The sequence below is a fragment of the Neofelis nebulosa genome, chromosome 5 (genome assembly GCF_028018385.1).
Source record: "Neofelis nebulosa isolate mNeoNeb1 chromosome 5, mNeoNeb1.pri, whole genome shotgun sequence".
Classification (NCBI taxonomy): domain Eukaryota; kingdom Metazoa; phylum Chordata; class Mammalia; order Carnivora; family Felidae; genus Neofelis; species Neofelis nebulosa.
This window is the reverse complement of record NC_080786.1, coordinates 8319854-8539654: the sequence shown is the minus strand read 5'-3', so window position 1 is coordinate 8539654 and position 219801 is coordinate 8319854. Positions and strand designations below refer to the sequence as shown.

At 45.9% G+C, this 219801-nt stretch overlaps 1 long non-coding RNA gene and 1 pseudogene across 2 annotated transcripts; both read right to left on the bottom strand.

Annotated features, from left to right (window-relative positions):
- Positions 1-24253: 24253 nt before the first annotated feature.
- LOC131511647 (uncharacterized) lies at positions 24254-217890 on the bottom strand. 2 transcript variants are annotated; one of them, XR_009261637.1, is made up of 4 exons: positions 217627-217890; positions 199941-200085; positions 199578-199793; positions 24254-26770 (listed from the first exon to the last, which is right to left on the bottom strand). It is a non-coding gene; the product is annotated as an uncharacterized LOC131511647 (long non-coding RNA). The 2 variants fall into 2 exon arrangements; XR_009261638.1 differs by lacking the exon at positions 217627-217890 and adding an exon at positions 201837-202974.
- LOC131511646 (large ribosomal subunit protein uL15-like) lies at positions 148170-148981 on the bottom strand (annotated as a pseudogene).
- Positions 217891-219801: the final 1911 nt, after the last annotated feature.

Here is a 219801-nt window from a genome sequence, read left to right as displayed (position 1 = left end):
TTTTCAGAGCCCTCCTCCAGGTCCGGGGGCAAGTTATCTCTGTGTCTCTGTTTTTCCACTATCACAGGGGAAACAGCAGCCTAGTTCAGAGGAAAAAGATGATTGGAAAAGCAAAGTGAGAGTGTTTACCGACACGTCACTCACAATTCCGTGAGCCTTGGGGCTCCCGTCCACCACAGAGAAAAGTTTTATTTACCTTTCCATGATAGGAAAACATGCACCCCAGTGACTTCGTCAGCTCCCCCCCCCCCTCCTTCCAGACTGCATCCGACTGCACTGGAGGGAAGTTGCTGGGGAAGGCGGCAACGCACCCTGAACAAATGTCTTTGTGAGAGAGGCAGGCCGTCCTGGCCGGGGGCTAACGGGCCTGCTCAGTGGAATTTTTCTCCCTTTTTAACCAGACTGAGGCCTTGCTCCTTTCTGGCAGGCAGACGGGCCTACTCTTCCAAGTACGCAGGAAAGTTCTGTTTTGACAAGCACACACATTCTTTTTCAGAAAGCCACAGAGGCAAACGCCTTTGTTGCAGACAGACCAACTCCCTTCCAGTCCAGGAGGTGAAACCCTTTCATGAGCCACATAATGGGAGCCGCAGTGGCGCTGGCCGGTTCAGTCCCCGAAAAGTACATAACTTCTATTATGTGGCTTCCACATACGGAATGTACTTCCCCTCTCAAATCCAAACGCCGGCAGGGCTGTTTGTCCGGCACTGGGACTGGCACGGAGCAGAGGTTGGCAGGAGTCATGAGGCATTTTTCTGTGGGCTTTGGTTTCCTGGCCAGTTGAACCCAGTCCAATTATTGTCCCCAAGGTTCTGCCAGATAAAACAAGGAGAGAGCTTTTCTAGATGCCTGGTGACTCAGAGATGGGGGGAGGGGAAGGCACAAGCTGAATGGGGGGTGGGGCGTCCAAGTTCTAGCAAAGGCCATGGCCTGCAGACCCCTCCCCAAGCCAGGGCTCTGACTCTGCCCTATGGAATGTGCAGTGGCCTCCAGAGACCTTGCCCTTCAGGCAAATGCCTGGCACTCAGGCCTCTCTCACCCTGGCACGGGGCCCCCTTCTTAGCACCCTTTGCGACAGAAGGTCAAATTTCCTGGAACACGGGGAGAGCATTTTGGGGGGACCAATCCCCTTGGTGATAGTTAGTACTCTGAGCGAGCTGCCCATACCCAGAAGTGGTCTAGAAAGTTGCTACCTTGAGGTAGTACCAAGAATGCTGGGAGACCCCGTCCACTTCCAAAGTACCTCCCTGAACTGCCCGCCCTGTGCTTGAACTGCCTACAGCGGGAGCTGCTAATTGGGACTCACTAAAGCATCTCGTCCAGGAAGTTCTATTTAAAAAGCACATATTAATAAACTAAAATGCACCTATTAAACTAATCGCGCCCTAGTTAAAACTGGATAAATACACGGAGGCAAATCATAACATATATACAGGCTCAACTCCCCCTGCAAGTCTGGTGGCTCCTTCCCACCCCTCCTTCCTAAGAAATGGCTGCATCTTTTTCAGAGAGGAGGCTAAGGGTAACCGTGTCAGCTGGACCCTTCTTCTCATACTCTCCTGGTTCCGTGTTCTCCTCGCTTCCTTCAGTAGTCCATGAAGACCTTCCTCACCCATTGGTCCAAACAAACCCACATCGGATCGACCATTTTCTAGTGTCTGAGCTGACGTGCTAAATGCAGAAGCTTTTCAACGTCCAGTATTCAAAGTATGGAGACTTTCTGTCTTGCTTACAATTCAGCGATTCTATTTCTGCTGCCCTGTTATTTTGGTACCTATGTGTGATTGCATGGAACTGTGAAACGTTAAAAACTCAGGAGGAGCTCGTTTCTCCTGAAATATAAAGACTCTGTGATACAGCTTCTTGCAAAAGTGTCTTTGAAGGCCTCCTACCAAGTGCCAGTGCTCAGCCCTGCAGAGGTGGGGCAGGGCGAGAGGGTGGGACCTCCTTGATGATGGGCAGGCTAGGGGACATCCTCCAGGCTGTTGGTTGCCAAAAGGATTCTGACGACTCGAAGCCCTTTCCCCTGTGGTCACTTTAGGTCTCCCGCTATCGAATGCCCCTCTGGTTCTGGCAACTGTCCTCTGACCACAAAGTAGGGCTTTGCCAATGCCTGATGTTTAATTATTTCCATTTAATTAAGTCTAGGTCACTTGTACTGTCTTGTTTTCTCCCAGTTCTTTCAAACCCAGCGTTTTGGATCAATGCAGGGAGGAAAATCCAGGCTTCAAAGCTACTCCTACCTCCAGATAAGTGTGTAAAAACAAACAAACAAACAAATATGGGGCGCCTGGGTGACTCAGTTGGTTGAGCGTCCAACTTCGGCTCAGGTCACAATCTCACAGTTTGTGGGTTTGAGCCCCGCATCGGGCTCTGTACTGACAGTTCAGAGCTGGCTTCAGATCCTGTCTCCCTCTCTCTGCCCCTCCGCTGCTCAGACTCTGTCTCTCTTGTCTGTCTCTCTCTCTCTCAAAAATAAATCAACATTAAAAAAATTTAAAGTATGTCATTTAAAAAACAAGCAAATAAAACAAAAGCACTATATATTGGAAAGCTTTAGGTTTCCCATTAATTTCCACTTTTATTTTTTTTAATGAAGAAAGGAGAGAGAAGGGAGAACCATGAAGGGCCACAGAGGAAAGGGACAAGAAGGAAAGCAGTAGCAGGGCAAGCCAGAGCCTCTGGAGTTCATGGGCTGGCAGGAGCGGAGTTGGGTGTCCTCGGCATCCACCAGAGCACAGCCAAGCCTTCTGAGCCTTGGTGGACCATACTGGCAGCTCCAGGCCAGTGTGACCCCGAAGCCAGGCCAAAGACACCCTCGGGGAGTAACCAAGTTCAGGGTAGAGCTTCTTAGCATGGTCACAAGGAGGAGGAGCAGAGGCCAAAATGGCAGCTAAGGACAAGGGCTAGCAGCCTAGAAGCTGGCGTAGAAATAAGACAACAAGAATCCCAGCAATGGACATTCTGGGCAGTTTCTGGGAAGCTTCTCTCTATCAGCTGTTAGCTAGAGTCTGGATGGCAAGATGTTGGGCCAGACAGTTGGGTTAGAGGAGGGGAAAAACCAACCGTAATGTCTTGGAGCTGCATACACAGAGGGTTTCAGGTAATGCTTTCTGAGTGAATTAGCCTTTGAAGACTAATATTTTTAGCTCTTTGCAGCTTTAGAGGACATGTGTCACTGTCTCCTGCAGCCCTCACGTGACTACCTGACCCAGACCCATCCCTGAGCCACATAAAGACAGTGGCTGTAAATGTGACAGGAAATTGCCCACTGGCCCACATACTACATCTGGGGCGCCCAAGGTGGGGGCCCAAGGATGGTTCCCTTAACTGGGCTCTGTCTTGCTCTTCCTCTGCCTTGTTTCCAGATCTCATTTATTCAGTAAATGATTATTAAACCATTACCGTATGCCTTGCACCATGCTAGGCATGGGGCATACAGTGGTGAACAAGACAGAATTGATCTCTATCCTCATAGACCTTAGAGTCTGGTGGAGATTTCAGACAGGAAGGAGGCAAAGAAGCGTAATATATATATACAAAATACATACATGCGTTCATGAAAGACTATGACAGCACTGCTCTGTTTTTCCTTTACAATCACTTGGTTACATTCATCTGAGGCTGTGTATGGCTGAATCCATGGATTCGAATTCAAAGATCTGGAGACACCCTCACTATCAGGAACTGATCACAAGGTGACACATCCCCAGACTGGTTCCGCTCCGATCTTGCCTTCATCTCCCTGTACAGCATTATTCAGGTGGGCTTTCTATAAACAAACAAACAAACAAACAAATAAATAAAAGGGCATTTCAGGAATGTGTGCCCAGATCCTATAGTTTCCCACCTCTCCAAGCTTAACTCATTCCTTGGTTCAAATGGCTTTTTCCTATGGTTCTTCATTCCTTACTTTTGTATCACTTATCTGTGGTCACAATAATGCTGCATAACAGACGGTCTCAAAGTCCAAAATAATAAACATCTACTTAGTTTATGGGTCTGTGTGCTGGCGGTTTAGGCTGAATTGGCCAAGCAGTTCTGGTCTCAGAACTCACTCACGTATCTGGTAATCGTCTGACTATTGGCCATCTTGGCTGGGATGGCTGATGATTCAACTCTGCTCCCACGTTTGTGTCCCATCCTCCAGCAGACTAGCTGGGGCACGTTGTCTCGGTGGTGACAGAAGACAAGAACAGAAATGCACATGGAAACATGTAAGTGCTCTTTCAAGCATCTGCTTGTGTCTCGCCCACTAATATCCCATTGGATAAAGCAAGTCACATGGCTGGATGCACAGACAGTAGGAGGTCATCAGAGGTCATGGCTACAAGAAGGGGTGGGGAACTAGGATCGTGGATGTGATCACTCTACCATACCTACCTTTTTTTTTTTTTTTTGCTGTTTGGATGAATGAAGAGACCTCATCTGATTAGGAAGTTTGCTTGATTTAATACTGGGACATCACTGGCAATTTTTGTGTTCATATTTTTAAAATTTACCAACAGTAAAATTTACCTTTTTTGGTGTATATAATTCTATGATTTTTTTTTAACACCGGCAAGGACTCGTATACTGACAAATAAGACACAGAGCAGTTCCTCCCAGAATTCGTCAGGTCACTGATATTTTGAGACCTCACGTCTGGATGCAACTTCCCCAAAAAACTGGTATGTTTGAGTGGAAAAAAAGTTAAAGCTTTTGCAACACCTCTGGGCTATTTTGTAGCCCAAACTTGAGGTGTCACTAAGATAAATGAGTCAAAAGAGTTAGACATCAGAGGGAATGCCTTGTGAAGACTTTGGTATTAAGAAATTCTCAAAGTTTCAAGCCGGAGGGATCTGAACTTGAAGAGATCACTACATTAAACAGTAACCTAAATCCCGGAGGGGTTTGAGTGCATTTTCAAAATGAGGGAGGGATGGAGAGAGAAAGAAGAAGAGAGGCAGGGAGAGAGAGAGAGAGGGAAAGAGAGAGAGAGAGAACAAGAACCTATGCCTCTCGCTCAGTCCGGTGTTGCTCAAAGCTTTTTCCATTTGCCCTTCACCTCTGCTACAATGTTCGTCTCTGCCCTTTGACTTTATTTTCCTACTATCTGGCCCAGTGAGAATAGACCGGCCTATCAGTTCTCTGTTGTCTTAATTCCTCTTGTGGAAGCTGAAGGCATTGTTTTCTTCCAAGAAAGCCCATTTGGTGCTAACTGATTTGAGGTGCCTCCCCCAGGTTTGCAGAGGGAGCAAGGTTTTAGTTCCTGGAAAATGTAATACACAATTTGATCTTTGCTACCCTCTTGGACTCCTGCCAAGTTCCCTTTCCCTGTCTCAGAGCTCTCCCAGCTGCTAGGGAATTTGATCTGGATTTGTCTTATCAGTCCTAGGGCAACAAGCAGGTGATGAATGAGAGGGACTGGGGAGGCAGCTGTCTCTTCTTCGAGGCCACTGGCATTTTTGAAAGGGACTATGTGTGTGGCAGTTGCTGGAAATGGAGGTAAACCTCACTCCCATGCTCCTTGGCCCAAGGTCTAGAGTATTCTTCTGTCTCTTCTCCAACTCCAACTAACTTAGAGGTGGCCCTTTCTTCTTGAGGGTTCTTGGCCTTCATGGGGCTTTGCAGTGGCCTGGTCCAGAACAGAATTTCCCGGGTATGATTTTGATCGATCTTTAAAACATCGCTCACACTTACAAATCATGCTCAGCGCCTCGAACTGAGTGTGCAAATGTGCAACAGGTGGATGTGAGATTAAAGATGTGAGATTAAAGAATCAAGGAGAAGCTGTTGAGTCATGGCATCTGATCCACTTAGACCTGCTACGCTCTCTTCAAGAACCTGCGATGTCCTTTGAGAGGGTCTGCAACGTGAGTTGCACGTCTTCTGCTCGGCTGCAGGGAGGAAAGGCCTCCATTTCTGCCGGAGTAAAAACGTGAGCAGGGAAGATGGAACCTAGTCTCACGGACATCCGGACCCAGCTGGACAAAACCCTGTATGACGAAGCCACTGGGCTGATTCTGTAGGACGCTGTTTGCCTCCATGTCCTGAATAGAAGCGTACCCAGCCTGCCTAGCTGACACTTCAGCATTCCTGTGCCTCGGGGGTCTGATGCCACAAAACAAGTCAACCGTCATTTAGGGGAGTCATTTCAAGGTTTCCCATGTCTGCTCTCCGGCTCGCTTTCCCTCTGCTCCTGTCACCAGGATGTCAGCACCCAAATTAGCGCGAGGCCCCAACCCAAGCAAGCATCAACTGGATTGTCAGCCCAGTGAATGACCCACCCTGGGGACCTGCTGTTCTAGCCTTGCCTCAGCTGTCACCTTCCTGTGGCCTTTCGCTTTCCCTCGGCATGAAGAACTGCCAAAAACAGCAGTCGGCTTCTCCCTGAGGAAGAAGAAGCTACGTGCAAGGTCAGGTAAACACGGGGCCTAAGAAAGTCTCCCCTCCCCCACCCCACGTGTACTGTGTCTTATCCTCACTCCAAGCTAAGGACCTCTATCTAAATCCAGCCACAGCACCGGTCCCGAATGGCAGGAAAGTGTTCAACCCAGAAGCCACATCCTCTGCAGGGCCACAGCCAACACCAGTGAGGGACGTGAAGTTAAATCGAAATGGAATTTGAATGACAAAGTGACATGATGTCCATCTCCCTAATGATGGGACGAGTTGGCCTTCCGTCACTGGCAAGGCAAAACTGCCAGGCCCAGATCTGTATTTAAAAGCTATTTTGCATGGCTTTAAGTCACCAGCTCAGCTCAATATCTAAAACAAAGAGAATGCATTATGGAACAGGACGAAGAGAGCTTGTTAATTTTCCCACTGATGCACTGTGAAATGAAAGCTTTATTCTAAGAATGGTACATCCTCAGGGCTCTCTCTGGAGAGACGCTGACAAATCCAAGTGTCCTTACTGTTTCCTTTACCCCCTGCTTCACGGCTTTTTTATACACATTTACCAAATATGTATATTTCATGGTATGTCAGTATCTGTAGGACTCAGTGAGTTCAAGTCTGTGATTCTTTTTAGGGCTTCTTTGACAATAGAGTGCTCAGGTGATGTTATTGATGAACACACACACACACACACACACACACACACACACACACATTTGATTGTGTACAGCCCGTCTGTGCATATTATAGAAGTGTCCATGCAGCCTGAGAGCTATTGTCCGTGCTAGTGAGCCTTATAGCCCATCTCCAATTGGAACCCAATGAAATAATCATGATAATTTTGCCTTCGTGTATCACCTTTCATCAGGGAGGATGAAAGGGCTTCACAAACTCTGGGTTCCTCTTTGATCCAGGCTACTATCTGGTGTACCAATCTCCACTGTGCATTCTGCCCTCACCCCGCAGATGGGCCTCCCATTGACAGTAATTGAACTTCCATATGCGGAGCTCCGGCCTGGCCCGAGAGCCTCCTGTCAGCTGCCAGGAGGGGGAGGGCTGCTTCCAGAAGGGCTGTGCTTGCTGGTCCACATTCGCGACAGGGCAGGAACTATAAACACGGGAAAAGGGGAAAGGGATTCTTAAGCCGCAATTTTAGTTTTGAGAGAGAGGTGTTTAATGGCAGGTGGAAGAACCTTCTGGGCAGTGATAAAACAAATATTCAGAAAGTAGGTGTTGCCTACGGCTCTGTTCCTGGTTTCTCATCCACACCCAGGACTTTAGCTATTAGCTCTATGGGAAGGACTCCAACATATATATCCCAGGCTCAGACTCTCCCTTGGGTCTGGCCAGGCATCTCCAGCTGTCTCCCGGGCATTTCCATCCACATATTTTACTAGAACATCAAACTCGACTTCTACCGAATATACATGATTCTTCCCCCTTCACTCTCAAAGAGCTCCCTTCCCTGACTTTCCTATGTGTGGTCGCTGGAGTTACAGCCACGAGTGACTTAGCCAAGATCTGTGTTCTCGTGGAGCTGGCATTTGCAAAGGGGGGAGAATGTAAAAAGCAGGTGACAAAAGAAGAGAAACACCAGGCGATGGGGGGTCAGGGTGTAGTGCTTTAGAGGTGTAGACCTCACTGGACGGAGTGACCAACACTGGCTTCTCTAGGCAGATGATGCGGGAGAAAGCGCCCCGGGTGGGGGCCAGAGGAAGCAGGAGAGCCCGAGGCAGCAGTGAGATCTGCCTGCCTGTGGAACCGAGGAGATGCCACGGTGCCAGAACACAAAAGAGGGCGAACAGGAGGCGGGGAGCCCAGAGAGGTGTGCAGGGACCAGGTGGGGCGAGGTTCGCACATAGGGCGCAGAGTCTGGATTTTCATCCAGTGTCACTCAAAGCCAGGCGACGGTTTTTAGCAGGGGCTGTGGGAGCTGATGCCCGTTACTGGCAACTCTCCGCTGTGGCGATGAGTCACTTTGCTCTCTCTATGAACCCCTCTCGCTTTCCACGCAGGCAGCGTCTAGCACAGAGCGAGGGCAAGGTTTTGGTTCTCCTCCAATTCCCTGCATCTCCCCTCCAGGGTCCTGGACAGAGTCTTCTGTGTTCAAGAGCACTGGCAGCCAAAGGGAAAACAAAGCATCCCTTTTGTGATCACTGGGAAAGCACCAGATACCCCTAAGGCCGTGAACATAGCTTAGGCTTGCCGACCAAAGCCTAGCTTCCTCATATCCTGAGAATTTAAATCTGGGAGCCCACCTGCTCAGGCGTGCCTGCTGGGGGAGGGGCTGAGAGTTGGGTGGTCAAATGGGGACTGGTGGGTGCCCCGATCCTTCAGCTGCTATGAGTGTCGGCTGTGAAGGGGTCACAGCTGCTTCTCCAGAGAATCGCCCTGGGGAGGCTTATACCTCCTTGCCCCCACCCCCCACCCCATCCAGGGGCAGCAGGCAGCCCATGACTGACTGGAATGGGGGCACGAAAGGCCAGCCCGGCCCAGGGGGTCAGTCCAAGCCCCAGCAGTCTCCAGCCGAGACCCCATCCTCGCTCTGTCTCTTGCTCCCTCTGGCTCCCCTCCCTCCCTCCCTTCCCCTGGGAGCATTCTGTCAGTAAGCCACAGGCAGTTGGCCACCTTCTCAGGCTCTGCCTGTGGGGCAGGGAATGGAAGACAAAGCGAGATGTGGCCAGACCTCACAAGGAGGCCAGACTCAAGCCCGCTGTGAAAGCTTTCACCCACCTTTCTCTTCTCAGCCCATTCAGGTATTCGACAAATACGTTGAAGCACGCTTCATTCACTGAGGCACACAAGGAACCGGATGGGTGCGGCCCATGCCCTCGGAGCTTGTTAACCAGGGGGAAAGGCGCATGTTAGACTGCTACACGCATCCGTTTGGGGGCGTGGTGGCTGGGCGGTCTTCCACACTGTAGTGGGATTGTTTGCCTCCAAAGCCGTATTTCCCAGACGGTGCAGGAGTGCAAGTGAGTCTAGGAAGAAGCATGGCCACCAGAACCTTCTGCTTGGGAGCTGCCCAGATGGCATTACCAGTCTCACCATCTCCCTTGAGCTGGCTGCCGTCGGTGAGCCCACGTAGTTAAAGGGGCAAGAACCCTGCAGGAGACCCCTTGGTGTGGCTCACACTTCCTTCTCCTAATTATTTTACTTTTTTTTTTTTTTTTTGGAGGGAGGGAGTGGGGGAGGGGCAGAAGGAGAAAGAGAGAGAGAGAGAGAGAGAGAGAGAGAGAATCTGAAGCAGGCTCCCTGCCCAGTGCAGAGCCCTATGCAGGGCTCATTCTCACGACTGTGAGATCACGACCCGAGCTGAAATCAAGAGTCCAACATTGAACCAACCGAGCCACCCAGGTCCCCTTTCTATATATTTTTTAACTTGGTTTTTTCAGCCTCTTGGGAGAGGCTCAGCTTGTGGGGGAATATGGCTGCCTCCTAGAAGAGTCTGGCCATGACTTCAACACCAGTCCCACAAAATCCAACACGGCTTAAGACCCCCCATGCTATCGTGGGCTGAGAGCCACCCTGCAGCTCTTGTGACCGAAGGTGAACATCGCAGTCATCCCTGGGCTTACACGGAGGCTGGGTCCTGTCAGAGAATTCTTTTCCCCCGGAGTCCCCAGCCACATTGCTGGGAGGAGACTTTCCTGGGTCTATGGGCTCTCCTAGAGCTCCAGCTAACACTAATCATCCTCTGTGCCTCAGTTTCCTACCTGGAGAAGGAAGGGGAGGCTGGCAGACTGAGGCTTGTTCAAGTCAGTCTGAGGGTGCAGCCTAAGGAAGGTCTCCCTGAATGGTGGCTGGTCTCCAGAACCTAATGGAGGGCATAAATTCGGGTCAGGGCCAAGATTATGTGTGTTCACCTCATGCAGTTACACCGGACTTCCCACTGGGAAGGTCCTCAGGCTTGGTTTAATGCCCTACTCTTGCTGCCTCAAATTTCTCAATAATTCGTAAACAATGAACTCTGCCTTTTCATCTTGTCTTTGGCCCCACACCTGATGCAGCCAGTCCTGATTGGGGCCCCACAGCAAGAGTTGTTTGGGGTTGCCTGCCAAGAGGCAGGGGGAAAGGCGAAACTTCCCCCGGGACATCTTTCACCAATGTCACGGGCTCTGCAGCAGGGTTCTCCAGTTAGGCAGTGTCGCGGCGAGAGCGTATTCCCAGTATAAAGCCATCGGACGTCCAATTCCTGATGCCCCAGGGTGCTCAGCAGGGAGAATAGAGGGGAAGAGGGGCAGGAAAAAGTCCTGCTTGACTGAGAGCAGACCCCGATCTGTCCTCTCTTACTCCGGCAGATGTTTGGAGCGGCTTTTCTCGGGGAGCTTGTGTGGGCTCCTTGGATGTTCCCTGCTGGCTCTTCACTGGGCCTTCCCTCCATCCAGACAGAGGTCTCTCTGTCCCAGGAGTTGCTCGGGCTCTTTCCACGGCCCCTAGAGGTCCAGCCTTCCCGTCAGCTCCTGGGGTCTCTGTAGAGATGGATAAACCCCACCCTGCTCCCCTCTGCATCCAGCTCGATCCCCTCAACCTTGCGGCCACGGACCGCTTTGTCTGTTGCAGCCAGGAAGGAAGATACTGATCTCTCCTTCCACGCTTCTCCTACAGCTTTACCCACGTCACAGCTTTCTGAGGCGTCCCATGGCCACGTCTCCCTAAATCTGAGGCCAAAGTAGCACTCTACCATTTCCCCTAGATGGGATGAGGAACCCCTTGGCAGAGCAAGTATTTTCTCAATAAATAAGTACGTAAATAACACACACACCCCTGCAAAATTCTCTCTCCCTCTCCTCTCTCGCTACTGTTTTCGCACGTTTTGTGTGCAGAGTATAGTTGAGTGGCTGAGAGAAGATTCAGGAGCCATGAAACTGGTTCTTGACAATATTCTTTGTAAATTTTACAGGAGGGATCCGGCTGTGGGATTTCACACCATTGTGTCTCCTCCTCTCTGTGGAAACTTCAATATTAACACCTTGTTACAGGTGCAAAGCCCCGGATTAAGTGCCGCAAATTGAATCACGTTATTATGTAGCCGGTCCTGTCAAGTTCATGAAGCATCTCACATAACTGGCCTCATCTGGTTCTCCCAACAGCCCTGTGGTAGACATTATTATGTTCTTACTTTACGGGTAAATCTTTGGAGATTCAGTTGGCTGTGTGCTTGCCCTTGCAACTCAGCTCACAAATGGGAGGGCCACAGCGGAGGCCCCCTCCCCGGTCTCCTCACTCCCAACTGCTTGCTCTGCCCTAGTGTCTCTGCCCGGGAAACAGACAAGGCTGCTGGTAAATGAGACACAGAGCAGCCTCCAGGGAGCTCTCTACAAGGAATGAATGAAAATACATTGCAAGCTGTAAGACGAAGGATCAACAGAACGGGTTACTACTTCTGTGATTATTACCTTTAGCTCCTGGGTCATCTGGGTTGACTGTGTAAGATGCCCAAGTTCACCTATTAGGGTCATCCCACTCTTGGATTTTGGATAACCCTGAACACCGTCTATCCCTATCTTTGCCTTGTGTTCCCTCATTGCTTTGAGTATCGTTGCAGGTCAGTTATACCCTCCCTGGCCCCGAGTGAAGTCTACTTTTCCTGCCTCCCTGTACTTCAGGCCTCTGCTCATTCTCTCTCCAAACCACCTTGCCCTTCACAAAGGTGAGAAGGTGAGTCCACACGGAGAACTGACCTGGCCTTGAGTGAGAGCAGCTTTGTAGTTGTGAGGACATTGTGAATGATCTAGAAAAGTTACTTACCAAAGGGCAGGGAAACACTCAAGTGAAGGGAAATCGGCTAAGAACAATGGTTAGTATGTAATGTATTTTGTACATGCTAAGCACTGTTGTGCATGATTTTTTTCTACTAACACTAAGTTCATGGGTTTGTGAACCCAGGAATAATTATCCCCATTCAACAAATCCCAGCTGTTAAGGTTAAGTACCTAGCCTGAGGTCACATGTAAGCGGTAGACCTAAGATTTCAGCCCAGATCTTTCTGAATTTGAAGATCATGCTGTTAATCATTATGTTGTGTGTGACCTGACCCCTTGAGGACGGTGGAGAAGAGTACTGCAGATACATTAATGTGGGTAAAACCGTAAGAGCTATTTTAAAGAAAGAATAAAGCACGTTTGTTCCCAAGTTCCACCCATAAATATGCCATGAAAACTTGCATGATTCCTCTCGATTCTTTTCTTCCAGAGTTTCCCAAGAGCTCTGCCGTGGATCATAATGTAAATAACGGCTCTTCAAGTGGACGTGTTGCCAGCTAAACCTCCTTATAAGAATTCGGGATGCGTTACAGAAACGTGGCTCTCCAAAACTATGCGTTCCTTTAAAATTTCATTCTGAGGAGTAGTCATGAGGCCTGCTCTCCCCACGGCCAAGTCCACCACATTAAAGCAAATGAAAACCTAACTCAGATGATTCATATAAATTAGTCTTTCCATAACCTTTTATATTATCAAAGTGCTTTGCCCCTCTGGTGTTGGTCTGTGTAAACCAAGTGATTCAGCCAGCCAAAACATCAAGGAGAAAGATCCCACCAGGCTTTGATTGAATTAAATAGTCCATTTTGTTGTTGTTGTTGGCCATTGCTGAAGTTTTCGTATGAAATTAAAACAAGAGAGCCTACCCCTCCCAGCTAACATCTCTGTAAGAAAATAATTGGTGGGCCTTTGTTCTCTTCCCCTCTATAGAGTGAAGGACCAAGCCCTCCCATTTGGTTGCAAGGTGGCACATTTGAGAGCTTTGTCCCAAGATACAAGGTAACCCAAAGAGTAGGTCTTCAGCTTGGGTTCTCCCAGCAGCAGACCCTGAGGCAAGAATTTGAGTGTGAGGGACCCTGGGTGGCTCAGTCAGTGGAACATCTGACTTCAGCTCAGGTCACGATCGCATGGTTCGTGTTTTCAAGATATACATCAGGCTCTCTGCTGTCAGGGAAGAGCTTGCTTCAGATCCCCTCTCTCTCTCTGTCTCACTGCCCCCTCCCCCTTCTCAAAGATACACATTAAAAAAGAAAAAAAAAGAATTTGAGTGTAAATGGTTTATTCAAGAGAGGATCCCAGGAAACATGGGTGGGAGAGTGAAGAATTGAAAGGGAAGGAAAGACAGCCAATAAAAGGTCCATTGTCAAAAAAGTTACACTTTGGGAGGCTACAGGTTAATCCTGCTTGTGTCCTCTGGGAGTCAATGAAGAACGTGGGCCTCTGAGTTTCTGGCCTGAGAAGTGAGGAGCTAGGGTATTTACACACCATCTCCCATTACATACTATTTTAGAGCTGCTAGATAAGGAAATCCCTAACAATTCCAGCTTCAGGCAAAGTGCCCCAGGTGCTAGCCCTGAATAGATGGGCCAACAGGCATGGAAATGGTAAAGGCCAAAGCAGCCTACAGCTTGTGCCAAAGCAGGCTGCAGCAAGGAAAAGGGGGAGAAAAGAGCAGAGGCCGAGCTGACTCCTTTGTTAGGCACAACATCTGGGGCCCATGAAAATATTTTAATTTTAGTTTCTTTTAAGATCAGAAGAAAGAATGGACATAATCATAATGAATATGTAAAAATAAATCCAGCCTGGATGGTATTTGTCTTTATAACAGCACAGTCATAAAATAGCATTTAAAAAAAAAAACCCTTTTTTTTTTAATGAACAAAGGGACTCATAAAAACCCATAGACGTTATACTGAATCCTGAGGAGTTCAGTTATTTATTTATTTATTTATTTATTTTTGATTATTGGCCTATTCTCCCATTTCAGATGGCTCACACTAATCCAAAGTACCCCACCCCTTCTGTTTTCATTTCTTTCCATTTTCCTTTTTTTTTTTCTCTTCTGCTTCCATGCTCTGGTGTCTCTCCTGCTATATTTCTCTATCTGTATCAGTAGTGGATACGTGTTATTTTCGTCTGCTCAGCATCCAGTCCCAAATCGTCTGATAAAATATTTGTTTTTGAGGAACCAGTCTGCCCTACCTGCCCCTGGCCAAGAGGTGGGCACCTGACGTAAATCAGATGATCACTCCCTGGAATTTGAGTTCTGAAGAGAGTGATATAAAAACTACAAAACTTCCTTCCTCAGAGATCCCTGGAGTACCCTAGCTTCTACCATTTTTGAAACCTGGTTCTTCAGCTATTCTTTCAATTCGGCAATGTATAGGGTATACGTGCAATGCATACGAGATGCATACACACACAGACACACACACACACACACACACATCAGTACAGGAAAAGCATACCATGTTTATAGATTAGCAGACTCTATGTAAAAGTCATCTATTCTTGTTGAATTGATACCCCAAACAAACTATGAATAGGGTTTTCTTTCTGTAAAAATTAAGAGACACCGAGACACTCTTGAAGAAGAAACATAAGGCATGATGATTTGCTCTACCAGGCAAGAATTACTGTTTTAAAGTTCCAATAACTGAGATACGGTTAACTAAGGTAAAAGTCTAGACGAATGCACCAATGATACAGAAGAGAGCCAAGAAACAAATATATAGGGGTAGAGATACTTGATTTATGACAAAGGCAGCATTGCAGAGAATTAGAATAAAGACTTTTCAGTAAAAGGTGCTGGGACAATGAGATAGTGATACAGATGTATAGATATGGATAGAGATAGAGATAGAGATATTGAGATATAGAGATACAGTTATGCTGAATCCCTACTTCATACTATCCACAAAAATCAATTCCAAGTGGATTTTAAATGTGAAAGGCAAAACAGCAAATTCTTTAGAAGATAAGATTAGAAAATATCTTCATTATCTTAGAGGAAGGAAATAATACAGAAACACATAGTAATTAATGAAATAGAAACTTGTTAATAAGGTAGATCTTAGGTTAAGTGTTCTTATGGAAAAAAAGGAAGGAGGACACCTTTAGAGGTAATGGTTCCGTTTATGGCACTGTTTATGGTGACAATTTGATGCATATATCCTTATCTTCCTAGTCAAATTTTATTTTTTTTCTTTTTAATTTTTTTTAATGTTTATTTTTGAAGGAGACAGAGTGTGAGTGGGGGAGGGGTGGAGAGACAGGGAGACACAGAATCTGAAGCAGGCTCCAGGCTCTGAGCTGTCAGCACAGAGCCTGAAGCAGGGCTTGAACTCACAAGTCATGAGATCATGACCTAAGCCAGGCACCCCCATAGTCAAATTTTAAAACTCCAAATCAAGTTGTGAGAAAGTCTTTGCCTCCCTGGCTCTCCGACCAAACCCTCTCTTGCAAACTTTGCACATTTCTTAGGTTAAACGAGACCATAAGAAACACTGACTGGATGTTAAGAAAGATTACTAAACCAGACTCGAAATTAAGAATTTCTGTTTAAAAAAAGTCACCTTTAAGAGCCTGAAATTACCTTTAAGCATGAAAAGAGCATGAAAATGCAAGCCACTGAGTGGGAGAAAATATTTGGAAGTCATATAACTGACAGAGAACTTGTATCTTGAATATAAAGACTACAAATCAATAAGAAAAAAGTATACAGGGCTGCCTGGGTGGCTCAGTCAGTTCGGCGTCCGACTTCGGCTCAGGTCATGATCTCACAGTCTGTGGGTTCGAGCCCCGCGTCGGGCTCTGTGCTGACAGCTCGGAGCCTGGAGCCTGCTTCCGATTCTGTGTCTCCCTCTCTCTGCCCCTCCCCTGCTCATGCTCTGTCTCTCTCTGTCCCAAAAATAAATTTAAAAACATTAACAAGAAAAAAAAGAAAGAAAGAAAAAAGTATACAATGCAATGAAAAAATAGGCAAGGGACTTAAACAGATCACTTAGGGAACAACGTGTCTAAATGGCCATAAATATACGAAAAGCTGATTAATTTCATTGTAATGAGGGCTGTGTACATTTGCAACCACAACGAGATACCAATGAATGCATCTCTGATGAGGGAGACCAAGGGTCTTTGAGGTCAAGAGCACATTTGCTTTTCACTGTTCTCTTTTGCATTGAGTTTATTTTATGCTTCCTTGTATTTCTTTAAATTAAGAGGAAATAAAATTAGTTTTAAATTAGGGAAGGAAAACAATAAAGAACAGAAGTGACAAGACAGACTGTATCTTTTCTGCTGTGGATCAGTGACAGGCATTAGCTGACTGGTGTTCTTGAGCTCTTACCACTACACCAAGATAAATTAATGACTCAGAAATCGATTGATGGAGCAGTCCAACAGGTAATTCAGGCTCCCAGACCACTTTTCTTTTCTAATAGAAGACAGGTTCAGTAAGGAAAGCTAGTTTTCTTTAGCTCTCAAAGGGTCATAGTGGGCTGGGATGATATCTAACCGACTGGAAATAGAACTCCTTTGAAATACATTTATGTTTTAGCTGAAGTACTAATTTTTCTATCTTGATGGTTCATTCATCCACCTAACTGTGCCTACCGTGTGCCTGGCATTGTTCTAGATAAAGAGGATACAAAAGTGAATGAAGCAGACAAATTCTCTGCCCTCTTGAAGCTCACATCTTAGTAGAAACGGAAAATAAACAGATGTCCAGAATGAGGCCAGAAATAATATATGCTATGGAGAAAAGTAGAGTTAGAAAGAGTTGAGGGTGATGTGGTTTCAGCTAGGGTGGCCATGGAAGGTCTCTTGGAGGAGGTGATGCTTCAGCAGACAGTGGGATGAAATGAGAGACGGAATATTGCATTCTAGGCACAGGAAGCAGCAAGTGCAAGGAGCCTGAGGTGGTTTGCCTGCGAATGGACTCTACTCGGCTTCTTGCTGTTTGATGGGGCGGGATGTTATTTTCCTGGGCTGTTTCCTTTAAAAAAGGTAAAGTTACAAGTGAGTTTAATGTCTGTGGTTTGTCTGGATGTGCTCCTCCAGGCAAGCCTGTGCCTGCTAGGCTGGAAGCAGATGTTGTCAGCAACGGGCTATGAAAGAACAGGTTGTCTCCCCTGGTGTCATGGCCGTGCTACTCATACTCTAGAATAGCTAATGAGGTGTCTTCTTCTGGTGTAAGATGAGTGTCTGGGGATTTTCAGACTAACTCCATAAAGTGTCCTACAAAGAGGGCATCATGAGCCGCTGTCACAAGCTACAGGTCTTGAGTTCCCTCCCACCCCACCTCAGGATGTTCAAAGGGCCTATTCTGAGCTACTGGGCCCCATCCAGGACCCTTGGTTGCTTCTATTCCCACAGGCTTCCTTTGGGTTCTGACCTACACACTCCCATTTCTTTGTACAAAAGCCTTGTTTTCTTTTCTTTCACAATTAACTTTGGCTCATTAAAACCCAGAACTCAAACATTTAGCAACCAAAAAACTGGTTCTCCTTTCCTTGAGGCAGGGACGGCTTGCTTTCAAACTCTGCCAGCTAGTGGGGAGACATCACATTCCGTCCTGGTGGCCGCGAAGTGCCCTCCCCTTCCAAAGTGGATTGTGTCCCTCTAATGGGACAAGGGAAAGGGAGGAGGAACCTTTGTCAACAAGGATAACCAGGTTGAATGATCAGTTCTTGCTACATTTTCTCCCGCCAGTGATCTCTTTGTGCACCCCAGTGTCCCTAGGACAGATTTCCTTTCATTCAGCAGATACACCACCCACCGCTGTGGGAGGGACTCTGGCTTCTCTGGGTGTGTGCATTAGCCTGGCCCCCGGGGTGAATTGCTCACCTCCTTTGTGCTTTGTTTCCAAGGGCGCGATTTCCTCACTATTCTGTGTTTGGTCCACCTCTGGGCCATCCCTGTGTGTGCCGTAAGGCTCAAACAACATCATGCAGGTATAAAATGAAGCTGTGGGAAAATCTTTCCCTCCCTGGCTCCCTGACCCACACCTCTCTGTGGCTGTGTCTATCTTCCTCAGGCTCATACTTGACTTTGCTGCTATAATCCCCGGGGAGTCCATCATCAGACCCAGCTTCTAAGAAAGTGCTCTTCATCCCCACTCCCACGAAGTGAACCACCTTTTCTTGAACTTTGCATATTTGAGGATAGTTTTCCCACCATCTCCCTCAGGAAAAAATTCACCAGGTTATTTCCAATCTGAGCCACCTCAGCATGCCTTCCTCCACTTTTTCCCCATACTCATTGCAGGGTAAGTCTTACTGTAGAGAGACTTTCAGTAATGACCATTCTGTTCCTAGCATGCCGTCCTCCATCTTGTACCTCAGTTGGTCCCCTTCCTGTAGCTTCTGGCACCCTCCCCGGGCAACATAATTTAGTCAGGTCCCTGCTCTTGCTGAGATAACTGATACTCTTCCCGTAACTTGGCTCTTAGGCCCTTCATCCAGTGGCTCACCTCCTTTGCCTATCCTCAAGCAGTGATGGTTGGGAAACAAGGTTGTCAGCCAAACCTAATGACGTCACTCCAGTTGGGACTGAATGAACGTGCTGTAAAGGCACCAATGCGGAGTATCTATTGCTGTTCTGATCGGGGGAAAGCGTTACCGCCTGTGTACAGAGAGAGAAGTGGGGGATGGCCAATAGAAAGGATGACTGTCCATCCTGCAGACAGAAGAATATCTCTGTCCTGTGATGTTCCTAACCCAGTATAACCAGGGGCAGTGGGGCTCGACATAGAGCATTCATCCGAACCCTTAAGGATCTGGTAAAAACACAGACTTCAGGGAACCACTGACAGATAAGGAAACTGAGACCTAAAGATTAAGTAATTTGCCCAGAATTTTATAGTAAGCTAACCTCTATATCATACCGTTTCTATTTAATCCTTGTAAATATATTTATTTTATATCCTGAATTCGATACTTTTATCATTGAAGTTCCTAGGAGTCTAAGACTTCTGTTGGTTGACTCTCTTGACCCCAGCTCATGGGATTTTGTTTTGCAAGCTTATGTGGGGTGGGATCTATCTGTGGGTGTCCTGTGTGGACAGGTTGAGTGGGAGGAATCTCTCCCAAAGGATTTTACTTTTGTTTCTTTCCAGTTGCCCCAAAGATGTGGCCTCCCAAGGACTGCTCTTTCTTAATGTCTAGGTTTGGAGTGTGCTAGGATAGGTTTGAACCTAGAACCTATATGAGGCAACCCTTGGATGCAAATTCCCAAAGAAGAATCTTTTCCACTGCGAGGAAGGTTCAAAGAGATTCAAACTTGTTAGTCACTTTTCTTTGATGGTGAATAGACTTGCCTTAGTTCACTGTTTGTATCAGCATTCTCCAGAGAAACGGAATTGCCAGAATGGGCATATAGATACACATCTATGTATCTATAAGTACATATGAGAGAGAGACAGACAGACAGAGAGAGAGAGAGAGACAGAGAGTTTAGGAATTGGCTCATATGATTATGGAGACTTGGTAAATCCAAAATCTTCAGGGTAGCCCAGCAGGCTGGAGACCCAGGAAAGAGTTGCAGTTTGAGTTCAAAGGTGGTCTTCTGGCAGAATTCCCTCTTGCTTGAGGAGGGTTAATCCTCGATCATTTGTTTTGTTTTTGATTTTTTTTAGAGAGAGCAAGTGTAAGTGGGGTAGAGGGGCAGAGGGAGAGAGAGAAAATCCCAAACAAGCTCCACACTCAGAATGGAGCCCGCCACATAGCTAAACCCCACGGCCCTGGGATCATGACCTGAGCCAAAAATCAAGAGTCAGATACTCAACCGACTAAGCCACCCAGGTGCCCCTCAATCTTTGTCTTTAAATTAAGGCCTTCAACTGATTGGATGAGGCCCACCCAGATTATGGAAGAAAATCTGCTTGCTACTCAATCTCCACTGATTTAATAGTTATTCTCACCAAAAAAACAAAACAAAACAAAAACACCTTTCACAGAAATATCCAGAATAATATTTGACCAAATATCTGGGCCCTGTGGCCCAACCACATTGACATATAAAATTAACCAGAAAATTGTTTAATAAGACCGGGGCATTTGAGTATAGTGGCTTTGTGCAAGGGTCTCTGTTCCCATTTTCTGCCTCTGTCTCTTACCCCGCATGGAATTAGTCTATTTTTAGGCTTAGGTTTCTGAGTTCCATTTAGGATGACCTAATTCTCCAAACTTGAATTTTCATTTGGAGGCCTCTTATTACTCTCATTCAATTACTCTTCTCACCTGATGTTCTTGAGAAAACCAGCTCTTTAATGACGTGTAGGGACTGTGGTAGTGTATTCCCTTGGCCCACAGATCTCAGACCGAGTGATTTGGTAATGGATTTTAGCACCTGCAATTCACACGGCCTTCACTTGCTATATTAAAGGAAATTCAAGTTAAAATGTTGTCAGCTTAGAGAGCAATTATGACCTGAGCCTAGTTGATTTAGGCCTCATGTGAGCTCTGGCTTCATAAAAACATGGCCGTAGATTATTCTAGAGCCTACTGCGGAGGATGAATAGCACTGCCATTGAAAAGGGCTCACTGGATAAATCTCATAGTTGTATTAATACTAATGATGATGAGGGGAGTCTGGGTGACTCAGTCGGTGAAGGGTCCAACTTCAGCTCCGGTCATGATCTCACAGTTGGTGAGTTGGGGCCCTGCATCAGGCTCTCTGCTGTCAGCACGGAGCCCGCTTTGGATCCTCTGTGCCCCTCCCTCACTGGCCTTGGCCCACTTGCACATACATATGCACACTCTCTCTCTCTCTGCAAAATAAAACCAAACATTCAAAAAATACTAATGATGATGTTACAGCCACCGTTTACAAAGCACTTACTGTGTATGCCAGGCGCTGTGCTATTTCCTTTGAAACCCTTGGAGCCAGGAGCTCCAGGGAGCCGGGACCGGCCAGAAGTAGGGGCTGCTGTACTTGGAGAGTTTGCCTTAAGAGCTAGGTTTGTATCGCAATATTGTTGTGTAAGAAACAATCCCAAACTCTCAGCGGATTTCGGCAATACGCATTTATCTGTTACTCATGAGTCTGTAGGTCAGGTGCAACTCAGGCGGGCTTGGCTTCCGGCTCCAGGCTTCACGTTGCCTATACTGTTATCTCAGGACCCTGCCCGCAGGCCCAACCGCTTTGTGGAGAAGGTTCTTCCTGTGGCAAAGGATAGAAGCTCCAAGATGGCGAAGAAACGGTGCACGATGCCTCCTATAAGGCCTCGGCTCTAAACTGGCACCCTGTCCCCTCTGCTCACATTGCAGCAGCCAGGGCAAATCCCACGTCCAGCCTCGGAGTCAGTGGGGAGTGGGAGGAAAAGCTGCACCACGCAGAGAACAAGAATAGACCCAGGCAAATAATATCACCTGCCATGTTAATCACTAAGTGTGTGCCTAGCCCCCAGTCCTCTCTCGGGATGTTTTTGAAAGAGAGAATGAGCATATTTATTGATCTTGCTAGTGTTGTAGGGCAGATCAATCAAGCTACAGCATTCTCTGCCCTTTATTCACCTGCATCCATCAACACATCCCTAGGGCCCGGTCCACTGTAGATGCTCAGTAAATATGTGTTGAACGAATGAATAAGTCAACCAAGCAAGCAATCCAGGAGGCTCATGTAAAATATTTGATGTCCCTAAAGGACCTTTGTCGGAAAACTTGGCACAGACACTCACATCTCTGGATGCAAGGCATGACCTCAGAGAGCCTCACAGCAAGACAGCTACTGAGTCAGATGCATAACCGTCCTTGGGGCCCAGGAAATGGGGTGATCTCCTGGGCCCTGTCTTACGGTGAGCACATAGGAAAATAGGGCTCTATATATGTCTCCATATATAGGAAGACAGGTCAGCTGAAAGGTGAGGCATGAATTGCTTTGCCAGCTGGCGTAAGAGGGGCTTGAGGCGCAAACATGGTGATTAATCCACTCATTTCTGCTCCTACAACCCACACATGAAAGGGCAAAAATAGCGAACACAACAGTTGAGTGGCTGGCAGGGTGGGGGGAGGGTGATAAGAGTCACAGATAATGACCCAGAGCATGTGTAAAAGCAGTGAGTGGGGAAGGGGACACTTCTCCCACCAGCACCAAGATTAGATAGAGGATGTCCCCTTCCCACTAAAGACTGGGACATGTATCAATCTATTGGTCTATAATAATGCAGAGACCAGGTGGCATTCCTGAGCTGTTTGCAATCCTCTTTAGAAAATTAGAGGCGAGTCCCCACTCCAACATTTGCCCTGAATAGTGCAGCACCAAATAAGAGTAAAGACAACAGGAAATGTGGATACAGAGTCAAGGAAGATATTCTACTGCAAATCCTAGAGTGAGACGTTTGAGAAAAAGAGACCACGAAATTCTCCGCAATTAATATACCAACAATCAGGCTATCGGAAGTGACCAGCCCGGGATCAACCAACAGGGGCCACAGAGAAGGATCCAAAGCTGACACATGTATTAAGAAGGAAGAAAAGAAATAGCCCAGAGGCTTTTCCCTTCTCTCTCTGCTGATGGCTTCCCTAGTGGCTTATGGAGGGCAGATGGGCAGGTGACATATAACTCACCATAGGTGAATATGTATGTTACTTGTAGTCTCGTCCTATAGTATATTGGTCATTTGCCTATTTGGCCTTAGATCTAGTCTCTGCACTTCTGTTCTGCTCTATGTGGCATCAGCCCCCTAAAAATTACGTTTCCCAGGCTTCCTTGTCCACTGGCTTCCTGTGAGGTTCACCAATGGGAAGAGCCCATGGGAAACTGAGAGCAGGTGTGCTCACCCTTCCCAGTGCTTCCAGATCCCAGGGGCCACTACCCCCATGTTTCCAATTCCAAGGTTCGGCTCCACCTAGGCAGGCCTGGCTCTTATGTTCTGGTGCCACTATCTCTGCCCTTTGTCCCTCTAGCTCTAAGAGTGGTCACATCTTTCTGATCTTCAATTTGCCCCTCTGTCTCTTTTTCAGCTCTTCCAAAACCTCTATAACCAGGTTCCCTTTTAAAAATCCCTCCATTGAACTACTCAGCATGGGTTCTGTTTTCTGGGCTTCCATGGCTATGGTTACATTTCTTTCTCTCTCTCTCTTTTTTTAGTGTTTATTTATGTTTGAGAGAGAGAGAGAGAGAGCATGAGCAAGGGAAGGGCAGAAAGAGAGGAAGACAGAATCGGAAGCAGGCTCCAGGCTCAGCGCTGTCAGCATAGAGCCCGACGCGGGGCTCGAACTCATAAACCGTGAGATCATGATCTGAGCCAAAGTCGGACACTTAACCGACTGAGCCACCGAGGTGCCCCCATATGGTTACATCTCTTTGAGCCAAGTCAAGCGGGAGAGAGACACAAGGTGAGCTCCCCTCAGGAGCCTGGAAGCAAGCGTCTTGCCGTCCAGTGGAGCAGGTTAGCTTAGGCCAGCTCTTCCCACAGTGCATGGTGCTTGGTGCTGAGGGGAAGCTGTCACTCTCTGTCCCAGTTACAGCAGCAGTTCTTGGTCTGGCGGATAAGGGCCGGCCAGCGTGTGCTGTGCCCCAGAGCAAGGCAGGGTCCTATAAACGCTTCCGGTTGGCCACCCCAGCCCAGAGCTCTAGGCCCTTGAGGCTGGGACGGGGAGGAAAAACAGCTCTCACAGCCCTTTAACTCTCTGAGCTGCCAGTTTCCACCTCTGCAAATTAGGGAACCATGAATGAGTTCGTGCGTCTACACGAAAAGCTCTACATGCCACACGCCTACGCGGTATTTAGCTCCTGATGGGTATTTAATGTGTCTCCAGTCACATACCTCTATCACATTTTCTCCCACAGGAAGCACTGCCCCCTTCCCCTGGGAGGGAACTGCAAGTCTCTGCCAGGTATGCCTCCCCAGGACCTCCCGGGCTGGCCCAGCACCAAGTGTATTTTCCTAACACCCACCCAGACCCGTGCGTGGTCTCATCACAAGCCAACAAGCAGTGCTCTCACCTGTTGCTTGCCCATTGCTCCTGTGTGTGCCCTCCCCCTACGCTGCAGCACCACGTGATCCAACCATGGGGTACACCCCGCCCCCGCCCAGCTCGACACCCGTGAGTGTTAGAGCCTGTTCCTGGGCTGAACTAAACCAGCCCATCTTGATGGCTTGAGCTGGGACAACGCTTAACATTCCCATTATGCTCCCAATGAAAGGAAAGAATGGGGACCCTCCTTTAAATTTGTGCCGATTTGGAATTTCAGACAATGCTGGCTGAATACAGATTTCAAAATCTTTCTTCTTTTGTCTCAAGTCCAACCGTCAAAGTGCAGCTGAAAGGCTCATCTGACATGGTGTGCTTTTCATAACAGAAGGGTGTCGTGGAGATGTTTGCCGACTGGAAAGAAACACTGAGAGCCCAAGTTAAACTCTGCCGGCACGGCCACTCCTCCGCTCCTATGTAGCATTATCCTCCTCTGCCCTCAAACAGTTGATAATATGGAAAGTGGGGGAACAGAGGAAGATAATAACAGTCACCTTTTTGAAATCAGCCTTATTTTGGCTATGAGAACCAAAGACTAAGAACATCAGAGCAAGTCCATATTCCGAGTCTTCAATGGACCGTGTCCTTTGAACATGAAAGCCCCAACTTAGGCTCCCCCAGGCATGGAATCACTTAAGCAATGGTCAATAGGCCCAGGTCCAGCTGTGAATAAAGCCAGAGATTTCAAGGCTCAAATCTTTATGAGAATGGGACGTTAACCGTACCATATATTTCCAAAAATATGCTGAAGACCAGAAGTGGGAGGAGACCTCGAGGCTTTGGTTTTCCTCCAGATACGACCCAGGGCTCTGTGGAGAGAGCTCTGCCCTCCCTTCCTTGTTGTCCACTGTAGGACTGAGAAATGTCAGCTCAGTAAAAAAGGGCCCCAGCCCTTAGATCTTATTGCCACTTGTTCTCAACTTTTTTTTTTAAAGTGTGTCTTGGAAATAAATGCTTTAGAAACCTTTACGCCTCAACTCCTCTGCCTCTGGTTTCCTTTCCTTTCCCTCTGGGTGAAGTGGGTTCTGGGTACAGTTTACAGAACGGGACCCGTCTGCCTTCTCCCCCCCGTAGCCTTTCCAACATAATTGGAACTACGACTACCACCCCTAGACAATCCTCTTTCTGGATCCTAAGATAGTTAATGGGGCGCCAGGCCAGCTGTCCCGTTCCGTCCACACTAGACTTGCGCTGCTTTTACATCCATTCCTTGTGCCTGGGCATCCCTTTGGATTTTTTTGTTTTGTTCTTCTTTGTTTTTGTCTTTTTGGAGCCAGGCTGATGTGTTACACTCCAGTTCTAGAAGTTTGGCCCTGGCGTTCTTTCTCCCACCTGCCTCAGTTCGTGCAGGAACTTTCTTGTTCTTACCCACCCTGTGCCACTTTTCTGACACCTTCCTGTCTCCCCCTATTTCTCCCATTCAGCCTCCTGCCAACACAACACAACACAACAACAACTATTCATCCATCCTCTACCTGGACACCATCATCTTACGTCCCATCCAGGTTCCATGTTGCATCTTTGGGGGGCCTTTCTGGGTCATGGTCAGCCTTGTGATATATTTCTAGTGCCTAAGAGGTCTCAACATTCCGCCCTGCCGGCCTCTGGGATCTGGTCGGATAAGGGGCTCCGACTGAGCCTTGATGAACCCACCATAGCTTGGTATTCTGGATTAAGAACTGCAAATACGGGTCTGGAACTTTGGCCACTTTTTTGATGCACTTATGGTCCTGGGTTTACTGGAAATATAGCGATTAGGAAGGACCTGGCAACACCTTTCGTCTTCTGGGTCACTCTGGCCAAATCCCTTCCTCTTATTTTCCTTATCTGTGAGACGAGAGTTGAAGAAAGAGAATCTGTAAAGACCTTCCAACTCTAGGAGCCTTGACTCCCGTATACTTATGACTGAGGCAGTTCTGCTCTCGGTGATGCATGGACTTCTTATGAAACCTATCTATTTGCTTGGTCTTCATCGAAAACTTGGTCACTTCACTATCGTCTTTTCCCAAGGCCATTTTATTTTGTGTTGCTCTGTTTAGAGTCTCATCAAATCAATTCAGCAAACGCCTATTATGTGTTGCCATAAAGGAAGAATGACTTTGAGATGCAGAGAGGAGAAACCCACACCCACGCGTCTTCCTCCTTAACAGAAATGGAACCACCAAGATGCTGCGTGGGGACCACCCCAAAGCAGCCAGAGCTCCCAGGTGCCCCCACCCCTGCTCTGCCTGTCATAAACCCAGGCCTGGCAATTTTATGAACCTCCCTAGGTGTGCATTTCCTCCCCTTAGAGATGAAGAAAATAAAATCAACCTAGGCCTTGGGAAAGATCGTAAGACCAAGGTCTTCAAGCGATTAACTCTGAGCTTACCCGATCGAGACCTCCACCTTGTTTAAGCCTTAAAATAACTCTGTGCAACAAATGTGTGTGTTCTTATTCCCATTTTCCAGATGAGAACACTGAGGCTCGGAAGGATTTCATGACTTGACCAAGTCACTGTCCCGATCTTTGATCTGTCCTCTCTCTTTCCTACATAACCTTTCTTATTTGAGAACACGTGCCTGCTCAGCCGTACGTAGCCCGAGCCCTGCCTTGCAGTGATGACGGAAGAGTCTCTTCAGACAGTTTCACGGATCATTTTCAGGCAGCTGTGGAGAGGACAAGAAACACCATCTTACGGCTCTGGATAGAGGAGGAAGTAAGATACGGTATCATACATGGTCATGGAGCCTGGAGCCCAAGATCCATGGTATGGCAGATGCCTCCACAGCTACGGAAATATTGTCACTCAGGCTCTCATAAGCTCCAGTTGTCCAAAGCCACCAGAAGCATTTATGAGGTGGGAGAGGGGTGGCAACAGGGCTGCCTCTTGCTACTTTGTTTTAAGCAGAATTACAAAATGGGACTGTTAATTCGCCTACTTCACCAGGAGCTCTACCAGTGCATGTGGGTGGATTAATAAGGCTTTCCTCTCCTCTCTTCTACTTTTTAATAAGAGAGTCATTCTTGGGGTGAACCAGGGGCTGCAATTACTTGGCAGCAAAAAAAAAAAAAAAAAAAGGAGGGGACCAGTCACATATCTAATTACTAAGCCAGACCCACGTGCGTGTTTCTAACCAGAGGGTCCTGTGTATGGGGCGGGGGGCAAAGTCCACAGGTGCTCACAGACCCACCCATGCATCAGTCCTCCCGGGAGGACCCTGACGAGAGCCCCCCACACGGACATGACAGGGCTGAGGCTTTCAGAGCTCGAAGGACAGAATGGTCCTCCCCAGCGTGGCAGTCTGTGCACCGGAAAAGACTCTCTGGTCTCGGTAGGCCAGAGGAAGGAGGATCCCTTAAGAGCTCTGCTGTAGAACTCCTGGTTGTAGTGAGAGGAGACCAGAGGCCGGAGAGGGGGACGCCCAGGAGTAGCCAGTCCTGCCTTCCCTCCCAAGGCAAGCCGGCGAGCAGCACAGACCTCCAGAGCCTCTGCACCTGCCGTGGGTCTGAGGAAAGGGGAGAATTCCAAAGATGCCTGTGTCCCTTCCGTGCTGGGGACACAGGCAGGGGAAAAAGGAATGCAGGGACAGACCGGGAAGACTGCATGGAACACAGATAGCACTCGGCTGGTCCCCAGAGCCTCTGTTCTGAGAAAGAGAGCGCTATCCATGTTGACTCTTAAGTAACTAGGGGACCCAAGGGAAACTAGGACAGTGCTTGGTTTGCTGATAGAGGCAGTGTGCTGTGAGGTCCACCAGGTGCGAGTGAGCATGTGTGCGTGAGTGAGGGTGTGTGCACCGGTGTGTGTGTGTGTGTGTGTGCACATGCACGCACGCCCACACCTTCACAAGGGCAGGCAGACTGTCCCAGGACGCAGGGACAGGAACTACAGGCGATTCCACGGGGCCACAAGTTCTTTGCTGGAATCTTTGCTGCTATCGTTTAAAGGAGCCGTGACGGGTAGAGGGGTGACTTTTACAAAGGGGTGACTCCCCAAAACATTCTAAAGTTCCTTAGAAACCACTGTAACAACCAGTAGTCCCTGCCGAAGGAGTTTTGCAGGGAGGCCTCCAGACCCGGCTGCTAGGATGGGTCCTGCGCATTGGGCCTCCCGCCACCTCCACCCACACCAGGCGTTTTCCCGATTTTGTTTCGCTGTCCTGAGTAGGTTTGCATTTCAGTTAGTTCTTGCGGGTCTTTCTTTGAAACGTGTCATTCTTTTCCTCTGTTTCTGTCCCCGGGTTGCCTTTCGGCTTTAGCAAAATGAGGGTACTGCAAAGTAAAACGTAAAAACTGGAAATGCCCACAACTCCGAGATTAAAAATCTCGGAGTTGTGCACATAGGGCCAGGTCTTTGGTTTTCATTAGATCAGAAAGACTGCAGACTTAGGAGCTGGACAGGCTTGCGGTCAAATGCTGTCTTCGCGATTTGCTTGCAGGTTGCTTTGGGCAAGTTCCTCAACTTCTGGGCTCAGTTTTCTCATCTGTAAAGCAGACGTGGTTATGCATTCTTGCCGGCTTGCCTGAGGATTCTGTCAGTCCATCATGCCCAAGAAACACATGGTAGCTGTTCGACAAACGCTACCTCCTTCCCCAGCTGTCCCCTTGTCCTCTCCGTCCCTGTCAGCAGCTGTCATTCCCAGACGTGCTTCACATGGCCACAGTCCATCTTTGTGAAAAGCCTGACACGGGGGTTTCTTTTAGGGAAACATGAAGGGAAGGGTAGTCAGGAGCTATGAGCATCTGCTAATCCGAGCATTTTAACAGATTTCTTTTGAACAGAGGACACCCCGAGCTTTGGGAATCAGGCAGGCCTGGGACCATGTGCCGGTTCAGCCTTGTCACAGTTAGCTGTGTGACATCAGACAGATCATGTAGCTCTCCAAGCCTCAGTTTCCTCCCTTGTGAAATGGGGTGGGGGGGTGCTTGGGGGGGGCTGGGCAGATTGTACCTCACCAAGTTGGTGGTTATGTTTATTAAATGAAATAATACTTATTAAGGATAGTTCTAGTTATCGGCTACCACCCAACACATCAACCCAAAACTTAGGACCTACAACGACGGTTTGTGATCTCACAACTCTGCCTAGAGGCTGTGCTCGGCTGGTGGTTCTTCTGGGCTGGAACATCCAAGATGGCTTCTTCACGCACACGTCTCGCACCTCATTTGGCACGGCGGGAATGGCTGGAGGCCGTCCAAGCGGTGCTCGCTCTCCCTCTGTGTGGCTCCGTGGCCTCTCCATCCAGACACTTGGGCCACCTCCCAGCATGGAAGTGTCTGCATAGTTGCACTTCTCATTTGGCAGTGGCTCCCAAGAAAGAAAAGAAGCAGAAGCCCCCAGACCTCCGAAAGGTTAGGCCTAGAACTGGCACAGTGTCGTTATCACGACCTTGTGATGGTCAGAGCAGACCAAAGGGCCAAGCCCAGATTCAAAGGAAGCAGAAATGCACTCCATCTCTTCAAGTGAGAAACAGTGGGTGCGTGCAGCATGGGAAGTAATTGATGGCAGTCACATATGGAGACCAGCGACTCTAAGCCCTTAGTCCAGTGCTTGGAACAGTAGGAGTCATTTTTCTTTTTTTTTGGAATGACGCGGTTGAGATTAGATTGAGATCTCTGTGTACAGAGAAAATGAAACACGGACTGTCCACCTGAAATTTCAGGAGATGTTTGCTCCTTAGCATGGATGAACAAGAAATAATTCTAAGCAGGCATTCCCAACCAAAGCCTCAAGAATGCCATGTTCCTCCTCACTTATCACATCTATGCCCCGTCAACGGCCCCCTCAGAGTGTTGTCAGCAATGCAGAGGTCCTGTTTGCCGTGGGGATTAATGCAAATTAATGCAAAGAAACACGGGAACAGGTAGTTCTTGCAATGCAGAGCGGAATATGGATCCCATTTTAAAGGAGACTGATGGCCAAAGATGTGTCAGAGGAACTACCCAAAACCCCTTGGGCGAGAGATTTCTGCTCCGGGAAAGAATGATTTTGTGTGTCCATCATTCTGTCAGCCGTTGGACAGTAATGGGTATGGAGGAGGCAGAGGGAACACGGTACTCGGACTTCAGAGCAAACAGCGCAGGCAAAGCCTTCGTAAACGGCAGGTCAGACCTGCTCTTGCGAAAGATTCTGTTCTTTCCATGCCACCCCCCCGCCCCGCCCCAAAACTGGCAAAGCTGTACAACGTTCTTTTAAATAAGAACGGAATAAAGGTTAACGCGAGAGGCTGGTGTATGTGCTTCAACGAAGCCCATGGATGACATGGCTAAGAAAACTTTCATTAATTTTGCAGAAACGGTTTGAGGAAACAGACAGAGCTGCTGGATAAAATGACCAGGTTTGGCCCCCACGGCTTACCAGGGTATTTACTTGCAGGAGGAAACTGACATGCTATACAAGCCTGCCTTCTGAGTGTAGACAAAATTTAAACTTTGTAGCGATAGGGAAGAGAAGGGAAGTGTTCCATGCTCTGTGTTAGGTCGCTGGGCAGATTTAAACACGTTTGCTAACACAGCGTGTGATCAGGGTGCCGTTGTGAGGCAGGCAACCTTCTCTTGGACCTCTTTCTCTCCTTTTCATCACCAGTCTTGCTTCTGAGTTGACCTTTCTTTCTCCCTCTTGCTGAGTGCCTGGGGCTCTCGACATGCACACCCTCTTCTCTGGTATCACAACAGTATATATTAGAAGACCCCTCCCCCCAATATTTTTTTTATTTTCTAGTAAAAGAATTTGGGGTGGAGGGAGGAACTGTCTTTGTGTGGAAAATACCTTGATAAGCTGCTGGAGGTTGGAAGGGAACACCCTGAGGGGTAAGTCAGCACTGGGGACTCAAGTGTTCTGTACTGGAGGCAATTGGGAGCTGAGAAATAGGGACCCAGCACAGAAGGGCTGCTGGAGGGGAGGCGGGTGGCGGGATGGGTTAAATGGGTGATGGGCATTAAGGGCACTTTTCGGGATGAGCACTAGGTGTCGTATGTAAGAGATGAATCACTGGGTTCTACTCCTGAAGCTAAAACTACACGGTAAATTAACTAACTTGAATATAAATTAAAAGAGATAGAGAGAGAGAGAGAGAGAGAGAGAGAGAAATGATGAACCCCTTGGCCAGGAGCTGGCGTCTACGATGGAAGAAATGGCCCATTGACTTTTTTCAACGGTTTAACTTCTACAACAACCGTTCCAAAACTTTCTCAGCTCATAGCACCCTTAGTGTTTGTGATTTTTTTCACGGCGGCCCCTAGGTCAAACGAATTACCTAATGGTTCTTTTAAAAATTTTTTTTTTAACGTTTATTTATTTTTGAGACAGAGAGAGACACAGCATGAACGGGGGAGGGGCAGAGAGAGAGGGAGACACAGAATCGGAAGCAAGCTCCAGGCTCCGAGCCATCAGCCCAGAGCCCGACGAGGGGCTCAAACTCGCGGACCGCGAGATCGTGACGTGAGCTGAAGTCAGACGCTTAACCACTGAGCCACCCAGGCGCCCCACCTAATGGTTCTTTTATCAAGTGGTAAGCTCAAACAGCTTAATATGGCCTAACAACTTAGCGGCAGTTTGCAAGAAAAGTTAAATGAAAACTTATTTTATTTTATTGTTAAGTAATCACAATGATTTACCAATCAGATGCGTGCATCTTGGGCGGTGCAAACCTCTCAACTTTGGAATCGGATTAGATGCCTCCACCCTCATTTCCTGTTCCATGTTGAGTTTCTCTCTAGACGTGCTTCTAACATCAGTAACCTCAAACATCGACGAGTAACAAAGGTGTCATTGAAAGGAGCGTAGTGCAATCTGCTGTTGAAACAGTGAACTACTTTGAGTTAGTAACGTGTGCAGTGCCCAACTGAATATCCCTTTGTTTCCTTCGAAAACGTAAAATATCTTCCAGCACTGCTGTGAGTTGGCTGCAGCACCCCAGGGTGCCTTGGCACACAGTTTGGGAACCAGGGTTCTACAGCATTCACTCTGAGTTCCCAGTGCGGACTGCCATGTTGTCCTGTCTCTCCCAAGGTTCAGCAAGTTCCGAAACACCGGAAGAGAACGTGTGTAAGTGTTGACACGTGGCTGAGTGTCGAAGACGACTCAGTGAGGCAGGGTGGTGACAGCAGGCACAGGTGGGAGGAAATGCTGGGAACAGAGCCAGCATCGCAGAGGTGCAGCTCTGTGTGAGGGGCGGCCCCACAAATGTGGCCTCTGGGGTCTTGTAGACATCTCAGGGCAGCATTTCACTTTCTGCAAGATTCGGAATGGAATTTGATCTAATCTCCGGACAGAATGATGCCAGTTGGCTTTTTTTTTTTAAGAGTTGAACATCTATTATCTCAGTGGTTGGCAAGGTTTGTAGTTTTTATACTTGATCTTAGCCAAAAGGCTGAGAAGCGATGGGTTTGTAGAGTTTTATTTTTTTATTATTTTTTTTAATGTTTAGTTATTTCTGAGACAGAGAGAGACAGAGCATGAGTGGGGGAGGGGAAGAGAGAGGGGGAGACCCAGAATTCAAAGCAGGCTCCAGGCTCTGAGCTGTCAGCACAGAGCCCGACGCGGGGCTTGAACTCACAAACCGTGAGATCGTGACCTGAGCCGAAGTCGGATGCTCAACCGACTGAGCCACCCAGGCGCCCCTGTAGAGTTTTTAATGTAAATTACCACCCTTGCTTAGCCTAAAATTGGAAATATGTGTCATGGGGACAAAATAAAAATTGCTCTATAGAATATATTTTGATGACAAAGAGGTTAGGGGGACAACCCTATCCAGTAATTTGCACTTCGTTTGCTGAATTCATTACTGCGATTCACTTTCCTTGTCCTGTATGTCCTGCCCAACTGTTGTCCTGTGAAAGATAATAATAATTAGCCCACGTTTAGTGACCCTCTGAGCCCATACTCCCGATTCCCAGGTCAAGTTCAGGTCCAGATCAGAAACTGGCAAACTTTTTCTGTTCGAGACAGTTTGCTAGAGAGTAAACATTTTAGGCTTTGCAGGCCATACAGTTTCTGTTGCAGCTACTCAACTCGGCTGTAACAGTAGGAAAGCAGCCAAGGAGGATATGTAATGGAACGAGCATGGCTGTGTTCCAATAAAACTTTATTTACAAACATAAGCAGGGGGCCAGATCTGGCCCATGGGCTAGTGTCTGCAAACTTCTGGTCCAGGAAGTAACAATCTATAAAAGAATGTGTGCGATATCTTTGAATAGAGACCGTAAATGAAATACGTAATTGCAATTGGTTGCCAAACTCAAGGCTAAGGGCACCGTTCTCCACACACCTACCCTGTCAGCCCAAGATTCAGACACCAGCTGCAAGTCTGGGGGTCCTCAGGGCCACCCTCACTTCTACTAGGTGACAGATTTGGAGGTTTTCACAGCCTCCCTCCTGTTTGATAATTTTCTAGAATTATTCATGGAGCTCAGGAAAGTACTATATTTGCAATTAAAGTTTTATTACAGTAAAAGGGTTTAAATCTGAACCAGCTGAAGGAGGGGACACACAAGGCAAGATCGGGGTGGGGAAGGGGGGCAAACATAAAGATTTCATGGTCTTCTCTCATGGAGTCCTGTACTGCATTCCTCTTCCTGGCTATGACATGTGACAGCGCTCATAGGAGTCCTGCCAACCCAGCATCGGGATCCAGAGCTTTCACTGCCACCCCCCCTCCCCCCCCCCACCCCCGTCACACACTGACCACACACTGAGGCTGAGCTTTAGCTCCCCGCCCCTCCCAAGGGTCAACCTAAAACCTTTGCCTTCCAGTTCTTCCAGAGTTCAGAAGTGATATGGCATGTTCCAGAGCCTCCGCCGTGAATCACGCTATGAGAGTGTCAGTGGTCAAAGCTCATAGGCAAACAAAGACATTCCTATCAGGCAGGACATTCTAGGGAACTAAAGATCAGCTTCCAGAAGCCAAGAGCAAAGGCCAGAATTTGCTTTGAGTAAAGATAATTCGTCACTATGGGATAGTATGTCACTGCTTGAAAAGATCTTAATTTTCCCACTTATTCATTTGTTTCTTCATTCATTTTTTTTTATTGTGGCAACACCTTCGGACCGTCTAATGATCTCCCTGCTTCCATACAGTTAGAGTGATCTCCTCAAAGCCTGTGCCAAGTCACATCACTCCTCTGTTCGGGACCCTCAGTGGTTCCTCTCCCAAACAAAAGTCAGAGTCCTAGAATGGTGCCCAAGGCCTTAGTGATCAGGCTACCATCCCAAATGTCCCCATCACCCTCTCTTTCCCCCTTACGCCACTCCCCTTGCATTGGCCTCTTTATTGCTATTCACACACACTGGGCCTGTTCCTTGGTGTTGGCTGTTTTCTCTGCCTGGAATGCAAGTATCCTCCAGATATGCAGATGGCCAGTCCCTTCCTTCCTTCAAATCCTTACCGTAACGTTACTTTCTCAGTGAGGACGAGTCTATTGTTTCAGTCTGTTTGGGCTGCTGGAACAAATTACTATCCACCGGGCAGCTTAGACAACAAACATTTATTTCCCGTAGTTCTGCAGGCTGGGAAGTCCGAGATCAAGGTGTCAACAGGCCCAGTGTCTGGTGAGAGCCCCCTTCCTGGTTTGCGGATGGCTATCTTGCTGTCCTCAACATGGTGCAGAGAGATCTCGTGTCTCTTCCTTTCTTAAAATCCCATCATGGTGGCTCCGCCCGCACGATCTCCCGAAGTTTCCACCCTCTACTGCTGTCACACTGGGGGTTGGGATTTCCACAGGTGAATGGGTGAGCACAAACATTCAGGCTAAAACACCTATTCTAATCACATCATGGACATCGAGAGCACCCCCGAACCCTTGCCCTCAGCACTCTTAAGCCACTTTATCTTCCTCTAGTTTTTTTTATTATTTTTTATTGTGCAACCAGCCCCCAGAACTTTTTCATCTTGCAAAACTGAAATTCTGTACCCATTAAACAACAACATCCCATACCCCCCAACCCCCGTCAGCCACCATTTTATTTCTGTCTCTATGACTTTGACTATTTTAGATACCTCAAATAAGTGGAATTACACAGTGTGTGTCTTTTGATGACTATTTCATTTCAGTTAACTTAATCTCTTCAAGACTTATCCACACGGTACCATGCGTTAGAATTTCTTTCCCTTTTAAGGCTGTCCGTATGTAACATATTTTGTTTATCCATTCATCGACGGACACTTGGGTTGATGCAAGCTGGAGGTTACTGTGAATAGTGCGGTCATGAATGTGGGTTTGTACCCTCCTCTGGTTTTTTTTCACTGCATTTATCACCTTGTACAATATTATAAAATTTACTCATTTGTATGTGTACTGTTTATGATCTATTTCCCTTCATTAGAATGGAAACGTCGGAGTGCCTGGGTGGCTCAGTTGGTTAAGCGTCCAACTTCAGCTCAGATCATGATCTGAGCTCGTGGGTTTGAGCCTTGCATCAGGCTCTGTGCTGACAGCTCAGAGCCTGGAGCCTGCTTCACATTCTGTGTCTCCCTCTCTCTCTGCTCCTCCCATGCTCGCCCTCTCTGTCTCTCAAAAATGAATAAACGTTAAAAAAAATAATTTTTTTAAAAGAATGGAAACTTCATGAGGCTAGGGGGCTTTTGCCTTTTGTTCTGTGACAGACCACAAGCAGAACAGGGTCTGGCACGTAATAGACACTCACTAAACAGTGCTATTAAGCAAAGTAGTAAGAAGCACCTACCATGTAGCAGGTGCCACGGGAGGTCTTGAGGAAGCCCCAGCAAATAAGACATGAACGTACAGGTTGGCAGTAGAGTTAAATAAAATTAATTGTTAGGTTCAAACATGGCAAAACACGCTCACTTACAAGAATGATATTAGTTGGGCAGCTTACCTTTTTCTTCCTGTGGCTCCTTGGGTGCATCCCTATGTCTGTTACATGTGTGTCCTAATGATAAGACTAAGCTCTTTCTTTTTTTTTTTTTTTAAATGTTTATTTACTTGAGAGAGAGAGAGCGTGTGGGTGAGCAGGGGAGAGGCAGAGAGAGAAGGAGACACAGAATCCAAAGCAGGCTCCAGGCTCAGAGTGGTCAGCACAGAGCCTGATGCGGGGCTCGAACTCATGAACCACGGGTCATGACTTGAGCCAAAGTTGGACGCTTAACCACCAACTGAGCCACCCAGGTGCCCCGACTAAGTTATTTCTATTTGTTCCTTTAAGTTCTGCCTGATGTGGAAATATTCCAATAATCTAAATTGTGATTAAATAATAATTGTATTTTTATGTTATCCTTACTGGAACATTTCCACCCATCAATCTGGCTTGATTGAAGGGTATGTTGCACAGTTGCCCTAAACACTCTTCATTTAATGCCAACATCCACAGCAAGAAAAGCTTTAAGTGTTTCGTGTGTATGTGTGTGTGTGTGTGTGTGTATGTGTGTGTGTGTGTTTTATTACACCTCCATAGAATTTCCAGAAATATCTTTAAAAGGGAATTATCTGATTTCCAAAGCCCCGGATAGCTATTTTTTGTAAATCAGTATTTTTACTTGACGAAACACCAGTGTTGTTTAAAACAAGTAAGCACCCTCGTGCTCTGGGTTCCTGGGAGCGTATGTATGGAGAGCTCAGAAATTCTGTTCCATTTTCTAGGTGTATGTGGTCAGTGTGTTTGATTCTCCCTTCTGCTTCTTCAACTTATTATTTTTTCAAATTTCAGTATAATTAGCATACCGTGTTCTATTAGTTCCAGGGATGCAATATAGTGATTCAACACTTCTATACATTATTCAGCGCTCATGATGAGAAGTGGGCTCTTAATCCCCTCCCCCTCTCTCACCCATCCCCCACCCACCTCCACGCTGGTGATCATCAGCTTGTTCTTTATATTTCAGAGGCTGTTTTATTGTTTCTCTCTTTTCTCTTTGTTTGTTTTGTTTCTTAAATTCCACTTATGGGTGAAATCGGATGGTATTGGTCTTTCTCTGATTTCTCTTGGTATTATACTCTCTATGAGTTGCAAATGGCAAGATCCCATTCTTTTTGTGGCTGAATAGTATTCCATCATATATATCACATCTTCTTTCCCCAGTCATCTATCGAGGGACACTGCTTCCATATCTTGGCTAATGTAAGTAATGCCACAATAAACATCGCCGTGCATGTATCCTTTTCAGTTAGTGTGTTTGTATTTTTTGGGCAAGTAACCAGTAGTGGAATTCCTGGATCGTAGGGTAGTTCTACCTTTAATTTTTTGAGGACACGCCAGGCTATTTTCCACCGTCTGCCTGATCCGATATTCAAATGACTCTTTGGACTCCTTTCTCTGAGTAAATAAAAACATCTCTTTGAGTTATTTCTTCTATGAAAAAAAGTCATATATGCCAGAAGACACAAAAACATAAAGAGCGCACAGGGCACTAACTGTTTCAACTTCTATTAAAAGCTTGGCGAATATGATTCTAGACTTGTGCTGTCTACGTCGGTAGGCACTATTCCCTCTTGGCTAGTGAGCACATGAAATGTGGCGAGCCTGAATGGAGATGTGTTGTAAGGGGAAATACACATTAGATTTTAAAGATTTAACACACACCCACAAAGTTGTAAAATATCTCAATAATTTTCAAGTTGATTACATGTTGAAATTAAACTATTGTGAATATACTGGGTTAAATAAAACATTATCAGTTGTATTCGTTTCTTTCTACCTTTTGCAATGTGGCCTCTAGAAGATGTAAAATTACATATGGGTCTTCCATTATATTTCTATTGGATGGTGCTGCTCGGATAATCAGTTTCTGTACCTCTCTGTACATTTACATATATTGTAAGAGCAATAGCATGGTACTTTTCATTTCATAATCCACATTCTTCACTTATTAATACACTGTTGGCATATTTCCATGTCCAGAGACATAGGTTTCAAAGTTATACATAATAGTCATGGTGTTCCATTGTAAACATGGGCCATAATTTCTTTAACCGATATCCTATTGTAAAACAGTAGAGTGTTTCCAGTTCTGTTACAAGCATTGTAATAAATATCCTTGAACCCACATCTTTACCTACGTGAGTGACTATTTTATTAGACCAAGTTTCCAAAGGTGAAATTGCTAAATCGACCCACACACATTTTTAGGACTTTTGTTACCAACTAAAAGCAATTAAGTCACTCTCTAAATATGTGGTGCTAATTCGAACTCCATCCGCTGGTGTACCGGGTTTCCATCCCTTTATAGCTTTTTCTTACTGATCGTTACAGCTTAAAGAAAAAGCTCATTGTCTTCATTTTACTACTTCTATTATAAGTAAAATGAAAGTTTCTCGCATTTTCATTAGCATCTTGTAATTTATCGTTTGTACGCTAACTGCTCGTGTCCGTGGCCCATTTGTCTTTTGGAAAATTCATCTTTTGTTCTTGATTTACGGGTTTTTTTTTTTATAGATTAATTATATTAATTCTTGGTCACACATGTTTCATATATTTTGTTCTTAGTTTATTTGCCTTTAATCTTTTCTGTTACTTTTTGATGTCCAGAGGTTTTAATCCCTACGTAATTTTCTTTTAAGATAACTGCCCTTGAGCTTACGTTAAGGAATTCCTTTAATACTTTAAAATTATGTTGTTATTCAAGTGTAACGTCTTCTGGTATAGGCTTGGTGAAATTTTTTACATTTATTCCCTTACACCATATGGAATCTATTTTCATGTGGAAATTACAAGGCTTTTCTTTTCAAAATATTTCAGGTTTATTAACAATCTGTCCTTTCTTTGTTGGTTTAAAAGTGATTTGAAAGTGAGCTCATGGTCAACTCCATGGAAATTTGCAGAAGTAGGAAGAACGAGGCGTGCACGTGGGTCTAGGATACAGCTGGGCAGTGATGAGGGTAAATCATAAAGATCAGCATGAAGGGCACAGACTTCCAGCCTTCTGCACTGTTCCCAGGCATGGGTGCTCTTACTTGGGCTTATGATGTTAACTCGTGCAGAATCATGTGCCATTTTATAAATCTGAGTAACGTTCAGGTGTCTCGCCCCAGAAAAATGGGCAAATACCTCCAGTACATCCAATACATCCAATACTTTGTACATCATTGCATGAGGTTTCTAGACCGCCCTGTAGTCTGTCCAGTGGACCTTTGGGGATACAAAGACCTCAACGTGAAGATCCCTATTTCCTTGTGGAAAAGAAAATCAAGGACCCAGAGGCAGGTGCACGGGCTGCTTCCCTCTTTATGCAGTCACAGTCGGATACTTCCCAGTCTCCAAACCCAGACACACGTCTCAGTCTCTTGTTCCTCAGTCTCTGTTCCCACTGACACCCAGTCTAACATGCCGTTTTCTGCAGCGGTGGTTATTGCCGATTACTTCTCCAGCATCCTTGCTCCATCAGGTAATCCCTCAGTGCCCTAAGTTTTATTTAGTTGTCCGCTCTCTCTCTCCAGGAACTGACCCCGCCCCAGCCAGCACGAGGGGTGGGATCTGGTTGGTTCGGACCAACCGGGACACTATCTCCTTTGACTTCGGTCATTGGTCCGGGATTGGACATACGACCTAAGCCATTCCCTCAGAGGGAATTGAGGTCTCTTTCCTGGGCAGAAGTTGGGACAGAAGCACTCTCTCTCTAATTGGATGCAAAAGGGGAAGTGAAGGCACTAATCTGCCGCTGTCAGCCATCAACCAGCCAGTTAGAACAAGGACAACACGGTGGAAGGCAGGTGGGGAGAAGAGGGATTCGCTTAGTGGGATGACTGAGCCACCTGATCCATCAACCTTGAGGGCTGCCCTGACTCAGGACTTGTGTTACTTGGGTCAATAAATCACCTTGGTAGTTTAAGCTAGTTTGAGTTTTGCTTCCTGTTCCACGACCATAATATTCCTGTAACTAATAAGCCTGGCCTGGAAGCCTGGCTGAGACGCTACGTTCTTCATGGCTTCCACAGTCAAGCCAGTTAGGAGGGATGCTTCCCTCTGAAGCATTTGTGGGACCCTTTGCTCCTCCCGGTCATACTGCACCAACGCCCCTCACTAGATTGTACACAACTCGCCAGTCAGGAACCATAGCCTGAGACCCACTGTGTCATGATAGCACCTGTTGCCTATTCAATGACGTCTTGAAATCCACACTAGGATTGCCTCGCTCCTTGACTAGGTCCGTGTATTCTTTCATCACTAATATCAAGTTTTCTTAAAGGGCTGAAAGAAAGATTAACAAGAGTTTCCCCGATGCCCAGAGGACCTGTGAGCTTCACAAACCGTGACTGTCAACCCTCGCTGTCCTTTTTCAATTATCTGGCGAGTCTCTTAAAATACAGATTGTTTTGACTGGTTCAAGATGGCAGAGTGACCTCACACATTTACCACTAAATGACAGAAAAGTGGTCAGAAGACGATACGCTCATAAAGGAGGAAAAATGGTGCAGAAGACCAGAGACCTTGCTGAACCTCTGGGCAGGGTGGGATGATTTGAAAGAATAAACCAGAGCAGGGGGTGTCCTGATCAGAGGACCCAGGGGGAGGAGCTTGGGGAAATGCTGGCTTCTGGTTGGTGGGTGAAAAGCGTGGGAACCGCAAAGGCCTCCAAACTGCAATGACTCCTGGCCCTAGGGTTATCAGGGTTTGACCCTAGGAGAGGAATTCCAAAGAAATGAAAAGCACGCCTGGACATCTAATGAAGGGGCTGTGGCTTTGGGCTGGAGTCTTTCTGTCCTGACTTTTGAGGGTCACCAAGTGCTCAGTTGGACCCGCCGGGCCTCCGAAAACGAAGCCGGCGGGTCCATCCGTCTGGTCCACTTACACGGCGCCTATAGGCAGCCTATGAAGGAAATGGACCTTCTGGGGCACCCAGTGGCTTGGTTGAGCTTCCAACTTTGGTTCAGGTCGTGATCTCACAGTTCCTGAGTTTGAGCCCCACGTCTGGCTGCCTGCGGTCAGCAAGGGGCGCACTTCGGATCCTCTGTCCCCCTCTCCTTCTGCCCCTCGCCCGCTCATGCTCGCTCTCTCAAAAATAAAACAAAAACATTAAAAAAAAAAAAAAAAAAGAAAGAAAATGGACCTTCAAAAGGGTCATATGCCATTGCCATAGTTACTCTTTCATATATAAGATGGAATAACTAAGATTCACTAGCTGTCGAAGTAAACAAGCAGAACAAAGGATTTGGGCCAATACGAACAGGGAACCCTGGCCGAAATAACTTTTGAAGGAGAGAACTGTAGAGAAAATGTAATTTCTCCCTAGAGAAAGCTGAGTGGCTACTGCATCCATTAAAACAGAACGTGTATCTATAAAAAGGAGCAAGAATGAGTTCATAAATTTTATATATCTATACGTATAAAATTTTATACATAATTATTTTATACTTGTAATAATTATATGCATATGTATGTACAAACCATTTAAACTCAGTTTGCCCCTCTAGAACATAAACCCTGGAAATACAGACACTTTGTCTATTTTGTTATTGTTGTATCCCTTCTACTAGAGTCAGACAAAAATAGATAAAATAAAAATATAAATATAAGCAACCCAAAACTAAAGTAATAGAAGGGAGTAGAAGAGATAATATAAATGAACTAATATTCTTGCCTTTCACGTAGAGAGTCAACAAATATTTTTTAAAATTGATAAATCAATAGAAATATTATGGGACTTCCAACTTGAGATAGTAGATTAACCACATGAATACATTTTCTTCTTGGTCTCAAAACCCTAATGAAAAGCGGTAAAGGGGCTTTTTGAAAGACACAGTCTATGAAAACAAAAAGTAAAATATGACAGAAAAATTTTGGGGAACGCCTGGGTGGCTCAGTCAGTTGGGCGTATGACTTCAGCTCAGGTCACGATGGTGCAGTCTGTGAGTTCGAGCCCCACGTCGGGCTCTGTGCTGACAGCTCAGAGCCTGGAGCCTGCTTCGGATTCTGCGTCTCTGTCTCTCTCTGCCCCTGCCCCACTCATGCTTTTTCTCTTTCTCCCTCCAAAAGAAATAAACATTAAAAAAAAAATTTTTTTTTAAAGAAAATTTTTGAGGGGCCCCTGGGTGGCTCAGTCAGTTAAACATCTGACTTCAGTTCCAGTCATCTTGCAGTTTGTGAGTTCAAGCCCCACGTGGGGCTCTGTGCCGACAGCTTGGAGCCTGGAGCCTGCTTTGGATTCTCTGCCTCCCTCTTTCTCTGCCCCTTTCCTCCTTGTGCTCTGTCTCTCTTAAAAATAAATAAACATTAAACAAAATTTTTTTAATAAAACAAAAAAAGAAAAATTTTGGAAACTATAGAATTTGAATGGGGACTAACTCTTTTAGCTGACCTAGGCCACCTAAGCAGGAGGGAAAGTTGTGGATATTTAGGATTTAGGTTTGGCCACTCAACTTGTGATGCCCAATGGTGTATAATAGCTAACTCAGTAACATGGAAGAAACTACCCAAAGAATTAGCTCAAAGTGGTTACCTCTGGAGCATAGGATTATGATGGAGGGGGCCAGGTAAATCATAGAAATATTGTCACACCTTTAAGTACTGTTGGAACTTTTATCTCCATGTGTGTTCAGTAAATATCTATATCTACCTATATAATGGGCCTGTTTCAAAAATGGTCATGGTAATTGTGCTCCTTATATCCCTTTCAACACTCGTATTCCATTAATTTATAACCAGATCTATTTCTCCCCTTTGTATTGTACTTTCAGCCCTCCGCTTTGAAAGGACCCTAGGCGACCATCAGAAAATAAACAACTGCCTCTAGGTGTTGACATGATGCCTAACTTTGATTAGACTTTTATTCATTATCCAGAAAGGAAAAAAAGCACATTAGCGGCCTATCATCTGTGTCCATGTTTCTGACCACTTTTTTCATTTTGTAGCCCCTCACTATCCAGAGAAGAATTGTATGCGTTGCCTCAGTTTCTCCCAGGTGACCAGCATATGGGAGGACAAAAATAAAATGGCTTTGGTGACATCAAGGAACAATACAAAATTGGGGCACCTGGGTAGCTCAGTGGGTTAAGTGTCTGACTCTTGATATCAGCTCAGGTCATGATCTCACGGTTTGTGAGTTTGAGCCTGGCGATGGGCTCTGTGCTGACAGTGCGGACCTTGCTTGGGGTTCTCTCTCTCTCTCTCTCTCTCTGTCTCTCTCTCTCCCCCTCCCCCACTCATGCATGTACATGCGTACTCTCTCTCTCTCAAAATAAATAAAGAACGTGTTAAAAATGTTTAAAAAAAAATAAAAAGAAGAAACAAAAGAAAACAAGCAAAATAACAAACACAATGACTGATCACTCTTTTATAAATGGCTGATTGCGTCCACATCAGCCAGAACATAGGCACGAGCTCAAAACGTTTGCTTTTATTACAGATCACATCGTCTGTTCATGTCAAAAAGAGAATATATACTCTGTGTGGGCTCCTAGTGACCAGAGTCCTAGGCTTTAGCTCAGGTTTTGTTACTCAAGCTTCTGTCCCTGAACTTGGGGACCCTGCCTGAGACAGTGGTATGAACAGCCCTGTCCAGGAGGGGTTATCATGCAAGAAAATTGGCACTGAATGTAGTCAGACAAGCTTTACCTGTTCTGAGAATTATCCAGCTGGCCTCCCCAATCTACTCTAATAATACTTGAACTATGAAACTATTCAGAATCTTCTTAAAAATCCTATCAAAGAGACTGATGGCATTTTTTGAAATTAGAGTGAACATTTTCATGTTAAGATTGGGTGATCTTTCCTAACGGGATCATAAAATTCATGCATGGAAAGTATAGCCACGGACATGGACACATGCACTGTGTATTCCAGACTCCAGGCACAGGCGGGGCAGAGGGGGACTCTGGGAGGCTCTCCACTCTTGGAAGAGCCTGTACATTATCAGCCAGGCCAGCACTAACCCAGCTTGGCAGGAAAAAGAGCTGGGCCGTATCATTGATTAGAACCTCGCTGCTCCAAGCATAGTGTGCAAGCCAGTGGCACCAGCATCATTTGAGAATTTGTTAGAAATACCGACACTCGGGCCCCACGCCTAGACCTACTGAATCAAACCTGCATCGTCACAAGCCGTGCAGATGATTTATGCGTATACCATGGTGTGAAGAACGCTTGGACAGAGCTCCTCCCTTGTTTGGGCGGGACTATTTCTCACTGTGACAGACTGTAAAAGCTGGTCACAGATTCCTCCCTCATCTGTTCACAAGCTCCCTTTGCTCCTCCATCAAGAGGCAAAGCCTTTGGGGGCGCCTGGGTGGCTCAGGCGGTTAAGTGTGGGACTCTTGATTTCGGCTCAGCTCATGATCTCGTGGTTTGTGAATTCAAGTCCCACATCGGGCTCTGCGGTGACGGCGTGGAGCCTGCTTGGGATTCTCTCTCCCCCCCTCTCTCTCTCTCTGCCCTTCCCCAATGTTCATGTGCATGCGTGCTCTCTCTCTCAACATAAGTAAAAAGAAAAGAAAAGAAAAAGAAATAATTATTTAAAAAAAAAAGAGAAGCAGAGTCTTTTTCTACCCCTTTGAATCTGGACACTTTGTGTCCTGCTTTGAACACTAACAGTGATTGCAATAGCAGTGATGACATTGGAGGTCCAAGTCTGGGCCTTGAGTTGGCCTTGCAGCTTCTCCCTTCCCCTTCTTGGAACACCGAGGACCCTGTGTGAAGGGGCCCCGGCCAGCTGGATGGAGGATGAAAAAAACTGTAGAGAGGGAGGCTCAGCCAAGAGCTATAACCAGTAGCCAGACGTGTGAATGAGTCACACGAGATCACCTAGTCCTCGTCGAGCTGCCAGATACAGCAATCATGTGGGTGTCCTCTGAGAGACCTCCATACAACTGCCTCACTGAGCCCGGCCCAACGTGTTGACCTACAGAATTATGAGTGAAAAATGGTTATTGTATTAAACCACCAAATTGTGTGGGTGGTTTCCTATGCGTCAATAGATAAAGAATGCACTCCCGAAATCTTTAACAAGGGCCACGTAGGTTTCCCGAGAACAAACTAGTCCGTCACCATCTTGGTGGGAGAAATCACCTTTGCTGATTGGAAACCTGAGGGGTGGGCAGGTTTATTCCTGGGGAGGCCCCCTGCTGATGGGCTCACAAATGATAGAGCAATGCAGCTATTCATGCCGGGTGATTGACACGGGCTCTGTGACCCCCTTCCCAGCTCCCCAGATGGATGTTGTGAAGGAACAAAAGTCACGATCAAAAATTCCCAACATCCCTTGCCCGGTTCATGCAGAGACTCTGGCCTGGCTCTGGCTATTCTCTCCCCCATGCCTTGACCCAGACCCCTGAGAGTTTCTGCTCGGATCCAGCTACCACCCAAGGCAACCATCCATGAGTCTTTGGTGAGCAGGGTTTAAGCTGGAAGGCGTTGAAGCTTCGGGGTCACCCGAATCAAGTTTTAATCCTGGCCCCACCACTCACTAGCTAGGGGATTGGGCAAATTACCCAACTTCCCTGGGACTTAGTTTCCTCATCCGCCGATTGAGATGAAGAATCTCTTATCTATTGAGATTATTAAGATTAGGTATAAGAAAGATGATGGCATATAATGAGTGAATGCTCTGCAGATGTATTCTGCATAAATACGACCAGGGGCATGAAAGCCATCAAGTCCCTGACGTGTGCAATTTTGAAAAAGAGACAAACCCACCAGCTGGCCCCCCGGCCCCTGCCCCCCCCCCCCCCCCCCCCCCGAGAGTGGCGGGTGTCTAAAGAGCTGGCTCTTCCCACTACGGGCTGGTCTGTTTATCTGCTGCTCTCCTGCTGCGCTTCTACTCACCGCCATTGGAAAGAGGGGAGGGGGGCAGGGTGATCAGCGTTCATCTCCGGGTCACCAGGTCAAGTGGGTACTAATCAGGAAAAATGTTTGGCTATTAAATGCTCCATTGAGTCCTTTAAATATCACCTGATGTGTCATAAATTTGGATTAGCCGTAGAAAATCAATCTTCTCCGTATGCAAATCAGAGATGAAACGAGATTCTCCTTGTGAGCCATTGCTGGCCCCCAGCACACCAGTCGCTTCGACTTTATTTAACTGGCCTGAATTTCTTTTCCAGTTTGCTTCATTGTGTGACTTGAAGCCAATTATCCCTTAGACCGTTTATGGTCAGAGAGCTCCAATTCCCCAAGACAGCCTTCAGAAGGACTCTGCTAGCGGCTGTTGGCTTTGTTTCCTTACCTCCCCCGTGTAGACTCCGCTGCCCCTGGGACTGAGCCCGGGTGAGCTGGCCTTGGCCCTGAGACCCTCTCCCCAACACGGATGTCAATCTTGTTAAGGACGTATACGGTGCGTGTACATGTGTGCCTGCGCCCGTAAACAGGTGTTCTGAGAGTATTCGGGAAGTTGAAGCCTCCATTAAAAACAACAAAACACCATATTTATTCATAACTCTTCCTGATTCCATGGGGCAGGGAATCCTTGGCAGACTTCACAGAGCTGGATTGAATTTTTGGGTTTGGGAGGACAGAAAACAGGCGAGCTGCTCTGTTCCAGCCCGTAACATCACCGTCGCATAGAATACACGGAGGGGAATTGAGCAAAAGCGTTGGCAACTTCCCAAGGGAATAAAACGCCTGCTTTGCGTCCCAGCAGCCGCTGGCTACCCAGAAACTTATTAATGTTCTGCCTTTGTGTTCGGCAAGCTTGAGATAGGATGCGGCTAATTAGCCTGCCTGGGAACCAACTGGTGTGGATTGGAATGGGATGGAATGGAATGATTAATGATAATAAACTCAGCACACTACTTCCTAGTTTACTCTAAACTTGCAATGAATTACCTCACTTGATGCTCTCGACAATCACGTGAGGTTGGTATTATTATTATCCCATCTTCCAATATGGAAACTGAGGTGCAGAGAGATGAAATTAACATGAAAAAACCTTAAAAATATGCATGCCTTCCGACCAGTCATTCCATTGCTAGGAATTACCTTGGGAAAATGATAAGAAATTCAACAATAAAGAGATGTATTGATGGAGACATACAAGGAAGTTACTCATAATAGTAATAAATTGAAAACCAACTACATGTCCAAATGTGAGGAATGGCTTGGATAAATCACAATAATTCAATGTAAGGGTCCACTTCATTTCTAGAAACCAGGTTCTTGAATATCATTTAAGGAAATAAGTTTACTGTAGAATCTTAAATTTTAAAAAGGCACATTGCCTTTTTAAGGGCAGTGTTATCCCAATTGTTTTGTTTCGTTTTTAATGTTTATTTATTTTTGAGGTGGGAGGAGGAGCAGAGGGAGAGGGAGATAGGATCCAAAGTGGGCTCTTGCTGACAGCAGACAGCCCGATGCAGGGCTTGAACTCACGAACTGCGAGATCATGACCTGAGCCAAAGTCGTGTGTTTTAACTGAGCCACCCGAGTGCCCCTGTGTTATCCCAATTGTGTTGCATCTGTGTACATGGCAAACAAGATGGAAGAAATATCCTAAAATATTAGTCATGGTTATATCTGTTCCATGAGATCCATATTGATTTCCCCCCTTTTTGCTTTTCCGTATTTTCATATTTCTCCATTAACATACAACTCACACAACCAAAGAGTGATGAATAATAATCAATAAAACAATGGTGATACATGAAAGTATTTTTTAATGTTCTTTTGTTCATGAGGAACTAGTGAAAACCGGAAAACGAAAACAGAGGAATAACTTGAAGTGCTTTTCAAGGTCAGAGCAGACATATGCCAAACACAGTTATTTTATCAAAACCATTTTGCCCGGGTCTAACTAATTTATCTTTAACAAGATAAACAAGATTTCACGAGGGTCTGGTAATGATCCACCTGCGAAGTCACTGGACGTTTGGTTCATCCCTGCAATTTTCTAGAGTTCTCTTACTTCTCCTTCACAAAGCACTGTCAGTGTTTGGGAAAATGGTTCTGTGAAACTTGGTAAATTGCTAGGTAAAATATTTCCTCGGATCGCGGTGTAAAACTCTCCGAGTTATTAGATCTCAGACGGAGGAGGTCAGATAATGTCTCTGGATATGGTGCCTATTAGGAAAGCTCTGGGTGCTATAAAATAGGAGGCAGGGGCGGAGGGAAATAGCAGGCTGCAACTGCAGAATTCTAAACAGATATTTCGAAGGAATTTCCAAACAAGAGGCAAAGCCCCTGCTTCTATCAGAATGAAGGGAAGCAAATTGATTCTGCAAGGGAAAAGTCTGGCCTTCGTGAGGAGACTTCTAATGATACCCAAATTCCATTTCTTACCTTTTTTTGGTTGGTGTTCAATGGCATGTAACGCTATAATCTTAGCATTTTTTTATGCGGGGGCATTTAAATATAAATGTGGGGGGTTTTCAAAATTATGAAACTCATTGGAAATGCACGGATACATTTTTTACCTGTAATTCTGTAATTCACCTGGAATGTACTTTCCCTTTTTGACGTATCTCTGATCCACTGAGAGTGAATATTAGTGATTTTATTAATAATCATCCCCGCTACCATTTATCAGTACTTGTTATCCACTCAGACTTGTGCTAGATCCTTCCTCACAAGCTAGCCTACTATGTCAGTTGCCGTGCACCTCACCACACTCTGCGGATCTGGGAACCGAACCTCATAGAGGTTGAGCAGGGAGACAGCCAGTGATCCCGACTTTCTGGCTCCCGAATCTTAAACACTCTGCTATGATGCCACCTACATCACAGACCAAACCGCCACATGGGGCATGGTCCTTTCATGCAATCGCTGTTTAACTTCATAGTTCTGCCTGTCCTGTCCTGCATCTAACCATCTACTAAGTATCTTGATAGGACAAGATCCCCCAATGAGTCTACATAATCAAAATTAATCTTGACTATTCTCACCCACACATCCTTTCAAAAGATGTTTTAAATAATTTTTGTCTTTTAATTGTCCAAGTAATACATGCTTATTACCGAATGCTTGGGAAATGCACATAAGCAAGAGTAAAAAAAAAAACTAAAATCACTCATGAACTCAACGACCCAGAGATGATCACTGTGATAAAAAAAAAAAAAAAAATTCATGTTCATCTTGTTTACTTATGATCTGTCTCCCGTCATTGGAATATAATCTCCGTGAAGTGGGGCTTTTGTCTCTTTTGATCATTGTTGCATCCCTGGGATCTATGCAGTGAACGACATGGTCTGCTGCCCAAACCACAAGTTCAAGGCCAAGGTTCTCATTAGCCAATCTGCTGGGAGCTGGAGTGCTGGCTCACAGATCAGCCCTTCTTCAGGAATAACCTTCAGCCAAAGGGGTGCCTCTTCCAAGGTTACGTCTCCTCCACAGAGTAGCCCACCTCAGTGACTTGTAGGCTTGGGGGATACCGAGGCCCAACCCCCTTGCCCCAGCTTGGAATGACTCCAAAGGTCCATTCTAATTACAGAGCCCCCCGTGGAACTGGCTGCATCACGGTTCACCTCCCTCTGTCCACTCCTGCCTCCTTAACTCCTCTACTGATGCTATTTCTAAGAAGGCTCCCCAGGAAACCTGCTGCAGGCTACCTGCTGTCACAGAGCCTCTGGCCAAGGAACATAACGGACGATAATGTGGAATAGCACCTGACACGCGCTTGGCTTGATAATATTTGTTGATGAGCGGGTGCAAAACTCCTTAGGGCTCCTCCTTCATTCCTGGTGCCTCTCACTCCATGAAGCAGAAACTCCACTGGGCCCCCATGCAAGCATGGAAGTCTTTTTTCTTTTTCTTTTTTTTTTTTAATGTGCACACATCAACACTATTGTAGCTTCCTCCCAGTATTGTCTCCTTGCCTCCTGGTGATGCCGGGGGCCCCATCCACAGCTTGTTAACAGTCTGACACTGTCCAGAGACAAGATCCCAACTTGGCCACCAGTTCTGGGTGTCTCTGTACCCAACCTCCACTAGTCCCCATAAATCCTGAGGCATATTGTCACTGCTGACTGATGCCAGGGAACCCACAGATATCCTAGTCCTGCTGAGCCTACCTTCTGGGTCTCTGCCCAGTTTTCCAGGGTGGGAAGCATGCTCCCGCCTCAGGGTTTTGTTCAGATTAAGGGTACTCCGCGATGGAAGTGACCTGGTCTTTCAAATTGCAGATCTTAGGTTCCTTCACACGGCTGCTTCCTGAGAGCAAGGCCCCACCAGAATGACCATGTTGGGATTACCAGAGCAGACCTAGAAGCCAACGCATGCCCTGACTCTGAGCAAGTCGTCACCTGCCCTCCCGATAAAATCTCTCTCTGCCTCTGAGGTCAGGATAACCAGAAACGGAGCCTGAAATCGGGGGTTCTTGGCCAATTGATTCATGGAGGAGCACTCTTAGGAGAAGGGAAGGAAGCAGCAGTTGGCAGGGGAGGGGCTAAGCAAGGGTGTAGCCTCGGCCGAGTCCGTCTCCGCCTGATCCCACAGGGAGTTCTGGAGCAGGGATGGTACCACTGAGTTATCCCACTTGGGGGTAAAGGGGTCCAGCCTTTTATACCTCATGCCAGATGCCTACCGGCTACGGGCTGACCCCAGGGAAGGAGTGGGGAGCATAACCTTCTAGGCAAGGCAACTTCTGGTCAGCCCAGGGCAATCCTCTGAAGAAGGGGACAGCTGTGAGACCTTAGCAGCCAACACTCAACAGCTGGGAAAGGGTGAGTTAGCCTTGCTCACGCGGGGGTATTGCACTCTCTCATAGCAGGTGGCCTCCGCAGAGTGATCCCCGTCCTCAACAGATTTTAATACCTTTGCCTGTAAAGGGAAGATGCTAGGCCTCTGTCACATCTCCCCCGACAGCAACTCTCCTCCCCTCATATATTCACGGGTACAAACAGAGAAGCAGGTGGAGCTGCTCTGCCCACCTGCCCTCCCGTCCCCTTCCTGTCAAGCAGGGTCCAAGCTCCAAATACTCAAGGAACATCTGCTTAGAAAGCCTGCGCTCCTAACAAGGGGTGAGCTGGTAAGCTTTTAACGACCGCTCTCCAAGGAGAAAAACCCTGATTTGTTGCATTTGTCAATTTCTGTGATGTCCTTGCTCGCCCCATGGCAGCCCGTTTCAGGATACCATGGTGATATCGTTCCACTCGGAGCTGGGGAGAGATACGCATGAACACACGCTTCTAGAGTATTTTCGCCATAAGCTACAATAGACATAACTGCAAGAACAGCAAAAATAATAAAATGTAGTAAAATAACTGATGAATTTTAAGTATATAATACTTTTCTCTTCTTTATTATTTTTTTAAAAAGCTTTGACACTCCAGAGCCTGCTTGGGATTCTTACTCTCTGCCCCTCGCCGACTCGCACTTTCTCTCTCTCTCAAAATAAATAAGTAAACTTACAAAACTTGACACGCCATGAAATTAACAGTTTCGTGAATTGTAACACACGTCTACCGTTGTGCAACTATCACTACAATCAAGATTCAGAGTAACTGGGGTGAGCCAGCTCCTGCGTGACGCTGCCTGGGCCCTAATCCGCTGAAAGTTGTTTTACAACATGTGCATGTATGTGTGTATTTTCTCAAAAAAAAATGTTTTCTTGCTCATTCTTTCAAGGATATGCTGAGTGCTAGGGTGTAATAAGCACAAACAGACTAATCTCTGCTTTTATGCAACTAACCGCTAATCATATAATCACACAAATAAATATATAATTAACAATTGATTTTTAAAAGAGGCAAGTGCCATGAAGGCAAAGCACAAGGAATAATTCCTAGAAGTGGAATTATTGAGTCAAAGAGTATGCATACTTGTAAGGCATTGGACGTCTGTCCCCAAATTGCCCTCCAGGAAAATCATTCCAATTTACATTTCTATAAACATTGCGTAAGCCTTGTACATTTCCTCTTACCCTTGCTAAGGCTAGATAGTATCGTTTTCTTTTTTTAGCCCTTTTCATTTGGGTAGGTTAAAATAAAACTATCAATTTGGTTTTTTGTTTTGCGTTTTTTAAAGTTGATTTATTTATTTCGAGAGAGGAGAGAGAGAGAGTGCAGGGGAGAGGCAGAGAGAGAGGAAGAGAGAGAATCCCAAGCAGGCTCTGCCCTGTCAGCACAGAGCCCGATGTGGGGCTCGAACTCATAACTGTGAGACCACGACCTGAGCCAAAGCCAAGAGTCAGACGCTCAACCAACTGAGCCACCCACGTGCCTCTTATTTTGCATTTTTAATTATATTCCTAATCTTCCTTTTCTGACTCATCTTTTCATTTTTGAGAAATTTTCTATTAGGTCTATTCACCTTCATCTTACAGAATTGGGAAGGTTTTGCATAAATCGGGACGGTAATCTTTTTAAAGTTATCTGTACCATATGCTTTTGAAAATGTTAGATGTACTTCTCTCAAAGAAGTAAAAAGAAAATGTCAGTGGTCTCTAAGCCTCACACCCTCTTGCCAGGAGTGCTTACTCTGCACGGCACTTGCCTTTTCATTCTGCAAAAGCTCCATTGACATTCAGTTTTATAATTTGTGCCCATCAATTATTCAGCGTCCTCTAGTTTTACGCGGAGCTCTCACTTTTTCATCTTGCTGAGTTGAAATAATAGTTTCTACAAGAAGAATACTTGGATTAGATCTATTTGGAAGGATCCCTTTATCTCGTCAAGTCACGTGCTTTTGCACACGAGACGCACTTTGCGCGGGTATGAAATTCACGGATCACTCTTTTTCAAAGCCTTACACCTGGTGCTCCAGAATTTTCTGACCCTGAGCACTAAAAAAATGAGATCTGCTGGGTTTTTCGTTGCTGTTGTTCTGCATGACCTGTTATAGGATTTTTATACATTCTTTTTTTTTTATTTTTTAATATTTTTTTTTAATTTTTTTTAATTTTTTTATTTTTGGGACAGAGAGAGACAGAGCATGAACGGGGGAGGGGCAGAGAGAGAGGGAGACACAGAATCGGAAACAGGCTCCAGGCTCCGGGCCATCAGCCCAGAGCCTGACGCGGGGCTCGAACTCACGGACCGTGAGATCGTGACCTGGCTGAAGTCGGATGCTTAACCGACTGCACCACCCAGGCGCCCCTACATTCTTTTTTTTAATGTTTATTTATTTTTGAGAGAGAGAAAGAGAGAGAAACAGAGTGCGAGTGGCGGAGGGGCAGAGAGAGAGGGAGACACAGAATCGGAAGCAGGCTCCAGGCTCTGAGCCGTCAGCCCAGAGCCCAACGCGAGGCTCGAACCCGCAGACCGTGAGATCGTGACCTGAGCCGAAGTCGGACGCTTAACCGACTGAGCCACCCAGGCGCCCCTACATTCTTTTTTTTTAATGTTTATTTATTTTTGAGAGAGAGAAAGAGAGAGAAACAGAGTGCGAGTGGGGGAGGGGCAGAGAGAGAGGGAGACACAGAATCGGAAGCAGGCTCCAGGCTCTGAGCTGTCAGCATGGAGCCTGACATGGGGCTTGAACCTACAAGCTGTGAGATCATGACCTGAGCCGAAGTCAGACACCCAACTGACTGAGCCACCCAAGCGCCCCGGATTTCTATGCATTCTTAAGGAAATTGAATAATCTTTGTATTTATGTCTGTATTTATCTTGTAGATATAGTGGTACTTAGATTTTGGCTTTCATGCAAACCTTAACGTCCATTTCTCTTTTATTTTGTTTCTTTTTTTCTCTTCCAGTGGCTTTACCACCTTAGACTGTTCTCTTTATAACTTTATGCTACTGAGTTCTAGACTCTGTACTTAGCACTCCATTAAGTATGCTAAGTAATTTCTTCTTCTTTTTTCTTCTGCATCCTATAATAGATCATTTTCGGAGGGGAGCTCCTCCTCTGAACATTCTAGATGCAATTCCATTCTCTCATTCTTCAGTATTTTTTCCAAAAGCCCACAAATCGGTATTCTGCTCTCTTATCCTCAGAGTAGATCCAAACTAGATGGGGCTGAATAGACCTCTTTGATTTCTCTGAAAGGTCTTTCCAAATCTCTGTCTGAAGGGCAAGTTCATATCAACACCAGCCATCGCATTTTCCAATTTTAGGTAATCTGTCATGCACTGCCCTATCCGACTTGTTACCTGTGTTCTAAATAACGTACCACATGAAAAACTACAACGCTCTGTGTGGAATTCTATCACTTTCTGTTCTCCATATGGCCAATGGTGGTTCTCTGGTGGGGATTACACCTCTCAGGGCTGATCACATCATTTCCACAATGGACTTCTCACCACCACCATCACTTCAGCCATCACATACGCAGTTAGCGTCTGGGATTTGCAGCCTCCACCTGGACGTGGAAAGGTGGGACTAGAAGCAAAGTGGGGACAGCAGAGATAGAATGGAACATAAACATACAAAAAGAAGAGAACTTTTCTTGCTTCATGGAGAAGCACACAAGGAGGCCAGTGGATTATGGCCAAGATCTCAGTCAGAAGTAGACAGTATATTCATAGTAAGTGTTTATTAACCTTTGCTCGGGTTGTCCCCATCTTATGAGAAAAGTAGGAAAAAATACCTTTATAGTCAAGGAGGCTTTATTCTACAAGATTCGACCCCCACCCCCCAAAAATACCACATGAACACAAACTAGGGGGAAAATGGGAAAAAAGGGCAATAAATTTTATTACCGCATAAAAGGTAAAACTTTTGTATGATACAATTACAATCACTATAATTTAAGTGAAGAGATAAGCTACAGACAGGGAAAAGATACTTACAGTACACATGCCTGACATGTGGAAAGAACTTCCGCCTGTCATTTAGAAACAGATCGTCTACACAACAGGAAAGCAAACGATATGAGCAACCAATTCACAGAAGAAGAAAACTGAATGGTCAAGAAGCCGAGGATAAAGTGCTTAACTTCACTAGTTACTAAAGAAATGCACACTCAAACAAGGACTATTTCACGTTTGACATTTGACATTGACAAATGTTTATCCGTTTGACATTTAAAAAGGTTTGTAATACCAAGTGATTGCAAGACTATATACAGCGAAAATTTTTCACACCAATAAAGAAAGTATAAATTGGCAGAACCCTTAGGAGAGCATATTGGTCATATCCTATATATTTTTTTTAGAAAGGTGTGCTTACCAGTTAAGCGTCCCACTCTTGATTTTTAGCTCAGGTCACAATCCCGGGGTCGTGGGATCAAGCCCCACCTCGGACTCTGTGCCAGGTGTGGAGCCTGCTTGGGATTCTCTCTCTCTCCCTCTCCCTCTCTCTCCCTCTGCCCCTCCCCTCTCATGCTCTCTTTCCAAAATAAAATTAAAAAATGCATTTACACTACAACCCAGGGATTCTGCTTCTAAAGCTGTGCTTCCCAAACTAGATCATCCATCAGAATCAGCTGAAAGGCTTATTAAAACACCAATTGCTGGGACCCAACCTTAGAGTTCCTGATGTTGTAGGTCTGGAGCAGGACCTGAGAATTTGCACTGCTAACTATTTCTTTTTTTTTTTTTTTTTTTTAAATTTTTTTTTTCAACGTTTTTTATTTATTTTTGGGACAGAGAGAGACAGAGCATGAACGGGGGAGGGGCAGAGAGAGAGGGAGACACAGAATCAGAAACAGGCTCCAGGCTCCGAGCCATCGGCCCAGAGCCTGACGCGGGGCTCGAACTCACGGACCGCGAGATCGTGACCTGGCTGAAGTCGGACGCTTAACCGACTGCGCCACCCAGGCGCCCCTACACTGCTAACTATTTCTTACATGATACTGTTGCTGCTGTTCCAGAGACCACACTCTTAGAATTACTGCTTTAGCAGAACTCTCACGTATATGCGTAAGGTCTGCATACGACACTGTTCATTGCAGTGTTACTTGTCGTAGCCAAAAAACAGAAAGCAATCTACATGTCTACCAATAGAAGAACATACAAACACACTGTGATACATTTACATGCTGGAAAAAAGAATCCTGCAGTAAAATGAATGAACTAGATTGCCAAGCAAATTTAGAACCACAGGTCGTCCTAGCCAGCTTTAGAATCATTGTGTCAAACACCATTTGGGGCACATCTTTATTAATTTGTAACTTCGTGAATTTGTGTTTTCTGTCTTCAGCCTTTGTGGTCGGAATATTTTCTATGTTATTGTTTTTCTTTTTTTTAAGAAGCAGCTTTCAGAGGTATTCATCAGTTCTGCTTTTCTGCTTACTAATTAATTAATTTCTGCATTTTATCATCATTAATTTCTTTTCTCCATTTGATGTTCTTTATATAACTTACTGAATGGAATCAGGAACTTGTTTATTTTAATTCTGTTTATTAATGACAGAATTTAAGGCTATCGATTTCCCATTCGGCAAAGCTTCAGGACCCAGTCCACAAGTGTTGTAACGTTATATAATTACACTTGATTTTCTCTCCAACTTGAGAGTTATTTAGGAAAGCATTTTTTTAAATTCCCAAGTGTTAAAGGTTTTTTTGTTTTTGTTTTCAACTTTCATGATATTGTGAACAAAGAGTATGGAATATTGCGTGTGTGTGTGTGTGTGTGTGTGTATGTGTTCTTTACAGGTAATAAAAAACAATATATATTTTCTATTGAAAGAACACAAAGTTCCCTGGATACTTTTTAATTTTTATAATGTTTATTTATTTCTGAGAGAGAGAGAGAGAATGTGAGAAGAGGCAGGGGAGGGGCAGAGAGAGGGAGAGACACAGAACTCAAAGTGGGCTCTAGGCTCCCAGCTGTCAGCACAGAGCCCGACGTGGGGCTCAAACCCATGAACTGGGAGATCATGACTTGAGCCGAAGTCAGACGCTTAACCAACTGAGTCACCCAGGAGGCCTTCTTGGATACATTTTAAATAAACTTTATTGATTTATTATTCAAGTCCTCTCTATCACAATGAATGACTTGTCTAATCCTTCAAAGACTAGGAGACACTAAATTTTTTCCACTGTGGAGAGGACAGATAGACAAACACATACCTAGATACTATATATATATCTTACCTTGACTGTGTCTTGCATGATTAAATTATCTTATTGGTCCTTTTTAGTGTATTTTAATCTACAATCATATGTTTTCTGAGCTCAGCGATGTGAACCCTGATTTTTTCATTTGCGCTTGGACGGCATAGATGTGCGCATTCTTTTAATTTCAACCTCTTTCTTGTACATGGTTTTTGACATACATTTCTCAAAGATAGCATATAGCTCGGTTTTCTTTGTGGGATCCATCTGAGAGTTTTGTATAATTAAGCAAGAGTGTAACTACTGACATTTCTTGAAGTGCCTCCTTTCTTATTGGATCTCATTTCAGTTCTCTGCTCTGTAGGCTCAGTCTGCCCATGGGATGGGCAAAATGGGTGAGGGGTTGTGGGAGGAACAGACTTCCAGGTATAGAATGAATAAGTCAAGGTACAGCATAAGGAATACAGTCAAGGGTACTGTAAGAGCGTTGTATGGTGACAGACGGTAGCTATACTTGTGAGCATAACATAATGTATAGAGCTCTCAAATCACTGTCATACACCCAAACGAACGTGGTATTGTGGGTCAGCTATGCTTCAGTTTAAAAAATGCCCCTTTAGGGGTGCCTGGGTGGCGCAGTCGGTTGAGCGTCCGACTTCAGCCAGGTCACGATCTCGCGGTCCGTGAGTCCGAGCCCCGCGTCGGGCTCTGGGCCGACGGCTCGGAGCCTGGAGCCTGTTTCCGATTCTGTGTCTCCCTCTCTCTCTGCCCCTCCCCCGTTCATGCTCTGTCTCTCTCTGTCCCAAAAATAAATTAAAAAAAAAAAAAAAATGCCCCTTTGGTTCACCTAGAGGGCATGTTCACTGCAGTCTCCAAACCAAGAAATGAAACTTCATTCAATTTCATCAAGCACTCAAGGGAGCAGCAGGATAATGCATTTTGGTTTGTGTGGGATGCCCAAGTCAATTCAGTAGGTGTCTTTTTCAAGGAGGCTTTATTGCATTGTTTGGAGATGAAGAAACACTGGATGAGTTTCGAAGCACTTGTCCGTCTTATCCCATACTTGGGAGGTTCAGTCTCCATTTGTGTTTTCACATCCCCTTCTCCACCAAAATTCTTTCTACATATTGGGTAGTATGCTATGTTTAGATTTTTTTTTCTTTACCTCCCTAATCCAGATAGATGTGTCTATACATCTACCATTAAAACTACACGGTCAACTATCCTTCTTTTCAGATGATATCTGAGTTATACTGGCATTTATACTGTAATTGTCCCCATTTTATTATCTGATCTCTTAGAAAACATAGCCATACATACTACTCACAATGTTAAAAATTAAAGTGAGACTTCCAGGCTGCCTGAGTAAGGACTTCCATAGTAAATCTGATCCTCAGAAAATGATTACACCAATGGCAAAAAAAAAAAAAAAAAAAAAAAAAAAAAGTTAAAATCAAAACTTTCGTAACTCTGTAGATTAACCAAAGCTTGCAACATTGGACAAATTCCTAGAAAGACACAAACTACCAAAACTGACTCAAGAAGAAACATGAAATCTGAGTAGATGTCTATTAAGTAAAGAGACCGTATTACTAATTTAAAATTTTTCCACAAAAAAGGCCCAGATCCAGGTTGTTTTACTGGTGAATTCTACCAAATATTTGAAAAAGAATTAATACCAATGTTTCACAAACTCTTCCAAAAAAAAAAAAAAATAAGAGGAGAGAATACTTGCCAAGTCATGCTATGGGACAGTATTCCATCAACCCCAAAACCAAGCAAAGACTCCATAAGAAAATAGACCTACAGACCAATATCCTTCATAAAAATACATGAAACCTTCTCAAAAAATTAGCAGAACAGAATCCAGCAGCATGTAAATGTGACCAAGTGGAATTTACCTCAGGAATACAAAGTTGTTTTAATATCCAAAAAGCAAACTATGTAATCAATTAAGCATACACTAACAGAACGAAGAACAAAAACCGTATGATAATTTCAATAAATACAGAAAAAAGCATTTGACAAAACCCAATACCACTTCGTGATTTAAAAAAAAAAAAATTTTTTTTTTTTAAAGCACTCAGCAAACTACAAACTGGCTCAGTCGGTGAAGCGTCCGACTTCAGATCAGGTCATGATCTCGCAGTTTGTGAGTTCGAGCCCCGCATTGGGCTCTGTGCTGAAACAGGCTCTGTGGAACCTGCTTCGGGTTCTGTGTCTCCCTTTTCCTCTCTGCACCCCTCCCCCCCCCACCGCGCGCTCGCTCTCTCAAAAATAAACAAACATTACAAAAAAATTTTTTAATAAAAAAATAAAACCTCACAACTAACATTATAGGTAACGGTAAAAGACTGAATGATCTCCCCTTAAGATCAGGAACAAGGCAAGGATGTCCACTCTTCCTGCTGCAATTCAACATCACACTGGAAGTACCGGCTGGGCAATTAGGCAAAATAATGAAATAAATAGTATCTAGATTTGAAAGGAATAAGCCATTTCCATTTGTAGATGACATCATGTTGTATTTAGAAAATCGGAAGGAATCCATTTAAAAAAAAGAAACATTACTAGTATTAATAAATAAGTTTAACAAGATTGCAGGATACAAGATCACTGTGCAAAAATCAATTGTATTGGTATACACTTGCAATAAAAAAAATCTGGAAACGAAATTAAGAAATTGAGAATACAATTTTATTTGGGGACACCTGGGGGCTTAATGAGTTAAGCGTCCGGCTTTGGTTTCGGCTCAGGTCATGATCTCAGGGTTCGTGGGTCCCTTCCCCTACTTGTGCTCTGTATCTCTCTCTCTCTCTCTCTCAAAAATAAATAAACATTAAAATTTTTTTATTAAAAAAATTTTTTTTAATGTTTATTTACTTTTTGAAGGAGAGAGAGAGAGAGCACAAGTGGGGGGAAGGGAAGAGAGAGAAGGAGACACAGAATCTGAAGCAAGTTCCAGGCCCTGAGCTGTCAGCACAGAGCCTGACATGGGGCTCGAACCCACCAACCGTGAGATCATGACCCAAGGCAAAGTCGGACGCTTAACCGACTGAGCCACCCAGGCGCCCCTAAAATTTTTTTTAAAAAGAGTACAATTTTATTTGTAGTAGCATCAAAATGAATAAAATACTTTGGTTTAAATTTAATAAAACAAGTGCAAAGTTTGTCCACTGAAAGCTGTAAAACATTGTCGAAAGACATTAAAGATGTAAATGCACCCATATTCATGGGTCAAAAGACTTAATATTGCTACCATGGCAATACTCCCCAAATCGATCTGCAGATTTAATGTAATCCCTATCAAAATATCGGATGACTTATTTGCAGGAATTGATGAGAAAATCCTAAAGTTTGTATGTAATGGATTTATAGGCAATGGATTCATAACAACTGAAACAATCTTGAGCAGAAAGAACCAAGTTGCAGACCTCACACACTTAGATTTCAGAACTTACCACAAAGCTATAGTAATTAAGACATATTGGTACTGGTATAAGAATAGACATATAAATCAACGGAATAGAATTGAGGGTCTATAAATAAACCTTATGTTTATAGTCAATGGATTTCAAATATGAGTGCCAAGACAATTCAACGGGGAAAGAATAGTCTTTTCAACGAATGGTGCTGGGACAACTGGAATCCACTTGCAAAACATGAAATTGGAGCTTCTATCTCACACAATACACCAAATTAACTCAAAATGTATCATGGACCTAAATATAAGAGTTAAACTATAAAGCTCTCCTAAGAAAAATTAGAAGGAAATCTTCAAGACCTGAGTTAGACCATGGTTTAGTAAGTATGACACCAAAATCGCAAAGCAACAAAAGATACATCAGATTTCATCAATATTAAAAACTTTGTTCAAAGGATGCCATCAAGAAAATAAAAAAAGACAACCCACGGACTGAGAAAAAATATTTGCAAGTCACACATATGATAAGATATTTGTATCCCAAACAGATAAAGAACGTTTACAATTCAGCAACAAAAAGACAAATACGCCAACTGTACAATAGGAAAAGGATCTAGATAGACATTTCTGCAAAGATATACAAATGGGGAATAAACCCACGAAAAGACGCTCAGCTTCATAGCCATCAGGGAAATGCAAATCAAAACACAGTTAGATACCACCTCATCCACTGGGACAGCTATAATCAAAAAGTCAACAAATAACACGTGTTGGCAAGGATGGGGAGAAATTGAAGCCCCCATACTTACTGATGGGGACGTAAAATGTTACAGCTACTTCAAAAAACATTCTGGCATTCCCAGCCAGAGGTAAAAATCCCAGTAATTCCCCTCATAGGTGTATACCCAAGAGAAATGAAAATATACGTCCACACAAAAACTTGCACCCAAATAGCAGCATTCAGGGCAACGTTATTCACAACAACCAAAAAGTGGAAACAACTCAAATGTCCATCAACTAACGAACGGTGAAATAAAATGTGGTATGTCCATACAATGGGATATATTATTCAGTATAAGAAGTATCGATAAACGCTAGAAAACGGATGAACTCTGAAAACAGCATGCGAAGTGAACGAAGGCAATCGCGAAAGTCACACAGTGTGCGATCGTGTTTATGTGAAGTCTCAAAACAGGCAAATTCATGGAGACAGGAAGTAGATGCACGGTTGCCTATGGTGCAGGGGGGTGGGGGGAAGAGTAACCGCTAATGAGTAAGGGTTTTCTTTGGCGTGATGATAGTGTTCCCAAATTAGATTGTGGCGATGGCTGCACAATTCTATAAATATACCAAAAAGCACTGAATTGCACACTTTAAACAGGTCAATTTTATGGTAGGTAAATTATATCTCCATAAAGTTGTTTAAAAGAAACCTAGCTCTATCACAATCCAATCCCCGAGAGTTAACCCACAGGCAAATTAAAGACAAACTGTGAATGCTTACACCTGCAGTGCACCTGAATTGCACACTGAAGTCCCTTCCCCTGGGAGAAATGCAACAATAAATCAAAAGAAACAGCAAATCATGGCTGTCAACACCAGCAGTTGGGAGAAACTACCAAGAGCAACTATGGAAAGGTGTATCCTTTTTTTTTTTTTAATATTTATTTTGGAGAGAGAGAGAGCACAAGCAGGGGAGGGGCAGAGACAGGGGGGGACGACACAGAGGATCTGAAGCGGGCTCTGTGCTAACAGCAGAGAGCCCGATGTGGGGCTCGAACTCATGAACCACAAGACCACGACCTGAGCCCAAGTGCAACGCTTAACTAACTGAGCCACCCAGGCGTCCCCAGGGTGTATCCCCCTGACACTAAATAGGGTGCTGCCGTCAGTCTCCGTTTGGGGGGCTGCCGTATGGATTTTGTATTTTTCCTCCAACCTTTGCACCCATTTCCAAAATCAGGGAAGGGTTTTAGGGAAGGTGGCTTGTGAAACTACAAAAGTCCCTGGCAAACCAGGGGGGTGGATCACTCAGTCTGCAGATGAGTGAGGGGGAAAAAGATGTTGCTTTTCCGTGTGACGCTCTGTGCGAGGGCACCAAACCGGACGACCTGAACCCTAGTGTTCTGCGAAATTTTTACCACTAAGATATTTCATCATCTGTGCTGTTCTTTTGAACGAGCCTTTTTTTTCTTTTAAATATTATCAGTCATTGTTTGTGAATAGAAAGGCTAATGACTATATATTTTCTAACTACTCTACTGAATTTTCTTATTATCGCTAACAGTTTTTCTGTTGATTTTTCTGGGTCCCTGCCTCCCCTCCCCCACCCATTATTTAACCCCTTACTTATAAACCACTTTATTTGTAAAGGCTGAAAGTTCCAGAAAACCACAAGAGTCCATTCAGAAGGCACATTTTTTCACTTACTTTAACGGCAATATCCCTGTGAAGTTTTTCACTATGAACCGGACTCCTGACTTCAGGATGGTGACAACCTTCTCACGTCAAGGAGGATCTATATACTTCTTTTCTTTTCTTTTCTTTAAGTCATTTTATTGATTGATTGATTGATTGAGAGAGAGAGAGAGAGAGAGAACCAGCGGGGAAGGGGCAGAGGGAGAGGGGGACAGAGAGCCCGAAGCAAACCTACAAACCAAGAGATCATGACCTGAGTTGAGGTTGGATTCTTAACCAACTGAGCCTTCCAGGTGCCCCTATATATTTCTTTATAAAGTTTACTTTATTTTGAGAGAGAGAAAGCACAAGTGGGGGAGGGGCAAAGAGAGGAAGAGAGAGAATCCCAAACAGGCTCTGTGCTGACAACGCAGAGCCTGACCTGGGGCTCTGTCTCACAAACTGTGGGATCATGACCTGGGCCAAAGTAGGACGCTTAATCGACTGAGCCATCCAGGTGCCCCAGGGTAAATTAAACTGATGACTTCCTAACACTGCATCATCCCTAGTTTGACTGAAAATGGATCTCACTGAGCCTTCATTCATACTTTTGCTAATATAAACGTAAGAAAAAAAGAGAGGGAGACAAACCATAAGAGACTCCTTAAACATAGGAAAACAAACTGAGGATTGCTGGAGGGGAGCTGGGTGGGGGGATGGGCTAAGCGGGCGATGGGCATTAAGGAGGGCACTTGTTGGGATGAGCACTGGGTATTATGTGCAAGTGATGAATCACTCAGTTCTACTCCTGAAACCGTTATTACACTGTATGTTAGCTAACTTGGATTTAAAGAAATTGTAAAAAGCCATAATTTTGCTAATTACTGCTCCGTACTGGTTGCTAATTTTTATTACAACGTTTGCCGTCGACATTCATAAATGAACTTGGGTGTCTTCCTTGTGCTGTCTCTGATTCCAGGACCCATGTTATTCTGGCCTCCCGTGAAAGCACTTCTCTTGCTGTGCTCAGAGACAATTTAAGCGTTGGTTTTCTCTTTCCTGAACATTTGAATGTATTTACCTGAGGAACCACCTGGGCCTGGTGATTAGGGGATATGGCAGTCTCAATTTCCTCTCTGATTATTGGTCTGTTGAGAATTCTTATCTGTTCTAGAGTAAATTTTGGTAATTTCTACACTTACTAATGAATCATTTCTTCCGGGTTTCAATGATTGGCACCTACATTTGCCAACCGTTCCCTGAAACTTTTTAATACCCTCTGTACCCCTCGTTAAATTCTCCTTTCTAATTTTTAACTTTACTTATTTATCTTTTAAATTAATCAATTGATTGATTAATTTTCAATTCAGTCAACATACAGTGTAGTCTTGGCTTCAGGAATAGAATAGCTTTCTTCCTTTCTTTTTTTTCTTTTAATGTTTATTTATTTTTGAGAGAGACAGAGTGTGAACAGGGGAGGGGCAGAGAGAAAGGGAGACAGAATCCGAAGCAGGCCCCAGGCTCTAAGCTGTCAGCACAGAGCCCGACGCAGGGCTCGAACCCACAGACTATGAGATCGTGACCTGAGCCGAAACCGGACGCTCAACCGACTGAGCCACCCAGGTGCCCCATATTTATTTCTAATATAAGTGGTTTTGTCAAAGAAACAGATTTTTAAATGTATTGATTCCTTCTCCTGCTTTGTAATTTATTAATTTCTGCTTTCCATTTGTTACCTTTGCTTTTTTTCCCCTCAGTTCCTGAATGGCTATTTAAAAATGTTTTCACTTACAGTTTCTAATATATATGTCTACAGCTTTATGTTTCCTATGATATCAGCTTTGGCCGTCTTCCCTGAATTTTGAAATGCTGTACTTTATTATTGAAGTAATAATATTACATGTTCGTTATTATTACTAATTAATTTCTCGAATTTGCCCTTTCAACTTCAGTTTTCTCACTGACCCCAAAAGTATCTAAGAGGACAATTCAGTTTTTTTCCCACGTTATTACGTGATCAAATAATGGAATCACACTAATAAACGTGCTGCTGCTTATTGGTTTGTCATAAATTTTATCCACTCTGCTACATGTGTTGGTCAAGATCCTGGCGACAAGAAGATGGGACACTGAAAAATGAACTGAGTGGAAGCGAATGAGGAAACTCAGCGTGGAGGTATAGGCTGGGTTGAAGGAACCACCGAAGACAGATGATCAGGTACCTGGGAACCAGCATACATTACTTTCTCTAGGCCTAACGTGACAGGGCAGAGGAAAATATCACTGGTGTTGGGGGCAATACAGCCACTCCCAGAACCACAGGGAGGTGGACAGGAATGCAGAGAATATTACTCTAACCTCTCTTTTCCTCTCTGTCGTCCAGTCTTCCGTGGACACCCAATGACTAAACACAATCCGAAAGCAGAGTCCCCAGGTGTCCAGGAGGTGCAGTCTGTAGAGTGACGGAAGGACCCAGGATAGGAAAGGGAGGAGAAAGGAAGATCTGGTAGCAAAATCTGGGACTAACCAGCGTCTCAGGTAAATATCATTCTACTCCCATTTAAACGTCAGAAATAAATGTCAACTCCATGAATGCTCTGTGGTCTGCCCATGTGATGAATTCTACATATAGTTTACCTGATTTCAAAGCATTCTTACAGTCCCAGAACCCTTGATGTGTATTCTTTTCATGATACTTTTGAGTAGTAACCTCTTTGTTTAGAATTGTTCTATCTGTGTGATAAAGGAGATTTGGTCTACGATTTCCTTTTTTGAACGGCAATTGTCATAGGTTAGTATCGGGGCTATGCTTGCCTTGTGAAGGGAATCAGAGGGTCTTTTCACATTTTTAAGTTCTAGAATAATTTACATAGCAAAGGAATTGTGTATTTGGTGAAAGTTTTTTTTTTTTTTAATTATTTAATCATTTCCTATCAGGAAATGGTAGGTTTTCTTTCAAGCAATTCTTGGATAATTTCTGAGAGACTTTTATAATTATTGATCTGTATAAGTTTTCTACTTTAAAAACAATGTTTTTAACGTTTATTCATTTTTGAGAGACAGAAAGCGTGAGTGGGGGAGGGGCAGAGAGAGAGGGAGACACAGAATCTGAAGCACAGAGCCCGACACAGGGCTCGAACCCAGAAACCCAATCATGAGATCGTGACCTGAGCCGAAGTCGGATGCTTGACCGACTGAGCCATTCAGGCACCCCCAAGTTTTCTACTTTTTGAGTCAATTCTGGCCACTTCTTTTTTTTTTTTTAATGTTTTATTTATTTTTGAGACAGAGACAGAGCATGAGCAGGGGAGGGGCAGAGAGAGAGAGGGAGACACAGAATCTGAAGCAGGCTCCAGGCTCTGAGCTGTCAGCCCAGAGCCCCACGCCGGGCTCAAACTCACCAACTGTGAGATCATGAACTGAGCACCCAGGCGCCCTGAGTTCTGGTCATTTCTAATTTCCTAAGTAATGGTGCTTTCGTGGAGAGGTTCATTTTCCCCTACTTAGGTCCATGTTTCATTCCCCCAACTTTGGGGGTTATATGGTGTTGCTAAAGGGCCTTTGCATCTCCTGCGGAAACCCACAGTACAGAGAGATCCTCAAAGGTTGGTTAACACGGTCACAACTCTTCACAGGGGTTTCATCATGCAGAAAGGCTTGTCCAGGCTTCTCTGCGGCTGTTGACAAATGTCGCACCCCGTGGAGCTGACCACGGGAGAATGTGTTTGAGGTGACCTTCCAGAGTGATTCACCAGGCCGCTCTGTGACCTCAGCACCTGCCTTCCCCAGAAACTGACCTCTCCGAGCTGTGGCTGTGATTTAGCCCTCCGGCTTTGGTAAAGCAACAAGGACGTGTGTGTACACGAGCCAGAGAAGGGGGGAGGGAGCCCATGCACGAGTGGCCCTGCCCTGGGGTTGTGCCTGCCTCCTGGCCTCGGCTCTGCCACTTTGGATATGTCATTGTGACTAACCTCACTGGGCTTCAGTTGCCTGATCAGAGAAATGACAGGCTCCGGGGCTTCACAGATTTATGATTCTATTAACAGATCCCCCCAGGAGTGAGCTTAGCACAAACAGGTTTGTGTCACATTTCCAGCAACTCCTCTCTCTCTCTCTCTCTCTCTCTAATAAGAAACGGATGCTCTTGCCTAAGTAGCAGTGTCTGAGATCCGCTTCAGGGGGGGGACCAAAGGATCTCTGTGTTCCCCGTTTATCTCCCCTCCAGCCTGCCTTGCACTCAAAGGTCTCATATGCTGGGTTTAAGGCGTCAACAGCCTGAGGGGGAACGCTGTCCTGGAAAGGCAATCTTCGGAGTACTGAGCGCCTCTGGAAGCACTAATGTATCCGTTTAGCAAGGTTCTAGGGCCACGGGAGGTACCGATGGGGAGGGAGAGATCTAGTGCACGGAATGCGGCAGGGGAAGGCCAGCCTGGAATGACAACCACAGGTGCAAGAGACGGGTGAGGAGGGGGGCAATTAGCAGGAAGGGGACAACATGGTGGCTTTGGGGCCCCTCGAGGTGGACTACGGCACCAGTTAGCCCGCGGGAGTTTGAGGAATGACAAACATTTAAGACCCTGGCAACGTAGCATGAATAGCGTGGTCTTTGGATGCCAGCCAAGGTGGCCGGCCCAATTCTGCCACTCGCTGCTGAGTTACTGAGCCTCTGCGAATCTCTTTCCTCGGCTTTAAAATGGGAATAACAATGTCTATGGTCAAAGCCGACGGGGAGATAATGTTTTAAAAGTACGTAAGAGGCGCCTGGGTGGCTCAGTCCGTTAAGAGTCGGACTCTTGATTTTGACTCAGGTCATGATCTCACGGTTCATGGGATCCGACCCCACGTCAGGGTCTGCACTGACAGCGGAGTCTGCTTGGGAGTCTCTCCCTCTGTCTCGGCCCCTCCCCCAGTCATGCCCCCCCCCCCCAGAGTAAATAAAGAAACTTAAAAAAAAAAAAGAAAGAAAAAGAACATGTCCCAGCTCATATAGCAAAGTTTGCCCCCATGCTGTCCTCTCCAGAGCCACCAAAGCTGCCTCTCTCAACAGCAAAGCTGGAGGTTAAGTGCCTGACCCACAACTTGAAACCCTGTGCTTTCCCGGAGCGTCTGGGTGGCTCAGTTGGTTAAGCGTCCGACTTCGGCTTGGGTCATGATCTCACAGTTTGTGAGTTTGATCCCCGCGTGGGGCTCTGTGCTGACAGCTCGGAGCCTGGAGCCTGCTTTGGATTCTGTGTCTCCCTCTCTCTCTCACCAGCTCATGCTCTCTCTCTCTCTCTCTCAAAAATAAATGAAAACATTAAACAAACAAACAAACAAACAAAAAAACCCTTGCCATGACACGCCTCACACCTCAGGAAAGGAAGAAGCCGGGAGCAGCAACACTTACCCACTTTAGATGTAAGGGAAGGCAAAGACCGGACATTCCGACATCAGAGACTCCCCCGTCCGCACGGAGACCCCAGAGATATAAGGCAAATCTCCACTCTAAACAGGATGCCTGCAAGTTATCTACCTCTGCAGATGGCCCCACCCTCCGGCCTCTTGCTGGTCAGAAACACGGGAGCCATCCTCAAATCGTCCTTCTCTTTCCTTGCTTTGTCAGTTCTATCTCTTAGATATTTAAAATAAAATGTTTTAAAATGTTGTGATTTTGCAATTGCCTCCCGTGTTAGGCCAGGCTCTTCAAGGAGCTGACACCGAGGACTTTGATGAAGGGGGGTTGTCTATGACAGGAAGTGTGGAGGAAGCCAGGAAAGGTTGGGGGAGCCATCGGGCCGTGATGCAGTCTGGCCTTGAGTGAGGGAGAAGGGAAGGAAGGAAGTCCCCCACACTCTTCTGTAGGGTAAGGAAGTTTCCACAAAGCCATTGGGAAGTTCCTGAGCCACAATCAGCCATCAGAGGCATTCAGGGTCTCCAGGAAGAGTCCTGCATTTGTATCACTGCTGCCCTCAACAGTTGGTGGAGAGCAGTCCATGGGAAACATGGGTCAACAAAAGCATGGATCTCTGAACCCTGCAGCAAGGCCCATGGCCAGTTATGTTCCCTGTAATTGGAGATCCATGAGGCCAGACACACGGCTTTTCAGCAACCCTACCGTCCCTGGCCCTGTCTGGACCCTTCTATTCTGTGGAGGATTGCAGCAGCCCCTCAAGCTGGTCTCCTTGCTGCTAATCTTTATGCCCCCCAACCCTTTTTCCACACCACAGTCAGAAAGACCTTTCTAGAACACAAATGTAACATGCCAGAACTCCGCTTAGAGCCTTCAATAACGATTTTCCCAATTCCCTTGAAACCTATAAGTGGAGCTCTTGCTTTGAATAAGAGATTGATTGAACATCTAATCAAACAAGATGTCCTTAAACTAGTAACATGAGCATTATCCCAACACTCAGTCCTCTGGGTGAGGTAAGACTCTATGGAGACTGAAAATAGAAGAATTCACCTGAGACACTTAGGCGTTACTTTCAATGAAGTCAGTGAATCTCTTGTTGATCTTGTTCGGGAACTAAAACTTTTGTAAAACATGACATTGCTAGGCTTCTCAACAGCTGGTTATTAATGACATTACAGCAAAAACACAATCAAACCCAAGAATCTACCTTTGGAGTTCTTCATTTGAAATTTTGGCAACCTTGGGCTTCTCCAGTACTTTATGGAGGCAGCTCGCCATCTAGGATTCAGGGGTAGGACCTTGTTTTGAAAATGGTATTAATTGATCCCACTTAGTCATGAGGTAAACCAGTAATTAGCCATGGAAAGATCGGAGGAAGCTCTCATCGCAAACCATGAGACTGGCAGCATGGCTTTCATTGTCCCTTAGGAACACGGTGCGAACACGTGCTTTCATCTCATAGATGATAGATGATAGATAGATAGATAGATAGATGATAGATGATTGATAGATGATTGATAGATGATAGATGATTGATAGATGATAGATGATTGATAGATGATTGATAGATGATAGATAATAGATAGATGATAGATGATTGATAGATGATAGATAGATGATTGATAGATGATAGATAATAGATAGATAGATGATAGATGATTGATAGATGATTGATAGATGATAGATGATTGATAGATGATAGATAGATAGATAGATGATAGATGATTGATAGATGATAGATAGATAGATAGATGATAGATGATTGATAGATGATAGATAGATGATAGATGATTGATAGATGATTAATAGATGATAGATGATTGATAGATGATAGATAGATGATAGATGATTGATAGATGATTGATAGATGATAGATGATTGATAGATGATAGATAGATAGATAGATAGATAGATGATAGATGATTGATAGATGATAGATAATAGATAGATAGATGATAGATGATTGATAGATGATAGATAGATGATAGATAGATAGATGATTGATGATTGATAGATGATAGATAGATGATAGATAGATGACAGATGATTGATAGATGATTGATAGATGATAGATAGATAGATAGATAGATGATAGATGATTGATAGATGATAGATGATTGATAGATGATTGATAGATGATAGATAGATGACAGATGATTGCTAGATGATAAATGATTGATAGATGATAGATAGATAGATAGATAGATGATAGATGATTGATAGATGATAGATAGATAGATAGATAGATGATTGATAGATGATAGATAATAGATAGATGATAGATGATTGATAGATGATAGATAGATAGATAGATAGATGATTGATAGATGATAGATAGATGATAGATGATTGATAGATGATAGATAGATAGATGATACATGATTGATAGATGATTGATAGATAGATAGATAGATAGATAGATGATTGATAGATAGATAGATAGATAGATGATTGATAGATGATAGATAGATAGATAGATAGATAGATAGATTCTATTGTTTCTGTTTCTCTGGAGAACCCTGACTAATACACAGGCCAAGAAGTTTCCTTGAGCTTTCTCTCAGGCCCACAGCTGGGGAGAAGGGAAACATAAGCCCAAGAGAAACAGACCCACAGAGGGGGAGTTTGAGTCTCTCTAGAGCCGGTACCTGAACTGCCTATGCTCACACACTGAGGCTGGCGCCCGGGGCAGACAGACCCTCCCAGGTAGGCATTTGACAGTGAAGTGTTTGCACCCCCGAGTGCTGTGGCCTATTTGGTACTAGGTCCACGTCACCCAGAGGCCCAGAGGCACAAAGATGTCCTGTGCTGGATAGTCTCCATTTGACCCTTTAGATCCAATGCCCTCCTTTTCTACACCAGCCCCAAGAAGCTGATCTCTGTCAGCCACATTGACAGATTCTCTCTCCTCCAGGACGCCAGTTGGGTTCAGCCTCTCGCACGACGGTCGTTGTTCATCAGGCAGCCCTCCCCATAGAACTTCCTTGTCTCTAGGTTCTGAAATCACTCCCTCTCCTTGCTCCTTTATGGGTGGTAACTGTCTTCCACTCTTTCTGACTTCAGATTCTCCCTCCCCCATCATCCTTTGTGGTCTCCTGGGACTGTCCACACCTTTGTAAATAACATCTTTCTGAAACTCGTTTCAAATTCCCCCCATTTAAGTATGTCATCTTTTTTCTGACAAGACTCTGGCTGGTGTACCACCTTCATTAGGGTTGTCAAATTTAACAAGATGAAAATACAGGATGCTCAGCTGAAATTGAATTTCAGACAAATAACAAAATTTCTTAAGGATAAGGTATCCATATTCATTGTTTATCTGAAATTCAATTTTAACTGGGCACCCTGTATTTTAACATCTTAATGGGCAACTCTGGCCTTCACCACCAACTATGAAAATACCTTGGGGATCCTTTGGGGCACCTGTATGGCTCAGTCGCTTAAGCCTCCAACTCGTAATTTCGGCTCAGGTCATGATCTTATGGTTCGTGGGTTTAAGTCCGTGTCAGACTCCATGCTAGCCGTATGGAGCCTGCTTGGGATTCTCTCCCTCCCTCTCTCTCCACCCCTTCCCCACTTATGCTCTCTCTCACTCTCAAAATATAAATAAATAAATTTTAAAAAAAGAAACTATCTTGGGGAACCTGGTGAACTTCACTGATCCCTGAAAGAAACAAGATTATGACAGTCTCAGAATATTAATACTCATGATGCAGAGATGGTCCTAATTTTCAGGACTGGTCTCTGAATTGTATGCGTGTGTGTGCACGCACATGAGTGAGCATGTATGGAAGGAGAGAAAAAGGAACCATATGAGGAAAAGTGGGAACGAAATAAAATAATAGGAATTAAGCCTGGAAAGGAAGGGTGAGGTTGACGGAGAACTTAAGTCCAATGAAAACAACCTGGGGACTCACTACTCTACGACTTTCTCAAAGCCTCGTATACTCAATAAGAGTTTGGATCCTCCTCTGCATTATCCAGATTTTCTTACAGGTCTTTTATGGCTGATTCTGATGAATCTGGCTCTCCAAGTTTGCTTTGTCTTTTGAAAACATCTCCTGAGATTTACATCAAAGGATAAATTGGACTCTGGGAATTTTACTAGTCCTTCTAACTTTAAGCCACATTTGGATATTATTTCATGTTCAATTTGTAGAACAGAGTCTTGATAATAAGATGAGATAAAAAGACTCACTTTAACTCCCCTTTTCTTATATTTTTCTTGCAAAGACAAAAAGGAAAAAAAAGAGTAAGGAGGCGAGCAGAAGGAATTTTGAAAGCTCAAATTAAGTGTGCCGGAAAATAATGGCAACGTTGTGGCTCTAGTAATCTATGGTGGAAAAAAAAAAAAAATAGAAACGTTATGTAATCACCAAATAAATTATTATTTTTCACAGCCTGCAGCTATTATAATTTCACTGGTTACCTTATAAGCAATTATTGTTCTGGGAGATACTCCAAGGCTTGTTCTGGGATTTCAGGAAGAAAACGTTGCCACAAGTCTAAAAAAGTGTTGGATGAAGTAATATCGTTACTGCCTTTTCGGTCTTTGACCAGAGGAGGCAACCGCGTGGGTGTGTGGGAAAAGGGAAATGGCTGTCACGTGGGCAACAAACAAAAACAGCTCTTTGTGCTTTCTGAGGGGGAATTAAAAAGGAAACAACGTAATGTTTCTGCTTTCCATGGCTCTCAGACAGAGCCTTCGTAAATCGTGTTCAGCTAGAAATGCTGGAAAATGTAAGAATACATAACGGATCTATAGAAACACTGTCGAAAATAAGAAGAGGAGCCCTCGGTGGACAAAAAGCTGTGAGAAACTCATGAACGACATTAACAGAGAGGATCACATCGCACAGGAAAGGGCAGTGAAGACAGTGTGACGGTGGGAAGGGAGCCCAGCAGTGAGGACCCACGTGCTAGGCTTCAGGAGCTGGAGGGGGTCCTGCAGTGGGGCGCCCCGGGCACCCCCTCACCACCAGACAGGCAGGTCCTGCCCGGAATGTGAGTGGAGTTGATCAGAGCCGACAGTCGGGCCACCAGGCCCTCACCAGCAGCCACAACACGCTGCCAGCTCTTGCGACGTTTGTCATTAGCCGGCCCCCACCGCAAAGCACCCAGAGACTCTCCCAGTGAGCCCCTCAACCTGGGCGTGGATACCGGGTTGTCTGTGAAGTCTGACTCCTCATAATAATCTTGAATATTTATCAGAATTCCTTCTGTGTGCCTCCTGGCTTTATGCAGTCTACATCAGGGCCATTCAAAGCAATGTTAACCAAACCCCGGCTCTAGGCAGAGTCTGTTGGTAAACCACCAGCCTTTCTGCAGGTTAAACCAAATAGGAGAATATGCTTGCACAGTGATTAGAACATAGAAGGCATTCAATCAATGTTCAGTTTGGTTTTTTTCCCCAGCATTTGAGGTAACCAAGAGTTTTCCTGGCATTTAATATTCCTGAAGCCCTCCTGGCCCTTATCTTACTTTTCTCATTCGTCCTTGGCTGTGTCCCCTATTCTTTAGAATATAGTTTATCTTGAAAGCCCCATTACTAGCACATTCCGCCATGGAAATGCCTTCTTTTGGGATTGTTACAATTTTGTGGTTTTTTTTAAAGTCCCCATTTTGTCTGATGTCATATCACCATTCATAGATTCTAGCCAGAGATGGTACCTATTTTTTGTGGGCATTTTAGAAATCTGCCTTCTGATGTCTAGAATCCATTTTCTTAGCATCCCCAACACCTCACTGATGAATCCCAAGTTACAACAGCCACTTATACAAAACTTTTATCTCTTCCATTTTGCCAGTTAGTTTGTTGGTGGTGGTCAGGCCCATTCGAGAATAATTTTTCTCCCTTCGCAGCCTTCCCTGCCTTGCTAGGAGCTGACGTTGTGAGCAGGGCACATTAGGAATGTGTTTTTCAGTAGAATGGGTCCTGCTGTAGAAATCTGGGGAGCTGACACTCCAGCCCAGCCCCATCACTAAAACCCCTGACACGAAACAGATCGTACTTCCCAGCTTCTAGCCTCACCGGAATATTCTCCGTGGGGCTTGGCTTCTCCACTTGGATCCGTGAGTTTCTGGGTCACCCTCTCCTGCAGTGTGATTCTGTTGAATGTGGCATCCTTCTGCATATATTTCAGATGAGTTATTTACCAGACCCGAGTGTGCTTTGAGACTGCTGTTCCCTTTTCATGTTAAAATGTTTGGGGACTTTGATTTTATTCTTCCCTCCCTCTGTCAAGATTCATCAAGTTCCCTCTTCATCAGGGAAGCAAGTTGTCATGAAACCTTCCTTCTTTTCTTCATGAACTGCCTTCCGTCCCTAGCCAGGAGCCCTCCACCTTGCCATCAAAGGCCACAGTCCAGGAAAAACAACCTTCTCCTTGCTGATATGCAGCCAGCTGTTCACACTCCACACCCTCCACTTATTCCTTAAGCCCACCAGTGAAAGCAGAAACAAAAATGCTGAGTCTCCAACCCTGCAGATATTCACACTCCAAGGCACCGCCTGCATTAATTCTGAGAGGACTCACATGAATCTGCAGAATGGGGGCAGCCTGTCTTTTTGGCAGACCTCCCATTAAATCACCCCTAGCAGACCCTGTGGGGCCACCATATTGCCTCAGCACTCACCATTGCCCCACACATCGATGGCATCTTACTGGGAGCCTGCAACTCTCTCCCTGAGGACTTTGATCAGTCCATGTGACAACAGACTGGAAGTTCTTGGAACCCCCGAGTACAGCCATCGACCACCAACAGACCCCAGCTTCCCTGCTCCTCATATAGAACATCTCTGAGGGCTCCACACTGTTCTCCAAAGATCTCAAGACAGACTCAGCCTTGACTGCCCGCAGCAGTAACTTGCTCAGAAAGAAAAACTTTATTTGTCTCCCTGTTGTACTTCTCCACTTTCCTACATTTCCAAATCAATGACTTGCATTCAAATCAGTTTCAGCGTCTGCTTCTGGGAAACCCAATCAAAGATATGGCCCTACATGCGACATCTCCTCACATCGGCCTTGGTGCACAGCAAGCAAGCTTGAACAGTTGACCCTGTTAGTTTCCTGTTGCTGGTGTAACAAATCGCCATAAACTTACTGGCTTAGAACAACGCAAATTTATTATCTTATAGTTTTGTAAGTCTGAGATTGAACTGAACGAAACACAAACTGTTGGCAGGGCTATGTTCCTTTTGGAGGCTCTAGGGAAGGAATCGGTTTGCTTGCCTTTTCCATCTTGTAGAGGTTGCCTGAATTCCTTGGCTCAGGGCCCCTTCTTCCATCAGCAAAACATATTCAAACCTCTCTCTCTCTCTCTCTCTCTCTCTCTTTCTCTCTCTCTCTCTGAAGATCTTGCCTCGTTTTCATAAGGACCCTTGTAGTTACATTGGGCCCATCCAGATAATCCAGGACAATCTTTACATCTCCAGATCCTTAACTTAATCACATCTGCAAAAGTCTCTTTGCCACGTAAGGTATCGTATTTGCAGATTCGGAGAATTAGGACATGGATATCTTTGGGGCCATTATTTTGCTTATCACAGATATTCCAAGACCCAAACAACCATTCTGAATCAGGAACTATTGCCATCATTTACTCTGCATGGTCCATGTGAAATGCAGGATACATGAATGACTTTGCCACAGAAAGAGAGTTTCAGTTACACATTACTAGATGGACAATTTCCCTTCCACCTGAAAAACATATTTTTAATTTAAATCTTGTCTTTACAAACGTTCAGAGATGAAAAGAAAAGAAAAGAAAAGAAGAAAAGAAAAGAAAAGGAAAAGAAAGAAAAGAAAAGAAGAGAAGAGAAAAGAAGAGAAAAGAAAAGAAAAGAAAAGAAAAGAAAAGAAAAGAAAATCCTTAGAGATGGTGGAGTCCAGACACTTGGTTTTGATAACGAATTCTCAAAGTACAAGTGAGTTACCTGCAGACCCGGGATAATAGCCCAGCTCTTCTGAAATTGGAGCACAAGACTCTGGAAGCCCGTGGACACAGCTACCTGTGCCTTTATGAGTCACTGGGGGAGGCTCCACTGTCTGAGCCTGGGCACCTGCACAATTTTTCAGGAAACAACGTAGTGAAGAGTGATCCAGGGCCAGGTCAGGCCCCTCCTGCTCTGCCCACCTGTCTTTCTAGGGCTCACAGGTGAGCACAGGTGGAACCACTATCCATGCATTAGGTCCCCGAGGAGGAGAACTAAAGCCTTCTCTTTGTGCCTTTCGCAGAGAGAGAGACAGAAGGGAACATTCCTTCCCAGCTCCCAGCCCAGCAGCGGCATGAACAGGAACCAGCACAGAGTCATACAGCTTGGAGAGAAAGAGGTGAGAGGCTGGGGGAGGGGAGGCGTGCAGTCTCAGCAGAGGGAGGGAGTAGTGCTGAAAACCTGCTCAGTCTTCAATAATTCAAATTCTCCTGCAGTCTGTCTTCTCAGGAGCCAGCAGTGTTTAATGCTGTGCTGTTTTAGGAGCCCCCATCACTCCAGGCCTGCGTTCCTCTCTCCCCATTCAGTTATACAGTGGTCTTTGCCTACAGGGCCTTGCAGCAAGTGTTGAGGGCAGGAGGCACCACTGCCTCTTCAGTAGAACGGGATCGCAAAGCACCCCCCTTCCTGGCCTCTGGGATCCTGCTCTTGCCCAGCTCATGTCAACCAGAAACATGCACATCCAACCGGACCCATGTCCCGGACCCATGTCTTTACCTATATCGCCATCCACAAGTGGCAGGTGGGGACTACATTCCAACTTGCCCAGAAAAAGGCTGGCCTGGCTTGGTAAAGGGAGATTGACCACTTAACCTCTCTGAGGCTCAATTTGCTCACCTAAATATGGAAACGATCCCGTCTACCTTGCAGGGTTGTTAAAAGGTTTCAATAAAATGATGTAGTCAAAAATTCCCTTGATAAGTTATTTTCACCTCTCGAGGCTGTATCTTTATTTGGACTAGTTCTGTGTTTATAAAGTGGTAGTGAAACAAAAATGACATTAAGTGTATAAATTAGACTCAGGAAATTGACTTTTGCTCCAATTAGCTGTTCTAGGCTTTAGGGATGCTTAGATAACCTGTCTAATTCCCACAATCTCTCTTTTGCAGGTACCCCTCAGAGGATTTAAAATCAATTCCATCTTCCTGGTTGGTGACTCTCTGCCTCTACTCTCAGAGGAGAATTAACTTCATTAACTGAGTCAGGAACTTAGAACAATGGGGACTTGTGCAGTTGGTCATGTGGCAAGGCAGAGAAGAGATCCAATCAGGATCTTCAAGCACGTGAAGGGATGTAAGCCAGAAGATGAAAAAGATTGCTCACCTTAGCACAGTCTTCTTGATTGTGTCATGGCCACAGGTTTGCTACTGTCTCTGGCCCAGGGCACAGAACGGGACCTATGGGTGGAAATGGCAGGAAGGCAGGTTTCAGTTTGGCCTAAGGAAAGATTTTCTAGCATCTAAAGCTGTCTCATAATGGAGTGCTTCCTTTGGAAAGTAGTGTTTGGCCTTCCACATTGCTAGAAGTGTTCGTGCAACAGTGGTTTGAATAGCCAAGCCTTGCCTGTCCCCACAATACTTTCTAGGAGACACTATTATACCCAGCTCTACTATATTTTGATTGTGGTTTTAAGCCACTAAGTTTTGAGGTCATTTGATACACAGCAAAGCTAACTGATAGGGTTTCCAAACCATAATTTCAGCAACCTTTACTTACATCCAAGTTAACAACATAATCCCTGTCCATGCTTAGGACTTGAGGAGTTTTAAACTTGATCATACCCATTTCTGACTTCAACATCTGTCCTCCAAGGTTTTGAAGTCACTTGGAATTACACCTGTTCTTTTTTGGTATTGAAACCTTCACCCCCGCCCCTCCTTTCTTTCTCACCCCAGGCATGACCTGACTTCCTTCTTTCTCTGTGCAGCCTAGACCCGAGGTTCATTGCTCATTGCATGCTCTTGACAGCATCCTCAATATGCTTCTGATCTACCTGATCCTCCAGCACCTGTCTTGAATAAACCCAACCATCCATGCTCTCTGCCACTACAAGGCACGTGATCATGCTGATTGGAGTCATAGGGGGACAAAACCCCCAGTTTCCAATGTCAACGTCATTTGGTAGTTTTATACTTTTTTTTGAACCTCTGGTAGTGGTGTTCCTCTCTCAGCAGAATTTTTTATTGATATTAATTTTTATTTTATTTTATTTTATTTTATTAATATAATTTGTGGTCAAACTGGTTTCCATACAACACCCAGTGCTCATACAAACAAGTGCCCTCCACAATGCCCATCACCCACTTTCCCCTCTCCCCCAAGCAGAATTTTTTTTTAATAAATAATAATCTTCAAACTATCTGACTCAGGGTGCCTGGGTGGCTCAGTCGGTTAAGTGTCCAACTTCAGCTCAGGTCATGATCCCATGGTTTGTGGGTTCAAGTCCCACGTCAGGCTTGGTGCTGACAGCTCAGAGCCTGGATCCTGCTTCAGATTCTATGTCTCCCTCTCTCTCTGCCTCTCACCTGCTCATGCTGTCTCTGTCTCTCTCAAAAATAAATAGTCAAAAAAAAAACTATCTGATTTTAACTTCCTTGACTTCCTTCACTCAAACCTAGAAACTGACCTCATCCATAACACCTGAAGACCACAAGGAAGAGATTTGCCCTCTGCAGCCTTAGGATAATTATAAAACTATAACTTTTATTGTTCTTTATACTAATTACAAAAGAAACCCATAGTCTTCTAGCTGTAACCCTGCTCTTGAGAAAAGCACATCAGAATGCACAGTAAGGATCCCTGATGTTTTAGGAATAACAAGGGGACCCATTCTAATTTGCAACAAGAAGTCAGTCACAAATTCAAAGATTTTAGTTATTATCCATAAGAAATTACCCCCAGATCCATGCCTGAGATCATTGTTTGAAGGACAAGAACTGAATCCAGCGCTCCTTTGAGAAGATGTACACGCTGGAGTCACCCGAGGAGCTGAATGCTTGAGATGAGCATCACAGCAAGAAGGTGACAGTGCATGTGAGGGAGTGAAAGAAAAAGAGGAGGAAGAAGGGTAAGAGGGAGGGGAGAAGGGCTAAGAGGAAAACAACAGTAAAGGATAGAAATGTGGTAGGTCTTCAAAAAATTTTATTAACTTGTGTGTTTGGGAAACCATTCAAAATAACACAAATAGCTTCTGTTTTCCTAACTCGATTGTTAAAGTGCAAACGTTTATCAGTGCATAATGGATGAAAACCTCCCTTGAGCCCAAAGAAAACTATCTCTCTACTCCAAATGAATTAATCTTGTAGAGCAGTGGTCACATTATTCCCTAAGAGTCTTAATAAATCCATGTTGGGCCCTACCTGTCAGCATGAAAGATCCTAAAGTCATGAAGGAAATAGATGTAAAAAAGGTAGTCCTCATTGAATGTCTAAAATGTGGGCCCTTCCCAACTGTTACTCAACAGAATGTCCCTTAGGTGGGTATCCCTAGAAGCTGAGCCCAAAACAGGAATTCAAAGGGACACAATTTCTTGAAGGAGCATCTTGGGAGAAGGAGAACGAAGGCAACAGGTGGAGGAAGAAACCCAGCTTGGATGTGGTCCCTGCTGGAGACAAGCCTCAGCCTGATCCCATTGCAAGTCTGGAGGATTAATTGCAACATAAAGTTGGTTCCACTTTAAAGGCAGGAGCCTGCCTTTTGGACCCCTGTATCAGTTAGTCATGGGCTACCTCTGGAGGGTGAGATGTAGAACCTCAGGTTCAGTCAAGGGCAATCCTCTGGAGAAGGGAAGAACTATGAGCCAGTAGTGGCCAACGCCCATAGCAGCTGGGGGCTGGATGCACCAGGAGGTTAAATAAAATGAGGAGCATAACTCCCACTGCGGGCAAGGTTTGAGTCTTCCTCACTGGAAATTCTCCTGCCCCAAGGTAAATCAGAGGGTAGAGATGGGGCCACTCGACTCCCTATGCCAGAAGCATCCAGCTGTCCAACCCCACCAGGATGCCTTGTGACGCAAGTTTTAGCCTTGAGGTTTGATTGTCCTCCCTTCCTGGGGATCGTGATCAACAGAGTCCTGGCCCCTGATTTTTCTGCATTTCTGTGGACTCCCAGCTGTCTCTCCCATCTCAGTCCTGGTATAGGACTTCGTGGTCCCCGGCCTGCCCCAAGGGCAAGCACTCTGTCCTGGCGAGTCCTCATCCCTGCTGGACTCTGGTCTGAAACACTGTGGGAGTCTTTAGGCTTAGGAAAGACATAAAGCATGAGAGCTTGAGGGACCTTCAGAGACTCATGCAGACCGTAGGGTCCATAGTGGGGAACAGTCTTGCTGCATGACTGGTCCAGGCTCTTACCATAGAGCCCAAGATGCTTGCAAGCACTGACCAGCTCACATGTCCACTTCTAGTCCAAGCACCTGTGGTCAGGGTTTTAAGGAACATGGAGCAGCCTCTCCCAGGCGGGGACTCTGGGTAAATCAAGCGATGAACACAACCTCATCTGACCCAAAGGCAGTGTATCCCTAGGTTGATCCAATCAGAGTTTCTTCTCAAAGATGTGAACTGAGATACATAGAGATTGTGGTTAGCAACCTAGATTGTGGTTAGGGTCTGTCCCCTTTTTAAAGAAAGATCATGATATAGAGAGAGACCAGTGGAAGTCAAGTGGGATTTCAGTAATATTTACAAGTCAGCTAAATTCATGGGTGAAAAGGTATTCATTCAAAGACATTTATCATTATGAAGGCAAGCATGAACATTTATGCAGGTTGCTGTGTGCTTTTACTGGTCTGGATAGCAGAAAGTCCTTGGGCCCCCAGGCTAGAATTTTGGTAAGGTGTTTTAAATTCTGCTACTTCTGAATGGCAATATACCAGTTTCTAATTTCAAAAACTCTAGCCTGCCTGTGAATTGAGTGAGGAATGGTGGAATCTGTCTAAGGAGCTCAACAGTTTAATGCATTTTGCCATGGAGATTACAGCTATCTCGGCATGGGGACAGGGGCCGGCTTAAAAAGGGACGAGCGCTCATTGAGCATTCTGTTCAGGCAACTGCCCATTATCCAGGGGGTGGATGATCCAGTTTGGGGATTTTTCATGCCTCTGGCTTCTCCTCCCTTCTACTGTCTGCCCTTTGGCCACATTACAGATCAAATTAGCATGTCTTTGAGAGGATAGAAGGGGAAGGGACAGGTAGAATTCGAATTGGTCAATTTTGCAGCTTGTCCGCTGTTCTAATACGTGAGATCAAAACCAAAGGCTAACGTGGGGTTTTGGATTATCCGTGGGTTATGCTGAATCTATACCAGGCCTCGTCTCCATCGCTAGAGAAATTGGAGTCCGAGGAGAACTCTCTGTATTTCACATGGATGTCAAGGCGCAGCACAGGGCGGCTTGTCCAGAATCCCAAACACATTCGCATTAGAACTTTAGAGCTGGAAGGGGCCTTCGAGATGATCCAGCCTTGGGAAATCGAGACTCAGCGACTTGAAGTGCGGTGCCCAAGGTCGCACCGTGAGATGACTGACTGCCAGTGGCTAGTGGACAACTTGCAAGGTAAGCTGAAACCAGGTAACTTCAAAATTACGTAACTGTGGCCGGTTTTCGTGTGAAGTATTGAGGAAATGTGTTTTGACTCCCCCCTCCCATAACTATTTGTTGGGACTCTCCACCAACTGGAAACTAAAATCAAGACCATCCATTGTTGCAGAGATACCCCCAGCACTGGGAGCAAAACCCCTGACCCCAAAGTTGCCGAAGAACATGACTCCCAGTTTGGGACTGGATATACTGATGCAAAGAGGTGCCAGGGGACAAATTCAGGTTCTCCTTGTGCCTGAATAGAGGGCAGCAGAGTTTAAAGATCCAGAATGAGAAGCCATGCATCCCACTGTGTATATACACACACTCGTCACTATCATCATCATCATCGCCATCGGAGTAAAGAACAAGATACAGGAGAGGATTCTCCGTGAGGTTTGTGGAGAGCTGAGGGAAAAAGAGAAAGGCTATTGTTTCTCTTCTGGAGGTTTCCAACGGTGGTGATCTCACTCAGCTAGCTGGCTGGAGCCAGCAGAGTGGAAGGGAGTTGTTGTAGTGGAGATGAAGGAGACAGGCAGCACTTTCCCCAGACATGATGTGGTATGGAGAAGATTTCAATGGGTCCATATATTCCAGTGGAAAGAGCTAGCATGTTCCCCGTGGAGGAGGTAATTCAAGGAGACATACACCCATGTGGCTTGTATGATGAGGGCCAAAGCCAGGCACGGCTGGTTTGGTTCTAAGGGAGCTTTCTGGAGACCAGACGACCCTCTGGCCACACCCAGAGCTTGAATCACATGAGCAACATGGCTCAGCAGGGCTGCTGTCTCCTGTCCACCTGCACAGAACAGCTGGCCACGCCCTCCAGGCAGACACCCAAGGCAGGAGAGAACAAGATGGCTGCTCCCTCTGAACACAGGGCAGTCGCCATAGACACCCGGCCCACCACCCACTCCCGGTGGGGGGGGGTGGGTTTAGTCAGAACCAGAAGGGGCAAGAAGCCCCCCAGAATCATTTTGGACAGCACTGTGACCAAACTGCAAACTACAGATCCCGAGTCGACCCTAGACATGACTGGTATCATTGCAACGAACCGGATGAAGTCTTCTACTGCCCAGTGGACCCGGGGTTTATCCCCTGGAGGGAAAAGAAAAGGAATTCTTTTGCCGTACTTGGTGTCTGGAGGGCTGTCATGACTGAAATTCTATATCCAGAATGTTCTCAGTGGAGGAGGCAGCTGTCTGCTGTCTCCTAAAGCAAAGGAAGACGATATGGCCTCAAATTATAGCTGAAGGAACAGTTGAGCCACCCACGAAGCCTCCAAGGACAAAGTGGTGAGGGAGAATCCGCATACAGTGAGCACCTATGATGTCCCCTCCCTGTGGTCAGCCCCTCCACCATCCTTTACCCCCTCCCGCCTCGGTGTCTTAGAAGATCTCCAAAAGGAGGAAACTCACATCCTCATGGCAGAGAAACAGTAGTAGGTAGCCACCTGGGGACTCACATGGCCCATCTCCAAGAGGCCAAAGACCTTTCCTCTTGAGCGAAGCTGCCTCCTGACAGAGCATATCCGAGAAGGATCCTCGACCCCAAGCTTCAACCCTCCTTCTCGCATCCCCTCCCCACAGGTGCCTTGAGAGTGGGACAGTCAGCAGCCGAGCACACAGATGCAGCCCTGTCTGGGGACTGGGAACCCGAGGGGATGCACTGGTGGCCTGTGGAAGGGTCAGTGACAACTGTGTAATCAGGGAAGCGCCTCGTCCAATTGGACGTCCATCCTCCCTTTGAACTGTGCACAATCCCCCGTGGTCCGGGCTGTGTTTTTCCCTTGGCAAATCACAAAAAAGCAGGCCCCAGCAGGTGAGACGCACTTTCTCTGAACCGTGTGGTTTCCAATGTGTCAGAAAAACAAACTTGGAGATGCCCCGTTGGGCTCATGTGCACGCGCAGACCCCCCCCCCCACCCCCTCCCGCAGCTGAAAATGTAGTTGGCCTTAGCCCCTGTTGCTTTAAAGCAAAACAAAAACTCCTTCCTGCGTCTGGTTCCCTGAAACCTGAGGCTTGGACAATTGCAGCTCTTTCAAGTGGCAGTCCCGCTGGCCATGTGACCACGCCTTTGTGCCCCAGCGAGGCCAGGGGAGGCTGCCTCTGCTCTGTGTCACCCCGCCCGCCCGGCCATCCATCGGCCCAGCCGGCTCCTCTGACCCGTCGCCTCCAGGCCCTTGGCTCCCCCTCTTCCACCCAAACATCCTGTTCCCAAAATAGCTACGCGGAGGAAACCGCGAAGACCTGGGGCCAGGGCAGCGGCGAATTCTCTGGAGAGGGCTGCAAGGGGCGGGGCTCCGCTCTCAGCTGCAATTCACCAGCCGCTGCAGCCGCTGGTCCCGGGGCAGCTCGCACAGAGCCCGCAAGGCAAGTCGCAAGTCGGGAGGGCGTTCGGGGTCCTGCTTCTCCTGCTCCTCCCACCGAAACTTCTGTTTTTCCTGCTAGAGCGAGGCAGGCAGCAGCCTGAACTTTTCTGTCCCTCAGGAAAGGCGCTGAAGCTTCCAGGCGTTTGACCTCTAGATGAACTAACCAGTTAACTCCTCCTTTCTGACCAGGACTGTGGCCACCTAACCACAGGACAATGGAAGCACCCCAGCGGGAAATTCCTGGTCCCCACCTCCCACCTTCCCATGATACAAAGTGAAAGAAGCCCCCTGGGTTAGTTGCTGGAGGGGGTGGTCCCGGCCTCGACCTGCTGGGGAGCCAGGAGGAGGGGCCGCCCAGAGTCTGTGACCTGGGAGTGTGCAGCCTGCGCCCTGAGTGATGGAGCCCTTGCTAGTAGGCCACTCCTCTGGATTCCATCAATGTTGTGTAAAGTGCAATGAGCCAATGCCCTAAGCAGTGGTTCTCAGCCACTGGGGTCACCTGGGCACCTCCTAACAATCCCTTACCCCACGGCCCCCAGACCTAGGAAATCAGCATCTACTGGGAGGTGGGGCCGGGCATTGGTGCTTTTTAAAACTCTGCGCGGTGGTTCCAGTGGGCGGCCAAGTTTGAGAATCGCTGTTTAGCATTCCCTCTCAAACTCTAACAAAGAAGACCCACCTGGGACCTTGTTAAAAAAGTAAGCCCCGATTCAGCAGGTTGTGGAGCTCCTGATCCATAGAGCATAGTTCCAGTAGCCACGCTTTAGGAGAACTCCAAAGTCTCTATTAACACCCTGCACTTCTCCCTGGTTGACTGGACAGGAGCAATGAGATGAGGTGGGGAAGTCAGTAGACGTTCAGACTACTAGGTCTGGAAGGGATCGCTAGGCTGGAAGCCACATCCACGCATCTGGAAAATCTGTTCAGAGGAGGAGAGATTTGACAGGCAGTGGGGCTCTGACTGAATTTGGGGTGGAGTAGAATACACAGGTAAGCCTCAACTGTCCCAGCCGGGATGAGATAAATGGCAGGGTCAGGGGTCATCTCCTACATGTCCGCTCCGCACCTGAGGCTAACGGTGGGGACTCTCGGCTCAACGGCTGAGTGACATAAGCCCTGTTTGGGATGATCAAAAACCATCTGGCTGAACGGAGTGATGGGATCCCAGGTTGCTTAAGCAACGAGGATGAGGCAGAGGCGTCTACCTGGCTGTGGGTCCCGGCATCTCAGAGAGCACCACCTGCTGTACCTACATCAGGGAAAGCCTCCCGCTGCCTGTTCCTCTTTGCCTTCAGAGTCAGAGGTTGCCTTAGGAAGTCAAAGTAGCATCAGAGCCTCCTAGCAGTTTTCCCCAAGCTACACAGCGTCCAGAGCCTTTGAGCCACAATAACCAAGCACTCCCTAGCTCAACCCCTGAGTCAGAAGGGCTGGAACGATAAGGTATCATCAATGCAGGTGGGATCTGGGGCTTTCCCTGGGTAAAATGGGGGCAACCAAAGTATCTACCTATCTGGATTATTGTGAAAACTACATGAGATAGTGTGTGTGAAAGCACATAGTACATGCTCAGGAAATGCTAGCTGCTGTTATAATAATAATAATAATAATAGTTATGATTAAAATAAGACCGTTCATCTCCTAGGACATGAAAACGCCTATCATGATGTTTCACATACACTAGATATTCAATAAACACTTGCTAAATCTAGCAGAAGTTGGGTACGTTTTCCTTCTATGCCCCCTTTCTTCTTTTTTAGGGTAATCCACCAGTTTTTAGTCAGTTTCCATCCACCCCTGAGTCAGGTCTCTTGGGCCAGATGCGCAGAGAAGGTTTGGAATGCACATTGCCCCCCCCCCCCCCGGAGAAGTGCAGCCGGCCGGTCTGCCTGCTTTCCAGGAGAGGTATTGCTTGTAGGAATCAGGGGGCAAGGCAGACGTGGGAAGGGAACACTTACATAACGAGACCTCACCAGTGAAGGGCTCAGCACCAAGTGCTATGCAGTCATTGCCAGCTTGCTTCTGTCCTTAATAACAGAGGCAAGAGGAAGGAATCCCACCTTAAGGTGAAACCATCCCCAGGCATCCCAGCACCCTTTGCACACATCCTTGCACTCAGAGAATGGTTTTAGGAATCACTCGTTCATTGCTGGAAGTTTTTGCCTCTCTTAGGACTCCGAGAACTAAGTCCGGGTGGACTTCGGCGTCCAGCAGGCTTATAGGGTCCCCTTGAGTTTGAATGCAGAGGGAGACGCTAGAGAGAGGATGGGGCTAAGGAAGAGCCATGCCCGGCAATGTGACAGCACAGAGCCTGCAGTGTTCCCCCTCGGATAAGTGCGTGCAGGAGGGACCCGCTTTCCGCCAAGCTCCATCTCTGTCTGGCTCAAGACATTTGGGGGTGGGAATTAGGGGAAAGACTTCTAGAGGACACAGAAACTGGAGCCATCTGAAAGGCAGTCGGCTTGCCCTCGGTTGTTAGAAGGGGGCTACGCTGAGCACAGTGTGGTGACGTTCCCCGGGATTTGTCCCACCCGGTCCCGTGGACTCAGGTCTGTCCTGGAAGACAGGACACCGTCCGTGGAAGGGGAAAGGGATGTTGACTGAAGAGTTAGGAGGTGTTGGAGCCAGAGCAGCCCGGGTCCAGCACCCCTTGGTACCGTGTGAGTTAGTGAGAGACACCCTCCTCTCCTCCACGGTGCATTTGGTCACGTGGAGGCTCTAGCATTTTCTTTGTCTAGGCTGGCCGGTTCCGGTGTGGGACGGAAGCACAGACTAGAAGGTGGAGATGTCCAGCAGGCATGGCAGTGCCCAGGACAGGCAGCGGTGACCCACGGGAGGGAAGGATGGAGGTGCCCACAATGCATCAGACTACCCACTGGATGCACGCAGGAGTGGTGGCCAGAGAAACCCCAGTTCCCGGAGAGACGGAAGGACAGAGATGCCTCCCAGAGGCAGCATTAGAAGCCAAAGGCCAGCACCAGAGGCTGGGAGCCTGGGGACACCATGTGGTGGCTGAGTGGACTTGGGCTCCCAGAAGACTCCCAGAACCACAGTACAGGAGGCTTTGCAGGAGCTAAAGACCTGCGTTGGCTGGTGGTAGGGAGACTACCATCCAAGTCATCTGGGTTTTAACCCAGCCTGGGAGGCCCAAGGAGTGCTGGGGTGCAGGGATGAAACCTGCTTTTGATGCACGCCTTGAGCATTCTCTCTCCCTCTCCCTCTCTCTCTCTCTCTCTCTCCCCTCTCTCTGTCTTTGTCTCTATCCTTCTCTGTCTCGCCTGTCTTATTCTCCCAGTCCCACGCAATGCCTGACCCATTCTAGACATTCAACAAATAGTTTTTGACTTCATATTGTGTAAAATCTCACTCGCACACAAAGGCAGCAGCAGAATCATGTAAGGAACCCCCAAGTGCCCGTCCCCCAGTTTCAACAATCACAGACCTCGCACCCACTGCTCCCCCGTATTATTTTGAAGCAAGATCAGACCTCACCCGTCAATATTTCAGATGCCTCTAAATGGTAAGGACTCTGTGAAACCCATAATCACGATCCCACTAACACACTCATAAAAGCTAACATTAATTCCTTAAATCAGCATCTAAATACACCCCAGAGGTCATGATTGGTAATGTGTCTTAATTCTCTAAACTCCTGTTTAAACTACAGTCAACAAATATTTGCGGGCTGACCACATCGCTTTCTGTTTCTCTGTGTCTTTCTGTTTCTCTTTTTCTTCAATTGACATTTATTTTTCTGTCTGCCAATTTGGTTTCTGTCTGTCTGTGTATGTCTGTTTCAGTGTAACTTTACTTCTGTGAATATTTTTCTTTCCATGTGCCTTTATCTGTACCTTTCTCTCTTCCTCCTTCCCAAGACCTGTCTGTCTCTGTCACACACACACACACACACACACACACACACACACCAAGCACACTCACACACAGGCTCACAACCCCAGGAGGGTCTAAGAGGGCCCTTTCCATACCCTTTGAAAGTATATAAAGTTGGGTCTGCAGGATGAAACAGATCTTTGGCCAAAATGTTAGTGTGGCTTTACCGAAGCACCTTCCACTCTTTTGTGCCGCGTCTCTTCCCCGGGCTCTCTTGAGATCTTCAGGTTACTGAGCCCTCCGTCAGTAATCTACACGTAGGCTGCTAGGACCAGAGCAAATACTCAATTGTGAAGGCGGACGGGTGCCGGGCAGACATGCATAGCATTTGTTACTTTATCTGTTGTTCCAAGTAAGACTTCTGAAGGCTCGCCCATTGGTGAATTCCTAAAGTGCTGTCTGTAAAGAAAGCCGGAGAATGCTTGTTGGCCGAGTACTACTTTACGTCAATCACAGGGATAGAGCTCCATTTTGAAAGCAATCTTTTACCGAGCCTTAAATTATTTGTTAGGGCTGGAGGCAACAAACCCAGGCTTTTTCCATTCTTTTTAGCGGCGGAATTCTTCTTTTAATAAAATCTTACATAAACCTCCAATATATAAAGTGAATGAAAACAGAGCTAGACATGTGTGGGCTAGGGGGTGGAGAGAGAGTGCTGTCGAAAATAACTTTAAAACCCCCCTCAACTGATCAAACTTGTTTTGCAAAGGAGTAAACCGAGTCTCAGAGTGGAGGCCATGACCCACACAAGGCCAACGGCAGCCTCGAGTGTCGTGTCCAGTAAGTCCCTAAGTCCCTCTTAACCTTACTCCTTAGGGGCAAGTTCAGAATTCCAGGGAGGCTCTGCGTCTCGGGCTTTTTACTCTTTTCCAGGTAATTATTTTGGTAAATGTACTAAGCTGAGCAGCGATCTGGGAGATTTCACGTCCCAGACATCACTTGAGCTGTGGCTTCTTTGTTTCCTGGGACAAAACCTTTTGGTTGACTCTTCGGCAAATGACTAATGGCGGAATGGCTTGAGAGTCTGGTCACCGAGGTCAGAGCTGTAGAATGTGAGGCTGCCTCTCACGGGAGTGGCCCTGTGCTTGCGGGAGAATGAGCCCCAGCGTTTGGCTGACAGAGCTGGAGAGCCAAACGATGACCCTCCTTGAGTAAGAACACTTGCTGTGAACCAGTCTGAACTGGGATTGCTGAGTGACAGGAAGGAGCCTGCAGGACGAGAGGTACCTGAGCTGCCTGGGCCCCTGCCCAGCTGCCATGTGGGAACTCGGACAAGCCATAGACAGCATAAGTGTGAATCTAGAAGAAATTCAAAGTTCTTGTTAGCTGGGTGTGTGCATCTCCAGTAGGGGCCGGCAGCAAAAGCTTCTAGTCTCCTACAAATACAGAGAACAAAGAAAGGGAAGGGGCAGGGGGATGGGCAAAATGGGTGAAGAGGAGTGGGAGGTACAGGCTTCCAGTGATGGAGAGAAGAAGTCATGGGAATAAAAGGCACAGCGTATAGAGGGGCACCTGGGTGGCTTAGTCGGTTGAGCATCCAACCTCGGCTCAGGTCATGATCTCCAGTTTGTGAGCTCAGCCCCATGTCAGGCTCTGTGCTGATGGCTCTGAGCCTGAAGCCTGCTTCGGATTCTGTCTCCTTCTCTCTCTGCCCCTCCCCCGCTTATGCTCTGTCTCTCTCTCCTTCAAAAATAAATAAACATTAAAAAATTAAAAGGCACAGCGTAGGGAATAGAGTCAATGACACTGTCATAGTGCTCTATGGTGACAGATGCTGGCTCACTTGTGGTGAGCACAGCACAGCATATAGACTTGTCAAATCCCTAAGTTGTACTCCTGAAACTAATGTAACGTGTGTGTCAACTAAGCTCATATTTTTTAAGAAGCCGCTCTTCCCTTGGTTCACAATGAAAGTCGATTATATGTAGGCTCAGTGGAGGATTGTGTTATTCTGTGCAGCTCAAGGACTTGAAAATGTACCTGCGTGGTCCTCATTTTGGGGGACAAATAAGGCATACTAGAAAACACCTGAGCCTCGGGACCAGAAAGACTGAGCGTAAACCCCGTCTCCACCACTTTCTAGCTGAGTGGTTCCAGAACGTCACCTTGCCTGCCAAGCTTCGGTTTCGTCCTCTGTGAGTCAGGATAATGCCACCTTGCCAGCTCCCAGTGCGTTTTCACGTCACGTACCTCTAGCAACTTGGCGAAGCTGGTTTCGGGATGCTCGCTTTATCAAGGAAGAAACCAAGCCCCAAGAGGAGACACCGGCAGCCCCACGTACAGATCCTCACTGGACTCCTGGGCCACCCACTTTCCGTCACCCCGGGTTGCCTCCTGTCTAATCTCTGGCTGGACAAATGAGAACACAGAGGCCGAGAAACACTGCAAAACAGCCAAGATTCGAATTTATGGAGAAAGAAAGAGAGCTAGTGGTTCCCTGGGGCCGGGGTGGGAACAGAGATGAACTGCAAATTAACATAAGAGATCTTTGTGGGGGGAGCGGTTGGGTACAGATGCTGTGTCACAGTGATGGTGGCACGACTGGAAATTTCCTAAAAAGCATCGAACTCTACAGTCGAAATGGGTGAATTGTTATGCAAAATGTACCTCGATGAAGCTGTTGACAAAAAGCCACAGTGATAAAATACTCACATTCGGAGAAAGAATCGTCTGTTCTACGAATCATATCTGGAAGCAATTAGCATCAGTTTATTTCTTATATTTATTGGCTTGAAAAAAATAAAAGGACCCACCTTGCTCTACAGTAGCCACTGGCAACACGGTTAATATCTGCTTCGTTTCGTTCTCCTCACTGTGAGACCAGAGGCTGGTCGGCACCGGAAGGAACACACGTGAGCGCAGAGGTGGCCCATCGCAAGCCGTCACAAATGGCAGGGTTAGAGGCCTGGAAGCCCCTCTACACCCCCCTTATAGGGAGGCTAGTCAGCAGCGTACGAGGCTGTAGTAACAATCAGCAACCCTGTAGGACGATACCGGCACCCCATCCTGGCGCTCAGCAAGTCAAGGCAATTAGCAGTTTGATTCCCACTCGGACCTGCTAAGTCCACTGCAGCAGAAACCCTCCCCACGTCCCCAGTCTGGCGGGACCAATCCTAGCCTTCCAGAAAGCTGCGTTCTCATCCACCATGCTGACAGTAACGTGAGCGGGTGTTCCGCCACGAATGCTTGCCTACAAAGGAAAAAGAGGGGGAGATTCCTGCGAGGTGTATTTTAAGAAAGAGTGCGGCCTGCTGGGCTGCAAATGCGGAGTTTAATGTTTATTTTTGAGAGAGAGAGACAGACAGACAGAGTGTGAGCTGGAGAGAGGCAAAGACAGAGAGGGAGACACAGAATCTGAAGCAGGCTCCAGGCTCTGAGCCGTCCGCACAGAGATCGTGACCTGAGCCGAAGTCTGACTCTCAACCAACCGAGCTACCCAGGCGCCCCAGCAAATGTGGAGTTTATAGTTCGTGCTGCATGATAGCCAACGCTACTCCTCCATGTGATTAGAACGGGGAAGTTGAAAGAGCAGCCACGAGCTGGTGTGGGAACCAGCCAGTTTACATGTCGGTATGTGGGATGGGATTTATTAAGGGCTTTGCAGCCCCCCACGCTGTCTGCAGAGCCAACTGTGGTCGTACGAAAGACAGAAGACACGTCAGAGGTGTCGAGGGCTCTTTGTGCCAGTGTCTTTGCTGGGCTCTGGGGGAAGCAGGGAGCAAGAATTCAAGTGTGGGCAGCTCATCATTTGGAGCCCATCTCAGAGATCATTGGTAGGGGGTGGGGAGTGAGGCAGAGAAGGGAGGGGCGACCAAACAAGGCACGTTATTAAGCAGCCTCCCGAGGCTCTGAGGGAGAAAGATCCAGGAGACCGTAGAATAGATTGTCAGACTTGGGTGCCTTTCAGAATCACCTAGGGGGCTTGTTGAAACACATCGCTGGGCCCTCAGCTCGGAGTTTCTGATTTAGTAGGTCTGAAGTGGGCAGGGCCTGAGAATCTGCAGTCCCATCAAGTCCCCTGGTGATGCCAGTGCTGCCGGTCCTGGCACGATACTCTGAGAGTGACAACGAAGAGCTAGGGGTGACGAGTTGGGGTGTTTACCAATTCCCATCCCTTGTTGCTGAAGGCCGCTCGTGGGGCAGTTAACGGCGGGTACCTTGTGTACCAGCCAGCAGGCCCTGCAGCCAGAGCAGGCTTGCCGGCTAGGAGTAATGGGCACCTGCTCTAAGAAGCCATGAGGTTGTAGGGGAACAGAGCGCCGGGGCACCCAGAGGGCCAGCCGCACCGCCCATAGGAACGGTGTACCTCTGCGGTAAAATCACAGTCCCCTGAGTTAGATGGAAAGAGTATTACAACATAGTGGCATAAAAAAAAAAAAAAAGGGTCAGTGCCCGAGCTGCTTTTATATTCATAGCAGTGTGACCTCGAACAGATCTCTCACCTTCTCTGGGCCCCCAGCTGGAAGATTTCCAAGGCTCTACCTGTCTCAAAATCCCTGGATTCTCTGACCACCGGATCCAAGTCCCCTCGCTCAACCACAGCCTGTGAAAACATTGAGCCCTGAGAAAGCTCCGAGAAAGCACGGGCATTTAGGTCTGTTGCCCCTGCCCACCCTCCCCGGAGGAGGCCACCTTTGCCCGAGCAAGTGCTGTCCCCAGAGCGCCAGGCATGCACTCCCAAGCCCTCAGGCTCTCTAGGGTGGGCATCCTGGGTGGGTCCTTCAGGCCCCTGGTCCCCAGGCACCAGCTCACTGCCTTCCCTTCGCATCCTTGGCAGGCATGTCAAGCCTTAATAAGGACTTCACCTCAATCAGAGATGACTGTAAAACTATGCATTTTCTTTTAATGAGTTGTGCAGTTAAAACAATAAGCTTTTTAACCTTTTGATTTGGGGTAGAAGGATGTATTACGGTAGACTCCGTTGCTCCCCCGCTCCCCTCCCTTTCCCTCGGCAGCCTGGTGATGACGCTGCCTGGTGGTTGAACCTTCTGGGCACCCGAGCATAAAAGGCAAGCCTGGGATTCCCCAGGGAGCTATGAAGCACAGCTTGGGCTTTCCAGTGTCAGGGAAGTTCAAGTTACCTGCACCCAGTGCAGAGGAAGCACTGAGATTGAGATAGACTAGCAGAGCGGACGTCTACGGCTTTTGTGTCTTCCAGGAAGCCAGATGCCCTTTTAGCAGAATCAGCTACCCAGTTCTCCATGGAAATGGACACTTCCCCATTCTCCATCCCAGTGGTTTGGGGATGATAAGATCCCCCTGGTCCCCGGTGAGCCTAATCAGTGTATTTGACCATGCTGGTCCAGTGAGGAGCAGTCCAATGGTCACGAGTGAGGATGCCAGTCCATTAAGGGATCTCCTGCTCCAAGTAGGAGGAATTTCCAGGACGAAGATTCTGGGTGTGTTCACAATTCCCTGAGTTAGATAGAAGGAGTACTAAAACGTAGCGGCACAAAAAATTGTTAGTGCCAAGCTGCTCTTGCACTCATAGCTGTGTGACCTCAAATCTTTCACCCTCCCTGGGCCTCCAGCTGGAAGGTTTCCAAGACTCCACCCCTTAAAAATTCCCCGATTCTCTATCCTGAAAAGCCCTGTAACTTGACAACTAGATGCAAGTCACCATGCTCAACCACTGCCTGTGAAACATTTACTTGGTACAGCCCCGATCTCTGAGAGGGCCACATCGTCACCATGCTTGACTCCTGGAAACCCAGAGTGGCTCAGGAAACTCTCATAGCAACCTCTTCTATCATCAAGGTTCCCCTTGCGTCCCTGGGTATGAAATCTCTTGCTGTCCTAAATACCTGTTACTGTTTGACCTGGCTTCAAGCCATGGGGTTGAAGACCCAAGCAGTAGCAAGACCTGAAAAAATATTTCAGTGAATCACTAGAAGGCTCAGACCTTCACTGGACATCTTTGCAAGAGGAAAGCAGGGCACTGAAGGACTTTTCCATGCCCATCCCCCTGCAAGGACTATCTCTCCTGCTCCCTCAATCAGCAATGTCCTCCCTTCCTTCAAGGTTCACTCTTAGGCAGGCCCCTTTCTAAAGACCCTGTAGGCCCTCCCAGGCACAGCCAGGTGCTTCCTCTGCTGAAGCTCCTCTTCCTTTTCCTCAAGAGTCCAGAGAGTAAGTGGGAGGCTTAGGTTGGCCACCCATGACCCAGCCGCCATTTTTGTTTCCTTGGTCTCAAGGAAGAGTTGCCTTATTCCAGGGGAGGCTGCATGTGTGTGCACTCAGACAGGCACATACGTGGGTGTGATTCCTCTTGCTAAGAGATCTGAGCAGGGTGCCCCCCAAAGACATTCTTACATAGTCCCAAGGTTAAGGAAGAGGAATAAATGGGAATCCCACTTCTCATAAAATTGCCTATTGTTTATAGGCTCATGTTGGCTGCCACCAGCTGAAAGCTCCTTGCCTGACACCTGATCTGCTACCAAGCAGTCTTGGGTCTCCCGAGTCTTATGATGACCGAAGTTAGAGCCAGGTCACCCTGGTCCATTTCCTTTCAAGCAAGAGTGGGGGGAGGCACCCAGGCCACATTTCCTTCTTCAAATATGAATCAAGCCAATCACATGCAGTACTCATGGATACCAGGTTCGATCCTACTTTTTATCCAAGTTCTAATTTCCTTCAAATCCTGATTAAGGAGCAACTAATATGTGGACACTTAAGGACCCTCAAAACCACTTTCCCATCTTGTAACTTGACCTTCAGTCTTTTTTCTCTAAGCCTGGTAGAGATCTGATATGTTCATGTGAAACTAATTTTTCCAATTCAGTGATATGTTTTGTTTTTGGTTGCTCAGTATTCCAGCCGCATTTTCCTGTTTAGGGTCTTCTCCATCAATCTTGCCTCCCATCGTAGAAGTCAAAGACACCATGCAGGTAAAACAGGTGGTCTAGGCTTGGAACTAGGTCAATCACACCTCCCACCCCACCAAACTTTCACTTGGAAGTTAGTGACTCAAAGAAGCAGGGACAGAGGGGAACTCTTCCTGCTGCTGATGGGGGCACTGTAACCACAGCATCCAGAGTCCAGCAGTCAACTGAGCAGGGGTGTCTCCTCCAGTCTGCATCTGTGGTATAACACTGGCTGTGGTTCGGGCAGTGCAGCCCCCTCCGTGCACTTCCAACCCCCAAACCTCGTTCTCTAGACATCCTGGGGATACCACAAGCTGCCCAATATCCTTTTAGTGAATTGCTTTCTCTGATTGCATCATCCAGTCAATTCTCATGCAAGAAAGAACCCTAATAATGAGCCTGCCACCTGCTCTCTCCTCCTGTCTCCCTCAACTGAAAGCTGCTTCTGCCGTAGCCCTTGATGGCCTGGCCCCATCTCTCCTAAGGCAGTACATGCATTCTAAGCATTTCCTCTGAGGACCCGCCACACCCTGATGGATCTCACACCACATGGAACCAGGAGCACTTACCCGCCTGGGCTTTGTTTTGTTTTGCATTATATTGCTTTGTGCCACAAATACCACCCAAGCAGATCACTGATAGAAGAAGGATGCTTCTTGCCCCATGTCGATCCTTTCAACCTGCCCTTCAACACTTTCTCTGTGAGCCTGGCCTCGAGGCAGCTAGGGATTTGCCTCGAGGTCTGTGGAGTCACCTGCACTGCAGAGCAACCCAAAGGAAAGCAGTGGTGGCTTGGTGCACAGACCTGGGAACTTTGCCTGGACGCCTTCCATCCTGAGATGGGTCCCACTTACTCACAGCACAGCAGTCTTTGAGCCAAAGGGATCCCAGGAGACCTCATCTGATCTGGGATGCAAATTAAGGCCCACAGGGAAAGCGGTTTACTCTGAGTCACATGCCATATTAGCAACTGCTAACACTAGATCCCTAGTAAACTTCAACCCAACTTGTCAAGTATTGGTAACAGCCTACCAGCCTTTCTTCCACGTCAATACTTTATTTTCCTTCATTTGAGCAGATCTGTCAATTAAGTTCTTTTCTTCAGGGGCCAAACACATAGGTCTTCCTAAAAATAATTTTTTTAATTTAGAAATGTGTAGCAAGGATGATTACACGTGGTTCTTTTGTCTTTCCAGCCTTTGCTTATTTTTCCAGGGCCTGATCAAAAGCTTCAACTTTCAATGAAAGGGTCAAGAAGAGGTCTTTGTAGCAGTCAAGATTCTCCAGAGAAACAGAACCAATAGGATGGAGAGAGAGATAGATAGATAGATAGATAGATAGATAATCAATAGATAGATGATAGATGATAGAGAGATAGATGATAGATAGATAGATAGGTAGATGATAGATAGATGATAGATAGATAGATAGATAATCGATAGATAGATGATAGATGATAGATAGATAGATAGATAGATAGATGATAGATAGATAGATAGATAGATAGAGATAGATAATCGATAGATAGATGATAGATGATAGAGAGATAGATGATAGATAGGTAGATGAAAGATAGATGATAGATAGATAGATGATAAATAGATAGATGATAGATAATCGATAGATAGATGATAGATAGATGATAGATGATAGAGAGATAGATGATAGATAGATAGATAGATAGATAGATGATTGATTGATAGATAGATAGATAGATAGATAGATAGAAGAGAATTATTATAGGAATTTGCCCATGCAGTTATGGAAACCAACAAGCCCTACAACCTGCCATCTGCAAGCTGGACAACCAGGAAAGCCCATGGTACAATTCAGTCTGGGTCTGAAGGTCTGACAACCGGGGGAGCCAATGGTGTAAGTCCCAAAGTCTGAAGGCCCAAGAACCAGGTGTTGTGATGTCCAAGGGCAGGAGAAGATGGATGTCCCAGCTCAAGAAAGAGAAAGGAATTTGCCCCTCCTTTGCCTTTTTGTTCTTTCAGACCCACAGTGGATTGGGTAATGCTGCCCACATTGGTGAGAGCCAATCTGTCCACTCAGTCTACTGAATCAGATGTTACTCTCTTCCAGAAACACCTTCACAGACACATTCATAAGTAATGTATCCCCAGCCATCTGGGCATCTCTTAGGCCAGTCAAACTGATACATAAAATTAACCATCACAAGTCTACCACTATTTGGCATTATACATGTCTCTCTAAACCATACTTAGTATCTGAATAAAGGCAATAAGAAGCTTGTGATTCCATCTAACATGATACAACCATTCTGCATACAACCAAAAACACACTAACCCTTTCCCTGGAAGAGGAGGTAAACTCCTGGAGTGCAGGTTACCCTCCTCCTTGGTATCCTGTACCTGAAATACAATGATGTAAAATTAGCAATACTTAAATACTGTGATATAAAGACAATGTATCTTATGTTACATAATAAGAAAATAAGGGAGGAAAGAAAACAAAGATATTTGCTTAATATATGTGTATATATACACACAAAAACATTCCTAAAACAAGGAGGAAATACTGAGGACAATCACAGCCTCGTTTCCATAACTGGTCGCATGGCCATGGCTGGGTATTTATAACTACCCTCTTCTAACTATCCATTCTGTATTTCCGTCGCCTTCAGCCAGCGCCTCAGCTGGTCCTGCTTCTTCACCTGGTGAGGTGACCTGATCCTTCATTTCTGAAGAGTCCTGTCTGGATTGGGTTGTTAGAGTTTTCCATTGACCTTAATCATAGGGCATGGTGATACCAAGAGATGCCCCGAGAGATCCCCTGTATCCCAGACGTACTCTTCCTTCCTGCATGGTAGAAAAACATTCCAATCTCTCCTTGGTAGTCCGGATCAAGCACCCCAGTCAACACAGGAACTCCCTTCTTTGCCTCGCGATTCAGGGGCATGTGGACCCCAAAGGGGCCAGGTGGCAGTCTCAAATTCCAGCTCAGTGGAATCATCGTGTCTCCTGGTGGCACCATTCCTCCCTTAGGAACTAAGACCTCCAGGCCAGCATAAAGTCATGGGAACAGAAAGCAAAATTTTGCTGGTATGTCACTAGGGATAACGGTGAGTGGTACCATGTCCATTTCCAACCCTTGATTCCTGGCCCCGTGAATCCTGGCTATGGGAGAAACAGCACCACATATCGGATGCCGATTCAGAGTATATGCAGCCTTCCGGAAAACCTTGCTCCAGCCCCACAAGGTACGGTCACCTCGCCGTCACTGTAACTGAGTCTCCAAAGGGCCATCCCGTCATTCTATCAAACCAACTGCCTCATGATGGTGGTAAGACCGGTGAATTCCATTAGCATGAACCAATCGCTGCACTGCTTTTGCTGTGAAGTGAGCTTCCTTGGTCTGAAGCTACGCTATATGGAATGCCATGATGGTGGATTGAGATATTCTGTAAGTCTCTGGGTAGTAGTTTTGGCAGAAGCATTGAACGCAAGGAAGGTAAATTTGTATCCAGAATAAACGTCTATACCAGTCAGGACAAAATGCTAGCCCTTTCCTGATGGAAGTGGTCCAATGAAATCAAATCTCTACTTATCTTTTCTTCCAGCCCAATTGCCTTGGGGCTGGGAGGAGTGTCCACCAATCAAAGTCAATAACCTTTATAAATTGTTTCTAATTTTTATTTTATTTTATTTTTGGACCACTATAAGCAAAACTTAAATATCTACAATATATTATCAAGTAAGAAAAGCTAACAACAGACATTTATCGACTCCATGTTTAAACAAAAGATGCACTAAAAATCACATACAAACATATATATTTGTAAGTGTTTGTATGGCCTGGAGAAGTATGTGGAAAGAAACACCAAGTTTGCCAATATTTCTAATCAGATAGAATTAGGTTTCGTCGCAAGTAACAGAGACTAGGGAACAAAGTGACTTAAGATAGAAGCTCATTCGTCCCATGTGTAAAAGAAGCCTGGAGGTAGGCAGTCCAATATGACAGCTCTGCAAAGTCACCAGAGGCAGAGGCTTCTTCTGGATCACTCCTCCACTGTCCCATGATATGGCCCTTGTCTTCGTGGTCCGAGATGAATGCGGGAGCTCCAGCCACATTCAGGGGAGCAGGAAGGAGGAAGGAAAGGGGGAAAGAAAAGCTTGTTTTTAAAGGAGGCCTCTGAGACGCTTCACAGGACAATTCCACTTATATCTCATTGACCAGAATCTAGAAACATGATCACTTGCTGTTGCAAAATAAGCTGGGAAATGTAATCTTTTAGCTAGGAAGCAATGTGATACCTAAAAGCTGAGGTTTGGTAAATTGAGATGAGCAGGCAGATTGGATACTCAGAAGTCCTCAGCTGTCTCCAATAGCTAACCTGAGGATGAGAAAGTGAGGTTATCAGGAAAGGAAAGAATGGAGAGACATACAGGTAGAAATGGTTACATGTGTGTATATATCTACATATATGTATAGTATATGTGTATGTATATACATATTCATTAGTGGTAGTGAGTTCATCTTTTAAATATTTATTTATTTATTTGGGGGGATGGGGAGGGACAGAGAGAGGGGGAGAGAAAGAATCCCAAGCAGGCTCTGTGCTGTCAGAGCTCAACTCAGGGCTCAATCTCACGAACCGTGAGATCATGACCTGAGCCAGAATCAAGAGTTGGATGCTTAACTGACTAAGCCACCCAAACACCCCTGTAGTGAGTTAATTTCTAAAATATAATTTTGGAAGAATTGAAAAACATTTTTAATAAGCATGATAAGGGAAATTTCCCCATAAGTCTTTATATAAAATTCATGGAACAAGCTAATGAACCAACAGCTTCCTCATGAGATTTTTTTTTTTTTTTTAAAACAAAAGACAAGAAGGCCAAGATGAGGGCCCCTGGTGGGCATTGTGGTGTCCCTGTGGGGGTCTTCCATTGAGGCACAAACACAGACTGGATGGACAGAAGGTCTGAAGGGAACTTCTGGGGCAGAAGCAGATTGCAGGGAGGGAAAGATGGCTGCCCAAAATCTAAACTCAACACTCTTGGGACCTGTCGAGCCTGACCAGGGCAGAAGTGCTTTAAGACCCGAACTGGAAAATATGAGCTGGGCCTTCTTGCGCTTGGGAAAGATGTGGTACCGGGTGCTGAGTCCATCCCCAAACTCAGCTGTGTCCCAGAGAAAACAAGGTAGACTGGAGTGTTCCATCCGATCCCTGGGGGATAGGACCCACATTGGAACTCAGGCAGCCCCATTCCCAGGCGGAGCTCTGCTCCCTGCTTTTCCCCCACAGCCTTTCCCCCTCACAATCTCATGACACTTCCATGAGGAGAAGCAAGAACTCATTCTTTCTTGGGTTCCCATTGTTGGAATCTGGACCCCCATCGGGACAGGGGAAGATCAAGGTGGGGACACCAGTTAACTACTTTTCCCCTGCTGGTTCCTGTTCAGGCATTTGGGTCCCCAAAGCATGAAGGTACATGGTAGTCTGGGTTTCCAGAAATAGTCCCATGTTAATTTCCTGGTGTTGCCATAACAAAGTGTCGCAAATGGGGTACTCAAAACAGTAGAAACCAACTCTCCCAAAGTTCTGGAGGGTACAAGTCTGAAATCAAGGTGTCAGCCCAGCCACGCTCCCTGAGACCGGACAGACTCCTTCACTGCCCCTTCCAGCTCCTGGTGGTGGCCATCAGTCCCTGGCTTCCTCTGCTTTGCAGGGCATCATCCCAGCCTTTGCCTCTGTCGTCACACGGTGTTCTCCTTGCGTGTCTGTCTTCTCCTTTCTTGTAAGGACACTGTTCATAGTGGACTAAGGGCCTGTGCCCATCTAACATGTCCTTACCTTAATTTGCATATAAGTGCATTTGCAAAGACCCTAGGCCTAAAGAAGATCACCTTCACAGGTACCGGGGTTCGGAATTCAACATTTTTTTCAGGGGATACGATCCAACCATAACAAACCCCTTCAGGGCCTCTCCTAGAAGCTTTCAGGGCCCTTGGTACCTCAGCCAGGCTGTGGCCACCAAGAGCATCCCATGTGAAAGGAAGCCACTATGAACATGCTTGTAAATGGAAATACTTTGAAGATAGATGTTAATGATGAAGAAAAAGAAAGAAGGTGGAGTGCTCCAAGGTGGCCCCCATTTCCAAGCATGGGGGCCCAGGACAGTCACCCAGAGGTAGGCCTGATCTCTTCCTCATGGCTGAGAAAGCGGCAGCAATGGCCTTTCTCCTTCCTGTGAACAGAGTCCCTCTAGCTGTATAGATATTGGGGACCCCAGCCCTGGAAATCCTGGGGGTGAGGAGTAAATGAGGTTAGATCAGGGGATGAGGAGATTCCCACCCCCCCCCCACACACACCATAGCATATAGATTCATGGGCCAGAGCAAGAACCTTCCATTCCAGCATCTCAGGCAGTTGCCAAATAAAACAGTGTGGCCTTACTCCTAGCCTAGCCCCATGTCCTTCCCTGACTCTGAGCCTTGATTTCCTTGTCTCCCAAATAAAGGAGTTTGAGGTCTAAGGTCCCTTCCAAACTCAACAATTCTGAGCTCAGAGTGGAAGCAGAAGTCTCTTGGAGGACGTATTAGCTGGGTTTCCCTAGAAGCACAGCCTGAGAAGGGATTCAGTCCAGGGGAGGCAGGGAAACAGCACGAGGAAAGGGAGTGGCAAACCTATCTGGTCTCAGGTAAGTTTAGCCTTCGCCTGAAAGTAATGGGAGCTCCGGAGCAGAAACCCTATGACAGAGTTGCCCCCTTTGAGGACGCTCAGGGAACTGTACCCCTCAGTAAGCCGGTCTCTACGGGCTGCTTTGAATGGGCACTTCCACACCTGCTGGGCAAGGTGGGCTCCGAGGGTTCTTCCCCAAAGGGCTGCTGTGAGCTGTATCAGCCACTGACAGCAGCTGGGGGAGGGGTGAACCACAGCCACGAGTGCCCACGGAAATGCAAACATTAATTCTCTCAGACCCCTATGCAGAAAAGGCTTGCCGACAGCAGAAGCAACACCCAGGTTTCTGAAAAGCCCTCCCGATTCATTCAACTAAATCTACTGGGTACTTGCTACCTGTCAGGCACTATTCTGGGTATTGGAACATGAGGCTTAGTCCAAAAAATCACACCGGATATTCTGGCTATGGCCCTCCTCTCAAGAAGAGCTGGGATCTCTGCTCCAGAAGACCCTGCCCGAGGGAGAGCTAACAGTCAGCGGCCAGCAGGCGTCCTCTGGGCTGGAGCGGCGCAGGCTGGCACGGGTTTGCTTTTGAAATGGCTGTGGCACCTTCAAGCAGAGATACAGTGGCCACGCTGGTACAATTTGGAGGCGAGTCTGGCCCCAGTCTCCAGGAGTTTCTGGCCAAGATGCCTGCTGTGCAGCCAGCTGTAGCCTCCATATGTTTGAGCAAATTCCACTTGGCAGGTGGAGAGAGAACATTTGTTGGGCAGGCCGTCCCTTCCTTTCAAAGTCCACTCGCCTTCCCCCTCACCTTTTAACTTGCATCTGTGCTCATCCCTGCAGCCCTGCCTCTGTGGGATCCTCTCCCAAAGGCCAAGGTGTTCACACCGGGCCAGCCCAGGATCAGCTTTGACACCCTGGAGAGCCACGAGGGGATGGTATGCAGTGGAGGAGGTGAGCCTAAGAAGCTGGGGCCAGATCTGGGCACCTGCCAGGAGGCGCATGCGGGCAGTGCAGGAGGGGCACTGCGGAGGGGCACTGGGTCCCCAGCCCTGGGAAGCTAGGGGGAAATTACCTCAGGCAGTTTAATGTTCCTTCTTCAAGCTCAAAGTCCTTTCTGTTCATGGAATAAGGAAGGGGATATTTCGGGGCGCCTGGGTGACTCGGTTAAGCGCCTGGCTCTTGGTTTCAGCTCAGATCATGATCTCGAGGTTCATGGGTTCGAGCCCCACATCAGGCTCTACGCTGACAGTGTGGAGCCTGCTTGGGATTTTCTTTCTCCCTGTCTCTGCCTCTCCCCTGCTTGTGAGCGTTCTCTAAATAAATAAATAAACTTAAATAAGGGGGGGGGGCTTGTTTTGAGAAGTGGAAGGAAGGGGCCTGAAGCCAACATCATACTAACGAGAGGGGTCAGGCTTCGAGCTGCTGGAAAGGAGGTCCCTGCAGAGCACCCACAAACTCCCCCAAAAAACCAGATAGTCTCTGGGTGGTTCAAGCATGGCAACGACTCCAACTGTGAACTGAATCTGTTGATGGCTCTAAGCCAAAGTACCCACCACACCCAACCATCATGGAGCTCGTAATCTCTCTTTGTGTCTCTATCTCATTCTGTATCTCTCTATATACATCTACCTATCGTCTATCTATCTCCCATACGTGTGTGTGTGTGTGTGTGTGTGTGTGTATGCATATGTTTTTGTATATGTATGTATATATATTTCTCAAAAATATGGACCAGATCACTTTCTATCTTTCAGAGAAAGTTCCAACAGCAAGTCATTCAGGTGGCCACCTGTCTGTAACACATGGTCATAATTTTGCGATTATTGTGTCATTCCAGGGAGAAATAAAAGACACGGCAGAAAAAGGATATAGTATTGACCAAAACACTAACATTTATTGAACACTTCAGGTACTGCGTGAAGCCCTTTCCTTGATGATCTCGGTCCCCCACAACAAGCCCGGGGGGGAAGAATCATGAGTAGCCTCTCATTTACAGATGAGGAACCTGCAGCCCAGAGTGCCCACTTGGGGCTCACACATGTAGCGCATGGGGGGCTCCAGAACCCAGCTCCTAACGACTTTACCATAGGCAGACCCAGACACCAATATAGCTTGGCCTCGTACGAAAAGCCTTCAAAAATGGTGTCAAAGATCAGCTTCTCCCAGCAAGGTCCAGTAGTAAATACAAGAGAAAGGCTGGGGAAGTGGAGGAAGAGGGGAAGGATGGAGAGGGCAGAGAGAGAAAATAACAACACAGAAAGAGGAAGCCAAAGGAGGGATGGCGCCGGGACAGACAGCTTAGCTCCGCACATCCTGGGACGTGAGGCAGGTGGCAAGTCGGGGAGGTCCTGCTCTCACCTAGGAGCCACTTGGTCCCCCTGGTCAGATGGCATTTTCCCAGCCCTAGGTCCTCCTGAGATGGATTTGTCCCCGAGCTTTTCTTATTTAAAGGTCAAGACTGAGAATGGTTGCTCCTGCTGTTGTTGAGGAGAAGGGATGCTCTGTCGTTCTGGTTGATGTTTGTTAGGAAAGCCTACTCTGCTTCAGGTGTCTTTGGGAGGGGTCGGGGAGTGGGGAGTGGCCACCGAGCAAGGCGGCAACTCGTGGGTGCTAAAACAGAAGGTCCGCATCCACGTGTGTGCCTTCCATCTGAATAAGGCAGACCTTGACCCCCTCCCACATCCCCTTGACCTCCCTCCACTCTCCCTTTTCTCCACCCGCCATCAAAACCCCCGCAATGCTGCTGTGGCCTCACATTGTAGTTCTACAAGGTCACGGATACACATTTTAACTTGTCATCTATGTAGGCGACAATAAATTGGACTCAGCTATTTGTTCAACCTTCCTGCCCCCACACCTCGTTGCCTCTGCCAGGAGACTCCATCTCAAGTGTCTTTACATAGTATGCATCTGAGCCTGTGTATCTCAGAGAACGTCTTTAGAAGCTTTAGAATGATAATTTAGATGTATACAAAATTCTGGGGGTGAAGATATTTTCTCCTCCCACTCCACAAACGTTGCTCTATATTCTTCTGCGTCCCACGTGGCAGGTGAGAGGTTTGATGTCTATTGGAAATAGACTCATTTGTAGACATCTGTTTTCTATCTCTGGAAACTTTTCTCTGTGTTTGATGTATTTAAATTTCATTATAATGTGTCTCAATATGTGTGTGCATGAAATGTACCCTGTTTGGCACACCATGTGCCCATCCAATCTTTCGGGCTCAATTCTTCCATTAATTCTGGAAAATTCTCAGTCATTCATTCCTCAAAGACTTATTTTCTCCCCTTCATTTACTCATTTCTCTCTTTGTGGTAGTCTTAGAAACTAACATCGACCCTTGTAACTCTGACCTCCACATTGTTTCCTCTCGTCCTTTCCAACTCTCTCTCCCTCTCTGACACCTTCTGTCAGAGGGGTAACCCAAATGTCCCTCTCATGACTCAATCTGTAGCCGAACCCACAATTTTTCTCAACCCACCCATTGGGTGCTCCCATTTAACAATTCTATTTTTCACGCCTATTATCTCTAATTAGTTTTCTTCATAAATGTTTATTCCTACTTCCTGGTCTCCCAGAGGATATTTGTTATGCCTATTTTAAATTCTTGTTCCATTTGTTCCATTAGCTTTGCTCCTCCTGCACAAGTTGCACCATTTGTTGGGTTTCTTACCCAACAAATGTGCTTCTCGGAGGTCTTATAATTTTCCCCTGAGAGTGCTCACCCCAACCCCTTGGGATTGTTGGCTGACATAGCCAATACATCCACTTGGTTGGAGATGAAGGGCTCCCACTGTGCTCCTCCAGGAGCGCCTCTCAGGGCAGAGCCTTTAGGTAGCACTCCAGGCTCACCCCCGAGGTAAGCTTTTCCCTTAGGGTTGGGCTGGGGGAGGAACACAGCCAAAGCACCTGCCCATGGTGCCATCTGTACTTCCCTCTGCCATCTGGACCTCCTCTGATGGGACTTCCTCCTGCCCTGCGAAATATGACCCAGAGGGCAATCATCCTCTCAAGGCACTTCTGGAAAGCCACTTGTGGCCCCTTCCCTGCCACTGTCACCCCAGCCTGGACCCTACTGGGGTCCTTCACAGTCCCAGGGTTTTTCTTCCAGTTTCTGTGTTGGTTTCTGAGATCTACCCTCCTCTCTTTAATGCCTGTGGCATTTTTAGGCTTGGAAATGAAGACAAAGTAGCCCATTCCTTGTTGCTACCTTGTTCAAAATCCTTCTGTTTCTGAGTCTCCATGCCCCGTCCACACCGCCTTTCTCAGGAAACACCACCTCCTACTGCCAGCCACTGCCCAACCTGGGGCCCATCAGAACAAGAGACATTGACAGAAGCAAGCCAGAATCTCTTCAGGGTTTGACATCTTTGAATGAAGCCAGGGCACCAGAAAACGGATCATGCCCTACCTCTCCACCCCCACGTTGGCCTCCAAAGAATTGCTCTGGGAAGTGACTGTCCACCCAAGAGGACACAACCCCTGTGGAACCTCCTCCAGGCATGAGAGGACAGCGGGTCCCTAGAGTCTCCATTTCTCCTACAGGCATGGAAAATACTGCTCCGTGGAAATGTGAGTAGGTAAAATGCTGCACGGAAATGTGTAAGAAACAATTGCCCTTTGGGCACCAGAAAAATCACTCTTTGGGGTGCTTACTCAGACCCGACAGCTGTTCCACACTAGCTATGCAGAGGCTGCAGGAATTTTTCAAGGGAAGTGTCGCCCTCCTCCAGCCTTAGCTTAGTGGAGGCACCACCAAGAGGCCACGGGTGTGCAGAGCCTGTATAATCCAGGCCCAGATTTGCCCCCATTCAGTGCCCTTGGTCTGATCCACTCCTCTCTCTGTGCCTCTCCTTATCCCACTTGTGAAAGAGGGATTATAATCCCTGTGTGGAAGATTTGAGATGTGGGAGAGATGGTGAAGGATTCTACGCTTCTCAGAGGAGATCCAAAAATATAAATCATCCTCGTTGCTTTCAATGAGTAATAGGGGAGGTGTAAATAAAATCCCATGGAAACAGAACTGCACATCAAATTCTGGACAAACTTGGTACCCAAGGGCAGCCCCCTGCTATACTGGGAGGTACTTGATACACTGGAGAATCCTTCGGAAATAAATTGTTCGCCCTTTACGGCTCTGTCACGTTAGTTTATATTTTGGCGCTCTGGTTATCCTTCAAGAGAGGCAGATACCTTATATGAGGACTTGGATCCACAGAGAATCACTGGAACAGTGTGGATCTGTGTGCTTTGGTGGGTCAAGTGCTCAGAATCCGACATCAGACTGATTTAGGCTCAAACCCCATTTCTATCTCTTTCTAGCTGAGCTTCAGATTTTATATCTATAAAATGGAAATAACATTCACCACATAGGGCTGTTAGGATTAAGGGAAACAATGTAAGAAAAGAAAATAATGCTGCGCAATGATGGCAGTATTACTCGAGCACGAGGGTCCCACCACCACCTCTCTCGCGGTCTCTGTCTCTCTCTTACACACACACACACACACACACACACACACGTGCACGTCAGATGAGAAGACCGAGGCCTGGAGAACTGTGAGGACCCTGGCTCTCACAGCGTGTGCACGCCAATGCCAGAGATTCCAAGCTAGACCTTCTCCTCCCCCTGCCATGCTCCGAGGGTCCGAGGAGAGAGATTCAGAAACAGGGCAACTCCAGATACTTGGGGCATGTTCCTGCGATCATGCCTGTAATTTATAGGAAGGGGAGGGGGCAACTTCCTGTGTACCTAGAAATCTTTATCCCACCTAAATTCTTCTCCTGCCCATAAGTGAGGATGACCTTGCTTTGGAAACTGACCCCACTCTACCCTTAGCAGAACTGGTGCTTAAGAGGAGGGTCTTCTGGTCCCTCACACAAGGGCTATTTTGACTGGGCAGTGCCTGTGTCTCACTGGTAATTAAATATTTTAATATTGACCTATTTAAAAAAATAAAATAAAACGCACAGAGGAATGATCTGCCCTCAATAGGGTCACAAAGTCAAATTCCACAGGTGAAGGTGTCTCAGCATCTTTATGACTCCTCCTCACATCTTCTGTTCTTGACTCAAACCCACAACCCTAGCGCCATTGTTCTGGAGAAGCCATCTATCCAGCTGACAGCCCTTTTGAAAAGCTAACATCCAGGGGTGCTGGGTGCTACCCGTTCCCAGCTCTGCTCAGCACAGGGCAGGGAGGTCTCGTCACCGGCTCCAGGGTGAACCCTGATCAAGGCGGGGATGTGCGAGAAACCACGGACCGCCAGCTGGAGGCATCAGGACTTAGTCTTGCTGCCCTGAAGTCTACAAACTGTAACCTTACGGTGACCAAAACCTTGACTTCCCAGTCCACAGCTCGCTTTTTTGCCTTTGTTTCCTGAGATACTCCCATCACCAGGCCAGAATTGAGCTCAGGGTTGGGCCACCTCTATCCCCATCAGACACATTCACAGCCCTGGCTCTTGGCAACTGCCTTTCCTCGAGACTGGACCTTGACTTCAGACTCTGGCTGGGTCTACTCCAAACTGAATGTCTTGCTTTGGCTTCCACCAAAAGCCAGCCCCGAGCTGAAGACCTGGGTAATGGCAGCTTATTTGGCAGATAATTCAAGGAAATATAGTAAAGGGTGGGGGGGGGGGGCGGTAAGGGAAGGAGGCAAGAGGGGAAGAAACCGTAAACACGGTCGGGCAAATAAATGACCAGGTTACGACCGCAGGCATCTGGAACTCAATCCTGCCAAGACCCCTCTGGGAGACGGTGCCGAACTTAGACGTCACAACCGACCCGGCGAGAGGTGATGGGACTGAGATATTCGGTCACCGACTCCCAACTGCCCTGGGTTGAGGCTTGCTCTTGGGAGGATGAACTCTCCAGCACGTCTGCCCTTTGTGTGTGCCGGCCGGGAACGTCCGTGGCCGGAAAAGTCCAGAAGCAGAGAGAGAGGCGCAGGGGCTCGAGGGAGGAAGGCATGGGGGGTGTTCAGAAACTGTCAGCTGAAGCTACAGACGACCTTCGGGGCGGCAGAAATGAGGTGGCTTCAGAACGGGCGACACCTGCTGCCAGCAAAACACGTTCTGAAATAGCCAAGTTTTCCATCAGCTTCTAAGTCTACCTGGAGTCTTGCTCATATCAAGTGTCCCACCCCCCGCCACGCTCCCTTCCACCACCCTGGCCTTAATTTTCTGAGAAACCGAAACATCGAGAAAGAAGAAAGCACAAAATGTTTGGCACAATAATGGTCTGTAAACCTCCGTCCCGTACTTGTGGACGTCAGGCTTCTGTCGCAGGCTGGGGTTCCCCAGAAGACGCCCTGAGGTGACAAGTCGTGCGTGCTAGTGATTTATTAAGGAAACGCTCCCAGGGGAAACTCCTAAGGAAGTTGGAGAAGCCAGACCCGGCAGCGGGGAAAGCCAAGGAAAGGTGGGACTCGAAGAGGGGCCTCCCCTTGACCCCACAGCGAGCTCTGGAGTGTCAGGTAACCTCTCAGAGCCTCCCTGCGGCCAGGGAGCTAGGCTCTCATCTTCCTGGACTGAGGACCCACTGGTAAGGGCCACTCCAGAAGGGTATAAATCTCCTGCTTTTCCACCAGCGTGGGCAAAGCAGGCTCCGCCAGTCCAGGGGCAGCACCGGCCGATGGAAGCGAAGGTGCACCTGAGGCATGGAAAGGGGACCCGGAGAAGGGCACCCACATTACCTGCCGGAACTTCCAGACAAACTTGCACCGGAGCAAGGTCTGTTGCTCGAAAAAGGTTCGATGCCCCTGGACCACAGTACCTCTCGAGTGTTGTTGTGTGTTTTGTTTTTTTTTTTTTTTTTTTGTCTGGGTTTTGTTTACCTCCTAGCTCTGAAAGTCTATAATTCTTCCAAGCAGAATGCCGGCCACATGGTTTGGGGACTGGATACTAAATTATCCCATTAGGATTGGAAATAGTTCCTAAATCACACCCTAGGAGTGCTGAAGCTGAGGCCCACAGCCCGTGGCAGCAAATTTTCAGCTCGGAAAGATCTAGTCACAAAAATACAAGAATGACTGAATCTTACCCAGCAGAGATGACGCACAGTAAGGCAGGCGTTGGGGCTCTTTTCCCACCCCGGTCCCTACCCGTCTCCTGCTCTGCAGGTCTTGGCTAATAACAGAGATTGGGTAGGTGCTGGTTCCCATGATGCAAACTTTAGTTAATGGATGATACGTAATTGCATTTTATTTCCACTCAGGAATTCTTCAGAATAAACCTTAAAATATACAAAATAAGGGGTGCCTGGGTGGCTCAGTCAGTTAAGCATCTGACTCTTGATGTCGGCTCAGTTCATGATCTCACGGTTCGTGAGTTCAAGCCCCACCTCCAGCTGATGATGCGAATTCTCTCTTCTTTTCCCTGCCCCTCCCCCACTTGTGTACATTCTGTCTCCCTCTCTCTCTCTCTCACTCTCAACATAAATAAATATATTTTGGGGCACCTGGATGGCTCATACGGTTAAACATCCGACTTCGGCTCAGGTCGTGATCTCACAGTTTGTGAATTCGAGCCCCATGTCGGGCTCTGTGCTGACAGCTCAGATTCTGCATCTCCCTCTCTCTTTAACCCTCCCCTGCTTGCACTCTCTCTCTCTCTCTGAAAAATGAATAATAAACATTAAAACATTTAAAAAATTAAATAAATATAGTTTTAAAAATTCCTAAATAAATACAAAGATATGCAAAATAAGTGAAAATGACATTGTAATATATTACAAGTATCTTGGAAAAGGTGTTTCTAACCCTTTCCTCTTTGGGTACAATTTTGAGGTCGGGCAAATTTTCTTGATTCTTAAAAAAAATAAATTCGAGAAAGAAGGTATGAGGGAGTCCTCTAAACTATCCAAGGATTTAGGGGCGCCTGGGTGGCGCAGTCGGTTAAGCGTCCGACCTCAGCCAGGTCACGATCTCGTGGTCCATGAGTTCGAGCCCCGCGTCAGGCTCTGGGCTGATGGCTCGGAGCCTGGCGCCTGTTTCCGATTCTGTGTCTCCCTCTCTCTCTGCCCCTCCCCCGTTCATGCTCTGTCTCTCTCTGTCCCAAAAATAAATAAAAAACGTTGAAAAAAAAAATTTAAACTATCCAAGGATTTACATTAACGTGTAAAAAGTTCACCATCTCGTACAGGTTAATACCCTAAGGTGCTGTCGTCTCCAATGACACCATCCTATTTGTTTAGAAAATGCGACTTTGGAGCCTACGTTGGAAATAATCTCGTGTTTTCATTCTCAGGAAACCTTTCATCACTGGCAAAGAGAATGGTGTGAGAGGAGTTTGTGCGTTTTGACTGTACAAGAAAAAGTAAATCTGTTCTTTTCTTCATGGCCAACATGAAGAAATAGACAAAACATTCAATAGAATGTCAAAACAAATTAAATTCTTGCACCTGCTTGTATATACTTCATGTAAGCGGCAGCTAAAACTCGTCAAGAGTGAGATCTTGGTGACATTAATTCCACTCACCCATTCACCAAGTCATTCTTGAGTATCTTCTGTCCGCCAGCATTGTCCTGGATGCTGGGGACACTGCAGTGAACAAATCTCCAAGATGCCTTCAAAGGTTGGAATATTAGCCCCATCATTTTCTGAATTCGGCTTACGTATTGGAAAGATGTTTCCATTTTTAAATCTCTGTCTGTGGCTCTGATAAATAATGTTCTCCCAGGTTCCCCAAAGGAGAATTAATTTGGCGAAACAAATCAGTTGTTTCATTCATTGTTATGGTAATAGAGAAATTAGGTTTTTTAATTAAGGCTGAGGAAGGATGGAAGAGGGTAGGCAAATAATCGCCCTCGAGGTTTGAGGCCCAAGGGAGGAGGCAAGCCTCCTTTTTGCTGTAGTGTCAAAAGTTCTCTCCCTTCCAGCAGCTTCCTCGGGTTAAGGCATTTTATCGGGAGCGGGGGAGGCGAAGGGGGGTCAGCTACGTGCATTTCCTGCCATGGAAATGCTAATGCACCCACCAGTTTGGTGTGGATGACGATTTAATCCCAGCCACTTTGGGGGGGGGATACATTGCAGGTGTCACTGTTTTGAAAATGAGTAAGCTGAAGCTTCGAGAAAGTAAGCAACACGCACCCGGTCACAAATGTGAGATGCTGTCTTGATTGCAATTCAAGCCATTTGATTCCAGGATGCTCTGAGCCTTTAACCTGTATTAACTTTTAATACCTAAAGAAGGGGTCTGGTCTGGAAGTGTCCAGTAACGTTTATCACCCATCTTGATTTTTTTAAAAATCGCTACGATATTTTAAATGGCACAAGGAATGCATGTCACTGAGGAGGAGAAAAGGAAGAAGGAGGAGAACAGCAAGAAATAAAGGGGAGAAGTAAAGGAAAATATGAAAGAAACACAAACATTTGCATGTTTTTCTGCTGTCTATAAACCATCCATTCCCAATGGGTAAGATACGAGGACCCGAAGAGGACAAAAACCAGCCCTAAAGGAGAGAAAAGCTTACTCGTTTATAAAGCACAAACATGCGTACCATACATAAATAGGTATACAATATATCTGTAGTACTAAAATTTTGTTAGGGAACCGGGGCATCTGGGTGGCTCAGTCAGTTAAGCCTCCGACTTCCGCTCAGGTCATGATCTCGCAGTTCTTGAGTTTGAGCCCTGCATCAGGTTCTGTGCAGACCGTGTGGAGCCTGCTTGGGATTCTTTTTCTCTCTCCCTCTCTCTCTCCTCTCCTCCACCACTTGTGCTCTCTCTCTCTGAAAACAAATAAATAAACCCAAAAGTTTTTTTGTTAGGGAACAAAATTTGGGGGGAAATGTCTAAAGAGACTCTGGACGGGAGTTGTGTTTAAAAAGTTGAGAAATAATGCCATAGATATGGATTTTAATATATCGGTAGCTATCTGTACAGATATTTCTATGTATGCTATGTTGGTTTTTTTTTTACAAAAACGGGATTATATGTACATGCTCTACCTTATGATTTAAATCTTATTTCTTAAAACCTTTGGGTATACCTTGCTATTTTTTTCCAACCTTCTTGAGTAGAAATCTTAGTTCCTTTATTGTAAATCTAAGAGAGAGCAAGTGGGGGAGGGGCAGAGAGAGAGGCAGAGAGAGAGCATCCCAAACAGGCTCTGCACTGTGAGCCCAGAGTCCGGTGAAGGGCTCGATCCCACAGACCGTGAGATCATGACCTGAGTTGAAATCAAGAGTCGGATGCTTAACCTACCGAGCCACCCAGGCGCCCCAATTGTAAATCTTTTTTAGTTTTCTAATAAAAGGTATACGTTTTCCTCAGATATCACTCAAGCTTCATACAGTTTCTCCATCAGACACAAAAAGATCTCCCCTAGCCTTGCAAACATATCACCTGTTTCCAGTGTGATACTGTTAAAGGAAAGGACTTCGTGAAGCTTCAAGAACTTTCCTTACCGTGCCAACCTGTACCTTCTTAGAGGATGTTGACCATTTGTCCCTTAAAGACTTCCGGCCCTTGCACTGGCATCAGGAGGCCGTCGCGAGCATGCCCTCTCAGGTGAGCTCCTTTACCGTCACCTTGTTCTAGACCCCGTGCCCAGTCCCCACACTCAGGGCCTGGTTCAGAGAAGGAATGTAGGAACTGAGCTGCCCATTGGTTTCTATCCACAGCGGCAACAGACAGCAAGAAGCATGATAGTAAGAAACGCTGGTCTATTTTTGACCATGAATTTGATTAGAGGTTGTTCTGGTTGGATGTTTCGAGAAGCGAGAGATGGAGGTTTTGTGTCCAGCTCAAGCCCTGCCACCATAGAGTAGAGAGGGAGCCCATGTGTGCAGGGCTGTTGGGTACCAGCAGCTGAGGCCTTCCACAGAGGCATTCCTGCCTCCTGGAGCCCCGCATCCTGCAGGGTCCAGAGGGGAGTTTCTGCATACCATCCGACCTTTGCCTGGTGAGCCACTCCAAATACGTGGCCGGTCTTCCACTGTGGTTCCACCTGGAGTTGGTCCGGTGTCTTTGAGGAGCCTTTTCCAACTGCCCTCACCACAGGTCACTCTTTGAGCCGTCTTCACCCCATTCAGCCTCGGCCCCTCCAGTGAGAGCAGTGCAGGAAAATATTCTGGCGTCTCGGAAAACTTGTTCAGCTGGGGACTTGGCTACAAGGGTTGCCATGGCAACCAGAGCAGGTGATTAGGGGGAAAGCCGAGCTTCCTGCTGGAGCATCGGTTGTGTGTTTGTGTGTGCACGTGAGTGTGTGGAGCACAGAGGAAAGGGAGGACGTCACTACCAAGAGGGAGAGGCCTAACCACTGCACGTGAGACCCTGGGATTGTACCAGAAGCCATGTCTCTGGCTCCCAGTCGAGTGGAACTGGACTCAAGGACAATCGCTATTTCGAGGCAGCATGAAGCCGGTCCTTTCCAAACTGTCCAGGTTGGTTCTGGGCTCGTGGAAATCTTCTCCCAAAACGTGTTTCAACCAAACTTTATTGGGGTACGGTTGCCTGATGATCCCTCAAACCAACGCACCTGCCGGTATCCATAGATGGACGGACACCATGCCGGTCAACTTGGAAATGTTGACACTGGCAGGTGACAGGTATGCTGTGAATTGGATACATCTCTGAATGTTTCCTTACTTAACCTTTTTGAAATGAAGTTTACAACTTCTACAAGGTGCATCATCCAACACTATTTACAGATTTTCGATCCCGTGCAATGCTCCCAGAGTTTGTAAGGATCTTTGCATCCTCATTACCTAATGTAATTTATGTACTTAAAGAGTGTTATACATTTACAGTAATATTTACTCAATAGAATATTTAAACTCTCAAGTGCGAAACATCTGAATCATATGTAACTGAAAACAATATATGGAAGAAATGCTGTAGTTAGAGATTGAAACATTGGAGACAAAATGAAACTGTATACAGATCCCTCTCCTCTCAGATGTTAATAAGCACAAGAGATTTTTTTTTTTTAATGTTTATTTATTTTTGAGAGAGAGAGAGAGAGCGCGAGTGGGGCAGGGGCAGAGAGAGAGGGAGACACAGAATCGGAAGCAGGTTCCAGGCTCTGAGCTGTCAGCACAGAGCCCGACGTGAAATCATCCAAATCACAAGGCAGTGAAATTGGGAGGCCGGCTGAGTGATCGGGCCCCACCACCCTGTCTGCTAATCCTGGCTGCCCACTGTCCTCTCCAGACCAGAGATCGACCCTGGCTGCGGGAAGAGATGGAAAGCCCCGCTCAGATCCCAGCCCAGCCCTTTTCCAGTGTTCCCTTCTCTCCAGCTCTCTGACTCTCCCCTCTTCACCTCTCCTCCAGATCTTATTTCCTTCTGGGTTGGAAAATAAGCTCTCCCGTCATCTTGCACTCCTTCAGAAACTATTGTTTAGGGAATAAACTTGGGGCATCTGGTATTCAAGCAGTCTAGAATTTAAAAAGTCTTATCTCTCAAAGTTACTGCCTCTGCCATGGGCTTCAAAAGTCTGTTTCAAAACCCAAAGCTGAACACTGGCTCATTTCTATCTCCACATTTCAGTCCGCTCCTGAGGAGATAAGGCTCAGCCTCACGGTCTAATTTTAGCAGAGGAAGGACTGTAGATTAGAATAAATTAGCAAGAAAGAAGAAACTTCAATTAAAATTTCAAAATATTATTCCTCCACATGTTGCATCTGGGAATACAAAATTGTTAGTTGCCCTTGTGAGAAACACAAGAATAAGTAAATAAAATGGGATAATATTTGAACTATTCAGATGTGCTACGATGGCGTATGTTATTCAAAGAAGAGCTGTGTCAAAGTATTGTGTCTCAACATCCACTCTTCCTTTTAGAACAAAATCACCCCCAGATTTTAGCCATACAGCTGGAGGCTACATTTCCCAGGCCCCTTGAGCTGGGTGTGGCCATTTGACCAAATTCCGGTTCAGGGCACCTCTGCTCACTGGCCTTGTGAGCTCAAATAGGTCGTAGAGTCTAAATCCAAAACGTAAACACCAGAAAGAACTATAGAGATTAAACACCCGAAGGCAGAGGAGGGACAGGAGACCAGAGATGTGAAGTGAGGTGCCCAGGTTCCCCATCAGTATCAGAAGGACCGGGGCTTGAACCCACCTGTCTGCTGGCTACAGAGGGTTCTGTGTCACTCCCCTCCTGTTCCCTAAGCTTCAGTTTCTTCTGCAGTGTGAGGGTGACAATAGCACATCCATAGTGGACACAGTAGATGACCTCCCGAATTCCATTCTACCCTTACGCCATTGCGTAGTGCCACTGTGGTTTGAAAACTGGAGGCCTACTCCAGACGCAGACTCTGATTAGTCTCAGCCAATAATAATAACTCATATCCTTGCCAGGATGGACTCAGCAGCCCAGGCCCAAGCTAACTGGCACCCAGCATTCCCTTGGTACACAGTTATTGGACAAGCCAGGGGCACATAACCTGGGGTGGACCAATCAGAATTAAGGGAAAGATTTTTGTTTGTTGGCAACGAAGACGCCCTCTCTCCCCCTCTCCTTCCTTCTCCACCTCCCCTTCTCTTCCTTCTTCTCCCCTTCCTCTCTCCAAACATCAAGGAGAAAGCCTTTTGAGCTGACTGAGACCACTGGCCATCCTACAGCCTAAATTTCCCCTGCCTTGAGTTGTGAGCTTAAATGAGACAGCACAGGTAAAGCACTTAGCACAGTACCAGACCCATGATATGTGCTCAAAGAACAGTAGCCAGCCATGCAAGGACAGTCTGTCCACAGCTGTCCTGGCTCATAAGGACATTACTACACGGTTCCATTCTTTCTGTCTTGGTCAAGGCATAAGGTTTACCTTTCCTGCACATTCTGTGAAACTAGTTCAAACTCCACACCATAGTTTACATGGGTTTCAAGGGGCTCTGGTGGGTTGTGTCCCAGCTACAGAGCAGTGGGAGTGAACATTTCAGGGGAAGCGGCTACAGCTCCTTTCCATCCCATCCCTTGTCCTTCTACCCTCACTCGGAGCATTCACAGCTCATACCTCCCTCCCTAGTCTCCCTTCTCCTCCCCTGCCCACCAGCCGCCCCAGCCTTACTGGTTTGGGGGAGCAGAGATCGCTAGTCTGGGGCACGTATCCTAACTTTTCTGTTGGTCTCTGTGGTCCATAGCTTCCTTAAGTCTTTGTCTCTGCCCCATGAGGGGGAGAAGTGTTTTTCAGGGTTCCTATAAGAAAACAAGTTTTCAAGATACCTATGAGAGGAGCAGGGGAAAAAATATCAGGACAGAGAGATTCTCCACGTTTTGGGGGAACAAATGCACTCACCCATTTGAAACGTCTAATCACAGCACCTGGCCCATTACAAGGACCTAAGCCATAAAAGCTGTTATTATTTGCGAGAGGTTCATTGCAAAACTGGCCCCAACTCCCTGCCTCTTGTCATGTCCCTACCCTTTGCAGTGTGACCCCAAAGCTCCTCTCCCCCCATCAAGAGCTGGAAACAACGTTCCCTCCTGAGGAATCTGGGCCAGCTTGTAACTGGCTTTGGTCAATAAGACACAATGGAAGTGACAGAGTGTGGGTGCTGAGTGAGGCCTTCAGATAGTACGAATGGTCTCTCTCCCTCTTAGGACCTTGCCCAGTTGCCATGAAAACAAACCCAAACCAGCCCCCTGGAGGATAAGATTTCACCTGGAGGAAAGACAAGCCATCCCAGTGACTGCAGATGCACGAGTGAGCCCAGCTGGTCCCAACAGAGCGTGGGCAAGATTAGCAGAACCGCCCAGCCAATCCAGAGATTCGTGGACTGAGAGAATTATTTATTGTTGTAGGCCACTGAGGTTTTCCTGGTTGTTTTTTACGCAATAGAATTGTCGCGAGAGCTAACTGATGCATTTGTTGTTTCTTATTTTTTATTTTTATTTTCGGCGGACAGTGGCCTAAGAGAAAGTTCTGCGGGCAAGGCCAGCTGAAGGCTGCTCAGACACAGAGTTCCAGGTCAAGTTGGCTATGGACTGGGCAAGTGGAGGGGGGTATCAGGAAGGAGAAACAGCACCTTCTGTCTTTGTAACTATGGCTTTTCCTTAGCTCAGAGGTCTTCAAAGTTTTGCTTGCATGCACATCTCAAAATGAAGTTTGAGGGGTGCCTGGGTGGCTCAGTCAGTCAAGTGCCTGACTCTGGGTTTCGGCTCAGGTCGTGATCTCAGTTTGTGGGTTCGAGCCCCACGTCAGGCTCCATGCTGATGATGCAAAGCCTGCTTGGGATTCTCTCTCTTCCTCTTTCTCTGCCCCTCCCCTGCTCACTCTCTCTCTCTCTCTCAAAATAAATAAATAAACTTAAAAAATTTTTTAAAGAAAAGCAATGCACCCCATAGCATATTTTTAGATTCTCATGTAAAAGTTTTGATATAATTTTCTTTTTACTACAAATATTGACATTTAAACATAAACATGTCAGTCTTTTAAAATATTAAAGGGATTCTGGAACTCATAATAATTTCACGTTCAAACTACCCAAGCTAAAATATATGAATAAGCTCTTCTTCAGTGTTGAGAAATTTTACATCTTTCAGTTTTCTCCTTGAATTCACATTTCTTATCTACTTACTTCACAAATCTTTGACATAATTTAGCATAGTTTAAAAATTGAAAACCTTTTATTGATTACCCTACCATACATAAAAAAAATTGAATATATAAATTCAAAAAAATATATTAAATATAAATAAAATATTTAATATAAAATGTTAAATATAAATATTAAAATATTTTAAATACATTAAAAAATATTTTATTCCTGTGACCGTATGTCTCTCTATGTTTAAAAAAAAAAATGGTTCTGGATTGAATTATCACACAACTGATCAAAACTATAAAAAGGTTGGGGCCCCTGCATGGCTCAGTAGGTTAAGCATCCAACTCTTGATCTCAGCTCAGGTCTTGATCTCAGGGTCCTGAGTTCAAGCCCTGTGTTGGGCTCTGGGCTGGGCATGAAGCCTACTTTAAAAACAACAACAACAAAAACTACAAAAAAGTTTTATAATTTTCATCATTTTTAAAGACAAAAAGTTAAACAACAAAACTACAAAAAAGTGTATAATTTTCATCATTTTTAAAGACAAAAAGTTAAATACAATTGGAAATGTATCTCCTAATGAGATAAAATGTGATCTAACTTGTCATATGCATTTAATGAAAGAGAAAGGTACATTCAGTTGAAAATTAATCAGCCAGGAAGCTAGAATAACATTATTCTTGTTAATAGGAGGTAAAAAGTTTAAATATTTTATATGATAAAATAAAATAAGCATTAGCTATCACTGGATGATTTCATGATACGATTTCATAAAAAGGATTTTAAATTGCCCTCCTGACTAGGGTATCCAAAACAAATCATCTAAAAATTTTAGCTGTGTGTTTTATTTGATATATCTTGAGAATTATGAATGTCTTGGAGAGGCTTTCGGGCTACATTTAAATGAGTCAGAGTCGCTAAAGCTACATGCTGGGGCCATGCTGTGGTGTTCTTTCTCTCAGCTGAAGACTTGACCCGGGATTAGTACTTAGTGTGGTGGGAAAGTATTGCTTATAGTTAAATACATGTTTAAAAGCCGAGTTCTTTCTTCTTTAGCATTCGGTGTTTCTGACCGACCATCTCTCTGCTTCGCTGTCATTGGACTCACCTTCAAGAAGGTCAATGATCTTGACTCCCACCACACAGACTACCGGATGTCTATTTTCAGAGCATCCTCACATGGCCAACACAAGACCCTCTTTCCCCTGAACGTAAAATGTATACGATGAGGAAATATGAGAGTCCAGGAGGTAACAGAATCCTGATTAAGCAATAAAGGAATCCTCCCCTATCCTTCCCCATTCCTCTTGAGGGTTTCTTTTCCTTTTGTTAAGTTTATATATTTATTTTGAAAGAGAGAGAGAAAACATAAGCAGAGGAGGGGCAGAGAGAGAGGAAGAAAGAGAATTCCACGCAGGCTCCGTGCTGTCAGCACAGAGCCCGACACAGGGCTCAATCTCACGACCCCCACCCCCGCCCCGAGATCACGACCTGAGCCAAAATAAAGAGTCAGATGCTTAACCAACTGAGTCACTCAGATGCCCCAGTCCTTGAGGTTTTCAGACTCGGTGGCAATGTACCATAGTCAGATGGGGTGAAGGCTATGCCTTTTTCCTTTTTTTTCATAAGAATAAAGTACACATTTTTTATTCGGCAAAACAAATATATTAAATTGAGGACACATTTTGTAACACATGAGACATATTCTCATGCAAATAAAACTCGAAAAGTGTGTGTGTGGAAATTAAGGATCAAGAAAATCATTCCCTTAGAGGCGCCTGTGTGGCTCGGTCAGTCAAGAATCTGCCTCTCGGTGTCGGCTCAGGTCGTGATCTCACGGCTCCTGAGTTCAAGCACCGCATCAGGCTCTGTGCTGACAGTGCAGAGCCTGCTTGAGATTCTCTCTCTGTCTCCCTCTCTCTCTGCCCCTCCCCCACTTGCACGCATACTCTCCCTCCCTCTCTCTCTCAATAAATGAACTTTAAAAAAAAAGGAAAGAAAGAAAGAGAGAGAAAGAAAGAAAGAAAGAAAGAAAGAAAGGAAGGAAGGAAGAAAGAAGAAAGAAAATTGTTCCCTTAAAACAACTCATGTTCAGTAGCCCTTGGAACTTTTTCACTGGCCCATAGTGGCTACTGCCTTCATTCACTAGGTGCTAGAATTTTCAGTGACAACCACAAGTCAAAGTATTTAATATCCTAACTAGGTAATACATTTATATAGTTCAAATATCAAAGAGTCTAGAAAAGCATAAGGTATCAAGTAAAAAGTCTTGTTTCTTAATTCTCCTCCCATAACCATGTACTTCTTTGAGTGCATATACGAACAAATACCATTTTATTACACAACCCTTCATTTGTTACACAAGCGGGGGCGTAAAGGACACATTTTCTGCTCCTGGATTTTATTCTCTTCAAATTGTATGTTGGTGGAGATCTTTCCATACCAGTATGTGGGGTACTTTCTTGCCTGTAATTTTTTAATAATACAACTGCAGGGTATTCTATTGAATATATGTACCATACTTTGTTTAATTAATGCCCTTTGGTTGGACACCTAGGTTATTTCCTATCTTAGCTATTTCAAACAACATGGCAATGACTAACCTCGCACATGTATTGCTTTACGTGTCTGAGAATATAAGTGTGACAAATTCCTAGAGATGGGGCTGTTTGTTGTGATATATGTGGGCTAATCTCCCTCTACAGAAGCTGTGCCAGTTTTTAGTCTCACTTGTGATATACGAAACTGCCCATTTCCCCGTGGCCATGTCAATAGAGAGCACTATCAAACTTTTAGATTATTGGCCATCTGAGAAGTTAAAAATGGCATTTGAGGTGGTTTTAATTTTCAGCATTTTTTATCTTTGGGTTGGAAGATATCAAATCCTTGCCAAGTTGTCAGGAGAGGACCCAGGCTGTCAGTAGCCATAGCTCAGCCATGTGGATAAGGCCACTTTGGGAGAAGGTCAACCCCAGAGACCAAAAGGGCACGGTGGAGGGCCCCTGGCTCCAGACGTGCCGGACCCCATTAGACAATGACTCTCTTCTTGCGTTCTGTTGACCCACGTCCAGAGGGAGGTTATACACAGACAACCTCTTCAGGCTCCCACGAGCTGGTTGACCAGGTGGACTGCCTGGTCAGGAACCAGAATACTTGTGAGAAGCTGCTGTAGGCACAATACAGCTACTTTGGGGAACTGTACGATGGCTTCTAATACGGTTAAACACACACGTACCCTATGGACCAGCCATTCCACTCCCAGACATGTACGACTAGCAAGACGACTGCATGTGTCCCCGAAAAGACAGAGCGGTTTGGGTCGTAAGAGAGAAACACTGGAAATTACCCGAATACCCATCGCCAGGAGAATGAAAATCAAACAAACCGAGGTATGTCTTCTGATGAAACACCACTCGGCAATGAAAATGAATACGGGACCAATACAGACAACAACAAGGAAGGGTCTCATAGACACAGTGCTAAGCAGAGGGCAGACATAGAGTACATCCTAGGTGGTTCCATTTTTCAGAGAGTTCAAGAAAAGGCCAAACCGATCTGCAATGATGAGGTGACAACAGTCATTGCCCCTGCAGGGGGCCCTTTTCTGAGAAGGAGACAGGAGGGCACTTTCTGGGGTGATGAAAACGTGCCATCACTTGATTGGCGTGGTAGTCACATTGGGTGTTTGCAGCTGTCGAAATCCATCAGGATATACGTGTTTTATTATATCTCATATGAAAGGAGAGGAATGCTATCAAAACAAAACACACCATTGTAGGGGACGGAAACCATTGCAGGAGATCATGAGGCAGCCTCTTTTTACACCATTTTGCCACTCAGATATCTTCCCTCAACTTCAGGAAGCAAAGAGCTGGGAGATGGGGCTAGCGTCTACGCAGCCCATGTCTAGGGGTCAGACAGACCCCCATTCCCATCCTGGCTGACCCTCTGAGCCCATGGGAAGGGGCTAATGACAGCTCCCGTGCAGGAGTATTGTGGGGATTCCGGGCATCAGGAATACGGGGCCCGGCATCATCCGTTCTGCACGTTTGGTGGCTATTTTATTATTTGCTAACAGGAGCTGCACTGACTGAGGCCCCGGCTGGCAGGGGTGAGGGAGCGGCTGCGGCAAGGGTAGGGAAGCTTTGTGCTCACCAAGCTGAGTCCTTGAATATTATACTCCAGGATTAAGTAAAGCTCTGCCACAGAATTCATTATGATTGGCTCCCACCTGCTCCCAGGAATTAGAGGAGGATAATTTGGAAAAGGAGATTTGCATCGGAAGCCTCCTTCACACTGCCCTGCAAATGCCTTTAATCCATCCCCTAACATTCTAAGCGAGGGATGGGGAGGGCATCCAGGAGAGCTTGGGAAAAACCGGAAGGAGTGGGGACTGAAGAGGGACAACAGTGAGGGTGCACAGGGTCAAAGGAGGGAGGGGGTAGTGTCGAGAGCCCCTGAAGGGAGACGAGGAACAGCAGAGACCAGGTGGCCTCCTCCACGGCTTGGGTGAGGGCCACCCTTGCAGCCTCAAGACTGCATTGCACAGGATTGCGGCTAGGAGCCTCTTGTGGCCGGTGAGTGCTTAAATGGTCCTCCTGCTACAGAACTTGACTCTTAATATTAATTTTAATTAAAATGAAAACTGGACACCTGAAGCAAGATAAGACTATTTGCCACTGAACACAACTTTATTTGATATTATTATATGTTCTGTATTACTAGCATTCTTAAAATTGTGTGGGCCACGGTCCCAATGGTAAAATGGTTTCAGTTGTTGTCATTTAAAATTTAAATGTATGTAACAGGCTTGGGGTGCCTGGACGGCTCGGTCGGTGGAGCGATGGACTCAATTTCAGCTCAGGTCATGATCCCAGCGTCATGGGGTGTGGCCCCAAGTCTGGCCTCACACGGAGTATGGAGTCTGCTTAAGATTCTTTCTCTCTCTCTCTCTCTCCCGCCCCTCCCCACCATCTGCAATAAATAAATAAATAAATAGCCTGTATCATGTTTCCACTGAGTAGTGCCGTCCTGAGACGTACACACCTGCTCAGTTCAGTCCTGCCTCTTCCGCAGGCAGGGTTGGATTGAACCACCAGGAGGTCAATTCTTTATGTGCATCACACTGACCATGTTCACGGAAGCTCGGCTGTTCTCATCTGCTCATCTGATTAGGTCATCCAATCAGAAGGTGAAGGAGATAAACAGATAAACAAGCACATATTAGAAGGGGGACTCTGGGGCACGTATCTCTGTGAGCTTCCCCTAAATGCATGAGAAAACCAGCCCTGACCTTTATTAGGGAAGTGGGGAGTGAGGGCTTGGGGTCTGACATGCATTTTAAAGGATGACTTTAAAAGGCTGCCCCTGGGAGAATGAACTGAAGGAAGGAGAGTGAATGTGGAGGGCCCAGTGGGTAGCCCTCTGCCCCAACCCCGGCAACAGTTATTACTGCTTGCTCTGAGTTTACTGGAGTAGAATTTTGCTTTAAGCAAAACAAAGCAATGGGAAAGCAACTATATAAATAAATGTCACCTTCCCCCCAACCTCCCGGGTAACGTCTTGTAGTATATGTTCTGAAAAGGCGAGTGTCCCCGGTTGTCCAGCCAGCCACGGGCTCTTCCATGCCCACTGGTCACCCCTGAGACCCTGGCAGCCAGCTCCTCTCTGGGATACTGCTGCCCCCAGGCCCCCGCAGAGAGACAGGTCAGGTAACCACTTCTGTCGAGACTGTTCCACTCCTAATTCCTTAACTCCACCAGCCCTGGCTTATCAAAGTTTCAGCCTCCTCCTTACCTAGCCTCTGATTTCCAGGTGGGACCTACCCATGTAAAGAGATCCACTCTGGAGTTATTCATCGATGGCTGTGTAGATATCCAGCCGGACAATGATATCAGGACAACAAGGCACACAGATCCGCCCTCTCACAAGGGGGCAAGAGGTGGGTCTCATAACACATGTATAACTGTCTGTCATGTAAAATGCTGGAGGGAACTCCTTTCAGCCTCCCCAACACTTCTCAATGACTCTCAAATATAATGTGCATGGGAAACACGTGGAATGTTTTGTGAAATGTATATTCCTAGGAAGTAGATGATACCGTCAAATGGAATGATTAGGGAGTGTTTAATAAAGGAACAATTCACAAAGTGGAGGTAAGGTTAAACAGACCAACAACGGTACAAGAGTAGGACCTGTTGCCATCTGGAGATCCCCAGCTCAAGCGAAGGGAACCAGGAGGGAGGAGTTGTTCAAGAATCATGCCTAAAAGGAGGTATGGCCTTGAGTAGAGGGCCAGGGGAGGGAACCAGGGGAATAAGCACCTCGACCTCACTCTGCTCTGGACCTCTGGATTTCTCACTGGTGTCCTGCATTGGCCAGAGAGCAAGGAGCCATCGGCACACCCATGCCAGCCACGTGCCTGCAGGGATCCCAGGTGCTGCCTAGGTTGGAGAAGTTGGAAAGCAGATATGAAGAGACAGACAGAAAATATCCAACCTATACTGCGTACACAACATATACAGAGCAGGAGTGATCGTCAACCTGATAACTATTGGATTGCCTGTTAAATTCCAGACACCATACTTTAATGACAACATTGGCACATTGGCAGGGAACGAGATAAGGGTGATAAGGGTGCCAGGAAGTGAAGTCATTTTAAAGATAATGCTATAATAATAGAAAAATTCAGTCTGAAGCCAACAAGATTTGGGAGGGATAGCTGGTAGCTATCTGGTTTAACTGGTTTGAACCACTTCACAAATATATGCCAATCTCTTTACTTTTTCTAATTAATTACTTGAGTATACATAAACCTTATTTAGAGTCGGTTCAGTGTATCCCTCTTGAGGTTTTCCACTCATCCAAACTGGATTATCCAAGAATCCCAGGGGGTTACTCAGTCACAAAGGAAACAACTTGGACCAATGCCGGGTGACGGAACTGGAATCTGGGTCCCATGACAACAGCTATTTCTTTCTCACTGCCACGGACTTTGGCTGTTGAAGCTGAGACAGAGACCAATCCTCAGACACTCGTGCCCAGGAATAGTCTCTCCCACAGGTAGAAATGAGTCAGCTGGCCTCAAGAGTGCCCAGGCAGGACTCATTCCAGCACCTACTACCTTATAGACTATCGTAAAGAAAAAAGCCTTTTTCCCTACCCTCTTATGTCTGTACCTGGGGACCCGCAAATTAAACCGACAAAAGACGGATTAGCAAGACATTTTTATTCACGTATGTACGTGGGAGTTCAGAGAAAAAATGTGACTCGCAGAATGTGGGGCTTACATACCATCTCAATAGGAGATGAGGGCCAGAGGGGCATCTTGAGAGAACAAAAGACTTCTCAGAAGAGGTGGGGGGACAGAAAAGACACTTACGGAAAAACAAACAACTTTTTGGAAAGGGAAACAGACCCTTAGAATAGATGGGAATATGACAGTTTGGTGACAATGACTTCTTGGTTGTGGTACCAGCTGCTCACAAGGTTGTGGGGGGTGGGGGCGGGTATCGATGACAAATGGGTTTTGTGAAGAGGCTCAGCGTGGCAGATAAGAGATTACAGGAAATCAAAAGCTTTGAACTCAAAGTAATTCCGATGCCAAAGTGGCATGCTCTGGGGTGGCTAATCCCCTTCAAGATTCAGAACTACTGTCCTGATTTCTTCTCCTTCCCCACCCACCCATCCAACTCCCAAGGGGTAAAGCTGATTTGTTTGGAAGCCTTTAAAAAACAACACATTTTGAAAAAACACTTCTTCCTTGACAGCTGAGGTGGCTTTCCCTACACCTGGCCTTCTGCGAAAGCTGCCCTCAGAGGTACCAAGGTAGCTTTCTAATCCAGCCACACGGTGACCTGGAGGCCTCCAGGTCGGCTCCTTCCACTAAGAAGACAAAAGCCAAGAGTTGGCCCTGGCAGGTGCCCTAATGGTGAGCCAGCCCTCCACAGAGCTACTCAACATTTTGAACAGAATGACAATGAGGGCCAACATATTTGGGGGGGGGGGGGGGGGCGGTGGCTACAGGGACAGAAGGCTCAAGAAGCGAGTGGGCAACAAATTTCTAGTTCAATACTAGGAAGAAATTTATAAGGATAAAAGCTGTTCCAAGAAAACTGGGCCCAGTGTGCTTGGGAATTTTGCATATTACGACGGTTGCAAACCAAAAGGGAGAAATGGATTGTTGAACAAATGGTGTCAGGGGAAATTGCGCATTTTTTTCTACATAATCTCTACACTCAACATGGGGCTTGAACCCACAACCCTGAGATCGAGAGTCACAACCTCCATGGACTGAGCCAGCCAGGTGCCCCGAAAATGGCCAATTTTGAGAGGGGAATAAATATTAGTTCCAGTCCAGACTTCACAATGAACAAAATTTCAGATGAGTTAAATACATAGTAAATATCTTTTAAAGAATGTAAAAATATATATTAAAATATAAGAGATATTTAAATTTTTTCAGAACAGAGGAGTCCCTGCAAATAAAAACAACAAAATATTTTAGAGGGACACAACTGCATAAAATTTAAAATATTCATTAAAACCAACAATAACAAAAAGATAAATTATAAATTGGGAAAGAAATATAAAAATAAATATAAAAATATAAATGTTATTTTAAGTCATAAAAAGTTCTTTATTTTTTTTTTAATTTTTTTTTAACGTTTATTTATTTTTGAGAAGAGAGAGACAGAGCATGAGCAGGGGAGGAGAGAGAAAGAGGGAGACATGGAATCTGAAACAGGCTCCAGGCTCCGAGCTGTCAGCACAGAGCCCGACGCGGGGCTCGAACTTATAGACCGCGAGATCGTGACCTGAGCCGAAGTCAGTCGCTTAACCGACTGAGCCACCCAGGCGCCCCTCTGTATTTATTTTTAACGATTTTTAAAGCTTATTTTATATTTGAGAGAGAGAGAGAGAGAGAGAGACACACACACACACAGAGTGTGTGTGGGGGGGGGGGAGGGGCAAAGAGAGAGGGTGACAGAGGATCCGAAGCAGGCTCAGAGTTGTCAGGACAGAGCCGGATGTGGGGTTCGAACCTACATACCATGAGATAATGACCTGAACTGACTGAGCTACCCAGGTGCCCCAAGTCATAAAAAGTTCTCAGAAGTTAGTTTTAAAAACACTGTCACACCTGTAGGGGGAAAAAAAATGAGCAAAGAAGTATAGAATTAAATCACAAAAGAATGACTATAAATGGCCATTATAAGCATATGATAAAAGCATTCAGTGCCTCTATATCAGAGAAATAGAAAACAAAGCAACGGGCCGATGTCGCTTTTCAATTATAAAGTTGACAGGTTTTCTTAAATGATAAAGTGGGCGACGTTTCACTGAAAGAGGGCCTCTTATAAGAAAAAAGAAAATGGGGGGTTGTGGTTTTGCAGTGACAAACTGCATCCCCAGAAGAGATTAAGGAGAAGCTGGCTACCAATGCTTGGAGAAGGGGTGATGAAAATTCTAGACTGGAGGGCAGGTTGGGACTGAGTGCTACGCTCCCGTCTGCTTCTCTGGGTTTTCGGTGCTGTGTCTCAGGGCTAGAGTTCCACACAGCTGGCGTAACAGCACAGACATTCCAGAAAAGCAGAATCTCCAGGACCTTACTTGCCTTATTTCTCCGTAAATGCATCGTGCGCTTGTAGGTAGAAACTGGATTGGACACTGTCCTCAAAGCACTAGCAGATGGGTGGGAATGCCGATGATCGAATTCAGGACAAGACCAGTTGTCCGAGGGAACATGACACAGTATGAGCCCCGCCTCCCCCCAGATTTTTAAGTCGACCTGTGTTCTGTCCGGCCAACTCTTTTGTGAGCCAGAAGTCAGCCCAGCACAAGGGCGATCACCTTAGTTAAGAAGCAGCTATTGTTGCAAATCAGAACCCCGTAACTAGCAGGTTCATTGTCGAAAGTATTGATGCTTAATTATTGATCTTCTCTGAAAAATAAAGCGAGCCTCACTCTCTCGCCACGCTCTCCCTCTCTGTCTCTCTGTCAATGTGCACTGATATCTATCACATACACGGGTAGGAATGTCAGGGGAAATGTTCAAAATGGGTGCAAACTTCTTATTGATTCTGCTCTAGGTCATACTGAGCTCACGGTGACTGCTATGATTCACTATGATGCTCATCCCCAACATGGTAACTCTCCTCCTCCATCTCAAGGTCAACTTCACCCTTTGCATCTAAAAATATTACCATTTTTGGGGCGCCTGGGTGGCTCAGTCGGTTAAGCAGCCGACTTCGGCTCAGGTCACGATCTCACGGTCCGTGAGTTCGAGCCCCACATCGGGCTCTGTGCTGACAGCTCAGAGCCTGGAGCCTGTTTCAGATTCTGTGTCTCCCTCTCTCTGACCCTCCCCTGTTCATGCTCTGTCTCTCCCTGTCTCAAAAATAAATAAAACGTTAAAAAAAATATTTTTTTAAATAAAAATATTACCATTTTAAACATCTGAGAAACAAGAAACCTTTGCTATTGCATAAATACCAGTCCCTGTAGGATCCCCCCCCAAGAGGCAAGGGACACTTTTCACTGAGCTCCATGACAATCCAAACCTCTCTGATGGTGGGTAGATGAATGCTCTGGCTATTCCTTGTAGGGGGCAGGGAGTGGGGGGGGGGGGTGATGTGGCCTCTAGGGGCCCCCTTGAGGAGCTCTCTTTCTGTTTCACACACTGAGTCCTAGGCTCACTCAGTCTCTAAACCATGTCAACCTGCAGAACCCAGGAACCCCATGCAACAGAGCCAGTCTGCAGAGCTACCCAACTTCTCACTGAATGAAGACCCAGCTAACACCTTCAAGAAGCCCTAAATACCGAAACCATTATGATGTCACAGATCTCAATTGAAGATATTAAGCAACAGAATGCATGTTAGGAGATTTAATGAAGTTCTGACTTTCTCATGTAACATCTTTGATTTTTACATTAAAAAAAAAAGAAAGAGCCCAAATGTCCATCGCCTGATGAATGGATAAAGAAGATAAATATGTATAATGGAATATTACTCAGCAATCAAAAAGAATAAAATCTTGCCATTTGCAACTACATGGATGGAACTGGAGGGTATTATGCTAAGTGAAATTAGCCAGAGAAAGACAGATATCGTATGACTTCACTCACACGAGGAATTTACGATACAAAACAGATGAACATAAGGGAAGGGAAGCAAAAATAATATTAAAACAGGAAGGAGGACAAACCATAAGAGACTTAAATAAGAGAACCAACTGAGCATTGCTGGAGGGGTTTGGGGGTGGGGGGATGGGCTAAATGGGTGATGGGCATTAAGGAGGGTACTTGTTGACAGTAGAATGATTTATTCTTGAAAGATTTAGGAGAATTTCTCTTGAAACCATCCAAACCTGGGCTGCTCTTTGACAACTTTCTCCATTTTACAGTACCTAGTGTATTAAGATTTTCTATCCTCCTGGGGAGCCTGGGTGGCTCAGTTGGTTAAGCGGCCGACTTCGGCTCAGGTCACGATCTCGCGGTCCGTGAGTTCGAGCCCCGCGTCGGGCTCTGTGCTGACAGCTCGGAGCCTGGAGCCTGTTTCCGATTCTGTGTCTCCCTCTCTCTGACCCTCCCCCGTTCATGCTCTGTCTCTCTCTGTCTCAAAAGTAAATAAACGTTAAAAAAAAATTATATATAAAAAAAAAAGATTTTCTATCTTCCAAAGTCAATTTTGGTAAAGGGTACTAGAACATAATCCATTTTATCTAAGTGTTCAGATACCTCTACAAAGAGTTGAATAAAGCACTCTCTCGTGATTCTTTCATTTCCTCTATAACTTTTATTTTTCCTTTAGCGTTTTTTTAAAATTTTTGTGTATTATTGCACTCTCTCTCTCTTTTTTCTAGATGAAGATAGCTAATGCATTGACTCTTTCATTAGTGTTCTCAGAGAATCAGAATTTGGATGCATTTAATTCATTTTGTAACTTTCTACTTCGTAATCCATAATCTCTCCTCTGGCATTATCTCTTCCTCCCACTTTTCTTAGTTTATTTTGTTGTTGTTGTTGTTGTTGTTGTTGTTGTTGTTTTGCAAACCAAGTTAGATACTTAATTCCTTTACTTTAATTCTTTCTCCTCATTACTCATATTTAAGGAGAGAATTTTCTCTCAATGTCGCTTAAATGATGATATGCAATATTTTTACTTCAGCTTTTCTTTAGATTGTCTAAACTTTCAAACGGGAAAGAAATCCTGATTTTATGATGCCATTTTCAAAATTATTTTTTTTAATTATACTAGACATTTCCATGCCATTATTCCTACCTTCGGGCTTGCCTCTTCTGAAAGTAAAAAGTCCTCCTCCAAAGCTACCTGGGACAGGTACCAAGAAAGCAAAGGTCTACAACTATCATACTGCTGATGGTGGAGAGTGGGATTGAGAGGTAAAACCCAGGCGGGCAGCGGCATGAAACTCTCTCTTCCTCTCTCTACTCCCTCCCCAGGAACCCAGCTCCTTCTCCCTCTGTGCCTCCCCCTCCCCTCCCTTCCCCTTCCCTCCTGCCCTCTCTTCCTCTCTGCCCCCCTCCAGTATATTTTACTGAAAGAGGGAAGGGCATTGACCCAGAGCCTGACCTGGGAATGAACCGGTTATGTGAGGACCTGTTTCTGCTCAAACTTTGTCCGCTATACCGGGGTATCCAGTATATTCGTTCTTTCCTCTTGGTATCTATGATTCGGCTAGAGTCATAAAACCCCAGCTAGTTTCAATCACTCTAGAAAATCAATTCATGCAGTCACCGATTCCGTGAATATTTGTTGAGCACTTTTCACAGCCCTATGCTGAGCATCAAGGACCCAGTAATGAGCAGGGACAGGGCTTCTCCCTCACCAAGTTAAGGTCCAGAGGGGCTCCAGCAGGGGCTCTGAGATTTCTTACTTGGGCTCTCTGATTGTTTGGAGGGTGGGCTAGGGGTGCTTATAAGGAGATGAGGCCCCCTGCCACCACCAGGGAAGCCACCCTTGGCACATACTGTCCCTGTGCAACGCTGTGGTTTTAATAGAGGGGGCACAAGACGCTGTGGGGGCAGATAGGAGATGCATTTCATCTAACCTGTGACGGGAAGGCTTCAGGAGGAAGTGATGTGTAAGAGGAGGCTTGAAGGATGATTACCAGCGAGCTACCGAGGTGATGGGAAAGGACGATGCAGGTGCAAAAGGCTCAGAGGGAAAGAGGTAGGTGGGCGCAGAATGAAGGGCTGTGGCTGAGTAACCATGGGAAGGTCTCCAGCAAGCCGTCTCTTGAAAGGAGTAAAGGGAGTGCATTGGGCTGGTGGTCGTGGGTGGGAAAGGAAGGGAGGGAGGGAGGAAGGGAGAGGAAACAGACTCAAGGAGAATGAAGGAGAATGCCCCTTGAGTGGTGAAACCATGCCTCATATTCAGAAAAAGGAGATGAAAACAACGCGAGGAGAAGACAGGGAAGGTGGAATGACACGCGCCAAATCATGACACCTCCTGTTTGCGGAGACATCCCAGCGGCTGGCCAAGCGGTCCAAGCCGGCCTGGCAGACCCCGGGGATTTTCCAGGAGCCCGAAGCTGGAGGCAGGGCGGCTGAGGTTGGAGGGATTTTCCACCTCCTCCTTTCCTCCATCTGACTCAGCTAAGGCTGAAAGTAGCCTCTGAGCAACTGGCTTGGCCGGAATTCATGTTTCTGCCACGGCTGGTGGAGGAGGACCCGAGGCTACTGCCAAATTGAGAAGAAAATTAATTGTGATCGCCAAGGTTCCGGCCCGACTAGCTGGTCTCTGGGGATGGTCGTGCTGTCGGCGAGCTGGTCCGGGCTGTACACGTCGGCCTGGCCTTTGGGGAGAGTCAGATAGCCCCGTAGGGGGCCGGAGGGCCACGCGTTCCACAGGGAAAGAGGGTAGCTATTCAAACACTCAAGTGCCCCAGGACTTCAGTTCCCAGTGATGAACTTGAACTCCAGCTCTGGGCCCGGAGCGGAGTGGAGAACAGCAGCCAGGCTGGGAGGGGTGTGTGAGGAATAGCCGAGGGCAAGCTGGGGGGTGGGGGGCAAGGGGGGCACAGTGTTTCCAAAAGTGTGTGCGCGCTGGAGGTGAACACCGTGATTTTCAGGAAGCAAGGATTAAAAAGTAAAATAATTATGTGGGGCTCCTGGGTGGCTCAGTCGCTTAGGCATCCGACTCCTGATTTCAGCTCAGGTCATGATCTCCCAGTTTGTGAGATCTAGCCCCACATAGGGCTCCCAGCCCACAGTGTGAAGCTGCCTTGGGATTCCCTCCCTCCTCCTCTCTCTGCCTCTCCCCCATGCTCTCTCTCTCTCAAAATAAATAAACTTTAAGAAAAAGTAAAACAGTATGTGTTTATTTTAATGCATGTTTAGAAAACTTCACATGTAAATTCCAGAACTTCATTTGTTTGGGATTAGGCTAAAGTTGGTACTCAGTTTAGAACGCGCGACAGTTCAAAGAAAAATACTAAGTCCTAGTGCAGATGTGACACAAACAAGGCAAGCCTCGTGAGGATAAAGCCCAGATGACTGACGTCCGGAAACGCAAGTTCAGGAGACAGAATGATAACTCTGTCCCAGGTGCTGTCTCAGGCCGTGGACATCAGTGATGAGAAGAAGCAGGACGCATCCCTGCCTTCAAATAGCTGACGTTTTGGTGGTGGGCAACAGACAGTAAATGTGGCAACAAGGAAACCAATATCCGGTACCAAGGAACGCGCAGAGGACGGGACGGGGCTGGAGGGAGGGCGGCTGGGAGGGGTGCATCTTCAGGGAGCGGGGAGGCCTCTGACCATGGGATGATTCCAGCGGAACTTAAATGGCGAGAAGACAGCCGGGGGGGACAGTGAGTGTGGCCCTCACGCCCAGAAGGAGAGCCCGCGTGAAGGTAAACGGGGTTGAGCAGAAAGAGGTCACAGGGAAGAGAAACAAAAATGTCCTCATACCTATTATATGCCATAGGTAAGATAAATAATATATTATCCTACTAAATGCACCCAGTGGTTTGGTGTGATCAGTGTTACTATCAACCCTGATGGCAAATGACAAAAGTCAGAACTGATGGCTTAATTAAGCAACCCATCCAGGGTGCACAACCAGGTGGGATTCAAACTCAGGAGTACCCGTGGCAACCCCAAGGCCTAAGAACAAAGTGGACAGCATTGTGCCATTGGCCGAGGCTGTTGGGGGCTGTCCCTGCAGGTCAGGAGCTCACAGGTTATTCCCTAGCAGACCCCAAATGCACAGAGGCCACGGCCCTGCTCATCCTGTGAAGTATGCATCTCCTTATTGGCCTCTCCTCCTCCTATAACACCTGTCAGGGTCCCTGGCAACCTGTCAGGTTGGCACAAGTGCAGCCAAGGTCCCAGGTTCCACCAAAGAGTCCGCAAAGAGCCAAGTGGGAGTGCCTGGGTAGCTCAGTCGGTTAAGCATCCAATTCTCGATTTCTGCTCAGGTCGTGATCTCACAGTCGTGAGGTGAAGCCCCACATGGGGCTCTGCAGTGGGTGTGGAACCTGCTTAAGATTCTCTCTCTCCCTCTCCTTCTGCCCCTCCCCTGCTCACTCGCTCTTTCAAAAAAAAAAAAAAAAAAAAAAAATGAGTCGAGTGGCTCCTGATAGATCTATCCAGACATGGGCCCTGACTGAGGATAAATTAGCCCCAGCCATGAAAAAAACAATTGGAAGGAGGGGCAATGTAGTCTATTTAACCCCTCCTGGCCTCAGTTCCCCCATGGAAAATGAGGGAACAAGAATGGTCCTTGATTTGGTGGGGGCTCAAACCTGACTCTGTCCTTCCAGCTGTGACCCTTGGGCCAGCCCCTTCCCTGCTCTGAGCCTCACACCCCTCACCAGGTTCTGAGCGGCAAGGAGGGAGATGTAAACCAAAGGGCACATGGAAGTTGTGGGCAAAGAGCCCTGTGGAGGTGGGTGGCTGTTCTTCCAGAATCTAATTTTATTTGACTCCCGTGGTTTCTCCAGCCGCCGTGACATTTTGGCAACACGGCGGTTCAGGAGTGGGGCTCTGGGGCCAGACGGCTGTGTTGAATCCTGGCTCCGCTAATCCCCAGCAGGGGGATCTCAGCCAGTAGCTCAACCTGCACGCTCCCCGCTGTCCTCACCCGTAAGTGGGTCGGTAATAGAACCATCTCAGCGGTCACGGTGAGGAGTCAGTGAGTTAGTACACATAAAGGCTTCAGACTGTTCCCAGTGATAATCCCTGCCCTCAGAAGATGCTACTCTTGTGGGGCGCAGGCGGGAATAATGACCAGGGAGGCATCCAGGGTGCAGGGAATAAGCTGTTTCCTGATCTGGGATGTAGCTTTACAGGTGTATTCTGTATATAAAAGCTCATCGACCCGTGTGTGGAAGATACGTGCACTTTCTCTATATCATGCCTCCAGAAAGGTGTTTTTTGTTTGTTTGTTTGTTTGTTTTAATTAGTGCTTGGGAATGAGCAAAATTCCTAGGAAAACTCCAGACTTTCAAAGTCTATGGAATTACTGGGGTCTAAGCCACATGTCCTAGGGAGATACCAGCCACTGCTACCCAGGTAATGTCTGGGTTAGAGGTAGGATAAGTAGAAAACTGCACTAAGGAATAGATGGGATGTGAAGATAGGCCAGGGCTGGCACATAGGAAGCAGAGAAGGGGGTGGCATCCAGACAGCCAGGAAGGCAGTGGGACCTCTTAGGCTGGATGGCAGGGGTGTGGCTGTGGATTCTTCTCCCCCACCCTCAGGAATCCTTTGTGACCGTTCCATGGCTCTGTGACATAGGCTTGGAACTCTCTGGAACACAGCACACACCTCAGGGCCCATTGCCAGAGGTAGCAGTGAGCTTCCGGCCTCAGATGCTGGATGGCCATCTTCTTTCTGAGGAGCCAGGGGCTGACTGAGGAGGAGGCTGAGAGCCACTTGGTGAGTCCACCAGGAAATGGCTTATTAAAGGTTCCAAGAGAGACCAGAAAACTAGAAAATGTCGAGAGGCACACTGGGCAGGAAGACGGAGCCAGCCAGCCAGGGTCCTTTCTGAGTCAGTTGTGAGTGGTTCTTGGATGACTGCCTAGTCTACATTGCATTGCCCCTCCTAGGAAGTTCCATATGGAAGTTCCATATGGCTTGGAAACCACTGGGCACATTTCACATAACCTAAATACCTCTTAGATTATCATCTTCCTCATTCAGGAGCTTAGGAGGTCTTAGATGCTCATATTTTAAGTTTTTTTGTGGCAGAGGCCAGGTTCTCCTCTCAAGATCCTTGAATCCATTAAAGCATTTAAGCTGAGAGATGCCGAGCCTGGCCTCTCCTGTTTACTTTTCCCTCCCCAGGCACCCGTGTTCCAGGGTGGGGCTCCAACAGTCAAGATTACCAAGAAGTCCAGGGAAACAAAGTCATCATGCTTAAGAGTCCTCTCTCTGCCCTAGCACCTGTGAGTGAGTGTGGAAGTCCAGAGGACTTGAGATCCCTCTTTGATAGTGACCATGGATGGGCTCACACTGGGCCCTCAGACCTATGAAGATGGCAGACAGACCTTTCAGCCCCTCGCACCCAACATGGAAGCAATGTGGCACAGTGAGGCTGTGGATGTAGCCCAGAACTGACTTATAGGTGGAGTGATGGCAGGAAATGAGCCAAGGGATGGGGTGCCCAAACCATCCCGGCTTGCCTAGGAGGGAGGGGTTCCCCGGGACACTGGCCTTCCTGTGCTACAATCAGGAAAGTCCGAGGCAAACCCTGATGAGATGGTCATCCTACCAATAGATGAGGGCAAATTGTTTCCTGAGCCTCTGGCCACAGAATAGCAATGCCCCCGAGGCAGAGAATAGAGGGAATAGAATGTCCTGAGGGAAGAGAGGTCCGAATGGAAGAAGCTCACCAGAGAAATAGAGCATCTTCTCTAAGGTAAGTGTCCATCTTAAGAAAAGAATGCTGGAAATTCATTTAGGAATCCCTTATTAAGGGGTTGAAGATTTCAGGGAAATAGTCAAGTTTGAAGGGTCCCCACGTCCTGGCCCAAACCAGTAGACCACCACAGAGACAGTGAATCGGGAAACTCCCCAAAGTGAAATGGATCAGGATGGTCTAAGGTCTCCTATAACTGAGAGATATCCTTAAAGAGCAGATTTCTGGTCCCTTAAAGCTCAAAGAAAGAGCCACAGTGTCAGCCTCAAGACAATCCCATTGACAGGTCCTTTGCCTCAGCTTGGCTTCTAAGGTCTCATAGTTCTGTGCCCAAAGTATTATATATCTACAATGGTTTCTTCAATTTTACCTGCAAAGATGTCCTATGTTTTAAAATACATATTTTGGGGGCACCTGGGTGGCTCAGTCAGTTAAGTGTCTAACTCTTGATCCCGGCTCAGGTCATGATACCATGGTTTGTGAGATTGAGTCCCACATTGTCAGGCTCTGCACCGACCGTGTGGAGCCTGCTTGGGATTCTCCCTCTCCCTCTCTCTCTGCCCCTCCCCACTTGCTCTCTCTCTCTCTCTCTCTCTCTCTCTCAAAATAAATAAACATTAAAAGTGAAATAAAATACTTATTTTTTCAATTTCCTTCCTCCTACATTAGCACCAAGAATGAATACTATAGACCTTGTCCATTTTTGCCAACTGAATAAGTGTCAGGGTATGGATACGTAGATACACAGATTTTTTTTTTTTCCTTTTCACACGTTAGATGTCGTATTAGTCATCGTCCGTTTGGGAAAAGAGAAACAACACTCTTAACAGAATTTGACATAAATAATTGGGTAAACATATTGGAAGCCCGAAAAAGTCAGAGGAAAGACAAAAGTAGCAACTGCGGGCACAAGGCTGGGGACACAAAGGGCAAGGAGGTCACACGGACAGGGCATAGACTACAGAGCAAGGCTCATTGCATAGGTGGTGTGGACATCTCAGGAGCTTGGAGAAAGGGCCTCCAAGCGATGGACTGGAAGCACAGAGAAGAAACCCTTGCCCGGAATGCGGGGGGGGACTAAGGTGTGCAACGAGGTTGGCTCAGGGAGGAAAGAATCTGGGAAAAGGAACCAACTGTGCTGTTCCTCGGATGACACTGGGAGAAACAAGAGATGTAAACGAAAGAAAAGATCCCTCCCCACCCTCCTCCTTCCAGTGTTTCTGGCAGAAGCTAACAGGGAGCCAGCTAGTAGAGGAACGCAGTTCACAGAATTCCAGCCCCGGCTTCACCAGTAGAGCAGTGTGGATTCAGAGCTCACACAGTGCACTGGCCAAGTCGAGACTCCCAATTTTTATTAATCATATTTCTTTGAATTTCCCATTACATCCAGCCTCCATTTTTCTTCAATGTAGTAATACATTGATTTGTAGGAGTCTTCTATACATTGTGATAATCTTTGCATAGGGTTGAGGCACACCGGTCCTCAACACTAGCTTCAGAGTTGAATGACCTGAGTTCCGTGCCATGTTAATTAAATGAGAAACTCTACACGTGCCTGGGTACAGGTACTTTTTGAAACTATCCTCTTAAAAACTGAGAAGCCACTGAGGGCGGATGGGGGTCGGGAGGGAGGGGAGGGTGGGTGACGGGCACTGAGGAGGGCACCTGTTGGGATGAGCCCTGGGTGCTGTATGGAAACCAATTTGACAATAAATTTCATATTAAAAAAAATAAAAATAAAAATAAATCAAAAAACAAACAAATAAATAAAACTATCCGGGTGATCTCCCAATGCCACCAATAAGAAGGATCCAGGAGCTCCCAGAGAGAGCATCCCTGTTTCCTTCAACACTTTCAGTACTTGCTCCTTAGAGGACCTCACCCTTCTGTGCATCCTCTTAAGTGGAAATACAACCTACATGTTCTTCTTTCCTTCTGGTCTGCTCCCTACCTATGCACACAAAGTTACCCGGACACCGATGGCAATAAGGCAAGGGGCAAAAGGACATAGTGCCAACCTCTCCCTGAGCCAGCCAGTGCTGTCCCTTAACCAAGCACTCACAGGCAAAACAATAAACTCTTCAGAAATCAATAAAGACCTATGTTAATATATATACCTTGTTCTTGAAGGGGAAAAAAATCAATACTGTTAAAATGTCAGTTTAATCCCAAAGCGATCTGCAGATTCAATACCATCTCAACAAACTTCTGGCAGGTTTTTCTTCGGAAATGATGTTTCCTAAGGCTGCTGTAACAAATCGCCACAAAGCTGGTGGCTTGAAACAACGAAAAGGTAATCTCTCCCAGTTCTAGAGGCCAGAAGTCTGAAATCAGGATCACTGGGCCCAAACCAAGGTGTTGGCGGGATCTCTCTCCCGTTAGAGGCTCAAGGGGAGAATCTGTTCCTTGCTTCTCAGCTTCTGGTGGCTACCGGTGTTCCTTGGCTCGTGGCCACACCACACCAGTCTTGAAGGCTACCCTCTTGAAATCCCTCTTCACATCACGTTTCCTTTGTGCAGTCAAATCTCGCTGCCTCTCTCATATATGGAAACATGTGACTGCATTTAGGACCCACCTGGATAATCCAGGATCACTTCCCCATCTCAAGATCCTTAATTTTTTCCAGATAAAGTAATAATCATTGGACCTTAATCACAGAGATTGAGACATAGATATCTTCTGGGGGCAATTTTTCCGCCCACCACAGAAACTGACATGCTGATCCTAAACATATGTGGAAATGCAAAGGAGTAAGAATAGCCAAAGCAATTTTGAAAAAGAATGAACCTGGAAAATGTATAATAACATATATGGAGCACTATTGTGAAGTTACAACGAGGTATTGGAACAAAGATTTAAAAATAGACTGTCTGGGAAGGGGTCTCGCAACAGGCTTACACACATATGATCGAGTGATTCATTCCATTCAGTGGGAAAAGAATTACCTTCCAATAAATGTTGCTGGATAAGTCGGCGAACCACAAAACCCCTAACTCACATTGCACTAAAAAGTGTTTTAAGATGGTTCACAGACCCAAATAGGAAAGCAACAATGATAAATATTCTAGAGGGAACATAGCAATTTATCTTTTCCATATGACATTTACGATCTTGGGTAAGTGAAGATTTCTTAAACGGACACGTGCAAAAGTAAAAAAAAAAAAAAAAAAAAAAAGAGTGAACTAAGCATTCAAGACGCTAGAAAAATAGTAACAAAAAATCAGTAGCAGCCTTGATTTGAAAATAAAGAGCTAGCTGTTTCAGAATACTAACACCATTAATAAAAACCATTCACAAAGCGGATGGGAGGTTGATGGATGGCTGATGGAAACGCAGGTGCCCCACTCCCTGGCCCTGGCCTCACTGCCACCTTTCTGTTCAGTTAGTGTCCCACCCCTTGGCAACAGGACTCCTGAAGGGCGGGTGAAGGTCACAGGAAACCCAGAGTCACCTGCCAAGCCAGAGCGCGTCTTTATACATACAGATGTGTACAAGTCTCAACCCCGCACCAGTGTTTATAGGGGAGACTTTCCAAACGAGCCAAGTGGGGCCCGGCCACTCCCAGCTGGGGGTTCTTCCCTGAGAAGACAAGGGCTGGAGCTCATGCTAAAGAAATAGTTACATGTGAAATTGAAGAACTGAGATGGGAAAAGCAGCAGAAGCTATAATGAATTACCTCCTGGCTTATAAAACGATGTCAGGATTTCTTGAGGAAAAAACTGATCAAAGAAACTGGAAACATGTTCTAGAGACCACGATAACTAGCAAGAGGGGCCTCGACCCCCGAGCAGGCCCCGACACAGCCATACGCAGGTCACCTATATGCTGGAAGGCCGGGTGAACTTGGATAGGAACGTTCTAGACGTCCTCCAGTAGAATGTATGCTTTGTGAGGCTCTTGTGGAAAACAACATTTCAGGGCTCTGGACTATTTTGTTTATACAATTCAAGACAAAAGAGAGGAAGAAAGTCCCCACGGTTTGCCAAAAATGCTTCCATTCCCTCAGAGAATTTTATCTGGAGCCTCCTCAAGGAAAGCAGGAGAGACGAAAAGCACCAAATATGCAACTCCTCCTGCACAGGTCATAAGAGTCAAACTCGTGTCCACAAAAAGCCAAGGACTCCAAAAATTCCACCTCAGATGACTGAAGTAACACAAGAGTTGCATAAAGAAGAATAAAGGTGGCAGGAGCAAGGAGGGATACTTAGAAAAATGGGAGAAGAAATGGACCGTCCAGAACGCGGTCAAGATGAGGCTTAGGCTAAGCAAAGACACAGCCTAGACTCTGAAATCTCAAACAAACAAAACATAATCCACATACAAATAGGAGGGCGCTTCTACGTCTGAACATAGTGAGGTTGGAGAAAATCCTAGCACTGAAAATCCTGGAAATGTAAGTACAAGTTTCCGTGATGTCGTCCCATTGCAGCGTGCCAAAATATTTAGCCAGAGTTGAGTAAGAGGGAAAAGCCAGTGCACAGTTTAGCCCCCCAAAACAAAATTAGGTCGACTTCTAAAGATTCGGCCAATTCTTTGGGACTCCTGTGGGAGACGCTCTGTTGTTTTGGGGTTTTGATTTGGATGACCAAGTAATATTTAATCAAGTCTTTGAATGGATGTAAATATATATGCTAAAAAAAAAAAAATAAATAAACAGGATCAAGGAACTCTGGGAGAGGGAGGGGAAGTCAGAAGGGAGAAGACCTGGAATAAACATCACTCATTGCCTGAAAGTCAAGGACCAGAGCTTATGCTGGAGCTTAGGGAAACACTGAGTCCACAGAGCCTGGTGTTCCAAGCATGATGCATAAAAGTGATCCATAAGGGTGTTGGAAGAGAATGTTAAATCTTTCATCTTTGTTTATTTTTGTCCCCCCCCACACACAAAAAAAGGCAGAAATTATGATTTTAAACTACCGACTATGTGGATTGACACTGGGGCCCTCCCTCGGAGAGCCCTGTGTCACGGGGGCTCTGTGGTTAGATTCCTTCATAATGCGAGGAGGTCACCAGCAGAACCATTCGATCGTTTGCAGTGTCCTGCAATGCGGCCTGTTCAATGGGTAGACAGAGTGTATTGTATAGTTTAAAATACTTGTAAAATAGTACAAAACAAGGTACTCACTTAAAACATCACTGCAAAGAGAGTTAGTGAGGAAAATTGTAAATATGGGAGCACCCGGCTGGCTTAGTCGGTAGAGCATGTGACTCTTGATCTTGGGGTTGTGAGCTCAAAGCCCCATGCTGGGTGGAGAAATGACTTGAAAATAAAATATTAAAAAAAAAAAGAAGGCAAAGAAAGAAAATTCTAAGTCTGGAAATAACAAGTGAACAAGAAAATGTCCTAGCAGAAACCTCTCCTGGACTGTCCTATGTGACAGCTACAAGCTCTGCGTGGCTATTGAGCACTTGAAATATTGCTTAGTGTGAACGAGGAAAGGAAGTTTACATTTTATTTCATTTTAATTAACTTAAATTTGTATTTAAAACCTGGTACTCTGTGGATCCTGAGAAACTTAACAGAAACCCATGGGGGAGGGGGAAAAAAAAAAGAGGTTAGAGTGGGAGAGAGCCAAAGCATAAGAGACTGTTAAAAACTGAGAACAAACTGAGGGTGGATGGGGGGTGGGAGGGAGGGGAGGGTGGGGGATGGGTATTGAGGAGGGCACCTTTTGGGAGGAGCACTGGGGGTTGTATGGAAACCAATTTGACAATAAACTTCATATATTGAAAAAAAAAAAAAAGGAAGTCTCTCTAGTTTCCCACCAATAAAAATATGATATCTGTGGCTCAAAAAAAATAAAATAAAATAAAACCTGGTACTCAATTCCATTACTGGAAAACTTTTAATTTTTTTTTAATGTTCATTTATTTTGAGAGAGAGAGAGACAGAGCACGAGCCGGGGAGGGGCAGAGACAGAGGGAGACACAGAATCCGAAGCAGACTCCAGGCTCCGAGCTGTTAGCACAGAGCCCGATGCGGGGCTCGAACCCACGAGCTGTGAGTTCCAAGACCCGAGCTGAAGTCGGATGCTTCACCGACGGAGCCACGCAGGCACTCCTTACGTATACTTGAAATGACGAGTATGAAGCTATTCTGGCCAACTCGCATTCTGAAATTGAAATACAGATCAGGAGCTTCCAATGAGTTTTTAGCAGTGGATGAAGATGTGCTGTTAGTGTAAAATACACACTGGGCTTCAAAGACGGGGTCTGAAGAATAGAAAGTATTTCATTAATCATCTTTAGATTATGTGTTGAAGTGGTAATATATATGTAATACACAGGGGTTAAAAATATGTATCGCTAAAATTAATTTCACCTTTTAAAAACTGTTCCAATGTGGCTCTAAGACAATATAAAATTCCATGAGTGACTCACATGAAGTTCCCACTGGACAGACTTGGTTAAGACGATGTGCATTTTCCTGAACGAGAAATCCCCAACCAGGCTCCTCGAGGATCTTGGAAAATGTTCAACGTTGTCTACTCGCTTTGAAGTTCTTTGTTGGGTAACAAAGTCACCAACCAGAAAAGAGAAGAAAGAAAAACCAACACGGGCAGACGAAGCGCAGGGGTCATTTACTCGGTGCCAGACGCATGCTCCCAAGGCCATCATTCAAATGGCAAAGCCCTTCAAACTTTCAAAGACAATGGAATGACTCTCACCCCACCGCCGCCCTCCCCACCTCCCAGAGCTATTACGAAGCTAAGTGAGACGCTATCTGTAGAAACACTGCGACATCTGCCCAAGGCCTGAGAGAATAGCAGCCAAGTACGCACTTTTCCACATGTTCTGTAATCATCCCCGCACTCAGTGGGTAGACGATATCTCCATCTAATAGAAAACCACGGCACGCCGAGGCTGCGTCTCTTATCACGTAGCTAACAGACAATGGCACCTAGACAGCCACTCGGAACTATCAGGGAGTTCACGGACACTGATGAGGTGGACGAGGGATCTCACTCTCCGGCAACAATTCTCAAATGAGACACGGAGGCTGGAGGTGTCTCTGCCCCTCTGATCTGCAGGTGGCCCTTCCTGGTCCTTGGAGGGTAGACATTCTCTGTGGGAGCAATAGATTCCATGACAGCCGGGAACGGGGAGAGAAACTTCCCGAACGTACTAGGTCTTTCCAGATCTTTTCTGGAAGGAGGCTGGTTCTTGAAAGCCGGGACCTCATTCTTGAGCTAGCTCTGCACGCTCAGGTATGCACCCGGGTGGCCTCAACATGGCCAATGCTCATTTGTCCAAAGCAACAGTTGACTCTCCAGGGCTGATTGAACCTCCAGCCGAGAAGCTGCCCTCATTCCCACAGCCCACAGCCCTCCGGCCGAATTCCTATTACCTCCAGCCCCGACTGCCTGTTTTTTCCCTTCTCAGTCATTACCAGAGGCAGGCCTGGCATGGGTGATAGAGAAGGACAGCATTCACTTCCAGCCATTGGTGGCGGTGCACAGGGCCCGCCCCAAGCCGTGGCTTCCAGGCCTGGACTTCTCTTTTGAAAGGTGGTAGTTTGACTTGGAATGAGGTGCGCCTGCACCTGCCAAGTTCAACACACAGTGGAGACAAACACAGCTCTATCCCTGAGAGGCCCCGCCTAAGGCAAGGCCCAGACAGGGCAGTTCAAATGGCGAACAGGGAGAGGGGGAGGCCCAGGCTCCAGAGCCGCTGGATAGAAGTGGGGAAATAGTGGTTGGAGGGCTGAGTGGCTGAAAAACAAGGAGGCAGCAGTTGACCTTCCGCTGTTGCCTGCCTCTATTCTCCAGCTAGCTACTTTCCCTTTGGCTTAAAGTAACCCTATAAGGTTGATTTGATGTCTTGTGTTGTCCTTTGAACTGGTCCTCCTCAGGGAGGGTTTCCTAAGTTTCCGGGAGCTGGCAGGGCCTCAGAACAAAGCAAGCTCTGCCACACCCAGTCCCGTCCTCACGGGGCACAGGCCAGCCCCCTGGGCTACAGCTCAGCCAAGGACCTCCTCTCCTCCGCTGGCTTTCACCCCTTCTCTGCCACCATTCACGGGGGTGGAGGGGAGAGGCTGGGTGGTTGGAGGGGAGCACCAAGGTTAAAAGAGATTCAGCCCAAATCAGCGACAGCCCTGGAATGCAGAAGAAAGTGCTAGCCCTGAGTTGTGTGACCTGGGAGAAAGGCAGGAGAGAGCAGATCACATACCAGTTCTAGATGGCTCCTACCCCCCCCCCAGGATGCGCCAATTGCTCTGGCTTCCTCGAAGAGCTGTTTCAAGGTCTCCGAATGAGCTGATTTGAGGAGTTTTGTTTTGTTTTGTTCTTAACATTTACTTATTTTTGAGAGAGAAAGAGTGAGCACAAGCAGGGGAGGGGCAGAGAGAGGGGGAGACACAGAATCCGAAGCAGGCTCCAGGCCCTGAGCTGTCTGCACGGAGCCTGATCCAGAGCTTGGACCCATGAACCATGAGATCATGACCCGAGCCAAAGTCGGACACATAACCGACTGAGTCCAGGCGCCTGGAGCTGATTTAATTTTTGGCTGCTATTTCCTAACGGAGGTGAATAAGAGACCCCAGGCAATTGCCAACCTGGATAGCAGAAAGGGTCCGTAGGGCCCATTCCTCGATCCAGATGAAGCTATCGGAAACACTAAATGGCTGCATAGTTACAGTTAAACTTCACAAATTATTACAGAATTACTAGTTCTACCAGTCCTGACACTTCTAATAGCAGCTTAATGGTTGTTTATGAAACTCTCCCCGGTTATGGCTGCTTAGCATATCAAAAGGCTTGGGAAATACCCCCCAGATAACCTTGGGAAGAGAGACAGGCACAACCATAATGGGTGACTTTGCTGGGCTAAACGGAGATCGCCAGAGGAGAGCAAACTCCAGTGAAGGTGAAAGCCATCCTTTAAATAAACCACAGATTTAAAAAGTGCCAAAACACAGACATACAGAGGAGCCACCGTACACTATTCAACAACTCTCTTCTAAGTAATTTTAAATACTGAAACAGATGTTCTGCCCTTGGACTCCGTATTATGTAATTCCCACTGTGATGACAAGGAAAGTCTCGTATGTACATGTTACAAGATTATAAACACAAAACCCTGTGCACTGTACCCTCTGGACAAGTAAAGGGATTTTAACCCCTAATATTCACCAAGTTTGATTCTCCCCTTTGCTGTCTTTAGAATATAGCAGTTGAATAGACGGAGAGAAGATACCCCTCGGCTGCCAGTCATGGCTCCATTGAGATTTTACTGCCTCCCACTTTACAGATGAGGCACTGAAGGATCCAAAAGGCTTATGTAACATGCCATAATTACGGAGCTTAAAAGTGCCCAAAGCCAGGATTTAACCAGGGGGCATCAAACTCCAGATCCCATGGCTTGATCACTATGCAACACTTCCCTAATTTGATAGTCAACTAATTTGTTGACTACTGATTTGAAGTTTTAGCTATCTAATTTACTTTCCTGATTGGGACGGAGCAGAAATTGTGGAGGCACCACCAGGATCCGTCTCAGATGTTTTTACCATTTCTATGTTCCCCTCCCCCAGCTTCAATGCACCTTTACCTTTGAATTCATTTGCCACAAATTTGCAAGAAGTTTTGCAACAAACTCCCACAAATTTGGTGGTTTAGAACAGTATGTATTTACCTCCTTAACAGTTCTAGAAGTCAGAAGTCCAAAATAGGTCTCATGGGATTAAAATCAGTATTTTAAGCCTCTATTTCTTCCAGAGGCTCTAGAGGAGAACCCATTTCTTGCCTTTTCTGGTTTCTAGAGGCTTCCTTCATTCATTGGCTCATGGCCCCTCCATGTGTAAAGCCAGCGGTGGCATCATTCTGAACTCGGCATCTGCCGTCACATCTCTGACTCTCCCGCCTCCCTCTTTCAGTTATAAGAATCCTGGTGATGACATTGGGACCCCAGGATAATACAGGATAATCTCTCCATCTCAAGATCCTTATTTTAGTCATATCTGCAAAGTCTCTTTTGTTATCTAAGATAAAGTATTCACGGGTTCTGGGGATTAGGATGTGGAATTCTTTGGGGGTCATTATTCCACCCACCACACCTAATGGATGCAACAGTTTCTTTTCCAAGGACTTCCCTTCAGCTCCTGGAGCCACTTTGCCCCAGTGCACAGAGAGCTAGAAGTTCCTGTTGCTAACTGTCCTGGTTTGCCTCAGGCTGAGGGGTTCCGGAACATGAGACTTTTACTGCTAAAACCAAGATAGTCCTGGACCAACTAGAGGGGTTGGCTGCCCTACCCTAGAGCCAATGACTGATGGTGATACGTTGTGAAACCCAACTCACTTGCCTCAACAAAGACAAATTCTGAGGGCTGATTTATACTCCAGACTGCCCCTAGAAGATCAGGCTTAGGTTTCTGACTCTGCCTAAAATTACATCCTTGCCTCTCCCATCCCTGTCCTTCTTCCCCATTCCCTTAGTAAATTCTACTGGAAGCATTTCCTTAGCAAACCGCCTACACACCAATCTTCATCTCAAGACCCTCCATTGTGGTGACCCGCCTAAAAGGGGGGGAGGGGCACAGGAGAAGGAATAATAGCTTTGTTTCCATTTATTCAACAAACATTATTAAACTCCTATAATGTATCAGGTCCTACATTGGGGATGAAGAGTCACACAGAAGCCAAATCCAATCCTCAGGAGGCTCCCTTAAAAAAAACAAAGAGATAACTGAGTAGAACAATACAATGTGATAAGCATAGAGAGAGACATTCAAAGAAGATCACAGAAAAACAAACGAAGGGTGCAAACTACAAGGGAAGAGGTACAGGCAAGCATTGATCATCAAGGAAGCTTGGACTTTTTTTTTTTTTTTGAGGGAGAGTATGAGCAGGGGAGAAGGTCAGAGGGAAAGACAGGAGAGAAAATCTTAAGCAGGTTCCACACTCAGCACAGAGCCCAACATAGGGCTTCATCCTATGACCCTGAAATCATGACCTGAGCCCAAATCAAGAGTTGGGATACTCAATCAACTGAGCCACGAGGTACCCCAAGAAGCTTGGACTCCTTAAAAGCTACTCAAAACCGTTAAAGGTGACACACATTTCAACCAATTTTTGTAAGTCAGAGGGAAAATCTCTCTGAAGATAGGAGATGGAAACAGAGATGGAAAATAGGAAAGAAAAAAAAATCAGAGAATCATACATACCAGAGTTCCAACTCTTTCTGAATGATAGAAGTTACAGAAAGAGAACACAGAAAACAGGAAAAAATTTTCAATGAGATAAGGAAATCCTCAAAATTGAAAAATATATCACCAAAAAGTGAAAGGACCACCAATGACCTAGAATGACAAGTGAAAAGACTCAGTAAAAGTGTATCTGTAAAATTTCAGAACCTCAAGAACAAAGCAAAGACTCCAAAGCTTCCAGAAAAAATTTAGTTAGGTACATACAAAAGCCACATTGAAATCTCATAGACACGATTGGTCTATGGTCTATGCCTTCAAACATCTAACAAATAATTATTCTCAGCCTGGAATTCTATGCCCACAAACTGTCAATCATGTGTGAGTTTAAAATATATTTTAATGCATTCAGGAAACCTAAAACTTTTTATCTCCTGCCTTTTCTTAGAAAGCTACTGCTGACGTGTTCCAGAAAAAACAAGGAAGAAAATGAAGAGAAAGGAAAACATGGAGCCCAAGAAAGAAAGAACCCAAAGGAGGAATGACAGCTACATAGTAGGCTTAAAGAGTGACCATTTCAGGAGAAGTAAACTCGTAGAATAGTGTTTGGGGCTTTTTAAAATACACTTTTAACTACCTAAAAAATCATGTTAATACACTGATTCATCTGATGAAGCATTTGAGAAAAAAATTTAAGGATCAGGACACAGGTAATCAGTTGAAAAAGGAAACAATTATTAACACCAAGAAGAAATAAATAAAAAGGAAATATCATTATAGTGTCTTCCTGTACCCTGTCATAAACAGTATTTGCAGAAAGCTAATGATGAAGAATGCAAACTGACTATTGAATAAACCCAAAGTTTACAAACATATAAATAAATAGGTGTAGTTGGTGTCACAAGCTCAATGGTATCCAAAATTCATATATCAAAGCCCTAATCCCCAGTACTTCAGAATGTGACTATATTTGGAGATAGAATTTTAAATCCAATATGGTATGTCTTTATTTAAAAAAAAAGGACATTAAGACACAGATGGGTACAAAGGGAAGACCATTTGAAGACACCAGAAGAAAATGGGCGTCTACAAACCCAGAAGAGAGGCATCAGGAGGAACCAACCTTTACTGATGCCATGATCTTGGACTACCAGCCTCCAGAACTGTGAGGAAATAAATTTCTGTTGTTCAAGCCTCCCAGTCTGTGGTGCTTCGTTATGGTGGCCCTAGCAGATTAAGACAGATGGGAAACCTGTAAGTCAAATCTTCCTAAATTATAATAGAAAGTCATTGTGCAAAAATATCCAAAACTGATAAATCAAGAAGCTTAAAACATGAATATAAACATATTTTTTAAAGTACTTGCTAGCTTTTAATGGACCTCCTTCCATGTGGCTTCAAACTACCAAGACATAGACCCCCACACACCCTTAATCTTCTCAGCTCTTCTACTGAAGAATTTGGCCTTCGCGATGACAGGCTATTTGGGGAGCTTTTCCTTTCCCAAAATTTGGCAGTAGCCAGATCACAGCACATCAACGATGGGAGAGACTCCAGTCTCGGTTCTGGTACCATTTGCCCATGTCTGCTCACTGACCAGGGTCCACAGTTTATTGAGGTTGACAGTTGGGCAGAAGCTCTGCTTCCTCTTGAGGAGGTGATGCCTCGTTCCAACTTTTCCAAAGTAACCTGGGTGATATCTGCCGAAGTTGATCCTGTGGTGATGCATGCCACCAGCATTTCCCCAGCCCCCTGGGTGCTTCCGGTGCTGGCCCACGCAGCCATGGCTCACGTGGTCCTGAAGTTTCTGGGTCTTCCTCAGGCTGGATGGCATGTTGGAATTTTTTTTTTTTTTTTTTTTTAATTTTTATGTTTGAGAAAGAGCGCAAATGAGGGAGGGGCAGAGAGAGACAGTGACACAGAATCCGAAGCAGGCTCTGAACTGTTAGCACAGAGCGCAGGGCGGGGCTCGAACCCAGGAACCGCGAGATCATGACCTGAGCCTGACTGAGCCCCCCAGGAGGTTAGGCTTCCGACTTCCGCTCAGATTCTGTCTCTCTGAGCAACCCCCTTCTCGTGCTCGGTCGCTCTCTGTCTCTAAAACATAAATAAAAAATCTTTAAAAAAAAAAAAAAAACCCTAAAAGCTAAAGGAGGTTAAAGAGTTGCCTGGGAGGGCTGGGGGGCGGGGGGGGAGGGGCGGGGGGCGCCTGAATGGCCCAGTCGGTTGAGCACTGACTTGGGCTCAGGTCATGATCTGACAGCTCCTGGTTGGTTCAAGTCCTGCATCAGGCTCTGTGCTGCCAGCTCGGAGCCTGGAGCCTGCTTCAGATTCTGTGTCTCCCTCTCTCTCTGCCCCTCCCCTGCTCATGCTCTGTCTCTCTCTGTCTCTCAAAAATAAATAAATGTTTAAAAAAATAATTTAAAAAAAAGTTGCCTCAGAAGATTGAGGCAGGGTCCCACACTCCACCTTGAATCCTTAACGACAGATGTATTTCAGAATTCAGATATTTTCCTATCTTTAAAAGATAATATTCACTTACTATATCATAAGCACACAATTATGTGCACATAATTAGGGACAGCATCCCATGATTAACCCAATAATTCTGCAAAAGGATTTTAAGTTTAGGTCAGGTTTTGCCACCAGAATGAGCTTTGGTGCTAGGGTACCCCCCGAAACTCAATTTTCAAAGCTTTTTTTGATTAAAAAACACGCAAACCAGTGACTGTAATCTTGTGTTTGATATTTTTAACCATGTATAGCGCTTTGATAAAAATCAAAATCATTTTTGAAAAGGCTACTCTGGCAGAAGTGTGGAAGGAGATTTGGGGGAGTGGAATTATACCAGGGGCAAGAGGAGTCAGAGACTCACGAGAGAGCCCACGTGATAATGAAGCCCGGATGTAACGATGGCAAGTGAGGCAACAACGACGGGTAAAGAAAGGGAAAGAACGACGGATTTCAGAGATCTTGTGAACAAATCAAATGGGATGGGTAAGAGAGGAGGAATAATAATGGACAAAACTCCAACTCTTAACTTGGGAAGTTGTGCCGAGGTGCCAGCACTGAATGGAGAAGAAAGAAGGATAGGACATTTGGAGGACAAGGAGACAAATGTCCAAGATAGGACATTTGGAGGACAAGGTGAGGTGGGGCCTCTGAGACTTTCATTAGGAGATGTTTTGGAGGCATTGGAAGGCATCTGGGCTAATATATATTTGACATACCCCACGACAGAATTCCTAACGGGGCGGGGGTGGGGGGGAGGCCAGGAAGGGCAAAGTAGGGACAGGATTTAAGAACACAGCCCTCCTTCCTGCTTTGCTTTCTTTTCTCAATGAAGTCTTGACATGGTGAAGAAAACGACAAGTCAGTCCACCCAGTTCCCATGCCCCAAACCCCTGGAGGCAGCTCGCAGGGCCATAGACACTCCGAGGGTTCTCTCATAAAAAAAGGAAATCCCTCCTCAGAAAAGCCAATTCCAGGTTCAGTTAATGGCTGAAGTGATCATCGACAACTCCATTTGATAAGGGAAGCTGAAAATAATTCATCTTCTCCTATCTCCCCATATCAAAATTAGGGAAACAGAGACTACTTATCAAAAAGCGCCAGTTTTAAATTGTTTTTGAGGATGAGCTATTTCAAAACCAAAACTCATATGCTATTTAGGACATATCAGAGAATAAGAAAAGAAGGCAAACGTCTCCGTTCTTTTAAAGACACTGACATAGAGCCGATACCAGATCTTATCCATGATAATTGTTTTAAAAACCACTCCAGGGGCACCTGCGTGGCTCAGACAGTTAAGCATTCAATTCTTGATTTCAACTCAGGTCGTGATCTTGCGGTTTGTGAGTTCGAGCCCTGCATCAGGCTCGGTGCCGACAGCATGGAGCCTGCTTGGGATTCTCTCTCTCTCTCCCTCTTTCTGCCCCTCCCTTGCTCATGCTCGTTCTCTCTAAATAAATAAATAAATAAATAAATCTTAACATTTTTTTAAAAACACTCCAATATTTGTAAATATACATGAAATGTCTAAATATAGTAGCAATAGAATCTAAAGGTATTTTAAAATTAGTTCAGTGGCATTTATTCCAGGAAGGTAGGCACAGTTAAAAATTAGGAAATCTTAGTAATATATTTCTTCAATATATTTGATCCACAGTGAATGAAAGGGAGAGATCATGTGATGATCACGAGAGATTTCCAAAAAGCATAAGACCCCGATTTTTTTAGAAACTCAATAAAATTAATAGTATATACATATACAAAACTAACAGCTGATATTCTGCTTAATGGCAAAACATAAATATTCCAATTAAAGTTGCAAACAGTATACAGTCGACCTTTCAAACATCACAGGGGTTAGGAGTGCTCACACTCTATGCATTGAAAATTCACATATAACTTTAACCCCTCCAAAACTTAACGACTAATAGCTTACTGTTGACCAGAAGCCTTACCTATAACAAACGGTTGATTAACACATATTTTAAATATGTATCACATACTATATTCTTAAGGTAATCTAGAGAAAAGAAAATATGATTAAGAAAATCTTAGGGGTACCTGGGTGGCTCTCAGTTAAGCATCTGACTTTGGCTCAGGTCATGATCTCACAGTTCATGGGTTCCAGCCCTGCGTTGGGCTCTGTGCTGACAGCTCAGAGGCTGAAGCCTGCTAAGGATTCTGTGTGTGTCTCTCTCTGCCCCTCCCCTGCTTATTCCCTCTCTCTCTCTCAAAAGTAAATAAACATTTTTTTTTAAAAGAAAATCTCAGGATGCCTGGGTGGCTCAGTCAGTTAAGCATTCGACTTCGGCCCAGGTCATGATCTCGCAGTCTGTAGTTCGAGTCTTGCATCGGGCTCTGTGCTGACAGCTCAGAGCCTGGAGCCTTCTTCGGATTCTGTGTCTCCCTCTCTCTCTGCCCCTCCCCTGCTCTCACTCTGTCTCTCTCTCTCTCTCAAGATAAATATTTTTAAAAAAAAAAGAAAAGAAAAGAAAATCTTAAGAGAAAATACGTTTTTGGGACTGCACTGTATTTTTCAGAATAAATCTGTTCGTAAGTGGACATGTGTCATTCAAACTTCTGCTGTTCCAGAGTCAACCGTAAACATATTGATAATAAAATAACTTAGAAAACTAAAAAGTAAAATAAGTACATTGATATTCTAAATGACAGGGCAAGCTTCCCATATTTGCAGATATTGTCATGACATTCCTCAAAAACCCAAATAAAATCAACTGGAAAACTATCAGAAATAACCAGCAAATTCAATAAAGTGATCAGTTACAAAATAAATGCAGAATACCAGTAGGTTTCTTATACACCAAGAATAAAAATCTAATGCACTCAAAAAAATTAGTGCAGGGGCGCCTGGGTGGCTCAGTCGGTTAAGTGGCCGACTTCGGCTCAGGTCATGATCTCGCGGTCCGTGAGTTCAAGCCCCGCGTCAGGCTCTGTGCTGATAGCTCAGAACCTGGAGGCTGCTTCTGTTTCTGTGTCTCCCTCTCTCTCTGCCCCTTCTCCATTTGTGCTCTCTCTCTACCTTTCAAAACTGAATAAATGTTAAAAAAAAAAAAAAATTAGTGCAAAAACAGAGCTCACTCTCTCTTTGAGAAGGTCAGCTTTTAATAAGACCTACCTATAGCAGTTGAAATTTCAGAAAATGACTCCCATAAACTCACCATACTCTAGTACTGCCTGGAACGTCCTCATGTTTCCCCACTGATAATCACAACCGACTTTGAAGACCAATTCTCTAACAGGGAAGGCTAGAACCAGTGGATAAAGTGTAACAAAATAATTAAAACTCTCTAAACACACATACAAACAGATCCCACTCACATTAATAAAAGATTCATCTGAGTAAATCCAACAAACATGTACCTTGCCTGTAAGATTAAAACCATAAAATTATACTAAAGGATCGAAAAGAACACAGGAACTTATGGAGAGGAATGCCATGTTCTTGTATAGAAAGATTAAAAGTGTAACGAAGTCACTTCTTCCTCAATCTATAAATTAAGCCACTGTCAATCAAAATTTCTGGATAAATTTTCAAGTTTGAAATGTATAAGAATAGTCAAAATATTCAAAAAAGAAGGATATTAAGGGGAACTCATTTTATCATATTAAATGTGCTATAAATCTATAGCACATCTATAGTTATTAAATATTGAAAAATGAATACCCTGACCAACGGAACAATATAGAAGGCATTTGTTTAAAGGGTGGACTTTCAAATCAATGAAGAAAATAAATGCATGAACTGCTTTTCTCACATAAAAACAAAATATTTTGGGGCGCCTGGGTGGCGCAGTCGGTTAAGCGTCCGACTTCAGCCAGGTCACGATCTCACGGTCTGTGAGTTCGAGCCCCGCGTCAGGCTCTGGGCTGATGGCTCAGAGCCTGGAGCCTGTTTCCGATTCTGTGTCTCCCTCTCTCTCTGTCCCTCCCCCGTTCATGCTCTGTCTCTCTCTGTCCCAAAAAATAAAAAAATAAAAAAATAAAAAAAAAAAAAAAAAAAAAAAAAAAAAATATTTTTCCTAAGTCCACTTCCTCATAAATCACTTTCAGATGAAGCCACAACTCAGAGTCTGCACTGGTCAGAACCCAGTGTAATCTGCATTGCTTTATTTAATTCTCAAATACAAACCTATGAGATAGATGTCATTCTGTTTTACAAATAAAGAAAATGAAAGTTGAGAAATATGCCCAAGTTTAAGGGGTAGATCTGAGAATAAAAACCAGGTCAGAGAGGCTCCAAAGCTAATTCCCTCAGCCCCTTTAGTGAATCATTCCTTTCCTAGTCTCTCATTGGGCTCAAGGTAGAAGCCAAGTATACCCTTTCTGAAGGTGCATTCCAGTGAGTCACATCTGTAATCATGGAATGTCATGGACAAAGGCAGATCTTTGTTTAAACAATGCCCCAAGATTCACAAGATAACTGCAGATAAAAATATCCAAAAGTATACAGGTTCGGCTACCTAAAAAAACCCTACAACCGTCCACTTACATCAATAGACAAATCATCTAAACAGAAAATCAACAAGGAAACAGTGGCCTTGAATGACACACTGGATCAGATGGACCTAACAGATAAATTCAGAGCATTCCATCCTGAAACAGCAGAATACACATTAGTTTCAAGTGCACATGGAATATTCTCCAGAATATGTCACATGTTAGGCCACAAAACATGCCTCAACAAATACAAGAAGATTGAAGTTATACATGCACCTTTTCTGACCATAACGCTATGAAACTAGAAGTCAACCACAAGAAAAATTTTAGAAAGACCACAAATACATGGAGGTTAAATAATATACCACTAAACAATGAATGGGTCAACCAGGAAATCAAAGAAGAAATTTAAAAATACATGGAAACAAATGAAAATGAAAACACAATCGTCCTTTGTGATATAGCAAAAAAAACCCCAAACAAACAAACAACAACAACAACAAAAAAAAAAAAACCTTTAAGAACAAAAGCAGTCCTGAGAGTAAGTGTATAGTAATACAGGCCTACCTCAAGAAGCAAGAAAAATCTCAAATAAACAATCTAACCTTACACCTAAGAGCTAGAAAAAGAAAAGCAAAAATAGCCTAAAGCCAGCAGAAGGAAAGAAATAATAAAGATTAGAGCAGAAATAAATGTTATAGAAACTAAAAACAAAACAAAACAAAACAAAAACAAAAAGCAAACAAACAAAAAATCTAATAGAACAGACTGATGAAACCAGGAGCTGGTTCTTTGAAAAAATTAATAAACTTGATAAACTTCTAGCCAGATTTATCAGAAGGAAAAGATAATTGATAAAGTTCTAGCCACACTTATCAAAAAGAGAGAGAGAGAGAAAGGACCTAACAAAATCACAAAGGAGAGAAGAGAAATAACAACTAACACCACAGAAATATAATTATAAGAGAATGTTATGAAAAACTATATGTCAACAAATTGGACAACCTGGAAGAAATAGATAAATTCCTAGAAACATTTAATTACCAAAACCAAAACAGGAAGAAATAGAAAACTTGAACAGACCCATAACCAGCAAAAACAATGAGGCAGTTATCAAAAACTCCCAACAAAAGTCTGGGACCAGATGGCTTCACAGGGGAATTCTACCAAACATTTAAAGAAGAGTGAATAGCTATTTTTTATCAAAAAAATTATTATTTACAAAAAAATAGGGTGCCTGGGTGGCTCAGTCAGTCGAGTGTCCAACTTCAGCTCAGGTCATGATCTCACAGTTCATGAGTTCAAGTCCCATGAGTTCAAGTCCCAGCTCGGAGCTTGGAGCCTGCTTCAGATTCTGTGTCTCCCTCTCTCTCTGCCCTCCCCCACTTGCACTCTGTCTCTCTCTCTCTCTCTCTCTCAGAAATAAACATTTAAAAATAAATAAATAAAAATAAATAAAAAAGAAAAATGAATAAAAAGAAAAAAGAAAAAAAAAACTTCCAAATTCATTCTATGAGACCAGCCTCACCCTGATACCAAAACCAGATAAAGACACCATTTAAAAAGAGGACTACAGGCCAGTATCTCTGATGTGAAAACCTCAACAAAATACTAGCAAACCGAATCCAACAATACATTAGAATAATCATTCACCACAATCAAGTGGAATTAATTCCTGGGTTGCAAGTGTGGTTCAATATTCACAAATCAATCAATGTGATATATCACAATAATAAAAGAAAGGCTAAGAACCATACGACCATTTCAACAGATGCAGAAAAAGCATTTGACAAAATACACATCCATTCATAATAAAAACCCTCAAAGTAGGTTGAGAGGGAATATACCTCAACATAACAAAGGCTATATATGAAAAACCCACAGCTGATATCCTAAAAGGGGGAAAAACTGAGAGTTTTTCCTTCACAGGGACAAGACAGGCATGTCCATTCTCACAATTGCTATTTAACGTAGTACTGGAAGTCCTAGCCACAACATCAAAAAACAAAAAACTAAAAGGCATCCAAAATGGGAAGGAAGAAGTAAAACTTTCACTATTTATGGGTGACATGATACTACATATAGAAAATCCAAAAAACTGCTAGAACTGATAAACAAATTCAGTAAAGTCCCAGAATACAAAATCAAGGCACAGAAATTTATTGCATTCCTATACACCAATAATGAAGCAACAGGGAGAGAAATTAAGGAAGAAATCCCATTTACAATTGCACCAAAAACCGTAAGATACCCAGGAATAAACCTAACCAACGAGATGAAAGACCTGTACTCTGAAAACAATAAAACACTGAAGAAAGAAATTGAAAATGACACAAATAAATGGAAAGACATTCCATGATCATGGACTGGAAAGGCAAATATTGTTGATATGTGATTACTACCCAAAGCAATCTACACATTTTTTTTTAATTTTTTTTCTTAACGTTTATTTATTTTTGAGACAGAGAGAGACAGAGCATGAACGGGGGAGGGGCAGAGAGAGAGGGAGACACAGAACTGGAAGCAGGCTCCAGGCTCTGAGCCATCAGCCCAGAGCCCGACGCGGGGCTCGAACTCACGGACCGTGAGATCGTGACCTGAGCCAAAGTCGGACGCTCAACCGACTGAGCCACCCAGGCACCCCGCAATCTACACATTTAATGCAATCCCTGTCAAAATACCAACAGTATTTTTCACAGAGCTAAAACAAACTCCTAAAATTTGTATGGAACCACAAAAGACCTCAGATGGCCAAAACAATCTTAAAAAAGAAAAGCAAGCAAAGGAAACAATCAACAGAACTAAAAGGCAACCAATGGAATGGGAAAAGATATTTGCAGATGACATATCAAACAAAGGGTTAGTATTCAAAATCTATAAAGAACTCACCAAACCCCACACCCAAAAAACAAATACTCCAGTGAAGAAATGGGCAGAAGACATGAATAGACACTTCTCTAAAGAAGACATCCGGATGGCCAACAGGCACATGAAAAGATGCTCAACATCGCTCCTCATCAGGGAAATACAAATCAAAACCACACTGAGATACCACCTCATGCCAGTCAGAGTGGCTAAAATGAACAAATCAGGAGACTATAGATGCTGGCGAGGATGTGGAGAAATGGGAACCCTCTTGCACTGTTGGTGGGAATGCAAACTGGTGCAGCCACTCTGGAAAACAGTGTGGAGTTTCCTCCAAAAATTAAAAATAGATCTACCCTATGACCCAGCAATAGCACTGCTAGGAATTTACCCAAGGGATACAGGAGTGCTGATGCATAGGGGCACTTGTACCCCAATGTTTATAGCAGCACTTTCAACAATAGCCAAATTATGGAAAGAGCCTAAATGTCCATCAGTTGATGAATGGATAAAGAAGATGTGGTTTGTATATAAAAATGGAATACTACTTGGCAATGAGAAAGAATGAAATCTGGCCATTTGTAGCAACGTGGATGGACCTGGAGAGTGTTACGCTAAGTGAAATAAGTCACACAGAGAAAGACAGATACCATATGTTTTCACTCTTATGTGGATCCTGAGAAACTTAACAGAAGACCATGGGGGAGGGAAAGGGGGAAAAAAAGTTACAGAGAGGGAAGGAGGCAAACCATAAGAGACTCTTAAAAACAGAATAAACTGAGGGTTGATAGGGGGTGGGAGGGAGGGGAAAGTGGGTGATGAGCACTGAGGAGGGCACTTGTTAGGATGAGCACTGGGTGTTGTAGGGAAACCAATTTGACAATAAATTTTCATATCAAAAAAAAAAAAAAAAAAGCAAGCCTGCAGGCATCACATTCCCGGGCTCCAAGTTATATAACAAACTGTAATAATCAAAACAGTATGGTACTGGCACAAAAATAAGACACATAGATCAATAGAACAGAATACAGAGCCAAGAAATGAACCCACAATTATATGGTTGATTAATCATCAACAGAGCAGGAAAGAATATCCAACAGGAAAAAGACTGTCTCTTCAACAAATGGTATTGAGAAAAATGGACAGCAACATGCAAAAGAAAGAAATTGGGTCACTTACACCATATACAAAAATAAATTCAAAATGGATTAAAGACCTAAATGTGAGACCTGAAGCCATAAAACTCCTAGAAGAGAACTCAGAGGGCAATTTCTTTGACATTGGCTGTATCAGCTCCTTTCTAAATATGTATTCTGTGGCAAGGGAAACAAAAACAAAAATTAACTATTGGGACTACATCAAAATAAAAAAGTTTCTGCACAGTGAAGTAAATAATCAACAAAACTAAAAGGCAACCTAGAAAATGGGAGCAGATGTTTGCAAATGACATATGCGATAAAAGGTTAATATCCAAAATATGTAAAGAACTTATACAACTCAACACCCCCAAAACAAATACTCCAATTTAAAAATGGGCAGAAGACATTTTTCCAAAGAATGGACACATGAAAAAATGCTCAACATCACTTATCATCAGGGAAATGCAAATCCAAACCATAATGAGGTATCACCTCACACCTCTCAGAATGGCTAAAATCAAGAACATAAGAAACAACAGGTGTTAGGAAGGGTGTGGAGAAAGAGGAACCCTCGTGCACTGTTGGTGGGAATGCAAACCGGTGCAGCCACTCTGGAAAACGGTATGGAAGTTTCTCAAAAAGTTAAAAATAGAGCTACCATACAATCCAGAAGTCACGCTAGTAGTTACTTACCCAAAGAAATCAAAAATACTAATTCAAAGGGAGACATGTACTCCAATGTTTATAGTAGCATTATCTTCAAGAGTCAAATTATGGAAGCTGCCCAAGTGTCCATCAATGGATGGACATATAAAGATGTCGTATATACAATGGGATATTACTTGGCCATAAAAAGGAATGGAATCTCACCATTGGCAATGACAGGGATGGAACTGGAGAGTATTATGCTAAACAATAGAAGTCAGTCAGAGAAAGGTAAAGACCATACAATTTGGCTCATGTGAGGAATTTAAGAAACAAAACAAAGAAGCAAAGGGCGAAAAAAGTGAGAGCAAGAAACAAACTCTTACCTATAGAGAACAAACTGATGGTCACCAAAGAGGAGGGCCCGGAGGGATGAATGAAATAGGGGTTGGCGACTAAGGAGTGCACTTGTGATGAGTGCCGGACATTGTATGCAAGGGTTGAATCACCACATTGCACACTTGAAACCAATATAACGCTGTATATTAATTAGCTAGAACTTAAATAAAAACCTTTTTAAAAAAACCCTACAACTAATAAAAAAAATTCCCGTGATATCATACAGTTTATTAAAAGCACCAGTTTTAAAATTCTCTAACCATACATTCTGTACGAGAGAATGTTAGGTAAGTTATTCAACTGAGAGTCATTCAAACTGCCCTCTCTGCCTACCCTCTCACCCAATAGCATCATTAAACAAAGGACAAGTCCAGAGTTCTGGACTCCACCCAATAGCCCCAGTAGATTAATCACCTCCCATGAAATCTTTAATGATTATACCACTAGGCCTTTCTATATAACTCACCTCTGACAGTGCACTTGTCACACTAGGTACTAAGGGTCTTTCTCATTGTCTGCTAAGGGGGTCTCTGGAAACAGAAACTCAAGGTGTGTGGCCCTTGGTGGGTATTTAATGTTTGTTGAATGAATCGGTGAGTGGATGATGAATGAATGCTGACAGACAAATGATTAAGGCGTTACTTTTCAGACTAGACCAAAACAGGAACCAAAGCCCAGAGAGCACACTTGTGGGCTAACTATGGTGTGGCCACTTGCCTAAGGCACTTTTCCATTTATAGAGGAGACTGGGGAGCTTTCCTGTCACATACATCTATTATCATAACATTGTTCCAGATGTATTTTTACATGTCTGTTTTTCACATGTCAACCTTCGGCTCCTTCTCAGAAGGGATTAAGGCTCTGTGCACATTTGTATCACTGACAGCTGGATCGAAGTCTAGAGCAAAGTAGGAGCTCACCATTTGCTGCTCCATGCATGAATTGATGATTGACTTTTGTTCTCTTATTCTACCAGAAATCCAAACACGAAAGCCAAGTGGACAGTCTTCTGCAAGAGCAATGATCAGGGACCCATGCATTTTCTGCAGTTGACTTGGCCTGAGGTTCCCTCCCATCTCCCCTCTGGGAGGCCTAGGGCCATGAAATAGTGGCTTCTGAGCATTGAGGGAGAATCTCGGTTAGACTGACAAGTGGGACAGCCATGGTGGAGCTGGCCCAGGTAGGATACTCTGAATGTACTTCATGTCCCATTGGCCATTCACGGTTGCAGCCAACAAAGAACATAATGTTGTGCTGAGAGGAAAAATAAATTGAAGAGAAACAAGACTTAAGTTTGCAGCTTAGCTGAAAGCCAAGAATACTTTGTTCTTGAACAGGAAGCTGGAGGAATGGGCATGACCCCAGCCTTCCAAAGCTTCAGATGCCATATCAAAGTGACCATCTACAGAGTTCCCCATTCCAAGCTCTGCTGTCGGTCAGAAGAAGCCAGAGAGTACAACCAGAAGATGGGAGAGAATTGTTCTTGAGCCTTTCAGAGAAATTTAACATTATAATTATAGTGTTACTAATATTTAATCTTGAGGTTTAAAATTGTCCTAGGCCATTATTAGTCCTTCGAGAAACACAGACCTTCCTCTGCTAATAATAACCTAAGACATTTGTGGAATTAATTTGTAGTTGTGTTCTGTTCATATTTTATCTGCATAAAATTCCCCAAGAAAGTCATTAGCCAGGATTTTTTTTGTTATAGCAAAAGAGGTCTTATATTAAAAACAAAAAAGTCAGATAAAAGCTACTCCCTAGACCTTTCTCAATACCTAGGAAGCAGGTAACAGCTTAGGATAGTCTCAAAAGACCCCTGCTTATAAATCCCTTATATCAAATACAAAGCCCTTAGAGTAGATCTAAAGCTCCCAACTACCCCAACGTTCTCTCACTTTGTCTACTACTACTATTGGAATTAAAAGGAATCTATGCCCAAATCAATGTAAACATGACTTGAGACATAAAACTCTATTCTTTATGTATATAGACACATACACCACACACACACACACACACACGCACACACACACATACACAATTTTCCTAGCATCTTAGTAATGTTATCAGTTTATTCTAAAGAGTTTTTTCCCTTTAACTCTAGTGACACAAGTAAAAGTCTATCTGTCTGATATTAATATAGCTAAAATTCCAGCTTCTTTGTGGTTTCTGTTTGTATGCTATACCTTTTCTCATCCTTTTCTTTTCAATCTGTTTGCATCTTTGAATCTAAAATGTGTCTCCTGTAGACAGAACATCGTTGGATTTTGTTTCTTTTTTCAATCTGGAAATCTCTGACTTTCGATTGGATTTTTAATCCATATATATTTAATGTTATTACTGATATAGTTGGATTTACAACCGCCATCTATTTGCTTTCCATACATCTTCAGTCTTTTTTGTTCCTCTATTTCTTTTACTTTCCTTTTTGTCTGTTTTTTGATTGTTGAAGTATAACTGACATACAGTGTTACATTAGTTTCAGGCATATAACATACTGACTTGACAATTCTGTACATTACTCCGTACTCACCATAAGTGTAGTCATCATCCGTCACCACACAGAGCTATTACAATATTATTGACTATGTTCTCTATGCTGTACTTTTCATCCCCATGATTGATTTATTTGACAACTGGAAGCTTGTACCTCTTAATCCCCCTCATCTAATTTTGCACATCCCCCCATCCATCTCCTCTCTGGCAACCACCAGCTTGTTCTCTGTACTTAAGACTCTGGTTTTTGGTGTGTTTTCTAGATTCTACATACACGTAGAATGATGTGGTATTTGTCTTTCTCTGTCGGACCTATTTCACTTAGCCCAATACCCTCTAGATCTGCCCGTGTTGTCACAAATGTCGAGATCTCATTCTTATGACTGAGCAATCAGTACGTTCCATTGTATCTATATACCACTTCCTTATCCATTAACCAGTGGACATTTGGGTCGCTTTCATATAGTGGCTATTGTACATAATGCTGCAATAAACATTGGGGCGCATGTATCTTTTCAAATTTGCGGCTCTGTTTTCTTTGGGTACATACCCAGTAGTGGAGTTACTGGAAAGCTTTTCTCTTCTAATATCAACTAATACTGGATTGTTTAACCTTTTTTTCTTTTCTTTTTAATTTTTTTTAACATTTATTTATTATTGAGAAAAGGAGAGACACAGAGCATGAGCATGGAAGGGGCAGAGAGAGAGAGGGACACAGAGAATCCGAAGCAGGCTCCAGGCTCCGAGCTGTCCGCACAGAGCCCGACGCGGGGCTCGAACCCATGAACCGCGAGATCGTGACCTGAGCCGAAGTTGGTCCCTCAACCGACTGAGCCACCCAGGAACCCCCCCTTTAACCTTTTTTTCTAGGCATTTTCCAATTCACTTATCAGCTTGCATTTCCCCTAAATCAATGACAAGTTCTCTTGAAACCTGTAACTACAAAACCTGACCCTGAAGAATATTTCAAATCATTCACTGTAGCCACCAATGTAAAGGGAGAGGCAAGATCACCAAATATTTCATCAGGATTTCTCTTCAATGCTTTGGAAACATGCAGAACATTTATTCAACAGTCCATAAACACCATGGGTCCTCTCCCACATCTATGCTCCAGAGCATGAGGCATCACCATAAATGAAATCCTGCTCTTCATTTCTTGCCTGATATAATATTCTTTTCCTTTTCTGCTAGTACTTGTACTCACTGCACCCCAATTCTGGGTCTATCTCTGCTCCTTGAGGTATAAAAAATGAGTAAGATTCAGTGCTTGCTCTTTGGAAGTCAAAAAGGAGATAGAGACGCACAAAAAGCTGCACTATGAAAAGAACAATAAATACCATCATTAAGTATTTACCACATGCTGGCTGGCCATTGAACTGTAAACAGGCCTCCTGCAGCCTTTTGCCACAGTCCTATGATGTAGACCCTGTGATGATTCCCATCTTTTTTTTTTTTTTTAATTTTTTTTTTAACGTTTATTTATTTTTGGGACACAGAGAGACAGAGCATGAATGGGGGAGGGGCAGAGAGAGAGGGAGACACAGAATCGGAAGCAGGCTCCAGGCTCTGAGCCATCAGCCCAGAGCCTGACGCGGGGCTCGAACTCACGGACCGCGAGATCGTGACCTGAGCTGAAGTCAGACGCTTAACCGACGGAGCCACCCAGGCGCCCCGATGATTCCCATCTTATAGACGAGGAGACCAAAGCTTGGAGAGACCAGGTTCTATAACTAGGTGGTAGAAAGATCATGTTACAGCAAGGAGGGAAGGGTCAGCTCAGCCTGGGAAATGCAGGAAAGACTTCAAGAGCGTTAAGTTTTGGTTGAGCCTTAAAGACTGAGGAGACTTCAGGCTCATGTACATTTGCCTTGCTGGGAATTTAAAACAGACGAGGTTGTAGGTCGAATTTCTAAAAGGGCTTTTAGAGTCACTAACTGGAACTTCTTTTTGGTGTTTTCCCATTAGCTCTGACAAAGCCACAACATCACTAAAAAACTCAATGATCTGAAATAAGGTATACATGGAAGATCATCTTCTAACGTCTGTCCACCCCACTTGATCTTCCCCTCTTCCTAAAATGTTACAATTAGAGATTCATTCCTTTGGGTAAGGTATCTTGTCTGCTCTCTGGAAGTTCCCTATTAAATGCTCAGATGAGACACGTGCTAGTTACTACCCATTAACACTCTAGCATGAATCCACGTATCCACTCAATGATAGCCCTGGAGTTTGACCACCAGTCACTACCTCGGTGACCCTGGGCAACGTCCTGAACCATAAATTGGGGATGATAATCATAGCAGCTACCCGATAGGATTGTTGCCAGGATAAAAGATAATTCACGCAGAGTACTTAGTACAATGCCTAATATTTTGTAAGCACTTAGTAAATGTCAGTAATCTTATAATTAAGAAGACCGGAAGAAAAGGGAGATTAGAGGGGAAGTTTCTGGGTAAGGGAAGGCCAATGAGGGCAGATCGGGGGGAGAATGTTTCTCTGGAGCTGAGGGTCAGACACACAGACATGGGAGACAAGAAGGCAGAGGCTGGGTAAGTGGAGACAGCAGGTTACCATCCCTGGTGTGGTATTAGTTAAGGCTCCCGTGGTTTCATGTTAATAACCCCAACCCTAACCCTAACCCTAACCCTAACCCTAACCCTAACCGTATCAGTCTCATTCATCACTGTATCCCCAGCACCCAGTGCCTACTAGGTGTTCCATAGAGTTTGTTCAGTGACTTAAGGAATGAATGAGGGACTGCCTTTTGTATTTCAAAATATATACCATATCCATAGAACACATTCCAAAATGTTCGTTGGTGGTCATATTGGCTTCACAAGATGGCAGATGACTTTTTGCCTTTGTACATCTTTGTTTTTGTTTTTGTTTGTTTGTTTGTTTTCAAATTTTCTGCACTGGTCTTTAGTTTTATCATTTGGAGGGCAAGAGTTTTCTGGATGACTAAGGTTAGTCTGTTCTCATGTTGCCCTCATAAAAGAGGGAATTTTCTGAAACAGAGCCTCTCAATTCTAATGTACTCACAAATTGCCTGGGAATCTGGCTAAAGCGCAGATGCAAATTCAGCAGGTCGGGGGCAGCACCTGAGTGTCTGGGTTTCCAACAAGCTCCCAGGAAGTGCTGACAGTGCTGGCCTGGGCACCACACTGTGAGAAGCCAGGTTACAGTCTAACGTAACATAAACCCAGGCCAAACACACGTACAAAGAAAACAAAAAGCAGGAGGAGAAGATGTGCCAATGGACAGAGGACACCTCATCCGGAAGCCAACATGACTTCAGGACGTTTCTCTCTCTTAGATTATGGGTTCTTGAGGATTCTGTTTTGTTGGCTTGGTCTATTTGGAGGCTGCGCCGTTCCAAAGAAGAGATTCGAGTCTGTGAAAGCCCCGGGGATGCTCGTATTTTCTGAGCAAAAAGAAGGGCTCATTTTTTTACTCTGTCTTCCATTAAACACTGCCACTGCGGCTGTCAGTCGCATTCGCTTTAGATTAATGTCTCCTAAATTAATTTTGTGTTCAATAAACCTCCATAAATGTTTGTTCAGCAGACCAAATTGGACCCTTCGATGTAACTAAGGGTGCAAGTACAGCCACACAGCTCCCGTCCCCAGTCACACACTGTCGGCCCTGCCTTCATTAGTCACTGTCAATGCTGGGGTTCACCGGTCCCTGCTAAGCTCCTCCATGTAATCAAATGTTGCTTCTATTGAAATATAATCCTCCCAGAATATAGAGGGGCATTTTCTAAATTGGCTGGAGAGGATTACAAAGCACTGGAGAAGAAAATAAGTACGAGTGGAAGCAATCCTTAATTTAAGATTCTTTGACAGCAGCAAATCTTCGCTTTCTTTTTTTAACCCTCATTTTCTCAGAGAATTTTTAAAACACTCCCCTGCTGCCCACCTTGTCCCATTCGGTTCCCATAGTCTAGACCAGCCCTGCTAAATCCTGATACTACAGACTTTGGAGTTGGTCCAGACGCCTCATTTTACAGATTGGGAACCTGAAGGCCAGGGAGGCTGGACAACTTGCCCACAGCCCTCCAAGGCTGCCCCAGACACCAGGGCTCTGCCGTGACCTCAAGCTGTGTTGCTTCATTGTTTTGAGAGCTTGGGAGCGAGCGGACAAACCAGGTTGGTTGCTATCTTCCTATCAGGGTTAAGTCCTGGCAAACGGCTTCAAAAGTCAAGTGGTGTTTTTTTTTTTTTTTTTTTTTTAATTTATTTTTGGGACAGAGAGACACAGAGCATGAACGGGGGAGGGGCAGAGAGAGAGGGAGACACAGAATTGGAAACAGGCTCCAGGCTCCGAGCTGTCAGCACAGAGCCCGATGCGGGGCTCGAACTCACAGACGCGAGATCGTGACCTGGCTGAAGTCGGCCGCCCAACCGACTGCGCCACCCAGGCGCCCCTCAAGTGGTGTTTTAATAATCAGAGTAGCGGCACAGCTACAGCAGCGGCCCTTGATTTTTACTTTTTAATTACAGAAATTTTCAAAAATACTCAAAAGCAGAGAGGTTGCTACATCTCCATGCGGTTGTCATCCCACCAGTTTCAGCGATCACCAACGTTTGAGCATTCTCGTTTTATCTGGTCACCATTTCTTCCCTTTTGTCTCAGCAATCATTTTTAATACTTTGGATTATTTTGTTCCAGGCTTTACCCACCGTGTCTCCAAATGGTATGCGTTCGCTCTTATCTCCAGATTGATCAATTTTAGGTGCCTCCTATTGACTTCCTATTAAGGCAAATCAAGACATAGCTCTCTTCCCCAGTCCAGCATCCTGTCCTCTGGTTCAGTTTCTCCAAAGATTAAATTCTAAGCCTCCTGCATAAATGGAATGAGACTCTAATATCTACCTGCTTCTTATACCGGCTTTCAAACAACCACTCACTGTCTCCCATGCTGCACCTCACCCAGCATTGGAAAGTTCCTGCGTCACCCCCATATCTGAGCCCTTCCTGCATTTTGCGTGACAAACACAAGCAAACGAAGCGTGTGTACACACCCTCGCACACGCACACCCCTATTCACAGTCACGCGTTCGCACACCTGGCAACCAGTTTTAAGCTTCATCCTGTCAACTAAGCTGTGAACCTTTCTTCCCTCCTCTCTCTGACTTGGTATTTTGTGATTCAGGGCTTCAAATGTGTCATCATTTTTCTTGTTCTCCTTGTTGATTTTGGATAATTTGGGGGAAAGAAAAAGATCAGAGAAACATCTTTACTGTATCTTCCAGAATTTCTACCAACGAAGATTTGAACCCAGCTCCCATGGCTGATTAGCTTTCTCATTTTGAGAAAGAGACCTGTCTTTTCTGAATCTCAGTTCTCTCAACTTTGCCAATAATCCAGCTTTCCTAGGGTGGTGGATTGAATGATCCTGATGCCTGTGACACAGGGGAGTCCCGTTATGTCAAGGAATGGATAATGGTGGCCACAAAAGGTAGTACCTGGGCTTCTCCAGGCTGGAGGGCAGAGAAGTCCCAGGAATAACTTGGTACCCTTCTGGGCACCACCACGGATATTTGCCCGCATTTCTGATTCAGCTCATTGCCCAAAGGCCACGCAGGGGCGGGTGGGACAAGCAGAAGGCTCACCTTCCAAATCTCCACAGCGACCACTCCTGTGATGGAGCCTCCCGCTGCAGTGAAAAAAACTCGCTGCAAAATTCATGGTTATCCTCACAGAATTGACATTCTGCATCCCACTGAGTGTTTCATTTTGTTGTTGTTTTCTAGCAAATCAAAAGCTATCTGTTATCTATAAAAATTATTGTTTGATCCAGCAATCTCATTTCTAGGAATCTATCCAAAATATACACTGGCAAAAATAAGAGAAGATATGTGCATCTGAGGTTTTATTGCTGTGTCATATATATTAACAGAAAATTGGAAAAAATGTAAGTGCCCATCAATAGAAAAGTGGTTGAGTAAAATATAATATATCCACACAGTGGAGTGTTATACACCTGTCAAAAGATAGTATAAGGAAGTAGTTGCTAGGATAAATAGTTAAGAAAAAATTTTAATGTGGTGATGTTTGCATGGCTCCTAAAAAGTGGTGGATATAAAAATATGCATATATATGCAAATGCATATTTTTAAATGGATGGATGAGCCACACAAATTTTTTAAAGTTTATGTATTTTTGAGAGAGAAAGAGTGCAAGCAGGGTAGGCATAGAGACAGAGAATCCCAAGCAGGCTCTGCACTGAGCCCAATGTGGGGCTCGAACCCACGAACCGTGAGATCATGACCTGAGCTGAAATCAAGAGTCTGACGCTTAACCAACTGAGCCAACCAGGCGCCCACACACAGCCTTTTCAATGGTTACCTATAAGCAGAGGAGAATAAAAGGAATAAAATTCAGTCTTCTCTTAATACAGCTAGTTTTGAGGACTTGACTTGAACCACGCAAATAATCAACATAATTTCAAAATGAAATTAAATGTTAAAGTGCAATCCTTAAAATCAAAACAACAAATGAACATATATACACCTCGGTAACAATCCCAAGAAAAAAATATTCCAGATGACTCTAAAGTAATTGCCTGAACATGTCTAGCAGGGTCTATCTTTAAAGAAAGAAATAACTGCAAAATTCCTGTTTTCAGTAACTACATTGTCAAGGAAGCATTGACATTATTACCCAACAGGTTTTATTAGATGGGTTAAAAAAAAAACAACAAAAAACAGGCAGTCACGGTGGCGTCACTGAGAATGTTTTTCCGCGCAGGGGAAGGCGACACTTTATGTCAGGTCAGCAAGATCTACTCTGTAATCCTAAATTTGAGGACAGTATCAATGTAAACTTACAAGGCATTTTACTGTTTAATTTTTTAACTGTTAATTCTAATTTTGCTTATAGTTTATTTATTTCTTGAGAGAGAGCAGAGGAGGGGCAGAGGGAGAGAAAATCCCAAACTGGCTCTGCACTGAGAGCAAAAAGCCAGATGTGGGGCTTGAACTCAAGAACCATGAGATCATGGCCTGAGCCGAAATCAAGAGCTGGACCCTTAACCAACTGAGCCACTCAGGCGCCCCTTAACCCTTTATTTTAAAATAATTATAGATTCATAGAAAGTTGCGAAAATAGAGGCACTATGAACCCTTCCCCCAGTTTCCCCTAGGGGTTATTTGTTAGATAACATGGTACGTTACCAAAATCAGGAAACTGACATTGGTACAATGTGTGAATACAGTTCTATGCCTTTCTACCACTTGTTTCGATTTTTGAACTACCACGACCATCAAGGTACCGAATTATTCTATGACCGCAAAGATCTCCCTCCTACTAACCCTGCCTAACACACTTCCTCCCACTCATCATCCCTAACCCCTGGCAACCACTAGTCCGTTTCCGTATCTATAATTTTGTCATTTCAAGAATGACATACATAAACGGAATCACAGAGTATGTGACCCTTTGACTGGCAGTTTTCATTCAGCATAATGCCCTTGAGATCCATCCAAGTTGGGTGTATCAATAGTTTGTTCCTTTTTATTGTGTTCATTCCATGGTATGGATGGACCTGCCGAACATTTCACTCATTGAAAGACACTTTGGTTTCTTCCTCTTTGGGGGTTATTGCAAATAAAGCTGCTAAGAACATTCATGTTCTGGTTTTTGTATGGACCTAAGTTTAATTTCCCTGGAGTAAATGTCTAGGAGTGTGATTCTTGGGTCATTCCAGAAGTGTATGTTTCCTTTTTAAGAAATTGTCAAACCGTTTTCCAGAGTGGCAATACCATTTTGCGTTCCCACCAGCAATTTGTGAGAACCGGTTTCTTTGCATCCCTGCCAGCATTTGGTATAGCATTTTGTTTTTAATTTTGGCTGTTCAAATTGTCGTATAGTGATATCTCATCATGGCCCTTATTTGTGTTTTCCTAGTGACCAATGGTATGCAACATGCTTTCGTGTGCTTATTTGCCATCTGTATATCCTTCTCAGTGAGATCATGGCTTTTGACTTCATGACTTTGCCCATTTTCTAATTGGATAGTTGTTGAATTTTGAGATTTCTTTATATATTCTAGATACGTGTCCCTTGACATCTATGTGGCTTGCAAATATTTTCTCCATGTAGCTTGTGTTTTCTTCTTCTTAACAAGGTCTTTCACAAAGCAAAAGTTTAAATTTTGAGAGGGTCCAATTTTTTTTAATGTTCACCTATTTAGTCGAGAGAGAGTGTGAGCAGGGCAAAGGCAGAGAGAATCCCAAGCAGGCTCCACTCTGACCGAGCCTGACGCAGGGCTTGAGCTCACAAACCATCAGATCATGACCTGAGTTGAAATCAAGAGTTGGACGCCTAACTGACTGAGCCACCCAGGTGCCCCAATGGAGTCCAATTTATCATTTTTTCCTTGTATGGATTTAGATATTGTGTCTAAGAATTCTTTATGAAGCTATAGGTCCCAAATATTTTTGCTATGTATTCTTCTAAAATTTTTATGATTTTTTCCCCCAAATGTTTATTTTGAGAGAGAACAAGCAGAGACGGGGCAGAGAAAGGGGCACAGAGGACCCAAAGTGGCCCTGTGCAGACAGCCCGATGGGGGTTCGAACTCACAAACCACGAGATCATGACCTGAGCCAAAGTCCAATGCTTAACCCATTGAGCCACCCAGGAGTCCTTAAAAATTTTATAACTTTATGTTTTATATTTAAATCTATGACCCATTTTAAGTTAAATTTTATATAAGTTGTGAGGTTTAGGTTGAGGTTTGGTTTGGGGATGTTTTTGTTTTTGTTTTTGTTTTGACTTATGAATATGCAAATGTTCCAACACCATTTGTTTAAAAAGATGGTCCTGGGGCACACCTGGGTGGCTCAGTCTGTTAAGTGTCCAATTTCCGCTCAGGTCACCATCTCACAGTTGGTGGGTTGGAGCCCTGCAGTCCTGCATTGGGCTCTGTGCTGACAGCTCAGAGCCTGGAGCCTGCTTTAGATTCTGTGTGTCCCTCTCTCTCTGCCCCTCGCCTGCTCGCGCTCTGTCTCTCTTTGTCAAAAAGAGACGTTAAAAAATTATAAAGGGGCGCCTGGGTGGCGCAGTCGGTTAAGCGTCCGACTTCAGCCAGGTCACGATCTCGCGGTCCGTGAGTTCGAGCCCCGCGTCAGGCTCTGGGCCGATGGCTCGGAGCCTGGAGCCTGTTTCCGATTCTGTGTCTCCCTCTCTCTCTGCCCCTCCCCCGTTCATGCTCTGTCTCTCTCTGTCCCAAAAATAAATAAAAAAAAAAAATGTTGAAAAAAAAAAATTATAAATAAATAAATAAATAAATAAATAAATAAGATGGTCCTTCCTCCATGAGGTACTTTTGCATCTTTATCAAAACTCAGTGTGGTTTATTCCTGGGTTTTCTTTTTTTTTTTTTTTTTTTTAAATTTTTTTTTTCAACGTTTATTTATTTTTGGGACAGAGAGAGACAGAGCATGAACGGGGGAGGCACAGAGAGAGAGGGAGACACAGAATCGGAAACAGGCTCCAGGCTCTGAGCCATCAGCCCAGAGCCTGACGCGGGGCTCGAACTCACGGACCGTGAGATCATGACCTGGCTGAAGTCGGACGCTTAACCGACTGCGCCACCCAGGCGCCCCTATTCCTGGGTTTTCTACTTTGTTCTATTGATTTGTATTTCTACATAACTGTGCCAGTAACACTTGCCATAATTATTATAGCCATATAGTACATTTTAAAATCAGGTGGACTGATTTTTCTCACTTCTTTTTAAAAATTCTTTTAGCTACTCTTGTTCCTTTGCCTTTCTATTTAAATTTTAGAATAAGTTTGCTTGTTTCTACAAATAAATCTTGCTGGGATTTTAATAGGAATTGTGTTGGCCTATAGATTAATTTGGGGAGAAGTGACATCTTTTCTATGTTGACTTTGTCAATCCATGAGCATGAAATGTCTCTCCATTTATTTAAATCTTCAATTTCTTTTGTTAGCATTTTGTACCTTTCAGCATCGGGTCTTTACAAGTTCTGTTAGATTTATACCTAAAGATTTCCTTTTTTAAGTAACCATAAATGGCATGTTACTGCAGTTTCCGTGCATTCATTGCCAACATATAGAAATACAATTTACTTTAAGGGGCATCTGGGTGGCTCAGTTGGTTGGGTGTCTGACTTCGGCTCAGGTCATGATCTCACAGTTCATGGGTTTGAGGCCCGCTTCGGGCTCTGTGCTGACAGCTCAGGGCCTGCTTCAGATACTGTGTCTTCCTCTCTCTCTGCCCCTTCCACAACTCGATCTCTCTCTCTCTCTCAAAAATAAATAAACATTAAAAAAAATTTTTTTTAAAGAAATGCAATTTACTTTTATATGTTGATCTACCTGTGGCCTTACTTGGCTCATGAATTCGTTCTAGAAATTTTTATGTAGATTTATGGGAATTTTCTACATAAGCCAGCATGTCATCTACAAAAAGAGAGTTCTTTTCTAAGCTTTATGCCTTTTATTTCCTTTTCTTGCCCTAATGCACTGGCTAGGACTTGAGCACTATGTTGAATAAGAGTGGTGGGAGAACCGGATGAGGGTAGAAGCTAGGTTGCTGGGGGTGAGGAAGAGGCATGTTTTGTTTAACTGATTCAGGGTAATTATCAAAACATTTTCCATCCTTCCAGACCTTACCTTTTAGTCCTTTGGCTAGATAGAGAAGGCTTTTCATGGGCCTATTTTTGTCTGTGTCCATTGGCATTTTGAGTTGCCAGCTTCTGGACAAGTGGACAGGGTTACAGCCAATCTGGAACATAATGAGGCAAAGAAAATCCAGAGAACTTACAGCCACATTGTTCCTCGACTCATGAGGTCTCCAGCTGACCCACAACCTTCTCTATATCTTTCAGAGCCTTCATGTGTTTACAATGTCCAGAGTTTGCAGCTGTATTTAGTAGAAAGCAGAGGGAGAAATGCATCATATTGTCTGGAATAAGACATTCACCTTTAAAGTGGATTCTTTCTTCTTTTTCCTTTTTGAAAAACTCAAAGAAAAGTTTTTTTAACATGACTCTCAATTGATATTTGAGTTGGTGATCCTCAGATGAAGAGGGACACAAAGTCTCAGGCCTACAATTGCTTGGTGCTCCATCAGAATTCTGCTCCTTAATAGAGAGGGGGCTCTGACATCTCTCCAGAGGCTTTCAGAAGCTCAACATTGCTCTTGAGATTGTCCCTAATACAAAGGAAACACTTATTCCAGGGATACCAAAGGTAGGAAGGCAGCTGATGAGCAAAGCCTAGAGCACACTATTCATCATGTGTCCTGAGCTCCCTTAATCCATTCCATGGTCACTGAATCACTGCATTTGGAATTTTATCAAGAAAATCTTCAATCAGACCAAGAAAGATGGTCTATGAGTTGGAAACCTCAGTCAGCATTCTAAACCATTCCTACATGATAGTTTTATTCTCTCTTAAGTGTTCTCATGTCAGATGTCCATTGGTGCCAACAGAATTTATCTGCAAACTTGGAGACAGGAGCAGGAAAATCAAAAGTCGATCTCGATAGATCTGGGCCTTGACCCCCCTTACGTTTCCAATGTCTCCTTTATTCCGAAGACAGGTAGCAATTGGCTGCCCTCTAGGAAGAAGAATGATAGGGGGAGGAGCCCAACCATACCCTAAAAATAAAAAATGGAATTGAAGCCCCATGTCTCACTGTCCCCAGAAAAAGGAGATCGTTTTTCATCACCTGAAGCACACTGCTGTCTTAGGCAATGGGCAGTGAGATATGTGCTCTGTTCTAGAGTGTTCCACGCCTGCATCACAGAGTGACTAGTCACAAAGGGTACCCAAGGGTGGGGGAGGGGACCCCACCCCTACCACAGAGCCTAAGAGGTCTCACCACCTCCTGAGCTTCTAGATGTCTCCCAACTTCTCTGGGACTTCCTACTTGCCACCCTTGTCCTGTCTTCACATCACATCAATACCTTAGTGTAATTCTCTATTTATTCAACCTATAACCCAGACAAGCTGGGTTCCTGTAACCTAGGAAGCCCTTTACAAGCCTTTTGATCTGCCTTATACCACATCAATTCCACAGCCTGTGAAAGCCTGGAGTTTTCCTAGGAATTTTGCTCATTCCCAAGCACTAATTAAAACAAACAAACAAAAAACACCTTTCTGGAGGCATGATATAGAGAAAGTGCACGTATCTTCCACACACGGGTCGATGAGCTTTTATATACAGAATACACCTGTAAAGCTACATCCCAGATCAGGAAACAGCTTATTCCCTGCACCCTGGATGCCTCCCTGGTCATTATTCCCGCCTGCGCCCCACAAGAGTAGCATCTTCTGAGGGCAGGGATTATCACTGGGAACAGTCTGAAGCCTTTATGTGTACTAACTCACTGACTCCTCACCGTGACCGCTGAGATGGTTCTATTACCGACCCACTTACGGGTGAGGACAGCGGGGAGCGTGCAGGTTGAGCTACTGGCTGAGATCCCCCTGCTGGGGATTAGCGGAGCCAGGATTCAACACAGCCGTCTGGCCCCAGAGCCCCACTCCTGAACCGCCGTGTTGCCAAAATGTCACGGTGGCTGGAGAAACCACGGGAGTCAAATAAAATTAGATTCTGGAAGAACAGCCACCCACCTCCACAGGGCTCTTTGCCCACAACTTCCATGTGCCCTTTGGTTTACATCTCCCTCCTTGCCGCTCAGAACCTGGTGAGGGGTGTGAGGCTCAGAGCAGGGAAGGGGCTGGCCCAAGGGTCACAGCTGGAAGGACAGAGTCAGGTTTGAGCCCCCACCAAATCAAGGACCATTCTTGTTCCCTCATTTTCCATGGGGGAACTGAGGCTAGGAGGGGTTAAATGAATTACACTGTCCCTCCCTCCTTCCAGTGGGTTTTGTTCATGGCTGGGGCTAATTTTCCTCAGGGCCCATGCCTGTACTGAATGACCAGAGGCCACCTGATTCTTTTTTCAGACTTCTTGGTGGAAACTAGGATGTTGGCTACACTTGTGCTGGTGACGGGGGATCACCAGGGATCCACGCAGGGACTGTAGGAGGAGAGGACAATAAGGAGATGTACACAGCAGAGGCTGAGCAAGGCAGGGAACTCTCTGCATCCAGAACCCACTGGGGCATGACTTATGGGCCCCAACCTGCAAGGACAGCCCGCAACAGCATTGGCCGTTGGCACAGTGGTATGAAGGTGTCAGTTGGACTGCATTCCATTCTGGAACTCAGAGTCGTCTTCCAAGCTCATGTGGTGGGTGACAGCAGAATACACCTCCTTGTGGGTGTAGAGTCAAGGGCCCCTTGTCTTGCTGGCTGTTATCCAGGGACTGGAAGTCACCTTCAGGTCCTTTGCCACGTAGCCTCTCCATGGCCCTTCCCACAATTCTCTTCATTTCAAGGCCAACAAGAGAAATTTCTTTCATGCGTTGAATTTGTTTTGTCAGAGAAGGTTTCCTTCCTGAGGAAAAATTCAATTCTAAGGACTTAATTTTTTTTAAGTTTATTTATTTTGAGAGAGAGAGAGAGAGAGAGAGAGAGAGAGAGAGAGAGAGAGGGCAGAGAGAGGGAGACAGAATCCTAAGCGGCTCCACACCATCAGCACAGAGCTCAACACGGGGCTCAAACCCATGAACCGTGAGATCATGACCTGAGCCGAAATCAAGAGTCAGACACTTAACAGACTGAGCCACCCAGATGCTCCAAAGGATTTAATTGATTATGTCGGGCCCACCCAAATAATCTCCCTTCTGATCAACTCAAAGTTGACTGACTAGATACCATAATTATATCTGAAAAATCCCTTTTTCTTATTAACATAATCGTGGAAGGGATATCTCATTATATTTAGAAGTGCCAGTCACACTCAAAGGGAGGGAATTATAGAGAGCATGTACACCGGGGAGTCAGGAATGTAGAGGCCGTCTTGGAATTCTGCTTATCACATCAGGTGAGGTTAGTGATTTTGTACCAGGGACCTCATCTGAGAACAGCTACTTTAATGCAGCTACCAAATAAATATGAACATTTATGTGACGGTGAAAACAGTGAGCACAGAAAAGCAATGATTATATATCTCTAGATGAAGATTTCTAAGCAAAATGACAAAGAGTTCAAGTGGCAACCCACTCACTACACTGAACATTTATTGATACTGGATATGTTTCTTTTCATTATGAAAATATATGTAAGCTCAAAAAGAGAGAAGAAGGACAAGAAGTTGAATGTAAGTATGCAGGGGTGAACGGGGGCTAAGACCTTTGGTTACTGTACTCTGAGGTTGTAGCCATATGGGACTGAGTTCAGCTCTCTGGGGCACCATCTTATTCGAGTCTTTAGCAGCATTTGAAACTGTTGACTGCCCTCTCAGGTCCACGACACATTTCTCTAAGCACAGGTGGTTCCAGTGGTTCCTGGTTTCTCTCCAGCCACTCTTCACCCTTCTTCTCAGTCTCCTCTGCATGCTCTTCTTTTCCCTGCCCTCGGGTTGTTGCTCAAGGCTCGGTCCTGCATCTTCTTTTCTCAAGGGATATGCTTTCCTGGAATACGCCAACAAAATCCATAGCTTCAAAGACCATCCTTGTGTTGAGATTTCTCAGTCTTTATCTCCCTCCAGGTCTCTTTTCCTGAAAAGCAGCCCCGTGTATCCACTCACCTCCAAGACAGCACCACCTATGGATCTTCCAGGCCTTCAAACTCAACACGTTCAAATTTGAACCCATCACCTTTCCTCTCCCCAGCACCTGCCCCCCCCAAAATAAAAATGCTTTTCCTTCCATATTTCTCATCCCAGTAACTGTCACCATCATCCACCAAGATGTTTCAAGCAAACCTGGAATTCTCCCTTGGTCCGTCACTCTTCTCACTTGCCTATCTAAGTCATCATCACCACCCACCAATTTCACCTCCCAAATGATCCATCCACTTCACTCCATTTCCACAGATACTCCCATAGACCAGGACATGATCTTCTTTTGTCTGCGTGATGGAAATGATTTCCTAACTAACGTCTTTGCTTCCACTGTTATTTCTTTCCAACCCATGCTCCACTTCTTAGCTAGAGGGATTCTACTAAAATGCAGACCTCCTCAACTACTTCTCTACTAAGGGCCTCATTGACTTCCCATTGCTCCTTATGGTAAATTCCATGCCGTGGCTTCAACATTCTCCATTACCTGACCCCACTCTAGTTCTCCAGTTCTGGTCTTGCCAATCCTCACTGCACCCTCTATAATACAGCCACACTGAACTTTGGTTCACTCTTCTCATACCCTACCCCATCCTCCCAACTTCTGCTTAATTGTCAGGTTAAGTAATTGGATTGCACATCCTAGCCTCTTGGAGGGTCTTTCCTGACTCCCTCAACAAGGCTAAGGCCCCCCACAGAGTATATCATAGCATCCTGTACTTCCCCATTATATTTGTCATACATTATGACAAATGCTGAAAGCTCCTTGAACAAAGACACAGTGCTTACCATCATCTGGTCCTCCTCTGTGTCCTCAGTGCAGCCATTGAAGCGGTGGGTAAACTATGTCCTTCCAGAAGTGGCAAGTGGCTGAACATCCCAAAGGCATTTCCTTGCTAGACCTACCATGAGAGATGTCACAAGTACTGAATTCTCTCAGGAACAGAAACACAGTCACTAGGAATCAAGCAAACAGAGAGGTTTTTCCCTGAATAAAATATGATTTTCATTTGCACAATACGCACATTTATAATAATAATAGCTGCACGAGACATGCAATAATAAGTTCCTAATGCTAACCTGGGGCAAAATATCTAATACAAATTAAATTGGCTCTGTTCCTAGGAATTTTAGTATATTGCATTGTGGATTTTTAGCCCAAACTGTGCAGAGCATAGCTGATTAATATTCTAATTAAAATCAGAATGGAACTATAGGAAATTGTTGGGTTTCCTCAGTAATGAATAAATAAATGCCTTCCTAATAAAAGTAGGCTCCCAATAGACATTCGTATTGACTCAGATGTCTTCTATGGAAACCACACAGCCCGCCTACCTAGAAGGTTGTGAGGCCTTGAAATGCTGCTGTCTCCAGAGTCAACCCCATGAATGCCCTCCTGACTCTAGAGGCATTTTCGGCCTTTGGAGGGACTCAAGATGTACGTGCAATCATTTTCTTCTCTTTCATACTTCAACAAGAAGAAACTGTCCCACTCAGAATCTTTAAGGGGCAGTTCATTATACAATGTGATTTTGCCTTTGGCCACAGATGGTTGAGACAGATGTGGATACTTGTACCAAAACGGGTCAGTCTGAGAGGCACGCGAACATACGGAGCCGAGCTGGAAATCCAAGTGGTCTTGGGGTCTAGGGAACTCCTTGAGGGCAGCCATGACCGTTCGCCGTGAGCCTCAGTGAGTGAGCAGAGCTCCACGTCCGCACGGGCTGGCAGATGCAGCATCCGCCGTAGCAGAAATCGGCAATCATGAGGATCCAGATAGCAGAGTGAACTAAGAGTACGTGGAATGTCTCAGAGTGCTTAAAAGGAGTCTTCCTTTTCTTATGCTACTTTGAGCCACTCTCTCTCCTTGCTATCCAACAACTCCTGAGATAAAGGGGAGTGGTGGCACCGGCCACGTGATTTCCGGCCCCGATTCTTAATTTCACTCCTGGTTAAGAGCTGTACCAGTGCCTTGGATGAGGACAGGGAGCAGGCCCTGGGGGAACATGTGGGGGGTGTGAAGCTGGGCAGAGCAGCAGGACTGAGATGAAAGAACTGGGGGCCCACAGAACTCCAGGAACTAGAAACAGGGAAATCGAACAAGAAAAGGGTCAGTGTGGGTGAATATAAAACACACACCTGGACCGGAAAGAAAATCAACCAGACAGCCCAAGATGAGTGGTGGACATGGAGAACAGAAGTCACAGCGACGTACGACAAAACGACTGAGGGGGGGTGTTGACAAACATGTCTGACATGACCATGTTCATGAATTCGAAGCTACTATCTGCATGTATGATGTGCCAGGCACTCTGTTAGGTACTCTACATCACACGTCAACAATTTTACCATGGTCTTCCTAATATCTTTTTTTTTTAATGTTTATTTATTTTTGAGAGAGAGAGAGAGTGAACGTGCATGAGAGTGGGGGAGGGGCAGAGAGAAAGGGAGACAGAGAATCCCAATCCGCAATGCAGGGCTCAATCCCATGAACAAGGAGATCATGACCTGAGCCGAAATCAAGAGTCGGACATCTACCCAACGGAGCCACCCAGGTGCCCCAGCCTTCCTAATTTCTAATAAACATAGAAGGCCTCATTTTCAGCAGAGCAACTGAGAAAAAAGAAAGAACTTAGAAGAGTCCTAAACTCACCGGGTTCAGTGGTTGCCCCTTTAAACTTTGGTCTCTCTTTCACAGCTATGGTGGTCATCTGGCCCTGCTTTTCTGGGGCTTCCTCTCCATCATTTTAACATATGTATTAGTTTGGAGTTCCCAAAATCAGGTCCTGTCACGAAGATTCTTTTTCATTTTTTTCTGATTTTTTTAATGGTTAGTTATTTTTTTTTTAATTTTTTTTTTTTAACGTTTATTTATTTTTGAGACAGAGAGAGACAGAGCATGAACGGGGGAGGGTCAGAGAGAGAGGGAGACACAGAATCGGAAGCAGGCTCCGGGCTCTGAGCCATCAGCCCAGAGCCCGATGCGGGGCTCGAACTCACGGACCGTGAGATCGTGACCTGAGCCGAAGTCGGCCGCTCAACCGACTGAGCCACCCAGGCGCCCCTAATGGTTAGTTATTTTTGAGGGAGGGAGAGAGAGAGAGAGTGAGAGACAGAGTGCGAGTCGGGGAGGGGCAGAGAGAGAGGGAGACACAGAATGAGCCGGACACAGGGTTTGAACTCAAAAACCGCAAGATCATGACCTGAGCCGAAGTCAAATGCTTAACTGACTGAGTCACCCAGGCACCCCGTGACACAAAGATTCTAACACAAATGGTTGATTCCGGAGGTGATCTGGGGAACACCAGCAGAGTGGGAAAATGAGGCAAGGAAGGGAAGGCAGCCAACTTGTTATCCAACAAGTTCCTGATGGGACAGCTACAGCTTGGGATTTTAGAGGGACCTCCAGGAGTTAGTGTAGGACACAAACATCAGAGTTGTCTTTCCTAAGGCATGAGAATCTGGGGTGTTTATCCACCACCTACTAACAATGATTGGTTGAGTTCTGCTTCTGGGACACCGATCTTCTGGCTTGCCTTGCCACAGGCTTGTGCTCCCAGGGCCATATAAAAATGTGTTGGGCAGAGATTTACAGATGTCACAGCAGCAGCCTTTATCTTACAGAGGTAAATTCTGAGGGGACAGGATGGGACACTGATAACTATAAAACTCGAGTTTTCTTTGGGGTTCATTATCCTTCTCCATGACTGTGCTTTTTAACTTGGTGTATGGAGCAAAAGATAGGCTGATTCTTTTATAGCAGAAGACGGCATAATCAGGAACCCACGAGAAAGGAAGAGTGTGTTATAGAGTGTCTTGCTGTCATGTTTCAGAAGAAACCTGTCTGGCAGAATCCTAAAGGGGGCCTATTCAACAGCCCGCACAAGCGTCCCAGGGTCTGAGTATCTAAAACCCCCATTCCAGTGCCATATCCTAAGCAGTCTGTTTATTTTTGAAGGTGGCCCAACGAGTCAACTGGGCCCTAAGACACTGATTAAATTGGCTGAAAGCTGAATGCTTCCTGTTTCTTCATAAAGTCCTTGACGTTGCTCTCTTTTGCACCTGAAATTGGATATATATTAATTTTTTTTTTTTAAAAAGGGAGAGGAGGAGGTCGTTTTTACCTGAGCTGGTGGAAAAGAAATTTTGACTAGCGCGAAATACATGTAAATATTACATGAAAATCTTCCTAGTGTGTAGATATCTTATTAAGATTTTTATTGTAATTCCAATATTGTTAACATATAGTGTTACATTAGTTTTAGGTGTACAATATAGTGACTCAACAATTCTGTACATTACTCAATGCTCATCGTAAGCGGTCTTTAATCCCCATCACATATTTCACCCATTCTCCTCCCTCACCTCCTCTCGAGTAACAACCAGTTTGTTTTCTATAGTTAAGGGTTTCTCTTTTTTTTCTTTGTTTGTTTTGTTTCTCAAATTCCACATATGAGTGAACTTACACAGTAATTGTCTTTCTCTGACTGACTTATTTCACTTAGCATTATACCCTCTATCTTCTTCCATGTTGTTACAAATGGCAAAATTTCATTCGTTTTTATGGTTGAATAATATTCCCGTGTGTGTGTGTGTGTGTGTGTGTGTGTGTGTGTGTGTGTGTGTGACATCTTTATCTATTCATCAATCAATGGACTTTGGCTGCTTCCATATCTTGGCTATTGTAAATAATGCTGCTATGAACATTGGGGTGCATGTATCCCTTTGAATTAGTATTCTTGTATTCTTTGGGTAAATGCACAGCAGTGCAATTGCTGGATCATAGGGGTGGTTCTATTTTTAACTTTTTGAGGAACCCCCATACTGTTTCCCACAGTGGCTGCACCAGTTTGCATTCCCACCAACAGTGCCGAATGGCTTCCTTTTCCTCCACGTCCTCGCCAACACTTGTTTCTTCTCTTTTTGATTTTAGCCATTCTGATAGGTATGAGGTGATATCTCATTGTAGTCTTGGTTTGCATGTCCCCCTAGTGTGTAGACTTTTAAATCAGTCGGGGGCATTAAAGATAAGGTAGCAATCTGGTTTTTTGGAATAATTGTCTTCATGCCAAAAGAAATGCTCCACCAAAGCTTTTTTTTTTTTAATATGAAAGGAAAAATTCTTAGAAAAAGTCTCTTTCCCTGAAAATATTGCCTTTCCTCTTTTCCTTCATTCCTATTTCTGACATCAGCCCATCTAGCAGCTTCCTTTCACCATGAGTCAGCTCATAAGCATAGGTGTCTTTCACGACAACTATCCAGAGTGAGAAGCAATGTGACAGCTTTCAATCTCTTCCTTTCTAAATCTGAAACACCAATTCTTGCTTTACACACTTTTTCATGGATGCTATTCCAGCACTCCATAAATGACTAACTCATTTTGTAGTTATCTACATATCTTTTCCTAGTCTACATCATTGTACTACACTTAACAGCCCCCAAGGAAGACTCTTAACTATCTTATCCATCTAGAACAGTGGCACATGCCACCGGTCTGGCTGCCATGTGGCACAGCTCCAGAGGGCACCATTTATGTAGAATACCGCAGAAAGCCTGGAATTGTGAACTTATTGGTGCTGGTCAGCATCAACCCAAGATTACTGCTCAACGGTGACCTTGGCAATGAAGTCACTTCTCCATATAGCAATTATGACAAATCCACTCATGACAAAGAAAGAATATGCTTTTGCAGGTGAGATAAAACCTCAATAGAAGATGGAAATTCAGAGTTCAACTAGTGCAGCCCTTTCACTTGACCCCACACTGTCCAACATCCAAATGGCTAACCCAGCTTGGAAACGTTGAGCTGGTTTCAGAATATTCTACACTCTGTCCTCTGCCACATCACCCTTCATCCCTCACACCCCTACCTTCTCCTCCACTTCTCTCCCCTACCACACACCTTACCATTACTCACAGAGAAGTCTGTATCAAAGGTATCAGACTCAAATGGCTGACAGGCTAGGCAGAGGATATAAATTCATAAAATGGACCAGATGGGGATTGTGGTGACCAGGAAGGGTTCTCCCCACCGGAGAGAGGAGCCACTACTCAGCCAATAGCACTATACAAGTGATGTTCTTCAGGAGAAACCCAAAGTCTAGATTATAGGAAGTTTCCTGGATTTTAAATGTAGTAAATTAACTTCGATTATTTGTAAGCACCATATACCAAGCAAGTCAGATCTGGCCCAGAGTTTTCAGTATCTGCCTCTGATGATGGAGCCCATGAAGGAATCAACATCTCTTCACCACTCACAGCTAGGTGATCTGTTATGCATCAGTGTCTCTGAGCCTTGGTTTCCTCATCCATAAAAATGAGAGACTGACTCCCTCACAGGATTTTGTAAGAACTAAGCTTATATAAGAGGTAAAGAACATAGCACATGTGGCTGACACAGTCAATGCTCAATGAAAGATGGCTGTTCACTTCCCTTTGCAGCACAGACCTCTCTGAGTGTGGGTATCGGTAGAATTCACCACAGCTTTCCACCTGTTCCTTTCTCTGCTATTAAGGAAAAATGCCCACTACTGAAGGCATTGGGGAGTGGGGTGGTCTTTAATTAGTCATCTTCACCCCAAAACAGAGTTTTTACAAATCAACAAATTTGGTTTTGCGTGCTTTCTAGCCTAAGGACAGTAAGAACAAACCAGTAATAAAAATAAAAGAATATAAGCTAACACATTGCATTTAAAGAGAAAACACAATCGTTATAAGCATAAAGGTAGGGTGCTCACTTCAGGGCATATTTGCTGAAGGTCACACCATATCATGTGTGCTTGGATCCAATTTGCCAGGTCCTGCTGGGTGGCCAAGGGCAGAAGTCAGTTGGCAGCTAAGAACACAGTAATGTCTTCTCTCAAAAGGTGAGTGGGTCACTGCCTTTAAAAGAACTGAGCTGGGTTGCATTTAACTGTTGACAACGTAATAGCAGGAAGTGGGGCTAAGGCTTAGGGTCAGGGCAGAGGCCACTGGAACTGGGTAAGTCCCTGGAGCACCAGGCTGGTCCATTCCCTTTCTATCTCCCTCCTCACAGTGATGAAGGATGTCTGAGGGCAGTAAGATGTTTGAGCTCAGACTCAATGCCTGAATTACTAGTTGGACTTCCTGTGTTTCACTCCTATTCCTATTTGGTGATGATTTTCTTTTTTTTTTTAAGTTTTTTTTTTATTTATTTTGAGAGAAAGGAGCAGGAGAAGCAGAGAGAGAGGGAGAGAGCGAGAATTCCAAGCAGGCTCTGCGCTGTCGGTGCAGAGCCCAACGTGGGGCTCAAACTCAAGAATTGAGAGATCATGACCTGAGCTGAAATCAAGATCCAGACGCTCAACTGACTGAGCCACCCAGACAGCCTTTTGGTGATGATTTTCATACCTGGATCATAATAGGTAGAAAATAGGCAAAAATATTTTGCAAATATGCAAAAAAAACATGCAAAAATGCAAAATATGCATTTCCTCAAGGCAGCACAGATTCTGGAGCAAAGTTGCTACAGAGTCACACAACCGTGACATCTCAATTCCTGCCAGGCTAAAAGATCCTCTAATTTAAAATCAATTAAGTAACACAGAGAGTTGGTGATCGTATATACCCACCAGCCCCTTGCACTAGGCCCTCACACAATAAATACTGGTTATTGAATAAAATCAACTCGTGGCAGAGTAAATAATAACCCATGAAGTACACTCAACAGAATGAAGGCTGATACTCTCCAAATACATGGGTGTATTCCTTCATTTTATTTCTTATTAACAGTATTTCTCCATTGGCATATTCATTCATTCATTCATTCATTCATTCAATAAATATTTATTGAGCACCTCCTATGCTTCAAGCACACTTAAAAGTTAAATTCTGAGGACAAAAAGATGATCTTCAATTAGAACCTAAGGTTATGTCTACTCTATGAAAAACCACATGGCCCTTAGAACCATAATTGCACCAGATCACCCATTGTGGATACCAATCTACAAGGCCCATGTGTCTAAGTCAACATACGTGTTAAAAACTGTTTTGCCCTTAAGCTTCCTCCGTGCTGCACTAACAGCATGTATTTCACTTGGTTTGGCCAAATTGAAAAGCAGCTTAAAAGAGGAAGGGGATATTTGCTTATGAATTTATCATTCTTTTGGATTAAAAGTTTATTTCATGTTTGAGCTGATGACTCTCAAACCAAAAGCCTTCAGTTGACATATACCAAGACTGTCCTAGATCAGTCTGTTATCAAAGAGCTGATCAGAGGGGTAGATGTGACAAGAACTAGGAACTTTCTGGTGGCCTATAAACATCATTTAACTACAATTTGCATGAAGAGAATTGTAAGAGCTGGTAATTGAAAGAGCAAATCAGGCTTGCTGCTCATCGAGATCCTTTAACACATATTGATTACTGTGTGCCATCTACTGTGCTCAATGTTTTAGCTAATCTTCTAGAATCCTCACAATAATTCTGTTTTTATCTTTTCCATTTTAGAGCAGAGGAAACTCAGGTCTTTTCGAGGACTTAAACACCTGCCCGAGGTTACAAAGTTAAGAAGAGAGGGAGCCAGGAATCCAACACAAATAATGAGTCCAGAGCCCCAGCTCTGAACCACACAATTTCTGCAGCTCTGTCATATACATCACTTGTGTGTCACCACCAACCTGTGGCAGCCAGACAGCCTCTATTCTCCATTTGACAGATGGCAGACAATAGCTCAAAACCCACAGCTCTGATGGGTTACAAGAGAACAGAGCACACACACACCACCTATGGCTGGCAGAGACTCGAGGAATTTGGAAGGACCGTAGCTCCTACACAGGCATGTTCTAAGACACTACACCAAGACCGGGGTCTGGTCACCCTCTCTCAGCTCAAATGAATGCTTTGGCTGATGGCAGGAGACTTGAGAAATGAAAGCCCAGTGCCAGCCTGAACGTGCCCTATACCCTCCCAGAAACCAGATTCAAAAGAGAGGAACAAATACCCATGCACATTGTAAATACATTTACCTCTTGACTCGATGATCTCCCTTCTAGAAATGTGTTCTACTGATATTCCTGCACTCGTGAAAAGATTATTCTTTGCCACACCATCTGTAACAAGAGTGGAAACAACTCAGGCATCCATCAAGAGGGAACTGGTTAAATTAATTATGGTAAAGCCTTTTAATGGAATACTACATAGTTGTGAAGAAGAGTGAAGTTTTCCATGTACTGATACAGAAAGGGGTCTAAGATATATTGTTAAATAATATAAAATTCAGGAAAGCATCTTAGTATGCTATTTTTTGTGTAAGAAATGATGTACATATACAATCATACATTTATATATTTATATATTCAATAAATTTGTTTAGATACACTTAAATGAACTCTAAAAGAACACACAAGAAGCTAATAAAGATCGCAATCCCTTTGCATGTTACGGGAGGACAGTAAATAGTGCGGAGGGGGCAGAGATGAGAGTGAGTTCTATGTATCTTTTCATAACATTTGCTTCTTAAATTGTGCAAAAAGGATGACCAGGGGCATCTAAGTGACTCAGCTGGTTAAGCATCCAGCTCTTGATTTCAGCTCAGGTCATGATCTCACAGCTCATGAGATCGAGCTCCGCATAGGGCTCATGCTAACAGTGTGGAGACTGCTTGGGATTCTCTCTCTCTCTCTCTCTCTCTCTCTCTCTCTCTCTCTCTCCTGCCCATCTCCCACTCGCACTCTTTCTCTCTCAAAATAAATAAATAAACTTTAAAAAGTTTTGACAATAAAAAAGTACGACCATCTTGAGCCCAACTAAAGATCATTTGCACCTCTATGGAGACTAGGCTGCTGAGTCTGGGCATGAACGAGTGTGTGTTGTAATATGTATACACAGACTTGGGAATGTCTTCTCTACCCTGCCACTCCATGGGCTCATACTTGGAGTACTCCGTATCATTCAGTGTAGACCAAGCTGCTGTGAGAAATAGATCCGAACATGTAATGGTCTGACACGGTAAAAGTTGACTCCTTGCTCACGTACCTGGGAAGGGGTTCGAGTCGGCAGGCGACTCCCCTCCACCAGGAACCTTCCATCTAGTGTCCACCCCTCTCATTCTTTAGGGCCTCGATATCACATATATCCGGCTGGCAGAAGGGGAACAGGTGCAGGAGGACACATATGCTCATATGCTCCTTTTATTAAAAGCCTTGGCCCAAAACTGACACACCGCACTTCCTCTCATATTCCATTGGTGAGAACAACTCACGTGACTACAGGGAAATACAAGGCAGGCTAGGAACGCAGTCGCTAGCTGGGCAACCTCTTTCCATCTCACCATTTGCCATGGAAGGGGAGAGTAGACGGTTACCCGTCTCTGACACCACCTCTATCCCCATTACTGAAGGAATTCTGGAAGGATTACTAGGGATCATTCATCTAGCAAACCCTTCGAAGGAACCCGTGTGTTAGTCCTAAAGAATACTGTGATGTGGTTTGTGGTTTGTGGAGATGAAGAAAGAACCTTAGCTCCCACTGGAATGATGAAAAGGGGGCCACAGGAACCAGTTGAAGACCTCAGTTACCCTGAGCCTCCACATGGCCCAGCACAGGGATCAGAATCACTATCTTTTCCCAATACCCATCACTGATTCTCTCATCAACGTTTCCTTGTTCCCTTGTACACTTTCTCTGTTCAGTTATCATCTATGGCAAGAGGACCTTTCAATGACCAATAGTGCGTTCTCTTCTTGACCCACCTGACTCCAATTCTAGCATTCGTTTCCACGGGCACGGCTTCTTTATTTATTCCCTGGGAGATCACCCTCCTAACCCTGTCTGCCCAGGGCCTTCACACGTGCTGATACTTGTGTGCCCATATGTGCACACACGTGCATGCCTGTGCGCACACACGTACACACACTGAGGCTGTGATGTAGCCCCAAAGGAAGCACAAGAAGAATAGTGCGAGGCCCAAACCTTCCCCCAGCCTTGTAGGAAGGAAGAGAGAGACACATGGGCAAGTATCCAAGGGGCAACAATTAGGGATCGATTTTGAGCTGAAACACCTCTGCCAAGGGCCTAAAGCAACACAGACGTGATCTCGTCCACAGGATACAGCAGGTGAAAGCAACAGATGTGGATTCTGAAAGCTGCCGCGTTAAACTAGAGCATACAAGGGCAAAATCCATCCGGACCATGTAACTCCAGGAATTACTTTTTTACCACCAAGGGCCCATTTTAATTATTTATATACATCACGTGGGCTTGTGCTTGCAAAGATTTTTCCTCCTAGAGAGATTACATTTGTTAGATAGCAAGGTCTCATTTCCCCTGTGTCTTATTAAGCAAAGACACGTGCCACTACCATGCAGGGTTTCTGATCATTCGTTTGTTCACTCGACAAACATTTACCGAACCTCCACCATGTGCCAAGCGCTGGGGACACAGTGGAGAATGCAGCAGACAAGGTCCCTGCCCTCCCGTTCTCTCTGCAGATCATCAAAAGATTATAAATACATAAGTATAAATTAGAAAGGAGAATGAAGGAAGCCATGAGAGAGCATGAGGTGAGATTTGCATGAGAAGGAGCTTCAAAAAAACGGCATCTCTGCCTTAAGGACCATCCCAGTGGGGGCCAGGTTCTCAAGAGGTGTGACCACCCAAACTTCAGGAATTCCCCCTAAAAGAGATGAAAACACTCAACTTAAAAAGGAAGCTGATAAAGTCTACCTGTCTTCTCTGTGCCAGAGACAGGGCTGGGCCATTTCTCAGCACTATTTCTTCTCCCGCCCTGCCCGGGGCTCCCCTTCCCAGGTGGGCGACCTGCTCTTCAACTTTCACGGATTAAGAAACAAGGTTCCAAAAGTTTCCGTAGACCGATTGCACCTTCTGCTCAGTAAAAGGCAGACCAGAGAGTCAAACCTGGATCCGAAGCCCAAACGAGCCAGTACCAGAAGGTAGCGATGCTTAGGGGGGACCCTGTTTCAGCACTGGAAGGAAAGTCACCGAGAGGCAGCACCTGCACCTGCTGTGAAGGACGGATGGCTGCAGCCAGGCGACACTCAGGTGCTTATTCCCCCACAGATAGCGAGTCAGGGACCACAACCACACAGGCCCCTTCATCCCTTGGACCACCACATCTGCTGCCCGGGGCCTTGCGAACAGGTGGCCCATGGGAGCAGCCCAGCCAACGAGACAGTTGTCCTTCTGTATAGGTTTCTATAAATGAAATCTGGGCTTTCACAGATTCTGACCTCTCATGCTGAGTCCTTTGCAGGTCCCATCATCATTCCTGGCAGGACTCCCAACCTCCCATAAAAAGGAATGTGTGACCTATTTTAAAATTCCTCCAGGGAAAGAGTCAGCATGTTGCCTTGGCAACTGATGGAACCCTTCTAGGAGTCCTGCTTGGTCCTTCCTTTAGTCTAATGTACTTCCGCCCCAGTGCAATTCAAAGCCTGTGCTGGCCTCCCAGGGGTGCAAGAGAAGACAGAAGTGATTCCCCGTGACCACACCCTCCCACTGTCCCTTGCCCCGTGAGAGTTTCGGGGACAGAGAAAGGGAAGCAGAAGAGGAAGCAACACGGAAAGAGGGGACAGGAGGACAATAGAAGGACCCTCTACCCAGACGTGGAGGCTTGGCTTGAAAGGCCTGGGCAGTCTCTAGTCTCAAAAATGTGAACCGGTTCTGTCACAGGGTTGCTGACATATCCCTCTGCCTTCTCCTCCACTGACCACTCTAACTTCCTGACCCAGCACTTTAAGAAGCCTGCCTCTCTACCAGCCTCACGGCCCTCCATGAGCCCCCACACCTCTGACCGACCAGATCCCCCATCAGGGCCTGCCCTTGGACCTTTAGCTTTGCCCATACATGCATCCCGTCACCCCTGCTCTAAACCCAAGTTCCTGGGGTGAAGAGCCCGTGCTGATGTTTCATTTCAGCCACCACATCGGTGCGCTGCAATACTCATTTCTACTGACTCCAGAGTCACAGACTTCTGTCCCTGTCACCGTGCTGTGGAGCACATGCCAACTTTCCCACCAACTCCTCTCCCCGTGGATGAGAAACACCTGCACCCGCAGGCACCTAGACCTTGACGGGACCACCGCAGAGCAAAGTCCTTCTGCCCTGGCCCTGGCCTGAAGGTGGGAGGCAGAGTTTTAAAAAAAGGAGTTTGGGATTAACCTGCCTTCCAGGACGATTCTGGCTACAAAAAGCCCAAGTCAAATTAGCCAAAACAAAACCAAAGGAGAAAAGAACCTATGGACTCATTTCACTGAAAACCAGACTGGATCTGGTAGCTCCAACAATTCGATCTCCCTCCCTTGCCTTTATTCTATTTCGACTTCATTCTCAGCAGGTTTTTGCCCACATGGTGACAAAGATGGCCACCAGCAGAACCAGGCATCTGCCCTTCCAGAATTACAATTCCAGCAGGAAAAAATGTCACCTTTCCCAGAGTTCCAACCAAGTCCCAAAGCTGAGCCTCCTGGGTCATGTGTCCAGCCCTAAATCGTTCCCCCTGGCAGGGCCTGAGTCGTGTGTCTGCTCCCTGGCGCTGGGGGAGTCGCCCCCACAAACCCTGTGACCTTGAATAGGGGAGAGGCGACACCCCAGTGCAAAATCAAAGTGCTGTTAGCAGAAGACATGGAGGCTGGACTGACCGCACAGCAGATGTCCCCCACCATCTGCGGCCTTGTCTCTTCCTGTCTCTTATTCAGAATAGTAAGACGTGGCGTTGGAAGTGTCTCCCCCTTGAGAAACATCTTTAGCTCTGAAGGATCGGGCAGGGCCTGAGAAGAACCAAGTTGGGGGGAAGAAAAGTGAGTCGCCTAAAATTGGCTCTGACCCTAAGTTCACAGAGACAGGAATGAATGGTGGTCGTATTTATTCGTTTTCTCACTGAAATCCCCAGCTCTGTTCCACCTTCAGGCCTTTCTCGTTGGCTGTTCATTGCCAGTGGGACTTCGCAGACCTCAGAACAGTTTCCTTAATTATATGTCTGTGTTTAAACAAAATAAATAGTGGCGCTTATCACTCTGCCTGCACACGGGGACCTGGATGAGCCCACCGACGCAGAGCAGTTTCTAAGCAACTTGTGGAGTTGGTGCCTAATGCAACAGCCACGAGATTTGGAGGAAAAATAAAATAAAGCCCGTGGACTCTCCATGTGGAGCCCATTGTGATTGGTTCATAAAGGCTGCACGGGGTCCTTCGGGAGGTTAATTCCATCTCAGGCTGACAGAAAGGGGCTTGTTTCTGGAGAGTCGGGATCTCTCTGGTGTGGGATGCTTGATAAGTGGGCTTCTGGAGGATTCCAACAAGCGCTCTGTCCCAGGGAGACCCGATGCCAATGACGTGTGATAACAGATCGCTGACGTTCAGAACTGAGAGAGGCTCTGAGCCATGCGAGGAAGTCCAGGGAAGAAGGTTGGAGGGGGAGAGGGCAGGGCCAGGCTTCCTTGTGTCCCCCACCCCAGCCCTCAGCCCTCAGCCCTCAGCCCTCAGCCCAGTGTGGCACTACTGGTCAGAGGGCGGGGCGGCGGGGGAGTGGGGAGTGACGTTCTGACTGAGGAGGAGAGACTCAAAGCCACAGGACCGACCTTACGGCGCACAGAGAGAGTGAACCACGGCCAGCAAACTGGCGTCATGAATAAATGATACCGGCATTTGCATCTGGCTACAATGCTCACACCTGTATGACCCTCGGAGAAGCATTTAAGCTCTCTTTGCCAAAGGTTTCTGGTTTCTAAAGTGGAAATGATAACAGGATCGTCATAAAGATTAAGTGATCTGTGGAACACACAGCATTTTTCTCTGCCATAAAGGGTCGTACCGGGCCTCCGTGGCCACCGCACTAAGATTCTGGAGAGTCTATTGGTCATTTCCATAATGGACTGTATCCGTTAACTTTTTTTTTAAAAGATTTTATTTTCATAGGCCGTTTTAGGTTCACAGTAAAACTGAGAGGGAGGTACAGGGTCCCCACACACAGCCTGCCCCCACACAACCTACGCTGACGCATCATAACCACCCAAAGTCCTCGTCTTACTTTAGGGTTCACTCTTGGTGGTGTACATTCTGTGGGTTTTATGTGGTAACTTTTGCCATGTAACGAATCCCCCAAAACTTAGTGACTTAAAACAACAACGTATTTAGCTCCTGAGTCTGTGGGTTGACAATTTGAGCCGGGCTCAGATGGCTGGCTCTTCGGACCTCAACTCACTCATGCCTCCACGGTCAGCTGCCAGGCCATCTGGGAACCGACTGATCTAGGACGGCCTCAGCCAAGATGACCTATCTCTACTCAACATGGCCTCCATCCTCTATCTTGCTAGTCTGAATATGTCACGGGATGGCTGGTTATGCTCTGGGCAGGCACAATGTCCCTTCTACCACATTCTCTAGGTCAAATTAAGCTACATGACCCTCTCGGACTCAGAGAGTAAGGAAACAGACTACATCTTCCTGAGAGGAGCTGCAAGGTCACATTGTAAAGGGACATAACTACAGGGAAGAGAATAATCGTGGCCATGTTTGCCATCCACCATAGCTCCGTTCAGAGACCTTTTATAAAAAAAAAATTTTTTTAATGTTTATTTATTTTTGAGAGAGACAGAGACAGAGCTTGAGTGGGGGAGGGGCAGAGAGAGAGGGAGATACAGAATCCAAATTAGACTCCAGGCTCTGAGCTGTCAGCACAGAGCCCGACGTGGGGCTCGAAGCCACCAACCGTGAGATCATGACCCTGAGCCCAAGTCAGACGCCCAGCCGACTGAGCCACCCAGGCGCCCCTGTTCAGAAACCTTTGAGGGAAAAAACGTTGGTTTGCATCCATCTCTAGACCTTCTTGGGAATAGTTCTTAGTCAAGTTGCTGACCAAGGACACCCTTCCACTAGAAAAGGCCGTGGAACTGCCCCCACAATCCCTGATATCCAAATCCAGTATCTATCTATATACAGCTAAATCATAGGTGTGAAAATAAACCAAGGGGAACTTAGGGATGACAAAATAAGGTATAATTTATAGATAAATTTGCTAACAATAAAAATCACTGACTCTCAGAAGAGAATTGGCCTTAGAAGTAATTTGATCTACCAGTTTTCAACTTGTGTGACATGGAACCATTGAGGTTTCAAGAAGGTAAGTCATGGGCTCACTGAAGAGAAAATCAGATACCAAACAGCAATGCAGAGAAGAACTCTGGGCCCCTCACCCCTACTTCAACCAAGGTGTCCACAACTTTTTATAACAAGTCATTAGACACTTTATTGCAAAGATTCTTCTACTCCCTGTACAAATGGTCTAGGATTTCCCTGTGGTTACTTGGCTTCATTTGATTTTTACTACCCAGCATCTTTCAGGGAACTAATATATGTTGAGGGCCTACAACACACAAATCATCATGTTGGGTCCTTCAGAATTGAGTCTGATTCTCTCTTCCATGTGGGTCTTAGGGTCTTTCAAATGTCTTCTTCAAGTCTGCCTTTATTCCAGGCAGCCACTTGTCAATTCGCCTCTTGTGTTCCAGCAAATTCTCAGTTTCTATCACTGCCCCCAGTTCAAGGGTTCCTTCCGGTTGTAGGAAATATCAACTTGGTTTTTAAATCCAAACACCACCAGCTCTATTCTGTTTCCATCAGCTCCAGCCCACCCAGGTGTCCAAGAGCAATCCCAGTATAAGTGGCAGGACATCGTCAGTAAATCCCCCATACTCCCACTTTCCACCTACAGCCAAGACCCTTCATTGCTAACACCTGCCCCAAGCCAAACTGGTATTAACAACACATATCTAGCCAGGAATCAGGGCCATTTCTCCTCAAGCCTGGTCCTCTTTAACTCACCTGACATCATCTCATTTCTGAAAATCCATTGCTAGATGATAAATAATAAAAATATTAGTAAGAAATGACTGAAATCTTTATTCTGAAACAAAAATCCCACAAATGCAACATGAGGACAGTTGCTGTGAGAGAAATTTGCACCATCTGATCATAACTAAAATTTTATTCTTGGCCTTGCCATCAATTTAGCAAGAAGCATTAAGTGAGTCACTTTATCTCACTGGGACTTTTATTCCTCGTCACCCTGGTCTGCTCCCCATGTCTTATGGAAGAGGGCCACCAGCTGCCTCCAACTTCTCTAGATTTCCAGCTCCCAGGCCAAAGAGCCAGAAGTGCTGGTGAACCAGGATGCTAAGGGTTAATAGGAATGTCCCCATCTCAAGAGAGTGCTGGGACTAACTGACTAATTCTAAGATGACTGACTGACATTCCTTATCTGTTGAGACTCCATGAAGGTCAGAAATGAGTACTCAGCCCTGATTAGCACGTGATGGGGTAACACGTCTAGCTGGTCAATCCAGTGGGAGTTTCCTACGTGCGTTAATATCTACCTCCTAACTGATGTGACCACTAGGGAAAACAGTATGGAAGTTCCTCAAAAAATGGAATTAGAACTACTATATGATCAACAATCTCACTTCTGTGTATTTATCCAAGAGAATTGAAACCCAGATCTTGAGAAGATATTTGCACTCCTATGTTCACTGCAGCATTTTTTACAATAGCCAAGAGGTGGAAACAACCTAAATGTCCATCAGTGGATGAAGAGACAAGAAAAATGTGGTGTATACATACATTGGAATATTACTCATCCATAAACAAGAAGGAAATCTTGTCACATGCTACAACACGGATGAACCTCAAAGACGTTATGCGAAGTGAATTAATCCAGTTACAAAAGGACATGTACTGCATGTTTCCAATTATATGATGTATCTAAAGTAGTCGAAGTCGTAGAAACAGAGAGTAGAATGGTGGTTGCCAGGGCCAAGGAGATGCAAATCAGAGGGCTGTTCAATGGACACAGAGTTCCAGTTATGCAAGACAAAAAAGTTTTAGAGCCCTTCTGTACAACATTGTACCAAGAGTTAACAATAGTGGTCTGTATACTTCAAATTTTGTGAAGAGCGTATACTTCACGTTATATGTTTTCTACTGCAATAAAAAAGGATAATAACAATAACTATTTCCTACCTTCCCATTTCTGGGTGTTAGAGATATTTCATGTGAAAATGGTTTGGAAGCAGGCCAAGTACTATGCAAATGTAACGGATTATTACTTTGATTATTACAGTACCTCGCCCATTTTTTTTTCCTGTTTCAGAATGCAAGATTATCCTATAATTAAATCTAAATCAGAAGAATAGGCTACACTTTACACCAAATCCTCCAGTAGTTTTCTGGTGCCATAGACCACACAGGGCAGCAGCACAAGTGAGCCCACACAGGCAAGACCCCTTAACCACAGACAGAGAGGAACTAATGGGCAAAGCTGAGAAAACACTGTTTTGTAGAGCTGTCTCCAGCTTGTATATGATACCCAAAGGCAGAGCTGTGCTCTTCAGCGAGAAAATCAAAGATATTTTTCACACCCTGGCCAGAGATGTTTCAAAGGAGGAGTCAGAGACAGGAGCGTTAAAAAAATGCCATTGCGTATCCACCTTAAAAGAAAATAAAATTCATCTCCAGAAACTAGTACAATTCCCAGTACATGGCATTCACTAGCCAATGTATACAGAAAATATTGGTTGGATGGAGGATGGGTGGATGGATGGATGGAAGGAAGGAAGAAAGGGAGTAAAAGGGAGTAAAAATGAATGAATGAACATAAAAATGCTCCCATGTTGGGCTTCTATCTTTAGGATTCTGTCTGGTCACCAAAATGATCAGAAGCTGCTATTTCAACAAGTACCAAGGCAGGCTTTCATCATGAACAGCTTTTCATGACCCAATGTTAGCCACAAGGCCACTGTTAGCTTGAAGGATAACTCTCCACAATATTACGAAAATGATCCCCTCTTGGAGGGTGATTAAGAAAAGGCACCTGCTCTGGGCTGGCACCACCAGAGCCCACACCTTTCATTGCCTGTTCATTGCCTCTGTGAGGTACTTCTGTGCAGTGCACAAAATGAACATCAGGACTAAGTGGCTCTGATTAGTTGTATGAGGAAGCAAAAGCTAACTACTTGGGAGGAGACAGACTGTGGCTCAGTGGTTTGCAGACTCTTTTCTCCAGTCCCCTTTCAGGCTGGAATTGGGGTTTGCTAGCCAGTGGCCCTAGGTGAGAACACATAGAGGTGTTCTGGCAAAGAGACAGAGAAAAGAAATCCTATGTCATCTTTACCCAGATCAAGATAAACAATACTTCCATTACCCACAGAGACTTCTCTCCTGCCCCTTTCCAATCAACATCCCCAACTCTAGCTTCTTTGGCAATCACTACTAAGACCTCTATCACATAGGTCAGTTTTGTCTGTTCTTTCATAAAAATGGAATCATATAGTATGTTCTCTTTTGTGTCTGGCTTCTTTAACTCACGATAACGTGTTTCAAATTAGTCCATTATTGTGAGTAGCAGTAACTCACTCCTTTCGTGCTGAGACATATATTCAAATGGCCAAATCACACACCAAAAGATGTTCAAAGTCATTAGCCATCAAGGAAATACAAAGACAAACAATGGGATCCCTCTACACCTTCAAAGGACCAGCTAAAAATAAAGACTGACCATACCAAGCGTTGGCGAGGATATGTAGAATCTGGAACTCTTGGATACCGCTTGTAGGAGAGTGCACTGGTAAAAATCACTGTGGAGAACTAGCTGGCTTTCTAATAAACTTAAACATACACCTCTTCTCTTCTATGACCCAGAAATTCTACCTCTAGGTATTTACTCAAGAGAAATGAAAACAGAGAGGGAGGCAAACCATAAGAGACCCTTAAATATGGAGAAAACTGAAGGCTGCTGGAGGGGAGGTGGGTGCGGAATGAGCTAAATGGGTGATGGGCACGAAGGAGGGCACTTGTTGGGGGTTACATGGAAGTGGTGAATGCCTGGGTTCTACTCGTGAAACCAAAATACTACACTGTATGTTAACTAATTTGAATTTAAATAAATAAATTGTTTAAAAAGAGAGAAATGAAAACATAAAACCACAAAACGACCTTTACAAGAATGTTCACAATGGCTTTGTTTATAAAAGCCCCACGTGGAAACAGCCGAGAGGTCCATCACGAAGAGAATGGATAAATAAACCGTGATATGTCCACACAAGGGACATGTGACTCTTAACTCTCTGGGGCTTCAGTTTAGGGGAAGAATGATTTTAGGCCACACACAGAATCATTAGAGGAATAATGTGGAAAGTGGCTTACAAATACAGGATTTATTTTTGGCTTTATTGCGACATAAGTAAGAAAAAGACAAAGAAAAGGTAAGTGAAAAAAAAAAAAAAAAAGTCACAAACCAACATGCTCTTGGCCGCCAATTCCCAAACCTACTTATCCCTCTGGATCCACCTGCCATTTTTCTACCTGCAAGCAAGAAATAGTCCTGAAATGAAACCATTTTTGCCAAAACAAAAACAAGGTGACCAGAAGGGTTTGTCTTAGAGCCTCAACCTTTAAGAAACCGCCAAATTTCCGGCACATGGTTAATCTGCTCACTTAGAAATCTCAAAGCATCCGCTGCTGGATCCTTCCCATAATATTGATTTTGTTTTATTATTAACTGCCTCATCTTTTATTCTGTTTTAATCTGCAAACCACCTTAAAACTCTGGAAACAGGCGGGAAAATAATCAGGTGCACACACACGTGCGCTCACACACATGCATGTGCGATGCCTTCCCCACCTGCGCGTACATGGCGGCCTTCACGTTTTCTACATCTGTGTACAATCAGCATAGTATAAACCAATGAGTCACTTGAGAGCAAACATGGCAGAACATATACATCTCAGCGAGGTCCCCAAAGTGGAGAGTTTCTATCCTTCTTCCCACGATGCTGTTCTCGCTCAAAACATTTTTGGATCTTTGGAAACGATGTTCTATAAAGAATTGTGAAAATAGCAGAGCCTATTAACCTGGGAGGAGAAAAGCCCGCCCTTCAATATTTGAAGGGCCATTGTGCAAAAGAAGAAATACATGCTTTGTAGCCATTTTCCACTTGAGGAAACGGAAGTTACGTCACTTGCCTGCGGTCACGCAGCCAGTAAGCAGTGCTGGCTTGATTTGAGCGCAGACAGTCTGCCCCTGAGCTGGCCTCATAGAACAGAATGAGACAGACTAATGATGAAGAACGATATTGTATCTCAGGTGTTCTGGTGGAAGACTACTGGGGGACAGTGGGTGCTTCAAGGGGAGTGCTCTGTCAGCCCCAGGGACTGGGGGGATGGTGGGAGGTGCCGGGAAGGACCTCACGGAAGAGCTGCCATTCACAAGGAAAGGGCTGATAAAACCTGATTCGTCTCTTTGCAGACTGGTGGGTTCTTACATTCTCACCTTTTCCCAAGGTTGTTTCAGAAAAAGCCAGGTAGGACTTGTAACATCCCTCACCTCGTCCCTATCCTTATGCTTGTCTGGTCCTCAAAGGGCACTTAAACTCTCTCCTGCAGATCGGGATCTCGTGACAGCTTGGGAAAATGGGGTCACTACAAGGATATAAGTGACCTGCCAATGCCTTCTCCTGTCTGCCTCCCAGACTCTGGAAATCCGGCATCAGATCTTTCTTCAGCAGTCAGGTGGTGGTCCAAGGAGTGTGTGTGCATGTGTGTGTGTGTGTGTGTGTGTGTGTGTGTGTGTGTGTGTGTGTGTTGAAAGGGAGGCAGGGAGGGGGGCTGCCTCTCCCTCAGCCCCAGAGCATCCAGCCTCTGCACACACAAAGCCGAAGCTGCCTGGCCCTTTGATCGGGACCCCATGCTGTGCCTTGTTCAGGGAATTTTTAAATTCTCTTTCATTTTATTGAGCGGCTTTGCTCCCCACCTCCCATGCCTGAGTCAGTACTCAGGATTATTGGGTCCTTCTCTTCATTGATTTGTTTTTCTGACCTTTGTAGTAGATACCAAAATATATGGATGGAACAAGAAAGGAAGGAGGAAAGGGAAGGGAGGGAGCCCAGGTAGCCTCTGAAAGGGAGGGCCAATGGTGAGGATCTTGGGTCTGGCCACATTTCACAGAAAAGAGAGAAGTCAGGTGGCAGACACCTAGTGCTCCAGAAGAGGAAGTCCCTGGCTTGCGGGGGTTGACCACTGAAGACCAGGCTGAGGCCACTAGACTGAGTCCCCCACACGCACCGGAGACTGATGCTGGACCTCTGCATCTCTATGCATTTGCTTTCTGTTGGAAAAACTCCTGTGTCAGCCCCGTCTTTCATTCTTTCAGAGAATACTCACTTGACTCAAGGCCCTGCCCTAAGAACGCACGCACACTCTTCTTTCCCCGTGTCAGGGAGCCCGTTTTGCATTAAACCCCACGTCCTCAGAACAGCCACACTGGTTGGTGCGTGTTCCATCACTGACACTGAGAAGGAGGAAATGAATGCCTGCGGAGTACCCACCGCCTGTCACTGTGAGGTGTTTCATTTGCATTACGGGTTACTAGGCGACAATTTGCCTGCCATCCCGGAACCGAAGCTAGACTCACAGCAGAGCCACCAACTGGAAGGCGGTGCTGGATCTAAGAAGTACGCTTCCTCCCGGTGGGTGTGAACGCTGTTCCCATCTCAAAGCCAAGTGAGAAGGCTTCGAGAGTCAGTGGTAAAGATCTGGGATTCCTGCAAGATGGGGAGTTTGGCCCCAGGGAGGCACAGGGCAGAAGGGGACAGCCTGGAATAGCCCGTACCTCAGTATTTGGTGAGGCTGATGACATGAGTCCCCTAAAGGTCAAGAACGTGGCTGGACTTGACTTGTTTTTCCTATACTCGGCTCAGGTGGGCTGCCCGCTAGGCACAGGGAGGCAGGAGCAGGAGGCTGTATGGTAGACCTTACAGTCAAAGTCGAGTAGGGGCTGGGAAAGGGCGGCCTCCATCAGGGACTTCCCACGGGGCCCTTCAAAGACCCTGACGCACACCCTGCAAGAAAGCCTAGCCTTTGGACTCATGTCACAAAGAGTAGCGACGACAGGTCAGTGTTGGCCCAAGAAACGCCAGCATCCACCAAAGGGAGCACCAGAGGTGGGCACAATTATGTAAAGAGAGGCTTGTCCTTTTCCTCTTCCTTTGACCAGAGAGGCCATTCTGGAAGAGCTAGACTCTGAGGGATAGATGCTCCAAGCTACCTAGAAGGAGGGAGGTCATGGAGATGAGATTTAAATGGCGTCTGAGAGTTACGAGGCCCTGCAAACACCCCCATCTTTACCTGTGGGTTCACACAGGCCTGACTTCCGACGGCCAGAACCTGCATCTCTTTGCCCACAGCCTTTCTCTGGTCGCTGAAGCCCTCTCTGCTCACAAACAAGGGCCGGGGAATTGACACCCCCAGAAGCAGCCCTCACCCACTGACAGGTGGGTTTCCATGTATAAATACCCCAGCTCCTTCATTTGGATAGAATAACTCTGAGTCACTTGTCCTACACTGTATTAGTTATCAATCGCTGCCTAACAACTTGCCCCCCAGACCTAGCAGCTTAAACAACAACAAATACGTATTACCTCACAATTTCTGCTGGTCAGGAATTCAGAGGAAGCTTGAATCGGTGCTTCTGGCTCCAAGTTGCTCATGATTTTGCAGTCAAGATGTCAGCCGGGGTTGCAAGCAGTCGAAGGCCTGACTGGGGCGGAATGGTCTGTTTCCAAGCTGGCTCCTTGACATCGATGGCTGCTGGCAGGCCTCAGACTGCACCACTTACACTTCTTCGTGATCTGTGGCTGGAATCCAAGAGAATGAGAGAGCGAAGTGAGAACAGCAGAGTCTTTTATGACCCAACCTTAAAAGTCAGATACGGTGTTAATTGTCTATGGCTGTCTGACAAATTACCCCAAGACTTAGCAGTTTTCAGAAATGTATTAACTCACCATGCCTATTGGTCAGGAATCTGGCACACCTTAGCTGGGTGCCCCTTGGTGCCTCTGACTCAGAATTCCTCACCAGCCTCTTCCCCACGTGGGCCTCTCCATAGCATAGCTCACAACATGGGGGCTGTTTTCTTTTTTCTCAGAGCTAGTGAAGGAAAGAGCAAGAGAACATAAGCCAGGCAGAAGCCAGAATCTTTTTCTGACCTAATCTCAGAAATGACATCCATCACTTTTGTCATATTCTATGGTTAGAACTGAGTCACTTCTTATGTGGTTATAAATGGCCTACACTCAAGGGGGTGGATTGTGCGAGGTCACGAATACCAGCAGGTAGAGAGAATTGGGGCCCTCTCAGAGGCTGCTCTCCATGGTATAGCATCACTTCTGCCATATTCTACTGGACACACAGGCCACACGCATAGTTCAGTGTGGGAGGGAATTACATAAAGGCACAAATACCAGGAGGCGAGGATCACTCGAGCCGACCTGAAGGCTAACCCCCACAAAAACTGTTTCCAGAGTTCCCCACTGAAGTTACGCATCTGTTGGTAACGTACTTTTGAATGCCTTCCTTCCTTCCCTGGCTCACTTCCCCACTCCCCTACGGGTCTTTCCTGACATTGCCTCCCAAATAAACCACTTGCACATGAATCCTTATTCCAGGGCCTATTCTGGGGCAAACCCAACTAAGACAAAGAGTGATACATTAAATTAGACTTTTATAGGGGCACCTGGGTGGCTCAGTTGGTTGGGCATCCAACTGTGGCTCAGGTCATGATCTCGTGTTTTATGGGTTCAAGCCCCGCGTCGGGCCCTGTGCTGACAGCTCAGAGCCTGGAGCCTGCTTCGGATTTTGTGTCTCCCTCTCTGCCCCTCCCCCACTCGCGCTCTGTCTCTCAACAATAAATGAACATTAAAAAAATGTTCTTAATTTTTTATAAAAGTGTGTGCCTATGTGTGAGCGTGTGTTAGGGACTAATGCAAAATTTATTTCTTGCTGTGAGACACAGCAAAAATTTTGAAAGCCATTGTAGTTAGCACCACAGAATTTCAGGGCACAAGTGGTTCATTTAACCCTGATGATATCTAGAAAGACTAGACCTTAGAGAATTCAGTGGAGGTAGAGAGTAGACAAAGAAACATGAAAAACTGGAAAGTGCATGGTGCATCCGGAAACAATGACGTGTGAAACTAGGGTTGTTACTTCTTGAGTTAATTCCCCGTTTTCTGTTGGAGTTTTAGTTCTTTTTTTTTTTTTTTTTTTTTTAAATTTTTTTTTTCAACATTTTTTATTTATTTTTGGGACAGAGAGAGACAGAGCATGAACGGGGGAGGGGCAGAGAGAGAGGGAGACACAGAATCGGAAACAGGCTCCAGGCTCCGAGCCATCGGCCCAGAGCCTGACGCGGGGCTCGAACTCACGGACCGCGAGATCGTGACCTGGCTGAAGTCGGACGCTTAACCGACTGCGCCACCCAGGCGCCCCTGGAGTTTTAGTTCTATCTTCTCATCACCTTATTTCAAGGGGGGCCTTGTGTCATGATGCCCGTATCCTGTCTGAGCTCCAGCCAGGCCTCAGGCCTAGCAAATAGCCCATACTTTCATGAAGGAGAATTGCTCTAACCAAATTGTAGAGGCGAGATGTGAGAAAACTTCATAGCACTTGCGGGGGGAGGAGTGGTGCTCCCAGGAGTAAGCTAAGTCACTTGAAACAACTGTACATTTTCATACACTTTTCAAAACTCACTTTGAGACTGACTTTAGATAGATAGGTACCAAATGACTCTTGACCTCTATGTACCCCCAAAATGCCCGGGAGAAATCAAGGCATTCCAAAGCACTCAGTTGTGGGCCTATCAAGGGCTGGCTAGAGGAGCTTAAATCCAAATTAATTACCCAGATATCTCTAGTTCAGAAGTTGGGCCACAGACAAACTCATCAGCATGCAACAACAGCACCAGTCCCACGGTGAGAAGAAAAGGAAGCAGGATAATGAGGACAGTAGATAAAAGGGAGACCATGGAGGAGGATCTTAATTGTATCTTAATTGAGTCACACACTTTCTCCTTCATGCAGATCCCAGCCCTCAAGTCAGAGCAAGAGTGGCCTCTCCGCTTGGGTGCTTCCTGTGTCCCAGCCATGACTGGTGTCCAAGGTCAACATACTGTGGCTTTCCATTAGGAGATAAGTGTATCGGTTAACGGTTGCTGCAGTCATGCTATACAATAAACCACCCCAAATCTTAGTAGTCGTCACTCGTGTCACCCATGCACCTGCAGGTCTGTGGGTCTGCACGTCAGCCGGACGCTGGTTGGTTCAGGCCCCGTCTCAAGCTTTGGGCGTAGCTTATCTTGGCGCTCGCTGAGGCTTGGCTCATCTCTGCCCCCCAAGTATAAACCTCAGGGCCCAGAGACCTAGAAGGTCTTCTCTGACACACAGGGAAAAAGCAGAAAATCCAAGGGCTCTCGAGACTTGAGCTTGGGACTGGCAACCCCTCACTTCCATCCATGTGTCACTGGCCCAAGGATGTCACATGGCAGAACCCAGGGTCAAGGGGTTACACTCCACCCACAGCGAGGCCGTGGCAAGGGTGAGGACAGAAGGCAGAGTGATGGGTGTAGAGACAACGATTCCATCCACCGGGGTCCGGGCCCTGCCTCCAAACTCAGAGTGAAGCCATGGGACTTGACAGAGACTCGGGAGTTCTGATCCATTGGTTCTGTTTCTGATAATGAGGAAGCATGAAGGTGAGGGCGACACGCTCACACACCAGGCCACCGTGAAACCCAGCGGACGCCGATGGGGCACACACCCATTCCATCTGCACTCTGGAACCAGTCGGGGCAGACCCCCGCGCTCACGGGCCCACATCGTCAGAACTTGTCATTGCTTGCTGTCCAGCGAGGCGTGGCCTTTCCTCTGACGTCACACGGTGAGGGGAAAGAAGCGGCTCTTTCTTCAAAGACACATGGGCTGCTCTGCGATCAGGAACGTTCCACAATCATCTCATTTCTTTCACGTTGACTCTGGCCTATGTGGTTGGCTGGGAAGGCTGCTTCTGGGAAGGAAAAAATATATACTTCTTTCCTGAAGGTAGAGTCCAGACAAATCCAGCTTTTTGACCTGGACGGTCAAAACCAAGAAACTACCCCAGACGGCTCCCACCTGAAGAGCTTGGAGCTGGTGGTAACAAAATGCACTCCCAGGCCTTGTGAGTCACTCCTTGAGAGGGTGCAGGGTCGCAGCACCTAGACCTGCAGCTGGACCCTGCACCAAAGTGCCCGCCCAGGGAGCGGGCGGGGGCTGAATTCCACACTGTCTTCCACTCGCCAAGCCAAGCACCCAGACCGGGGGCTGCATTATCCCAAAGCAGCTTTGATAACTCATCCGCCCACAAGGGGCACATTTTGGTAATTCACAGAGAGATGACTTAGCACCTCCTTGGCCGTCAGATGTTCGGTTCTCCCGGATCTCCCAAAGCTACCCAAAGCACGGGGCCTGGCAGTGTGTGAAGCTGGATTCCTCTTTCCAGCTCTTCACTACTCCACCCCCCCCCCACCCCCTGCTTGGCACCGACATCCACACCCTTTGCATGTGACTCTGCACTGCCCTCCATTGGAAGAGGCAGGATGTACATCTCCATCCCACCCACCGTGGACTTGGCCATGGACCTGCTTTGCCCAGTAGCATGTGAATGGATGTGAAGTGAGCAGAGAGACTTTCAAAGCACTTGCTTCATCTAGCTTGGCCTCCTGAGTCTCAGCCATCTGCTGTGAGAAGGGCATGCTCCTTCTGGTACCAGAGCAAGGAATCCCACGGTGACCCACAGTCTGAAACAGAGCCACCTTCACTGCCCCACAGATCACTATGCAAAAACAACAGATGCGTGTTGTTTATCATGCAAGAAAACCTGACTGATACACATGGCGATTCGTGGAAGAGGACAAACTCTCCTCTCAAAGCAAGAAGCCTCAGTCATCCAGTTAAGAGGAGGCATCCAGGGGTGAGCAGAAAATGTGAACGCCCAATTGATATCCCACCAGAGAACTGATCAGAGACACAGACCCTGGCCGGAAAGGAAATTTGAGGACACCAGATGAGATCAAATGCGCTCAGAGAAAGGTCAGAATCATGCCTCGCCGGACTCTGGAGCTGAGCTTCCAGGACTTTCTGTGGCATGCCCGAGGCTTCCGTTGTGAGGGAGAAGGGGCTGCCGGGAGTTCTGTGTGTGCCCAGGTACCGTGATGTCCATCTAGGTGGCCCCAAACCCAGTGCCACCCGACCGCTGCAGCAAAGGCCACCACGCTGGGCGGGCCTGTCTGCTCCAGCACCCACACCTAGGTTTCCTTGTGGAGAGCTACCCCTCCAAGGATGCCAGACGTTTTGTCTGCGGGAACCTTTCCACTGAGTCGGCCAGGTTTTAAGGAGGGCTGTGCACCAGACAGTGCTGCCACCTCGACACGTTTATCAGACCTTGATCGCAGCTCTACCCAACTGCAGTCTATCTGGCTTTTGCAAATGCAGATGCATTTCTCACCACTCGCGGTAATCAGCTGAAGAACATTCAGGTTCAGTAGCGTGTGGGCAGAGATTTTGGGAAGGAGAAAGGAAGGGGATTCCTTTACTTGCTGCTTCCAGCCCCCAAACAAAGACCAAAGTCAAATGCTTAATCCTCAAAGGTCAGTTTGGAAAACAAGCCCTCGCCCAACATGCGCCGTGCTTGGACAGAAAGAGGCAGGAGACAGCCACCTTCCGAGTGACCCCCTTACCAGGTGTGACGGTGCCAGACCCCAGGAGAACAGTGACATCTGGGTTCACCCTCCTTTAAGTCCGTTTAGAACCGTACCCAGGAGAAACATCTTTGCTAAGGACTTTTTGAATGACAAAGGAAGCTGTTAAGGATAAGAGGACCAGTCCCACTTCGGCTCAGGTCATGGTGTCACGGTTCGTGGGTTCGAGCCCCACGTGGGGCTCTGTGCCGACAGCTCAGAGCCTGGAGCCTGCTTTGGATTCTGTGTCTCCCCCTCTCTCCACCCCTCCCCTGCTGGCACTCTATCTCTCTCTCTCTCTTTCTCTAAAATAAGTAAACATTAAAAAAATTTTTTAAAGAATAAGCAGACCAGCACCACATAAAGAAAATTAAGGTTTAGCCAAAAAATGCATATTGAAAACCCATGATGGGGCTTTCACATGAACCGTTGCTAATCCCTCAACAATTCTTTAGGGCAAGTGGTTTGACACATGCAGGCGGGGAGGTCAGAGAGATGATGTGATTAACCCGCAGTCACCCAGCAACTCAGTGACAGGACGCGAATTCAAATCCAGTGCTAGTCGGACTCCAGAATTTATATTCTTCCCATCATATAGACTAACATAAGTTAACCTTAATATTTTATATAAAGCAGATATAGAATCTCAGTCTACAAACACAGGTGTCTAACAAATACAACTTTCTTTAGTTCTCTATTACTCAACTTAGTTTCTCTTTCGAGCTCATTCCAGCAGCAGGGAGGTAACTTAAACTCAAGCCAACTTCTTGCCCTGTCCTTCCCAGGGTCGTGCAGCAGGCCCGCGGATGCTCTGCACCATGTCCCCCTGGGCAGTCATTGGGGACAGCTCCACCTAAGTCCACACACACTGACAGTACCCAAGTCAGGCACGGGCCACCGTGCCTCTCTTCTCTGCTGCCTCAGCGGGGAGGTAACAAGCCTCTTCGCCCTGTTAAAAGAAAACCACGGGCCCAAAATGGCGTCACTTAGGCCAAGTCATGAAACCAGGGCTTAATCCCTAATCTAATTACAGTCCCAACCTCCCTCAGAGACGTTAAGTCCTAACCACTCAGGAATTTTCTGACTGGCGCCAATGAGGTCCTCTGTCACACGGGCCCTCTCCATCCCCCAAAGGAAGATGAGGTGATCTGTAGGATCAGATCCCCTGCCCTTCCCCCTAAGGGAAAGTGACCTTGCCTGGAAAAATCTTTCTCTTTTGCTAATAACTTTCTTGCCCCACCCTCCTTCCTATAAAAATCTTCCATTTTGTACAATTCCTTGGACGCCCCCCCCCCCAGTTGCTAGATGGGATGCCACCCGATTCATGGATCAATGAATAAAGTCAGATCTGTAAATTTACTCGGTTAAATTTTGTTTTTTAATAGTCCTCTGGGAAGACAATTTTGAGGCCTGTTCTTCAGAGGGTCCCCTGAGACACAGAGCCCCAGCTGCTTGCGGCATAACCTGATCATTGATGCCCCCTTTATCGGCTGCTCCTCCTGCCCTGACTCATTCCTCCCACTCACTCACTTCTGCTTCCCGGGATCTCCTTCCAAATAAACTACTTGCACATGAATCCTTGTCTCAGGCTCTGCTCTCGGCGAACTCAAACTAACATGCAACAAGCCCGAGTTCCTGGGAACTTCCACAGGGCCATGGCATAGCAAGGGCAGAGCGGGATGGAACAAGGAATCAGTAAGTCACCTGCCCCTTCGGAATCAGCTAAGCCATCCCCGTCTTACCATCGCTGGCCACCAGGCTGCACAGATTGCTGCTCAGTCGTCCCTTGTTCCCATCATCTGGCTGCCTCAGGCCCAGCTTTTCTCTTCCCTGTTTCTACGCCACACCATGTGGGGGTGACAGAACCCCTCTGCTGGACTGTCCCATAGCCATTCCCATAGCCATCCCCACCTCCCCAGGGCTCTACCCAAGAAACAGAACATAGCATGCATTCTTGGGTCTCATCTGCCCGTGTTGGCTTTGGCTGCTTCCCAGGTACTCCCCTGAGGCATCAGAACGACCATCCCTCTTGCTAGGACCACCAGAACCTGTGCTCTCATCTCTTTCCCTCTGGCTCCCTTCTTCCCCAAGCCTGGGAGAAGCCCTCTCTCAACACTCTGCTCTCCCTTGTGCTGTGTTCCCTGAGTGTTCTGTCTATGCCGAGTCCCCTCCATCCCCTGAGGGCTCGAGGGCTCTGGGGAGTTCTCTCAGGATGGTATCCTAGCTCCTTGAAAGATGGGAAGTGGGGGAGGAGGGAACCACTGTGGCAAAAAGGAGGTAACTGACACTATAAACCTCAGTTGACATTTTTTTCAATATCATTCTTCCACATTTGTGAGACACATGACAAATAATCCATAGTACAGTGCAGTCCTGGTAGGGAACCCCCACGTTTCTTCACCAAGCGGTTGGAGGAAACCCCCCTCATTTCCTCCAGATCTTTCCCATGTCCGTTACCATCCTGGGTTGGCTTCTTCATTTCCTGATGTTGGGGTATCTGTACTATGACAAGGGGCCCATCCTGTTCATACTCTGACTTCGGGGGTAACCAACTACAGTCCTTTTTTTTTTTTTTTTTTTTATTTATTTTTGGGACAGAGAGAGACAGAGCATGAACGAGGAAGGGGCAGAGAGAGAGGGAGACACACAGAATCGGAAACAGGCTCCAGGCTCCGAGCCATCAGCCCAGAGCCTGACGCGGGGCTCGAACTCACGGACCGCGAGATCGTGACCTGGCTGAAGTCGGACGCTTAACCGACTGTGCCACCCAGACGCCCCTACAGTCCTTTTTTTAAAAAAAATATCTATCTATTTATTTATTTACTGAGAGAAAGAGAGAGAGCATGGGAGGGGCAGAGAGAGGAGCGAGAGAGAAGCCCAAGCAGGCTCCACGGGGTCAGCACAGCACCCGATACAGGGCTGAACTCCCGAACCGTGAGATCATAACCTGAGCCAAAGTCAAGAGTCGGACACTTAACCAACTGAGCCACGCAGGCGCCCCACAACCAGCAGCCTTTCTGTAAAATGACTGTGATGACGGCTACTTACCCCAGAACCATCTCCTGTCCCTCGGGGGGGTGGGCACTGTGGTGGGAAGGGTAACTTTGGCTCCGGTGGCAGCTGTCCCCGAGCCCAGGGGAGCACACAACTGGTCCCCGAACACATTCACTCTTCACGCTTGTGTCCAGACCAAGAAGATAACAATTCTGTCCCTTCTTGAGAGAAACTGAGGCACAGTTCCTACTGAAAATGGTTTCCAAATTCACGGAATCACTGACTACCTGAGGCCCATGCCTTCGACTGCCTTGGAAAACAGGCTCCCTGGTCAAGAGGAAACATTGCCTCTGCCGCTTCCAGTGCCCTGACCTTGCAGCCCAGTTAAGGCTGGTGGGTGGCTTGTGGCTGCTGCTTTTAAGTACAGCTCAAACTCTCCTCCTTTCAGAACCTTTCCCTCACTCTGGTTTGGGGGCTGAGGAAAGATCACCGCTTGTAAAGAGCATCACGAGCCAGGCTCTTATGGTATAATTGCCAGGCTCGATTTGGAAACCTGGGGTAAGCCACGGCCAATGCTATAGTAACAGAGTCCCTAAGGGCTGCTGCTCCCGGTGTTACAGTCCCCAGGGCTTCCAGGAATACTTCGGTGCCCTCTGCTGAGGGAATGTCCCCACCAAGTTGGCCCTCCCTTTGTCTCTTCTCTTGAGGCTCCTCAGGATGAAAAATCTCTCAGACTAACTCAGCTTTCATGCTCATTCCCCTCTACCCTCTCAATGACCAGGTCCTTGGAACAGGGTCCCTTTGCTCCAGGCGATGCCCTTTGTGCCCACCTGGAGTGACGGCCCTTTGAGGTAATCTGTTTCAGATGGCCTGGACCGGAAAGATGAAAACACTGGCCAGTCCCAACGATGAAAGTCTTATGTTGGGCTAAAACATATGTTGGTCCCCTTCTTGGGACCGTCGCTACCCCTCCCCCTCCTGCTCTCCACGAGAGGAGGTCTCTCCTCCACTCACTGCCCTCCTAGTTCTTTCACTCCCCGCAGAGAGGGGGAGATGCTTGGTCAGAGCCAGGGCTGTAGACTGGGCACCATTGCTAGGTCTTGCACTCCGCTGGCTCCCGTTCATTCTCCCACTGTCTCTCACGCTGTCATTCTCAATCCCAAGTGGCCGGGGGAATAAGAGAACCAGGGTCCTAGAGAGCCTGTCTCTCCACAGGCATGCTCAAGCACAGGAGCACCACCATTTACATTCAGGGACATCAAGAAATCCCGGAAGCCATGGGTTGAATGGCGTCTCCTCAAAAGATACATCCACTTGAAACCTGTCACTGTGAGCTTATTTAAAAAAAGGGTCTTCGCAGGGGTGCCTGGGTGGCTCAGTCAGTTGAGCTTCCAATTTCAGGTCATGATCTCACAGTTCGTGGGTTAGAGCCCCACATCGGGCTCTGTGCTGACAGCTCAGAGCCTGGAGCCTGCTTCGGATTCTGTGTCTCCCTCTCTCTCTCCCCTCCCCTGTTCGCACTTTGTCTCTCTCTATCTCTCAAAAATCAATAGACATTAAAAAATTATAATAAAAAAGGGTCTTTGCAGCTGTAAGCAAGTTAGGAATAGCCAGATGAGATCATCCAGGGTTACCCAGGTGAGCCCTAAGTCCAGTGGCAGGTCTCCTTGTAAGAGTCAGAAGAGGAGGAGACCCAGATACAGAGAAGAAAGACATGTGAAGACACAGAGGAAAAGACCATGTGGAAATGGAGGCAGAGGTGGGAGGGATGTGGCCACAAGTCTAGGAACTCCTGGAGCCACTTGAAGCTGGAAGATGCCAGGAAGGGGCTCCCCCAGAACCTCCAGAGGGAGTGTGGCCTTGCCCATACCTTATCTTACATTTAAGTGTTAAGAAAGTCCAGTCCAACTCAATGGCAAAACTTTAAAGTTTCTCCCCTTTCCCCAGCTTGAGCCTGACTTAGGGCCAGAAACCTATAAACCTCCAAAGTGGAGTAGGAGAGAGAAGTTAAGGAACAAAGTCCAGTTTGAGAGTGCTCCGTGATGTGGCATCCCAGCTTAATGGAGGGGTACAGGACTTTGATGGGGAGGATTCCAGGACAGGACCCCCCATAGTAGAAGAGCCTTGCAGGGGGCTCAGGTCTGGTGGGAAACTGTAAAAATGTAATGCTCCAGAGATGGTGTGGACGAGCCATGAGCTAACCCCCAATCTGCCTTGATTTATCCCCGCCAGGTATATCTAGTTCTAGGGTCAGTGAAGAAAAGTCAGATAGGAATTTCAGGGTTGGGACAACGCATGGAGATCTTTCAGTCCCCTCCCTCCTTTGATTTTACAGATGGGAAACAGGGACCCAGAAAAGTTCAATGTATCCAAGTTCACATAGTAAGTTCATTCCTAAGTTTCCTGCTCCCCCGCCCCTGTTGGTATGCTTTTGTTGTTTAGGTTTGTCACGCTGCTTTGGGGTACATATTCCCAGCAGATTCTGCCCCAAATGCTCAGTGGGGTACGCACGGAATTGAGATGTCAAGCCTTTGCCCTGGCACAGAACACCTGTGTGCTCTGTCCCCAACCCAGCTGGGTTTGGGCAGAGAACTCTCTGAGGACAAATTAGCCCAGGGCTGGAAGCCTTAGGCTCCATTTGGGGTCATGCCAACAGAGCACAGGCAACCTTCCAAGGGCCCTGCCTCCTTCCCCGGGCCGATCAGCAAGGACCTCTATTCCCTGCCTCCTATCAGCTTCCCAGCAATGGGAGGCCTTCACCTTCTCTGATCCTTGACATCTGCTAGCCCTCTTCCTACTGCTGCCCAGTGCTGCATGTTTTAGATTGGGCTCCCTCGAAACCAATCCCTGAAACAGAGACCAGGGTATGGGTAGTTTATTTGGGAGGGGAGCCCCAGAAAGTAAGGGTGAGAGGAAAATGGGAAGGCAACACGGGGAAAGGAGAAAAGCCAATGAAGTGTGCACTCGTGAGCAGTACTGGGGTTCAATCATGCTGGGGACCCTCTGGGATACGAAAGATGTGCCTCAGAATCATCCCACTGGAAAAGTGAAAGACTGGGGCATTTATACCGACTCCTGTCCCCATTGGTCACGGGCATCTGGAGGGCATGGCTCCCTCTTTGCAGGGTGAGACTCCCCGCAGGCACGTTCCGCCCTCCATGCCAGGCTCCCTCTGAGGTTGATGTTCAGCCTTATGGAAATTACACCTCCACAGCCATCAGAAAGGTACAATAATAAAGAAATTTCTTCCATTTTGGAAGGCCTTTCTCTTTCCAAAGCCCTTTCCCACATGCCATTCTCTGTAGTCTTCACAGCAAGCCAAGGAAGAAGGTATCACAATCCCAATTCTACAGAAGAGGCAATGGAGGCTTGGCAGGGGGGACGGGGGTGCTGCTTGCCAGAAAGCATGATTACAATAGAAATATCAGAGCTATTCTTGCCAACCCATATGGCAACACGCAATCCCTCTGCCATTTTCTTCCTCCCCTGGTGAAAGAGATGTGCCCATCATTAGCTAAGACTTTGTCTTTCCCCTTGCCATTCAGTTGACTCTGGGAAAGGGGCCAAGCCCTCCTAGAGGGGGCTAATTTGGGTAAGAAGAAGGCCAACCAGAAGATGCCTGAAAACAGTGGCCTTGGAACTATTGGGAATCACACGGGATCAAAATCGCTGTGCACCAGGGGCTAACTTGGCCACGCTAGGCAAGTCGGCTCATCTCTCTGGGCATCCCATCCCCCTCCCCTAAGCGGAAGGCTTGGTGCGAAGGAGGTGGGCCCAACAGGCCAGTCCCTGGGGGCAGGGGGAGGCAGGAATCTCAGGTTTATAAGCCTGAGAGCAAAGGGTAACAGGGGAAGGAATGTGCTGAGCTGGACAGCAAATGAGTTGAAGATGCACCAGAGACCAGGTTGGGAGCTTCAAGGTGGGATCAAAGGGGGCCGGAGGAAAAGGGACTCGAGAATGTATCCTTAAAGCACAGAATCAGAGCATAGGGATGGAGGTCTCCCATTTTCATCTTCTCCACGATTGGGGTCTTACAGCCCAGGGTGCCTCGGTCAGGTTCCCTGGACCATTTAAAGAAGCCCCAACACGGGGCGCCTGGGTGGCTCAGTCGGTTAAGCATCCGACTTTGGCTCAGGTCACGATCTCACGGTCCGTGGGTTCGAGCCCCGCGTCGGGCTCTGTGCTGACCGCTCAGAGCTTGGAGCCCTGTTTCAGATTCTGTGTCTCCCTCTCTCTCTGCCCTTCCCCTGTTCATGCTCTGTCTCTCTCTGTCTCAAAAATAAATAAACGTTAAAAAAATTTTTTTTTAAAAAAAGAAGCCCCAACACAGGACAACAAGGGGCCCCATCTCTTCCTTTCCTCATTGAAAAGGGATGTACCAGACCAGTTGTTTATAAACAGCCCCTGCTGAGTCTACGGGAGCCTGGGGCTGTCGGAGGTGAGCAAAGGAGGATGTGGGTATGACCTGATCCCAAGGGACGGCCTGGGTCCCCCACCAAATCCCACTGGCAGAGCACTCTGCTTTCATTTGACAAAGCTTTTGAGCATCATTCTCTTTACAGAAAGGGTTTCAGAGGCTACATATGCTCGAAGCCAATGAACTATGCAACCTTAAGAATCTTTCTGACTCTAAATTCCCGGCTGTTTTTGCAAAACCAACAAGGTAGTCTTGCTACTATGGGATCAAAGGGTTTGCTTCTCTCCCGATGGAGAGGATTTGCCTGGGAACCAGTTTGTTCCTATTCTTGCTGCCATCTTGGTGCCACGTGGGTTGGTCTGAATTTGACTTTGGCATTTGTAGAGAATAACATGAGTGACTTCAGGGACTGGGGGTGATTCGGTGATCTCAGGCAGGCTGTGAAGGAGGCAAACTGGGTTCCTTCCCCGAGGGTCAGATGTTAGGCCGTAACAGTAGTCACCCACATGCAGAGCTCTGAAGCCCTTTTTCCAAAACTAGAAATCCGATTCAATCCACAAAGCTATCCTGAGAGGTAGGTACTACCAACCCCATTTTCCAGATGGGGAAAGTAAAGCTCCAAAAGCTTGAATGACTGAACTCAGTCAAGGTCAGCAACCAGTAGGAACAGAACTAGGAATAGATTCTCTTTTTCGGGTACCACATCCATGTCAATTGCACTTTTTAAAAAAATTTTTGTGAATGTTTTATTTATTTTTGAGAGAGAGAGAGAGAGAGAGAGAGAGACAAAGCATGAACAGGGGAGGGGCAGAGTGCAAGGGAGAGCAAGAGAGAGACACACACACAGAATCTGAAGCAGGCTCCAGGCTCTGAGCTGTCAGCACAGAGCCCAACATAAGGCTTGAACCCACAAACTGTGAGATCACGACCTGAGCCAAAGTCGGACGCTTAACCAACTGAGACACCCAGGCACCCCTCAATTGCACTTTTTGAGTATGAAGATTAGTCTAGAAATTCTGACCTCCAGTTGGGTAGCAACCTACTATTGGTACCCCAATCACATCCCCTTGCCCTTCCTATTTCAGCACACACCTGCCTAACTTCTAGCATTTCTGCCTGAGATCTGCTTTCTTCGGCCACTACAACCCGCCCGCCCAGTGAGGCAGCCCAGAAGCGCAGGGGAATTTAACAACCGCCCCCCCGCCCCCGCCCCGCCACCGCCTTCCCACAAACAACCGGTCAGTCACCAGTGGCTGCCAGAAGTTAGTGTATAAATACACCCCTTCTCCCACCGACGTCCCCTGTGATCACCCCCCAGATAAACCACCCACACAGGAATCCTGGAATGAGGGTCTGCCTTGGGGAACCCAAACCAAGATACAGGCTCCTCTATGGTCAGAAGTAGGGCTTACGAGAAATCAACTGTCTCCCCGTTCCCAGGAGCTGTTGCAGATCTCTGAGACAGAATTCTTAAAGCCTGAGGAAAGAAAGGTGCCTGATTAGGAGCAGACACCAGCTTTATCCAAAACCCATAAAACGTTCTATATCCCATACGAAATGTACTCCGCAGCCATTTTAAAAAACGAGGAAGATTTCAATATGTTGATAGGAAACCATAGCCAAGATATATTGCATCGTCAAGAAAGCAAGTGACAGAACGGTGTATTTAGGATGCCACCATTTGTGGGTCTTAAAGGGATTTATACGCATATGTATGCAAGAATATCTCTGGAAAGAAACATAAAAAAAACAAAAATGTAGGAGTCCCTGTAGAGGGAGCCTGGGGACCAGGGACTATTCCTCCTTTTCATTGTTTGAACCAGCCTCACCCTATCTCTATATTACTTTTAAAAGGGGGGGAATTAAATTTAACAAACAGGCTCATGAGAAGTATTCTATGTGCACCATATCTACCTGAAGAACTTACTGAAAAGGCCGCTCCAACTGGCCAGGAGATTCTAGAATGTGCATTTCTAATCAGTCCCCAGGTGATTCTCACGTCGGGTGGACTGTGCCCTGAGAAAACCTGCCAACAAATGCTAGCGCATCACCCACTACGGCACAGGCTGCGGAGCCCCCGGAGGATCTGCTGGGCTGGAGACAGTGCGGGGGACAGTGCGCCACTGAGGGCTGTCCCTCGGAGGGCAGCACCTGTGCTCGCTGTGGCGTGACACCTGATAATAAAGGAAGGTACGAGCCACGGCCTTTCCCTGGCTCACCTCTCAAGTCCAAGGCAACCATCTCCCTCGATGGCACCCTTGGCAGGAGGTGACTTTGCTGTCTCCTCTCCCTTTGTAGAGGATGCCCCCCCTAATCCGAACGGTGAGCAAAGTCAGATGCAGCTTAATTGAAAAGGAAAGAGGAGGATGAAAATCACAAGCAGCATGAAAATAAACTTGAACCCAATAGACCTTTGTAGCCATCTACAAAACATCCAGACAGACACTGCCAGAGAAGGCAACGGCAAACGACCTCCAAAACTATTTGAAATAAACTGGATATCTGGTCATAAAGTGAGAGTCCCAGACACCCAAACTTGAGGTGATAGTGGACTTTTAATAAATCCTGGGGCTTCGTAAAATTGCAATGACCGCTAGGAAATAAAGAAATCCCCATTAAATGGTGGCCATGATGCATTATGTGATCCATTAGATTGGTTTCCCGGGACAGGGGAGGTCTGAGAAGCAGGTGTAGAAGAAAAGTAGAGGAACTGATTGTGTGCAAGCCCATCTGGAATTTTAATTCACACAGGCCCCAGATACCCGGGCCAACACAGTTCTCAGGTGCTGTGACGTGTGTCACAAACTGTAGAGGGACCAACTATGGGACACGTAGTAGGCAAAGGCACCTGGAGCCCTGCCCAGCCCCAGCTTCCTGCATCTGCCCCCCCTCCCCCACCCTGGGAAAAGCAGGGAAGGAGGATGGGGTAACGAAATAAAAGCTGCATGCTGGGAGTCAGGATCCAGCTTGGAGCTGGGGACCCGCCGGACCCTAGGCCCGCAGCAGAAAAGAGAGCAAAAGCCAACTTTGCCACACCATGATAATGAGCCAGCCTCATTATAAGATTAGCTGCCGGGATGAACAACACTCTCTTAATAATGCACGCATCGCTATGACAACCACCCACTTTGCTACCTAAAGATAACTTCATTGTGTGGCCATGTTTCCTTGTTTGAAAAGAAAAGCTGTTTGCCGTGAGCTCCACCATTTCTACTCCTCCCTGGTGCCTTTAGCTTTGTGAGTGTGTGCGTGCACATGTGTGTGCAAGCGGGCCCGTGTGCATGTGAGCGTGTGGCAGGGGGAGGCAAGGAGCCCCCCCCCACCCCCGCCGCGGCCGTCCCGGCTGCAAGGATATCGTCCGGTGCTCAAGGTTGGTAACATTTCTGCCGGGCCCAGGCACCCAAGCGTGTTGACATAATTATTCAGGAAGACAGGCTTGGCCAGGATTAATACTGTGATTAATTATGGTGGGAGCCTCAACAAGCAAGTGCATGCTCGGGAGGGCCGGGGAGGGACGTGACAGAGCCTGGCTCCGGCAGGACGGCCGAGGAGGGTGTTGAGTGGGGAGCCGCATGGGCCTGACTGTAATGAGAAATGAGCAAAGCGCTGAAAAATTGATGGCGCCTGCAGATTGCACAGGCTGGCGCACAGCGGGGGCCCCCGCAGCCGGCGCGCCGAGTGCGCTATGCTAATGTGGGCGCCGGGCCCGGGGAAAGGGAGGAAGAAAAGCCTGCACAAAGGAGAGAAATGCAAATGACAGGCACGGAGATCAGTGCCGAGAATCCCGGATTAACTGCTGGAGCTGGTGCTCGCCTGAGTTTAACCCCTTCTGGACTGTGTCACGGCTGCAGGGGGGGCGGTTGCCGCTGGGAACTCCGGGGCCCGGATCCGGGCCCAGGCCGAGGTGGGGATGCCGGAAAATGGAGTCGGGAAGAACCAAGAAGCTGGAGGCAAGAGGCTGGTTCCTCCAGGGCGACGGACTTCTTTGGAAAAGGTTGTGGGGAGGGCGGGGTGTCGAGGAAGCGATGTCCGGGGTAGGAAATGCAGTGGCCCCCGGGCTAAGTGGCCCACGAGAGCTTCTACAATGTGGGCAGAGGGAAAGGAGGCCAGAAGAGAAAGCACCTGGGCGCCGGAGTGGCCAGGACCCGGACCTGGGCGGCGAGCATAGTGACGATGACACCGTTTAAGTGATATTGTAAGTATCAGGTCGGGGCACCTAGCAACACCTCCGCTATATTCCCATCACAAGTGAAAGCAGGAAGAAAAGAAAATGAGGCTGCTGCAGAGGAACAGGGACCTGGTTCAAAGCTTCACAGACTGGCCTTCTCTGAGAAACAAGGGAGGAAGTGCTTCATCAAGAGCGGGGATCCAAAAACACAGATCAGCGCCTTGGTGCTTTGGGGGCCCCCCCGCCTGCACTGGGGCACGTACTGTCTCAGAATGTCACTGCAGTTTGCGCTCATGGAGAGAAAAAGGTGCTAAAACACAGATACACCAGTCCCCAGTCCTCCTTCCTGGGAAAGCGTGGAGGGAAAGATGTCGGCAGAAGCCCCACGGGGAGTCGCAGCAGGTGTGTGATGTGAGGTCCTTAGACCAGCCGGGAGTAGGAAAGAGGAGCCAAAATTCCAGACCCCAGAAGTCCACGCAAAGATGGGCAGGCTCTGGCAGATGCTACTGATGCAGGGTTACCCAGACAGGAGGGAAAACAAATAAGGTGTGTTGCCAGAGAGAGAACAGAATCAAAGAGATTCCATTTACGTCATAAACTTGAAGTTATTCACATATTTTAATATTCACTTTCTAGGTCTGTTCAAAACAAGACCAACAGGCCCAAAATGAAATCCCTTCTGCTAAGCCTCATGTCACCCAGAGCAAGACATCACTTAATTACAGTTTGGGTCTCCCAGAAATGGGATCTTAACCCAGTCAAGCAGGAGTCACCTGATCAGCGATAGACCCTTGCCCTCCCTAAAGGAAAGCGACCTTGCAATAACCGGCCTGCCTTTCTGCCTAGTATAACTTCCTTGTTCCTGCTCCCTTTTGCCGATAAAAGGCTTTCGTTTTGCACAGCTCCTCGGAGCTGCTTTCTGTCTGCTAGATTGGATGCTGCCGATTCATGAATCATTGAATAAAGCCAATAAGATCTTTAAACTTTACTCAGTTGAATTTTGTTGTTTAACAAGTCTGAGTACCTGTATACCCAGCCATTAACAGAAGTTCCCAACACGGGATGGGAGGATTTGAACTTTCTCTTTCGTGTTTTTTTTTTTTTTTTGCCATATTCAAGTATTAAGGAAAATGCATATATATATATATATATATATATATATATATATATATATATAGTCGTTTTGAAAGAAAAAAAATGGCAAAGTAATTGAAAGTCATATGAATCACGAGCTCTGCCTTTCTGGTGACCTCGTTCCCTAAGATAAGCAGGAAAGGCTTCCAGTATGAATCCCATTTACACGTGGAGGCATAGACCGCAGATCTAGGAGAGGTTTACCTTGTCCGGGGCAGGGCCGGTGTGGAGGGGACCTTTATCCACTACCTGTTCCATGCCCACACTGTGCAGGACACTTCATAAACAGGACTTCTGCTCGGTTCTGACTTGCCATTTTCCTGATTGGGAAACTTTGTGAGCCGTTAGGACTTGCCTCCAGAAACTGTCCCAGGAGTGCGTGGAAAAGGCGCTCCACGGCGGAATGTGGCCACACCATCTGTGTCCCATCTCCACAGCCCCCAGGGCCCAGCGCAAACTCCAGAACAGCAGTGGAGAGCCCACACCTGTGCTGAGAAGGGAACGAAATCTACAGCCAAGGAGGAGTAGGTGAATGTGTAGATAGGCGCACACAGGGCAGGAAAGGAACGGGGAAGGGGCGCGGGGGGGGGGGGGGGGGGTTGTGGTTTTTTTCCCCTGGGACAAACAAAACAAGGCAGATTGTCTGTGCTAGAGTTCCTTTGAACCAGAAATTACAATCTTTGCTCCAAGAGACAAGAGGATTACAAAACATTTTAAATGTCCTCCTTTTCTCCTTTTGTGGCAAAGCTCCAATGAACTCCAAGCCCAGGGGTATTCACTGTAACACAACAGATTAAGCAAATAGGACTGGAGAGTCATTTGGGATTTTTTTCCTTTCCACATGCCCCCCTGAGAGGGCAGGGCTTGCTGGGAGAGCGGGGAGAAGGCCCCCTTTGCTAAGGCAGGCAAGGCTTCACTAGGCGCAGCAATTATTCTAAAAACATCTGGAGCATGAAATTTTAAAACGCCGGAATTACAGTGGGTCGAGCTGGTGCCTAGTATATTCTTTGCACGGTGCCATAGGAGAGGCCAAGGCGCTTTCCCAGGAGTTAAGATTTATCCTCTTTCTCTACCTGTCCTGAAGCAAAGGATTGGGACTTGAATCCATTTGGTGCGGGACTCCCCTGTCCTTCTGATTCCCAAACAGGAAGAAATCCAGAAATCACAGTGGATCACTTATGGATCAATCCCATAGAGAGGCAACCCCATTTTTTTGCTTTCTGTCTCACAGATGCATTCAATGGACATTAAAAAAGAGAGAGGTGGGGCGCCTGGGTGGCTCAGTTGGTTAGGTGTGTCCGACTCTTGATTTCAGCACAGGTCACGATCTCATGACCTGTTCATGAGGTGAAGCCCTGAACTGGGCTTGCTTGGGATTCTCTCTCTCCCTGTCTCTCTGCCCCCCACCCCTGCTTGCACACTATCTCTCTCTCTCTCTGAAAATAAATAAATAAATGAAATCTTTAAGAAGAGAGAGAGAGGGAAGAACTAAGCAATTCTCTGCTTTTTAGGACTAACAGTTTACAACTAGTTGGTGAACAAAAATAAAAATCTCCTTTATACAAGAATGCCAACTAATGGATGTGGCAGGAATGAAGAAAACTGGAAAGTCTACCAGTTTGCAGCCCAGACTGAAGTAAATGATTCAGACAAGGATTACCAATGAGAGTTAACGCCATTAGGACTTAGGGTAGAATAAAGTCATTTTTAGTTGTGGAAATGAGCAAAATTAGCTCCCATCTGTCCTTCCTTAGGAATTCAATAGGATGTGAGCCCCCACCTCCCCCAATAAGACATGGTGCCCAGGAGACAGGAGGGCCCATGGAGAGGGTGTGGGATAGAAGGCGTGCAGAGATGGGCACCCCAGCCCAACAGGAACAGGATGGAAGGCTGGGGCCTGGGGCAAGATTTGGGAGATCTGTTTTCCATGAGAATTTGAAGTGCAGGAGGCAATGAAAGCAGACAATGGAAAAATCAAAGGAAAGATCTTTTTTGACCCCAGGGAAAATGAAAAGAAACCTGTGCGGGGAAGGTACCATCCCCACAACACACCGTTTAGCTCTGGCCTGAGCCCTGTTTACGTAGCCATGACAACGCAATCACTGTTAATGACTTCCCACTTCTAAAATTTACCTAAAGCCAAACCGGGAGACTTCGGGATAAAAGAACACAATATAAACATCACACAATATAAACATCCTCCGCCTTGACAATGTGGACATTTGAGTACAGACGATGGAGTGGAAAGGGGTAGGAGATCTGCAGGGATGTAAACCTCGCCTTACGAGATGAAGAGGAGGAAGTCGCTATTATTGGCCTAAAAAGAAATAAGGTCCAAGCAGATCTCCAAAAGTGACAAATGTAACACAGAGAAAAAAA